General features: G+C 44.3%; 12 protein-coding genes and 1 pseudogene across 19 annotated transcripts; 8 read left to right on the top strand and 5 right to left on the bottom strand.

The window, feature by feature from the left end:
- The first annotated feature begins 3,127 nt into the window (after window positions 1–3,127).
- Window positions 3,128–8,945, top strand: ndufa4l2a (NDUFA4 mitochondrial complex associated like 2a). Its single transcript, XM_018745690.2, has 4 exons — window positions 3,128–3,387; window positions 7,288–7,373; window positions 7,692–7,752; window positions 8,551–8,945. The coding sequence occupies exons 1-4, from the start codon at window positions 3,346–3,348 to the stop codon at window positions 8,605–8,607; spliced, it is 246 nt and encodes an 81-aa protein (XP_018601206.2). The 5' UTR covers window positions 3,128–3,345; the 3' UTR covers window positions 8,608–8,945.
- Window positions 8,946–19,876: 10,931 nt separating this feature from the next.
- On the bottom strand, window positions 19,877–33,226 carry LOC108930450 (neurexophilin-1-like; annotated as a pseudogene).
- Window positions 33,227–48,380: 15,154 nt separating this feature from the next.
- Window positions 48,381–61,995, top strand: LOC108930434 (methyl-CpG-binding domain protein 6-like). Of its 6 annotated transcripts, XM_018745669.2 has the most exons (14): window positions 48,381–48,457; window positions 50,103–50,313; window positions 51,014–51,153; window positions 51,237–51,339; window positions 52,973–53,141; window positions 55,144–55,371; window positions 56,608–57,335; window positions 57,653–57,755; window positions 57,963–58,153; window positions 58,312–58,750; window positions 58,842–58,909; window positions 59,038–59,138; window positions 59,347–59,411; window positions 61,119–61,995. In XM_018745669.2, the coding sequence occupies exons 3-11, from the start codon at window positions 51,038–51,040 to the stop codon at window positions 58,850–58,852; spliced, it is 2,088 nt and encodes a 695-aa protein (XP_018601185.2). In that variant the 5' UTR covers window positions 48,381–48,457; window positions 50,103–50,313; window positions 51,014–51,037; the 3' UTR covers window positions 58,853–58,909; window positions 59,038–59,138; window positions 59,347–59,411; window positions 61,119–61,995. The 6 variants fall into 6 exon arrangements, with proteins under 6 accessions (XP_018601185.2, XP_018601188.2, XP_018601184.2 ...); XM_018745672.2 differs by lacking the exons at window positions 48,381–48,457; window positions 50,103–50,313 and adding an exon at window positions 50,608–50,716 and having other exon boundaries at window positions 56,608–56,930; XM_018745668.2 differs by lacking the exons at window positions 48,381–48,457; window positions 50,103–50,313 and adding an exon at window positions 50,608–50,716 and having other exon boundaries at window positions 58,011–58,153.
- A 1,194-nt stretch (window positions 61,996–63,189) lies between these two features.
- On the top strand, window positions 63,190–80,904 carry kif5aa (kinesin family member 5A, a). The gene is made up of 29 exons (XM_018745658.2): window positions 63,190–63,498; window positions 65,770–65,857; window positions 66,512–66,585; window positions 66,811–66,915; window positions 67,058–67,106; window positions 67,394–67,449; window positions 67,612–67,699; window positions 67,785–67,909; window positions 68,336–68,440; window positions 68,695–68,843; window positions 69,379–69,527; window positions 69,680–69,840; window positions 69,926–69,994; window positions 70,380–70,586; window positions 70,953–71,099; window positions 71,207–71,395; window positions 73,383–73,500; window positions 73,634–73,689; window positions 73,825–73,919; window positions 74,291–74,392; window positions 74,914–74,974; window positions 75,224–75,292; window positions 75,940–76,044; window positions 76,268–76,484; window positions 76,961–77,087; window positions 77,315–77,391; window positions 77,582–77,609; window positions 79,236–79,327; window positions 79,838–80,904. Exons 1-28 carry the CDS (start codon window positions 63,370–63,372, stop codon window positions 79,294–79,296), a joined length of 3,006 nt encoding a protein of 1,001 aa, XP_018601174.2. The 5' UTR covers window positions 63,190–63,369; the 3' UTR covers window positions 79,297–79,327; window positions 79,838–80,904.
- Window positions 80,905–85,049: 4,145 nt separating this feature from the next.
- Window positions 85,050–92,570, top strand: pcbp2 (poly(rC) binding protein 2). The gene is made up of 13 exons (XM_018745696.2): window positions 85,050–85,229; window positions 86,208–86,332; window positions 87,307–87,330; window positions 87,439–87,471; window positions 88,118–88,234; window positions 88,362–88,493; window positions 88,583–88,711; window positions 88,837–88,911; window positions 89,529–89,570; window positions 89,686–89,758; window positions 90,242–90,294; window positions 90,732–90,901; window positions 91,320–92,570. Exons 2-13 carry the CDS (start codon window positions 86,264–86,266, stop codon window positions 91,354–91,356), a joined length of 954 nt encoding a protein of 317 aa, XP_018601212.1. The 5' UTR covers window positions 85,050–85,229; window positions 86,208–86,263; the 3' UTR covers window positions 91,357–92,570.
- Window positions 92,571–92,579: 9 nt separating this feature from the next.
- On the bottom strand, window positions 92,580–101,672 carry map3k12 (mitogen-activated protein kinase kinase kinase 12). The gene is made up of 14 exons (XM_018745693.2): window positions 101,596–101,672; window positions 98,879–99,415; window positions 98,335–98,518; window positions 97,948–98,139; window positions 97,655–97,813; window positions 96,992–97,150; window positions 96,738–96,846; window positions 96,531–96,640; window positions 95,877–95,993; window positions 95,672–95,788; window positions 94,811–95,552; window positions 94,594–94,661; window positions 94,152–94,437; window positions 92,580–93,998 (listed from the first exon to the last, which is right to left on the bottom strand). The coding sequence occupies exons 2-14, from the start codon at window positions 99,348–99,350 to the stop codon at window positions 93,888–93,890; spliced, it is 2,826 nt and encodes a 941-aa protein (XP_018601209.1). The 5' UTR covers window positions 99,351–99,415; window positions 101,596–101,672; the 3' UTR covers window positions 92,580–93,887.
- Window positions 101,034–108,651, top strand: aaas (achalasia, adrenocortical insufficiency, alacrimia). 2 transcript variants are annotated; one of them, XM_029253708.1, is made up of 17 exons: window positions 101,034–101,123; window positions 102,640–102,770; window positions 103,220–103,347; window positions 103,462–103,520; window positions 103,805–103,896; window positions 104,198–104,244; window positions 104,409–104,507; window positions 105,372–105,515; window positions 105,810–105,930; window positions 106,088–106,212; window positions 106,358–106,418; window positions 106,523–106,613; window positions 106,794–106,887; window positions 107,271–107,338; window positions 107,460–107,541; window positions 108,029–108,113; window positions 108,254–108,651. In XM_029253708.1, the coding sequence occupies exons 2-17, from the start codon at window positions 102,660–102,662 to the stop codon at window positions 108,407–108,409; spliced, it is 1,563 nt and encodes a 520-aa protein (XP_029109541.1). In that variant the 5' UTR covers window positions 101,034–101,123; window positions 102,640–102,659; the 3' UTR covers window positions 108,410–108,651. The 2 variants fall into 2 exon arrangements, with proteins under 2 accessions (XP_029109541.1, XP_018601211.1); XM_018745695.2 differs by lacking the exon at window positions 101,034–101,123 and adding an exon at window positions 102,325–102,396.
- A 20-nt stretch (window positions 108,652–108,671) lies between these two features.
- LOC108930453 (collagen alpha-1(II) chain-like) lies at window positions 108,672–145,869 on the bottom strand. 2 transcript variants are annotated; one of them, XM_018745692.2, is made up of 54 exons: window positions 145,535–145,869; window positions 142,885–143,088; window positions 141,436–141,446; window positions 141,127–141,159; window positions 140,971–141,003; window positions 140,680–140,742; window positions 138,065–138,157; window positions 137,645–137,722; window positions 136,818–136,862; window positions 135,160–135,213; window positions 134,475–134,528; window positions 134,218–134,271; window positions 133,646–133,699; window positions 133,318–133,371; window positions 133,144–133,188; window positions 131,596–131,649; window positions 130,793–130,837; window positions 130,581–130,634; window positions 130,101–130,199; window positions 128,118–128,162; window positions 127,782–127,880; window positions 125,657–125,710; window positions 125,440–125,547; window positions 125,051–125,104; window positions 124,129–124,227; window positions 123,742–123,795; window positions 123,375–123,473; window positions 123,168–123,221; window positions 122,950–123,003; window positions 121,948–122,001; window positions 120,863–120,916; window positions 120,698–120,742; window positions 120,455–120,553; window positions 119,581–119,688; window positions 119,381–119,434; window positions 119,153–119,206; window positions 119,010–119,063; window positions 117,882–117,935; window positions 117,257–117,364; window positions 117,092–117,145; window positions 116,751–116,804; window positions 116,331–116,492; window positions 115,745–115,852; window positions 115,509–115,616; window positions 115,204–115,257; window positions 114,807–114,914; window positions 114,274–114,327; window positions 113,994–114,101; window positions 113,479–113,532; window positions 113,230–113,337; window positions 112,682–112,967; window positions 112,395–112,582; window positions 111,970–112,212; window positions 108,672–110,304 (listed from the first exon to the last, which is right to left on the bottom strand). In XM_018745692.2, the coding sequence occupies exons 1-54, from the start codon at window positions 145,626–145,628 to the stop codon at window positions 110,158–110,160; spliced, it is 4,461 nt and encodes a 1,486-aa protein (XP_018601208.1). In that variant the 5' UTR covers window positions 145,629–145,869; the 3' UTR covers window positions 108,672–110,157. The 2 variants fall into 2 exon arrangements, with proteins under 2 accessions (XP_018601208.1, XP_018601207.1); XM_018745691.2 differs by lacking the exon at window positions 142,885–143,088 and having other exon boundaries at window positions 141,436–141,452.
- Window positions 145,870–158,919: 13,050 nt separating this feature from the next.
- On the bottom strand, window positions 158,920–160,873 carry spryd4 (SPRY domain containing 4). The gene is made up of 2 exons (XM_029256171.1): window positions 160,695–160,873; window positions 158,920–159,947 (listed from the first exon to the last, which is right to left on the bottom strand). The coding sequence occupies exons 1-2, from the start codon at window positions 160,837–160,839 to the stop codon at window positions 159,406–159,408; spliced, it is 687 nt and encodes a 228-aa protein (XP_029112004.1). The 5' UTR covers window positions 160,840–160,873; the 3' UTR covers window positions 158,920–159,405.
- A 13,393-nt stretch (window positions 160,874–174,266) lies between these two features.
- Window positions 174,267–202,560, top strand: LOC108930446 (acid-sensing ion channel 1-like). Its single transcript, XM_018745685.1, has 11 exons — window positions 174,267–175,008; window positions 184,842–185,037; window positions 197,202–197,349; window positions 197,802–197,929; window positions 198,113–198,263; window positions 198,489–198,545; window positions 198,873–199,026; window positions 199,180–199,271; window positions 199,749–199,828; window positions 199,919–200,020; window positions 202,180–202,560. The coding sequence occupies exons 1-11, from the start codon at window positions 174,641–174,643 to the stop codon at window positions 202,273–202,275; spliced, it is 1,572 nt and encodes a 523-aa protein (XP_018601201.1). The 5' UTR covers window positions 174,267–174,640; the 3' UTR covers window positions 202,276–202,560.
- Window positions 202,561–204,282: 1,722 nt separating this feature from the next.
- LOC108930436 (SWI/SNF-related matrix-associated actin-dependent regulator of chromatin subfamily D member 1-like) lies at window positions 204,283–211,076 on the top strand. Its single transcript, XM_018745674.2, has 13 exons — window positions 204,283–204,475; window positions 205,630–205,811; window positions 205,960–206,002; window positions 206,291–206,413; window positions 206,498–206,620; window positions 206,914–207,030; window positions 207,675–207,776; window positions 208,211–208,372; window positions 208,465–208,562; window positions 208,689–208,824; window positions 209,086–209,208; window positions 209,582–209,683; window positions 209,960–211,076. Exons 1-13 carry the CDS (start codon window positions 204,302–204,304, stop codon window positions 210,011–210,013), a joined length of 1,539 nt encoding a protein of 512 aa, XP_018601190.1. The 5' UTR covers window positions 204,283–204,301; the 3' UTR covers window positions 210,014–211,076.
- Window positions 211,077–212,846: 1,770 nt separating this feature from the next.
- LOC108930459 (glycerol-3-phosphate dehydrogenase [NAD(+)], cytoplasmic-like) lies at window positions 212,847–222,043 on the top strand. The gene is made up of 8 exons (XM_018745699.2): window positions 212,847–212,958; window positions 216,894–217,071; window positions 217,351–217,491; window positions 217,774–217,912; window positions 218,191–218,303; window positions 220,698–220,934; window positions 221,109–221,215; window positions 221,494–222,043. The coding sequence occupies exons 1-8, from the start codon at window positions 212,915–212,917 to the stop codon at window positions 221,588–221,590; spliced, it is 1,056 nt and encodes a 351-aa protein (XP_018601215.2). The 5' UTR covers window positions 212,847–212,914; the 3' UTR covers window positions 221,591–222,043.
- Window positions 222,044–222,219: 176 nt separating this feature from the next.
- LOC108930458 (NACHT, LRR and PYD domains-containing protein 12) lies at window positions 222,220–230,338 on the bottom strand. The gene is made up of 10 exons (XM_018745698.2): window positions 229,982–230,338; window positions 229,717–229,815; window positions 226,825–228,454; window positions 226,220–226,384; window positions 225,766–225,939; window positions 225,147–225,320; window positions 224,676–224,849; window positions 224,126–224,299; window positions 223,632–223,799; window positions 222,220–222,606 (listed from the first exon to the last, which is right to left on the bottom strand). Exons 2-10 carry the CDS (start codon window positions 229,760–229,762, stop codon window positions 222,537–222,539), a joined length of 2,775 nt encoding a protein of 924 aa, XP_018601214.2. The 5' UTR covers window positions 229,763–229,815; window positions 229,982–230,338; the 3' UTR covers window positions 222,220–222,536.
- Between the last annotated feature and the right edge of the window lie 8,172 nt (window positions 230,339–238,510).

The raw sequence follows: 238,510 nt of genomic DNA, 5'->3' as shown, positions 1-238,510 counted from the left end.
GGAGGGGGAGGGGACACACCCAGGACGGGATGCCAGTCCATCGCAAGGCACCTCAAGCCGGACTCAAACTCCAGACCCCCTGGAGAGCGGGACCCGGTCCAACCCACTGCACCACCAAACCCCTGTTGATTAGAAATAAATTCATGCTTTTGTCCATCCTTCTTTGCACGTGAAGGTTCCCGACTCAACTGCCCGAACGTGACCCGGTTGGACTCAGGTGGCGGCGCTTCCCGGTCAGCCGGTGCAACCTTTCGGTGATCATCTTCCATCTCCTACAGCATAGGATCATTTTGCTTCTCTGAGCCTTAGAGGCACTGCGGTTCATGGCTCAAGCTACCGTGGTACCTTTCTCATCCCAGGAGAAAGCATTTCTACAGCAGGATGGTGCTCCAGCCCTGAGGGGACACTCATGATGGAACTGCCCAACTGAGCATGTTTGTCGTTTCATGGATTCCATTTTGGTCGTAGAAAAGTAATGGGTTGCTGACGGGAACTTGGATAAAGACACACAGCTGTACGCTGTACTGTACCGTTCATTCGCATACCAACCACGTGCTTCTGCGGGTTTAGCTGGGTCCTGCTCTCTGGCAAGTCTGGGGTTCGAGTCCTGCTTGGGGTGCCTTGCGGCAGACCGGCGTCCTATCCTGCGTGTGTCCCCTCCCCCTCCAGCCTTGCGCCCTGTGTTACCGGGATAGGCTCTGGCTCACTGCGACCCTGCTCGGGCAAGCGGTTTCAGACTGTGCGTGTGTGCGTGTGTGTGTGTGTGTGTGTGCGTGCGCTTCTGTGAAAATGACGAATGGTCACCTCTCATCTTGCTGTCGAAGGGAGAGCAGAGCCCAGCGAGTACCGTCAGAAGGCCTGCAAGCATCTCCATTGGCCTCTGTCACGAAAAGCCTGACCGAGCTTAATTGCAGCCCTGACACCAAAACGATGAGCAGGCCGAGTTCACTGTCACCCCTACAAGTCGAACTCATCTTGACTACCATGAAGGTACAACAGACATAATAAAAACATGCAGGTTTAAGGTGCCTTTGCCTTTGTCTTCAGTGATGAGCTCAACAAAAATGAAGTGATTATAGGTTTGCAGTCAATGGAAGAATGGCTTTATTTTCCTGTCCGCACTCACATTTACCCCTTTGATCGATGAAACCTTTATATTTTTTTGGCACCTAGAATTTCCGTTTTGTCATCCCTGCTCGTTACCCCATCAAAGTTCCTCGAGGACCTTCAGTCGCTGTGTTTGTCCTTACACACCAGCACACATCCAGACGTGCACAACGAAACACCTTGTGCTTCAGCATCTTTCTTAATGTCAGCTGTTAGTATAGTAGTTGGAGCTGCTGCCTTTAGACTTGAAGGTTTGAACCTCCTTGAGCAAGGTACTTACCCTAAATTACTCCAGTAGAATCACCAATATGGTAAATAGTTGCAAATGGCATAACATTGTAAGTGACTCTGGAGAAAAACTTTGGCTAAGTTATTAAATTGTTTTTCTCAAGGGCAGCAGGTACAGCACTCAAGATTAACTGGCAAATACATGGAATTAATCACTGATCACTAAATGCCGAGCGGTTGTCAGAAATGTGGAAAAGTCTGTGAACTAGAGTGAAACGTACCTGGAGTTTACTTGCGCTAATACACACCCTCACAAATGAGTTTGAAAATGCATGGGATTTAGATACAACAGTGGAGTAGCTGAGATTTTTTTTTTTCTTGATGCTCCTCAAGATACCAAGTTAGAGGAGAAAGAGGGAGAGGGAATCTGGATCTAGCATAGCTGTGGAGCAACAGCGGTGAAGCAGTGCTGTCCGGTGTGTCTCACTGCAGGGCCTTTTCAGCGAGACGGTGTCAACTGTCTCCGCACCGTCAAGAGACTATGAACACGACACACACGACAGGAACAGAGGGCGATTGAGTGAGTCTGTGGTCATCCAAGCCGAACTCGCCGTTAATGAGGTTGAGCGCAGCCGTCCCCGGAACCAAGCCTGAAGAACACTGGGGCATTGTGCTGTCGAAAGCACCCTGCTCCCCAGTCCAGGGCGTCCAGGGCACATGGGGACGGCAGGAATGTCACAGAAGCCTCTTCGTTCCTTCCTTCGCCGCAAAATTCTGTTCGTTAAATAATTATGTAGAAGGGGGATATGAGTTGTATAAGTGTCATGTGGAACAGAAAAGTGTGTGGAAAGGTACACAAAGTAGGTGGCAGAAAAGGAGGATGAAGCAGCTTTTCCTGGGTGCTTTTAAATAGATGTGTACAGTCTCATGTTCCCTGAACAACAACAACCCCAATAATAATAATAATAATAATAATAATAATAATGGAGCTGTAGTTTTGGCCATGGCTTCGAATACCCCTCAATTTGTGTGGAGTTTGCACATTCTCCTCCTGTTCGTGTGCTCTGGTTTCCTCCCACAGACCTGCCATCCCTCCCAGGGTGGGCTCCGGACCACCGTGACCCTTCATAGGAGAAGTGGCTTTTGAAAATGTGTGGAATGATGGCTGGAAGGACGACATAATAATAATATTAATAATAATAATAAGAAGAAGAAGAAGCAACGAAGAAATCAACATAGCTCGTGTTCGGAATATCTCGTTAAAATGTGTTGAAACAGCTTTAAATGCAAAACAAAATCTGCCGTTTCTGCACTACTTTTATTTACACAGTGGTTCTGTGTTTTTCCGAAAAATTACTTTCTAGAAATTACTTAATTTCCGGAACATACATATTTTATGTCCGCCTTTCGACTTTCCATTCCACTCCAACCTTCCCCTTTCCTGTTTTTTTTTTTTTTTTTTTTCTTATTGCTGGATTTAATTTCTGTAAGCACTTCTGCAAGATCGCGTTAGAAAAAAATGCGAGACGCCGCTCAGCGCCGCAATTCTTGGCGCTCCGCTCCGCTGCGCTGACAATGTGTGGACACACGGGGGCGCTCTTCTGTGGACGCGGCCCTGCGGAGCCGCAGCCGCTCCGGCGCTCGCTATGTGCCGGGTGCCGACCTCGGGAGGTCACGTGCTACTGGGGGATTAGATCGCGAGCGAACTGCCCTGTGCAGAGACCCCCCCCCCCCCTCGTCTCGGGCCCAGCCCGGTTGCCCCTGCCCCCCCCCCCTCCCTGGCAGATGCTGAGCGCCTCGCAACAGGTTCTTCTTCTGGAGACACAGACACATTTCGACGTGACAGGCATATATGCATTGTTACTGTCAGAATTGCATAATAACTTAAATTAGACTGCCTCGCGACCATTCTTTATTCACAAAAAAACAAAAAAAAATCTTGTCAAACTTGTCGCAGGGAAATATTTTTTTTTTTTGAACACCCGGCGATCATAAATTCTCACCGATACAATGATTGGCAGAATGATCGAGCAAGCGAGAAAGCACCCCGCAGTAAGTTCTTCCTTTATTTCACTTTATTTCCTTTTATTTTACCGCTGCTGTAGTTGCAGTTTTTATGTTCCTCCGTGAAATATGGGCCGTGCACTTGTTTTTGTCAGCTCACTTTTGTTGTATTGTTCACGGATCAGTGTGATCAGTAACCAGAATCTGAATATTTACCAGGTAATAACAGAAGAATTGTATGCATGAAGTTGTTCACCAGTTTACAGTGTTTTATTTAGCTACAGTGTTGTAACCAAGTATTACATTTACATTTATTTATTTAACAGACACTTTTCTCCAAAGCGACTTCCAATGAACTATGTAGTGTTACCATCCCACACACCTTACTCACCAAGGTAACTTACACTGCTAGATACACTACTTACACTGGGTCACTCATCCATACACATCATATTATACATATTACGGTTTAAGAGTAAATTACTGTATTTTTAGGTACTTTTTTTGTATTTCTTTACTGAATTTTACAGTATTTTTACAGTATTTTTATCTTCATTTTGAAAAATATTATATATTTAGTGGTTAGGATAGGCTATGCAGAACTCATTCTTAGAAGTCTGCTTTAATATCCAGGACCAGTGACATATATAAATTGAAAGTGTGTCTGTCAGTCTCCGCGCGGGCCGTCAGTACTGTGGTACATGATCTATTCAGCGAAGTAAATGTACCGAAGCCGGCAGCGCAGCGCATTTGCAAAGCGTCCGTGTGTAAATAAGCACAAGTGGCAGAAATGCCGTGTTCTAAACGTCCCGAATGGAACGTGGCCCGCAGAAAGGAGGCGTGCGCGCGTGACGGGACGCGAGCGGGGAGCGCGCGGGCCGCGACACCGGCAAACGCCCGTGGCTGGCGGTCTGCGGAGCGCTCGCGCGTGCGCGCGCGCTTATCGCCGCGTCTCCTCTAATCTAATCTGATCTCGCATCTAATTTGGGACCCGTCCCGAGCCTTTGATGTCCTGCAGAGCGAGGAGGAACGTGTTTTCCCGCGGCAGTCGCGCGCCTTACAGCTCCGGTAACGGCTCTCGGTGACCCACATAGAGGCGCGTCCCACCAGCGCACAGCTTTACAGTCCCGGCCTGCAGTGCTTGTACAGTAGAGTACAGTATAGTACAGTACTGAAATTCATTGCCACCTCTGCATTATGTCTATTTTACATATGCAAGCCAGCTCCTAAATTGACTCATCCTCTGTGTGATTTTTTTTTTTTCCCCCCACTTTTTTGATTTTTCCCATTTTTACATTTACATTTATTCATTTAGCAGAGGATTTTCTCCAAGTACATCTCATATTAAATACAATGTGTTCATTGCATTAGGAGAAAGAGACACTTAGATGCGGACGCTTGTTTCTTTCCACCATATGAACCGATGTTCATCACACGGGTCTTGGCATAAAACTTTTTCTGAATATCCACGATTCCTGATCACCTTCCTAGGAATATTTTTTCTTAGATACGTAGGAACATTTACGTTAAATTATAGGAGTAGCTGCGTAAAGGTTTATTTGGGCATGATCTTAAAGTTATGGTGCCTGAGCATTTACACTTTACATGAACTTAAGGGATCTTTTTAAACGTGGACAGAGATTCAGCAGTTCTGAGTGAGAGGGGGAGGTCGTTCCACCACAACGGGGCCAGAATCAAGAACCTTCATGCTTTACCTTTCACGCGTAGGACCACCAGACAGGCAGACGTGGAAGAGCGGAGCAGTCTGGTTGGGGTGTAGCGGATGATCAAGCTTGTACTTAATATTGCACATAACGATGCTGTGACAGAAAGATGCGGGGGAACGTTATTTCACCCTTCCAGCAAATTCATTTTTCAGAAACAAACACCATAGTCGTTATTAATGAATAAATGATGTCATCTGTGCGTGGTTCAGTGTGCTCGTTGCTTTCGCTCATGTAGGCCTCGCGTCGTGGCTCCGAAATTACTCGGCAAAGGCGACTTCGGTCGTTTTAATTTTCATCTGTCTTTCTTTCCTCATTCTGTCATTCATCTTTCACTTACAATCCATGATTGTTATTTAATGGTAAGCAAGGTTTTAATGTCTCGAGAACCAAGAAACAATAATCAGCCAGTACTAAACTCTGTATTTGCTATTATATATGAAACATAGAGAAAGTACACAGAATGCATGGCAGTTTGATGTTCCTGCCAAGTTCATGTTCAACAGGATTAAAGAAAATAACAATATGTCTTCTGGAATACTAAAATATTTTCATCAACAAAGAATATGACATCTTGCTTGATAATCAAAAATAAAATATTAAGATAGAGCTGAAGTCGGAACAAAGCTGGACCATCACCTCCAAAGTAAAACGTCTGAACCACATTTCATCTTAAAATAGGTTTTAAGTAAATTCTTCATTGATCCACTGATTTTTGGTGGGATTTTGATCCTGAAAATTGATAAGCAAGAAAATTACTGGGGGTGTGATGGTGCGGCGGGTTCAGCTGATGCCCGCTGTGTGGCAGGTCTGAGGTTCGAGTTGTGCTTGGGGTGCCTTGCAATGGACTGGCGTCCCATCCAGGGTGTCCCCCCCCCCTCAGCCCTGTGCCCCGCATTGCTGGGTAAGGCTCCAGGTCACCGCAGGCCTGCTCGAGAAAAGTGGCTGTTGACGATGGATAGATGGATAATAATTACCATCATAAGTGTAAAACCGAGATGTCCTGCCCACGCTGAGCTTCTGTCGGTCTGCAAGTAGCTAACAAACCAGCTCTGCAACAGGCAGTGAACATGAGTTATCTGCTCCATTGGCTTCAACTAGACAAACCAGATAATGGCAGTTATCTCATCAACACATGTCTGCCGGGTTTAGCTGACATACAGTTTTAAGGTCCATCCCAAGGGGCGGTTCTGTTCTAATCGCCTGGGGCTTCCCCCCGCCACTTTCGCTCTGGCCGAGAGAGAGGCAAGCAAGGGTGCGAGCGCAGCTGTCGCACGGGTCTGCAGGGGTGATGTCTGATAAAAGAGAGCCAGATGAACACTGATGTGCATAACAGATATGTGTGCCTGCAATAATACTCATAGTCACAGGCGTACAGATGCATGCAGTGATGTACCAGAAAAGTGACAACATGTCAGGTATTGGGTGACCAAGACATATTGTACTCAGAAGATTTATACACAAATACCATAGGAGCAAATTAGGCTTGATTTAACGTTATTAAATAAGCATGAATAAAGGTAAAGAGAACGGGGGCGGGGTGGTGCAGGGGGCTTGGCCGGGGCCTGCTCTCTGGCGGGTCTGGGGTTCGAGTCCTGCTTGGGGTGCCTTGTGATGGACTGGCGTCCCGTCCTGGGTGTGTCCCCTCCCCCTCCGGCCTTACACCCTGTGTTGCCGGGTTAGGTTCCGGCTCCCCACGACCCTGTATGGGAAAAGCAGTTTCAGATGGTGTGTGCATGTAAAGGCAAAGGTGCATAAACAAAGAACTTCCAAAACTGCAGAGAACAATCCTGTGCTCCAACTTAGTCCTTTCTCATAAAATGTAAGTAGTACAAAAAAAGTACTGTATTACCTCCTCTGACAACTTCACCCCAGAGAGGTATCATGTCAGCAACGCTTTGGAGCAGTTAACTGCAGCTTTATGGCTTCAGCTGAGAAATTTTCTAAACGGATTATTCAGAGAACGGGTGAAGGTGAGTAGAGCAAAAGGGAAATATTTCAGCTTCTAAACATTTGCGCGGATGGAGAAAGCAGCAAGAAACAATGAGAACATCCCGGTACCTGATCTTTTTACCCATGTCCCAGGAAAGCTTTGCGAAAGTGTTCAATCCCTAAATGACCCGTAGACAATAGAGAACCTTGGTCTGAATTGCAGCAATAGAACAATGCGTTTCAAAGACCCATTAATCTCCCAGTAAATCTGATATATATTTGATTCTTTCAGCTCATTCCTCAGTTCGCCTTCTTGATAATCGGGATGGGCGGGGCTTTCCTCTACCTCGTCCGCCTTGCCAAGGGCCCACATGTTAGGTAAGGATTAAAAGGGATGTTGATAATCTGCCAGATTAACACACAGGCACACATACTGCGCCCTCAAACACATCGAATGACGTGAACACACATCTCGTGACTCATGGACATCAGAGCACACGCTGACATAAGGACGCATGGTAAAGTGACACAACAATATGCGGTAAAACATGGAGTACACAAAACAGTGTCTCTAAGTAAAGTGTGTAGAAGAAATAGACTCAGATTATGAGTTATGGATGCCTGCCAAAATAATCCAGCGCATGTCTTCCCTCGTGCTTTCTTCCGCTGCGACCTGTCCGGCCTATATTGTGCCAGCTGGAACCATAAGGGCAACCCGGAGCCCTGGAACCAGGTCAGCCCTACCTACCAATACAAGGTAAGTCTAGCTGGTCAAACAGTACAGTTTGTTTTTAATAGCTGTGATGAACTGGGATTAAATCATTACCCTACACTGAATTAGACACCTGGGACTGGACCATGGGTTCTAGCTCTGTGTAGGGTAATGATTTAATCCAGACATATCTACGCAGGTTCACTGTATCTGCTTTAGAAAGCCCAGAAGTGTTGGGCTACCTCTGGCACTTCAACCCCCTAGAGATTTTTTTTTTTCTCCCCTTTGTCACTTCTGGGAGTTTTTTTGTTTTCCTCTCCTCAGCTGCCAGTCATCTTTCTTGACCATCTTGGCCATATGTTATCACTGTTCTGTAACTTTTCTGTTTCATCTCTTCTTCATCACCCACTGTTCCGAGTCACTCTGCTGAGAAGAGCAATCTATGAATAAATTGAAAATTCAAATAAAATGCATTACTACAAAATCAAACACATATGTTCCTGCAAAGGTCGAAAGGGCTCTTAAAGTACTTCCATCCTGCTTTATGTTAGGTGTTCACACAACACATATGTTCATGATATTTGTACTTACATATTCTTCTGTTTAGTCTTTTATAACCAGTAAAACTCTGAATGATGTGCTCTTAATTTGTGTAATGAAACTGGGAACATAACAGTAGAACCCGAGATAAAATCGATAAATACTCAAAAATACACAAAGGGAAAGGATGGTAGACGGAATGTTTTGATTTGCCCACAGAAAATAGGGGCATAAAAAATATACTTGAAAACGATAGGTAAATATAGTGTAAAAGACAAATGTGTTGTATCCCTTCCGCTCCAGTTCGTGGCCATTGAGACTGACTACAAGAATCTGAAGAAGGAAGGCCCTGATTTCTGAACCTCATCGCAGCTATTTAATGGTTCGGCTGGCCTGCTTAGAACTGAAGACATTTGCTTGCATATTTTAGTTTTTGTCTGCAGTCTCAACAGAAATATTATATATGCGTCTCGACGAATAAACGTAGAACGTGTTGACTTATTCCGACTCTACGCCGAAAGTACAATTCAGACTGAATTGAAATTCCTGCTCGTGGTCATGCGCAGTACTTCAGACATCTTTTTCGCACTGGAGAGAAGCGTAGGGAATTCACAGGCAGCCTGTCACCTCGTTCTGGGAAGTCCTTGTCTCTTTGGGAAACCGCTTGACCTTAATATTAAAAAAATGTCACGATGTTACATTGTGTGTCCACGTCGTTCTTTTTTTTTGCGATCAGATGCAAGAAGGTTTCAAGCAGCTGGACTTCTTTAAGACTGTCGCACTTCTCGTCGCGTCTCCCTCATAAAGTCATATGTACATTGAGTCATCTGCGGAGAACCTGAGCCCTAGGTGTCCCTCGCAGAGGTGGACCCCAAAGGCCACTACGTGCAGAGGCTGAGAGCAATCTGCATTTCCTCCAGCTGTAGGGAAAGGCTGTTTCCTTCAAAATGAATAAAAAGTCTGCAAGGGGAGAATAAGGTGTAAAGCCCTTGACGTGCTCCGCAAATTTATCTTTCAATCCTCGGGCAAACGCAGGACACTGGAGCAGGAGGTATGGAAGCTGATAAGCCCTGGGCAGGTGTACAGATCCAGCACAAGATAAAAGCGTTTTCCTTTCATTTCCCAACCCTGGCGCTGTAGGGACAGCAGTTTTCGGCAAGGCACGCAGCACACATGACAAGTGCGCACAGCGTGCGTGTGTTGTGACAATAAACTGATTCAATACGGCCTAATTCCGCAGCTCGATTGGGCAGACCGGAAGATCCTACCCCGTTTTGCATGAGTGGCAGTAAGGCCATGACATCATCTGCAAGCTGTCAGCATCTTAACATCCTAATCAAGCTTTTGTGACCAGTCTGAAAAAAAAACAGCTTCCCATTGTGCGTGTTGTCTAGGAAGCAGTAGTCTGTACTGTGTCGTGTTGGATGGGCTTCCAGAGATCAAAACAATCGCTGGTGTGTGGTGTGGTTGCGTGTGCCTGGTAGTGAGCGTGACACTAAGTGTCATAGCAGACACATCGCAGGGCACATCGCAGGTGGACAGCTGGGAGTGTAGTGGTTAGAGCTACTGCCTTCATATGCAAAGGTCCCAGGTTCAATTCACACCTCTTGCTATAGTACTCTTGAGCAAGGTACTTACCCTAAAATTGCTCCAGTAGCCTTCCCCAACTGTGTAAATGAGTGAATAATTGTAAGCTGCTTTGGAGAAAAGCTTCAGCTAAATGAGTTAATGTAGATGCTGCCCTTCAGTTAAACAGGGCTGGACAAGGCAAATTTCCAAAGATGTGTGGTGATGATATGTGTTGGTTGAACCTCAATAAATGGGAGTTGCTGGGGACTCCTCTAGATCTAAGGTGGTGGTTGAGGGACTGGCAGTTCCTTAATATAAGGACACATAGGTTTGAAAGGTGGTGCTGGGGCTACATCCTCACTGGCACTGAAAATTTGTTCAGTTTCATGCCTCTCAGATAACTTTATTTTCAATATGAAATCAGAGTTACTGCTTGTGAATACAGGGATAAATGACTGAAACCTAACATGTCATGTATTTGAAATCACAGCATTTTGATTAATGGATACACCGAAGATCTGGATGGACAAGGCAACTGCTGAAAGTATCTAAAAAAAGGCTGCAGTAAATAAGGACTTGGAAAGACCCCCCAGGGAAGACACAAACACACAGAAATAACTGAAGCTGACATGCAAGCACTCACTCGAAAGAGTCTGTGCACTAGTCAGCTGTTCGGGCGTGAGAACCACTGCAACGGGGGAGCAGATGTTTGCTTTTCTGTCAGCTGAGCAGAAAGCATCTCTGACCTGACCCCAGAAACAGCTGGAATATGTTTTGTTTTTGAGGAAACGGGATTCACACAGGCACACACGCATGCACACACTCATACGCACATTGCACGCATACACACAGACTGACTTAAAACATAAAACTATTATATTTACTATTTCTCTGCAATTAAATACAAAAAAACAGTCTCAGAAAAACAGTCAAGTTGTGGAGTGGGGGTTAAAATTTACATTTATACGTCTGGGGTGTAAAACTATACGTGCATGTCTTCGTGGTTCAGAGGTTTAAGTTAAAATATTGTTTATTATCAGGTGTATCAATATGATTTAATTCTATAAATATGATTTTGCTAATTCATGTATATATTAATCATAGAGAGGAAGGGAGCGATAAAACAAGCTGAATGTCACTGTGAGGTCCTGAGAAATGTTCACAGGGCTTCTAAATCTCCACCTGCTAACCAGCAGCTGAATAGTGACTAGTAAAAAATCCCTAGAAACTAAATTCTAGGACCTTGGAGTCCCTCCCTTGGTAAACTTGGTTTCTCACTGCTTTTTTTTTTTGATAATGGTTCGTATTATATTTCACAAAATAGGTGCTTGTGCATGAAATTAAAAAGGGTTTGAAAGTCTTTTCAGAGAAACATTTGGAAGAGGTTTGCACGGCAAAAGCATCTTACTGGATATTTCAAGGATATGCTTAGGAGATGCACTTTGCAGGGGTACATGGCAAATACCTTGTGTGCTCATATCAGCACGTTATATTGTAGATGTAAATACAATGTAAATTAAAAAACATACATTGCCACAAACATCACTGGAAAATCAACTATGGCACTATGGACCACCGTGACCAATGCCCTTTGGGCAGCAACGTTAATTAATGACTGTACCGTTACAAAACTGAACCGAGAGAGGTTCAGGTTCTAAATCCTGAGAAAAGCACCATTCTATGGTTATGCTTTGCTTTAGTGAAGCTCAGAGGTTGGTTAAAGTCTTTAAGGTACCTTGGAAATGAGATGTGCTGAAAGTACTTATGACAATGGCAGGTTAAAACGGCCTTCAAAAATGATGTTTGACGTTCAGAGTCAAAGACACGCAAAGTTACCCTTAAAGAGTGGATGTTCGTAGAAAACAACCTCCTTTTCTTCCATAAGAATGTTCTCTTTTGCTACAGGAAAACATCATCCTGGATCACTCTGTATCAGTTAACAGTTTGAGATTTTCTATAAACAAAGCAGAAGCCCCTCACTGTAAGAAAGCTCAACGGAGAAGAATTCAAGAAGAGCACAGAAAACAAGCACTCACACGTCCAGGTGGATTAATTACAGCAACAATGTATTTTAACGTAAACATAAAGGAGAGCATGAAACAAACTACTCATTTTGTTAGCAATGCACATTTAGTCCGAGATTTTCATCTAAAATCGCTTAAAATAGCCAACTCTTCCTGATCACACGATTTAAACATGGGATTATTCCTGAACGGATGTTTACATATTTTGCTCAAGCACATAACAATCGCTTCCTGACTTGGATTTCAACTCATGACCCTGTGATAATGAGCATAGAGATTTAATAACAACAACATTTAAAAGGTATCTCTGTGCTCCTGCTGCGTGGTTGCAGAGAGTTTGAAGACCCCAACTGAGAACACAATAAACCCAGCTGGGAGCACATTAAACTTAAAATGAAAGCACAACAAAGCCATCTAAGAGCATGGTAAACCCAACAGGACACACCAAGCTCAAAAGAGGGTGCACTAAAGCAAGTTAATGCACTAAAGCTAATTCAGGACACAGTAAACAGAACTTAGTGCACACTAAACCCAGCTAAAAGTAAATACCCAGTTGAGGGTACATGAAACCCAACTGAAGGTTCAATAAACCCAACTGAAGGTACAATAAACTCAGCTGAGGGTACAATAAACTCACATGAGGGTGCAATACACTCAGTCGAGGGTGCAATAAACCTAATGGAGGGTACACTAAATACAGCTCAGGGTACAATAAACCCAACAGAAGGTACAATAAACCCAAGTGAAGGTGCACTCAACCAAACTGAAGGTGCATTAGACTCAGCTGAGGGCACAATACACTCAGTCGAGGGTGCAATAAACCTAATGGAGGGTACACTAAATACAGCTCAGGGTACAATGAACCCAACAGAAGATACAGTAAACTCAGTTGAGGGTACTATAAACCCAGGTGAGGGTACACAAAACCCAACTGAGGGTACTATAAACCGAGGTGAGAGTACACGAAACCCAACTGCACGCATGTAAGGTGCGGACCCATAGCGATCACCCGCGTGGTTTCCAAGGCAAGTCAACGGAGGAACGAAGGTGGGTTGCCAGGTCCTTCCTCTGCATGGCAGGGGAGGCAAACACAGGGGGAAAGACAGAGGCACTGCACACCCCAAGCAGGACTCGAACCCCAATCCCATACAGCAAGGCACCGGTCAAGACCGCTGCACGACACCGCCCCCCAAACCCAACTGAGGGTACTATAAACCCAACTGAGGGAACACTAAATACAGCTGAGCGTAGGCCAAACACAGTGAAGGACACAAAAGCAGCAGGGGACATATAAATTCCACTGAGGACTCATTAACACCAGCTGAAGGCGCAGTAAACCCACCAGGACACACTCAAGCCAGCTGAGGGCATACTAAAGACTGAGGGATTTTACAATAAAACCAGTTTTAAAACTCAGGTAAAGAGAAACACATTTAATATAAAATATAAATATCCTTCTTCAGAACATATATACTATGCCTGCGATTTTGTTCTCTGAGATGTGCGTCGAGATGCGTCGCCTGTTAAAGGAATGGATGTAAATGTCAATGACTCATGGTGGACTATAAATACACGCATGCAATTCAAAACACGATACAATACAGTTCACATGGATTCGCTTCTCCCCAAATCTCCAACGTGCTCGATAAAAATGTATTATGATATCTGTTAAGTAATTTAAAAAAGACCTACATGCACTTATTTGTGTAATGTAAACCGGTTTATACTGTGGTATGTGACGAATTTACTGTACTGAAGAATCACATGTCTGCATCCAAATCTCTTCTTCTGTTGACGTAATGCACTTTTTGTGTTGTTCTCTGAGATGTGAGTTGCTTTGGAGAAAAGTGTCTGAACTTTGATAAAGATTCTGAAACAACCATGCTGTAGAGTTTCTTAGGTTTTACAGGTTTTTAATTGGCATTTCTTAGAATGGAGACGCTAAGCAAGGCTGAAAAAGAAGGATGGTGTCAGCATTGGATGAAGGGTTATATTTTTCGTTAAAATTACTGCCTACAGTTAACTGCAGAAGCTTTTGCTCCAGAAGTATTCCTCCTCTTTTGTTAAGTGTCCTACATACACATGGACCATAGGTGAACACCAGTTTCTCTTGCACTTGCTCATGTCAGTGTGACAGTGGTCAGCACCACGGTCTGTTCCCAACTCACTGACCACAGCTGGAACACACACTGATTTATGCCTTTGCTTGTGGTCTACTTTTTCATCATGTGCTCATTACTCAGCTGTTTTACCGACATTGATTTATTTATAAGACACTTTTCTCCAAAGCAACTTCCAGCAAAGTCTATGTGGGGTCATCAGCCTAGACCCCACACTACTTACACTGGGTCATTCATCCATACATCAGTGGAACACACTCTCACTGTCACTCACACACTATGGGTGAACCTGAGCAGCAGGTCTTGGGGGTGTGGGAGGAAACCAGAGCACCCAGAGGAAACCTACACAGACATGGGAGAACATGCAAACTCCACACAAACTGACCAGGGATCAAACCCACATCTTCTTGCACCACCCAGGCATGGTGTAATAGAAGCATTACTCACGGTTCCACCGTGCCACCCACATACTTACTTAATTTACTTACACTATAGGCCAGGATTCATGTCTTCTTCATTGCTGTTTCCTATTGCTCAGTAAACAGTCTATTTATTTTAATTTTTCAAACAAAGAATGTTGAAACACCGACTCGCATTGTGTGGAAAAAATAACCGCTCCTCGTTCTTTCAACCCAAACAAAAGGATAATTTGAGTGAATCGACCGAACGCAGCCAGTCTCGCTCAACATAAACCGCCCTTGTTTAGACCCTCACCATCTGAGTCAACTTGTCAGCATGAAGATTTAACAAGTACATCAGAGCAGAATCAAAGGAAATTCCTGAAGCGATCAAACAAAAAAAATGTTGATATCTGTCAGTCTGAAAGGGGTTGCAAAGCCATTTCTAAGGCCCTGGGAGAACCTTAGAGCCATAATCTGCAAATAGCGAACACTTGGAATAGTACTGAATCTTCCCAGGAGTGGCTGGTCTGCCAAAATTTCTCCAAGGGCATTACATAAAATCATCCAGGAAGTCACAAAGGATACTAAATAAACATCCAGAGCACTGAAGGCTTCCCTTGCCTAAGCTAAGGTCAGTGCTCACGACTCCACAGTGAGAAGGTCAACGGGCGAACATGGGCTTCATGGGAGAGTAGCGAGGGGGAAAGAACTGTTAACCATTCCTGATAACATAAATAATCGTCTCTCATTTGCCAAGAAGCACCTGGATGATCTCCAAGTCTTTTTGAGAATGTTCTACGGAAAGATTATTCAAAACTGGGACATTTTGGACAGCATGAGTCCATTAAAACAAATCACATTGTCTATTAATAATAGATTATAAAATCTAAATAGATTAATATTATAAATCTATGAAACAAATCACATTACAGACTGAGTTTCAGTCAATTCTGTTACTGCTTATTAATTTAGAACAATGGGTGCAGAGTTTATGAGTACACTACTGAGCCCCCATGCCCTTAGCTTTGCTTGCTGTGTGTTTGTTGTTTTTATACAATAAAGCGTTAATATGAAGCTTTAGTGTGTAAAAATTTAGGTATTTTCAAAATTACTCATTTACAATATAGAGAAATTGATTTAAACATATTTACGTTTTAATGGGGGGCACAGTGGCGCAGCAGACTTGGCCGGGTCCTGCTCTCCGGTGGGTTTGGGGTTCGAGTCGCGCTTCGGGTGCCTTGCGATGGACTGGCATCCTGTCCTGGTTGTGTCCCCTCCCCCTCCAGCCTTGCGCCCTGTGTTGCTGGGTTAGGCTCTGGTTTGCTGTGACCCCACTCGGGACAAGCGGTGTGTGTGTATATATACACATACTATTTAAGGAAAAAGTACCCTAGGTTGTTACAGAGAGCAGGGGCGGGTTCTCTAGGGACACAAATCAACAACCTTTAGGTTGCATGGCCATGTCTAAAACGCTGCTCAACTCTCAGCTTCCGCTATTCAAGTGCGTAACATACAACGGACCTGCAAATCCACGACATCCAGGGATGGAGGAGTTTCAGCAAATCAGTGCTGCTTGTTTGCTGCTAGAAATAGTGTAATTGATGTTATAACATGCCGTTTTGCCTCCGCCGCCCCGCCACGCACCCAGAGCCGTTCGGTCAAAGACAAAGCACAAAGAGAGAGAGGACGGGCGTAATTTACGCTCAGATGCGAGGCGCAGCTCTCCTGCCCCGCCGTCACCGAAGGGCCCCGTCTCAGCAAGCCAGACCCCGGAAAGACAGCTCTGCCTGTCCAGGATGAGATGCTCCGGGCAGCTAAATCACACGGGTCATTAGGTGTTGATGGGAACTGTTCTGGGTCTCTTGAGTTTCCCCTGGAGACCAACAAGTTGTGTATGCTGCCCGCACCATTGTTGGCATGGTGCTGGGGGTGCTGGGAGGCATGCGCTCACCTCAGCGCAATTACAGCCCCTCAGCACACTTTGGGTCTTTATGGGCTTGAGCGTCTTCGTGGAGGATAAACTGTAAACTCGGCGCTCCTCGCTCATTCGCAGGGCAGAAGAGCCCAGCAAGGGCGACAGACCAAACGTGCAGAATCCACAGAAGTATTGCATCGAACAATACAAATAAAGCAAAATTCGGTTTCGGTTACGTATTTTTAAAAATGTTCTTTTCATCATGACGATTTCTGAATTTCTGTACACAGTCTAGTACCACACTATGCATTTTGGATTATAGGGATTATACCGCGATCAAGGCCCATTCTGGTCCCATGGGTGTTTTCCCTGCTGGGGTTTGATGCGGAAATAAAAATGAAATTAGTAAATGGACTTTGTGCCATGTAGGTTCAGTAGGTGTCTGAAGAATATGTAAGAAGAACGAGTAAAAATTTTATATCTGTTTTGGTAATACACCAAAAAGAGCCAAAGTCTTCAGCTGACATTGCAAACTTCTATGACATGATGAGGGGGTGTGGTGGCCCAGCGGGTTTGGCTGGGTCCTGCTCTCTGGTGGGTCTGGGGTTCGGGTCCCCTTTGGGGTGCCTTGTGATGGACTGGCGTCCCGTCCTGGGTGTGTCCCCCCCTCCAGCCTTGCACCCCGTGTTGCTTGGGTTAGGCTCCAGCCCTCCGTGACTCCCGCTTGGGGCAAGCGGCTTCAGCCAGTGTGTGTATGAGATGATGTCGCTGTTGAATGAATTCAGTATGCAATCTATTACCACACTATGCATTATGGATCATAAGGATTTTACCATGGTCAAGGGCAGAATGGGCAAAATACTTAAAAATACACAATCGGTTAATTGAGCATTTTTCGTTTGCTTAAAAAGTGGACAAATTCAGCTTCCATTGTGGCTCTCAGCTTTCTTTCACATCCCAGCAACCGTCGCACCATTAGCCTGCACAGAATTGCTCCATACTTTCTCACCGAAGGTCTTATCACTGCTGCGATTTTTCTTTCACGAATTCTTCTAGTAATCAGGGTAACGGGTAATTTTCTGTGCCTGAAGTGAAAGACGGGAGGTATCGGTAAGCAGAAATTGGACGTATCCTCAAACTCGGGAGGAGTAAAACCAAGCGACAGGAGATGTCATTGGCCAAGAAACGGGATGCAGTGGGGGAAGCACTGACTGAGGATGATGGGTTAATGAGAAGGAATAAATACAGAATAAAATACGGAATAAAGAGGTTAATAGAAATAACATTCTACAGTTGTCTGTCAATCTTCAATCCTGCGCTTCACCCCGGCGCAATAACGTCGACGATAAAGTTTGATGCAGAACTCCTAGACACATCAAGGTATGTTGGGGAACTGCGGAATGTGATTTACTGCACGACGGCGACGCCTCCCTTCCACAGATCCTTCATGCGTAAAATAATAAGGTGCCGAGCTTGGCCAACCAAAGACGCAAATAACACCGATGGCCTCATTCAATAAAAGATCCACGTCATAGGGAAGGAGGCACGCGTACAAATTTCTGCTCTTCGTGCACAAAGTGGAAAAAGTGGTAAAAAACATCATTCCTGCTGCAATCACAAATTCGGTGATTCATACTTTCCACCAGTCTTAACTCCTTGTGTAGTTATTCATTGTACCGCTGATTCACCTGATCACGTAAAACTGAAAGTCCCCTTTCGGAACTCAACCGAGCTCAATGTGAAGATCTGCTCAAGCTGCGCTGGAAGGAGTAAAATAAAATGCAAGATAATCTCCACAAAGAAACACAACATACACAGCTATAATAATTATTTATTATTATTTATGAAAGCAAGGTGAGATCACTATGGAAGAATACTTTTCTGATTATCAGCCGTTAACGTCAGACCTTCAGCTAGTTTGGTACCTTGCATTACACAGCGTAGCTTGAATTAATATTTAATGTTGTTCTCAGCTGAATTATACAGTTGTGTGCACGGTATTCACATACAAACTTGTAAACATACACAGGGATTTGAAGTGGAATCAATCACTTTTTTTCACTCCTGCAGCAACGGAAGAATCCATTCCACAGTTGACAATGTTTACTCCACTTTGTCCGAGGAGGAATAAAGCACATTTTGTTTCGGCATTTAGTTACTTTCTGATGCAGAGATATGAGAGCAAAAGTGTAAAGCATGTTTTTAATTTGCATTTTACTGCGATAGAAACAGATACAGTCTGTAATGAATGCCTACAAGCAGCACAAGGCTGCCAGCGGTTTGTCCGATTTCGCCCAAGCGGTAGAGCAAAGTCGATTCATCTGTAACCGTTCCCTAGTAATAATTCCCTTTAGAGGACATCATGGGTATCATAGAGGAAGGTATCTGACACGGCGAGGCCTTAAATGCCATTAAAGCAGTTAACGAAAATGGGAAATTTCAGTGGTTTACAGGGTACAATTTAGAGAGCATAAAATAATTGTGGGAAACATGAGCGAAATGAATCGGTAAGTGACGGCAGATGTGACTAGAGGGGACGGTGTAACCGGGTGGGGGGGGTCCAGCTCAACCGACAGCTTAAAGAGGAGATCCGCTCTCACATTCTTACCTCATATTTCCTTTTGTTCGCGCCTATAGCTCTTGCTATGTGCTGGTGTTCTAATAAATGTTCGTAACGAACGCTGCCTGTGCGTCCTTCTTCGCCCCGTCCGAGCGCAGCGTGGTACGTTGGTGTAGGAAGTTCGACGGGGTAGGATGATGAAAAGCTGGATTCGGGAGCTGTGGAACCCTGAAGACGGAGGAGGGAGACTTAAGTGTTCACTGCGGGTGGTGTAGTTATTATAACTGCTGCCTTTGGCCCCAAAGGTCACAGGTTTGATTCCCACCTGTGGCTGTAGTACCCCGTGTAAGGTACTTACCCCAAAAAATTGCTCCAGGAAAATTTCCTAGCTGTCTACACAGGTGAATAATTATAGGCAGACTATTTTTTTTAAGTCGCTTTGGAGAAAAGTGTCAGCTAAATGGATGAGTGTGAATATTGTCTGTCCCCAGTGTCTACCAAACGGACTCATGAGACCACTCAAATAAAACCCTGCGGATGCCTGCCTTGCTCCATATGTACACAAAGTGAGCCAAATAAAATCAGGCCGATGTTTGTCTTTTTTGCTTCATCGCAATTCCATCGTGATTGCGGCAACAATTCAGAAGACGGCGTCTGTTTTCGTACAGCTCCGAGCAACAAATATTGAAGGTAAGTTTGACACATAGACATTTTAGTTTTAAGAAAATCCATTCTAGCTATCGGATGGTGCGGGGGGGCGCAGCGGGTTTGGCCTGTGCCCGCTCTCTGGCGGGTCTAGGGCTCGAGTCCTGCTTGTGGTGCCTTGCAATGGACTGGCGTCCCGTCCTTGGTGTGTCCCCTCCCCCTCTGGCCTTATACCCCGTGTTGCCAGAGCGGTTTCAGACAGCGTGTGTGCATTCTAACTATTTAGCAAGTAAACACAGCCATGAACCCGAAACATAAAATTTCTACAGATATTTTGAAACCGGGGTCAAAATACGCTTCGAAGAACAAATTCGGACAGAGGAGGAAGGCCTCTCTCAGCCAAAGTAAGGGAGATCATTCTGGAAGTTATAGTCTGGGCAAACCTTTTGCACCAGCCTATAGTCAATGCTGAAGAAGGAGATGTGGATGCAGATGACCTTGAAGGGCTTGGCACAGAGCCAGGCAGCGTTGGACTGTGTGTGTTCTGCAAAGCAAGTCTGGGAAGGGTCATACAGGCAAGGCTTGGTCTTTTGAGACTGGACAGTGGTTTTGTATTCCACCCGACAATTAAAGGTTTTGGCCTGCTTGGGGTCGGTGGTGGACTGCTGCCGCCTCTGAGGGTGATACCCTGGCTGGAAGACCTCAAACTCCACCAGTTTGGAAGGGGGCACAATGCTCACAGACACGTTGCCCAGGCTGGACGAATTGTGTCGGAAGTAGACGCTGAAGGTGCCGTTGACGTGGTCCACAATTTTGCCTGTAACCAGCAGACTGAACTTCACGGTCTTAATATTCACGTAGAATTCACCCCAGCCAAAGTTTTCTTGGTCTTCAGAGCTGGCTTCAGGGCAAGCTTTCTCTTCGAGGGGTAGCCTGTTGGGTAGTGGACGATCGACTGGTTTTTCACCCGGTTTGATGGATTCCGAAGGTCGTAGCCGGGAGATTTGGATTTTAACGAAGCTGTTTCCAGAGCGGGGGGCTTATTTGATGGTGTAAGGAGGGGTTCCTTCAATTCCTTTGACATCTCCGTGGTCCTTAACACAGAGGCACTTGGGTACGTATCCAGTTGTTCGACAGATCTGCCTTTCTGCTCGTCCAGGCATCGCACCTGTGGACGCAGAGACACAACAAGGTTGGAGCAACAGCAACAACGGTAGAACTAAGAGCGAGCGGTCGTTCATCCCCGCTGACCCAAGCGCCGCTCCCCCGCCGTGGAGACCCCGTCAGCTCTTACACGCGTTGCTCCAAAAGCTGCCACCAAACCAACAGCAATAATTTTTCGAAATTATTTCACAAGTCTGTTCTCCTTGTCCCCAGGGTTTTGGAAATGTTTCAACATATTTGTATTCATATAATAGATTTAATTCAGTCATCATGCTTCACGCAGCACGGCAAATTTTATTGATAGATATGAACTGTTTCCTGTGCGGGCAGCGAGTTCTTCTCCATTAATTTAATGCAATGGTGGGGTGATTATTCACACAGCTCTGCATATGTTTCCCATCTGGGATGTCCTCCTCAATCTATCATCAAATCTGCAGGTATGGAATACAGGCTCTGTCTTTCTCTCTCTCTCTCTCGCTCTCTCACACACACACACACACACACACACACACGCGCCCTTATTCAGCCACAAACAACTGTGCCAGGCACACAGTCTCTTCCCCTCATGCATAAATGAATACATTATATGCTGTACTAGAGGATAGACCACCCAGCTATGTCTGTTCCTGCACTGAGATAGACATGAATGTACATTACCACACCAGCAAATGAAATAATTTGGTTCATAATTAGATTGAAAAAATGTTTGCAAAGTGACAAGCAGTCAGTGATAGTCACATCAAGAACCACCACAGTCTTGCATGATTTAAACAAAAAAAAAAAAAAAAAAACTGAATACTAAAATGGTAAGTAATAGAAAACAAAATTTCTGGTACATTTTTAGCGTTAAAGATTTTGTGAACCGCAAAGGTAGGAGTAGTAGAGATTAGAGCCGCTGCCTTTGGACCAGAAGGTTGCAGGTTCAAATCCCACCTCCAGCTGTAGTACTCTTGAGGAAAGTGCTTACCCTAGAGTGCTCCAGTAGAATTGCCCAGCTGTATAAATGGGTAATTGGCTTGGAGCAAAAACATCAGCTGAATTAACAGCAGTCCTTGAGGAGCAAAAGTACTGAGATGACACACAAACTGCTGACATGTCCAAAGACCTGTGTTCAGAAGGGTGGTGGCTTTTTAAAAAAAAAAATTTTGTTCTTCACCTGTGTGAGCTAAAGGAGAAATGTGGGGTTCTGTCTGATGTAAGAAAAAGAAGAGAACGAGCAGCAACCAGATGTACGGACTCAATCGCAATAGTGGACTTACCCCTCTCCAGCCTATGGACACAAGTGGGGGACGGAAAATTCTGGAGGCAATCTGCACGGTTGCTAAGAGCCGACATTGGCTCAATGACACTCAGTGACAACAATAGTAACAAGGTCTAGGCAGCGATGCCATTGTGAAGCAGGTCTTTGAGTGGGTCTATCCTGGGCGTCCTCATGCTAACAAGGGAGAACCACACAATCACGGCGACGAAAGAGAATCGCTCCCTTCGTATTTATATTTTGCCCTCCGGCGATTCAGTTCTGTGGTCGCTTAGAGCGATAGGAAGAAGTCCATCTTTAACTCACTCCCTCCAAGCTCATTTAAGGCATGAAGAACTTACATGTACTCATTTAGCTGATGCTTTTCTCCAAAGCAACTTACAGTGTTAAGGGTGTAATTATTTACCCATTTATGGAGGTGGGTAAGTTTACTGGAGCAATTCTGAGTAAAGCACCTTGCTCAAGGGTACTATAGCCAGAGGTGGGGATCAACCCTGCAACCTTTGGGTCTAAAGGCAGCAACTCAAACCACTACACTACCAACTGCCCTTAGGGAAACACCCCCCTCCCCTGACACACACTTTAATCTTCAAGGCTGGTTTTACATGACAGTTACCTGATGCTTTTCTCCAAAGCATCTTACCCTTTACCCAGCTGGGTGATTTTTACAGGAGCAATTCAGGGTAATAGCCTTGCTCAAGGCTACTACAGCTGGAGGTGGGATTCAAAGCCATGACCTTGGGGTCCAAAGGTAGCAGCTCTTACCACTACATTACCAGCTCTTTCAAAGAGCAGCAAAGCTTTGCTCTAGAACTTTACGACAATTTCACATGAGGCTTGTGTCACTGGCATTCCGCACTCAACTGATTACCGCACCTCTATACTCCGACTCCGAGTCTGCACTCGTGTCCCTACTGCAAAAATTATCCTCTGACCTTCTCCCGTGTTCATGACGTACCGCCTCACACGTGGTCTTCACTCTACACTGAGCTCCAGAACAAAACCCGGCCTCCAAATTCCAAACCACGCTCTTCAGACAACAGTGACCCCTGAGTCTGCATTATACTCCTTACTCCAGACGGCCCCATAATTCTGTTCCACACCTCCTTATATCAAACTGTCCATCTGCACTGTGCTCTAAATCGGATTTAATCCGGATTTGTTCTATACTGATAGTGTGAGTCGGCACTGAATTTCTTACCAAGCGCCGTCTACCTCAATCTACACTGAACTTACTCTGCAGTGAGCTCCAGAGTCTGAAGTAGGCTTGTAGATGAGTTGAGGAGAACAAATGACTGTTTGGCATGCACCACAACCAGTCATGAATCAAACGGTGACAGTTTCCCTATTCTTCCTAAACAGGAGCACTGAGTCTACTGCTGTTCTTAAATGTTATCATTCATCTCAACAATTGTTGCACGACTCCAGTACTGAACGGAGTGTGAAGGAGTGAGGGTGCGGAGATTTACACTGTACATTTATAAACATGCATCTGACTCCTAATTTATGGTGTATATCAAAAGCAAATGGAAAACAGCTGAGGACTGAACTCCTTCCTAAAGAGGAGCTGAGCAGCCGATGAGAAGGTGTGCATGAGATATTCGCGATTTGCAGGTGTGGTGCCGGCGTGTGCTGTGGGGGATGGGGACGAGGATGGAAGATAAACTATAAATTACAAGATAAACCCTTTCAGTTTTAAACCCGTGACGGACGGACCGGCGTTCGTGCTTCTGCTCTATCATCAACCCGAGCTGCCTTTGTGGAAGCCGCGGGATGTCCGCAAGGCCCTGTAAGCACAAAACCAGACAGTTTTAGTTAAACCTACTGGCACTACGTTCTACACCTGGGCAGGCGTGTGCGATAAAATACAGATGATTGATGGATATCCTGTCCAACATGTAACTTCGACAATAAAGTCGGATGAAACCGGTTTCGTGTTTCCACCGCGTGCCTAAAACGTGTCCTGCTTACGCAACCATAACAAAACTGAGTTTTTTTCTCAGCATCTCAGGAACATGAACGTATGCAGATCGGAACGATATATGATAATACATTCAATGCAAACTACTTCATTGTAGCACAGTTATACATTTTCTTCCATTTCAAAAGAAATGGCCCTTTGTGTCACTCAACTTGATGAAAATCAGGGGTGTATCCTTACTTGATCTGTTGAGAAGCGATTATGTGAGTGATCCTTAAATTCATAGGTGTTATTTGAGCTATAACGGGCATGCGGTGGCGCACTGGGTTCAGCTGGGATCCTCTCTCTGGTGGGTCTGGGGTTCGAGCCCTGCTTGGGGTGCCTTGTGATGGACTGGTGTCCCGTCCTGGGTGTGCCCCCTCCCCCACCAGTCTTGCGCCCTGTGTTGCTGGGTTAGGCTCTGGCTCCCCGCAACGCTATATGGGATGAGTGGTTTCGGATGGTGTGCGTGTTCGAGATATTTATGTGGTTTAGTTATCTTTCACATCCATACTGGAAGAGAATGCTACTGAGCTTTCAGCCTGTGTAGTCCGGACGCCGTACCGCAGTATTTTCCCTCCTTCTTTCGCTGGGATTAGAAATGTTGGCCTCCTGGCGAACAAACACAACCCTAACCCACCTTTCTGTCAAAAGACAACGTGATGGATATGTAGCGTAAGCAATCTATTTTGCCCTGATAGGCTGAGTATGAATAAAACCCAGAACGCAACTATGTGTGATGGAAAGCAGTGTGTGTGCGTCGTGTGTGTTTCCTCCCTCAATCCCACCGCTGCATGCTTCACTCATTCCATCCCCTTCCATTTTCGGACCCACTGTTGCATAACCCATATTTCATATCAAAATAAATACGAAGGAAAATGAGAAAGGCGAGTCTCTTCGGGGACAGCTGCGGTCCACACGGAGCAGCCGGGGGCCGTGTGTCCATCAGCCTTCCTGTCCGTCCGTCCACCCACCTGAACTTTCTTACAAACTCGTGAAGTGTTTCAGTAAAAAGAGTATGCGGATGTGCCCATGGCTTTCAGGGGTGCCTGAAGGCAGCGTGGTGAAAATGTAAAAACGACCGAAAGCCAGCACAGAAACACACACACATGCTCATTGACTCCATTTATTTAGCACCTACTTTTCTCCGAAGGGACTTCCAATGAACTCTATGTGGTGTTATCAGCCCACACACTTTATTCAGCAAGGTGACTTACACCGGGTCACTCATCCATACATCAGAGGAGCACGCTCTCTCTGCCTCCCACACGCTGTGGGGAACCTGAACAGCATATCTTTGGATGTGGGAGGAAACCAGAGCACCCAGAGGAAACCCGCACAGACGTAGGGAGAACGTGCGAACTCCGCACGGACTGAGTGGAGATCGAACCCACGTTTGCTTGCTGTGAGGCAGCAGCACTACTCGCCGTGCCGCCCCGTGACTACTGGACATTCATGTGAGCACGCACGCTCGCGCACCCGCAATGCAGAACACACCACGCGATCACAATGCACGCTACCATGCTGTAGCCGCGCGAAACTTGCCGCTGCCATCCAAGCGATTATGCGTCATTAAGCCGCCTCCCTCCGGAGACCCTGTGTACCGGAGTGACCTTAAACCCACCCGAGCTCACTGTTTGTGTGCGCTCTGAACTATTTACTCAACCGCCAAACAGTTTCTAATTAGTACATCGCAGACATGCTCCCCCGTCGCCCGAGATTACCGTCTTAGAGAGATTCGCTTCCCTCGTTGACTCGGCGAACTTGTGTCACACCGAGAGTCGCGCTGATTTTATCGCCATGGCTCCCCCTGGTGGGTAACCACATGCACCATCCTGCCCCAAAGGACGCCTTCGCCCTGAGGGGACGCACAGGACATTTTGCTTTGCTAACAATCTCCGAAAGGCTATTCTGATTTTATCTATACTAAATATTCTTAATTGCTTATAAGAAACATAGATAACGCATTGTGGCACGCCAGGGTGCGCCAGGCACTGGGAGTAGCTGGGAACAAGTGTGGGATGATCGGAGCGTCTTTTATTCCTAGTTCCCATATTTAAACCGAAATGTAACCAACACAAGTATAATGGCAACAGACCTGGCATATTGATACTCTTATTTTTTTTTTTTCTCCCCAGAACCGCTTGTCCCAGACAGGGTCGCGGGGAACCAGAGCCTACCCGGCAACACAGGGCGTAAGGCCAGAGGGGGAGGGGACACAGCCAGGACGGGACGCCAGTCCATCGCAAGGCACCCCAAGCGGGACTTGAACCCCAGACCCCCCGGAAAGTAGGACCGTGGTCCAACCCACTGCGCCACCACACCCCTCTTATTTTTTTTAAGGATAAATATTAGAGATTTGAAAACGGTCTCACCGAGTCACTCGCTCACTTTTAACACAAAGTCAGGGTCAGAGTGCTCTGGAGGCCATCCTGAAACAAAGAGCGCAAGGCTAAATAGGATACACCCTGGGCAGGACGCCCATCCATCTCAGTGTTTAAATGATATAAAACCTGTTTCTGAATTGAGCAGCTGAGCACGGGGGGTGCCATCGGTAAAGCCGGGGTCTCACGGTGCTTGCCCTGCAATGGACTGGCGTTTCATCCACGGGGCACCCTGCTTCACACCACATACTCTGGCACAGACTCTGAACCACCACAACCCTGCATTAAACCACCAGTTACAGAGAATTCACGAACGAATAAATACAGCCCGACTGCACTGAAGTCGCATGTTGAAATTTTTTCGAAATCTGGAAGGAAACGACCCCTCTTCCACGGGACGGTACACCCCTGTGAAATCACCGATGCCAAGAGGGCGGCTCAAGCCCAACACGCTGACACGGTTGGGGCCACATCGCAAATACTTCGGCCTGGTGCCCCAGCATCAGTTATTTGGACTCGGAGCGGAACCTCTAATCTGCAGTGGATTGCATGCGTATTTGTGCCGAGATCAGATATGTACTCGCTTAGGAAATGAGGTCCAGCACGTGTTCAGACAACAGTCGCAGCCAGCGGCACAGCCGCATTACATACACAGATTTATATTTCATACTATTACTTAGTACTAATAACCGGAGCGAGGCCTGTGCATCTTTATAACCTGCACGTGAATAGAAAGTACGGCTCATCGTCAAGAGCACAGCACCACGAACTATAAAACCCCTCGAACCCCCGTCCGCGGAACGCCGCCAGATAGAAGATCCCAGTAAAGCGGACACTGGTTCAAAATGTCGCGTGCCGCGTCGAGGCAGCAACTGCGCTAAATGCCGTGGAAAGCGCGGTAAGATTTTCATTTGTGTGTCAGGCTGGTTAAATGGGTATCTGAGGGTCACCGTGACACCGACATGGTAAGCGGTTACTGAGAATGGATGGAAGGATTTTCAGAAATGAACCGGCGCTACAACATAGCGGGTGATCTCTCGCACCCTAGAGCACAGGCACTTATGTTCGGTACTCAGGGTCTCATTGCGCTGCGGTGCGTTAATGTACCTGTCTCACCGCATCGCATCCTCAGACGGCCTCTACCTTTGACATAAACCACAGCCGTCTGCCGTTCGGCCTCCTTCGATGCAGCACCTGCACGCGTTTATTGCGCGCGTCGTATCCCGATCGCTCGGACTGAGCCTGGGCTGCGGGTTTGGTGTCAAATCCACCTCAATCTGTGCAGTTCGCACGTTCTCGGCATGTTCGCATGGATTCCATCCCACAGTCCAACGGTCATTTATTACCTCCGAATCGCTTATAGTGTGGATGTTTGTCTCTGTGTGTGTGTGTGTGTGTGTGTGATTACCATGCAATGGACTGGCATTACATTCATGATATACCCTGCCTTACTGATGCTGGACCATCACAATCCTGCATTAGAACAAGCAGTTAAAGAGAATGAATGAACAGATATACTGTATTATGAAAACCATAGAGAAATATACACAATCCTGCTCTGAGTATCTATTTCAGGTTTCCCATAATTAATAATATGCAAAATTATGAAGCCTAAAGCTGTACTTTTATACACACGCGCGCTCTGTAACAAACACGCGCAATTTCACACCGCGAGAGACGTACAATCGCGTTCGTAAAGCTCGCATGGAAACGCATCTCTGGGAGGGGCGAATTGCTCGGAGAGAGTGATTGACCAATTTTAAAATTTAATGTAAAAATATCCTGCGGGACAAGAAAAAGCAAATGTTATTTTGATGAGGACAGAGTACAGAAAGCTGTTTGGTTCACTCATTATGTACGAAATTTTGCGAAATGAGACGGCGTTTTGAGGCGAGGGTAATGTTGAGGGTAAATTATTAAAACAGAAGGAGAAACTGCTGACCTGCTCATATGAGATTTTAGCTTTGACCTCTGTTCAGGAACACCTTTCATCTGAACTCTCCAAACAATGCAAGCGAATTATCAAGAAACAGGCTATAGACGTAGAGCAGCTAGAAAATTTCCAGTATCTAATTAAAGAAGGAAACTGCCGGCTAAACTCTGAAAACGATGGTCACTTTGGCTAACAGACAACAGCAGGCTTTAAAAGGCATCATAATAATATAAAAGTCTCTTTATATATCAGAGACGAGCGCTACAACGCAACCAATAACCTCTCCGAGTGCGGCGGTTCGAAACCCTGGTCCGCACACATCCCTGTGTAGACGGGTTTCTCTAGCAGCCAATCCCGTTATTAATTATGTTTTACTGAGCTGATGATTGAGTGCATTTCATGTTTGCTGAGAACTCAGTGACTTTTTAAAAAAAAAAAAATGTACTAAGAACATACAGTACTGGGCAAAAGGCTTAGGCACTCAGAAGTTCCACAAAAATATTTGTTTTAGACGGTTCTTTGTCTTCTGCATTAGTGTCAATGGGAAAGAGTATATTGCAGATTTCCGAGCACTCCTTTTGCAAAAAGTTACAGTATAGTACAGGAGGGGACACGCCCAGGACGGGACGCCAGTCCATCACAAGGCACCCCAAGCAGGACTCGATCCCCAGACCCTTCAGAAAGCAGGACCCGGTCAAGCCCGCCATGACCCCGCTCGGGACTAGCGGTTGTTGACGATGGATGGTTACTAAGCTTTGTAGGAAGTTTATTAATTAAGAGCATTATTTCTGGAAGCATTCTCACTTCACAGCTTTTTTTCCCCAACCAGGTGCCTAAAACTGTGCACAGTACTGTAGTTGCTTCCAGAACTAAACTGACCCAGCAATGTACAAGTGGTTATTGATAATAATAATAATAATAATTCAGATAGTTGTAATCATCACACACCACCTGAAACCACCTGTCCCACTCAGGGTTGCGGTGAACCAGAGCCTAACCCGGCAACACAGGGCATAGGACTGGAGGGGGAGGGGACACACCCAGGACAGGACGCCAGTCCGTCGCAAGGCACTCCAAGCGGGACTCGAACCCCAGACCCACCGGAGAGCAGGACCCGGTCAAACTCACTGCATCACCACACCCGCCCGTAGTTCTAATTGATACTAATAATTCTGATAGTTCTGTTCAAGCAGAAGTAAGAACTGAATGCGAACACCACTTCTCATATGCCAGAATGTGTGCAGCAGCATAACAATGTATACAAAGTGAGTGTTTATTATGCAAGTCTTATTCCTGGCACGGTTTTTAGATACCCCTATGACTTCCGTGAAGATGTCATTATGCCGCTGAGACTCTTGTAGAGTTTTCATTACACGAGTGTGGCTCCCGCGGGGGTGATGTCACAGCACCATGACACTTGCAAAGGTATCATTACGGAACTGCGACCCGTAAGATGTGACACTTGTTACAGCCATCAAGACACAATGACTCCCGTGAAGCTGCTGCTGTACCACTGTTATTTACCTGTACAGGTTCCGGTCTGCCAGCGCGACTCCCGCGAAATTATCGAGCCTTCGCATTTACATCCACGTTTGCAAATTTACGTAGTTTTGCGCAAACGTGATTTCAACGACTGCCGTGAATAACGCAACGTGAAATCTGCGACGCGGTCCGATCCGCATACACCGGTACACCCGGTGACACGGAGTGTTTATTCAGAGCAGTAGACATGGAGAAGAGAAGTTCACACAGCCACTGTTTACATTTCCTTCTGCATCAGAGAAGTTGGCTTGGTGCAGGCCAAAGAGAAGCCTCTCCATCTGGCCTGGCTGGGGTCACTAGAATGACATCTGCCTTGAAGGCACCACAATGGCTGCTGGTCCTGGGTCTTCTGCCAGCTTCTGGAGCTTTCATTTACCCAAACCTGCCACTACCTGATTAGAGAAGCACATGAATCTCATTGACTACATGACCACCACTGTGTCTTGCATCCCATAAGGACCGAAAACACCAGTCATTCATTGTTCGTTAAGTAGATGCAATGTGTGAACGGTCATAATGTATAACTTTGATATCGTAACTGTTGAATAACGAATAGACTTTCATGCAGGTTCTTGTGCGATGCAGACGTTGACTTCAGAAAAAAACTGCGATTAGGAATTGCCGATTATTGGGATGAACCTTTGTGCAGCTACTCGTGTGATGTGCTTTAATTCACACGATGGAACGTAACAAATTAACTGCGCTTAAGAATTATGCGTCTGCATCTAAGTGTCTCTTTCTGCCGATGTAATGCGCGCGTTGTATTTTCGGTGAGAAGTGCTAAATGAATACATGTAAATGTAAATGTAAAAAAAATGCTCAAGCAACTTTTTAGCAACTGTTACTTCAGATCAGATCTGATCTTCTTCTTCTCATCTTCAAAACTGAGTCAGTTTGCAGATGAAAGTTTGGGACTCAATCCCCAGAGAACTTCTACTTGTCACTGTGGTTTCATGAAGAGGAAAAGCCTTGTTTGCGCCTTCTGTTGAATCACAAACAGTGGAGTTCAGCACCACAGCCTGTGGACAGCGCCAGGCCAGCGCTTTTACTATTATAGCCACGGGCACATCGCATGTTCTCACTGCTTTTCCTCCATAGATATGCAAGAAAACAAGTACGAAATACTTAAATGACCAAGAAAATGCAACCAACACTGCTCTAAACAAACATTTTCTCATGTGAGTATTTATGTGTTAGATGAGAAATGGCCTGCAGATTTCATGCCAGATACACACACTTTCTACTTGTCCCATATGGGGTCACGGAGAACCAGAGCCTAACCCAGCAGGTCAGGAGGGGTTACACCCAGGACAGGATGCCAGTCTGTTACAAGGCACCCCAAGCGGGACTCGAACCCCAGACCCACCAAAGAGCAGGACCTGGGCCAACCCACTGCGCTACTGCACCACCATGCCCTCTCTTCATCTCAGATAATATATTTGAATTTATTCATTTAGCAGATGGGTACTTTGGTTAAGGGGGGCGCGGTGGTGCGGTGGGTATGGGGTTCGAGTCCTGCTAGGGGTGCCTTGTGACGGACTGGCGTCCTGGGTGTGCCCCCTCCCCCTCCAGCCCTGCGCCCTGTGTTGCCGAGTTAGGCTCCGGCTCCCCGCGACCCCGTATGGGACAAGCGGTTCAGATGATGTGTGTGTGTACTTTGGTTAACCTTTTTGATTTAGCAGGCACCTTTGCGCAAAGTGACTGGCTACGTTCTATGTATGACATAAACTTCATCGAATCATTTACATCATCATCTCGTCTATACAGCAATGTAACACATTCACACATCTCAGGCATATTAAAGAAACCAATACAACTGAAACATCCGTCTCTGGAGTATGCGAAGAACCTAGGTAAATAGGTAAATGTATGTTGCTGTGTAAATCAAACAGTATAAGTGACATATTAACTTTGTGGGGCAACGGTTTATTGTAAATTGTAAATTCTTCCTGGCTGTAATATTTAATTTTGTGGAATATTAAGGGAGAAGTATAAAAACAGGTACGCCTTCTTCCAGCAGAATGTAGGAGTAAAAAACCGCAGCACAGCTAGCAACATGTGTAAGTGTGATCAGCGGGGGTCCGTCGCGAGGACGGGTGAGGCAGGAAGATCCCGACCCGCATCACGGAACATCCTCACGTTCGGTGACCTCATAATGCGGGTGGTCGGACACGACCACTTGCGAAAACACATCATGGTCATACTACACTAAGTCTAAGGTACGTCTTAAAAAATGAACTCAAGCACTTAAACAGGGCAGCTGGTATAGTACTGGTTAGAGCTGTCGCCCTTAGACCTCAAGGTCACAGGTTTGAATCCCACTTTCAGCTGTAGCACCCTTGAGCAAAGTATGTACCCTGAATTGCTCCACAGAAAAAAAGTGTGTAACTGGTAAAACAATCATATGTAATTTGGTGCAGATCAGTTTTTAATCAGCATGTAAGACACGTCCAAAAGACCCCCCCACTGTGATCCCCTCACAGCTCGTCCAGGGCTCCGCAGCATTTCGTCGAGCCACTTAGACTTTTACACTGCGGAACATAAACTAAATCCATTGCTTTCCATTCACATGCTACGTATGGTAATATTACTGCGTTCAGTGTTAAGTACTCGGCAGGGCACACACACTGAGCACGAGATACACCGAGGACACCGCAAAATTTGGAGAAAAAAAGGCACGTTATTTAAGTATATCATATATGCTACCTTTTTTGTCCGATTTTTAAAAAGCAAGAACAAGTGTTTGAAAGATGGTAACAGCATAGCTGTCCGATAAAGCGCAAATCCAACAATGTTCAGCGAGGGTTTAACTCAACAGGCTACAGCGGGGATGGACCCCACACCCTACCGGTGCCGAAATTGAGAGAAGAGCCGCTTTGATCCGAGTTGTGATCCGACCACATCGTGCGGAGAGACGGGGCTCCGGGATTATAATATATGAACACATCTCATTAACTGCTTTTATCCGAGATGATGATGATGGGAAGAAGAAGGACAAATACACTCTGCCGACCTGTAACCTGTTTGTTGCTAAATCATCACGTCCCACCTTCACGACAGTCAGTTGAATGGAAGGGAAACAAATAAGATTATTTAGCCCCAATTCACTCGGGCAGCACATTTACTAGAATTTATTAGAACGGGTGAAAGTAGTAATTCTGACCGAGCGAGGCTAAAATAAGGTGCACCGGCGTGTTGCAGTGCCATACAAAGAAAGAAAGTGATGGTGCGGTGCGGTGCGGTGCGGTGGTGGAGCGGCAGCGCGGGACAGGCGCGCGCGAGCGAGCGAGGTCTCGTGTCTCACCTGCGCCGCCATCCAGGGAGTGAGGAGCCCCAGGGTCCAGCACAGCGCCTTCATGATCGTGTCCCCGTCCGCCGCCGCCCAGCTCCCTCGCGCCCGCGCCCGCGCCCTCACACACACACGTCACGAGCCCGGACCGCGCGTCAACAAAGCGGAAAAAAGTTTTCCCCCGGATACACGCGGATTCACACGGGAAAGTTCTCGCTGCCGCCACTCAAAGTGACGTGAGCGCTGGACGGGGACGCCGCGGAGCTGCGAGAGAAGGACGAGGAGAGCGGAGCGCCGGAACACGAGCACCGCCGACTGAGCGCAGCTCCGCGCGCGAGTTCTCCGCGCTCTCTTGCCCAAGTCTCGCTCCCTTTCACACGCGGGCTCACGTGCGTGCGCGCGCGCGCAGCGCGGGAACGAGCGTCGCGCGGGCTGGCGGCCCTTCGCACGACCTGCGCTTCGCGGGATTCAACCGTTTCCCCGCAACGAAGAAGGACTTTGTTGTCGAAGTACAGATTCACCCAGAAGGGTTGCGCTCGAATACGAACGACGATGCGCGCGCACACACACACACACACACACACACACACACACACACAAAACAGTCTTAGACACGTCCTGTCCGCACGGTCTAAAAGCACTTTTTAAAACTCTTCAGACTGTTATTAAAGTAATAATTATGGAGAATTTACCCAGAGCTTTTCCATAGGGGCCTTAGGCTGTAGGGAGCTTCTAGGGGAAAACTTTTAGGGTTTAGACCTTCTGCCTTTGGACTTGAAGGTTGTAGAGTCAATTCCCTCCTCTAGCTGTAGTACCCTGAGCAAGGTACTTACCCCACATTACTCCAGTAAAAGCTGCCCAGCCTTACAAATGGGTAAATAATTGTAAGTACCTTAACATTGTAAATGGCTTTGGAGAAAAGGGTTAGCTAAACACACACACACACACACACACACACTGACTGAAACCGCTTATCCCAAGTGTGTCACCACACCCCCCTGATGGAAGAGTAATTAAGGTTTAAATCAAGGTGTTTTGGTATGGTCAGACAGTGCTTTAGGTGGATGCTGAACTGCAGTTTCTCTCATCAGCACCACATGCATCATAAGAGCGCACACATACGCACACACACACACATTGACTCAACTCGCTTGTCCCAAGTGGGGTTGCGGTGAGCCAGAGCCTAGCCCGGCCACACAGGCGCAAGGCTGGAGGGGGAGGGAACTCACCCAGGATGGGACACCAGTCCGCCACAAGGCCCCGCAAGCAGGACTCAGACCCCAAACCCACTAGAGAGCAGGTACAGGCCAAACCTGCTGCACCACCATGCGCCCCCCTGCGTCATAAGCATTGGACATATTGTGTCAATGCAGAATTTTTCCAGAAAAAAAAACGGACCACACAGACGGGGAAGAAGTACAGTATATGCTTTTGCGCGCACGGACAATGGCGAAATGGAAAGTTATTGGTGGTCGTCTCCACGTGCTCGTCGGAGGCCACGCGGTATCGCAGGCAACAGTGAGATTAGGTAATAGTTGGTCCTGATGATCAACCACGTGGGATTGTCATCAGCAATATATGTCCGAATGTGCTATTTCCTGTGATAACTTTAAAACATGTAGCATTGCACTCACAGGCTGTATTAAGAGTCTCGCTTGGATTGATGGAGTGCGCAACAGCGATCAAGGTATTGTTGCACATCGCATGATATCTTGCGTCGCACACATTTGGGTGGCCTTGACAAGATGCACACAGACCGTGGAAGTAAGAGCAGACATCTCCAAAACACGTGGGCGTCTAGAGAGCAGTCACCTGAACGAAGGAGGCTCTGCAAAACGCAGAAATTTCATCTCCGAAAGCAGCACAGAAAATCAACAAATCAATATAATCTTGCTGGGGATCCTGCAGAGACAAATCAGAAAAATCCAGAAGAATGTAGACAAATCCCCACAACGTGATGGAAATTACTTCGGAGATTTTTAAGATCGAAATCGGATTCAGTTCCGTATTGTTGGGAAATATGAGGTTCCTTCTCGTCTTGGTCGCACTCTTTTGTAAGAGCGTGGAAGAGCGTAGGGTGCTTTCCACCTTGTCTATGGAAAATGTTAGTTTTTGTACTAAATAACCAGTGCTGTTCCGACCACACATGTTGGAAGGTTTGCTGGCCGGAATGGAATCATTCGTAAGCACCACGAGGTCAATCTGTGGAAGAAAAGTAGAAGTGTGACGAAGTCAAAATGCAAGATGAGCTGTCAGTCATTGGACTGCAGAAATAAACTCTTAAACGGGCACACCGCTGCTTTTTTTTCTCTAGACACCATCACCCAACTGCCTTTGTACAAACTATTGTTTCTCTAATATGCATTCATCAAGAAAATAGGTCAAAAGAGGAAGAACTGAGTAATAAAAAATGAAATATGTTTCCAGCCTTGAATTGCTATAATTTAAAAAAGTTTTATTCATTTCGACAAGATCGTACACAGTGAATCACCATTTTCAAGCGTTAAGATTTTTAAGTATACTCAGGATAAATGTTCATTCCAGTGACTCTGGAGAAGTACATTTTCTTTCCAGCTGAATAATCTGTTGACTTTATGATACTGACAAAGCAGGACATCGGATATTTCTGTGGAGCAAAAGAAAAGAGCAGAAATACTGTGTGTGATACGGATCTTTAAAAATCATTCACTCCACACCCGCATCGCCAGTATTTTCTCTAATTAGTTCAGTTCCTCTTAGTGAGCAGGAACTATTCCAAAGAAAGTATGAATACAACAGAAAGCATGATGTATTTTACATGTTGTTCATCGCAGGTTTTCTCGGTTAATTGCTATAGTTACATTTATATTTATTCATTTAGCAGATGCTTTCCTCCAAAGCGACATACATCTCAGCAAAAATACAATGTGTGCATTACATTAGGAGAAAGAGACATAGTTGCAGATGTGTGATTCTTAAGTAAACCCGGTTTGTTTCTTTCCACTTTATGCACCGATGTTCATCGCACGAGTAGGTGCATAAAACTCAGAACAGACTAACCCTGATCACCTTCCAACTTATTTTTTTTTAGTTACCATACAGTGTTTCATGGTAGCTTTCTGATATGCGTGAAAACTCAGATCTGTACAGCTCGATACACAGCTTTCTCACGAGTCTATGGAAGGTTATCAATATTGTGATTTCATTAGTTGCAATGTGAAAAGCAATTTTTTGGTGACAACAGTATTGACTATTTCCAAGCAACTTAGCAGACAGCAGGTGATCATATATCACTGAGTGATATAAGGTATTACAAGCCATGCAGAATTCAGTATCTATCAGAACCCTTTTGGAAATGGCAAACTAAAAGACATCATTGCGCTTTGCGCATGTTCGGGAAAAATTTAAACTATTTAGCTTCAATATGAATATATCTAGCTAAATAAACTGAGATATATACTTCATGCCATAATAACAATCTGTAATAACAATATATGACAGAATATGCTATGAAAACATTGACTTGCTGGGATTTTCATAATCCAAACTCCAGATTGTCATCAGAACGATTAATGCAAAAAACAAAAATTATGATTAAAATAACAAAAAGATTTTTTCAGCCTACATATGCCCCTGAAAGCCAGAAAGTTTTAGATGAGCTGAATCTGTAAACTTTAACCGCCACTTAGCAATTTTATTTGAAGAATTACATTTACATTCACATTTATTCATTTAGCAGATACTTTTGTCCAAAGTGACGTACACACAATACGGTAATATTATGACTTCTAAATGTTTTGCAAAATATTTAAACTTTGATGTACATTTCAGCTTTTTCCTCAGTATCTAAATGCATGAAAAGCTACCCTGGTCATGTTGGATTTTTGTTTTCTCTTTCACAAAACACAAATTCTGCGTTATATGCACTAAAATATCCCAAAATTTAACTTTACAGAATTAATTTAATATAAACAACTATGCAAAAGTAAATCAAACTATTCACCACATATCCTTTTCAGTGCCCAGCAATACATATTTTTGCCAACATGGTGAAGGCCGACACGTTCAGTGACCAATCAGCCTCGATGGCAAATGCATGTTAATGAGTCAGCACATCTGTTATGGCATAACAGAAAACACACACACACACAGTCTGAAACCGCTCATCCCAAGCGGGGTCGCGACGAGCCGGAGCCCAGCCCGGCAACACAGGGCGTAAGGCTGGAAGGGGAGGGGACACACCCAGGACAGGACGCCAGTCCATTGTAAGGCACCCCAAGTGGGACTCGAACCCCCAGAGTGCAGGCACAGGCCAAACCCACTGCGCCACCGTGCCTCCCCTAACAGGAAATGCAGGGCGACAAATCGACGTTTGCGTTCCCTAAAATTGGGACCTTTCTCACCTTCGCATCAGTATAGGTAAATTATCCACATCCACAAAACTGCATGGCAGAAAGAGTCCAGTTGTACTTTGGAACTACTCGAGCAAAATACTCAGCTACCGAAATGGGTAAAGACCAAAAGTCACTTTAGATAAACGTGTCGGCTGAGCTGTAATGTCACAGGCTGTAAGAGATAAAGCCCCTTTAACACAATCATGATAAATTACTGAAAGTAATCTTCCAACAGCAGGGAGCCCTGTAATCCTGCTCCGGTCTCCGATTGTCAGTGAACCCCGAGCAAATCAGGATTCTCGCCCCTTAAAGGCCGTCTGGTAGAGTAAAGCAAAGGAATCACGCTCGACCTCCACCCCCGCTTCTGCTAAGCCCTAAAGATGCAGACGCAATGACAGGCGGTGGTGGGGAAATACATGAGATAGGGAGTGACAAGCGAAATAATCACATTCATTAAATCCCCCCAAATTCATTAGAATAATATCAGGACTTCTGTTACTCCTCCTCTGGTCTCTTACTTTTTTCTGTCTTCATCATATATCACATCCTCTATCTTCTATCTTTCATTCTCTCCACTTCTTCACAGTAATTGCTCGTTTATTAAATTACCCAAAGTCTTCTTTTTAATGCGTAAAAACAAACGCACAATTGATCTTTCAGTAGTTCATTGTTTACAGTAATATTTATTTAGCTAAATACTTGTGAATTAACATTTAGAAATCAGGAAAAAAGGGAAATACAACACTCAGTTTTGGGCAGCACATCTGTTCTTAGGCTCCCTGAGAATAAGCGAGCTACACGTTTTACTAGAAAAATATGGAATAGTTCAGAGAAGACGCTGAAGAAACTTGAATTGATCTCGACTTGACAGCAGATTAGTGTGGGCGGTGATAAGAGCAGATTATCTCTCGGTAAAATGTTTATATTCGTTGCCTTAAGGGCAGCCAGCAGCAGCACACCTGTGTTTAGTACCAAGGACTTGGAAAGCAGAGGTGCATATATATATGTTTATGATATATCACAAAAACTGCAAACCTAAAAGTAAATCACTGCAGACCAAAAAGTGGATATGTTTAATATGCTACTGTATCTTAATAAATTTTCTGTTTTTTATTCATTAAAGCAATGACTTTATGAAAGGGAGTGGACAGATGCAGCACTGCTGTTCCTTAACTAACAGGGGTGAATGCCAGGAACTGATATGTTTTTACGACTGGACGTCACTTGGTGACAAAGTGTTTTTGACCACACTCTCTGCATGGTACATTTACTCCTTTAGCTGAAACTTTTCTCCGAAGCAGCTTACAAATCGTTAATCGACCTACAGTTATTTTTATTTTTAACTATTTATAGAGCTGGATAGTTTTACTGGGGAAAGTACCACAGGGAGGGGTACTACAGGTGGAGACAAGATTCAAACCTGTGGCCTTTCAGGCCAAAGGCAGTAACGCTAACCACTTCAGTACCAACTGCCCCAACCTCCATGCACACTCTTAGAAATTTAATGCACAAATTCTGCAGGTAGAAGAACCCCATTACATCTCCTACAATTCTTAATTCTGTTTTTCATCAGGTCGTAGCTTCATTCGCAGGTGTCATCTTGGTCTTCTGCGTCATCAAGCAAAAGCGGAGTAAAAGTTACAGAACCGGACCCGTAACTCCAAACGCTTGTACCGTTGGGACTCGCTTGAGTAAATAAACAGCTGTGCGGTATGAATGCGACAGAACTGCAGCCGAACCAGCAAACAACGTGCGTCTGCTGTAAAACTCATGAAATATTTTTAAAAACGTATCCGGTTTGAGATCACGCGGCACATTGGTCGGCATTGTGGTAGGTGGAGCGGTGGCATATGTGGTGGTCAGCGGGGTGGTCCGCGCAGGACATTGTGCAATGCAGCAATGGGTCAGTTTAGTCAGTGTGATGTGGACCAGCATAGCAGTCAGTGTCTGCCAGTGGGTTTAGGTGTGACTGGTTTACCACTCAGGGGTATGGACAGTTTTCTGGCTGTCAGGGTTGCTTTTGGTATAGATGTCATTATAGACGTTGGTGAAGTGCAACATACAGTTAAACGTTCAGCATCGGGGGAGGGTGCGCTGGTGCAGCAGGCTTGGCCGAGCCCCGCTCTCTAGGGGGTCTGGGATTCGAGTCCTGCTTGGGGTGCCTTGCGATGGACAGGCATCCTGTCCTGGGTGTGTCCCCTCCGCCTCCAGTCTTGCATCCTGTGTTGGCGGGTTAGGCTCCGGCGTGCCGTGACCCTGCTCAGGACAAGCAGTTGTAGGCATTGTGTGTGTTTAGTGTTGGTCTCTTTAGTGTGTGAGGAGAGGGTGAGTAAAGCGGTCAGGTTAGTTACCCTACGTGTAAAAGAAGCCCCGCAGATTCAACTCATTCAGCTGTATTTCACTCTTCTCAGTTCCGCCATAGAGCCGGTCATGTACATCCTGTTTCCTTTACATGACGGCTCCTTCAGGCTGTCGTCTGCGGACAGAACCCTCGTACCGTGGTGGAACCTGGATTTCCAGCCACCGGGCAAATCCCCGAAAAAATGGAAGGAGATTCACAGCCAATTTCACAGCAATCTGCTCCTAATTGAACCGTTTGTTTGCCGCCTCGCCTCGCCTCCTCCACCTCCTCCCACGCAAGCCGCTGGGGATGAGAGATGGCCCGTTCCACATCTCATTGAGCCTCATCCGGCTCAAACTGATCTCGCAAACATAAAGAGTGAAGGCTGAGCTCCTGTCGTAAGTGTGTGTTGGGGCACTTGTGCGTTGGAGGGTTAGGGTAGTCATTTGCGGGAGATTAAGAATGCGGAGTTTAGGGGTGTGTGGAAATAATGAGCCTGTGTGCGTAAACGCTGAGCTAGAATTTCAAATGTGTGTGTGTGTTGTGTCCGGTACGACATGTAGCAGCTCTGGAAACAAATTCTGAAGTGTATCTACTGTCTCATCGTGAAATGCCATAATCGTCTGAATTAAAACTACCATTTAGGGCTGCGGGGGGGCGGTGGTGCGGCAGGTTTTGCAGGAGTCCTGATCTCCGGTGGGTCTGGGGTTCGAGTCCCGCTTGGGGTGCCTTGTGATGGACTGGTGTCCCCTCCTGGGGGTGTCCCCTCCCCCTCCAGCCTTGCACCCCGTGTTGCTGGGTTAGGCTCTGGTTTGCTGTGACCCTGCTTGGGATAAGTGGTCTCAGACAATGTGTGTGTGTGTGTGTGTGTGTGTGTGATTAAGGTCTGCACGATATTTGGGAAAAATGTGCGAAGGTAAAGCCAGGCACTTTCACCTGACGTTGTTTCCGCACGTTCTGCCCCTTCCCCTCTCTCATATGTGCCCTTTCTTTACCTTTACTGCCACTCAGTGCCGCTCTTTCCCCGCACAATCTCGTGCAATTTGGCAGTGTGCTGGAGAGTGTGGAGCACCAGATGCGTTTTGTTGGTATGACTTAATTGGGTTTCACAGCCGTCGCAGGACTCGGAACTTGCCAGCCAGAGAGCAAGCCGGTGTCCCAGTGTTATCGTTGCTACTGCCATGAAGGGATACTGTGTTCTTCCTCAGTCCGTCGCCACAGATGGCGCCGAGAATCAGACCTCCGTAACCACGGCTCTCGGCCATCGTTTCTCATAGCAGCACGACCCTTCAATACACGAAGGCATTCTTAACTGGGACGCGAGGAACCCTTCTTCCCGGGGATTGCGAACAGATCAACTTCCCTTATGCAGCAGAAACACCTGTGTCCATATGTAATTCAGCCAAAACAGGGTATTAGAAAGTGAAAAATGACCGTGATACACCTTGACTGAAGTCGCTTACCCCAAGCCAAACCCGGCAACACGGGGCGCAAGGCTGGAGGGGACGCACCCCGGACAGGACGCCAGTCCATCACAAGGCACCCCAGGCAAGACTCAAACCCCCGACCCACCAGAGAGGAGGCACAGGCCAAACCCACTGCGCCACCGCACCCCCTAAATTACCACTCGTGAGAGAAATATACAAAGTTCCACAACATTTTAAAGATACATGGAGCTATTAGTGATCTTTAATGAAAAATGGTACTGTGAGAAAATGCAAACAGTTCCGCTCCTGAAATTCAAACCTTCTTCTCAGTTGCGTAGCGGCCGAACTACTTGATGCTGTCCTGAGAATGAAGTTTGGCGCGTCCGCATCCGAAGGGGGTGGAACCGCGTGCGGTCGAGGAGCCGTTCGCCGCCCTTACGTACGCCATATGCAGCGTAGGCCAGGATGGGTCCCAAGCGTCCGAAACGCACCGAGATTTGTCACGGTCAGGTTTGAGGCTGTTACTCTGACGAATGTTCTCTAGCTTAAAATTAAAAAACGAAGACGTGAACTTTTATCGCAATCTTCCTCGGCTCGTTTCGGCGCGGGCAGAGAGGCTGAACGCTAGAGAGAACAGAGACGGTACATTAATAAAACTCAGCCAATTGCTTCCCTCCCCACCTTCCCACGGCGGCGACAGCAAGCGCAAGACTGATGACGCCGGTGGCAGCGCAACGAAACCCACTGCATCAATATCAATAGCTAATTGAGATGGAGGGCCTTTTCCCCAGGCCTGATATATTAAGATGTCACACTTTATTTTTTAGCCTTCCGCATGGAGCGGTCACACTTTACGTCGAGCAAACGGAACTCACATGTTTGGTTACACATGAGTAAATCCTCAAGGATTGCTTCGGTTCAGCTTTACGAATCCTTTCGCTTAGCCGGTGAATGTGAGATGAAAGAACGCTCAGCAATGCGAGTTTCTCTCCAGGTATATTGTAACATATCCAAGTCGATGAAACCTCGCGGGTGAAGCGCGCGAAAGCCAGTGCAAAAGCGGAAATCGGTTTTGTTTGAGAGCGGCGACTCGCCGTTTTCTGACAAAGTCAGGCCTGCGGATTTTTTTGGCTCGGATATGTTTGAAATTAAAAAAAAAAAATCATTTTGATATTTATTTTTGATATTTATATGCCTCCGTGTTTAGGGATGCGGTCAGTTTAGACAAATTATACAGCAGTAAAAACAGTGGGGCTTTGCAATTGCCGTCTTCCCCACTTTCAGAGGGTAATGTGGCAGGGTGGCACAGTGAGTAGCGCTGCTGTCTTAAAGTGCCTGGGTGGTGTGAGAGGATGGGGGTTTGATCCCTGCTCAGTCTGTGTGGAGTTTGCATGTTCTCCCGTGTCTGCATGGGTTTCCTCTGGGTGCTCTGGTTTCCTCCCACACTCCAAAGACATGCTGTTCAGGTTCACCCATAGTGTGTGAGTGATGGAGAGTGTGTTCCAGTGATGTATGGATGAGTGACCCAGTGTAAGTAGTGCATCTAGCAGTGTAAGTCACCACGGTGAATAAGGTGTGTGGGCTGGTAACACTACACAGAGTTCATTGGGAGTTGCTTTGGAGAAAAGTGTCTGCTAAATAAATCTAATTAATTTCTGAAAACCCCTTTCAAGGTGAAATATCGTAACTTAAAGGTATAATTACCATTTTTTAATGATAAAAAGTTTTATACGCTCCTGACCCCCAAAAGATTACTTCAATAGTTCACAGTAGTTAGCATAACACATAAAAAGGCAGTTTTACACCGTAATACTATATGGTTGTCCAATTATCCATCTCTATCGTAGCCATTAGACACTGTACACTTAGCAAAGCGTTGGTTTCCCAATTTTCTGTTTTAAGTGGATTGGTGGTTATAAACTGCCGGACGTGTGTGAATTTGCCCTACTGCCGACATTGTATGTAAAGCCTAAATCTGTTTAACCCAGTCACCGCACACACACACACTTTCAGAACCGCTTGTCCCATACGGGGTCACGGGGAACCGGAGCCTACCCGGCAACTCAGGGCGTAAGGCTGGAGGGGGAGGGGACACACCCAGGATGGGACGCCAGTCCATCACAAGGCACCCCAAGCGGGACTTGAACCCCAGACCCACTGGGGAACAGAACCCTGGTCCAACCCACTCCACCACTGCGCCCCCCTCCCAGTCACCACATTACAGAAAATTAATAAAACACATCTAAAACATATAACAATAAACATGTTTATTTAAAATGGATTCTAATGGCTTATAAATTGAAAAAGAAACTAAAGAAAAAACAAGTATACAGAGAATAGATATGTTTATAAATGCCTTCCCCACATCTCTTCATGGGGGCTTTTTCCCACAGTCCAAAGCCATGTGCTTCAGATTCACTGGTGACTAAATGGCATAAAAGTAAAGGACTGCCCCAAATACTAACTTAGGGCTGTTAAACGAAACTCCTGATAAATTCAATGTGTTTTAGGGCACGACTGCACCACTTGGTCTACGTGTGTCTATATGCATGCAATTGTGCTTAAATACACAGAAAATTAGGCCTGATGAATAAAATATTATATATATAATAAACTGTAAATTATAAACACACACACTTTCAGAACCACTTGTCCCATACAGGGTCACAGGGAACCAGAGCCTAACACAGGGCAGAAGACACACCCAGGACAGGACGCCAGTCCGTCACAAGGCACCCCAAGCAGGACTCAAACCCCAGACCCACCGGAGAGCAGGACTGCAGTCTAACCCACTGCACCACTACCATTATAAACTCTAAATTACACACACACACACACACACACACACACACACACACACACACACCATACGGGGTCACGGGGAACCGGAGCCTACCCGGCAACACAGGGCAGAAGGCCAGAGGGGGAAGGGGACACACCCAGGACGGGACACCAGTCCACCGCAAGGCACCCCAAGCAGGATTCGAACCCCAGACCCATTGGAGAGCAGGACTGTGGTCCAACCCACTGCACTACCGCACCCCCTGACTCTAAATTACATAAAATAAAATAATATAGAAAATAAACTGACAAATAAAATATAATGTATAAAATATATTTTAACAAATAAAATACATTTCCTCGTGTGTAAATGTGAATGGAAATTTTGGCAGAAAATGTAAAAATAAATGACACGGCCTTGCAAGCAGTCAGATGTAGTGCCGGTGTAATCACAGTATGAGAAATAAGGATTTGATTTGAACTGACTGCAACTGTCCTTTCCTTCCTGGCCCATGTGAGGTGGTGTCAGGACCAGCTGTGCACAAGCAACAAAACTGTCTGCGTCTGAAGAAGGGAAAGGATTGATGAGCAAGTTAATAACAGGTATGGTCTTCAGGAAAACAGTTTGAACAGCAGAAGTGTCACCAATGGATGTAGGTGATGGTGGTAAGGCAGTGCTGGTGTAGTATGATTAATGACAGCAAATTCATTTTAAGCAATATTATAATTAAGATGAATAAACATGCATAGTTCATTATAAATGTGAAATCAGCAACTTATTTTCTTTTCGCAGTGTGACAGAAGGAGGGAGTGTGGGAAGATGGGGGAGAGAAGTTTTGACATTTTTCTTATTCTTTCATCTCAGCAGTGATTCGTATAAATGGGCTTGTCCAGAGCTCATATTAAAACTGATGGATATATCTGTATTTTGAAAATCTGATTCCGTTCTTAACAATTGCAGGATGTTTTTTTATATATATTTTGATCCTACTAAATTCCAATGGCCATGAGACAGAGCTTTGCATTTCCTCATTTATTTAGCAGGCACCTTTATACCAAACAACTTGCTGAATAATGTCATAGTCTCTAAAGTGCATTAAAACGCATGTCATCCACACAAATGGAGACTATATGTGTAATTTAGAAGGTTGTCATAGATTTGGAACAATGCTGCCCACATGTGATAGATTAGCAGGATCATAGATGGGCCAGTCTATAACACCGACATGGGATATCATAGCTATGAGTCACACATAAAAATGTTTTATTGAAAAACTGGTATTAGGGAGATGGGAATGTGATGGTGTGGTGGTGCAGTGGGTTGGACTGGGTCCTGCTTTCTGGTGGGTCTGGGGTTCAAGTCCTGCTTGGGGTGCCTTGCAATGGACTGGCATCCTGTCCTGGGTGTGTCTCCTCCCCCTCCAGCCTTGTGTCCTGGGTTAGGCTCTGGCTCCCTGTGACCCCTGTATGGGACAAGTGGTTCAGATTGTGTGTGTGTGTGTGTGTGTGTGTGTGTGGGGGGGGGGGGTATTAGGCATTTAGTTTTACAATATTTCAGCAAGGGTCACATATATTGTATCCAGGGGATTGACAGACATGATTTCACTGATCTCCCCTCTCCAGGCTCTAACTGCCACAATGAATGAATCCTCTAAGATACTCGGATCTTTTGAGAAACATTCTGAAGGTCTTAATATTTGAGTTCTGCTATTAAAATTCCCTTTTTTTACCATTCAAGTTAAGGCAAACCAGTTCTTTTCCTCTCCAAATGTACTGTATGTATTTAATTATAAGTGATGCAAGTCCAACACCATTTAACTCCATCTAAATGATAAAATTCAAATTTTAAAGGAATCCAGAAATCTCTGTTGTCAATTTCACCTCTGGATAGCAATTACTGGATGAGGAACCATCTGTTCTCGCTGACACTGCCTTATAGAGACATCCGAGCACAACACTTTCCCTTTTATTATAGTACAGACAGTTCTTCATGCTACTTAAATTTCTCATAAGCACATAATACATGATGTCTTACAGACATTTCATTTGTCATCCTTGCAGACACTCTTTTTTGTGTTTTGTGATATGCATGTGGCTTTTGTGCTTAAGGAAGAGAAAGGGGGTATGTGAGGAGGAGCGCGGGTTAGGAGATGGGATGGGCTGCGGCAGTAGCGTTTATGGAATATGAAGACTGCGGATTATGTGAGATTGGGATAGTGCACACTTTCAGGGAAGTGTGAGCTGTATGAGCTTCTTAGGATTTTTGCTAGTTTAGTTGCCAGCATACACATATTCTGAAAGCCCTAGTCGCACGCCTACAAAAGAGTACAGTGATCCACATGCCCTCAAAGAGGTTGTTACCTAATAAAAGCCTAATGCAGCTATTTAAAATCAGTGCTGATACAAAGCGACTGTGTCAGAGAGGTCCCATACAGCAGGCAATAGAACAGCAGTGTTCGTCTAGTGCTGGACAGCAGGGACAGAGGCAGACTAAGTAAGGTCACATCTCCTGATGAGGTTTAACAAATACTGATGTAAAAATAAGGGGCGGTATGCATGACCGCACATGCATATCTGTTTGGGGGTCTCAGAGATGAACCCTGGACACAGATCTCACCAAAAAATGAAATGATTACAATTCTTAAAATGAAAAATGAACATAATCCTTATCTCAGGTTGTTGTGTCTCACTGCCATCTGCTGGCATAAACTAAATTCAGAAGTCTTTCTTCACCTCCCTAAGTGTAACAATGGCCACAAACCGTCCCTTCACTACCTGGCGCCAGGTAACACGCTCATCATCCCTACAGAATGGGTCCCCAACGATCCAAAACCACTGCCTTTGAAAATACACACCTATCTCCTGCAATGAAAATACCTGTATATTTATATATACATCAGCTCCAGATGTTGTAGGGTGTAGGACCTTTCAACGATGGAATAATCTACAGCAAATGTTGGGGATCCAAGTGAAAACATTTAACTGTAAACTTAAATGTTCTTGTTTTTCCTTTAACATGCATTAAGTAAAGATGCTGATGCTGTGCATTCTGTTGCCAGTCTCTGCTGCTCTTCATGGTTATGTCCAACCAGGTGACCCAGCTGCTCTCAAACTGCTTACAGCATAAGATTTTCCTAACTGTGCAGTGTTACTATGTTTTGGAAAGTGGGCAGCTGGTGACACTTTGTTTCTCCAGTACCAGCCTTAGGGTTTTTATTTCCTCTTTCACTGCCTGTCTTGTGCTCTGAAGGAGCCCTGGTGATAAGCGCACACACACACACACACACACACACACACACTGGCTGAAACCGCATTGTCCTGGCAAGCAGGAGCCCGAGCCGGCAACACAGAGAACAGGGCTGGAGGCGGAGTGGACACACCCAGGGCGGGAGGCCAGTCTGTCGCAGGGCACCCCAAGCAGGGCTCGAACCTAAGATCCGCTAGAGAGCAAGACCTGGCTAAACCTACTGTGCCTACCTGGTGATAAGCACTAAATATTGAAATTGAGCTGAACTTAAGAAAGCTGTTTTCATGGTAATGAATGATTGGCCTGATGCAAAGATGATAGAAGCATTACACTGTGAGTGAGTTATTAGGTGAGATGGAGTGTCCAACTGTACATGGGGCAAGCAGGAATGGAGGTGGGTAGTGAATCCAAACATCCCAGAGGGGATTACTCTCCTGCTGTAGTTCCCAGGATCACAGTACTTACTGAGAATCCATACAGTAAGAACACACACACAGACTGAAACTGCTTGTCCCAAGTGGGGGGGGGTCACAGAAAGCCAGAGCAAAGCCTAGAAACCCAGGGTACAAGGCTGGAAGGGGAGAGGGACACACCCAGGACAGGATGCCAGTCTATCATACGGCACCCCAACCGGGACTCAAACCCCAGACCCACCAGAGAGCAGGACCCGGTCAAGCCCGCTGCACCACCACACCCTCTCAGATTATCCTGTTGTCTAAATAAGTGAAAATCACTTGTAACAACTGAATAGGTCCCCTTGAGCAAAAGTTCTCAACTACATCATTATTGTTGGTGTGCTTAAATTAAGAAATTGCGATACTATGAGAATATGTAGTATGAGAGTATGTAAGTCATCACTGCCAAGAGCTGTTAAGGGATGCAGGTCATCACTAAACCCACTGCCCCCAGTTTCGTCTCAGGGACTCATCGCAATGCATTGTGGGTGCGGAATTCCCGGTATCGTTCTTCTCAAAATGCGCATGCTCGGAAGGAAGCGCTGTGGTCTTCGGTGGGCGGGGACGGAGAAGGGACGGGAAGGGTGGGGTGAGGTAAGGGGGCGGAGCCGAGGGAGTGGAAATGGGAACTAGGAAGCGCATATTAGGCGTCGCGTCGTACAGTGTAATGTAAGCGGAGGGACCACGCGGTCAGCACAACAACAACAACAACAACAACAACAACAACAACAACAACAACAACAACAACAACAACAACAACAACAACAACAACAAACAACTTGAGTCCACTTTGGAGCGGCGGCCGAGCAATTGCACTGAACGGTCAGACTAAGTTTTCAGTCGTTTATTAGAACACTCGGAATTAAAAGTCAGTTTCAGCAATGACATGTTGCGGACGCGGTCTAATTCAATTGTGTTTTGTGTTTGTGTGATTAATTTAATGGAACAGTCAGTCGCTCAGCTCTGCATTCATTCATTGATGCGCATCTAATGGTCCGGAGGCGGGGAAAAGCAGCTGAAACTCGGCGGAGCCGGCGAGGTGGTGGAGCCGTCCTGAGCTGAACCGAGCCGAGCCGAGCCGAGTCGAGTCGTGGCGGTTAGTCCACGCTTAGCGAAGATACCATTCATTGATTCTCATTGAATTCTGTGTCAGTCCGTATAAGTGCGTGTCGCAATCGCTGCCTGCTGCAGATTTTTTTGTGTAAATTACGTTTTCTTTAATCGTCACTTGCTGGATTAAAAAGAATATGTGCTGAGTACCACGCGGCTGTCACGTAACTCGCTGCATTGGCAGTACTGCACTTCATAGATGCGATGTCCTTCTGCATGCAATCGCGACATTGCGTTACGTAACAACGTCATTGCGTTACTTTTACGTCGCTGGGTTCTGACGTCAGTGACCGTTCAGTTTAATTTTACAACAACGTGAATTAACCTTTACTCAACTTGTGTAATGTCCGGTTTCAGTTCTCTCTGATTTGTCTGTCTTTGCGCTATTTATTCTGGATGCTGTTTCGTTATAAAAACGTATTATAGAGTTTTTTTTTTTTTTTTTTACCATCTGTCCACGCTGGTTACTATCATTAAAAAAAGTACACAAAGTACATCCTTGGGACAAGATGGTCACTTAGTTCGAAGTCATGATCTTTAAGTCTTAATTTTAGCGTTTTTGCCTCACAGCGCTCGGGTGATGCGAGAGGACATGGGTTCGATCCCCACTCCCGTCTGTTTCGAGTTTGCGTGTGTCCCTCGTGTCCGTGTGGATTTACTTTGGGTGCTCTGGTTTCCGCTCACAGCCCAGAGTCATGCTATTCAGGGGGATTGGTGACACTAAATCACCCATATTATGTGAGTGACATGGAGAAAGTATGTTCCACTGATGTATGCATGAGTGACTCATTGTAAGTAGTGTATATAGCAGTGTAAGTCACCTTGGTGAATAAGGTGGGGGCTGATAACACTACGCCGTATCACTTTTTTGCACTCTGTTCAGCTGAGATGTTTTTTTTCTAGCAGTACTAATGGTGCTCATGCTGGGTACTTTCCAGACTTTTCTTTTTTTGGCTTCATTGTGGCTCTTCACTTTTACAAAATCTTGTTCTGTAATTACCTTGACAGATTTTCTTTTGAATTAAGTAGGTACTAGATATCTGCGGTGGAAATATGCTGAGTTGCATAAATTTTGAACTTTTAAACAAATTGTTTCATGCACTGCCTTTATAAAGCAAGCTCATCCCAGAACTTGGCAGTACTTTTCCACCAGAGTAGTCCCGGAGCCATGGATGGCATTTGATTCTGGTAATCTCGATGAAGCCGTAATCCGGAATGGATGTGGACTTCACGTGGGCCTGTATACCTGATTTTACCGTTGGGCTCTACAGCTCGCTATTCAGAACTCAGGCAGGGAACTGCTGATTTTGTTAGTCCCTTGCTAGATGTCTCATCCAATTTTTCTTGTCTTCTTCAGACTGAGATACTCTGAAGTATCACTATGGGCTACTGGACAGGTCCAATCTGGTAGGAGAAGATAAGACTGGAGACGAAGGTGTTGAAGAGCATCAGAGTGGAGGGAATGGGCTGACTCAGGGAAGAAAGGTGCCCTTTCTCTTCCTGCACCATGTCTGTTCAAGGCTGGATTCCACATAGGACAGTGGCTGGAGCTTTGTGAAGATGAAAAGGTGTGGAAAAGGCTACTGTCTGTCCTTTGCTTCTGCTTGGCACTTTAGCTGAGCTGGTCAGAGTGAGAGAGTAGCACCTCACAGCTCTAGGACTGTATGTTCAACTAATTCCTGGTTTTCCTCTAGCTGCTACACCCCACACACACACACGCACACACTGGCTGAAGCCGCTCGTCCCATACAGGATCGGAGCAAGGCGGAGCCTAACCCGGCATAACAGGGTGTAGAGCTGGAGGGGGAGGGAACACACCCAGGACGGGACGCTAGTCCATCAGAAGGCACCCCAACCAGGACACAAACCCCAGACCCACCAGAGAGCAGGACCTGGCCAAACCCACTGCACCACCGTGCCCCCCCCGCAGACATGGAGTTTAAGCAAATTATTCGCACTGCATTGGCCTTGGTGTGTATATTAGAGAATGCCCTACTATGCACTGGCATGTGTCCTGCTTTCCTTTTTGTGTAACCTAGCTCCAGCTTCAGACAACGGTATTGAAAGAATGTGTAAATGAACATATTATGAGGTGACCTAGTTGTTAAAATAGAATCCTGAAGGTTGCTGAATCAAACCCCAGTTCCCCACAAATCACGTATGAATCCTTGAGCAGAGTGCGTACCCAGAATTATAACGGTAAAATACCCGGCTGTATAAATGGCACAAATATCGTTAATATTCCTCGTGACTTTTATCTTTCAAAAGAACCTTGGATCCCGAGGCTGCAGAATGAAGGGAGACTGTGAGAGTGGCAACAGGAACAAAGACGATGCCTCATCTCTTCCGGCCCAAATTCCCGTTGGATGGCAGAGGAAGGTGGAGGACGGAATTGTGACATACCTCAGGTGAGAAGTGCTGTTTTGAAATGGTGTCAAAGTGATTAACTGCAGAAAATAACATGTTGGGAAAATTGTGCCTCCTTGCACAGCCCCAGCGGTGCAGTCCTGTGTTCGGTGGAGGAAGCAGCCACATACCTTCTTACGGAAGGCACCTGTAAGTGTGGTTTGGAATGTCCTCTGGTCCTGCACAAGGTGAGAGTCCCTCCCTTAGCCATGTGCTTTCCCAAAAACAAAGATAATGGTGTAAAACCGAAGCGGACTTGGTCTCATTTTTGTCTCCTTTACCTAGATGTTCCGAACATACAGTCTTCCCACACCTTACAGCGGTAGTTCATTCCTAGAATTGTCATAAATCGAAAACATAAATACCATTAGTTTCAATGGTACGAATGCAAAAATGTCACCAAATTTCATTAAAATGGACATAGCTACAGTTTAGTTAGGAGGGTGCAGTGATGCAGCGGGTTTGGCCAGGGCCTGTTCTCTGGTGGGTCTGAAGTTTGAGCCCTGCTTGGGGTGCCTTGTGATGGACTGGCGTCCCGTCCTGGGTGCGTCCCCTCCCCCTCCAGCCTTGCGCCCTGTGTCGCTGGGTTAGGCTCTGGTTTGCCGCAACCCTCATGGGATAAGCGGTTTCAGCCAGTGTGTGTGTGGACATAGTTAATTCATTAGTTAACATCAGCTATGATAACACAAGCTAACAAGGCCGTTTAACATTATTAATTACTCAATTTTTTTTTTATGGCTGTCTACCTGCACTCGTTCAGCTCTTTTGTAGTTAAAGTACTGTACGCTGAACCAGCCCTCGCGAACAAAAATACGTAGATACTCAATGTTTATCTATTACAACTTTTCATGCCAAAAAAAAAAACAACAGTAAAGGCAAAAGAAGTGAGTGAAAACAAAGCAAATGAATTCACGATCAGTGATCAAGCCGATACATTTTGGATCCTCCAAACAGGGGTTATGATGTCCAGCAGTACAACAGTTAAAAATAGTAAACAAGGGTTAATGGAGGTTGAGAACTTAATGCAGCTCAAGCAGAACAACAGCAGCAAAGAAGACCACATGGTGGCTCTGGTCCTTAAGCGCTCAGCTGTTGAGAAGCACGCAAAATCCAGATTAGTTGCCGTAGATGCAAATAAATGCCGTCTAAGCCAAAGTAGGGGGTATTAAAAGAAACTTTTAAAATTGAGTTGCTGTAACCCATGTAGGCATATCTTTAGGTATGTCTATAATAATTACTGTGCCCTCTGCCCTCATATACAGTATATAAAGGGATCAAGTCCAACATGAAATCATGACAACGGTTTATGAAAATATATTCCTTTCTTCACACAGCAGGCTTATTATTCTGTGCAACAGCAAATTATCAAAAAGTCTTCATCCAAGGAGTGCGCTCCCTTGTACCCTATGCTTCCTAGTTAGACATCAGGCCCGGGTGTATTTTTACCTCTTGTCCATCAAGGAACCCATTTTATACAGTTTCTTACTCTGTTTACACAAAAAACTGAAGATCAGTTAATCATCTCAAGTTAAAACCAAATTTAAAATTTTTCTTTAAAATAAATTGCGCTCGGAGTTGGTGGAAAAATCTCAAGTAGTGCGTGTCAGGTATTACGCGTCTGCACCGAAGTCTCTTTCTACTAATGTAATGCACACATTGTATTTTATATGAGATGTACATCGCTTTGGAGAAAAGCGTCTGTTAAATGAATACATGTAAATGTCAAAATTCAGTGGTATCATTATGTTTACGTCAGGTAGTTCTTTATTTTGCTTTTCTTAAGATAAATGAATCCCAGGTTCTACCCCACTTCTCCTCCAGGTGTTCAACTTTGACCCCGGGATACTGGTTCCTCAGCGGAGGCAGCAAATGGGAAAGATAGAGGGAGACATGACAAAGCTATGCAACCACCGTCGGAAAGTGGTCGCCATGGCAACATTGTGCCAGAGCATGCATACCTCCCTGTCACCTCCGTCTTGCCACCACACAGGTATGCCTTCCAATAGAGTGGAATGTCCCCCGTTGATTAAACTGTCCTAAACCCCCCCCATTTTTTATTTCTTTCTTAGCACATTTAAGCTATATAATACATGTATAATATAGTTTTAATGATTTTGTTTTCAAGTCAAGTAATTCAGGTTTGGATACTGGCAGAAGAACCCAATGTCTACTAAAGGTTGTCAGAGAAATGACATTTTTCACCTGTAGGGGGCAGTCTGGGGCCAGGGGGGTATTGCTTCAGTAGGCACGTATATTAAGGGCAAGGAAAATGAGGTATGTTGCACCACTAGAGCCTCACCTCACCTTTCCATTGCAGCCAGCAGTTTTCCTCATCTGTGTGCCCTATACACCTGCAGTGGATCACCCCCCCTTTCTCACTTCAACACTCAATTACAAAGATCTCCTAATATGCTTGAGAATTCAACAAAGGCACCCACCTCATCCCTAGTCCATTCTGCTTCCATTCTATGAAACCTCAGAGATACACTGACTCAGCACTCCACCAAGACCAGAAATCAGTCCATCCCTTGAGGTTGCCATGCTTGACAGAGCACCCAAAGCATCAGAAATCTGTCTCCTCTTCCTCCAACACCCTTGGAGTTCAGGGAGGGCTGAGGACTTGTCAAAGCTCATAATCCCCTTCTTCCTTTATACGTCGCCCTTCTTGTACAGATAATTTTCATAACTCCCTGACCAGCCAATATCCTTCTCCTGAAAGATTCATTCTTGAGCAGAGGCCTGGAGCAACACTTTTGTGGTTTTGCCTTTTGTTACCTTCTGCCATGCCTGCATGGCCCCCATAGGCAAACTGGAAGACATGTTCATGCTGCACAAAGACTTTGGAAATAGCTGTGCTCAGACTAAGACTAGTAGTTCTGCAGTCCGCCACAATCACCGAAACAACCAAAGTAAATTGTACGTGCTTAGAGCACTTCAGCTGCCTCCCGCTGACTTTGACGAGAAGAACGAATGCCCAGCTACGTCTTTATTTTTGAGCAAGACTGTTCAGGTCCAACCAAAGCCCTTGGTTGTCCTCTCAGACTGCCTGTGGGTTACCTTCCAGAGCACCACAAACACCAATGCCGGCAGCATGCAGAATCCTTCCCAGCTAGTACCCTTCTTCCATGTACAGCAAAGGCCCAACATGCACGCCATCATAACCTGAGGAAGAGCCGGTGCATTAAGACACCTGGCCTTAGCCCTCCCTCTGCAGGAGCGGTGCAGTCCAGAATTATTATTAGCACTTTACAAAGCAACCCCCTGTCTCACACTTAGAATCCTTCTGTTGGCTGTGGACCAGTCCAACTCCACTGCCCCAGAAACCATTTTGCAAAGGAGACAATGGCACAACTCACCATTGATGGAGCTACACCCAACCAGCCTGAGAGCAGAAAGCACACCCTCCATGTCTTCTCCCTCATCTTTGTTACCCCCTCAACTAGAGGGGCATGGTCATAAACCTCACCCATCTCACATTCAGGAGAGCAGAACGATCAGGCTTCAAGCTGTTTGAGTCACACCGTCCCCAACCCACCTTTTCCCCACATTTGTAAATTCAGTGAATGTGAAGAGCCCTCACCCGGCTGTCCTGCAGAACACAGCTACCCCATCGAACACAAGTGGAGGCCCCGTAGAAATAACAGTCAGGCTGCCAGACACGGCAAAAACAGACCATCTGAATCCATTCAACGTACCAGACGCAGAGCTTGGCCATGGTAACGTTACACTCCCACCATCCGACACAACACAAGAAGACCAGGAACACTCCCAAGTCAGGCTTAATCCACTGAGTACAGTAGAAGACGATACCAAAGCAGCATCAGGACCATCAAGTAACTCACATGACCATGCCAACATCACACCTAAGCAGCAACATACCCAGAACAGCCACACCAAACCCTTGTGTAGTCCTGTAAACACCGGACAGTCCCTAACCCAGACTGTAACCCAGGTCAAAACTTTACTCCCAAATCGGCACCTTCTCTCCGCAGTGGACGGCCTCAGCAGGTCACATCCTTCAGAGGAATTTGCTTTGATCCATGTACCTGGAGATATGGAGGCCAGCACTGTCCACAATGGAAGCCTGCCATTTCAGGATCTCAAGAGCCACATTATAGGAGTACTGGGACAACTGTCCACTTCTACCTCTGTCTCTTTGGTGGAGAATACCTCGGTGGTCAGACTGAGTGAGATTTCCCACCAGAACAGCAATGATGCCGGTAAGTAGTCGTTAATCCTGTTGCTCTTGTATCAATCCCTGTTGTCCTCGGGCACTATGTTAATGGTTGGCCTCTCCATAGTAACAAAAAAATAAACTGACACAACAGATTTGGTTAAAAAATGATTATCAGATTTAAAGAGTCAATATGTTATTCTCTCGCACTCCCTCTTTTGGTCACGAAGCGAAAACAGAGTAGGAGAAGTTGTGCATGTTTTGCATGTCTCAATGAATTCAGCCACTTTCCCGGATATTTTTATGTTGCTGCGGTTTTTGCAGAACCTAAGTCGTAAATAAATTGAGGGTCATCTATCATTAAGCCTTCACCGATTTGCGTAGCTAATAAAAAAGACTACGAAAGTGGCCAGGAACTGACAAAATTCAGGCAAACTTACGTAATTAACTGTTCTGCATTCTGCATTGAATGGAAGGTTGTGGAGAGAACATATTTTTATTGACAGTAATTTTAGGTAAAAAAAAAAAAATTAAAGTCTGAAGAGTATTTTTTTTTTATTACAGCTTAAACTGTGGTTTTTCCCGAACCTAACCAGCAAATACGTTGAGCCATGTCTGTATTATTATCCTTTTATTCACTGGAACTTAGTTCTAAAATTGGCTTCGGATTTACGAACAAATCGAGTTACAAACAGGTTTCTATTGCCAGCTGTGTTCGTAAAGTGAGGAGTTAGTGTATTGATTTGAAGTGTTTTCCGAACAGATGTTGGTGTCCCAAGTATTCTGAGCAGTTGCTCCATTACAAAGTTTTTATTAGTTTTTGAATTTTTATACAGGTATCTTTTTTATATGTTGGATTTTTTTGTAGACTCTCTCATTCAGCCATTTCAGATTTGATCTGTTTTTACAGGTTTTAGGTTTATAACCTTTAGACTTAAAGCCCTGTTTCAGTGGATCACCCTGGTGCCTCACAGTGCCTGAGCTTGCACCTGTATGTAGGCTGGAATCCAGCTCAGGGTGTTTGGAGTTTGCATGTTCTCCCCGCGTTTAAAACACAAAGACATGCACAGAAGAAGGCTGCAGTAAACCCCTTCCCTCCACTCATCACAAGGGTCACACATAAGGTTGGACTCACCAGCACTTGTTGTTATCCAGTTTGTTATGCCTCTTATTCTTTTTAACAGGGTTTGTTAGATTTGTGAACAAGAGTAAGCCATACATAATTTATGAAATAAAGTAAATGGTGTGATTGTCAAGAGATTCTTAATTTTCACCCCTGCAGGACCCTTTCTGTCGGTGTCCCTTCAGAGCTTCACAGAGACGAAGCTGCCAGACACAGGGCCAAGTCCCACTTCACCATCTGTACCTCCCAAACCCATCAGCATCATTCCCCGCCCGACCTCAGATCGGCTTCTGCACCTGCTCCCTGCCACACCTGGGTCGCCCCATTTTCTGGAGCCCCTCCCGGTGGGCCTGGGAGCCGGGGGGCAGCACACACAGCCACCACAAGGGAATTCCATGCCGTTCCTGTTGGGACCCGAGAACCTTCCAGTGAATTGCTTGAGTCTTCTGAACCCTTTATCTGCTTCTGGCCAAGGAGGAGAGGTATGTGAGAAACCAGGACTCCAAGCTCTTCTCCTAGCTTCTCTGTTGCTCAGCCAGCAGCTGGCCACCCCCTTGTTGCTCCCAGATCTTCTCCCTCAGCAGCAGCTCCCAAACTTGGAGGATGAGCTAATTTTGGATAAAGTGCCAGAACCCCTGGATTCCCTGCTATCAAGCCTTGGTCTCCTAGAGGCCCTAGAGGGCCTTTGTCCTTCCATAGAGAAAGTGCTGAATTCTCTGAGTTTGATGGCAGAGGGAGCTGTCCAGGCTCTGCAGGGAGTACGTCCCCTATCAGACAGTACTCTCCAAGCTCTGCAGGCACTTGTCCTCCCCAGCCCTTTTGTCCCCGCTGGACCTGCCCTCTTGAATGGTCCCTCTGCCCCTGCTGTTTCCCAAGCTGAGGACCAGGTTTGCTGCTTTCTTTCTCAGTGCTAATGCTGTTACCCTCTGTTCTGCCAGTTTTTCTAGAAATATGACAATTTTTATTATTTAAAATGATTGTAACCTCATGTTTGTATGGCTTTTAAATGAGTTATTACGTGTCATCAACATACAAGTGGTGGACCAATGCAAACGTGGACCAGCAGTGATTCAGGAGATGCATACCGATTCAGATGGACTAAGTCCTTAGCTTATTGTTGAAACCAAATAATATAATTTTTCTTTCTGCATAAATGACACCTTTGTGTATCACTCCGTGCTTAATTTCTCTTTCTGGCTGCTAGGCGACGTTCTCTCCAGTCCCAGAAATTGATGAAGACACAACGAACAAGAACAGTTCCCCAGCCCAACAATTTCTGCCCTCTCTGCTGGCTTCTGGGGTTCTGGGTGAGTATGATCTATCCGCTTCATCCTGAAGCCAGACTAAGAGAAAAGGCCTTGTTTCCACTTCCATCCACCTTGCGTTCTGCAGTTTTAGAAACAGTCGTTAAAATTCCACCATTGCAGGTATACGCTGGTAATTCTATAATGGGTTTTTTATGAAATGGTAGCTGCACTGCAGTCAGCCAAGCTCAGAATCTTGTGTTTCTGCAGGTAACCTCACAGCCTTGAGTACTGTAAACAACTTTGACAGTCTGCTAGGTTCAGGACCACTGCTGTTGCCCCCCATGCCAACCACTGCAATGGAACTGCCTCCCGCATCAAGATCTGCACTGAGTGTGTCTCTTCTAGAAGCCCAGGCTGCTGAAATCAATCCTGCTACCTGTATTGTTAACAATATACAGGTGCGTGACCTTTATGCTTTGGAAATTATCAAGAAGATTGGTGGTCTTCGTTATGGTTTATGCTTTATATATCAATGCTCTGCTGCCGTTAAACATGTTGTCCTCATGCAGTCCTTTGGACTAAACTCCCTTGCCATGTCCCTTTCTTGCCTTCCCAGCTCGGTGCGATTCCCTCATCTGCAATGGAAGTAGAAAAGCCCGTAAGCTCGCTGGGGCCACTTAGCTTTGCATCTCAGCAGGATGTTTCAACCAATAACTTGAGTCAGGAGGCTGTGGAAAACCCTCACCGTGATCTGGGACCCATTCAGCAGCAGATGGAGGCCAAAGGGGGATCATTCAACCCCTACATCTCTTTTATGGATACCATTTACGAGTCATTCCTCCAGGTGAGCAACAAGAACACTGAGGGAGGAGCAGCCCAGGCCACACCACCTCCTCTGCTACCACAGCCCAGTGCACCCATGTCCCTCAGCCCACTTAGGGCCTTCTTCCTTCGGAACACTGACCTGTCCCAGCTGAGCATGGAAGTAGCCCAGTCGCCAACCCCTGGCACACCCAAGCCCAGTGAGGTGGACCCCTCCCACCTGTCTCAATCCAGTAAGCCTGAGGTCTCAGAGAGATATCATGAGCATCCTCTACCACCTTCTTTTCTCAAAGAGGCAAAGACTGACTATTCCTTCATCTACAGCACTGCACTGACTTTGGATCCTGTGGGATGAGGTCAATGGCACCAGAGAAGGCATAATACAATGCAAGGTAAACGTGTCTATAAGTATGGGTCTGCTTATCTTGGTTTGGGTTGTGTGGTGAACGTAGTTGACCATCCTGAACGTAGTTGACCCATCAATGCCGTCAGTTGCTCATTCTATATCTACTGCGTACAGGTCTACAGATAACAGGTGGTAGAAGAGGAAGGAAGAGAAGACAGACTGATGTGAGGTAGCAGCGTCACTCCCATGCCAGGTGACATCAGGTTTTACATCAGGTACCGTATGTAACACTTTACCAGATAGTAGTTTTTAGAACTTTCATTTGCTTCTAGGTAACTCCAGTAGTGCACTGGGGGAAAGGATACATCACTCAGGTTTCTGTGCAGTACAAGTGCTCTAAAATTGTAATAATGATTTGACCCAGTAATTATCCTGATGGGGAAATGTGACAATCTGTGAAATAACTTTGTTTGTGTGAGACAGGCTACAGAGGGAACCTACCAACTCTAGACATCACCAATGAGATAACAGGCCAATACAGACCCATGGTGAGAGACCACCCTCAACTCTTGTGTCTGTTGTAGAATACACTCATCCTTTACTTAATGGGGTTAATACGCTCTCTGAGATCATTTCAGGCCGTTTCCTGTTGTGAGGGGATCAAATTAACATTATTTCTTATCGGAAAAAATACCATTTGTTCCCAGATGAAAAATGTTTCACCTAAAATTAATCTGGAAAAGTAAAACAAAAAACAGCTGTTTTCTTCCAACAATGACAACACCAACACATTTTTTAATATTTGTAACAAAATTTATTTCATGGCTTGTATTTTAATGCTGTATTTTCCTTCAGTCACTCATCAGTGAACTGTGATCTAGTGTGGGGGGTGCGGTGGTGCAGCGGGCTTGGCCGGATCCTGCTCTGGGGTTCGATTCCTGCTTGGGGTGCCTTGTGGTGGACTGGCGCCTTGTCCTGGGTGTGTCCCCTCCAGCCCTTATGCGCTGGGTTAGGCTCCGGTTTGGCCCGACCCCACTCCTGACGAGCAGTTTCAGACTCTGTGTGTGTGTGTGTGTGTGTGTGTGTGTGTGTGTGTGTGTGTGTGTGTGTGTGTGTGTGTGTGTGTGTGTGTGTGTTATCCAGTGCAGTATCTGAAGTCTACCCCACAAGCACAGGGTGCGGTGTGAGACACAGTGCACTAAATAGGGACATTTTGATCATTTCACTCATGGATTTTTATGATTAGAAAAGTTCAAGATACAGATTTCCCAAAATCGTCAGTGTCAGTCTGCAAAGCAACTGTGAAGGTGTCCATGACATGTTACCATCAGGAAATAAAACACACACACAGTCCGAAACCGCTTGTCCCAAGCGGGGTCGCGGCAAACCAGGAAAGGAAATAACTGCTCTACAAAAAAAAAAAAAATGGTAAAAGTGTACACTGTTATGCTTGGAAGAAACAAAATCTGGCATTGCCGAATTTGCCAAAACCTCTCAGCTGCGAAACATCACGGAGAGAGCATCGTGGTCTGTGTCACCTTTACAGTATCAGGGCCTGGAAGCCCTGTAGACATTGAAGCTGCAACAAAATCCAAGATCCATCAGGAAATTCTCCAGGAGACTTATCAGGACATTTGTCTGCAGTCTAAATCTCCAAAGAATTTGGGTCATCCAGAATGACGCTGACCCTAAAGCCAGGAGTAAATCAACAACAGAGTGGCTTAGACAGAAGAAATTGTGCATTGTGGAATGGTCAAGTGACAGTTCAAACCTTAGTCCTTCTGAAATGCCATGAAATGATCCGTTGCAAAGTTTTCATAGTAAACGTCCCAGAAACACAAACTGGGAGAGGAATGGGCCAGTTTGCCTCCCCACTGCTGCACGGATCTTTTGAGCAGCTAGAGAAAGCATGAGGTTGAGGCTGTTGCTGAACCTATGGGATCGCATACCTTTCCCAGTGACCTTCAATATTTAATGTTGTTCATACAATACAACTGTCCATTTAATCTTTATTTCTTTAGTATTGTGACTTACATGAAGTCTCCGACCACTTTAGAGAAGCCCTTCTTGCAGAAATCCAGAGATTTCTAAAGGATTTACAAAAAAAAATCAGTTTCTCACAACTGTAATCATGTTTACACTTTTTAATGTAATGTTTCCTTTATAATATTTTAACTAATATTTAACATTTAGTTACCATTCTGTAACATATGGTAATGAATATTGTCAGGAAACCCTTTTTATTCCACTCCTAGGTGGTGCAGCAGAAATCTGAGAGAATCATCAAGAGGAAGAGTCTTCGCTTTGCAGCTGTAGTGGCCCAGCCGGTCCGACAACAGTCTTCAGCAGTTCCGAGGAGATGTGGAGACACTCACTAAGCCAGAGCATTATCGTTCAGACCTGCTAATCAGTTCCTTCGCGCTGGTCTCTCTTCTCGCTTCTCATATTCCCAAGCAGTGACTTCACCCAACCAGCATCATCATGTCAGAGAAGAGTATCAGGTGTCCCAGTTGAAAGTTCAGTCAGCAAATGGATCACCTTGCTGCTGGGCTTCGTAAGAGCACGATGTCATACATCACTGCCATTTCTGAGCCGTTCTTTTAAGGTTACCGTGTTACAGGTGGTGTTGCTATAATGACAGTTACTGCCACACAGCCACCAATGGACACATTTGTGCTGGTCCACAGATGAGTCCTATAAACCCTTTTGGTGAACGGAGGAGTCACCGCTCTGCTCTTTACTATGGCATGAGGAAAAGCAGCTTTTTCCTGGTTCTACAGCAGCGGTACTCCATCCTTTGTGTTGAGCCAGATGTGCAGAAGGGACCTTTATTAAACATACGTGTGTAAAGCTGCTCCTTTTCCTATTTGGAAATGGTCTTTGTTGCCTGTGGCAACTTTTCGGATTAGACCTAAAACAGAGGACCTACCTGGTATATACCTATTTACAGCTTAAAAAAAAAGATTTTATAGAGAATATGAAGCATGTACCATTTTTACTGTGAGTTTATATACTGTAATTGATTTTGTGTAATTTGAGAAAAAAAAAGCGATACCGATTTCTCTGTACTTTTTAATAGAGCCGTGTTCCTTTTTTTGTATGGCACTTAATTTCAATTAAAATATTTTTAAAAAAATCTTACCCTCACTTTCTAAGACATGTTGGAAATAAGCAAAGCATTTCACCTTCCAGAATTGTACACTGTGTTCGATCAGATGAAGACGTTCACGGAAGATTTAACTGATATTTTCAATACGCCTATAAACACTTTCATCAAACAAATGCTCCTGTGTCTTATGTGATGGTGTGTCCTCCAGGTTGTATGATATCGTTGCTTTTTGTGCCCTTGAATCCTGGCCACGGTCACTGGGTCAGGGAGTGTACAGTACTACAGTAACAGCAGTATTACACTCCTCTCCGGAGTCATTGGTTACAGCTTCCCTGTATTGACAAAAAAAAGACAACTATAATGCATTATTTATTCGTAATTCATATCAAATCTGCAGTCTTTTCCCAAAATCCCCCCATCTGCACGTGCTGTGAGAAGCGGATTTTCGCACATTTCACTGCAGTTCAGTGCTGCTGCTCCCAGAATGTGACTCGATGTGCTGTATTCGGTCCGGGAAGAGGGGGGGATCCGCGATGACGAGACAGGTGTTCGGGAAAGGAAAGGGTCGCCCCCCCCCCCCCGCTCAAGGCGCACTGTCACTCACTCAGCGGGGGGCCGCCTTCCCTGAAACCATCGAAATCGCCTTCATGATAGTATCGCAATTCTTTTTTACTTCATTGCTTAAGTGTGGAGCGTGATTTGTTTTTAATTCCCCCACAGAGAGAAGCCGCGCGATCACATCGCAAGTTTGCATTGTGGGAGAGGCGAAGGGCTTGAAGGGGGGCCGCGCCTGCCGCTCCCTTTGTGGGGCTGCTGATGCTGAGCGCGTCGCCCGAGTTGTCCTGCAGCGGCAGAGCGGACTACGCCCCGGCGGCCGGGCACAGCGCTCCCCGCGATCCGGCCAAGAAGAGCACCCGAAGAGAGAGATCTGATTTTGTGTGCGGGCAGACATTCTGAGGGAGCCTATTACCTTTATGTAAAATACTAGAGCGCCCTAGTCTAGACTAGTAGGGCAAACTTGAATTTTCTATTGATACTACCAGTCGCGATAGAATTCTAGATTTTCTTTTTTTTTCTTCCCTTCGGCGTTTATTACACTTGATCGCATATGCGCACGTGCTTCTCACGGCGGCAGAACCGGCTGAAAGCGTTTCCTCGGGAAACGGAGCGGGGATCTTAACGCGCCGTCGCCGCCGCCGCCTTCTCTTTTTTTTCCCCGATTCCGTACGTAGTTCTCGAGAAGATCAGCTCTCCGTAGCGTAGGATCGCAGAGGGAGCATTTCGCCGAGAGCGCACACACGCATATATATATATATATATATGCGCGAAGTTGCCGAGGAACGGAGGTGTGCGGCAGGGCGCGGGAGCCCCTCGCGGGAGCGCCTCGCGCCGGGAGCATGGCCGACGCTCGCGCAGAGTGCAGCATCCGAGTGCTGTGCCGCTTTCGCCCTTTCAATGATGCCGAGGTCCGGCGAGGGGACCTCTTCTTCCCCACCTTCCAGGGGGACGACACCGTCGTTGTCGGGGTGAGTTGCGCTCCCTCCTCCGCCGGTGTTCCTCCACACGCGATCCAATTCTTTCGTTCTTTCTTTCTTTTAAAAAATCTCAGCTCCGCCGGGTTCGATTGAATTTTGAAACCAGCTCTCTCTCTCTCTCGATCAAAGGTTACTTACGGGCTTCTTCTTGTTTCGGGAAAACGAGTGCACCTTTTTTTAGATGTTCGGGATATAATATGAACAATTCGTTAATTTACGCTTTAGGGGAATGACGGGAATCAATGAGATGTAAAAAAAGTGTACCGAGAGGGTGGCCGCGACACGTCCTGTCACATAATAAGCCTTCGCTTCGTACCTTAACTTTTCATTGTTCCTTCGTGCGCAGACAGAGTCTTTCCTCGCAGCTGCAGAGGCCTCAAAACGTTCGGTGTAATATAATGCGTAATTTATAATAATAATAATAATAATAATAATAATAATAATAATAATAAATGTTTCAGCAGAGCTGGACGCAGCAAGGACATGATGATTAAACTGAACAGCTTTTCCCCAAGTCCTTCGTTACCGTTAGTGGCAGATCATAACGTGAAAGGCTAATAATAAGGTCAAAATCTGTAAGGCTTTAGATCATGTTGTAAATTAGTAAATATGCGGAATTTGTGAACAATATTTTGTCTTATTTGGGTTTAAAATATTGTCCTGTGCAGAATGGTTTTAATACATTTACATTTTTACCTGTACGTAGCAGAGGATTTTCTCCACCAAAAGCGACGTACATCTCATAGAAAATACAATGTATCCATTACATTAGGAAGAGACACTTAGATGCAGACGTGTGGTTTAAGTGCAGTTAGTTTGCTTCTTTCCATCATGAACCAGTGTTTATCACACGAGTGGCTGCATAAAACTTTATCTGAATATCCGCGATTCCTGATTACCTTCCTAGTAATATATATATATTTTTAGATAAATATAAACATTTACATTGAAATACAGGAGGAGCTGCGTAAAGGTTTATCCGGGCATGATCTTAAAGTTATGGTGCATGAACATTTACACCTTACATGAACTTAAGGGATCATGTGTAAAATGAGTTTGGAAGAGGTGAGTTTTAAGACCCTTTTTAAATGTGGACAGGGATTCAGCAGTTCTGAGTGAGAGGGGGAGGTCATTCCACCACAATGGAGCCAGATCCGAGAACCTACATACAAGGCGATTTGACAACACGATACAAGAACCTAATACAAGGCAATATGTCAGTGACCCCAACAGGATATATACTGGACGTATAGTTCTCCTCAAATTAGGACACTGCTAAGGTGTAAGTGTAAATTATCATCTCGTTGAGCATTTTATAAAGTAATAAGATGCTCAGGTATGGACCAGCCCATATACGAGTAAGTCGTGGTCCAGCCTTGCGCCCTGTGTTGCCGGGATAGGCTCCGGTTTGCCATGACCCCTCTCGGGACAAGCGGTTTCAGACGGTGTGTGTGTGTATCTGGTGGTGGGATTTTACAGTGTTGTTTGACAATGTGTGAACCCCTTGTGTTTGACCACAAAATAGTTATTTAATGAGGTACAGTGTTTCTCATGTAACACAATAGGTGTGTAAAGAGCAATTCCATATGTTGCTTTAGAGGAAATCGTATGTGTAGTAGAAACATACAAGTAGTGCAGGTGTAAAAATAGGTGAACCCCAAGTTGTATTGATTAAACCAAGTAGGTGTCAGGGCTGTAAATCACACACACACACACACACATTTTCAGAACCGCTTGTCCCATATGGGGTCACGGGGAACCGGAGCCTACCCGGCAACACAGGGCGTAAGACCAGAGGGGGAGGGGACACACCCAGGACGGGACGCCAGTCCGCCGCAAGGCACCCCAAGTGGGACTCGAACCCCAGACCTACCAGAGAGCAGGACCCGGTCCAACCCACCGCGCCACCGCGCCCCCCGTGGCTGTAAATCACAATCAAGTTTATTTAAAGACTTTATTTAGATTTTATGTTCATTTTCATATTTTATACAAAAATAATGACCATCCCTGTAAGATTCGCATACTTTCAAGCAGCGCTGTATGTTTTTCACAGCATATTACATAGCTCAGGCTCTGAATTCTGAGCCGTTTGACTGAATAGGAACTGCTTTGCTGACTGAGACATTTGTGTCACAGGTTTTTTCCTGTAAAACCTTTTTAAAAATTTATGCTAACTGCAGCAAGGTAAAAATTCCCGGTAACCTTTGCTGGAATGTAATTCTGAACCAAATGCAGCTGAATCCTGTTATCTCCCATCCCCAGGGAAAGTCTTACATCTTTGACCGGGTGTTTCCCACCAACACTACGCAGGAACAGGTCTACAACACCTGTGCCAAACAGACAGTGAAAGGTATGCGGAGGAGTCCAGTAATTTCTTTTGCCAGGATTTTATCAAAGACAAAAACCTGCTCACCCCTCAAGAAGTTAGGCATTAAAGCTTTTTATTTTCTTTCTGTGGTCATTTTATTGCGGTCAGTGGTCGAGCGGCACAGCTGATTGTTGATGTCGAACTATCAAGTGCAGAGTTCGAACAGCTAGTTGCATTTTTGCACTGAATTCTCACTCAGTATTTGTTATAATGGCTCGGCTATAGGTGTCATGCTGGGTTTCGAACCTGCATCATAGTGAAGGTTGTTACTTGACGTTGTCCCAAACCGAAAGTGCTTGTGTATCATATAGAAGTCTCTCAAGTGCAGAGTTTGAATAGCTAATTGCATTTTTAAGTCAATTGTGCCATTATTTGATGTGAGACGTTGTATTTTTTGTATGTTCGGTTGGCAAGAATTGTTATTCACTAATTTATGGATGGATTGAATGACACAAGCATGACTAATCATTACTTAACTCTTGGCTTGTCGAGGTATACGTGATTTGCTTGTGTCGACAAATACAGCACACCTCTATATTCTTGTAGATATGGTGAGTGGCACAAATGTAACTGACTCGTGTGTCAGTGTAAATGTATTTAGGGCTGCAAACATGACTTAGATGTGTATATTTGCAGATGTTTTGTCAGGATACAATGGCACCATTTTTGCCTATGGACAGACCTCCTCTGGGAAGACCTATACCATGGAGGTAAGACTCAGGGATACAGGATAAAACAACTTTCCATAAATTTAGTAACAAAAAAATGGCATAATTTCACACTGGTAAATGTTCTCGTTTTCCTACATTGTCATTATACTATATTACATTTACATTTGCATTTATTTTTTTAGCAGATGCTTTTCACATTATGTTGTTGTTCAGTGCTCACATTTTTTTTTTAAATATGGTTTTCTTCTTCCTTAACCACGTTAGGGGAAGCTGCACGATGAACAGCAAAAGGGAATAATTCCCAGGATTGCTAGTGATATTTTCAACTACATCTTTACTATGGATGAGAACCTGGAGTTCCAAATCAAGGTACAAGGACAGAACTCAAAACTAAGATGAGAGACTCAAAGATTCAGCCTGACCCCAACCACAAGCCCTTGGAGCCCCTTGGACATTCAAGTGTCATATTTCATGGTTCTCATTGTGATTTTTTTTTTTTTCCATCTTTAAGGTGTCATATTTTGAAATATATATGGAAAAAATCCGGGACCTTTTGGATGGTAAGCAAAATGTTGCACATGTTCCGGAAAAAACTGCAGTACTATTACAAAGGCAATATAAAATAGTGTTACTAATGAATATCCGGGTATTAAATAATCTGTCGTTAGAAATAAAACTAACTGTAGTTGCATGTAGTTACCTATGAATGAACAATGGTAGGGAAGAGTGTTCTTTTCTCGCTATAGTGGCAATGATTTTTCATTCCCTCTAAAAAGTTCAGTAGTGCTTAGCATCAGTATTAAACAAAACTGATGTACTGTTCGCTGTGCTGTATTCCCTCTTTCAGTATCCAAAACCAACCTGTCAGTCCATGAGGATATGAACCGAGTCCCTTATGTAAAGGTGTAGTACGCCTGCAACATACCAAATTTACGGTGCCTTCTCCATGATCTCCAGAGACTGATTATCACTGAAATTCAGAAAATGCTTATTTCGGTTACCGTCTTTGACTGCTTTGCTTTGTTTTTTGACTCTCGATCTTTCCCATCCTCCCTTTTTCTGCAGGGTTGTACTGAACGTTTTGTGTCCAGCCCTGAAGAAATTATGGATGTCATTGACGAGGGAAAGGCCAATCGCCATGTTGCTGTTACAAGTCAGTGCTTCTTCCCTCTATGTGCAAAGTGATGTAGAATGTCTGTCTATCAGCTGAGTGAATCCTCCCTCTCCTGTTTGTCCAGACATGAATGAACACAGCTCCCGCAGCCATAGCATCTTCCTAATTGACATCAGGCAGGAGCATTTGGAGACAGAGCAAAAACTCAGTGGGAAACTCTACCTTGTGGATCTGGCTGGCAGCGAGAAGGTGAGTAAGAGTACCTGGTAGACCTGGTCAGGAGGTAGAAGGTAAGAGATCCAGCTGATGAACCTGACTGGCAAGAAGGAGATAAACTATACTTGCATGGATGGAGTGTATCTGTATAAGCTTGTTAACTGTAAATTTTTGAGTAACATTTGCATTTATTCATTTTGCTGACCATTTTCTCCAAAGTGACTTTAAATGTTGAGCGACCTTCAATTATTTACACATTTATACGGCTGGGTAACTTATTGTTGAGCAATTTTAGGGTAAGTGCGTTGCTCAAGGATACTGCATCGGGTAGTGGATTCAAACCTGCAACCTTTGTGCCCAAAGGCAGCAGTGCTAATCACTACAACATGTGCTTCCCCTCCCTCAAGCTTAAAAATGATCATTGTCTGGCTTCCCTGTATCTCTGTCTCAAATTTTCAGGTCAGTAAGACGGGTGCTGAAGGAGCTGTGCTGGATGAGGCCAAGAACATCAACAAGTCGCTGTCGTCGCTTGGCAACGTCATTTCTGCACTGGCCGAGGGTTCTGTCAGTAACCCCACATCTGTACACTTGTGTACCGGTGTATTTCTAGATCTTGCCTCAATCCCTAGACACTGCAGGTTGAAGACCTCCTCGTATAAATTACCTTCATAGGACTTGATTCATTGTATATACACAGGGCTTTATAGAGATTGTTTAATAGATTGCTGTGTTGACGTATTCTGTTTGCAGCGTCTCGGATTTGTCTTTATCTCGGACTGACTTGAGGGTAACCGGTTATTCGCTCTTCTTCCTGGTAGAAAGTCCATGTTCCATACAGAGATAGCAAGATGACCCGGATCCTGCAGGACTCACTAGGGGGGAACTGTCGCACCACCATGTTCATTTGCTGCTCCCCTTCCAGCTTTAATGATGCGGAGACCAAGTCCACTCTCATGTTTGGACAACGGTATCAGAAGGAAGGCTCCTTTTAACAGCCTTTAGTTTTTCGTTCTGCTTCATGCTTCTGCGAATGCTCAGTCTGTGTGGAGTTTTGCATGCTCTCCCCATGCCTCAGCGGTTTCTGCTGGTTGCTCTGGAGTGCTGTGGGAGAACCCACAGTCCAAAGAGATGCATTTCAGGTGAATTAGTGATTCTGAACTGCATGCGGTGTGTCTGAATGAGTGAATTAGTGTATGTGATTGCCCGGTGATGGATCGGTGTCCTGCCCAGGGAGTACCCTGGATCATATCCTGTGCTTCTGGGATAGGCTCTAAGCCATTGTGACCCTGCAAAGAACAAGTGGCTCAAGAAAATTAAGAAGAAAAAATGCATACTTTTGCAGTTTAACCAAAACTGGCTGGCATGTGGATTACCTCTTTCCATTGCACAAATTCAAAAATGCCGTTAACATCTGAAAATTAACATCCGCTTGTATAATCATCTTATGCTGTGTTCCTAATGACATCTTCCCCCCATATCTCGCCTTTTCTCTTCCAACCCAGTGCAAAGACCATCAGGAACACCGTTTCTGTAAATGTTGAGCTGACGGCAGAGCAGTGGAAGAGGAAGTATGAGAAGGAGAAGGACAAGAGCAAGAACCAGAAGGAGACCATAAAAATGCTGGAGGCTGAACTGAACTGCCGACGTAATGGTGAGACGAGGGGACCTGTTTCAAAGGACAGAGGGGCAGTTAAGCTTACTGCACACTGGCTTCTAACACGGGCATCTGGCTGTGCAACAAAGCTTGAATAATTGAGCAGGTTATGGCATCATAAATTCACTCCGGCGGTACTTTGTGTCCAGACCTGCTCCTTCCCCGTCTTCAAGGAGAGAACATTCTGGAAAGAGAGCCGCTGGAGGCCCTTGGCAGCAGAAGCTCCTCCATTATGATCTGCATCTCGGAGGAGGAGCGGAAGAAGTACGAGGAGGAGATCGACAGGCTGCACAGCAAGCTGGACGATAAGGTGACGCGTGAACCTGCAGACGCACGTTCCAGCGTCTTCGATGCGGGTATTTCGTACTCGATTGTTGAGTGTTTTATTTTGTCAGGATGATGAAATACTGAAGCACAGCCAGGTGGTGGAGGAGCTGAGGGAGCACATGAGGGAGCGTGACAAGGTGAGGGTCCCACCTACATATCTCTTCGTCATTGTACAGATGAACGCATTATTGCTTTGATGGATTTTTTTTTCCCAGGTATTTTCATTAATAAGTTACTTGGCCTCTGAAATCTCTTTTTTCGATACCGGTGCACTTGAACAAGCGCAGTGGTGCGGCAGGCTTGGGTGTCTCGGGTGTGGGGTGCCTAGCGACAGACTGGTGTCTCGTCCTGGGTGTGTCCCCTCCCCCTCCAGCCTTGTGCTCTGTGTTGCCTGGTTCGGCTCCGGTTTGCTGTAATCCCGCTCGGGACCAGCGGTTTCAGACAGTGTGTGTGTGTGTGTGTGTGTGTGTGTGCCCTTGAACAAGCAATTAAAGCGGAAAAATAACTCTATGTCCTTCTCAGCTGGTGGCATCAATACGCAGGCATAGCGAAGACGTGCAGACGCACATGCGCCGGCTGCAGGGGGAGAACGACTGTGCCAAGGTCGAGGTGGAGGAGGTGTTGCAGGCCTTGGAAGAGTTGGCCCTTAACTATGACCTCAAGAGCCAGGAGGTGGAGGACCAGAGCCTGCAAAGTCAGCTGCTGGCTGCAGAGCTTGCCCAGAAAATGGTCAGTTAGATTTATTGTTCTCGTTCTTTAACGCGTACTGGTGGTCCCCGATTTGCGATGGTTCGTCTTGCGATTTTTTTCGACTTTACGATGATGAGCTGGCGATAAACGTTCAGTAGAAACCGTACTTTGAATTATGGATTTTGATTTTTTTTCCCGCGATGCTGGGCAGCGGCAGCGATCCGCATCTCCCAGTCAGCCACGCAGAGGTGTGTATTAGGTGTATTAAATCCATTTTCGACTCGTGATGGGTCTCGCGGAGCATAAGCCCATCGTAAATCGGGGAGCACCTGTAGTTCTTCCTCCTCTTCCTACTTACGCCTGCTCTGGTCCTTCTTACAATTCCGTGTCCCTCAAACCCTCTAGACGCACCTGCAGGCCCTGGAGACAGAGCTGTCACGCATGCAAAAAGAGAGCGGACAGCAGCGGAAACGGATTGCGAAGGTGCTCAACGGCCTCATGCAGGACCTTAGCGAGTTCAGCATGGTTGTAGGGAACAGGAAGATCAGACTGGTAAGGCCCGGGGAGACGGACAGAGATTCGTCATGCGCGTCAGTTACTAGAGTAAAGGCATTCTGTTTTCTTCTCTGTTCTTCCCCTTCTCTGCCTTCCTTCCCCAGCCAGTGGAAGTCAGCAGTGCCCTGGAGGAGGAGTTTACGGTGGCACGGATTTACATTGCCAAGATCCGGTCGGAGGTGAAGTACATGGTGAAGCGCTGCCGGCGGCTGGAGAACCTGCAGCAGGAGTGCCATCGTAAGATGCAGGAGACAGGGAGTGAACTGTCCTCCTGCCAGCTGCTCATCTCACAGGTCAGGGTCGTGTAGCATGGATGAAATAGACGGAGTATTCGGGAGCGGGTCAGATCAGCCAGATGTGGAAGACGGCAGAGGAGAAGTGTGTGAATCCTAGCTTTTTCAGTTCAGTTTGGTTCAGTTTAATTTGACAGAACGCTCTTCTACAATAAATTGCAGTCTCAACTTACATAAGGAATACACACACGCACACCATCCAAACTGCTTGTCCCATATGGGGTCGCGGGGAGCCGGAGCCTAACCCGACAACACAGGGCGTAAGGCTGGAGGGGACACACCCAAGACAGGACGCCAATCCGTCGCAAGGCACCCCAAGTGGGACTTGAACCCCAGACCCACCAGAGAGCAGGACCCAGTCCAACCCACCGCACCCCCCCATTACACACACACACACACACACACACACACACTTTCTGAACCACTCATCCCATACAGGGTCATGGGGAACCAGAGCCTACCCAGCAACACAGGGCGTAAGGCGGAGGGGACACACCCAGGACGGGACGCCAGTCCATCGCAAGGCACCCCAAGCAGGACTCGAACCCCAGACCCACTGGAGAGTAGGACCCGGTCCAACCCACTGCGCCACCGCACCACCGCGCCCCCGCGCCCCCCGCTCCACATAAGGAATATACACACACACATTTTCGGAACCGCTTGTCCCATACGGGGTCACGGAACCGGAGCCTACCTGGTAACACAGGGCGTATGGCCAGAAGGGGGAGGGGACACACCCAGGACAGGACGCCAGTCCGTCGCAAGGCATCCCAAGTGGGACTCGAACCCCAGACCCACTGGAGAGCAGGACCTGGTCCAACCCACCGTGCCACCGCACCCCCCGATACATAAGGAATAGTGCTTGATAAATAAAGTACATCTTATAAACTTTATGGGCTATATAACCATAAGCTTTTTCTTACTCAAACCACGTAACTGTAGCCATGTGTATGAAATATGTTGCAATGATGGAAAAAAAGGAAAAAGAACCAATACACACCAGTGCTGTATACTGTATACAGTTCGGTATTTATCAAAGTCAACTTCAATTTCACCTATAGGAGAGTTACAGATACAAGAGAACAAAATTTCGTTTCTCTTTGGACCTCCGTGCCACATAGATACACACTGGAGTGTGTTACAACACACAAGTGCAAATACAAGGCAGTGCAAGGAAAAAAACTACACAGGCCAGAGTCTGGTGACAATATGCACAAATATATAATATACACAGACAATATACACAATTCTAAAAAAGATTTATATGTAATATGAATATAAGTACAAAAAGGAGGCTATACATAGACATTTATACAACAAATATACATAACAGAAAATGTGCAAAGTGAGAAAGAATGAGGTACATGACAGGGTATCTGAGTGTGAGTAACCCAGGAGAGGGTTGATTTAGGCTTACTAGCCAGCTCAGTCATTAATACCAGGAAACCCATTTTTTGTGTATTTTTTCCTTAAAAAATTGGGAGCCACTCACGTAAAGCTGGCACCATTAAATGCATGTAAAATGTGACCGCAGTATATTCAAAATACATTTATTTATTTAGCAGACGCTTTTCTCCAAAGCGACTTCCAATGAACTCTATGTCGTGTTATCAGCCCACACACCTTATTCACCGCAGTGACTTACACTGATAGATACACTACTTACACCGGGTCACTCATCCATACATCAGTGGAACACACTCTCTCTCTCTCTGTCACTCACGATGGGGAACCTGAACAGCATGTCTTTGGACTGTGGGAGGAAACCAGAGCACCCAGAGGAAACATACAAACTTCACACAGAGTGAGGATTGAACCCACATCCTCTCACACCACCCGAGTGCTGTGAGACAGCAACAATACTCACTGTGCCACCATGCCGCCCACATTTATTCTTTGAGCCCTTCACATTTTGCCCTCTTGTGTTTGTCTGTATACAAGTTCCTTTCCCGCGTATGTTTCCTGAGGTTCCGTTCTGTTTTCCCAGCATGAGGCGAATATCCACTCGCTGACAGAGTGCATGCAGAACGTGGAGATGACAAAGAGGGAGCTGGAGGACAGTTTCCATGCACTTAGTGAGGAAATGGCAATACTCCAGGGCCAGGGTAAATGCCTAGATCCATTGCTGCACATTAAGTGCACGTTCACAGCATTGAAATCCATGCTCGTATCTAATGTAGTGTGCTCTGACGGTATTTTTAAATGTTAATTTTAAAGGATTTTGTCTTTTTATCGAAGATTCTCCGGAGAAAGAGAGGAACAAGAAAGAGCCGCGAGAGGGAAGCAGCGTAAAGGTAACGCAAGCCAGACAGAAACGGCAACTGGCTGCACCTTGGAGTTGTGTGTATGTGTAAAACCACATTATTCCCCTCTCCCTCTTTTGCACCTATTTCTTTCACCCCCACCTCTGTCACTGGGTTGTGGAGCAGGAAGAGGAGCGTCACCGCGAAGCCCCCTACAAGCAGTTTGGACATCTGCAAGACGACATCAACAAGAAGCAAAAGATCATCGGAGAGCTGAAAGAGTCAGTGCGCTCTGTGTTTTTCCATTAATAGAATCAGCGGTGAATCCGGTCGCTTTTAATCAGTCTGTGTGCAGAAATGTGCTCTTAGGAAAAAGGATCCGTGACAACTCGAGCGCAGAAAAACCCGTCACTGTTCTTACGTGTGCGATGTTTCACAAAGTGCCCTCTGGAAGTATAGATCTATGTTTAGAATGGATTGTCTTTCTTGTTACGGAGAAGCATCTACATCTCCGTGGCGAAATGTCTCATAAATCCAGAGGCCCAGCAGAGAAAGCTGAGGAAAAGGAGAAACTGGGGGGGAAAAAAGTTCCGCGTAAACATCCATCAGTCTGTAGTAATGCAGCGACTAGACCTGACATACTCTCTTTTAGCCGGAACCAGAAGCTTGAGTTGGAGTTGGAGCAGCTACGCAGTGACTTTGCGTGTCTTTGGAGCCAAGAGCAGGAGAAGAGTAAACAAGTGGAGGAACTTAGGTGAGTCTGCACACGCCTCTGCCGAAAATAGCCGTTTAACATTATATTTAAAGCTCAATATCGGGTTATTCACGTGCTCCTGCAAAAATATTACCTGAAAATAAGCTTTACAGTAATGTTTCACCAGTTCAAAATGCTGGATGTCAACTGACTATTCTCATTCAGTATTTGTTATAATGGCTCAACCATATGTGACCTGCTAGGTTTTCAACCTGCATCATGCTGAAGGTCGTTGCTTGACATTCCAAACCCATTATGCTTGTGTATGTTATATACATAGTATACACACACATCAGCTGAAACCGCTCGTCCCGTACGGGGTCGCAGGGGTCCAGAGCTTTGCAAGGCACCCCAAGCGGGACTTGAACCCCAGACCCACCGGAGAGCAGGACCCGGTCCAACTCACTGCACCACCATGCCCCGCCATATACAGTATATAATACGTATGTTATTTATTCCCTCCAAAATCGGTTAAAGTGTCCTTATACAATTTTGTTGCTTTGTCTCACTCCGTCTGACAGATCCCAGCTTGAGCAGTGTGACTCGTCAAGGCAGGGTGTCAAGGAGCTGGAGAGGACGGTGGTGAGGATGTTTTGTCTTGCTGAGCTGAGATCAAGCCTATAATTCTAGTTGAAATAATGAGCCACTTAAAAGTAGGGATATGAATTTAAATGACAAAAAGTTAAAAAAAAAAAAAAAAACTGAATAACTCAGCATCACAATGTGTGTATTAAAGGGTTATTATCAAGATGTGATGCTTGGAAATATTTATTATTCACCTGTTCTACTCAACACCGACTCTTTTATTTTTGCTTTTCTTCATTCCTGAAGAATGAACTTCAACGGCTCCACTACCTGCGGAAATTATTTGTTCAGGAACTCACAGCTCAGTATAGTAACGTGAGTAAAAATAATACGATGGCTTTTGAACTTAGTACAATTCGTAAGTCAAACGTCACTTTTATGCCCAGGCCCAAATAAGAAAAGCTTAATAACACTGATGAGCCTTGATTTATTTGTGGGTTAGCTTTCCTGCATATTGCAAAAAACATTTGTTTTGTGAGACATTTACTGTATGAATTTTTTTATTAATGTCAGGCTTCAATCAGTTTTAAACAAATGCAAAATTATTGTTAATCAACACACCAATTTGTTTTTTTTGAGGGTTCCTCCCTGGTATGTCCCATTAGAGTGTGCAAAACTCATCATTTCCATACCACTTTGAACTTGCTGCATTGTCTGTTATGTTACTTACTGTATTCTTCTCCGTGACGTTCGTTGCTTTGGGGAAAAGCATCTGCTAAATGGAAGAATGTAAATATAAATGTAAACATTACGATCCCACGGGTAAAAACAAGTCGTGATCGCTCGGCTGCAAACACCAGTTTTAGAAAATAGATAAGAAAATGCAATTACAAATAAAAAAAAAAATCTTACCTTCAAAACATTTTTATTTGGTCATTCTTAACCCAAGGAACCAGTGTGCCGTATTTGTTTTTATCCTTCTCTGCTTGACTCATGAGGTCCAAACCTGCTCTCTCCTTTAGATTGCAGAAGTGGGGCTCGGTGAGCGTGAGGGAGCAACTACCCAGAAGGAGAGGATCTCCTTCCTTGAGAACAACCTGGAACATCTCACCAAAATTCATAAGCAGGTGATAATCTGCAACTGGTAGGAACAAGCTGGTGCCACGTTCTGAGTCCCTGAGAGACAAGAACTAATTTTCACATATTTGCACTTGTTCTTTGCTGATCACTGGGACCAGTGGAGGGAAGCAAAAAGGGAGGACTGTGCCATGGTACTTTCCCACATCTACTCGGTACCCGTGTAGCTGTTCTCCTTTCATTTTCCATTCCGTTCGCTTAATCTCCTGGCAGTTGGTACGGGACAACATGGAGCTGCGCAGCGATCTTCCCAAACTGGAGCGACGTCTTCAGCGCACCGCCGAGAGGGTCCGAGCTCTTGAGGGAGCCCTGCGGGGGGCGAAGGCAGGGGCTGCCAGGGACCGTCTTTTCTATCTGCAGGAAGTGGAGCGCCTCAAGGATTTCATGAAGTCCAGGAGGTCCCATCACTGTCCCTGTCCTGCACCGACAGGTAGTGCACGATAACCGTACCGATAGGACACCTGACTGTGAGACGGTTCATTAAAAAAAAAAAAGTCTTTAATAACCTTCAACGGTATAAGAGGTGACTCTTCAGTCCACGATTTAGAACAGATCACATGAGGAATCTGAAGACAGAGATCTTCATTCCACCGCTAAGCAGCAGAGTAGGAAAGATCTGGCAGTACGTCCGGGAGTGGAAACTGAAAACTGTTAGATGGATCGATCCGGACGTCAGATGAATCGAGAAATCGGGTTCTAGTAAAGCTCCTGGATATTGTGTTTGTCTTGAAGGCGTGGCAGGCGAACAAAGACTGTGTCTTTGAGGGCCTGGGATTCTACGGTGTTTTGGTTTAATAAAAATTGCTTCATAAAAATTTAAAAGTACGAATTTTTATGTTATATTGAAAGATTCTGATTGTTTGCAAGGCTGGTTCCGATATACTGCTGCTTCTCACCCATTCTCAGCCAGGCTGTGCGCCCCTCGATGCTCCTCCGCCGGCCGTCATGTCGGAAGTGCTCGAGACTCCCCTGTCAGCTTCAGCAACGCAATGTTCCAGCGCAACGTTCCATGTCATCCCCTACAGACGAACACGTGAGTTTTAGAGGGTCGCGTAGTATACGGCGTACACACCATAGATGCTGCAAGGACACGGCAAAGGAAGTATAAGGAAAAAAAAAACGAACGAAATAACAGCCCCTAGAGACTCGGACTCCAACGAGGTTGAATCCAGATGTGCAGACAGTAAAGGTGAAATCAGTGTAGGTTCCCATGCACCACCCAAGTGTCTGTGATCACCTTCTTCTCTGTTCCTCCGACAGAGCGCCCCTCGGCACAAGTGCCAACAAGACCAGCTATACACAGTCCCCTAACTCATGTACGCTCCAAGCCAACAGTGGTGAGTGCCTGAAGTATATTCGTACTCCTCATTCCTGCCTGATGACCCCTCCCAAAGCAGTCGTACTCTTCGCACATTCCCCTCTTGCACCTTTTGCTCCCAACACTCCCATTTTTGACAGTTGCCGGTACTGACCCTTTTACGACAGGGCGAGTAACTCACTCTTGTTCAATGTATCTCTACACCACAGGCAAAATAAGGGACATCAATGACAATAGGTAAGTGTGTGAGCGCTTCTGATTTTCCCGCGCAGGGACTGGAACTGTAAAAGTACCGAAATCCCACAGTTAAAGTTATGGCATCGTGTTTGCTTGCTGTAATTCCACAGTTAAATTAAGGGCCAGGTTTGTGATGGGAACGTTTTTCCATTAATCTTGATAACATGTTGCCCTAAGGTATCAAGGTCACCCATAAATAGTCAGTCTTTTGACATTTCACTCTAATTTCCTGTCAAGCTCTCTACGTATAAGTAATATACATTGATCCAGTAGCTGTTCCATATCTTGCTGCCTGCTACCCATCTGTAGAAATATGTACTAATAATGTCTGAATCATATTCTCTGCATGTAGACACCATACCGATTGTATACTGAAGCCAGGTATACATCGCAAATACATCACTCATTAGTTCTCAGCATGTTCTGCTGGGGATGTATTTTAACTCTAAATCAAGTTACAAAAACATGCATTTATTTAAAAGCTAACTTTACTAATCATAAAACATGTTTTTTGAAGAAAATACTGTAGTAGTGTATAATCTATCAGACTATAGAGAGAGTGACAGTACAGACTTGATATCAAATATAATAAAGAAAAAGCAGAACATTTTGGAAAAAAATATAAATTTGGTGGGGGGGTTACAGGCACGAGGGGTGTGGTGGTGCGGTGGGTTGGACCGGGTCCTGCTCTCCAGTGGGTCTGGGGTTCGAGTCCCGCTTGGGGTGCCTTGTGATGGACTGGCGTCCCGTCCTGGGTGTGTCCCCCTCCCCCTCCGGCCTTACGCCCTGTGTTGCCGGGTAGGCTCTGGTTCCCCGCGACCCCGTATGGGACAAGCGGTTCAGAAAATGTGTGTGTGTGGGTGTGTGTGTGTGTTTTACAGGTACGATTCACTGTGCTGCTATAATGCATGCACAGCATCTTAAAAAAACTACCCAAAAACTATTATTAAAATAGTAAGGTGACTAACGATATGGATGGAAAGGTATGAAATGTAGAATTAATAAGGGCTACACACACATCAACTGAAACCGCTTGTCCTGAGCGGGGTTGCAGCAAGCCAGAGCCTAACCCAGCAACACAGGGCGCAAAGCTGGAGAAGGGGGAGGGGGACACACCCAGGATGGGGGGCCAGTCCATCGGAGGGCACCCTGAGTGGGACTCGAACCCCAGACCCACCAGAGAGCAGGGACAGGCCAAGCCCGCTGTGCCACTACACCCCCCTAATAAGGGTCAGATAAATATAAAATTTCACTCCATGTGCTGTCTAAGGATTACATTGGATGCACGTGCTACTGTTATTTTGTGTGTTTTTTTTACACAAAGTGTGGATTTATGCAGTTGAACTCAGCATTTTGCATTTCCTCAGTTGATTCATCAGCAGTGAATCAGCGCCACAGGCAAACATGATGAATAGGTCCGCATGCTTTTCCGTTAGCACATTGGTCCACATTATTGATGTTTTATTATAGGAGAAATATCCACACTGCATGTTGTTTCAGTATAAACACAATGTTTTGGGCCCACGTAACCAATCCACAATATGGTCCCCGGTGTGTACATTTATGTCACTACAAACAATTGCACTATTTGTGTGTTGTGTATAAAAAACACATATACTGTTGCAGTGAAATGGAGACCCCATCCAAACTGTACAGCAGTGAGCAGGAGGCAGATCCAGTCCAATGACACAGGGGGTGAGAGCATCCACTGAGTTCCAGTACGTAACACATATCAAATCAATGCATGCTGACATTTACTTTAAACCGTATGGAAGTAATACGGTACACAAAACCTGTTTTCAAAGGGACTGACCTATTTATACGCTCAAGTGTATTATTAAAAGAACAAATCATAACAATTCCAATAGAGGGACTGTTACTTAGATAACCAGATGTAACACACGCACACGCAGTCTCAAACCGCTCGTCCCGGGCGGGGTCGTGGTGGACCGGAGCCTAACCCGGCAACACAGGGCGTGAGGCTGGAGGGGGAGGGGACACACCCAGGACGGGACGCCAGTCCATCGCAAGGCACCCCAAGCGAGACTGGAACCCCAGACCCACCAGAGAGCGGGACCTGGCCGAACCCACTGCGCCACCGCACTCCGCCTACCAGATGTATCGTTTGCAGTTATTCAGATACAATACTGTGCTATTCACATGGACAAATGATTACTGTAAATTGACAGAGCAGAAACTTCCTGTGACACACATCTCTCTCTCTACAGAGACACCAGGTCTTCCCACATCTCCCCGATGAACCCGCATGTCCGCTGCCAGCAATTTAGCACCTCTTCTGAATCCCACATTTCCCCTGTATGCATTTCCATGGCAGCCTGTGCTCTCTGTTCGATGTCCTGAATTCTCCTTTATAATTCCATAGTTTACACTGATACTGAATAGTGTTGAAAAGTACAACTTTTAAAACCACCCATCAGTCCCCGGTGGTTCTCTCCAACTCTTGAGGCATTATCACAGCTGTTAATGTCTTCTGTTTTTAGTGCTATTAACAATGATGTTGGTGTACCGTTTTCTTTTTGCATTTTAATGTGGATGTGGCTAAGGTTCAGATCACAAAATATAGAAAATATCAGGCTGCTCTACTGTAATCAAAACAATGAGGTTTGACACGATCATCTCATTACATTTTGTCTCACTGTGAACCAAGGAAGAAGAAACATCTACATAACCCAGAAACCAAGCTTGATCTAAAGGCTATAATGAGGGGTAGATTTGTAAACTACAGTATCCATCAAAATTCCTAATTTTCCACGCTACCCCTCTTCTTCTTCATCAGTTTGTCTGGTCACGTAGAAGAAGAGAGGTCCATAGGGTTGCAGAGTAGAGGCTGGGGTTGGTTGAGGCAAATTCAAGCTTCTCCAAAGTTATAGTGCCTGGTTCCTCCTTTATCTCAGGACGATACTACCAAACACTCATAGTCTCAGGTCCTAGAGTAGATACAACATCCTAGCTTTTCCAGCTGCATTGTGAATCATAGGCTTTAAGCATGAGACTAATGCGATCAAGCATGCAACATACCATGCAGATGGCCCCTCTGCACCTTCCTTCAAGCTCTTTTCCTTTAGTACAAACAAAACGGAGAAAGGAGGTAGCACTTTCTTTTGCACTGTTATTTTTGCACATAAAATATGTCCTGTACATGTGTGCCTGAGTTTGCTGTATGACAGTGAATGGAGAAAAGCAAGATCAAAATGAGAGTTATCGTTGTTGACATATTTGTTTTGATTACTTAAGTGTGTATATCGTATATGAAGTGGGACGTGCCCACAGTTCCTGTCAATAAAGACAATTGTGTGTAACAATGTGGTATTTTGAGTCCTTTAGTACATGTACATTACATTTACCTTTATTCGTTTAACAGCGGTTTTTTTTTTCCAGTGCGACATACATCTCGGAGAAAAATACATTACATCAACAGGAGAGATTTGGATGGAGGCACATGATTCTTGAGTACAGTCAATGTGTCACATAGCACAGTATAAACCAGTATAGTTTACAGGAGTATGTGTTTTGAGACCCTTCTTGAATGTAGAGAAGGATTCAGCAGTTCTGAGTGAGTGGGGGAGGTTATTCCGCCATATCGACGTCGGAACCAAAAACCTTTGTGCTTTTGATTTTACAGCTCTTGTGCGTGGGACCGCCAAGCAGGCAGAGGTGGAGGAGCACAGCAGTCTGGTTGGGGTGTAGCAAGTGATCAAGTCTTTTAGATACCAGGAAGCAGATATGCTACCTTGGAATACCTGGAGAACAGGTGAAATCTTTTTACTTAAGGTCTCTAATGGATGGTTCAGAAAGTATGACACAAACTGATCTATGGGCTTGGCTGTGGAGGACAAGGATTTTTCCAGGTAATATATTAATGGCATGTACAGGATTTACAGTGTTTCATCACACAGTTCCTTTTTCATTTTAAATGCAGGCACTAAATTGAGCCGACAAATACCAGCGGCTGGATATGAAATTAGCCTTTTAACTGAAAGTCTGGAGACAAAATGAATGGGCTTAAGATGTGTGATGATTTTGTTTTACATCGCTACTGCATAGAAAGTTCTTGCCGAGCCCCTTGCTCACCCTGATGGGAAAAAGACAAAATACAGCCTTTTCTCACTGTCGGCATGCACTGGTTGTGTGATACAAACATTTCATGAGCCAGTTCTCCTTAAAAGTAAAACATTCCTGTGTAAGCGGCACATTTTGGAAGATCCAGATGTTTAAACCTAGAGTTCGCACTTGTACTTTAACCTCCGTTCTGTGGCAATGTTCCTGCTGCAGCCAGGCCTCTGAGCCACCTGTAGATCCTGCAGCTGGAGCAAGAATAGAGAATGACAGAACTCCAGTTCAACCGTTTCAGTCTCTACCGACAGTTCTGAACCCCTTTTTCCGAGAAACCTCGCCCAGCCTGAAATAAAGTTCCCACCAGTGAGTCCTCATCCTCTCGTTCCAACAAACCAGTACAGCTGTCACACTGTACGTTAACACAACCAGGATTGGTGCAACTGGTGACCACATGTCTTTATTCTGAAATAAAGCAGTAGCGCTGCTGTCTCACAGCGCCTGGATGGTGCAAGAGGACGTGGGTTCAATCCCCGCTTAGTCTGTGTGGAGTTTGCATGTTCTCCCTGTGTCTGTGTGAGTTCCCTCCGGGTGCTCTGGTTTCCTCCCACAGTCCAAAGACATGCTGTTCAGGTTCACTCATAATGTGTGAGTGACAGAGAAATAGAGAGTGTGTGTGTGTTCCACTGATGTATGGATGAGTGACCCAGTGTAAGTAGTGCATCTAGCAGTGCAAGTCACCTTGGTGAATAAGGTGTGTGGGCTGATAACACTACATAGAGTTCATTGGAAGTCGCTTTGGAGAAAAGCATCTGCTAAATAAATAAATGTAAATACCCTTTTCATCCTCTAATTTTCTCAAAATCAATAGCTCACCACCAAACCAGCTCATCTCACTTCCAGCCCTTGAATATTTGCGCCCTTGTGCCATAAGAGACCTTAATGCCATTGAGTGGATAAGGTGGAAATCTGAAGTCTCACAGGTTTAAAATCTTACAAGAAGCTCCTTGCTTACTTCCACTTCAGTGTCTCTGCTACAAAAACAAAAGCTTTTTTTTTTTTTTTTGCTGAAAAACTAGAGTCAGCATTTAATAATCCCAGCACTGATTAGGGACCAAAGTGCTTCCGGTAACCGCACTGCTGACCATGCATACCTGTCCTGTAAGGTCTTATGACTTGTTGTGCTTAGCTAAACAGTTGGGAAAGGGAAATAGTTTCATACAGAGTTGCAAAATTAATTTTAAAAACACCTGAAATATTTGTGACATGCACAAGTCAAGGGACATCCATCCTCCTAGATCGTAAGTCGTACCTGAGGAAGAAACAAGGGTCAAGCGCACCCAGTGTTTAATGGACTGATGGTACACAGAGAAATGGCAGGTGTGTTTTTGTCTTGTGCATGTTTTTACTGCTGTAAAATGCTCAGTAAGTGAACCCTGTATTGGACAGTGGGCGCTGCGGCACTGGAGGTGTATTTAAGTCCCTGTAGTTGCTCCAAGAAAGGTTTACTGGTACTTGGGGGAAGATGGTAACAATAGCTGAATCCCTGCAGTATTTACAACAAGGAAATACTAATCATTATTCGTATCGTCATCCTTATAAACAAGTGTTCGTGCTGAAATCACTGTATTTAACAACAAGGAAATGTATTATGCGTATATTCTCAGAACCGCCACAGGTCTGCCTTTGGCAACCCTCCACGTGCCACGGGGGACCCCTGGGTTCTGGAAAAATCGCCACGCATGACTGTTACAGACCTCCTGGCGCGAGCCTTTAAAGGGGCCGTAGTCATAAAACAGCGACGATTTTGCTTTTATATTTCACTACGTGCAGCAAGCACGGCAGTTTGAGAAATTCTCAAACGTCTAGAGTATATGGAGAGAGAGCGAGAGAAAAAAAAAAAAAACAGATTCGCCAAAGACTATTAAATACAACACGATTTTATTCGTTGACGCGTGAACATGCCGCCGCCCCTGGTGGTTTCTCTGAATCACTGCAGCACTTCGCCGAGGCTGACCGTCCTCTGGAAACCATCTTGCGGGAAGCATTGAATGTGAACGAGCTGCTGCGCGCGCTGCCGTCGGGCTCCGCTATTAAAGACGGGACAGCAGATGACGCGTCGTGCACGAGCCGCGTGGCCGAGCGCACAGCCGATACTCCATTGGCTGGGCGCTCAGTTACACGCAGCGCTGTGATGCAGCGCGCAGTTAATAAACACATCCTTCTGTATTTATAATAACAGCACAATGTTAGTTCGAACACTTCTCAGCTCAATTTTATTTCAAAACAGCCTTAATGCGGGCTGCACGTTACAATGATAATAAAAATATGAGCATTGTCTTTGTCCCATGAGCTTTAGTGTAACATTTACTAAAACAAAAAAGAGCAGTTCTTGTTTTTGTGGGCTTCTCCTGTAATAAGTTGTATTATCTTTTTTTTTCCCCAAAAATACAAGTATAATACCATCTTCCATTCAATTTTCACTAACCGCTTGTCCAGTGCAGGGACTTATTTACTTTGTCAATACATATAGGTTGGCGGTTTTCTGGACGTAACACAAATGTCGCTAAAATAAAACAAGCATATATTTTAGTTCAGCTGATGGCACGTTTTGGAGGTGAGAACTAGGACATTACGAATGCTTTGTTTTATGGCTTGACGCAATTGCTTGTAACATCGTGTAAGCATCATGTTCTCTGTAGACCTCTGCTAATGCCCATGTGACGCGTTACAGCCCAAACCCAAAGGGACAATATGCTGGAAAAATTTTGTGTGATTATTAAAAGTTATTGTCTGAAAACTCAAGCATTCCGCATGTTTCAGCCTTTTGCAATAAACATTTTATTTGCGAATCAGAAGTATTTGGGCCTTTAGTAAAGACACTAATAACTCATTTCTCCATCGACGCAATTCAGTACAATATTATTACAGAACAGCCTACAAATCCGCCCAACTCCCGATTGTAACCCGTTAATATTCCCATAATGCATTGTTCATATATCATGACTTTCAAACTGATAATGCATATTTATATACTAAACTCTTAAACGTATTGTTCATAATAGGGCAATATGTAATGCGAAAAACGGGATAAATGTATGAAGTACAATTTAAAATATATCGGGGAAGTATTTTTTGATGTGTCCCCATTACTGAAATACGAAGCCGTCTCGTGATGTCTGCTGTAGCTTCACAAATGTAGCAAGTATACAATATTAATAATTTACACGGCTTAATTTTCCACTTGACAACCTCTTGGGCTCTATATGTCGTTTACCTTGCTGAAAATAGCGAATAAAGGCGAGTGCGGCAGTGCGCCGAGGGGCTGGACCGGGACGGGCCGGGTGAGAGGTGAGGGGTGAAAGGTGAAAGGTGTCAGTTTTGTTGTCTTTGTGTAAAGAGTGGAGCGCGATCTCTCGCTGTCTCTTTTTCCCTCTTCCCCGTATCCTTTTAAAACTCTCCCCCAGGGTTTATACCCCCCCGAACCTCCCCTTCTACCCTTAAAACCCTTCCCTCCCCCTGAACTCATCTCAAGACACGGATCGGGTAAGGTTACTTTACATCTGGTTGTTTTTATAATTATTGTAAAAGACGCGATTCGCGTGCTAACTGCTAGTAGCGCTAGCAGTGTTAGCCGTCAGGCTGCGAGCCGAGCCGCTAGGCCGCACGGGGACACAGCGCGGATTAACAGCTCCGCGGGTCGCGCGTCTTATTCCGCCGTTGCTGATGCAAAAAATTTTTTTTAGAAAATCGTCACTCGTGTTCTTCGGCGGTCCCGTATCTGTTTTCCACGATTAAACAGGCGGCTCGCCAGCTCTGATTTAGAAACCGAAGCGGTCCGGAGTTGAGAACGTGGAGCGGCTAGCTGGTTAGCTTAGCATTCTTCCTTAACTTGGCTCGTCCGCCTCACTTCGAGCTTCTTCAGTCCTACTGATGTGTCACTAGTCTGCTGCCGAACAAGCCCGTTAACTGATAGCCAGCAGCCGGAAAATGGCCTTTTTACAGTGCCGAGTGTGATCTGCGCCGGCGGTTTTTCGAAGAATCCCAACTAGTTGTCCAGTCTGACGTTGTTGTAATTTCTCTGTTAGCTAACATGCTAACGAGCCGCTGTCCAAACCAAAACGCTCGCCGTGTTCGACATGATCATTCTCCCGAAAATGCGGCGAACTTGACTTCCTAGCTACGCACAGTAAAAAGAATCTTATCACGAGAAACTTAACAAGTGAAGATGTTTTTAGTTCTTTCAAAGAAAGCTATTAGTAATTGAAATGGGACAGTCAGTCAGAGTGTTTTCGAAGTGACCCGGGGACCGTGGTAGGATAGGAATGAGTTCATAGATACTTAGATACTTGATCGCTTTTCTCAGCAGATACATCGCTGCCTGTTTTTCTTCTCGTACCTATTTTTCACTCTCTTTTAGGGTAAGTTCTGCTCCACTGCAGCGCACAGCTACCAGCCATTGATGTGCCCTTCTCTCAACTTGTCTGTCTCTCTGTCTGTCTGTCTCTCCCTCCTCACACTCAGATCTGACCAAAGACTGCAGCTCCCCACTGGTCACCAGCTCTGCAGACCCTGCGATCATGGACTCCGGTGTGATTGAAGGAGGTCTCAATGTCACCCTGACAATCAGGTTGCTCATGCATGGAAAGGTTCGTTTGGAATGGTCAAGTTCGACAGGACGACCGCGATGATGTTGACGATGAATGTTGTAACGGTCCCTGTGTCTACTCCCTTTCCTTTCTTCCCCTCTTTTTTTTCAATCCAACATTTTATTCCTCTCCAAAAGGTCTGTTTGCGAAACATTTAGTTAATCTCTTTATGTCCTTCGCATTATTGCCGCATGCAATTAGCGAGCGCTGCAATTTCATGAGAAACTGCTGAGCATACAAGCGATCGTATGATAAACTGTGGTATTTCACTCGATCCTTTTGCATTTAGATTTATTCATTTAGCTGATGCTTTTCTCCAAAGCAACTCAGTGTTAAGCTGCTTTGCAGTTATTTACTCGTTTAAACAGCTGGGTAATTTTACTGATGCAATTTAGAGTGAATACCTTGCTCAAGAACAGTAGAGTGGTAGATGGGGGGGGGGGGGTTCGAACCTGCAGCTGATCCATCTGATAAAGTGAACACATGCAGGGTTAAACAAGAGTAATGTCTGAGTCCTTTAGGGAATGGTGTTCTTCGAGTAATGAGTGTCCTTATTCAGCCAGATGTAACCTAGATTGTCTGCTTGTCTCTGAATCCCCAGGTGTGTTTTACTAGTACTGTTCTTTCACAAGTAGTATGAGTGGTTGTGACTCTGAAACTGCTCTTTAAGCCTGTGCAACTCTTAGTTTCTTTTTCGTGCTGCTTTCAAAAACTGCAACTTCCTCTCTCACCTAATCAAAAAACCTAAATTTAATATGCTATTTGGAATAGGGCCTTCTGGTGTTTTCATAAGGTGAATATCTTTGCCTGAAAATCCTTACATGTGCCGGTCTAAGTAATGTATCTATACTAAAAACCTTTAATGTCACACATTATTATGTTTGGAAAAACATTTGTGAACATTTCCGGAATATTGTGAGTTGCGTGGTTTAATTGAGTGTCTAAATGGTATACACACTTTTTCTTTTTTGTAGGAAGTTGGGAGCATTATTGGCAAGGTTAGTACAGCCTTCTTGTCACTGCATTGAATTTTCTATTTCTGATTGACAGTAGGTTAAGTTGGTGTTTCAATTTGTGTGTTTTTTTTTTTTCTCCTTCCTTTATAGAAAGGTGAATCTGTTAAAAAGATGAGAGATGAGGTGAGTTGAGCTTGCGTTGCTTGTGTCTTTGAAATGGAATGTAGTGTTGCGTACTGCACTGAGACACTGTATTTGTCATCTGTGACATGGGATGGTGTCAGTAATGACTGTAATCAACTACACGTTGGCCTTTATACCACAATTTGGGAAACACTGGGAAGGTTTGCCCTTCTAACGTGTCATTGCATGTGGGCAGATGGTAGCGGAGTGTCATAAATAATTAATCAATACTGAGGTGAGGTGATTATTTCTGTTCCAAATGCCAGCTTCTATTTAATGTCAAGGCTAGAGAGAGCACAGCAAATATCTCCACCGCTCACACTTGTGAGTTGGCTACGTAGAGTTAGTGTTGTTTGCTGGCAGGGCAATGGGAAAACATGGAAGTTGTTATTCCAGAACATTCCACCTTGGTAATTAAAGCTGTTAATAGCATCCATGGCAAGGCAGGGAATTTACTTGATTTTTTTCATGCCAGGTTTCTTAATGTGAAGTTTCAGGCCAATCTCTTCAGGTGGATTTCGCCATGGAACGTGTGTGATTTGCTCTTTGATGTTGTTATGCAGCACATTTTAGGGTATGTGCAAAGCTGTTTAAGGCTGTTTCCGTTTTAAAGCGGGATTTAAAAAATTGTTCCTTTATTTCTCAGAGCGGAGCACGGATCAACATCTCAGAGGGAAACTGTCCTGAGAGGATCATTACTCTGGCTGGGCCTACCAATGCCATCTTCAAAGCCTTTTCTATGATCATTGACAAGATGGAGGAGGTGCTCTTCAGTACTCCACTACTTGCCAGTGTTGGCTTTACTTCCTTCACATGCAGTTTAATTAATCAACTCCCTTCATGTGATTGTCTTGTAATCACTATTGGGTTCTCCTCCCCCCCTTCATCAGGACATCAGCAGCTCAATGACCAACAGCACTGCTGCCAGTCGCCCTCCAGTGACGCTGCGCATTGTTGTTCCTGCCAGCCAGTGCGGCTCACTCATTGGCAAGGGTGGCTGCAAGATCAAGGAGATCAGAGAGGTGAGTCGCACAGCTGTAGCAGGTGCTCTAGGGTGGTTTTGTACCCTTAATTGAGGACTCCTTAGTCAAAAGTCATGTCTCTTCCTCAGTCAACAGGAGCCCAGGTGCAGGTGGCAGGCGACATGCTGCCCAACTCCACGGAGCGCGCCATCACAGTTGCTGGCACCCCTCCGTCCATCATCGAGTGTGTCAAGCAGATCTGCGTCGTGATGCTTGAGGTGTGTTGCACTATATGACTTATGTGTTTGTAGCACTAGTGTAATTAAGAAGGTGTGTTCCCATTCTCCCTTAGTGTAATAGTGTGCCCATTAAACACAAGTCCTGTTTGTGTTTTTTTCCTCAGTCTCCCCCAAAAGGCGTCACCATTCCGTATAGACCTAAACCTTCAAGCTCACCTGTGATCTTTGCTGGTGGACAGGTACCTTTCCATGGCACTGTTGCATTACAGGGTGCATGCCTTTTGGTTTAATTCAGTAAAAATTACTTTTTACAGTGCACTCCTTTACATGGTAGCTTCACTGTCGCTTCATGTAGAATATCAAGTTTTTTTGCAAAAGGGCAGAGGCATGAGGAAAAATAGCATAACAACTTAGGGCATTAATGGTAACACTGCGTATGGATACGCAAGTGATTCACAGTGAAATATGAGTGCTGGGATGGAACCAAAATGCAGCATGAAACACTGGGAGAGGAGGAGGAAACTGGGGATATCAAAGCTGTTTGAGTTGTGAATGCTAATTACCTAAGTAGGGAAAACTATTGGTGTCGTATGAGCAGGGTCAAACACGTTCAGTTGCTTATTCAGTCACCATGTGTCAGGCCAGCTGCTGATCAGGCTATCCCACAATGGAAGCAGTGAGACTTGATCAAGTGCCAGGACTGGATTTACTGCATTCAGTATTGGGCAAGCAGGACAGTGCCTGTTTATAAATGGGATGTGTGTATCGTCCAAGGGGTTTGAAAACGGTGGCAGTGCTTTCTGAGGTTGTGTGAACGAAAGCAAGGACAGTAGTTCAAAATCTGCTCTCGTTTCAGGCATATGCCGTTCAAGGGCAGCATGCGATCCCTCAGCCGGATGTAAGTGAGCTGTAGTATCTGCTTTCCTCCACACACAATGAGACTGTTGTAAGTGCACATTGGAAAAAATACTTTTTTTGTACTACCTGTATTTATTTCTTAAATTTTTTGATAGCTCACCAAACTGCACCAGCTGGCTATGCAGCAAGGCCCCTTCCCTCTGACTGCTGGTAGCCAAGGATTCACTGGTGAGTGTCTTGAAAAACCATGTAACAATTCTCTTTGACTTACCAGTTTACCTTTTGGGTCAGGCTTTTTTTTTGTTTTGTTTTGTTTTGTTAGTCACTTGAGCACGTTTCCTGATTGCTAACATTCCTATGTATTACATACTGTGCATTATTTAGGCAACTGCAGTGCTAAGGTAATTCATGAATGTAGATTGCTACTTGCAAGGTCGTGCAATTTTTCCTAGTAATTCAATGAACGCATGACCTTTTAAGTGTTGTAGCAAGAATTTTTGGCATCTTGAATGGTTTCCATTTTCTAGTTATGCAATGCAGTACATACAGCCCTTTTGCAGCAGACTGAAATGGTACTCTGTTGGGTCTTTGGTGTATAAGAGTCTACTAGGTTGGGTTTAAAGTGGGTTTTAGTGAGGTACACAGATTTGTGTGATTCTTAGCTCTTCAGACAACTGTTATACTCATGTAACGGGCTTTCCTATTGAGCAGGTATGGATGCATCAGCCCAGACTGGCTCCCACGAGTTGACCATTCCAAATGATGTAAGTCTTCCCACCTCTCCAGCTTGCTGTATTCGAAATGGGGACTGTAGCACTGGGCTCCATTGCACATAAAGCTAACCGCTGTATGGAAAGGAACTGGTAATTTTGCTTATAGTGCAGTTCATTTGACTGAGACAGCTGTTTTAACATAGTTTTAAAAAATGTAATTCTGCTGTATTTTTGATGAGCTTGCCCATGTATCTTCACATGTATGCAAATCGGACTGTAGAGCCAAGGCTGCACAAATATGTAAACTGTGTTACTGGTTAGTATTTGCAAAGTTGAATGTGCAGACTAAGGGTTGGGTTTTTTTTTTTTTTTAAAAAATATATACATGTATCTCTCCCCTTTCAGGGACACACTGTGGCGGTGGAAACATGCTAGTGCGTTGTTGTACTCTCTGTAAACTGACCTCATCTGCTTCTCCAATCCCCTAGCTGATCGGGTGCATCATTGGCCGCCAGGGTGCCAAGATCAATGAGATCAGGCAGATGTCTGGGGCCCAGATCAAGATTGCCAACCCAGTGGAGGGCTCTACTGACCGGCAGGTCACCATCACCGGGTCTGCTGCCAGCATCAGCCTGGCAGAGTACCTCATCAATGCCAGGTAAGGGTGCTATGTGTCTTGGCAGGTGATGTGCAAAGAGAAGTTGGTAGGACTCATGGTTATTCTCACATTATGTTGCTGTACAAAATTGTTTATTTGGCTGTTGAAAGTCCTGTCACCTGCCAAGTCTGGTAGCTTTGTTTGTAAGGTGTGGTAGGTTGTTGTGTGTGTGTGTTTTTTTTTTTTCTTTTTTTTTTTTGTGCATAAAGTCTGTCATTTGTCTTTTAAATTTAAGGCTGTATGCTCAGGTAGAGAATAGCGACCAGGATGAGCAAAGTTGTAGGTTGTTTTTCCAAGTTGCTACCGAATTAGTCTCTTATTCATACAATGTTTAGATTTTGTTCACTTGGTTATTATACAGCCAGTTCTTGTTTTCCTGAAAAAAAATATATATTTTTTTTTGGTCTCTCTTAACTAGGTTGTCCTCAGAGGCCACTGGACTGGCGACCAACTGATTTAAGATGCCGTGTCTGCACTAGTGCTGACTTTTTACCATCATTTCCCGTACACCAGTGACTGCAATTAATCAGGATTTTCGTTTTCAATTCTAACCAACCTATAAACACATTCTCACTGTTTATTTCTTCATGCATTTTGGTTTTAAATCCCATTGAAATCAAGGTTTTAAAGTGTTTTCTTTTTTTCTTTACATTTTTTTTGCCCTCCCATCAAAGAATGGAGGTGGATGAATCTAAGTAGTCAGAAGTGTAGTTCTGTTGTGGCAGTTTTTCCAAAAAATTAAAGTGAAAAAGGAACATTAAAAACTTCACTCTGCTTGTTTCCTTTAAAATTCCCCTGTATTTATTGACCCACCCTGCCGTATTTTGATGGTTGGCAGCAAACCCGACCTCAGTGTGGGACCTCATTGATCTTTGGGCTTGCTGGGGGAATGGGCTCACAACCCAGCAGTGGCGTTGGCTTGCTCCTGTCTCACCTGTATTATCTGGATCAACACTAACTGCAAGCAAATGCTTAAAATGCTTTATTAAAGTGAATATGAAATCTATTAGTAGAATTGTTTTAGCTGTTCTTTGCCACTCTTAATTTGACTTTTTCTGCATCATTCCTATTTTTCACCCAGTTTCATGTTGGAGGTTGTGTGGAGGGGTGGGAATTTGGGCACAGGCATGAGGCCCAGAGGTGGGGGCTTGGATCCTTTTCTAGAGACTTATACTACTAACATGTGTTGGTATATTTGTTTCAATAGAGAAAATATTTTTTTTAAGTAGAGTGGGTGGGGATTTTGGGATGGAAAGAGGGTCTCATTGTATAGAGCCCAAGAGGTTGATTATTCAGTTTATTAGGAAGAAAAGTTTAAAAAAAAAAAAAAATGACTGTAGTTTCCTGCTTTTTCTTTGCTTGGGTCAGATTTTATTTTTACTATTTTTTGCAGGAAAAACTCCTGTTTTGTGCACGTTTTCAAAAAAAAAAAAAAATGTAGAACTGGGTGCCACAGAATTCTTGACAAATTACAGAATTAAAAATGTCTGAAAAGCTAAAACTATTATGGGCTCTTGGAATGCTTCCTTCTCTGTATTTAATTACATGTATAATGCCCGTTTTGACTGGTTCACAAGGATCTTGGAGCTCCACACTTGTCAGAAGGCATGTTCAGGCTCTTTAACTGTGCTTTTTTTTTTTCCCTTTTTTTTTTTTTTTTTTTTTTTTTTTTTTTAAAAAAAATACAGTGTTCAGGATGGTTAAGTTGTTTAAATTTTTAGTTTTATCAAAATACCAGGAAAGGAACTTGAAAATGTTAAACCACACTATTTTCAGGGTGGCAAGATGACCCCAGTGTGTTTTAGGTCACAATGATGCACTTGCAGATCTTTGCCTCTGCTTTCATCTATCTCAGAAGTTTTTTCAGAGTTCAGTATGTTATGACACTTAAGTTTGCCTGCCTTAACATTTCTGTGTAAGAGCCCTTTAAATAAGCAAATTACTGTCTTGGTTTAAAAAAAAAGAAAAAAAAAGGTGTTACTTGTTGATGTCATTTGAATGTGTAAATCAGAGATCCCAGTAAATCCCACATGTAAACATTTTTGACACATTCAGTATCAGTGCAGTTTATTCATTGTTATTAAATACATTGCCTATGTTACAGTTCAGTGGTAAAATATTTTTTCCCTCTAGTTTCGTGCTGGAGGCCATTTTGCTGCCAGAGCAACAAGCTGCCTGTGTGCCCTACAGGCAACAAACATTTGTGTTTGTGGAGACAGGATGTTGGCTTTGAGTAGCATTGCTTATGGTATTGATCTGGAAATAATTCTAGAGATTCACTGGAAGGGATATTTAAAGTGCCAGAAGCTTAAGACTAGTTAAAACCTATTATGAGTACAACATCTATTTAGCTTTTAGGTCTAGATAGTTTGTCTTCTGTTGGATTTTCAGCTGGATCACCTGACTGTGAATTTCTACCACTGGCAGCACTTAGTACACTACTTTGCTACAGATGATCCTTTCAAAACTTTAATTTTCAGATTTGTATTACAACTATAAAACTTCACAACTCGCTGTACATAAAAAGGTCAACAAAATAGTCATAAACAACAATCTATCTCCTGAAAACCCTGAAGTATCTGATGAATTGTGAAAATTTAAAAAAAAAAAAAAAAAAAGCATAATCGTAATTTTGGTTTGTCGAGCTGTGCCGGAAATATTTTGATAACACCAAAGGTTCCATAAAGATCACCTCCAGGTTCTTCACCGTTTCCTTAATCTGTCCTACAGAAAGTGTTTTTGCAGTCATTTTCCCCATCTAATGAAATTTACACATTTACATTTAGAGACGTTAAATAAATATAAAAAGATACAAGTTGCGGCTTTAAAAGGTCCCCGTTTGTGAGGTTTGTGGACCGTGTGGCTCTGCAGGCGTCCCAAAGGAGGCTTCTGATTGGCTGGTTGAAGGTGAGGTGTTTTTGCAAAGCTGGGGCACAGGGGACACTGGTGGAAGTAAAGTTGTCCGGACACGTGCCTGTCTGGTTTGTCAAAGCGGGGGTCCTTTACAGTCAGAGGTGTTCAGAGAACCTGGCTCTGCGAGGCCCGAATGGTCGAGCTCCGCGCTGTCGCAGTCGGAGTCGTCACAAGCGGCGAGATTCTGAAAAAGGCAAAACGGTGGACTTGAGGGACTGGATGAGCGTCACGAGGACCTCAGTGGACATGACGAAACTTCCGCGACACCACGGTACGTAGCTACCCGCGCCTCCAGGGTATTCCTGGCACCGTTTACCGTTTCTCAGCAGCATTGTACCTCGCCGTTGTTCTGCTCGGCATTAAGCTGGCGTAGAGCCGGATCCTTGCACGGGGAGCCATCGGACACTTGGGCTGCGTCGGGGGCATCGGCGGGGATTTCCGAGCCCTGGGACAGGAGATCGTCACTCTTGTCGTCCAACCGCTCGTCGGTGTTAGTACTGACCACGTCCGGGGTGCCACTGTGCGAGTGGTCACTGGTGTTGCCCTCCTCCCCATCCGACACGGAGGCGTTCTCCGAGCTGAGGGTGGACGGCGACTGGCACTTGGTTACACTGGCTACCCTTCTGCAGCCAAAACAGAGAATGGGAGAAGAAACAGATTGAGAACGCATCTGAAGGTCCTGTCCGAAGACCTGTGCAGTTGTGACAAATATATATAAAAAAAAAAAAAGCCATGGAATCTAGCAAATAAATGTGTGTCTCGAGTGGCACCGTACCCACCGTCTCCGCGGAAACTCCAGCTCGCTGTCAACTTCCCCTTCTTCCTCCTCTGATGATAAGCCTCGCCTCTGTGAAGGACAAGACAGAAAAGTGCTGATTGTGAATTTCCAACGCAGCGTCGCGAATCCCCTTACGACGACACAAGGCATGCTGAGTTTCTTCCACCGCGGTCACGTTAGACAGAGCGCCGTACGGACAGGGGGTGTGGATGGGCCACCTGTTTTCGTGTGACCGCCGCCCTGTAGAGGATCGCCGCAGGTGTCAGGTGCTGCCCTCCGCTCGCTCCCCTGGGTAAACGGGGGACCCCGGCACCTTCGCCCCTATCGTCCCCATCATTCGGCAGGCGGGGGTTCCCCAGAATAGAGCCCCGGCCGGCAGCTGCCCCTCTTCCGCAAGGGGAGTCCGGGCTGCTGGAGAATGGGATTGAGGCGGCATCCTCGCTGGGGGTGTCACTGCGGGGCGGAGTCTCCTCTAGGTCATCGTCCCCGCCCACGGCCTCCCCGAGCCCCGCCGAGGCACTCTGGCTGCCCCCTCTCTCCAGCCCGGAGGACCGCCCTTTGCTCTGACCCTCAGCCTCCAGAGCGGTGGAAATGAGGTCAGGGCTGGAGGAGGACATCTTCTTCTGCAACTGGTCATTCTGAACACCCCGTAGGGCGGCACTAGGGTCCAGGTGCTGCTTGGGAGGCATGGCGCTATCAGGTGTGGTGCCATGGGTTGCAGAGCAGTGGGGCACAGCACCGGCGGGAGTGGCGGGGACTTCACGGCTGGCTGAAGACAGCGTCGCCCTCAGCCCCAGGAGGTCCCCGCTGCTGCCCTTGCCGGCCTTGCGGTGGCGTGTCTTTGCTCGATGTGAGCGACTTGGTGACGTGGAGCCCTTGTTGGGGCAGGAGGGGAAACTCATCTGAGTCAGGGAGCAATCCAGTTTAGGAAAGATCACGTCTGACCTCAGGATATCAGGCCTGGAGTATAGGAGACAAAGAACATTCTGTGTGGGGTAGATGAGAACCTTTGTAGCAGGAACTAGTGGTATAAGGAACCTGAAGGTGCTCTGGAGCTTGAGGACATTCCCCCAGTTTACCTTTTGCTGAGTGATGGCAGTTTTTGCGGGATGTGTCTCTTCTTAATAAACTTCTCCATGGAAGTGGAGCTGTGCTTGAGGAATCCAGGATACTTCTTCTCCAATGACTGCTCCCTTCTGCAAAGTGCCAGGCAAACAGGGACATTACAGTACATTTCTCATTTGCGTTCCAAGGGATCTCCTCCTCGCGGTGCTCTTACTCTACCTGAGAAGCTCCTTCTCCTTGAGCTCCAGCTGCAGCATGACGGCATTAAGCTCCATGTAGAGGTTGTTGGCTCGCTCCAGCTTCCTCTCATAGTGCTCTCGAATATCCAAAGCATGCCTGAGAACAGCATGGCATAGAGCATGGAGCTCCCATTTAACGACAGCATAATTATTTCACACATCGGCATTAGCCCTTCTACAGATTCCTACATTTGTAAGCTCGTAGAAGCTGGTTAATGAGCTGAACTAATTTCTTCCAGAAGATCAGCTCAGCACCAGTTTACACGCGCAAGTTAGATGAAATCGATGCCGGAGAATGTTGGCTCGATAAACTTATTCTCTCTTCCATACAGGCTTGATCTGCTCCATGATGGAATTCCATAGAACATTCTATGGATTTCCCTTGCGTGTTTGCATGTGCCTTTGCATAAATCTGACCAAGCCGTTTGGTATGACAACCGTGAGAGAGCACAACTGTACAGACGTGAATACTGAAGCAATCGATTCCTTACGTGTCCACCTTACTGGAGATTCCCACACCATCTACTCACGCTCTGTGATGCACACTCTGATAGATAATTTTGTTTTTCCATCACTAATTCGGGGCTTCTTCACTGCTCCCACTTTACCACCTGACCCTGGTCCAAACCCTGACCTTAGTTCCTCTCTGCGCCTCTTCACCAGCTCCTCATCCAGCCGGTGCAGACAGGTGCCCTCTGATTTGAGCTTGTCAAAGTGATGCTTTACTTCCTCACGCCACTCGGCCTACGGAACAGCAGCGCGTCAACGCTCGAGCGCACAGGGGTTGCCTCAGCTCAAAGTGTAGAAGCTGAGAGCAGGAGGTACGCTGGGAAACGGGTACCTGGGATTTGAAGTACGTCTCCTGTGGGGTAGACAACACGTCGGCTGAAGCGATATCCAGGTGGAGCAGAATCTGGCGGAAAGAGGGTCTGTTTCTGGGCTTATGGTTCCTGTGAACATGTGGAGATATTGCTGTCCAGCACACAACGGCACCAAACTGTGGACTTACAAAAATTCATATCATCAAAATGTGGAAAAGATGAACCAGAAGGCATCCGTAGGCCACGGCGTGCGGATACATTTCGAAGCTCTCACCAGCATTGCTGCAGGAGGATCTTGAAGCCATCGGGGCAGCTGTCTGGGACGGGCAGCTGCAGGCTATTGTTACCAACACCCCAGATGATGGCGGAGGAATCCACATCCTTGTAGGGGATCTCACCCGTCAGCAGCTCCCACAAAACCACCCCAAATGACCTGGCAAACGTAAGGACGAGGCAAAGCAGGCAATGTGCAATGAGCTCCTCCCCATAGTTGCCCCTCAACAATGGAAAAAGTAATTTTGCTAATACAAAAAAAAAAAAATTTTTTACCTTATGATTTTCCTGCTGTCACACTAAGAGGGCTTTTTGAATATGATGCCCTGAGGATGCATGATGAACGATGGCGTAAAACCTTGATTATCACTAAATATTTGTATAATCCTTACATTTTATGTTACCATTGCTCATCTAACATCTAAACATCTTTCAAGTATTTATCTTGCATATACAGCATATTCTTTCCAGTCTTCCTTCCTCTTAGTTCTCTGCCTAAATGCTCCTATATTTACTACTTTTACTTTCATTCACATTTTGTGGCTCCTGCTGAGATGTTAGTGGACCTGCTCCTCAACGTTTCCTTGCTCGGTTGCAGCTTCACTCTCCAAAGTTCTCCTTGTTCCACCTCATGGCTCTGAGACACATATCCTTTCGAACTTACCAGACATCCACCTTCTCTGAAACTGGCTCATTGCGAATGACCTCAGGTGCCATCCAGGCCACCGTGCCAGCAAAGGACATCTTGGTACTGTTGTCACTGAGCTCTTTGGATGTACCAAAGTCGGAGATCTTCACCACATCATCAGAGGTGATCAGCATGCTTAAGCGGGAAGGGAAGAATGAGTCAATCAGCAATGTGAGCTAGTATCTCGGTGTGGATCACAACATCTCTGTTGCATCAGCTTCAGTCAAGATGATGGCTGACCTATTGAAGCTCTATAGACTGGGACTCACTTTGGGGACTTTAGGTCTCGATGGATGATCTTGTGGAGGTGCAGGTAGTTCATGCCCCCTGCGATACCCATGGACCAGTCTACCAGCAGGGAGGGTGTAATCTTGCGACCTGCTCGCAGAACCTCATACAGCTGCCCTTGAGCACAGTACTCCATGATGATGCAGTAGCAGGGTGCTTGGGTGCATACACCCCTAGAGTGTGACAGAGGCCACAAGGGGAGGGATAGGAAAAGAAAGGAATCACTGTTTCTCTAACTCCCACTGCTTTGATGAATGTATTTGCAATTCGGCTTCCGAGGAGTGACGAGAATCCACACTCCTTCCTCCGTTTCACGGTGACATGTGTGAAACACGAGAAAGCGCAAAATGAAGGTGACTTCTCCTCACTTGAACGTGATGATGTTGGGGTGTTTCAGCTTGCGCAGATGCTTAATGTCGGTCTCTTTGATGTCACGCACTTTTTTGACTGCCACCTCCTCTCCGTGAAACTTCCCCAGGAACACGGCACCCTGTGCCCCGCTGCCCACCCACTGGAGGTCTGAGATCTCCTCAAACGGCACCTCCCACAGCTCTGGGAAACACAACGAGACATCTCAGCGGAAGCAGGATGACTCCATTAAAATGGGATTCATTAGGGAAAATGCGAACAGTGAACATGTAAAATACAGCTATTGTTACACATCTCCCCTTAATCCCAGACCTTTTCACACCAATAGAGACACTCAAATATCTTAGCATCACAGATGTTAACTCTGTTAACAGTTTAGCTTGTGGTATTTCTGTTTTTGGTGCGTGTGGAAAATTTCTGCAAGAGGGGCAGGTACTCCAAGGATATGGCGGATGAATTAAGGAAGAATGAGGAAGACCAGGTGTTGAACAGGTGGTTCCTAGTGGTCCGTCTCTCAGGAGGTCAGGCAGTGTTTTCGCTTACCTTCTTGACTGTGCTTGTGTTCAGTTGAGTAGGCCTTTCCAATCATGGTCCACACTGGCTTCAAGCAGCCAAACAACCCCTCCAGGAAGCCTCCACTTTCTGACTGACAGTGCAGTCTGGCGGTACTGCCTGACTGGCTGCGTGTGGCGCCGCCCTCCATATCGGGTCCCACCTCTGCCACTGCCCCACTTTCGTGCAACTCAAGCACGCTGTTGACAAAGTGCTCCGCCGGTTCGTAGCTGGGTGTCAGGGTCTGATCACAGCTTTGGGCACAGCTTTTGCCTGGCACCACAGCACCCCCTGTGTCAATGGACAATACATTGCGCAGGACACACTGGGTGGGGGTCAGATCTGTTTCTGGGGTGCAGGCGGAGGTATCGGCATCTCGTCTGCGGAAAGGCGGCTCTGACACGGGGGTGCTGAAGCCCGAGAGAGTGGGGGAGGGCACTGTGGGTTCATGGACGCAGGCCATGAGTGGCCCTGCTCATTCGAACTTCCGCACACAGGAGGCTAGATCCGGGCTTAGGTCGAGGAAAGCTGTGTGGAACGACAGCAGAAGGTGTAGAAGAAAGGAGAAGAATACAGTCACATGCAGTTTTAAAAAATGAAAAACAACCATGTTATGTTTGATTTACCTATCTCATACTGTATTCCAATTCTGATTAATTTCTAAACACATTAAACTCTTAAAATCACATCAAAGTATGTGGAATATCATCTAGTGGTGTTTGCTGTGTGCAGCTAAAATAGTGACCTTTACTAATAATTCTATAGCTGGTGTCACTAACATTTTGGCAAACTGGCAATGAACCTGTGGTGAACTCAAATTTTAAATCAGGTAACAAAAACGTGAACTGTTTAAATCATTATGCAAAATAAATAACAGCAAATTCTTGAGGGAAGGAACACTAGAATTGATCTCGGTGGCACTTCCAGCTTGGTGTGAAAGGGGATGCATTCTTATGATGGAACACACATATGGAAAGCCATGTGCTCTCAAATTATTTTCAGTTTTCGGCTGTGTGAGTTGGTGCTTACTGTGATTTTCTGAATAACATACAAATTGGGGAAATCCCTGAGGGAATTTATAGGAGACCCCATAGTAAGAACAGTTGGTAAATTATTAAAGCACACGCATTACAATATTGTAACATGGTCACATGTGCCTTAATCAATGAATTCATGGGTTCATTTTTCATACTGCATATCACGCCCAATGGACATGCTCGCAAGTTTGCACTTTTTAAAATTATTTTAGACAGCGCATCCCTTTTTCTGCTGCTACTGATGTCCTTGCATATGTAATTTTATATAATAGAATCAGGAGGTTAAGTAAATAAGTAGTTCATGTTGTGAGAAAGAAAGAAAGAAAGAACGAGCAGGGCACTTGTCCAGTACAGTGAGGTGCAGCTCCTCACACTTCGCCCGCCGCTCCTTTTCATTCCCTCGCGCCGTTACCTGAATCGCTGTTTTATTTCGGGCCCAGTGACGTCACCGGCACGTAACAATGTAACAGTGCAGCACGGAGCGGTGACCCGGCGGCTCGAGCGCTGCCCGCTGCCCTCTGTCCAGCGCAGGGCCCATTTGGCCACATTGAATTTACATAAATATGCATAGCCGCAACGGATAAACGATTGTAAAAGCTGATCGCTGTGCTCGAGCTCGTACACAAACGAGTCGGTGGTACAAGGAGGCTGAGGTTCATTTTGTTAAATATTTAAAAGGCTTCGCAGTATTTCTGCTTAATACCCGCGGTGCACAAGAGAAACGTCCATTTCTCCGATCATCTTGTCACTCAAAAAATACTGTTAGCAATGGATGGGGAATGAACGGGGGGCGGCACTGATCGCGACGAAGGTGGCTATTATTAGTTGAATATTAACGTCGGTTTGACTGCTTTAAAGCTTCGGTCGGTACAAAACAGCTGAGATGCATCATTTCCAGTTTTGGATCAGAGAGTCTCACTCCGCAGTAGAGCCCCAGATGCGCCGTTTCGCGCACATGAGCATTAAATACTCTTTCTGTCGAATTCCTCCGCAGAATGTGACAGGATTACATAACCGCTCCGACGGAGATGTTCGCGCCGCCCCCCGCCACCCTCCAGTACCGCTCCCGCCCGCGCGACCGCGCGTTCGCGCGTCCTCGCGCTCGCGCTCGATCGCACCGGGGGACCGCTGTGGAGCGCGCGCTTCCCCGTATTCCTGCCGGCGAGGAGGCGAGCGGCATCGCGGCGCGCGCTCTTTAAGTAACGTCTCATTATTATTATTATTATTATTATTATTATTATTATTATTATTACTATTATTATTAGCTGCGGTTTGCGTTGCAGGTCGCAGAACCGGGCTGACCGCCGCACAACGACCCGCACTGACGGACCCCCCTTCAGAAAAAACTGTGCTCGAAAAACAGAGCTCTGGCCATGTAAACACCGTGGAGCTTTACACACGACGCACTGCTGCGTTCGCATCCCTCTAGAATATGCTCATTTTTTTAATGGACTAAAACATGGGATAACAGGACACATAAACATGCTACCAGAACCACATCTGCTGCATTATAACTAGAGAGGGAATGAGCGATGTTACAACCGAAATTGCGACGTCGGAAATCCCAGAGAGAATTCTCCGAATCAGGCTGTAGAAACGAGCTGATTTTTGCTACACGAACGTAATGTCACCCCGCATATATAAAGGTAACAGATCAAAGCGTTGTCCTACCTCGCTGTCTTGCCTCGGCGCGCCTTGACAGCCAGGTACAGGTTATGATCTGTGATGTTTTCGGACGCACGTCCTCAGTCACAGCCCGTTGTTACCGCGAAGACGCGACGCTCCCGATCGCCCGTTCGCCACGTTCGCTCTGTCACTCAGCGCTCCATCGGCCGAGGCGCCCTATCATCGCCAGCTGTGCCAGTCGCGACATGGGCAGGAAGATGGTCCAGGGAGTTGTCCGTAACGCCAGTACTGATTTCACGTCACACCTGCGTTGCTGTGCTCCACGAGGGGGCGCATCTGCGAGTCCGCGAACAACAGGGCGCGCTCGCGCTGCCTGCAGCCAGGTGTCAGTGTGGCGAGCGGCGGCGTCCCTAACGTCAAGCGCAACAGCGTCCCCTGTCCGCATCACCGGGTCCCCGTCACTTGCGCGGTCAGAACATCTCCCGCCATGATGCAGCTGTTTTTTTTTGTTTAAAGACACGTCATGGGGAAAGTGTGTTTTTGAACGCGCGAGGACGACACACACGGATCGCGAGAAGAGTTGTTTAACATGCTGCGATCCGCCGTGTACCGCCTCGTTAAACTTGGAGGAATGCTGGAAGGAAGTCGTTCGTCGCGGCCCGTTTGGTTTTGGAGCAGTACCATCGCCTCTCCTTTAGAGGGCGGGCAGATTTCACGCGGCACCATTTTTTGCGCTTCGCTAAACCACCCTGCCCGGTTTGTCCCTCGCGTCTTCCCGTCACTGCGTGCACGCGTAACCGCGGCGGGACTTCAGAAGAGGCAGATGTTACATTTTGTAACAGCAAGGTCTGGTTTTATTATTCGCAGACGTTTTTCACTTGACGTTCCTGTTTTTTTTTTTTTTTTATTAAAGCCATAGAAAAGTAGATAAGTCGTTAGGAGAGAAGAGTTGTAATACTAGGTGTCAAAACTGACTTTTAACGCGGTGAACTGTGAAGTCAAAGTGAGGAATGGCAGCGTGAAGTTTCTGTCTCTGTGTGTGTCAGTTTGGACGCTTTTATTCAGCTCATCCTGTCCTTTCCATGTCAGGTGTGAGCTGGGAACTTGGAATGAATTCCCTGTCGCTCTTCCCTCCTCCGGGGCCCGACGGCAACATCACATTGTTCGAGTCCAACAATGAGCTGGTTTGTGGGACCTCGCTGGGCAGCCGCCAGAAACAGGTGGGAATCCGCAGTTCTGCAGGAAACACTTTTATTCTATACAGTCACGTGACATTTTATTTGTCAGTTAGAGCGACGCCTCTCAAATGGGAGCCAATGGAGCCAAGTAATGAAGTATCCATTTTCAAGATGTTTCTTTTGTCCATGGACCATGCTCCTCAAAGCTGATCTGCCTATAGTTATTTACACAGCTGGGTAATTTTTACTGGGTAAGTAACCTTGCTCAAGGGTACTACAGCTGGAGGTGAGACTCGAACCTGCAACCTTTGGGTTCAAAGGCAGCAGCTCTCACCACTAGCGCTACACTTCCAGCTGCCTGCAAGTTAAGGAGGAATTAGAGGTTAGCGCTGGGCTCGAACCCGCGACCCTGATGTCGCGGGACCTCGTACGTAAATGATCAAGAAACACAGAAATGATAGTCAATTGTGATGGAGTCCTATGTGTTTTAGGGATGGGAACCCCCAAGTCTGCTGTTCCCCCGCGAGAGCTTGAAGCCCCATAGTCGTCCTGAGAGCAGCAGCAAGGCAGCGTTCCTGGATCACCGCGACACACTGTGGATGAGGAGCGCCAGGGCGTGGTAATACCACTCTCATTACCACTCTCACCCCCCTACACACACAAGGCTGGGGGTACCTGTCACTCCTCCACTCAGCTTTGTCCTGTCATGAGGGCTCTGGTGTTTTTCTTGCAGGCGTGATTCTGGACTCTCTGGACTGCTGGATGAAATTGCCAATTGCACTGAAGAGGAAGGTGGGAGCTCAAACTTCTGTCATCATCTTGTGAAAGCCTTGGGCTTGTCCTAGAGCAGAGCGTGGTGTTAGGAATAGTGCTCTGAGTAATACTGGATATTAACCGCGGCTGAGGTCGCAGATCATTGGTCACTTTGCACAACCGTGATCGGTGCTCGGTGTGCATTTACCAAGAATTGAGTGCTCTCTGGTGTGGGTGACACGCACAGGTGAGTATCCAGTACGAGGAGTACTGTTGAAAGCTTCCCTGCAGGCCGTGAATCGTGACTTTTCGGCTGTCTGTAGTCCCCAGATGGCTGACTGTAGGCTGCAGCTGGACCCTGGCCTTGCTGCGCTGGGTCTCCTCCTTTCATGGCTCTCTCTTCCCCCACCTGACAGTAAGTCTGTCCCACACCTTTACTTCACAGCTGGTCCCACCCGTACCTTTTCTTTTCTTAAAAATTTATATTGCTATTTACACAATGCCTACACACTCTGCCTTCATATTCAGTTTTAACTTCTGTCAACAATAATGCCAAGTCCTGTATTTACATCCAGGGTCAGTGTAGTTGTGCTCTGTGTTTTATATTCAGTATAGCCATTGTCTTATTTGCAAATGATGAGGGATTCTGCTTTGCGCACACAACTGGCACAATCGAGGTGTTTCACCCTGCTTTATTGGCTGTGATCTACCTGCAGCTGAGCAGTGAGGACATGGTGGCTGAGTTTTCCCAGGTTCTGGACTGGTAAGTGTTTCAGCTTCTGCCTCTCGCCCATGTGCCATCAGGCAAAATTCCAGGCAGTACATGCTGAGATGGTAATTATGTACCGCTTTGCCTGACTACCAGCATACATCGTGTTATGCTGCAAACAAATGGTATGTTACATTGCGCTCTGTCCCACTTTCCAGGTCTGACTGTGCAGTGCGGGCCTTTGCGTGGCACCCACACACAGATAAGTTTGCTGTAAGTCTGCTGGATGACTCCATCCGGATCTACAACTCCAAAAGGTATACAGTTTACGCTCAGGTGGGATGGTGGCGCAGCGAGTAGCGCTGCTGTGTCACACTGGGTGGTGCGAGAGGACGTGGGTTTGATCCCCACTCGGGCTTTGTGGAGTTTGCATGTTCTCCCCATGTCTGCGTGACTTTTCTCAGGGTGCTCTGGTTTCCTCCCATGGTCCAAAGACATTCTATTCAGGTGGATTGGTCACTGTCACCCAAAGTGTGTGACAGAGAGAGTGTGTTCCACCGATGTATGGATGAGTGACTCAGTGTAAGTAGTGTATCTAGCAGTGTAAATCACCTTGCTGAATAAGGTGTGTGGGCTGGTAACACTACATAGAGTACATTGGAAGTCGCTTTTAAGAAATGAAATAACGTAAACGTAGGTGACAGTGCGCTACATATTGGTTAAACTCTTACAAGCTCACTATTTTCGGAAACAGTTTGCTTAGTAGTCGCTGGTTAGTGTAAACATCGAAAGCTGAATTGCTGGAACAGCAGGTAACGCTGTTGGTCTGTAAGCTCCTGAGCTGTGGGCTTGGATGTGGGTTCAAATCTGTCTTAGGCTGCGTAGCCTGTGCATGTTCTCCCCATGTCTGTGTGGATTTCCTTCCAGGTGAACTGGTGACTCTAATTGCCCTGTGTGTGTGTGTGTGTGTGTGTGTGTGTGTGTGTGTGTGTGTGTGTGTGTGTGTGAGATTGCCCTGATATGGACTGATGTTTCATCAAGGGTGTATGAAGGGCCTTGTGTTCTATGTTTCCAGGATAGGATCCAGACCTCTGCAACCTTACACTGGGCAAGCAGTTATTGATAATGGATGGATTGATGGATAAATGTTGATCATGTGACCTGTCCCACCCCCCCCCCAGCGCTACAGCACCCACCCTTAAACATCGACTCCAGCGCAATGTTGCTGCCCTGCAGTGGAAGCCCCTGTGTGCCTCTGCGCTGGCTGTGGCCTGTCACAACTGCTTGCTTGTCTGGCACGTGGACCCCACGTCGCTCTCCACCAGGTGGCAGCACATGCCCATTCTCACATTTACAGGCACTTCCACACACACACACAAGCTCTGTAATGAATAGTGATTAACAACATCATCATATAACTGCTATTACACATTGAGAAATTAAGCACCGAGCTGTGCTTGTTAATTGCAGAAATAAATTGTTCTCACTAATGCATTTGTTCAGTTTCCCTTAATATGACTGAAGAAAACTGCAGAAAGTTTTGAGCTCTTTCTTGCAGTTTAATTTAAATGTTAACTGTTTCTTTCTGTCTCTCTGTCTTTCCACATCTCTGTCCACAGGCCATCCTCAGGCTGTGCCCAAGTGCTCTCTCACCCCGGTCACTGTCCTGTCACATCTATAGCCTGGTCCCCCAATGGCTCTCTGCTGCTGTCAGCCTCACCAGTGGACACAGCCATGATGGTAGAGCCCAGCTCACCTCCTCTTTCACCGTCCCCATCACTGATGCGCAGATGCCTCTGAAGCATGTACATTGCTGAGGGACACACGCAGACACGGCAGCCTTGCATATTGGAATATTTTAAAGTTTTCCTTTTCCTCCATCTCCATGTTTGACCAGGTGTGGGATGTGGCAGGTGAGAGCTGTGTTCCTCTGCAGCGTGTGGGGGGAGGGGGCGTCACTTTTCTCTCTTGGTCTCCAGATGGAAGCCGTGTTCTGGCCTCTACACCTTCCGCCCTTTTCAGGTACGCAGAGATTTTGCAGCGTGCGCTGAGAGATTGGCTGTGGCCCTTTTCTCCTTCAGCTCTAGCATCTGATACAGTCATTGATAGGTTAACTCGTGGTCACCCGCACGGGGGGGGTGTTCTCACTGACTCTGTGTGATTGCAGGGTTTGGGAGACCAGAACGTGGACGTGTGAACGATGGCCTTGCCTAAAAGGACGCTGTCAGGTGAGGTGCCCCTCATATCACGCTTGCGGCATTGCGAGGGGGGGGGGGGGCCCGCTGCCCTTTTTACAAAATGTCGAGACTCTTCATATCTTTCTACACGTCAGACTGGCTGCTGGAGTCCAGATGGGACCCGCCTGCTATTCAGTGTCCAGGGAGAGATGGTCATTTACGCCTTGACGTTTACTGACGCACCAGGTATTCCAGCTTTTGAAGGTAGTTTGTTTTTGTGCTTTATTTGCAAACGTGTGTTTCCGGGCCAATCAAGTGGGAAAGCGTAGTAAAAGTTACGAGTGTGTCTCAGCACGCGGTTTGAAGAAACATAAATGATAAAATTGGAGTAGAAGGGTGTTGACTCTTCTTGTGTTTGTCCCTTAGGGGAACCCCATGGTTGGTCAGGGAGCTCTAAGGCAGCGGCTATTGTGGCTGATCTGTCCGAAACGTCCTTTTCTACTTCCCAGGGCCAAGTAAGGTGAGCTGCCAGTTGCGGTCTTATCTGGCTTTGTTGTAATTTAAATTATTTTATTTATTTATTTTTGCATTGCAGATGCTGTAACTATATGGAACTTTGCTTACTTCATTACTTACGCATACATGTGTATCACAGTAATGATTTTTAGTTTGTATTTCAGTGTGTTTGGGAATTTAAAAAAAAAAAATAATACTCATCTTTTGGATCAAAATGGGATGAACATGGGATTTTGGTCTTAGAAAATGGCAGTTAACGGGGAATAAGTATTTAAGACCTTTTACTTTGCTAAATGGTGATGTTGAGCTAAGGCGAATGATGACTTGACTGATACAAGTGCAGCGTCCATCACGACAGCTAGAGCCACCACTGTTTGTGTGCTTCAGGGTTGGTGGACAGGTGCAGACGATGGCTTGGGACCCTCGAGGCGAGAGGCTGGCGGTGCTCCTGAAAGGTACGGAACCAGAACCCGTGATTTCTCAGCACATTCTCCTGCCCGTTGTTCGGTCTCACTCCACTACCAGCATGCACCAGTGCTCGAGTGTCTCACATGGGCTTTGATGGCATACCACCAGGTGACCCCGAGGCTCCAGACAGGCCTGCAATGATCGCTGTGTTCAAGACCCGTATCAGCCCCATTTTTGAACTCCTCCCATGGTGGGTTTCAGCATATCTGTGCTCTACATCCTTTCTGCTTTTTAGTGTTTGTTCTCAGTAGTAATATTTGTCATCATTTACATCAGCGTTCAAATTTTATTGTTCGTTTATCTGGTGCAACTTTCCCATCTTCTTCACACATTACCCTTGTCTTTTTATAATGTTGGTGGGATTTTTTTCATTTATTAATGATGATTGCAGTATGTATTTTTTATTTCTGCCTTTTTTGAAATTGTCATTTTATTTTTTGCCTTGTCAGTATGATGCAGTGTATAAGTCATTTGGTTGCATGTCTGTCACAAATTCAGGTTTAAATGAGATTACATAAATGTTGCACTTGTAAAGCACAAGGAGATCATGATTTATCGGCAATAAACAACTCGTAATAAATTTCACGTTAATGATTATGCAAACAACAGTAATAAAGTGATTAACTGTCTCGGTCTCTCCACCTTCTCTCTGTGCCCCCGCTCTTTTTCTCGCACAGCGGTTTTGTTAAGGGGGAGTCTGGGGCCGAGCCTCGGTTACTACAGTTTCACCCGCACTTTCCCAATGGAGCTCTCCTGACTGTGGTAAAGAACCCATCTTCCCAACATTTTACTGCTGCTCTGCAGCCATATTAGTATCTGTGCTTTTTTACACCAAATGTGGACTCAACACAAATGACCACTTGAACAGTAGATTAACTTACTGATTTTTTCCTTCTCTGCAGTGCTGGTCTAATGGAAGAATCTCTCATGTACCCTTCTTCTTTGTGAGTGCTGGGGGGTCTGTGCTTAACCCTGGAGGGAGCCCCCCATGGCCGCTGCCCCAGAGCAGGGCTGTGGAAAACGGAGAGCGTTTGCTCTACACCGAGATGTCGTCCTGAACCCAGGTCACGGTGAAAGACGGAGACTCGTCATTTCTTTGTCAGAATGAACATTCACCTTTGCACCTCTACAATGAACCATCTCTGTTCTCTCCTCCCCGTTATGTCGGTTTTTCATGTAAGAATGTAGGTAGGAGCTCATTATTCTTCACAAAGGAAGCTTTCTGCACTGGAAAGGTAAAGGTATTAGCAGCATTAGAGATTACAGTATGTCTGTGGGGCAATACAGGGTTGCATTGGGGCACGAGGGAGGTTGCAGCTGGTCCAAAAAGGTGAACGTAACACACTCCCAAGCAAAACGAATTCTGTTTTTTTTTTTTTCTTCCCCCCCCATAATGTCTTTGTCTGTGGGCAATGAAGTACCTGTAATGAGAGAATGAAAAATTGCAAAGAAATTTGATTCATATTATTCCTAATCCTTTTATACTGCGTATTTTTTGTCGAAAGATGGTGCGATCACCTCTCAAGGTCAGGTCGTGTGACGTAGGCGGGTTTGCGTTGTTTTGTAGCGTTAGTACGCAGCTAAAATGGACCGCAAATGCAAATATCACCAATCGTATCTTAGTGTCGCCTCCATGCAGACAACTTCCTGGGGAAGAATAAACTCAATGAAAAGGTGGCTTTGTTTCTCCTTTTATTTCCAATTTACATTAAACCACAACAAAAAAAAAACCATAATGTTCACAATAATATTTATAATAAAAATACACACTCCCACACACAGACACACCTTACCCTGGGTAAAACAGGGTGATAATTTGGGAGTAGTGTAGCCTACAACGGGCTCCTGTGGGGTAAGCCAGGATAGTGTGTTTTTGTGTAGCCAGTGAGATGGGGTGTCGTGGGCGGTTGGCGGGGACTCTTCTACACCACACCTGCGAAGATGGGGCTGCCAAGTGTCGGCGTCCCCCACATATTTATTTCCACGCTCAGCCGAGCAAGTCGTGTTTCAGCATCTGAGGTAGCTTTAAAAACCGCTTTTTGAGAATCAAAACGAAAACCGGAAAACAATATAATGGCATTTATTTAAAAAAAAATTGGGTGTTTCTTACAAGATGCATACTTTTATTGTGGGCAATTAATTGGAAGAAAGACATGGAAAAACCAAGACTGACAAGTACACATAAGTAAATATATACTAGTATGGTTGTTGAAAATACAGACTGTATTACAACAATAGCACCATTGTCATTTATCTTAACGAACAGCGGTTCTGATGCACCTTGTCTCAGTAGAATTAGGATGACCTGTACATTATTAATCGCTGGATACTTTTTTTTTTTTTTTTTTTTTTAGCTCTTTTTTGTGGGGGACTGGTGTATTTTAGTACTCTGATTTAACACACCCCCTTCTCACTGCACCGTTATCCCCAGAAATCAGATAATAAATAATCATCACTGTGTATTTTCGCTTTACTCCCATTTGTTCGTCTTGCTTGTTGCTTCTTCCTCGCAGCCGTCTGTCCTTACTGTCTGGAGGAGGTCTGCCCAGTGTGGGGCTGAAGGGTAAGGGAAGTACAAGTGGACTTCGGGACGTGGACTGGGCAGTTGGTGTTGTCTCACGCACAGTTGACTGCGCTGGTGCCATTCAGTGCAGATGTCCTAGAAGGCAACTTGAACAGTTCTTTCTTTTTTTTCTTTTTTTTTTTGGAAAAGTAATTTGATTTCTCTCTGCTGTCTTTTGGAGTGTGTGTTTTGGTTTCATTCTGGAGTTATTTTGTAGCTTCCGTTACTCTCTTTCGTCGATCTTTACAAGAAGCAGACGGGGCCGATGTCTGCTCCAAACTCCTGGGCTGCTCCTCCGATGTCCATGGGAGCAATGTCCACGATGGGAAGACGGGATGTCTTCTGTGATTTGTACTCAAATACAGTCTTGCCCCACTGCCCTGTGTGTTGCTGTGGAGAACAAGAAAATTTTGTAAGGAAATATTTTGCATAAATAGTAACAGCCATTACATAAGTCATCTTCAAACAATATTATTAAAAATTAATTATTTAAAAAAAATACTACTGAAATCTGTACTGAAGTACTTCTGGCAGACGCTGGCAGGAACTTATTTTGAGCCCTAATGATTAGAATATACAGGGGGTGTGGTGGTGCAGTGGGTTGAATTGGGTCCTGCTCTCCAGTGGGTCTGCGGTTCGAGTCCCGCTTGGGGTGCCTTGCGACGGACTGGCGTCCCGTCCTGGGTGTGACCCCCCCCCCGGCCTTACGCCCTGTGTTGCCGGGTTAGGCTCCGGTTCCCCGTGACCCCGTATGGGACGAGCGGTTCAGAAAATGTGTGTGTGATTAGAACATGTATCATAATATCAATCTGTTGGTATGAGTTGCCTTAAACAAAATACACGAGACCCTTTAAGTTCCCAGGAGGTCTGTGCATGGCCTCCCTGCGAAAATTGAATTACCATGATTAGCTTGTCATTACTCTGCAGAGGCTGTAAAGAAATTAGCAACTACAAAATTATAAATCTTTATCTGATTTTTGCTTTATTATTCTGCATTAATCGGTGTTCTAACAGGTCATCTGGTAGTGTAGTGATTACAGATGTTGCTTTTGGACCCAAAGGCTGCAGGTTTGAATCCCTCCTCCAGCTGTAGTACCCTTGAGCAAGGTCCTTACCCTAAATTGCTCCAGTAAAAATTACCCAGCTGTCCAAATGGGTAAACAAGTGTAGGCAGATTAACAGTACAAGTTGCTTTGGAGAAAAGCATCAGCTAAGAGAATAACTGTATTTATAATTTAAAGCAAAAGAAGTTCAAAAGCAAATGCGAGTTCGAAAAGCTTTAGGGATGCAAACAAATTCACGCGTCGTAATCTGCGTTCATCTCACTGTTGTCTCTTGCGTGTCCCTCAAGTTCTCCTTCCCTTTGTAGGACAGACGATTTCTCCTGCTACACCCTGAAGCTGTGCAATTCCCTTCCCAAGGATAGAGGTCCTCCTTCCCCAAGACCCTTTAAATACAGCTTTAAGACCTGGATTCAAATGTTTACAATTGCTTTCAAATAACACACCTGTCTGCTCCTTTTCCTCATCATTTGTTTTACTGCTATTTTGTCTTTGTATTATTTTTTGACTTTCATTCATCTCAATTTTATGATTTCTTAGTATGCTGATCACACACTTTCCTGGTAGTCAGAAGCCCATTTCAGAAGCACTGGGTGCAAAGCCAAGCATGGCACACCAGTCCATCGCAGGATAGCCACAATCAATCACATTACGGACAATTTAGAGACCCAGATTCACCTGAAACACACTTTTGGCCTGGAGGGTGCATGCCAGTTCCACACACACTGAGTTGGATTCGAACCTACGCTCGTACAATAGAGGCAGTGTGAGGTGACAGTGCTACTCGCTGTGCCACCCTTTAGTATGCTGCTCTTTATTAGTTTATCTTTGTTGATTTATTACTGTACAGCATATATTGTGTAAAGTGCTTTGAAAAGCTGCTCTTAAAGCAGCTAAAATGCTGTTTATTATTAATAATAATATTAGGCATGTGTATGTAGACCAGCAAACCTCCTCCTTCTGAGCAGGCAGCTCTTAAAATACCGAGACTCACCGAACAGCCATCCTCCAGCACATCGTAAGTGAAGCGACTGTTGCCCTCGGCACGGATCTCAACGTCATTGGAGCCCTGCAGCAGTAGAGCCTTCTTCAAGTTGCCACTTCCCCGATCAAGGTATGCCACGCTGTTGCGGCAGTGGTAGGTGATGTTCTGTGAGGCCTCATTAGACAGCAGTCGCAGGAACGTCATCTGGATCTCAGCACTTTGGGGTGGCAGACTGTTCCCGCCGTAGCTGAACTGCAGGGAGAGTCGGGGAGAGTTAGCGGCTTAAACCTGTAGGAGGCAACACTGCTCATATCGGTCAACTTTTGAATGGCAAAATATGAGCAAATATACAAGAGCGCTATGAGGCAACGTTGATGGAAAGGACCAGAATTACACCGCATGGCTCGTCCGGCTTTTTTTAAAGTTCTTATCACCTGGAAGCCTCCATTCATGGTTTCTCCAAACCACACGTGCTTGCGGTCCTTGCTCTTGGTGGACCACCAGTTCTTGCGTGGGATGGTGGCAGTGTTTGGGTAGACGCAAGTCTCCCCTGTCTCCAGGTTGCAGAAGACCTTCATGGCATCCATGGTGCACCCAAGGTTGGGGTCAATCCAGTAATTCCCTGGAAATGAGTTTGTTTCAGATTGTTAATGTACAACAGCACACGAGTGTCATTTTATGAAGGTTTGGTCTTCCCTGCAACCGCCCACTTCACACTCACCACTCTTCCAGCTGGGGTAGCTCAGTTTCAGGTCCCTGCAGGTGCGGGCTGGGTTTTTCCTAGTGCCATCTGGGCTAAGGATGTTCTCAATCTGACTGTTGATGGACTTGATGGTAGCATCAACCTCCACATCATGTTCCCTTAGTGAGGACGAGGAGTCATCCGCCCTCACGTACCGCAGGGGATCTGGGCCTTTCTCCTGGGAGAGGCCTGCGAAAGCAGACATATCGATGCCAGGCCCTGGTGGGCCAGGTGGACCAGGGGGGCCAGGAGGACCAGGAGGACCCTTAAAGAATGGATGGAGAAAGAGTGTTAGGATCAGTCACAGTAAGTGTTTTATTCATATATGCAGCAGGAGGGATCTTCAGCTGTTTTTTTTAGCTGAATTTAAAAAACTCATAGTAACTCATGTTATTCTCCAAACAGGCTGTTTTATTGTTCAATTTCCATGTCGGACATTCAGAGCAGGACAAGGGCAGCTATTTGGAGGGGGGTTTGGCCACTCCCAGCAGAATGCCAGAGTCATGAGAGGAAGGGTAGCTACTCACAGCAGCACCATTTTCTCCAGATCGACCACGAGGTCCAGAGGGACCCAGAAGACCAGGCTGTCCATTGGCTCCATCCTTTCCCCGGGCACCAGGTGGGCCGGCAGGTCCCTGAGGAACAAAATACGCAGAAGATCGTGACCTTCCCTGAACACTGACTTCTTCTGTATGTTAAAACAGTACACAAAACACAGATTGAAACATTATTTGTGGTTAAGTGGATCCATGCCGGTCCAACTCCCTTGAACTCACTCTGGGTCCACTAGGACCTGCAGGTCCAGTAACACCCTGATCACCAGCAGGACCCTGTGAAAATACAAGAGAGGCCACATAACTGCATGAACAGTAGTGTCATTATTTCAAAGCAAAAAGCAGCATTTGCACATAGTTTCCAGCAGTTTATAATGAAGACTATAAGTTAACAACACACACATCATCTGAAACCGCTTATCCCATGGCAACACAGGGCGCAAGGCTGGAGGGGGAGGGGACACACCCAGGATAGGATGCCAGTCTGTTGCAAAGCACCTCAAGTGGGACTTGAACCCCAGACCCACCAGAGAGCAGGACCCATTCAAACCCGCTGTGCCACCTTGCCCTCCGTACAAATAATTAATAGAACAAATCAGAGAGTTGCATATCACAAATAAATATGACAAAGGAGTATTCAGTCTTAATAAGAATATTTCTTTTACTCAGACACGTACACTATATATTCTACGGTAAAATGTGTAAGCGGGCCTGTGTAGGAGGTCAGCGTCACTTACGGGAGGTCCAGGAAGACCTTGCAGACCAGTGAAGCCTCTGTGTCCCTTCAGTCCTCTCTCACCCGTCTCTCCAGCCTCACCCTTGTCTCCACGTTGGCCTTGGGGTCCCTGGGAAATACAGTAGATGTCAAAAATGCTCAAGTCTACAGGATGCGGTTTACAGGCAGCACTCGATCATGATCAGTGTATGAGCTGTATATGTGGCTACGCCAGTACGTGAGTCATATAGGTCAGTGTAAGAGATGTAAAAGGTGGACAACATGCATGATAAAACACTCACAGCCATTCCTCTAGCCCCAGCTGGGCCAGAAGGTCCAGAAGGTCCTTGAGGTCCCTGTGATATTGTGAAAGACACAAAAATAAACAGCCATTACACATTATTAAACACAATACTGCACGGTAATGTGTGAAAAAAAAATTACATCCACATTTATTTTAAAATGTACTGTACACAAAATAAATATAATACATAATTTAGGACAGAACCGAGACCAACGAAATTCAAGCGTTTTAACTGATAATCATCTGTTACCGGGGTTAAATCCAGTCCTTTCAACCGTGACCTCGTTAAAAACAAAAGTTTCGTGCTTAGTTTAGCCAAAAATTTTAAATCATAGTTTATTCACTCGCTCTGCTGATTATTTGCACCTGTGCTAATAAAGCAGAGCGAGTGAATAAACTATGATTTAAAATTTTTGGCTTTGGCAAAAATAGTGACAATATAGAGAATTTAGTAGTTTCTCATAATATGTTAATTGACGAGGGATTATAAATGGGAATATTCCCATCTGATGTGCTGAAAGGGGCACTCACAGCCTCTCCTCTGTCTCCCTGTTTGCCCAGAGGGCCGACAGGACCGGGAGCTCCAGGTGCCCCAGGTGCTCCGGGGGCACCAGCAGGGCCTGTGTTCCCACGCTCACCCTGCAGGGGAGATATGCACATATTAGACTATAATAACACTACATTCTGAATGGTATTCAGGGTTTAGGCAACTTTACATCTATTTAAATTATGTGTCTTTCACACACACACACACACACACACACACACACACACACACCCAACACTTAGATCTGGCCAATGGAGCAGATGACCATGCCTCCCCCCAGTATGTTTCCTACATGGCTGCACATGATAAATGAAAATCTTAAAAAAAGATCTAATTGTGAACAACAGGAAGTAGGATTGAGGGGTGATGCGTGAATCTTACCTTGATACCAGTAGCTCCATCTCTCCCGGGAGGCCCATCTGAGCCAGGATTACCCTGTTTTGTCAAAGGGAGTATACAGTGAATTACCCATTCACTTATGTTGAAGGATTTTGCTGTCATTCCATTGATCAATGTATAGATATTTTTATTCTACATGTTTAAATGATTATATTCCAACTATACTTTTCTATTTCTATAAGTTGCTAGGTGTTGGTTTTATATGTTTGTAAGAATATACTGACTATTAAATGAGCTATTTATTCATGGTCAACTAAGTAGCACATAGCGTGTCCCTAAACTCTGACCTCACGCCCAGGCTCTCCAGCGGGTCCAGTCAGACCAGGTGGTCCCACTGGACCTGGGGGGCCACGTTCACCAGAACTGCCGGCACCACCTTGCTTTCCAGGCTCCCCCTGAAGAACGAGAGCAATCGCCATGATTAAAGACAAGAGTATCTCTGGTGCAGCACTGTTTTCAGTGTTTTAGTTCTGCAATTAACCGTTAAAGATCATTCAGTACAGGCACAAAAAAAAAGACTCACAGAAGGTCCAGGAAGACCAGGGAATCCTCTTTCACCTCGCTGTCCAGGAAGACCCACAATACCACGCTGTCCTGCCAGACCTTGGGGACCTGAGGGGCCCTCAGAACCCTAAAACAAATTATAGTTTGTGTGGGTAAACCTGGAGTTTCAGGAAGAGCTACACACACACACACATGCAGAAACTGCTCATCGTAAACCGGAGCCTAACCCGGCAACACAGAGCACAAGGCTGGAGGGAGAGGGGACACACCCAGGACGGGACGCCAGTCCATCACAAGGCACCCCAAGCAGGACTCAAACCCCAGACCTGCCAGAGAGCAGGACCCGGCCAAGCCTGCTGCACCACCACACCCCCGCTAGAGCTACTCTGAAAATCACATAATGGATCACGCAGTTGGTCATTAGGAGACACACAGTACATTTCTGCTAGAGTCATGTAAAAGAATAGATGAGTGGGTGAACATTGTAGAAGTTATTTTGGGAAATACAATCAAAAGAATAAGGCTAATATCTACCAATGTGGATGGAAGACAAATTGACCAGTGCTGCTCCAAACAACAAACTGGAAACGGAAGAGTAAACTCACGGGGGGACCGTCTACTCCAGGCTCTCCTTTCTCTCCAGGAGGACCAGCAGTTCCACGCAATCCAGGATCACCCGCTCTCCCTGGGAGCCCAGGATCTCCACGAATACCTTTAGGTCCGTCTTTGCCGGCAGGACCGGGAGGGCCAATCGGTCCAGGGTTACCCTGAAGCACAGCGCGGAGATATGGCAAGACGATCAATGAAGACGTCCAGGCGAAAGTGAAATTACCGGCAATCTTGCAGAACCCCTTGGTACTGTCTGTTATGTTTTTTGTGCACCACTAGGTTACGGATATTCACACAGAAAGTAAGAAATCTGGGACAGCGGGATAATTTGAGAACATAAATATCCACCCAGACCAGAGTGATGCACCATGAACAGCAGCATTAACTGAAAGTACAGATATCCACTAAGAGCTTACATTGGGGCCTGGTAGGCCAACTCTTCCAGCAGCTCCAGGGAAACCAGTGGTGCCCTAGAGGAAAAAATATCTGATTATGATGGGCAGAGCAGCCATGACACTGGTTCATTAGAATCTACCTGATTTATGAGCCAACTGCTCTCACGAATGTCCTATTACGTGTTTTTTACGAAAACATCGAAGAATGTACACTGATAAATAAGCGATGAGGAAATTCAGAATCGGAAATCGTTACATCGACGTAAAAGAGTTCATCTCCTCTAGAAAAGGGAATAAGGACAGTCAACTGTAGACACCATGACAGGAGTTTCATAAACGGCGGGGTAGATGATGTCACTCACCGGTGCACCTTGAGCACCGCGAGCACCCTTGAGTCCAGTAATGCCAGTGAGGCCCTGAAATAAAGGATAAACAGTCAATTAGTGTAATTGCAGCGTTACATTCATAAAATATGGAGAAATACACTTTGGTTTCCTCCCAGCAATGCACAGGACTTGGAGGCCCACCTGTGGTCCTGGGGCCCCTGAAGGACCCTGGGGGCCAGGAGCTCCAGCTTCTCCCTTCTGCCCAGCCTCTCCAGTCTCTCCCTTAGCTCCAGGCTGACCATCAGCACCCTGTTACGAACAGTACAAGACAACCTATTTCAGTAAAACATTTCACTGAATCCCTTTCACATACATTCACGCATCTACTTTCGAACAACTGGATTTTAGAGAATTCAATAAAGAAATTTCACATTTCTGCTGAAGACAGAAATCAAGAACTATTAAATAGGGTTATTATTACTGAGGGTATATTTTCGGAAATGATGTTTCAGCAGGGGGCTAGATGTCAGAGAATCAGCGCAAGTAAGAAACGGTCATCATCCCCAGGTTATTATTACCGAGAACAAATAGTGTTTTCTACTGCAGAAAAAATCAGAAACGCAACAACAATTTACTATAGTTACATGTGGGTATTAGTAAGCACCTGAGGAGGGTGGGCCTATCTAGCAAATTCAATTTCATTTCATTTTAGAATTTACTTTGTCTTTTTGATAGCATATGGCTGTACGACCTGCTGAGTAAAAAATGCGCTTCGACGCAAAGACATTAAACAATCACTGTGCGTAACCATCGTCATAACACTTACAGGAGGACCAGCGAAGCCAGCAGGACCTGGAGGTCCATTCTCCCCACGATCACCCTGACAAAGGGAGCAGAGGGGAGAGATAGCAGCTCAGCAAAAATACACACGCATCAATCTGATTCCTGGAACTCAGCTCTTTCTTGCAGCCCGATGGCACAGGGAGTAGTGCTGCTGTCTTATAGCGTTAAGGTGGTGCAAGAGGACATGGATTCGATCCCCACTCAGTCTGTGTGGAGTTGGCATGTTCTCCTCATGTCTGAGTGAGTTTCCTCTGGGTGCTCTGGTTTCCTCCCACAGTCCAAAGACATGCTGTTCAGGTTTCCCCATAGTGTGTGGGTGACAGAGAGTGTGTGTGTGTTCCACTGATGTATGGATGAGTGACCCATTGAAAGTAGTGTATCTAACAGTGTAAGTGACCTTGGTGAATAAGGTCTATGGGCTGATAACACTACATAGAGTTCATGGTAAATCATTTTGGAGAAAAGCATCTGCTAAATAAATAAATGTACATGCAGAGTCATACCACAGCTTATATAGAGTGTGTTATTACATGTTAATTAACTGACACCTTTGCCCAGGCTATCTACATTGTTAAGGTTGTACAACTACAAATTATAGTTACATACTTAGTTATTCAGCAGGGAGTTTTTACTAGAGCAACTCAAGGAGACTACCTTGTTCATCGGTACAACTGGGGAAGTTCAGAGGCCAAGGCAACATCTCTAACCACTACACTACCTGCTACTCATTGAGGACGTGCGTATTAAAACCCCTCGGTTGGAAAGCACAGCATGAAATGTTCCTGAACTTTTTTTCTGCAAAATCAGGATTTAGCACTGCAGTTTTCTCTATCTGGCCTCTCATAATTCAAGGCTGTGAAGACAGTGCCTCCGAAACTTTATTTCATTCTAACTTGACTGAAGCACAGGGTTAGATGACGGTGTCAATACTGTGCCAGCAATCGTTATTCCCATTAACATTTTATCAGATGCATTTTGGTTTTGTGCTAACAGTTAGTGTGTAAATGCTCTTTATGCATAAAAGATACTTCTCTAAATAAAGATGTGCAGGACATTTCCAGTCTCAAGGAATGTTTGTTCAGGTGAACAGACAGAGAAAGGAGATGCTTACAGGAGCACCACGAGCACCAGTAGAGCCAGGGGGTCCTGAAGGACCAGATTCACCCTGAGGAAGGAAAGAAGGAGAGTTAAATTAGCCAAACCGTGTCAAGCAACATGGAAACAACAAAATGTGGCATCGCAGCAATATCTCACCTTCAGGCCGTTCGGGCCAGCTGGACCAGGAGGACCAATGGGACCACTCAAACCCTGAGTATGATCAGACACAGGCGTGCAGGTTAAAACTGGTCACCATCCCTTCTTATCGTTCACGAATGTCATAACTGAATTATCAAAGATCAAAGGGAATTCACTGAAAAACAATAATTAAAGGTATTATTGAGAAGTCTTTGACCGTCACTGTGATAATGACAGGAGACCCACCCTTGCACCATCTTTCCCAGGAGCACCCTCAGTGCCCCTTTCACCATTGTCACCCTGTTGAAAACAAACACGCAAATTAGAGTTGGGAAACTATACTCATGTTTATAACAACATCTATGGCTAGTATAACAATCATAGGGATACATGTAAAGTGGTTATGGGAGAGATTTTATATAAGAGTAGGCATTGGTATTACTTACCCTGTCTCCCTTGGCTCCAGTAATGCCAGCAGCACCTCTTTCTCCAGGCATCCCTTGAAGGCCTGGGGGTCCTTGGGCACCAGAGGGTCCACCAGGACCAATAGCTCCCTGGAACGAAAGAAGCGTTGAGTATGGAGACAAGAGACTAATGCAGCAGCTATCAAAGGCTACTAACAGTTGAACTAGAATTTCCGTTGATTTTGTTTCTTCGGAGCCTGATGCAAAAATTATTTTGCTGCTAGAACATCCTGTTAAAGGGGGATATATGTTGGCAAAATGCCAGATGAATATATTAAAAAGATTCTTGGAACTACGCAAGCTAAATAACATAGACAAAGTTCTCCCAGACAAACTGGTATCTGTCAAACAGAACAAAGACGGCTCTTTCTGAGCAGGGGTAAACTTCCTCTTCCTTAGAATAATACAGGTCTGTCTTGGCCTTGAAGCAAATCCCAGAGGCACAGACCCACTTCTTCTAGCTTTACAGTCAATGTCAGATGCAAGGCTGCAGTTTATAAAAAAGTCACAAAACACCTGCCCAAATATCTGCAATAATCATGGAATAGGTCAACGATGCTCATCAAAAATAGGTGAATGCTATTGAAATGAGTGAATTTGTGCCCTCTAAAAAACATCTATGGGTTATGAAATTTTTTTTGAGTTTTTGTTCGTTTGTACCAGGCTTCCAACAGTGAACAAAGTTTTATATGAGTTTTTTTGTTTGCTTGTTTTGAATTTGTCTTTGTATTTACATTTTTTGGCAAGTTGAGGTGGTTCCTATCAATCCTGAAATACACTCTTCTGCTTATGAGATTGACTTTTTCAGGAATGAACTATACTTAAAACAACGTGTGGGCAGTGTGTTTGTGCTCACCTTGGGCCCATCAGTTCCTGGAGTACCGGGAAGACCACGGGGTCCCTGGAGACCTTGTGGACCAGCTCCTCCCCTCTCTCCTGGAAATCCTCGCTCACCCTATGGAGAAAGCGAAAGAAAGACCGGAAGACAAGGGTTGTTGAGAATGAGAAAAGTAAGGCATTGAAAATTTAGCATGAAAAATACGGGACCCTGTTTTGTGACCGAGACTATATTCTGAAAAAAACACAAAAGGATACTCACTCTGGGTCCAATAACGCCAGGTGCTCCACCCTCTCCAGGAAGACCCTACACAGGAACAGTGTTTTGAATAGATGGTCTTGTCAAGGACATCCCATGTTCATAATGTCCAGTGTGGACACAACTTTGACAAAACAGAGTACATAGCTGTGGTTACGGGTGTTTTACCTGTTCACCAGGCTTGCCTGCTTCACCTGGAGGGCCAGTAGGTCCGGGAAGACCCTGGAGAGAAGTTTAAAGACTGAAGGTTTTCTTCGCATAAATAATCCGAGACAATAAACCAGATTAGTACGGCATATGCCTCAGGATTCCAACCACAACAGGTCCTGAAGCAAAGGGCACTTTTTAAATCGCACACCGTAAAATATTCTGACAAATAATACGGGATTGCGCTGTGATTATTAATTGGAAATATTTGTTACGGCTATGCTGTTACACTGGAAGCCTGGATGGACAGAATGAGACAAATCATAGAACATATAACCTGTGTCTGAGGTATTGCAGCAGGCAGTGGATGTCAAGACAGCTAGCGAACAAGTTATGATATCAGCCTAGTGGGTCATCAACGTGTAATCGGAACAAAGACACAGAGCGATGCAGCTTGCATAAAAAAACCCTTTCTTCTACCTTAAATTTGCCATAAGTGTTTTATCAGACCCGAGCAGCAACAAACAGTGAGAGTTAAAAAGGCCAAACTAAAAAAGCCACTGCAAATTGTCCTTCCTAATGGACCGCGGTCCGGTTACTGTTGGCGACAATGCACCATTCTCAACAAAAGAGCAGACTGAACAATAACTAAGGTCAGACGCCAAACAGCCGAAATCCATGTTTGTCGTCTGTTACCTATTTTTATGATTGCTCGACGTTTATAATCTTGCTTTGGTTATCAGTTCAGCATAATGATTGTTGCCCATCCACTATTTTATTTTTCAGATTTTGTAGGAATTGTTAGTATTAATGTGTCTTTTCCTACCCCTGATAAGTGCAGCCACAGGCAATACTGTAAATAAAGTTTTCTTATATGAGGTGACACTGATTTTGCATGCTGGGAAATAAGCTTGGGGAATTTTTACATGGAGTTCATTACTGACGATTGATTTGGACGTATGGGTGGTTTGGCATTAATTCTAGTAAGTGAACATTGCAATCATTATTAAGCACTGGAGTGATATGTGTTCAGATGCTAGACTGCAGTTTTCTTAACCCGTGTATGGTTTAAAAGTAACTGTAGGCTAACAGGCAATGGCACTTACCTGGAAACCAGGAGAACCAGTCTGTCCTTGCTCTCCTCTCTCCCCAGCGGGCCCCTGTAAGAAAGACGCCCTGAAGTCAATAACGTGTCATGGAAACTTGTGCGCAATTACAAGATCGCTCATCGGCATGGGTCAACACAGCACATTTATGGAAGGTGGGAGGACCTTAGAAGAAACAACGCAACAACCCTATACAATCACTGAAAGAGATCGATAATTTACTGATGCACTTCTTATGCTGTTTAAAAATGAAGTGGCAGCAGGTTGATTAAAAATCTGAGTTACAGGCAAATAGAATAAGACATTCTGTCATCATCCTAAAACCACAATGAGTTGCCTTGCTGCAGGTGAATCTTTACTGCCCATTCTTCTGGAACTCCAGCTATGTTACTGTGTAGGGAGGTACATTCTCACATTTGCATTCATTCATAGGAAGCTTTTCTCCAAAGAAACTCACAATGTTAAGCTACTTTCAATTATTTTTCCATTTTATACAGCTGGGAAATTTTACTGGAGCAATACAGGGCCAGTACCTTGCTCAAGGGTATTACAACTGGAGGGGGGATTTGAACCTGTGGCTCCAAAGGCAGTGGCTCTAACCACTATGCTATGAGCTGCCCCCTCTTACTGCAATCAGTGTTCTTGAGGAATTTAATCATATGGTAGAGGTTTCCTTTTCTTGGTGGGAAAGATGTGTTCTTTTGTCACCCCTCTCTCCATAATTACACTTAACCAGTATGAAGTTTTAATAAAAACCAACATTACTGAAGTGTGCTGTATTGTAGTGTATCCAGCATTGTAAGGCATCAATTAAATACTAGTTAATCATAATAATAACTATTATCGGTAACAGTAAACTATGACCGTAGTCTAAAAATCGGAAGGTAAGAAAATGAGTACATTTTTAGAAGACAACTTGGACAGCAACTAAATTAAAGGGATTATTAGGGGAAAAGGGCAAGGCAATTAAAATATGACTTAGAGGATTATGGGTAAACTTACAACTGGGCCAATGGGTCCCACAGCTCCAGTTTCACCATCTTTACCAGGCAGACCCTGAGAAAAGAGGTGAGTGAGAACAATCAATGGAAAGGAACACAGGATGAGGCAGTTTTGGCAGAACACCTTTACTGCCCAGTCAGAGCTCCAGATTGTGAACTCTTAGATGCACTAGCGAAACCACTAGTGTTTAGACTAAAATGCCAAAGGAGTGAACATACTCTCAGGCCGGGGCTTCCAACAGGTCCCTTCTCTCCGGATTTTCCCGGCTCACCCTGACAGCAAACAGAAATCCGGTATAGTTACAGCAGCAACAGTCAGATGCAAAGATCTGAGCTTGAACACTTTTCCAGAACATTGCAATAAATTATGGCTGACCCATCAATAAGACCAAACTTAACACACAGTTTAATAAAGTTATAACTCACGTTGGCTCCTTTGGGTCCAGGGAAACCCATCACGCCAGGCTGACCGCGGGCCCCCAGTGGGCCAGGGGGTCCTGGGCGACCATCCTGACCTGCAGGCCCCTAAATTAGGCAGATAAGACACATTAAGCCAATTTTATACACTGCAGCTCGGGATGTGACTGGGGGATGCCAGCCAGCAAAGCGCATCTTACTTGGAGGCTCCTGAATACTTTGAGCTATAACAAGACAGGCAAGGGATAAGATCCCGAAGACTCAGTAAAGATTCTTATCCAGGCATGTCGGTTATATTATGTCTACGTATATATGTTGTGACTTTCTTATAAAAATCTAGCAACACCCGCTATTGATACCTGACTCTCATACTCACAACGGGGCCAACTTTTCCCTGAAGACCAGGATCACCGGGACGACCAGTTAGGCCCTTCAGAGAAAAGAAAACACTGTTAAGGTTAATCATGGTACAGATGCAGTGCACAGCATCGCTTTACTAATGTATAGCGCTTTGATGACCAAAGAAAATGCTTGTTATGACTACAAACGTATACAGAGGAACGCGCTACATCGGTGATTCTTTATTCGGTACATTAGTCAGATATTAGAAGAGACTTGTCCTATGATGAAATACTGTAATCTGAAGAGAAGTTCATGACAGTAAGAGAGGTACTAAAAAGATTCATCAGAGAAACTATTACTTGCATAGGTGTTATCAGAGTTACCCTATCATATAAAATTGGACGTGGGGAAGATTGCTCACTCTGGCACCAGGAAGACCAGGCTCTCCAGGACGGCCTGGGTCACCGTTCGGACCCTTTGGACCCAGAGTACCAGGAACTCCACGTTCGCCGGGTGCACCCTGTGGAAGGGAAACAGAGAGCAGTGTGAAGACAGCAGGGATTTTCTGATGACCCCCATGTTGACACTGGCATGAATTAAACTGAATTTCATGCGTGTTGAAGTCTGGTAGTGTACTGTGGCGTCACAAAAGAATTAATAGTGTGATAATTCACGACATTAAAAAAGCAAATAAATATTGCATTAAATAAATTAGAAACATATAAATATATTAATAAAAATCAAATAAATATTAAAAAAAGAAAATTGCACAGAATACCATTCTGTGCCCACAGTACTAGAACTTAATTTTTCACAATATTATGAAGATAATAATAAAGCACATTGTCAGTTTGTCAGATGAAAAGCAGGGCAGTTTCCCTTGACCTTTGATTAAAAATTTTGTGGGTTTTTTTTGTTTTAATAGAAGCAAGTCAATGAGTTCTCTTGAGGTTATGTGACAGTTGCATCTTAAACGTAAGAAAGATGCTTCCAATATAGACAGTGCTCTTCAGTACAGTACTGCACAGACGGTTCAAGGCGCTGAAATCATTGTCTTTCATAATGGTAATGAAGGAATGAACGTGAAGGCATATGAATTAAGGGCTGGTCAAACTCCATCCAATCATAAGCATGAAACGTATATTAATTCTTTCCCCTTTCTGACATGACAGCTGTCGTATTGGACTGAGAAAAACCCTCAATTTCCAGTGCAAGATTTTTCTTTTTATTCCATGTGGCAAACATAGGTAAGCCTAAAAAGAATGGATTTAATCTCCCAGCAAGCTTTTTCTATCACTACTGTCAACCTGTGGACCCAGTTTTGTAAGTGCTGCCATACCCACCTTTGCACCTGCCACGCCATCCTGACCTGGGAAACCACGGTTACCAGGAGCCCCCTATAACAGAAACAATACAGCACATTTAAGCTCTAATATTACTGATGCTGCCTGGGAAAAAAAAAAAAAAAAAACAAAAAAAAACAAAAGAATGGGGCTATTATTTACAACAATGTTGTGTTTTCAATGAGAAAATTACATCTGCAAGAATTTTGCAGTGACCATAATTTAATTTAAAATAAATCCATGATCAAGCTTGTCACTGCTATGACAGAAGGAAGCATCTCACTGAGATGGTAACCTCTCATCTGTGACCAGTACTGAACGTGTTCTGAGATGCCCAATACTAATAAACACTTCATGCGGTTGCCATGGTTTGAGGGGATTTTACACACTCTCTCTCCAGGAGGTCCAATTGGTCCTGCTGAACCAGGTTCTCCTCTTGCTCCTCTCTTGCCCTCTTCTCCTGCTGGGCCAGGTGGACCTTGGGGACCAATAGGACCCTAACATGGGCAACACAAAGAAGCCTTACTGATTTCGAGTTCACCAAATATAAAGATAACGACCAAGACGGGAGGCGAAAACATAAAAAACAATGAAATAATGACTCACAAGTTCTCCTTTAGGGCCAGCCTCTCCCTTGAATCCTGCCAGACCAGGGTCACCCTAAATAGAGGAGACAGGTAAGAAAACAGATGGTAAATCACTGCAGTTTGTAACCTATTTTTAATACATGTACAGTACACCTGTCCCTCATGTAAAGGGTTAATTCCATAAAATCACTCTGTTAGGCAAATTCCTATTGAGAGGGGATCAAATTAATACAATTTCTTATGAAAAAAAATAACTGGTTCCCAAGTGAAAAATGCATCACTTTAAAAGAATGAAAATAGCAAAATAGAAAGCATTTTTATACATGATAATGACAACACCAGCATATGTTATACAATAAACATAGCGTATGTTATATAATATTTGAAACAGAAATTATTTGTAGCTTGCATTTTGATATTTTGTGACATTTTTTGTTCATTTGTTAATTTTCAATGACTGCTCGTCCTAATGGTGGGTCAAGGTGGTAAGGAACCTATTCCTGAAGCATAAGGTGTGAAGCAGAGCATACTCTGGATGGAGACATTTTGATGTTTATAATATAAAGGAATAAAGTTAATAAAATCACTGCCTGCATCTCTCACTCTGCAAAGCATGCAAATATTATGTCATTACAGGCTATGCGCAGTGAAAATAACATGTCTGACAACAAACGACCAGCATTTGTTCACAAGATTAAGGTTTTATTAACACTTCTGTCAAAGTAACCATGTTATAAAAATTGTGTATCTGACAAATAATTGAACTAATAGATTCTTGTTTATAGTTTATTTCTCAAACTTAATCTTAAGGGGCAGTAGGCAGCATAGTTTATTATTACATTACCCTTGATCAAGGTACATATTGCGAACTGATACAGCGAAAATTATCCTGCTGTATAAACGGGTTAAATAATTTTAAGCAGCTTAATGTCATTTTCAAGAAAAGCATCAGCTAAATTAAGTAATAATAACAGCAGTAGTAGTAGAGGTAGAAGTATTGAATCTACTATTTCAGTTATGATTTATACTTTCATACTTTACACTTATTTTAAATTTATACAGCCATCCCTCAATTTACTAACTCTCTTTATCTGAAATTTTGGCATAACTGCTTATGGCTTTTGACACTCATTTGTGGAACAAGAAACCAGTACAGCAAAATTTATCCAAAGTGAGTTGAAAAAATGTGAAAATCGCACATTGCGAGAGTGATGTGGAAGTGCAGGTAATGTACCGTAGATGGCACGTCTGCATCCAGATCTCTTCATCGGTTCGTATGTTGGGAACGTGAGCATTGCTTTAATAGGGCAGGGCACTATGAGAAGCGTATAAAATTCCACAGGAGTGTCTGTTGGCCATATTGGGCATGTTACTTCACCGAATGATTGTGGAGACAGCAGAGCAATTAGCAGGAAATATTTAGCTGATGGTTTTTTTGAGTATGGAGGCTCATTTTAGCAGCATTGCGCAGTTTTAGAAAGTTGTTCTACAAAGGCAACATGCTCAGTGGATCCCTGCTTGGTTTTATTTCTCATAATGTGGAGAACTGATCAATTAAAATTAAAAATAGGAATTACTCCAGTAACTAAAAAAAACAAACTGCTGTATTTTCTGAACATAGTTGAAGCAGGAAACTAAAGGTAACAGGTGTAATAGCAATAAACTGCTTTAAGAGGTACCTGTCTACCTCCAGCGGCTATATTAAAACACAGAAGCTCAACCACCACAATTCAAACCTTACATGTACACTAGTGCTTGTTATTTCCAGGATAATTTAGAGGTTAATATAGTAGAAACTAGATTGACTGACACCACTGAGGGAAGAAAACGTGGTGGGAAAATGACTAACTGCCAAAAATACTGCTGTACGGATCAGCAAGCCTGTTATTTGAGGAAAAGATAATATGTTTTTATAAGCCATTGTAGCAGTTTTTAGTAGAATGGGACCCCACTATGTAAGGGATGAATGGATTTGTAGACTGTGATTTCACACGTTACAGGGTATTCGAGGCCTGAATATTTCAAGGTACTTCGCTAACTGTAAAAATTAAATTTTAAATGCAAGTGTATATTTTTTTAAGGTCTGTCACAGAAAGGAATAAAGAAATGATTTGTTTTTCCTTCTCATTGAGCAAGTCACCCACCTGCAGTCCTTTGGGTCCAAGAGGTCCTGTTGCTCCCTGTGGTCCTGGGGGCCCCCGGGGTCCCGGGAAACCCGGAGCACCAGCAATACCTGGGGCACCCTGGAGGGGTAGGTGATAAGCCATACATTAATAACAGAGAGTCTGTGAATGCACTAAAGAAAAACTACCAAACACTAATGTTGCTTTGGGCACAGCGCTAAGAAAAAAAGTTTTTAGATACATACAAGCCAACCATATTATCATATTCATGTCTATTTCTGAAAGAAAACTGTAGAAAATAGATATTTCTGGCAGCAAAGATGCTGTCAATAAACAGGTGCGGGCAAAGCTACTCACTGCAGAGCCTTTTGCCCCAGGAATGCCATCAGTTCCAGGATTACCCTGATGGAAGAGGGACAGAAAGGGGGGGGGCATTATTAGACACAAACCCAAGGCAGTACTGAAAGTCCGATCTCTGCGTTTTAAGAAAACACTACCAGCATTTTCACATTGGAAATGAGGTTCTGAACGTAACTCGGTTCTGACGGACATCATCTTGCTCCACAACCTAATCTGGTTACCTATAAAAAGTAATATGTGGCTCGCACTAACTAGTGTTTAAAGAATATTTGTTATAATAAAACTTCCACTGTGACAAACTATATAGAGGAATGATACTGTAATAAAAACAACTTGAACTTCAACTTGAAAAAGTGCAAATTGCTGTTTAGAAATTTCTCAAAGTTATTTAAATGCACCTTCAAACTTCAATGGAAAAAAAAAAAGCAAACAAATATTCACTTGAAGGCGGGCGGCTATCCTATGGATGGGGGCAGCATTCAGTTGAGACGATTTTGAACGAAAGGCAGAAGGAACTGAAGGACAGAACAAACAGTCCATCCTTTGCCGTCATAAGAGCATCAGCTGCCACTGCTGTAGGTGGTTCAGAACCTGAAATCACCTTCTCGTATCTGTGCACCTAGCCCCGTGTGATCATTATACAGGATAATCTCAGCAGGGTAATGACACGGTATCAGACAGAGTGATCATATTTATCGTGAAAACTGGCTCCCCGTGTTGCAAACAGTTCCGTTGTGAATTTGTACTTTTTCTATTTAATTTAATTTTAACCTATGTTCTATACTTTGTTTCAAAATTTCTGTTGCAGTACAGTAAGTGGCATCGAGGGCCGAGCTACTGCCTTCGGATCCAAAGGTCATAGATCTGAATTGCACCTGCTACTGTAGTACTCTTCAACAAAGTGCTTACTTTAAATTGCTCCATTAAAACTTCCCCAGCTGTATAGATGTAAACACCTTTACATTGCAGGTCGCTTTAGAGAAAAGTGTCATCTAAACGAATAAATGTACCGTAAATGCAAACTTTGTTCATGCACAGAGATAACAGGTGTCAGGAAAAAGCACCAAAACCAAATATCTCTATGGGACTGTATATGGTCCCATGCATGAAAGGTAAAGCACGGAGATTCTCGGTTCTGGCTCCGTCGTGGTGAAACGACCACCCCCTCTCACTCGGAACTGCTGAAACTCTGTCGACATTCAAGAAGGGTCTGAAAACTCACCTCTTCCAGACTCACTTCACCTGTGATCTCTCCAGCTCACGTATGGTGTAAATGTTCATGCACCATAACTTTATGATCATGCCCAGAAAAGCCTTTACACGGCCATTACTCCTGTATTGTATGTAAATGTTTGCGTATCCTTAAAAAAAAAAAAAAAAATTAAAAAAAGAAATCGTAGGAAGGTGATCAGGGTTAGTCTATCCCGAGTTTTGTGCACCTACTTGTGTGATGAACATCGGTGCACAACGTTGAAAGAAACGAACTGGGTTTACTTAAGAATCATGTCTGCAACTATGTCTCTTTCTCCTAATGTGTTAATGTAATGTGTTAAAAGTGTCTGCTAAATGAAAAATACATGTAATGTAAATGTATAAATCACTGCAGCTCCAGTTTTAAAAGGCTACGTATAAAATAAAAAGTGTCACACGGTATTTTCATTTATTATAGCTATATCCAAGACTTTGACAGAACCAAAAGCATAAATAAAGAGCAGTTTGCATGATCACATTCTTACAGATTACGTCCTTGTGATAAAAGTGATGTTGGATTTATGAACAAATGTAAAGAGTATGAGAAACATACTTCTGATCCCGGGTGCATTTATTTACTATGGAGTATTTGCATGGTATTTCTGAATATTTTTAGAAAATGTAATATATCTTCCTGTCTGTAGTCCACACTGGCTGCATTAAGATTTATTTTGAGGGGGCTGGGGCAAAATCCAGGTCAGATCGTTTCAGATCGCAGTAAATACTCACGGAAGCACCGGCTGGGCCAGGAGATCCAGGAGTCCCTGCTTCTCCTCGGGGACCTGGAGGACCCTCCGCCCCCCGAACACCAATGGGACCAGCTTCACCCTGGGAGAGGAAAGAAAACAATTTAATAAGACAGTTATCACGAACTGCAGTGCACCAAAGCAACGGTGACAGATGGCATCCTTTGTATTAGTGTCAGTGTGACACTCTCCATTCCCCTCCATTATTCTTTGGGTACGTGCATATGAACAAAACCTTCACTGTGAATGCATTTCCTCCAGAGTCCCAGTATCTAGTGGCATAACGGAGAAACCAAGCCTTCAGCAGAAGACCGGCTTGCACAGCAGGAATTCAACGCAGCCCTGAATACTTTTCATTTTTCCTCTTTACTTTTAAATGATATGAAAAGAAATAAAAAAATTAAACTATTGTGCGAGTCCCAGCTCAGTATGTGTTAAGACCGGAAACAAAGCGCGTACGCACCTTAGCACCTGGGGAACCTGGGAAGCCTGGAGCTCCAGCAGGACCAACGGGACCCTGTGGTGGGAGAGGAAGTCACAATGAGGGGACTGTCTCTTCTCTCATTGTCCATTTTCAGTTCAAGTGCAACCCTTGTATATGTTTCCAGAATTGCTGCTGGGATATATAGGTAATAGGTAATAGGGTAAGTAATGAATAAAAGAATGAATACATACAGGCGGGCCAGCAGGACCAGACAGGCCATCGTTACCACGAGCTCCCTGGTACATGGGAAAACAGAAGGGAGACCAGTTACATCACCATAGCACCCAAATACAACAGATAGATTATTATACCACACAAGTAGAGCAGTTACATTCCTGCATTGCCCAAGCACTGGTGGTATATCACCATGCTACCCAAAGATCTATCTATATATATATATATCACTGCTGTGTGGAGTTTGCATGTTCACCCCGTGTCTGTGTGGGTGTCCTCTGGGTGCTCTGGTTTCCTCCCACAGTCCAAAGACATGCTGTTTAGGTTCCCTATAGTGTGTTCCACTGATGTATGGATGAGTGACCCAGTGTAAGTAGTGTGTCTAGCAGTGTAAGTCACCGTGGTGAATAAGGTGTGTGGGCTGACAACACTACGTAGAGTTCGTTGGAAGTCGCTTTGGAGAAAAGTGTCTGCTAAATAACTAAATGTAAATGTAAATATAGATTACACTGCTAAATGTATTATTCAAACACAGCTGCTCTTACATACTTATGTTGTTTGAACGTAGCCGTTATGTTACAGCACCTACAGCACTGTACCAACAAAAGAGTAGCAATTTATGATCCAGGAAAATATATGGTGGAGGTTCTTAGAAACAGTTCAGTGTAACGGTGATCAAGCAGAACCAATGAAATAAAAGTGCAAAACAAGCAATAAAAGCTGGTTGTATTAGCTGCTGCTGAGCCAGAGACCTGAAGCCTGGGTGCAAATTAGGAGAGTGTATGGGGAACGGAGCTGTGTGATGGGGAGTGGAACTCACTGCAGCTCCGGAAGATCCAGGGCGCCCCCTTTCGCCAGGCAGACCACGTGGGCCCTAGAGAGACAGGAAAACAGCGGAATCAGAAGACAATGTTCATCGCATTAATACTCTAAAGTTTTCGAAGTGAGTAGTGAAGCTATTCTGGGATTTGTTATGATGGATTTCAAATGGAATTTCTTGTGAATGATCACAAAATTTGCATATTAAATACATACATACACACACACACTCTGAACCGTTTGTTCCATTCGGGGTCACGGGGAACCAGAGTCTAACCCGGCAAATACAGGGCGTAAGGCTGGAGGGGGAGGGAACACACCCAGGACGGGACGCCAGTCTGTCGCAAGGCACCCTAAGTGGGACTCGAACCCCAGACCCACCCGAGAGCAGGATCCGGTCCAACCCACCACGCCACCACGCCACCACGCTCCCCGCATATTAAATACATATTCACTATTCACAACACCACTGCTCATTTTAGAGATATTTTCGCATTAGATTTAGGGCACAGTAATCATACTAAAAAAGGTATGATAATGCTACAGGTAAACTGGGAGTGAAGCACTGGGTTTTAAACATCACCTGAATAGGAGACCATTGCATTATGAAGGTCACATTAGATTTAACAGTATAAATATCCTACTTTGCTTTGGATAAATTTACAAAAAAATAATTAGAGCCCTGTGTTGGCGGATAGGCTCCAGCTCGCCGTGATCCTGCTTGCGATAAGGGGTTGTTGACAATGGTTGGTTGGTAGGTAAGTTTACTGTTAGCAATAAATCTAAGGGTACACACACACACACACACACACTCTGAACTGCTTGTCCTGTACAGGGTCGCAGGGAGCCAGAGCCTAACCCAGCAACACAGGGCATAAGGCCAGAGGGGGAGGGGACACACCCAGGACAGGACACCAGTCCATCACAAGACACCCCAAGCGGGACTTGAACCCCAGACCCACTGGAGAGCAGGACCTGGTCCAACCCACTGCACCCCCTGGGTACAAACTATTTAATATAAATATCATGGGGGATGATGGAAAAATGTCAGTTTTGGCTTGTTGTACCACTATCTCCCCAGTTGGAAGGCCTAGTGAAAATTTTACTTGATGGTAAAACATCAGTTCAGAAGTTGACATCACACTTGAATTACTGTCATTGTTACTGACTGTTGTATCTGTCCATATAACAAGGTATCTAGCGCTGTCTCAAAGTGGTGGTGCGAGAGGACGTGGCTTCGATCCCTGCTCGGTTTGATTGGAGTTTACATGTTCCACCCGTGTCTGTGTGGGTTTCCTCCGGGTGCTCTGGTTTCCTCCCACACTCCAAAGACATGCTGTTCAGATTCCCCCATAGTGTGAGTGACAGAGAGTGTGTTTCACTGATGTATGGATGAGTGTAAGCAGCGTATCTAGCGGTATAAGTCACCTTGGTGAATAAGGTGTGTGGGTTCATAACACTACATTGTAAATTGCTTTGGAGAAAAGTCTCTGCTAAGTGAATAAATGTAAATGTATCTTCATGTAAAGAAAAGGAGTGGCTCACTCACCATTGGTCCAGGGGCACCATTTTCACCTGGAGCTCCAGCCTCTCCCTGGTGGAAAGAGCAGCACATCAGCCACATTTAAAGAATACATTAAATCAAGAATGAGTGAGATTAAAACATTTTTTTTCAACATGATGTGTGTCAGTAGTGTTAAAGAGAGACCTGGCAGGGTCTCACCTTCACTCCTGCAGCCCCACTCTCTCCCTTGGTACCATCAAGACCTGGGTGACCCTGTACGCAGAGATGAACAATTACGACCCTTTTCCATTTATTCTTATTATATTTCATGCTACATACTACAAATTTTCATCGTGTGTGTTTGTTTTCAGCACAAATGCAGGCCTTTATGCGTAAGACAAATAAAAGATACGGTAGGGTAGAAACAACCTAAATTATTACGCGTTCCTGTACTTACACACTTTCGGCAAACCAGTCAACACAATTATTGTCAGTTTTTCTGAAATGTGTGTATCTATAAATACGCAGCTGCCATCGGGACACTGACCCGGTGACCCTTGATCCCGGGAAGTCCAGGAGTTCCCGGAAATCCTCGTGCCCCCTGAAAGGAAAGGATGGTGACAAAGAAAAAGAGAAGGTTGGGTAAAAAAATATGTGAAATATGACATATGACAAGTACGATATGTACTTTCTCGACACCTCAATGGGCCCGCTGACGCCTCTGAAACTGCAATGCCGCTAACAGTCCATATTTTAACACAACTGTATGAACTGTACACAGTCGGTCATTTACAACGTTAAGTGAGGTGGAGACCCGGCAAAAAAAGGCTTTTCTATTTCTTTCTAAGATTTTTAGCAAGTTGTCTAAGCCCCGCCTACAAACGCGGGGTCATTAAAAACCACGTAATCTTCTCGACGAGGTGCGTTAGGACTCAGATTTGTAGCACGTATAGCGGTGAAGACACACTTGAAGAATTTATGCCATCTAGAGCAGACAAAATTCATGGCTGGGTCTCAGGAGGCTGTGGATGCAGCAAGTTCAGTCTGGAAAGACTATCTGATGATACTAATGGTTCCACTTCCGGAATTCCCGCGTGTAAAGAAACAACCGTTTGTTACCTGAGGTCCTGGGGGTCCACGGTCTCCCGGCTTTCCGGGTTTGCCAGATTCGCCCTGGACACACACAGGGAAAATGCATCGGTATGGGAACTCGTTTCTCTAACGACCTTCCAAGCCAAGCCTTGCACCTTCGCTCGGATCAACAAAGCCGCTTGGGTCCGAACCCACGCGACACTTGTGACGCCGACGTGCCATGTTGAGCGAGGCAGGGGCGGATGAATACAGAGGACGCCGGTATTTCGGTGGACGATACTCACGTTGTCTCCAGGTTTCCCTGGGGGTCCAGGGGGGCCCCTGGCGCCCAAGGAGCCCTGATACAAAAAAAATGAGCAAAGAGAAAAAAAAAAAACAAGAGAAAGCCTGTTATTTCCTGGTTGCACGTGAACGAAGCACAGTCCGAAGACCTCGGTGAGCGCGACTGGTCCATCCTCCAGACGAAGGCGCCGCACAACGTTGCGTTCGCACTCGAGCCTATGGGTATTTTGAGCAGTGCGATGCACGGGTTCCAAACAGGTGGAGACTTCTCCTGTCCCGTGTGACAGCTTTCCTCTTCTCTACAGGTGGTAGCTGCTGCGTTACTGCGATTCAGCCCACTGAAAGCCACACCCGTACCAGGGTGCCGGCGCGCTGGCTCTCGGACCCACGAAGCTCCCACATACACCGCCATGGCGGTGTTCTCCATAGCTTTCACACATCTCCTTCACTTCATTGAAAGATTCACTCGGTGCAGCTCTAGTGCCCAAAGCATTTACTACCGGATTAAATGTGGGCAGAAAGTATCTGAGTACCTTCGCTCTAGTTTATTAGTCGTCTCCGAATATCGGTCTGTAGTTAAGATTTCATCCAGTTTATGGAGGATTTATAAATAGGTTTAGTTCAGCGGCGATGTCAGCGGGGTTGTAGGTTTGGCTGTGGGACATCTGGGAATCGTGGAACACTAACCGTTGCTCCAGGCTCTCCAGGCTCTCCAGGGCTGCCTTGGAAACCTTGTGGGCCCTAGTAAACATAGCAGAAAAAGAGGCTGGTATGCGAGGAGAAAGTCAGCATCATGCAACCTAGGCAGCGGTCTGGTTAAAACAGTCAGTCCTTGTTTTGGGAAAGCGGGACACAGTCGAAATGGGACGGAAACTGAGCTCTGAGATCGTATCTGCGGGGAACCTGCAAAAGCAATCTGACCCCATCAAATCGCCTGTTCTGGTGAAACGCCGCATCAAACACTTCACTCACGCGTGCATTTTTATTGACTGTCCTTGTCAGGGTCACCGCGATTAGGCACCAGGCTGAGAGGCGTACGCCCTGGACAGGACTCCAGTCCATTGCAGGGAAGTCACACGTAAATACGGGCTATGTAGAGCGCCAAATCCGCTTGAACTACACGTCTTCGGGCTGCGTGAGGCAACCAGAGCACCCGGAGGAAACCCACGCAGACTCGAGGAGGGCAAACACCACACAGACTAAGCCGGATTTGAACCTTCACCCGAACAGCTCAGCGCTTGCTCAAACACACGGAAACTCCAAAACCTAGGTCTCTCTGGGTCCTGGGGGGAAGGGGCAGGATTACGGCAGGGGGGACAAGGAGGCTCGATGAAAGAGTCAGTCAGCAGCACTGCTTCTGGACAGGCAGGAGGGAACTCCGCAAATATGAGAGTCGATGAATGTGCGTCTGTGTCCGTGCACAAACGCGTGCACAGACGGGTCTTCTCCCCGATTTAACACGCCATGGAAGGACCGCCTCTTAGTAAACTACAGCAGGGAGCTCATTACCTTAACCGCTATTTCAAATTCGGAAAGAAAATACTACAGAAAAACTTCGATTTGAACCTCATGCTTTTAGAGATTAACTGAGAGCACGTTACATCACGTTGGAAGCTCGTCGCGGCACTTTCCCTGTGGATGAAAAGTCTGTTTTTTTTTTTTGTTACTGCTAAAGGGGACATATTTCTTTCATTTAGTTCTGCATGTTGACCTAGTAAATCTGTCTTACGTGTTTATTTATTTGTCGCCCTGTTTCGTTTTCTTTTTTTTTCGCATTTTTCCAGCGATAGTGTGGAGTACTGTGGACTGCGTGTGAGTCTGGGGTCAAGAATAATCATGTCGAACTTTGATTTTTAAAATCGAAAGCCCGGTGGTTCTCGGTTCTGGCTCCTACGTGGTGGAACGAGCTCCCTCTCTCACTCAGAACTGCTGAATACCTCTCAATGTTCAAGAAGGGTTCCAAACCAGATCTTTTTCAGACTCGCTTCTCACCAGATTCTCCCCTATCGACTTCTTAAATTTCCGTTACATTATAAACTCTGTGCGCTGCTCATAATGTTATGTTACGATTAACGTTACCTGCTTCGAACACTTAAATTCTCCACCAATTCTATGTGCGGCTACCCATGTCACGTATGCTGGTTTAAACGATGCTCAGTTAATAAATGCAAACGCAATGTAATTATTCACACGGCTTATAGCACAAAAAGCAAGAAAAGAGAAAAATCCCACTCTTCTCAGTGGTTCTGCAATGCATGGCGAACGCACAGGGACCGGCAGCCACGTGTTCCGCTGAACACGATGAGCGTGCTTGAAATCCTTAAAGAACGGAGAGGGATACTCACGGGAGCTCCAGTGGGTCCAGGCGGACCACGAGGACCCATGGGTCCCTACAAGAGGCAGACAGAGGGAAGAAAAGATATGAAAAATAAAACGAGAGGCAGATTTACCGAAAGGAACATTACCTGAGGCGTTGAGAAAAACTGCAAGTAAAAAATCACAATTTTCATCTCTATTTACACACATCCTGGACATGAGCATATTATGTATGAACTGCACAAGTTCGGTAAAATACAATTTATTAACTCCGACCTACTCTCGCTGGCTGAAATAAAACCCAGTATAAAATTCCCAATGTCCGTTTGCTTGGTTATTTTAAAAAATTGTAAAAAAAATTATATTCTTTCACACGATTTAAAAAATTTCTTGCACCCGTGGGAAAAAATACATTATAGTTGGACTGAGTATTAGGCAGAGGTTTACTCTGTCTTCGTTTTAAAGCTGTAAGGGCATTTTTGGCTGTCAGACAAATATCGATTCCCACGATGTGTGTGAGCAGGCACCTATTCAGGTGTTCGTTAGCGTAGCCTGGAAGACTCCCTGCCATCACATTTTCGATTTAGATCAAAAGTGGCTCCAGAACACGACCAATACGGAATCACTGCAGCTTCATTCTGGTGGAAAAATGAAGCCCGTTCACATTCCTAACTCCAGACAATTCAAATTCTCAAGCTTTCCATTAGATTTCACCACTATCTTCCCTATATCCTGATAATACACACATGCCATGAATAGAGTACTTTTAAACAGTAGGTTAGTTTGCATTAACCTCCCTGCACATGAGCTCCTAATCAAAAGCACATCTGACGGTATTTCTACTGTTACTCCTTACCATCGGCCCTTGCATGACGCCCATCTGGGCTCCACCCGCTTTCTCGTCAAATCCACCCGCCATCTGAGCAGCAAAACGCTGTGCAACAGGAGAAGGTAGAAGGATGGGTTCATTAAAAACCATTATTACAGCTCACTTACATTCAAATGTAACCGATGCCCAAGATATTTTCTTGATCCTTTTTAATAGGATTTTCGCTGGACGCAAAGCACTGTTCTATGCTAATGCAACCACGCATGCAATCCCTCTAACATGACAAAAAGAAATGGAATGTCTTGGCCACATGGTACATGCAAAGTACCACATCTTCTCAAAGACCCACTTTACTTGTGTATATTTGAACATCCCTAGTTTGATTCACACGAATACCCTGTATTCACTTTACTTCCACATCAAGCAAGGGTTCTTTCCCACACTTACTCCGCCAAGGCCTGGGGGTCCTGGTGGCCCGGGGGGTCCAGGCTTTCCAGGAAAACCAGGTTTACCATCTCCGCCTGGGAGGCCAGGACTTCCCTGAGGACAAGGAGAAGAGATGCTAGCATAACAATGAAGAACTGGTTCAAACAAGATTCATAGTGACTAAGATTGCTGTAAATTATAGTTAATACTTGAATATGGAATGAATATTGACATGAATGTTTTTGTTTAAACTTGAAAGTGTAAGTAGATTCAGTGAAGCCTGGGCAAACTTTTAATGACGGGCAGATTTACACGCACACTGTCTGAAACAGCCTGTCCCGAGTGGGGTCTTGGCGAGTCAGAAGCCCAACCCAGCAAGACAGGGCGCAAGGCTGGAGGGGGAAGGGGACACACCCAGGACGGGACACCAGTCCACTGCAAGGCACTCCAAGCAGGACTCAAACCCCAGACCCAGCAGAGAGCAAGCCCCAGCCACATCTCTGTGCCACTGCACCCTAACCCCCAGCAGATTTAGGTAAATTATAATGCACAGAAAGCAATTACTATCACTCATATCATGTTGCTGGTTCGGATTTCTTTCTTTCTAGAGCCACTTTGCTAAATTTATTTGCTATAGGTATGATTCTGTATTGAAAGAGAAGCACGGCCATAAAATGAGGAGCACGGAGCTTTAATGGGTCAGAAAAGTAAATAACTGACACACTTCCTCATCATGTAACAGCTTGATGAAAGTAGAGTTGATTTTAAAATTTCAGATAAACATTGCTGTAGTGCCTTGTAATTAATTTGTTTTTATGTTAATACCATGGAAGCAGGGGTTGGAAGGCATGTAGCAGTCTTGCACACTTCGAAGCAGAAGCTCCTGGTTAGCAGCTTCTCTAGAGAAGTTTCAGGATCCGGGCTTGACGGCATTATATGACGCAATTTCACAAACCGTTAGCCGCCAAAAGCAAACTTCAATAGATGCCATTAATTCATTCGGACTAATGAATGCAAACCCATATGAACTAATGCCAAGGGGTCAAATTTCAACATTGTAGGCAATAAAGTTTGTTCTGTTACATTTTGCGGAATGGAGCAATAAAAATGTGCTGAAATGCACTCAGTCACTTTCATTAACTGGTTGTCCAAGTCAAAGTCTTGGTGGTTTGGTGCCTATCTGGGAGCCACATTCTACAAGGCTAGTCAGGGTACACCATGGATGGGATGCCAGTCTATCACAAGGTAGCTACACACACTACAGGCAATTCCGATTCATCGGTCTGCCTGAACTATATGTCTTTGGACCGTGCGAGGAAACCAGAGCACCCAAAGGAAACCCATAGAGCCACAGAAAGAACATGCACCCCCACACAGACTGAGTTGGATTCAGAACTCTGCCTGAACAACCCAGGTGCTATGAGGAAGCAGCATTACCTGTCGCACCACCCTTGTTGAATTCCATGTAACATCTGAACTATATATGCAGTGACCGAACGCGGATCTCAGTCACAGTATGTGCCATAAAGTCTCCGTCTGAGAAAGGGTTAACATACAAGAGTGTAAAATTATGTATTCAATACACACTGGTATATTTATTTGAAAACAACGCAAAATTCTTCCGGGTCTTAGAAATAGCTTACTAAAAAAAGAATTCTTCATACATTTTGTTGAGCACTATTCGTTCTACTGCCACCCTTTCCAGTAATGTATTTTATCCATTTATTTCATCCATTCCCCAGACTAATTGCAGCAACTAATTGTTTTGCTTTTTGGTTCCCCAAACTAAAGTGTGAAATCTAATAATACATTTAAAGGCTACTAAATCACTAAGTTTAAATAATTACTTTTCAATATATGAATCCTTCTAAAGCATGTAATTTTTCATAATTTCTCCCCTTAGAATTACACATCTGTATAGCGTTTACTCCGATTAGCCTTGCACGCTGTGCTTCCAGGATAGGCGCTGGACCATGATGCTGTGCTGTGTCTTTGAGACTTACAGAAAATTGCTGCCATGTATCATTAATTTAATCTGCTGCAATACAAATGGGCATAAATACAAAATTATATTACACTAAAGTGCCCTGAATCGGCATCACTCTCCCTTTCTTAACACTTGTACTGTTGATACTGTACATAATTCTGGGTGGGATGGTGGCACAGCAGATAGTGCTTGAGTTTCCAAGTGCCTGGATGGTGCAACTGGACACGGGTTTGACTCCCCCCGCTCACTCTATGGGTAGTTTGTTTGCCCTCCTTGGGTTTGAGTGCTTTTCCACCCACAGTCCATGTGTTCCAGGTGAACAGATGGCTCAAGACGGCCCTTTGAGTGCATCAATGTGAGTTACGCTGCTCTGCTGTATAGATGGGTAAATGACTGTGGCGAGCTAAATGTGGTATATCTACCACTGAAGGTCACCTTGGATAAAAGCGTCATCGGAAAACTACGCAGAAATCACCGTATGGTGTTTGGGAGAATAAATGTATTTTATTGTGTATATAATGATAAATTACTACATATCAAAAGGTACGGAACAGATGAGCATTGGCACGTAGGGAGAAGCGAGGAGCCTCACTTCCCTTCCATTTGGTTACTCAGGTAAAAGAGCAGTTTTGAAGTACAAATATCTCACCTTGTCTCCCTTCTCGCCCTTCGGCCCCTGAGGTCCCTGAGGTCCCTGTTCCCCACGGGGGCCCTGCGAGGACACAGGTACGCTGATGATCCCCTCGATGGAGCGCAGCACAGCTGCCGATCAGGTTACCCACCATGCACCCTGTCCTTCGCATTAACCAGTTAATAACTTTAAACGGGAAGTTCGTTTGTTGAAAGCTTTGAAAGCTCAGAGGTAATTTAGAGAAATCTGTACGTGTTTGCAAATACGATTCGCACAGATCCGTGGCTCAGCGCGAGCAGCACAACCTACCATAGGGCCCTCTGGTCCTTGAAGTCTCACCACCTGGACAAAGACACGGACGACGGCATGAAACGATGGCATCACATGACCTGCCGATCTGAACGAGCGTGTTTTCGCACGCAATCTCTGCTTTACTGACTCGTGGCAATCAGGCCTGATACTCACATCTGTAGCATCACCTGGTTCCCCTTTCTGGCCCTGTAATGAATAGACCAGTAATGGGATTATTTGTCTGAATTCAAACGTACACCTTTGAACGATAACTCCGTAAATATGCATCGAGTAATTTTGTGCTGTGTACATAATGAAACAATTTAAAGCAATTTAAATCTATTTAAACATATGTCAAAAAATGTTGATAGTTATTTAATGTTTAAATACATATAAAATGCATTTAGTTTAAAATAAATCAATCAATCTCGTCCAACGTTTGCCTGTCTCGCCCTCATCGCGCTGTCAAAGAAACGGACTCACCTTACTTCCAACTTCACCTGTTTTCGGAACAAAGAGTAAAACAAGAGACTTTTAGTCACGGCATGCAGATATAGTTGTGTGATCGCATCAAATGATGGCAACAGGAGGAAAAAGAAACAAGCCAATCTGCGTGGAAGTGGCAGTGGGAAGAAAACAAACCATCTGCCCTCCGGCTAAGCGCCACCTACCGGGGAAGGAGAGCCGCAGAGGGAAGGGTACGGAACCGCGGAGGGACATAGGGTCTATCTGCGTCACTAGACAACTGTAGGCTGGTTTGTTACTCTCACCACATATGTGAGCCATGGTACCTTTGGTTGTAAAGGATCATGTCACAATGGTTAATTAGGAAAATCTTTATTTCTGCTGGAAAAAGCTGGGCAACAATGGCGCAGCAGTGAAATGCGCCGCCCCCCCCCGCCACATCTGGGGCAAAAAGCCGAGATGTCGGTGTCACCTTGTAGCACATGGAGATGAAATGATACCTCCCTGAATCAGGACTTCCAATACACTGATTGTTCTTGTAAAAACTTTTTTTTGAATTCATTTTCATCTGAGTTGTTGTTAAGACTTTACTTTTTAAAATAAACATCTAAGCGAGGGTTATCGAACTCACCTGCGGGAAGGCCCTGTGCCTGTTGAAGTTCATACCCCCACATCCCTGCACACGTTAAAAGCTGAGAATCGTCGTTCTCGATACTGATGTTAGTCTTCTAAACCTCAACTATTTTTACCGCACTGCCTGCATAACTCACTAGTCCTGTCGTTTATCTCTCGCTATCAGTAACTGCCTGTTCAAGTCAGGGTCACTGTGGTCCGGAGCCTATCACCATGGTATGCGCTGATAAACAGTCCATCAAAAGGTAGTTGAACATACATACACTAAGGGCAATTTAGAGTTACCGCACCAATTCATCTGTAACGCTTGCCTGGACTATGTGAGGAAACCAGAGCAACTGGAGGAATCCCATGAAAAAATACAAACGTCACACAAAATGAGCCAGATTCAAACCCATGTCCCAACAGCCCATGCACAGTGAAGAAGTAATGCCACCCACATTACTATGGTGCTGTGATTAAAAAAAAAACTGTATTTATATTCTATCAATAGAATGTTCTTTTTATTCTGTCGTTTTGGTTACGCTATTATTTCTATTGGTCAGACTATATCATTAAAGATGTACTGTGAAAAGGTATAAGACTGCACATCAGCTCAGCTACACAAATGCAGAAATAAAAATTAATTTCCAGTATCATTAGATGTCTTTTTCTCTTCTTTCCATTCTTTTTCCCTGCTCTTGATGAGGAACAGAAACCAAACCGCAGTGTGACTCGGCATCCCAGCTCATGAAGACAGGATGGCTGCCCGGGCTGCAGCATCGCTGATATTTAACAACAAAAAGAAACCCAAACACAGGGACACTGTAATGTATTTATAGACGTGCAAATTACAACCGTTGGGTGGAGCACTGGGGCAGATGGGGCAACACTGTCCGAATGGGATCTCAGGGTTGGGGCAGTCTTGCAGCTCCTCACAGAGAATTTCATCACACAGAACAGCCCCAGCATCACACACGCAGATGTGACAGTTGTCTGGCTTCCACACTTCCTTGTCTGTATAGGACCTCTCATCTTGGATGCAGGTCCCAGACTCTGCTGTGTGGCGGACGCAGGTGGGGGTTTAGCGTGGGGGGTCAGATCAGACAGAAGGCAGGCAAGGAAGAGAGAGAAGGGCAAGTTATCAGGGCTGCACCGCACTCATTCACCAGGGGCACATGCACAGATACTGTCACCCTTCCAGGCAACATGTCAAGAGCACTAAAGCACACTAACTTTGACAGGCTTAAAGGGGGCAGTGAAACATCTTGCTGACAATAAATCCCAACACCAAGAGTGCAGGGGAAGGAGCAGCTGGTAGTGGAGTGATTTGTGCTGTTGCCTTTTCATCTAAAGGTTATAGGTTTGAATCCCACCTCTAGCTGTAGTACCCTTAAGCAAGGTACTTACTCTAAATTGCTCCAGTAAAATTACCAAGCTGTCTAAAGGGATAAGTAGCTTAAAGTTGTAAGTTGCTTTGGAGAAAGTGTTAGCTAAATGAATAAATGTTAGAAATAAAAATGCAGAAGTGTGTTGTTGAAGGGAAACACTGAAAAGAAAATGTCCCAAGTTACTGAAGCAGTGCTCAGTTAACTCCAGAAGAGTTCTGTTAGTACCAAAATTACTTAAAAAAAAAGCTTCTAAAAAGATCAAGTTCATTCTCACAAATTTCTGGCCACCTGACGGCAGTGTAAACGTACAGGTCTGCATTTCATTGTCATCGCCATTTATTATTATTTATAATCATATATTATTTCATCCCAAATCCTAAAGTGCAAATAAAAAAGGCTGAAAAATAAAAGGCAGCTGGTAGCATAGTGGTTAGAGCTGCTTCCTTTGGATGTGGGTTGATCCCCACATCTAGGTACTTACCCCAAATTACTCTGCTTAAATTTCCCAGCTATGTAAAGAATTATAAGCTGCTTTTGATAAAAGCATCAGCTAAAAAAACAAAATGTAAAGTCAACAAAGCCGGGCCTACGGATGGTGTACGAAGGCCACGCGGCATTCCAGTATCAACCCTTTTCTTCATTATCCGAGGAATATAAACCTGAACAACAATGAATGAAGGTCTTGTGGTGAAAAATAAAACTGCTCCTTCAAGGTGCTGTGATGAGGACCATTTCACCACGATTTCAACAAGCAGCACACCAGTAATCGGTGTAATCTTTGATCAGCATAAATATGAAGAGAGGAGTTGGGTAAGTCTAATTTACATGATAAATATAAGTGCCCATTCCTAAAATAAATCAAGGTATAAAAGTAGCAGTCAGAATAGTGATCAAAGTGTGACGGGGGGAAGTGGAGCACTTGAGACAGTAGTGCGCTTTCACCCTGTTCTTACTCCCCCAGACGGACCACAGCGAGCATAAAAAGCTCATTTTACACCGTGTACCGTGGTACGAAGGGCCATTAGGGTCCGCGCCCATATGGCGGCCACTTAACTAGAAAAAAACTTTCCAACTATATTATCTATGGCCTTGCCTAATATATTTAATTGCTTTTCCTGAAAGATCAGATGTAATAAAGCAAATCCAGCGCTCGCGTGTTGAATTGCGCGGGAAACACGGCGGATGGAGGAGAAACTGAACGGAGACCGACGAACGAAGCTCAATTTGCGGACCTGATTGAGACACGCTGCTGGTTAACGTCCCCGAGCGCGAATTAGTGCGGTTGACCCGCATATAGCGGAGTATCGTTGGTGGAGCGCTTGCGAACAGAGAGCTTAAGGATGGACACAACGACAGGAGCGCGTTTTCAGGTTTGAGGGATCGGAGCGCGTGTGACGTAACATCGCATCGCCCGCTGTCACGCGCTCTGAGAGCCGAGCGCGAGCTGTTTGTCTTCTATCGATAGAAAAAAAAAAAAACAACACTTGTCTAGAATAAAAGTTAATCAAAGATGAGAAAACAGTACGCCCCCCACACGCAAATCTTTATACTGTTACGCAAATCTTATATACTAAAATTGGCGGTTCTCTTTTTTCCGCCTGTAAAAACTAGAAATTTGATTTCGCACAGCGGATAAACACCTTTTGCTTTCTTAATATAGGGAATTTACTCGGAAGCAATGAAGACGAAGTCATCGCGCCTCTGGAACAGGAGAGTCTCGCGCGCGCGTGTGTGCGCGCAGATTGATTCGGTGTGTGCGTGTAACGGCAAAATTCATCATTTGTTTCAATCCCCTACCTCCCGTACTTGGAAGCGCTTCCACAAACTGTGCCAATGCGATTCACACAGAAACTCAAATCATTCGGAGACGCTCAATTACGAACTACTTCAAAGACTAACAGACGCATACTAATAATAAATCAACTGGGTAATTTAACCGAGCATTTCAGAGTAAAAGTTGTTTTTCACATGTGTATAAATAACTCCTTTTCTAATATGCACATCCCTTGAATGACAACTTAGTCTTACGTGGAAAAAAGAAATGCAACACATGATGATTTTCTCACCGCTACGCATCGCAGCCGTTTTCTCTGTAAAAGTGAAGGAACACTTACGGTTGTCATCCTCCTGACATTTGACAATGGCTACTAAAACGAGCTGGGCTGCTACAAGCAGCGCAAAAGTCCTGGGATCCACGCAGCGCAACATGTCTAAATGTTGGACATGCGGCCCTCGGCTCGGCTCGGCTCGGCTCGGCGGCGGCGGTTCCTGCGGCACTCAGCGCACCATGAAGCAGCAGGACACCCAGTGACAGCAGCCCCGGCGCACACGCTTTATGTCCCTTCTGTCTCCAGTGCATGTGGGGATATTGCTTTAGTGCGGTCACAGGCACCCCCAGCCGAGGTGAAACCCGAGCGGCGACCCCGTCCCCGCCCCTGTGTCCGGACCCGCCTCGGATGGAGCGGAGCAGCAGCGGAGACAAGAAGATCTCCCCAAGTTTCTCAACAAGAGGCCTCAAGTGATGGCAATCGATTACAACTGAAGCGACGGCGCGCCCGGAGAGGATTCATCTCATTCTTGGCCTTTATGCGGAATATTTTCTGCGCGCAAAAATCTGATTTCCCTCTGGTGCTCATCATCATCACTAAAATGGGATGATCGACTGACCGATACTAAGGTTATTGGTGGTCATAAAAAGATTTGCGCTCTCCTTTCAGATGCTTCTCAGACTTTTCAACTAATATTCTTTGTGTAAAACGTGAAAATAACCATTACTTAACTTTCTGTCCTTGGTACCTTTGGTAGGTACGGAGCAGTAAATTGAGTAGTATAATCTGCGAGCAAAATATGAATATATATATATTTTCAGAACCGCTTGTCCCATACGGGGTCACGGGGAACCGGAGCCTACCCGGCAACACAGGGCGTAAGGCTGGAGGGGGAGGGTACACACCGAATCAGGGTCAGCTTTGGTTATTGGTAATCCCGTTTCAAGAGTACATGACAGTGTCCAAAATTCCATTCTTCTGTGATGGCGACCTGATCACCAGTCCCATTAAAAACCATGCTTTGCCTCTGGTGGGTCATGTTTGTTTTCCATCGTTATTAAGTCCTGCATAGCTTTTTAGGATGTGTAATCAACTTAAAACACACACAAACTGGCTGAAGCCGCTTGTCCTGAGTGGGGTCATGGCGAGCCAGAGCCTAACCTGGCAACACAGGGCGCAAGGCTGGATGGGGAGGGAACACACCCAGGACGGGACGCCACTCCATCACAGGGCACCCAAAGCAGGACTTGAACCCCAGACCTGCCCGAGAGCAGGACCCGGCCAAGCCCGCTGCACCACCGCACCCCCACTTAAAACAGAATCTTATAATTCAGTCTTGTGTTTAAGACGGAGCTCCGCTTACAAACTTACAAACCTTTTTTTCTTAGGTATATAATAACTGAGACATATTGTCATGTATATATCTTGAGGGTGGAGTTAACTACAATCATCTGGTGAGTTAGTTGCTTAAGAGACATGAGCTGCTTGGCCAGTGTACTGTGTAATGAAATTAGTCTATTAATGAAAGTGACTTCTTTGTATGATCCATAATTGCCTGATACAAATGTATTCCACATTTACCTTAAGTTAGAATGGCAATTACATTTACATTTACATTTTAAAACCCGTAGACTTCCGCAACTGGTGTCAACTGACTGGGGTTTTACATTTACATTTATTTATTTAGCAGATGCTTTTCTCCAAAGCGACTTCCAATGGATACTATGGTGTTACCAGCCCACACACCTTATAATATACAGTTAATTTGTATATTTAAATGTAACCTCCCAGCTGCGTTTAGGTTTATAAAGCTTGGAAATCTGTCATGTGTAGCACTTGCTGCTCATTTTTCTCCAGCCTTTCTGTCACTTCTCCCACTTCAATATCTCTACTGCACAACATCCAGAACAGTTGAAACTCCTGCTTCTAGTTGCCAAAGAGTTAAATCTGAGGCCATCATTCCAGAAACACCGGAGCAAGTTGAAAAGCACTCGGGTACCCTAGGTGAACAACAGCTTAAACAGAGAACTGCATGTTTTTGACAAAAGAGCTGACAAATTAATACAAGAGAACATTTTAAAGAGTTCAGTTAAATCCCTATGACACATGACATGGAAACATGTGACAATATAAGTATTAACAACCATTAAGCACCGTTAAAAACAAGTCTGTGATAAGGCCAGAAATGTCCTTCAGTTGAGACTGGGTTAAAACATCTGGAGGCAAGAGACTAACTGGCTGCTCACACTTTGTGACCACATAATACTAGCACTATAACACGCAACACATTTAGGAAAAAGTTAGTGTTTGCAAGCAGTTTCTGGAGCAAACAGGGTTTAATTAGAGTCCCCCCCCCCCCCGTCTGGATAGCAGGTGACCTTCAGTGGGTCAATAAAATAGGGAGGTCTTGCATTTGTTAATTTAGCTGATGCTTTGCTTTAAAGTGACTTACAATTATGTACCTATTTAGAGAGCCAGAGTAATGACCCTGCTCAAGGGTACTACTGCTAGAGGGGGAATCAAACCCACAGCCTTTGGATTCCAAGACGGTAGGTCAAACCACTATACTGTCTGGTATTAACTAGGTGATATTCACTTTGGGACTGAACTGTTCATTCTGACGGCTTGTTGGTGCCGGAGAAAACTGTCAGGTTGGTTTTAAGTGAAAAAGAGTCAAGCAGAAGTTGAAAAATTGATCATTTAAGTAGTGCAAATCGTTTTAATTACAGGAACGCATGTGCTAATATGTGCCAGTTAAAAACCCTGCCCCTGCTACCTATAGAAAGCTGTCCCAGGTAATTCCTCGGTAGAGGATGGCTGAGTGGTTGTGATTGCAACAGATGGGAAGAGGACACGGCAGGCTGGGTTTTTGGTGCACCCCCTGGGTAATCAACACCAGCTCCAGCACTCCCAGTATTCCCATCACCGCAGCTGAACCAACAAAGTGTGGCAGTAACATCAACCAAAGTCTCTCCAAAATGTCACACCCCCATGGGAGTTCCAAGTTCCTAATACACTAGAAAGAGCTTTATCACTCTAAAGAATGAATAACCCTTGAAAGAAGACCTTTGACAGGGACACATATAAATATTTGAGACAAAAATACAATGGAGAAACAGGGGACAACATGAAAGAAACATCTAAAAATCTAAAGGTCACCAAACATCAGCATTTAAATGTAGGCAAACATTACATGCAAAAGTTGTACAAAACTGTTACATACATAAGCATTTGACCCATTACTTAAAATACAGCATGAACTTTTTCCAGTTTCTCAATGTACTTCTTCAGTTGTTTAAAAATTACTATGTACATCTTGTGCATTTTCCTGTTTCAGTTACTGTGCAGTTCTACACCACGGGAAGAGCAGAGTGATGGAATCAAATCTCTTTATATTCCACCTAATATTGCCTGTTCACGCACAGTCCTCTTTTACAATTAGGTGAGATCCGCCGTTACTATTTGCTACCAGTATTTACCTTTCCCTCTTCAGTGAGCAATTCAGGTATTTACAATTGTTAATTACTTTTCATGAGTGATGTTAAGGTCATTACAGAGAAATCCTAAGCCCCCGGTTAAATAAACACACATAATTATATTACACTCTGATTGCATTCAAAAGTTGACCGAAAACCATTATCAAACACAAAGTTGACACAAATACTATTTTAAGCATTGATTGCAACTGGTAAAAGCTGTTCCAGCAAACGTCTTATTTATGAAACAGTAATGCTATTTATAATATGTTTATCATTTATATGTGGATGTACACACATAGATGCACACATTTTCTGTTTCTCAGACACACCAATAATCACCCTTTCTTTTTTTTACACCAATACACACACACACACACACACACACGTGCATCTGCCAGCATTCTTGAATAAAACGTGTGTCCAGCTCTTATTTCTGTAACGTATTGCAGAAACTGTCCCATCAGCAAACCTGAGCACAACACAGATGCTTCCATTAAGTGTTCCAGGCCTGACTGTATGATGTCATCGTAATTTTTCGATTGACCTGTGCAAGTTCTCTGAGGAGGCCCCTCCTTCTTCAGCACGGAGAATGTCACTGTGTATTGATGTCTCACTGGGTGGCTGCAAACCTTTTTGAACTGCCTTGTGGAATGGGATGCTCTGCAACAATACCATCACTCTAGGTGCCACAGAAGAGCAGCGCTGTAGAGCAACGCTCGTTCTTTTTCGCAAGCTACCGAAGGGTTGAATGAAACATGCCGAGCAGCAACGTTCCGCAAGAAAAAAATCGAAGGTTAAAAAATGCAGCCAACAGAATAAACAGGAAGGGAGGTGGATGTTCTCGGGCTACTGAAAATGCATACATTTCCCTCTTTAAACGGAATATGGAGCAGAGGAAAGTGGAGTCATTAATATGATATGGCTTCAACTCCACGGCTTCCCTTTTGCAAATAGTTACATGAGGTGCACATTAAAAACGCCCTGGCAAAAAAGCATTAGATCAGTCCAGCCAGTGAACCCTAGATGGATCAAAACCCATGTCTCATGTACAGGAGTTATCAGTATGTTCTCTCAGGAGTCTGTAAGATTGTTAGAGAGGTTCATGTCTACCACTGACTCAATAGTGAGTCCACAAACATACAGCTTTTGGTTGGTTGAGAGTGAATGGGTTAAAAGGGGCTATATAGCCAGTGTCATGTTGGGGAAGTCTGGACCCTCCTTCTTCAGGAGAAAGAAGACTGGATGGAGGCCTGTTGTATACTAAGACTTCACAAATTTCTGTATGGATCACGCGTAATACCCTATTGACTACACGTCAAGTTAGAAGCACTGGTAACTAAAGACATCCTTGTTTCGAACCTCAGGTTGTTGGGTTGTGTGATTCAAGACTTGAACCTGTGTCCACCAAGCTGTACATGGACACAAATTTTGACATGTGTATTGCTCCAATACCCATTCTGATATGACAACTTGGACAGGAGATGTGGAGGTTCATTGGGTCTCAGGTCTTCCACGGCAGCCTTGGAGGAGAGAGGGCAGGAGGGTGGGGGAGTGCAGCATACTAAGGTGGGCCCATGGATGGGTGGGGCAAAAGGCTGGGGGCCGGGGGGCCGTGGCCGTTTGCGCTCCTCCTTCCCACACAATGACCCTCTGTGTGGTGGCCCCAGGAATGTTGTGAGGGCACACCGGCTGGCCGGGGGTGGAGAGGTGCCAAATCCGCCCCGGCTGCACAACACGGAGGTTCCAGAGGTCTACAGGGTGTCCAGGCTTTGCTGCCACAGTGACTGCGCCGCATTTTTTATCAAGTAACAGGAACTAACTTCACTCAGTTCTGAAAATAATTCTTTAAAGGTGAAAAAGAATCAAACGAACAAGAGCGATGGACTTGAGATCTGTTGTTGGTTCATCTGTAGGCTTTCGCTCCACCACGTAGATAAATTCTCACAGACATCTATTGTTGCTTATTAATAATGCATATACTGCTGTTGCTGTTTTCAAAACACACATCTTAATTCAAAATGAAATGCACACTGAAGCAGAAGAACAATACCACCACTCAGGGCAAACCTTATATTAAGAGAATTGTGTAGCTTGACTGGAGGAGGTAAAGAAAAGTGTTAAAAACAGAAATGCTTATTTTGACATTCACGTCTGCTTTAAGCATTGGGTCATTATGATTTTGTTTGTTCCTTTACGTTTTTATGCACACTTTGCAGTCCGGAAAAAAATCACCGCATATATAAAGTGGCGTATTGCACAAAAAAGCGGATGTGTGCAAATTAAGTTCAATTTTTAGAGATATAAGCTGTCTGTCTTAGGCCTCCAGTGGCTTGACCCACCAGCTTGTCTTAAGTAACTGAACCATTGCACATTTGCACTTCTTTAGCTTACTGTGACACTGTATATTCATAAACATCTGTTCTCTTATGATCCTTAATAGCACAAAAATCTATCCCTAACAGTCTTTTAATAACTTCACCATTTGTCCTGTGTTCATTCAGTATCGACTATAGGAAAATTGTTGGTGCCCCAAACCACCGACACTGGCTGGTTTCTGGGTGAAGCAGAACATATGAATACAAAGGAGATCTGTTTCCATAAATCCAAAGCTGTTTAGAACATGATCTCTCGGTAAACTGAAGGAATAAACCCGGTTAGGAACATAAGTATTCGCTTAGCTTTGTGAACAACATATCCAAAGTTCCGTGCAAGCTGGCGGATAGATTAGTACTTTCATACCTATGCGTCATACTATTTCTGGAAAATGAAACCTTCTCTTGTAGTTTGTGTTTCAGGGGTTCTGTGTGCTTGTGCCCAGCAGATATCGCTGATGCCAGTGTGTTTCTCTGCCATCTCTTCATTCTGTAATTATGGTCCAGCCATAGATCCAGATGCGGGACCAGGAGAGCGATGCAGGGCGGCACCAGCAGCCGCAGCCCGAAATACCACACGCAGGTACTGAGGATGGACTGTCTCAGTGGAAAAGCTCCCTCTTGTGGTAAATTTCACTGTAAACATCTGCAAAGATGGTAATCACACCATCCAGCCAGATGTGGTATGAACTGGGAGAGCAAGTATGGTAACGTTCTCTTGCGATCTGAAGGTCCCTGGTTCGAATTCCTATTGCTAGAGGAAAGCATTTACCCTGGATCGCTCCCATAAAAATACCCTGCTTGTGAAATGTGTAAAATCATTGTAAAGTTACTTGAGTAACGTCAAGGGGCTTCGACAAACCTGTCAGCTAAAAAAAGGTTAATAATAATAAACTGGGAGACTACTGGTTATCACTTTCCTCCATGCAATTCGTTGCTTTGCTAGTTTTTTAGTTTTTGTTTGCTGTAGCAGTTAATATGTTAATGCTGTTTTCCTTGTTCATTTACCATTCATGTTCCATTAACATTACAAAAACAACATTGACATCAGTGATGGGTGTAACAGCTTTTTACGGACATTATGAATTCGCTCTTCAATACCCATCAGTGGACGTCGCTCAAAAAGTTGAACTGTGCACTTCCTTTTATTTCTTTTCATTATTATTCCATAACTACCGATTGCGGCACATGAGTTCTGTATATCGCCCCAATCTGCCTCCAATCAGAAAGCTAAAGGTTGTTTTTTTTTTTTTTTTTGGCTAAGGGTTTGTGATCCAGAGAAGATTCAGCATCTCTAATATATTTGTATTTTCTAGCATTTCCTAGAATTCATTCTTTCTTCAGTGTCTTGCTGTCTAGTCTACACTTGAGTCAACGAGGCCTATGTGAGGGACGCGTGCCTTCAGATGAGAGGTACAGAAACAGGGGAAGGGGAGGGTTCCCACAGCAGGAGTTCCTCAGCAGGAGCTAAGATGGTAGTGAGCCCTACACTGAGTGTCTCTTGTGGAGGCAGAGCTCCGGGGCTTCAGCTAGGCTCTGAGCTCTGAGCCTGGATCAAAAAACGCCTGCCCCATTGCGGGTGTCTTTCCTCCTGTGTGAGAGGCAGGAAGCACTAAGGGGAGCGTTTAGGTTTGGGGAAGTGGATTGGGGGGAGGGGGGGTTCACACACAAGTCTGAAACTGCAAGGGACAAAGGTGCCATTCAGCTGCAGGAATGGAAAGCAGAGCTGGGTCAATGTAGAGAAGCAGAGAGGGGCCCTGGGTGAACATTGACCCCGTGTGAGTGCCGCTTCTGTTTGTTCACTCGCTTTGCGTGAAAACTGCTTCTGTGTAAACACCCTTTCAGTTTCAGGGTACAGGTAGGGACTATTGCCCTGTGAACATGAGGCACATGTGAAGTTCTGTGTGAGGACGGACTCCGGTGTGTGAGAACTGGTTGTCTGCGAACGCTGATAAAACCGGGTCTATCTGAGGACTGGTTTTCCGCGTGCGATTCAGAGAAGAAAGGGCCTCCTTCCGTCCTTTTCTGATGTTAGACTGAATCAGACACGGTCGGAGACCAGATCCTGCTTTCGTCACTTAGAATCAGTGGAACAACATTAAAAGAGCTTTAGTCTAACTTAAGAGGAAAAGCTTCCCAGGCAGTTGACTTTCTAGTAACCCATCGTCGTTTGTACTGGAAGGATGAAGAAGAGGCCAAGTGGACTCTGACAGGATTTCGGGATTCAGTAGTCTTTATTCCAAAAAGTATGCAAAAAAGGGCATCAGAACTGGTTCCTCTCTGTCTCTTTCTCACTGTCAACCACAGGTGTAACTAGGGAGTCATGGCAACTAGGTGTGTGTTAATGGTAGCCAGGTATATGTGTTAGGGTGGCATGGGTACCAGCATGGTAAACTGATGTAGGTGTTGGTGTGTGAAGTTCCATATAAGGTAAAGGTAATGTGTAATGCTCCATTCTGCTTTAATCGGTGCAGGTGGACATGTCCATTGTGTCCTGGAGTCTATGGATTACCTGATCGTAGACCACAATTCATCAGACTGCAAGCCTATGTGTTGGGCATGGCATTCATGGTATGGAGACTCCTCATGAGGGACTCTTGGCTTCCTTTTTTGGTCAACCTAAATGCCACAGACTTTAAGTCCAACACTGACTCATGCCATCGGCAGCAGTTTTCAGATGGTTCACCACCTGTCGGGTGTATCAGGGATGAGCAGGAGTATGACCACAAAGGCTTGAGGAAGGATTTTTTCTGAGCCAACTGCAGCTTAATATCAGAAGGGCTAAAGCGATAGATGTGGAATTCAGGTCGATGGATTGACTGACTTCAGTGACCGATGATGGCTCAGGTCCTCTGGAGCACACAGGTTGCTGTTGCAGATGTTCTACCAGTCCGTTGTAGCTGGTGCAGTCATCTATGTGCTTGTATGCTGCGGCCGTGGCATTTCTACACGGAAAAGCACACAAAGGTGCGCCAGTTAGATGTTTACATTTACATTTACATTTATTCGTTTAGCAGACGCTTTTCTACAAAGTGACGTACATCTCAGAGGCAATAAAATTTGTGCATTACATTAGGAGAAAGAGATAGTTGCAGACATGTGATTCTTAAGTAAACCTAGTTGGTTTCTTCCCACTTTGTACACCGATGTTCATTGCATGAGTAATTGTGCAAAACTCAGGATAGACTAATCCTGATCACCTTCATACAATTTTTTTTTTAAGTTACTCAAACATTTACATATAATACAGGAGCAACGGCTGTGTAAAGGCTTATCTGGCCATGATTATAAAGTTACGGTGCATGAACATTTACACCATACGTGCGCTTGAGAGCTCATGGGCAAAATGAATTTGGAAAAGGTGATTTTTCAGACCCTTCTTGAATGTAGACAGAGTTTCTGCAGTTCTGAGTGAGAGTGGGTGGTCATTCCACCACAACGGAGCCAGAACCGAGAACCTCCGAGCTTTACCTTTCATGCGCGGGACCACCGAGCGAACAGAAGTAGACGAGCGAAGGGGTCTGGTTAGGGTGTAGCGGTTGATCAAGTCTTGTAAATAGCTGGGAGCAGCTCTATTGATGCATTTGTAGACAATAACCAGGCTCTTAAATTTTATCCGGGCAGCTATAGGAAGCCAATGCAGAGAAACGAGTAGAGGGGATACATGCGAATGCTTCGGCAAGTCAAACACAACTCATGCAGCAGCATTCTGTATCAGCAGCAGAGGTTTGATAACAGTAGCGGAAAGGCCACAAAAGAGAGAGTTGCAGTAGTCCAGACGCAATGTCACCATGGTCTGGATCAGTAGTTGGGCAGAGTCAATTGTGAGATAAGAATGGATCCTGCAGATCTTATGCAGGATGTATTTGCAGGTCTCGGTTGTGGCTTTGATGTGCTGAGAGAAAGAAAGACCTGAGTTTATAGTCACTCCTTGACTCTTAGCTGAGGAGGTAGGAAAAATATCTATGTTTGAAAGTGCTTGGACTCCCACAATAAAACAAGACCTTCTGTGTCACCTCTGGTTTCCTATAATAGAAACACATAATATACATATCTATCTATCTATCTATCTATCTATCTATCTACCTATCTATCTATCTAAATGGAGTAGTTACCCTTGTGGCAGGACAAATTTACTTCCGATTTGTGATGCATTTTTTCCTTGAAACAGAATTCCATGTAACCTTCAAAAATATCCACATGCTTCACTAACCATGTTTGCTGCTGTAAAAGGATGTAGGAGTGAAGGCTTACCCATTCTTACATTATAAAAAAGGCTGCATATCCCACCCACTACCTGCTGGAAGTGGGGGGAAACACAAGTTCACAGCACCCTCATGTGGTGTCCGTTACATTTAATACATATTTTTATCTGTTTGTCATCAAGGCTGTGCTCCTGCTGTTTGAGGCTCCCGGACAGATGTCACACAGCCAGGAAAGATTCCAGCCGAATTTTAGAAAAGGAAAACATGACTGGGTCAATTTTATATAAATTCATGTTCCACGCATCAAAATCCTTGCCATCCCAAATTTGCTGCGTATAAAAGTAAATTTCAAAGAGACAGCAGTACCATCATGTAGGATATCTTTCCAAAGAACTGCTGTGAGGGAATACTGTTTCTCCAGAACACGTACAGCTGCAGCCCTAAGAAAAGCAGTCATGATAGATGACCATATAATCATAGAGACTTTCCCGATAGTGTCAATAGGCCACAGCTGATGCCATCGATGAGGAATTGATCCCCTACCAAGGTGAACACTGAATGTGTGTAATAAGTGAGCATTCGTTTACTGTATGGACCACATGCTTTAAATTACTGCCATTACAGGGTCACTGTCCGGTGGTCGAATGACAAATGTGCTTGTGTAAGTGCAGCAGATGTTTCTCTGCTGAGCATCTGTGCTCAACCTGGCAGATACTGGATAACATCTGAGAACTCCTCACTGATGAGGTTCTGGAAGGCGACAGCTTGTTCTTCATCATTTATCCGTGTCTTCTTCATTCAGATCGATCAACTTCAGTCCAGTGATTGCATCGGAGGCACGAACAGAAAGCCATCTCAGCTTTCTGCAGTGCATCTGCACCAACGATCTCCAACATGACGTTCCCACACTAAACTAGTGTCAGATGGAAGTGTTCTGTACCTTAATACCTCCTCTTGCACCAAGGTCTTCAGGTTGGATTAAATCCGAAAAGCCTTCATGAATTAGTAATTTGCTGTCATTGCTTTTTAAAATAAAATCTTTCATATCATCACAAGGTCATAATGCTGAATCCTCTCATTTCAATAAAAAAGTGTTACAAACCTTAAGAAAACAGAAAGAATCCAACACCTAAAATATGCAGTGCAATACTGGAGAATGAACGAGAAGCTTTATTGACACACAGAAGTAGAATAAAGCAGCCGTGGAAAAAGAAATCTAAATCTGAAGGGACCTAATTTGCTTTTTTAATCTCAGCATTTTTTCTTGTCAGTATATCAGCAATCAGATGTTGTGGGATAAGTGTAATGACAAGTAAATCTGGGTGAAACACTGTAAAATGGGACCGAAGGGTTTCACACAACTGAAAAACTGAGCTACTTTCTTCCGAACCTCTGCGGGGTCATCATCCTCCAAAACTGAGGCTTCAAGCCACCCCTGGCCTCACGGCCAAACCTAGGAAGGGGAAGAAGGATGAAGGTGAAGTCAGACACATGAACAATTTGAGAAACTTCATCTAGTTACTACACCGCTTGCGCCACGTGTCTGGTTCACGCACCACTGACCTCTGAGGCTGGTAGAGGAAAGGTCTGTATCTCCGGGACCTTTGGAAGAGATTCTGAAGCTTGAGAGCCAGGAGATGCTCATTCACATCGGAATTAACTGGATCCTCAAAGTCCTAATTGATAACCGGCTTCGTGTTACTGTGCTGTTCATGCTTTGGAATAAATGCAAAAATGAACAGAAATTCTCCTCTTCCAATGTTTACCACCAACAGACATGGTAAGGTCACGCCGTCCCTACAAAGTTTGTATTTCCAGGGTGGCCGTGTCTTTGTAAGAGTAATCAGCTCAAAAGGAAGAGTCGATCGCACTCGTGTTGCAAATAGAGTAAGCACACATTACAAAAGGCTCAACGCAGGTAAAAAATCAATATGGATTCAAGAGCATGCAACATTACCTTCCTTCATTTAGCTGATGCTTTTCTCCAGAGCAACTTGCAACATCAAGGTTATTACAACCAATTATTCACCCATTCATAGAGATAGGCAATTTTTTTTAGTGGAGCAATTCATGGTAAGGACCTTGCTCAAGGGTACTACAATCAGAAGTGAGATCCCGACCTACAACCTTCAGATCCTTAGGTAACAGCTCTAACCACTACACTACCAACTGACCAAGATCATTTCTGTAGAAAGATTAGTCTTACCAGTTCCTCTCTCAGCTCATCCATGAGCCCTTCCTTCGGCATACTTTGCTCTTCGTGAAATTCAAGAGGTCCTTCTTCAAGAAGAGCATGGCTCACGCCAGCTACGGACAGAACCAGAGCCAGAAGAGCATAACACAACTTGGTCTCCATGACCTGGGATGGAGCTGAATGGTATCTCCAGATGTGCAGGTGCAAGACCAGCGTGACGGGTTCACCTAGTTGAGTCAAACAGCCCTCGCTTCCTCTGTCCACCCTTATATAGCACCGCATCTCCACGGCTTTCGGAGCAAGGAAACGGGGGATGGGAGGAGGATGGAGAACTGGATAGAGTAAGCTGAGATGAAGGTTTTAATAAACTCAGAAAGGGTCTATTGACTGCTTCTATATCACACAGGGTCTGGGGATTTGGTGTGGCTTGGTGGAGCTGTGCATCCCCGCTCCTCCCCCTTGAGGCTTCAGGACAGAACATCTTCAGCATTATTAAACAGATAAATCCTAGCTAATGGGTCCCATCTCCAGCAAGCTTGTTTAGTCAGTTTTAAATAATAAAAGGTTTAATAAATAAATCATTAACCAGTTACAAACTGTCTCACCACCAGCAAGTTAGGGGAACCTTAAAGACGCTCCAAGGCAGATGTCAACAAAACAAAAAATGGGAGAACAAAACACGTTTAAATGAGACACAACCTCTTTAAAGAAGGCTACATGTCAGACTTTGATGTAGAACTCCAGCTGATATTCATGGATTTATTGTATAAATTAATCTTTTTAGTGCTTACCTCCCCTTGATGAACACCTCTCAGGAGAAGCCAACCTCACATATTAAGAGTTGTTTTATTTAAAAATTGTTTAGAGTATTTCATTAAGTACCCGATTAAGAGAAATGGTCATGGCAAGGCCGGGCAGCTGAAATTCCAACTCGCCATCGTGCAAGCCTCAACAGTAATTCCGACTTTTTATTTAGGCAGGAGCAAGAAAATAATAACAAAAGAACTATACAACAAGGAATTAATATATACAATATCTTGTCTAAGAACAGCAATAGCTTAATCAGCTGCCTAACATTTTACTAGCAGTATAAGTGCAACTCTCGGAATTTATTCTTTGAATATTTCTGGTCAGTTGACATTTTATAACTGCGGGGAAAATAGATGATGTGTGAATAAAGACCACACAAAGTTTCTTCTCAAGTTGTTTTAATTGCACCCATATACTTTTTCACAATGTTTCATTTTGATTTGACAATACAATCACCCATCCCCTCCAAGGCGATTTCCAACCATTAACATGAAAGTAGCTTCTTGCAGGGGACCTTAACATGTTCTGGGTTGGTTTGTTCCATTGACTGCGGTGACAATATGTCAGATACTTCTGGGGCTGTTAAACAGCTGAGTGAAATAAGAAACCTGAAGAACCTTCCTGTGTGCCTGAGCTCCACTTCACCCTGGACCAGTGTGTTTCTCTCCCAAAGCATACCCTGTTAAATGTGGAAGTGAAGAGCACTTTGTGGGGTGTTGTAACACTGTAATGGCACCGCTTTATCCATTTGTACATGACGGAAAAGGTGATTCAATGAACATCATCCTCCCATCCCTTCCCGAGTCCTGTAAGAACAAGGCTGCCCTTCCCCAGCTGGCTGTTGTTCCTCATGTAGTTCCCCGGTAGCACCACGTCTTCAATCCAGGCCCTCCGGAACCTCCAGGCTGGAGTGTGTGAGCAATTCCCCATCCCAGAGTGCGAACGCGGGGCAAAGAGAAGCCCTAAACGAAGCCTTGATGGAGTGGATAACCCTGGGCTTTTGAACATCGACCAAGCCCAGCAGACCCGCCTCACAGTCCAGAAGCAGGCCCACGCGGTCCGGCTTTCCCACACCTGACAAGGGCACCATCTTGTTGCTGGTCATGGCGTACCACTTGCGCTGGGTGTAGGCGAACACCCAAGAGCAGCTGTTGGTGCCGATACACTCGTCGCGCGGCATCCCCGCCTCCGCCGCACCCACCCGGAACTCCTCCGACTTGCGCACGGTCACCTCCCAGTAGTGGCGCCCGCTCATGACTTGGCAGTCGCCGAAGACCACAGCCCAGTCCCGGAACCGCTCGGGGTTGTCCATGACCAGGCTCGGGTCCAAGCCAAGAATGCGGTAGATGACTCCGGTGTCCTTCTTGAACAGGTCCAAGCTGCTATGCGCTGTCCGCTCATCTAGTTTAAACTGAAGCTCTAGATGAAAAAATGAGAAAATAATACAATCGATACATGACAAGTATTAATATAAATAATGCATAAAAATATAATAAGTAACTCTCAGTCTCTTGCAGAAATGGGCCAGCAGGTGGTTAACGCTGTGGTTCAAATCCTTGATCCAGGTAATACATCTCTGATACAGGGACTAAACCCTGAATCACTCCTGCATATATGGATGGTAAAGTTATGTAACTGTATATAATAAATGTCCTATAAATTGAGTGTTGTTGAAACCTGGACAAAAACTAAACGTTTTCCAGTAAGCACTGCGCTACAGGTCTAGGTGGGTCACTACAAGACACACAGGGTCACCGTGTCCTTCTCCCGACGACATCTTAATCATGAGCCCGACGCAAAATGACAGAATTCCCAACTTGTAACTCTCTTTATGTACCGCTTTCTGCAGTTGTTACGCAACAATGTACACCCCCGAGGTACCTCTAGTACAAACAAACGCAAATACGAATGTTGCAAACACGCAATTTGACCGAGCCGGAAAAACAAAGGAAACAGAAGTACGGTCTTTGGCACAGTCCGCCTGCCCACCAACGTCCCGCAGTTTCTGTTTATTTCCTTTAGTTTTTAAAAATTTATATCAACGGACAGACCAAGGGGTGCGCGCGCAGAACCCCTGACCTCCACGCCACGGCACGGGCAGGGCTGCACGCGCCGCTCACAGTCAGAGCGAGCGGCGACACGCGCCTCCACCCCTACGGGGCTCACCTGTCCTCGGCGTGCCCGCCACGTATCGCCTCGCGGCCGGACGGGACTCGCGCATTCCCCTGGACTGCAGCAGGCTCAGAGCTCGTGCCCTTTCGCGGAAACGGACGAGCGTGCTTCTCAGCGCCGCCATCTTTGGCCACTGCATGTCACAATCGGGGTGGGGGGGGATCTGCACTGCGCATGCGCGTAATCAGCGTCCCTATTTCCCACAATTTACCGTTATTTAATTAGAAGACGCACAAGCGCATACATTGTGTTGTTATTTTACAGTGTATTGCCATCTGTAAGAGATTCAGCTTTGGAATTATTCGGCGGTTCCTTCCGTTCATTATATAATTCTCCTAATAACCTTGTTTCAATTGTGAAAACTTGTGCAAGTCTGCATTCCTCCTTCGCACATGTTTTTTTTTTCACTTGAGTAATTATCATGTCTTTAAAGTCACGTTTCACTCTTGTTTTACCGTCTCCCAAGCTGCGCTCGTGATTTTAAACTGCTATGGAAAATCTCAGCCGTAAATCCACTTCTGTAAGACGATGGAATGTTGATTCTATGATGAATATGAAATATCCTTTAGATTCATTAGTTCCTACAGAGAGATGGACGCGTGGATACATTTTCGTGGCGCCCGCAAATTATTCGCGACTTTGCGGGACTTTCACATGCGTTTTGCTCCACTGCGTCCCGTAATGAGCGCAAATTCAACGTGAATGACGAAGCGAGGAGGCTGCAGTTGGATCAAGGTGGCAAACCCCCTGCTGTTTTCTGTTTTTTCTTTTTTTCGGACACAGAATAACATTAGTCCTACGCTGAAATGTTTATTTTTTTCAACGAGCACCTGATGGTGCAATTTTATCATAATGGTAGATCAATCTGTGTTCCTCACACCGGCCCCAGCTGGGAGCGCCGGTGTCCCACAGCAGCGACTCCGATCCTCGTGACCTAAGGGACTAAACAAGGCAGTAAAGTCGTGCACAGCGATCGCACACTCTCACTCGCACCCTGGACCCGCCGTCCTTCCTCCTCCAGCAGAGCAACGCACAGCAGGTCCAGCTGCGCTGCTCCAGGGGTCGCAACCTGGTCTCATCATGTGTCCCGGCAGCATCGAGATGCTCTAACCGACTGGTGCTGAACCCATAGCCTACTGCCCAAATTCTCCTCACCTGCCTCTGAATGTGTGCTTATTTATTTATTGTTCCCTCTTAATTTTAGTGCGGGCAGCAGGTGGTGTAGCGGTAGATAGCCCTGGCCTCATGCTTCAGGTTCGAATCTTATCTCCTACTGTAATACCCTCAGCCATGGTAATTACCAACCAAGTGTATTACATCGACAGGAGAGACCTGGATGCAGACACGTGATCCCTGAGCGCAGTCGATGTGTCACAATCTCCCATGGACCAGTAGCCTATACGTTACACGAGTAGCTGTGTAAAAGTTTACCCATGATGATTACTCAAAAGTTTCTAAATCTTCTAGAAAAACGTTTTTTTTCAGTACAGTAGTCTTCAACTTAGTTTATTTTTCCAACACAGTAACGGACAACATACTGTCATACATGGACTAGGTGAGAGAAAGAAATCAAGTAATTCATTATCTGAGACACACATGACATGATCCTAGAGGAAACGTGGTACATTCACTTTAACAGAGTACAACCAAATGGACTCAACGAAGACATGTCTTTAACTCATTTCTTAAACCAACCTTTCACCTATATTTTCGGCTGGTCAATATCTTATATATTTGGAACTTCTTTAATTTAGTTTTTAAACGTTTTTTTCAGTTATCCTCCCTTTTACGTTATTTTAAGTGAAGCTTTTTTTTATTTAGAACCCTCATTTTATTCACCCTAGCCCTGTGCCTGGTGTATTTTTTATTTGAACTGGTGTAACAAGGTGAAACCGTCGCTCTTTCACTTTCGCCAACCGCTCGTTCCTATGAGATGCCACAATTATACGATGTAGTTCATACATTTGGCCACTAGGTGGCGCAATTTGTCGCATCGCATTCAAATCCCACCCTGGTAACCCAGTAAAGTAAGGGCTTGAACTGCGGATTTTCTTCTTGCTTTAATTATAACACCTTAAGGGCCCTTGCTACGCTGGAAAAAGCTGGACTTGGCCAATTTTATTTACCACTTTATCAGGTATTTTGCACCAATACGGCATTTACTGAGAGGCAGAACTACCAACACACACACACACAGAAAAAATCAGAAAAACCACACTTGTTTATTTTTCATCTAGTAATTTCAGTGTACATACATACCAGTATAAAAAGTCTTTGCTTCTTTTACGCTTTCAGACCAATAGCTGATTAAAATCTGCACAAGTGGATAGGTGTCACTATTATAACTGCGTAAGTACTCTCACAAACTCCGTAAAAGAGTTTGACTACTTATAAAAATCTTAATTTGATCATTTTAAGCGGTAATATCTGTGCCGCTTCCCTGTCCGGACCAGGAGTGGCAACTGTGGTCCTTGAGCTCCTCAACATGTGCCAGATTTAGCTCAGCCGCAGGAGCTCCATGGCGCGACTACAGTCACTAATGAAACAATAAGTCATTCCACCTGATGTTTCAAGTGGAAATTAGTAATTCAAAAGCAACTATAAAACAATTTTAGTTTTGGCAACTGAAACTCGGTGATCCTGCGGGCATTTTCCTAAAACCATTACAGAATTATGATGATTGTAGTAAGCATCATTAACATTTTTTGAACATTAAGAAATTTCAAAATGACCCCAAGGAAGCAAATTACAATCATGCTAATGCTCCAGTGGTTTTGGGAAATAGCCTCTCGATCTCGAAAGCAATGGATCATCAAATTTGGGGGCAGTGGAAGGTTTCCCTGAAGACATGCAAATGTGTGCTTCCTCTGTTAATGTGGCAGAACTACTGCTACCGCTGGCTAATGGCCCGCTACGTCTGAACCTTTCTGTTACTGCTGTTCACACAGAATTTTTAAATTATCGCCGAAGCGAAAAGTCTTTAACGTTGAGGATTATAACTGTATCTCTTCCGCAAGAAAGATGAATAATTTAGGCCAGTGTGCGTCACGGGAGACACTGTGGCGAGGAGCAAATCTCTATTCTCTGTTTGGTGGTGATCACACAGTCTAGCCCCTTCCCCCGTTTTAATCAAGCGCGATAGATGGATTGCGATGATAAAAAGATGTTGTCCCGTTCCAGGGCCCGTATCTATTTGTGTCTCGTGGATGTGTTAAACCGAGGCACTGATGTCTCAAATGAGTGAGTTATAAAAAGAACAAGTAGAGTTCTTCATCGCGAGGCACACAGGTATCTAACGAAAATAAATCAGTGTATGCTGAAATAACCGAATTCATGCTTGGAGTTATATTTGCAATGAGATACACTGGAGTTCATGCTGTTACATTTTAATTTTTTTTAAATGCAGGCACATTATACAGGTTCTGTTCTCTCAAAGAGGGGGCGTGGTGGTGCAGTGGGTTGGACCGGGTCCTGCTCTCTGGTGGGTCTGGGGTTCGAGTCCCGCTTGGGGTGCCTTGCGATGGACTGGCATCCCGTCCTGGGTGTGTCCCCTCCCCCTCCAGCCTTATGCCCTGAGTTGCCGGGTTAGGCTCCGGTCCCCCGCGACCCCGTATGGGACAAGCGGTTCAGAAAATGTGTGTGTGTGTTCTCTCAAAGAACATCCATCCATCTATCAATCTATCGATCAATCAATTGTCAGCAAACACTTTTCCTGAGTGGTGTTGTGGTGAGCTGGTGCTTAACCTGGCAGAAGGGGGAGGGGACATACCTTGCAACTGGATACCACTCCATTGGAAGGCACCCCAAGCAGGACTCAAACCCCAGACCCACCACACAGCAGGCACTGGCTGAACCTGCCACACCATCCTGTCCCCCTGGTGTCTTAAAGTCCACTACATTCATTCAATTCCTTGACACTTTTCTACGAAAGAGCTTTCAGTGTTAATCTACCCACAATTACTTACCCATTTATACAGCTGGATCATTTTTCAGTGGCATAATTGAGGTGAAGTACCCTGCTCAAAGGTACTACAGCTTGAGGTGGGATTTGAACCTGCAACCTTTGGGTCTAAACAAAGCAGCTCCAACTGCTACCCTACACTTTGCTTAGAAGGCTCATTTCTGTTTCCACTGACTGTGTGTCCTGTATAAATACTCCAATAACTTGGGTGTATGTGGAACCCTGGGACAAGAAAGAATTCTCTTCATTTGAGAGTAAAGATGTGTTTCCAGGTCCTGAAAGAGTTACTAATTCCAACCGTTCAACAGAATCACAAAGAAGGTGACCGCTAAGGAAGCCTTCTGATTCGCCTCCATCCACCCGAACTCCAGTGTGTGCCGTAGCACCTGCCGCACGGGGTCCAGAGGGCTGCCCGCAACCTGTAAGAGCACTTAACCATTTTTAGAGCAATCAATACCTCGTCTTTCGTGTCCTCAGGAAGGTTGTAAAGGAGGGGATGCGCGAGCGGCGCGGGATGGCGCTTAGAATGGATGTGAGCCTCCGGAAGATAGGGGAACTTTCACAGCCTGAACCTTCTGATTGATACGAGGGAAGGGTATTCATCTATCTCTGTCCGATCTGTTGCGACAGAGGAAAGGACACGAGGATGGAAGCTGTTCGCAGATCCATCAGTGTCTCGCTGCACTGCTGGTGGGAATGTAGATAGGAGCGCATCTTCAGAATATTGCTTTTCCAGCAAATCGCAGCGAAGACCATGCTTTCCCTTGTCTCCCGGTGCAGAATGGCCTTAGAGACAGCCCCCATTAAAGAGTCCAGTGCTCACCAACGGAGCACGGTATGTCTGGATTTTTAAAAACTTACCATTCTGGTAATACTACCAGCCCTCATTATTTGCCGGATATAAAGTGCACACATAGCGTCACAGGTCTGGATAAAACAACCCTTGTGGAGTTTGAACAAAAGCCAGCTGGCACACAAAATAGATAACTGCACATTGTGTCATTCCCATTACTGTGTCAATTATTCATACTTACAATCCTTTCCAGGAAGTAAAATAAATCAGGTCAATGCCTTTTAATATTACTGCCGTGAAAGAGCTATGCCTTAGGTGTAGATTCTGGAGAACTTTCTTAGCCAAAGTGCATATCTCAGTAGAAGTCATACGGAAATGCAATGAAAACATATGAAAACCCCTGTACATTAGGAGCATATGGAAATATATGTATATATATATATATTTTTTTAATTTGTATACAGGTCTGCTTGAAAGTATGTGAACCCCTTAGTTTTACTAGAAAATGGTTATTTAATGAGAATCAGTCTTTCTCATGTGACGTAATAGGTGTGTAAAGACCAGTTCCATATGTTGCTTTAGAGGAAATCGTGTGTGTAGTACAAACACTGAAGTAGTGCAGGTGTAAAAATAAGTGACACCCAAGTAGTAGTAGGTAAGTAAAATCAGGGGTGTAAATCAAAGTCATTTATTGATTTCATAAACTTAACATTTAACATTTTAAAACAGTTTAATATTTTATACAGGAATAATGACCATCTCTACAGGCTTCACATAATTTAAACCAGAACTCTTAATGTATGTTAGGGTAGAAAGAAAATGCGAGAAGTGCCAAATACCATGGCTACTGTGATTTATTTTGTCTAAAATATGTGCGGATTAAAGAAAAAATGTGCTTAACAAATTCTGTAAATATTTATTTATTTGGCATTGACCTTTATTCTAGTGGCATTTAAGTGCTTGGAGATTCCAGGGTAGCAAGGTTAATTGGGTTGCTCAGAGGTCCAAATACATTGCTGTCCAATACAACAGCGACTCTCGCTCTGGCTTCTTGAAAGACGGTAGTAAATAATTAAAAGCATGAGAAGACGGAACAGGAACATACGTGCGAGAAAGTGCGGGAGCAAGCATTGCAGCAGTGTGACTTCAGCGCTGCTGCGATGCGGCCCTGGTGTTACTCAGAGGAGCGTTCGGATTATAGCTCTGCTTCCAGTCCCGGTCTCTTTAGCTCATGCAGAAAGGTCCCAGAGCCACAGTCCACTGATTACATTTCTCAGCTCATTTACGGTTTAATAGCAGCCACAAGCCTTATCTGCGCAATTGTAGTTGGGGCTTCTTCCTTTTTCTTTTTTTTGGTACTGTCTGCATAAAACAATGCTGTTAATTTTTCCAGCCTCATCTCATATCCACAGCTAGGAAGCTTACATTACCATATGAATGTGATATATTTAAACCTGCATTAATTTTGTAGAAGCACACGGCACGCGCGTACGGTATATACGTATTTCTTGCATCTATCTGTCCAGCCGTTATGAGTAATTACTTATCCGATGCTGTGTCACGGTGGTCTGGAGCCTATCCCAGAATTTAGGAGTAGGGTACACCCGGGCCATCAGAGGGCAAATACCCTCACACTCATTCACTGGCACACACACACTCCACTGGCAGTTTAGAGCCACGAATCCACCCGAGACCCATGTCCTTGGACTGTTGGAAGAGACTGATGCGAACACAAGGAGACCATGCGAACGCTATACTCACCGACTGCACACATATATACTGTATTATATATATAGATGGATATGTATTTATATATGGGCGTGTACTGTACGGCACTCTGCACATGCAATATCGCTGTACGATGGGATTAGGCTGAAAAAAAATGACATCATTGTTTCATATATGTGCGAAACTCAATTTTACTGTGTGTAAAGGTGGCTCTTTTAGGATTCCTGGCTTTACTCCTGTTGAGACTTCAGCCCAGTGGGCTGGATAAAATCCCTTATTAAATCCCCTTTGTATCACAGAACTCTGAAAGGATTCAATTTGACCCAGGAGGGGTTGGCCTGGGAGGTATTGATTCATGGCGAAATGAATTTATTCAGAATAAAACCCTTTATACCCCTGTGTTGTGCTCTGCCAGCCCCTCCTCGCCCTTGGCAGCTCCGAGCGCTCCGCCTGGAATCGATGGAACACTTCTGCGTCCAAATTGATTTTAAGACCGGGTGGCAAAACATGCAGCAATGAGGTCCGTCCGTGACTTGGATCAGTTCACTTCATGTCTGATTATACCTGCTATTTAGTTTAATTTGTGTCAGGAGTTGTGAAGAATCGTGTAATCCGAGATCCATCGCCATCCGCTAGCGAGGCTCTTCTCGCCGCAGCTCATGCTTAGCTGGGATTGCATCATCCCGAGCCCTTGCATTAGATTGTTATTCGCAGTTATTATTATTTAACTATTCTTTGCTCCGGCACTTTGCATTGTGTTTATATTCGGCACCTTTTGCATTATGCTGTCAAACGGGCTGAACAAATGTGCTTTCTGAATAAATGAATAAAATAAACAAGGGTAAACAATATAAATAAACAGCAGAGGGACGGCTGGGGAGAGGGTGAGGCCAGGGGCTGGCAGGAATATGGCGGGGAGATAAATTGTTGTGAGCTTCTCATTTGCATGTTCCGATTTTAATGCATTTCTGCAGATCCCACAAGGTCTGCACCGCTATGATGCCGTGATATCAACCCTTGCCACCTGACCACCCCTTTTTTTAATATCCGGACAGTTTCGTTATTCGGGAACGTTGGGTGAGGTTGGCAAACGCGGCTTACGTATTCCGTGCGCAGAATGGTTTGCAATATGTGCTTGATAGATGGCTTTTACCTTATTGCTTCTTGCTTTATGGAGCATCAACATTCCTCCGATGTTACATTGTTAAGAATACCTAAACGAGTCTCGAAAGCCAAACTTAACAGAGATGTGACGTGATATCAGTGTTCGCAACAGGGATCAGTGTCGATGCACGATTCCTGTAAGAAACCGGAACCGAGAGCTTTCACGTTTCGGATGTTAAGTTCACCGTTGTCGAGGACAACGAGGGTTGTCCGTTTGAGAAACATTACGTTTTACTCTCGGCCTCGGCCCTATGCTTGGCTTTCGTCGAATAGGGGGTCGAATTTTGGGTGTAATAAATTAGATATTTTTGCATTTGAAAGGATTTCCCTTACTAAATGGTGTTATGATGCTTTAGAGGCACATCATTAACATCTCGATCAGCAGATCAACGTTAGAAACAGTGCAATATTTTTACATTTAATACTACGTAGTGAGCTGCAGCTTTTGGCAGCTTCTCTGTGGTGCGCAAGCAGTCATTTCGTCATACCTGTTTCCTTTTTGCTTCCAGCCAAATCCGAGCAAAAAAGGCTTCCTGAGACTATAACTCCAACACGTCCTCCGTTTATATGGGGGGATTTTTGCTTCTTCTCTAAATCTGGGAGCTGCACAAGATATATATGGCTCCCCCTCAAAGACACCCTAACAGAATGGGAAGTGACAAAAGAAAAAACTCCTTAACCATCATACTCTCTCACTCTCACACTCTCACACAATGTCTAAAACCGCTTGTCCCAAGCCAGAGTCTTACGTGGCAGTGCAGGGTGCAAGGCTGGAGGGGACACACCCAGGACAGGATGCCAGTCTGTTGCAAGGCACCCCAAGCAGGACTTGAACCTCAGACCCACTGCAAAGCATCCCCTGGCCAAACCTGCTGTGCCACCATACCCCCCACTGTCATACTCATTTAGCACCAAAAACTTGTGAAACCTCACTAGAACTAACTTATTGTATCAGCAAGCTTCATTTATTAATTTGTTCATTGCTATTCTTCAAAGCAACCTATACTCTTAATGTACTTAAACATTTATACAGCTAGGAAAGCTTTACTGAAGAATGTCAGGGTGAGTACCTTGCTCAAGGGTATTACAGCAGCAAGGGAGATTTGAACCAGCAACCTTTAGAACTAAATGCAGCACCTCGGACCACCACGCTACACAAGTTAAATTCATGACTCAAATGTGGGTGATTTCTGCCCGTTACAGTAATTACAACATTTTTCTTTGCAGTTTCATTATTTGATTTTGCTATTTTCATTTTAATTCACACGCACTTGCTGAAGCTGCTTGTCCTAAGTTGGGTCAGTCGCGGCAAACCGGCACCTAACCCGGTAACACAGGGCATAAGTCCGGAGGGGACACATCCAGGATGGGATGCCCGTCTATCAGAAGGCACCCTAAGCAGGGCTCAAATCCCACACACACCAGAGAGCAGGAGCTGGACAAAGTCACTACACCACTGTACCACAGCACCCCCATTTTAATTCCAGTCATTATAATTTTCCTGCAACTATGTTATTTTTCAGATGAAAAGAGCTTGTACTCATGACTTGACAATGACCACTGAGATGATCACTAAGGCTACAGTGTGACATTAGGAAGCTCTATGATTCTTCCAGTAACACTGGTAGGCTGTAGAAGGCTTTGGTGGTGACAATGGCAATCCAGTTGAGGCTATACAGTGACATTAGCGTGCAATTCGTGGGCAAACCAGGTAAAGCTGCAGTGTGGGTAAATGATTTAAGGTGCTTCATTAAGGTCTCGGCCAATGCGATCATGTTTCAGAGGAAAGAACTGATGACGCATTGGCAGACAACACAGAGGAGAGTATTTATAGGAAGCGTAGCCTCAGTTCTGCTCTTCGCATCCGAACATAACTGTCCAGCAACTTCAGGGGTGTATTAACTGAAGCATCTGCGATGAGATGCATTTCTCCGAAGGCTGTTTAATTAAACCTTCCTCAGCCTGAACACCGAAACCATCTTAAGGGTTATGAAGACCATTTAATGAAGATATTTTAATTACAGATGGATACCATGCCCCTGGCTGGCTATACGCTAAATTAATTACATGACAATTTTTATGTACGTTTCCCAAACAGATGGCACTCGTATTGTTATCTGCTCTCAGCTCCCTCAGCATCACAGAGCTGCACCGCAACGAGAAGGCATTGCTGAGATATAAAGGTTTCTCCAGGTACGTGCACTTCAGGCAGGAACAGCCGGGTAATAAGTTCCACTTTTAGTTCTTCGCATCAGTCTGCATCTAAATGAAAAGCCTTACTACGAATGAACTGTCAGTTCTAAGCCGAGAATACGGTAAATGCTGCAAGTGGTCGGGGCATATTTAATACTGTTGTTATGAGAAGGCTTTTTCTGTTTGACTGTGAAAAAGACACTGTGGGTACAGGGAGGGCATGGCCCCATGCAAGATTCAAAGCCCAGCATTGGTTGTGCTTGGCTGATTTCTCCAGCCAGCTGTCCACTCCCAGGGGGCAAACCCATCTGCCCAGTGCCCTTTATCTCTACGTCTCCATACAGATTTGGCCTTCGGTCTTGCGCTGCCCGCCTTCGCTAATGCCTGCGGCTAGACAGCCGGAAGGAGCCCATTTCAGCTAAAGGTCCATCTGTCCAAACTCCTCCGTGCAGCCAGACCTCCTCATAGCGCTTGACCTCGTTCAAAGACAGATGCCAAGGAAGCGGCGGCGTTTGTCCTCATTCCCTGTATGAAGCAGCACCCCCTTGAGGAGATTCTCTCTGTACGCTTAGTTGCCACGAAATTCCGCCCTCGTACTCTTAACACTTGCGATGCGCTCGAGCTTCTGCCGTATACTCCACCATTCAGTTTAATTTATGCGATCGCACAAGGCCGCTCGCCAGCCGTTATCTATGCCAGCCAGCGAGTACTGCAAATATGTAGCGTAGACAAAGGGGCAGCAGAATGGCCCTCTTCCTGATGTGTGCTAAAGATCGTTTTAAATACTCAAGTATTTGCCGGCCTCTTTTCACTAAACATACTGCTGATGAGAGGTTCACCGTGACGTCCACACTACTGTACGCTTTGCTGGAGCGGAGAAGAAGCCCGGGTTTCGCCTGGGAGGCACAAGGAGTCACCGCCGTCAGTCTTCAAGACGAACGTTAAAATGGGAAGCCTCCCGTTCCTGCCCGTTTGCGAACGTTCTGCCGAGGACGTGACCTTTTCAGGAATAATGCCTGCTCTGTCGTGGCAGTGTTAACTTAATCCCTGCGCTCTGCACAAGCCTGGGAACTGAGCAGTCCTTGGGAGTTTAGGAGCTCTGCGATGAATATTTAATGCAAAGTAAGAAATATTTTGTTTTATTTAGTAAAGCCTGAATTATTTCATATTAAATAACATTTTCAGTGGTGTTACCTACTTGTAGGCAATCAGAGCCTGAAATAAAAAATATATTAGACTAATGTTACCACTAATGTTGGACCAGCTGCAGCGATGTATGAATTTGTCTTCAGTTTTGTCTGATAAAATTTAGGGCAGTCGAAAAAGAGAACAAACGCATAGCACGGCATAAACCCAAGGTGGTGTTTACCTTTATAAATTTTTTGTAGTTACTATGCAAGTATATATATCGCTTGTCTATTATGTACCTAAGTGTGTATCACCTGCCTCGGATTGCCAACTAATCTCATAGTTTCAAGTGCCAGCCCATTAGCGTCTCAAATGATTATCAACATTAAGGCTCGGAGAGATAATTCATTTTCGATCGTTCATTTAGTTCATGCTTTTCTCTGAATTGACTTGATGTTTGCATACTAAGATAGGTGCAATGATTTTTCTCATTTATAGCTCTGGACAATTTTTACTGGTAAGTATTCTGATCAAGATGGGAGGGGTGCGGTGGCGCAGTGGGTTGGACCAGGTCCTGCTCTCCGGTGGGTCTGGGGTTCAAGTCCCGCTTGGGGTGCCTTGCGACGGACTGGCGTCCCGTCCTGAGTGTGTCCCCTCCCCCTCCGGCCTTACGCCCTGTGTTGCCGGGTAGGCTCCGGCTCCCCGTGACCCCGTATGGGACAAGCGGTTCTGAAAATGTGTGTGTGTGTGTGTATCCTGATCAAGGTAACTATAGCAGGAGGTGGACTTTGACGCCGGAACATTGCTGGATATATCATGTGCCAGTCCATACTGTGCTATGTACATTAATAATCATTATGAATCTGTGAGCGTGACCATTGCTTATTTCTGAAACAACTGCAGTGCGCAGCCATTGCTCGGGACAAACCTGGGATAGCGGCCAACGAGAGCAGAGCACAGTACAGGTAGTTCTAAGGAAGAGCGGTGGCACCGGTTGCACGGAAATCTCTATTTCATTTATCCAACTGATGCAATCAATTTCTGCGATAGGGTGCTTGTCCGATTGAGCTCCAAGGACTATATTATACGTAGCGCATTTATGCAATTATTGAAGTTTCTCCCAGCCTCACCGCAGAACCCAGCCAGAACTGGGTAAAACATGAACCGCGTCGCATGAACGTCGCCACAGCCAGCGCTCTCGTAGCTGCTTACAAGTGACCCTCGTCACTGAATCTGGAGGCTCAGGATGTATTTTCTTCATGTTTGCTAGAATGTCTAATCGTAGATCAGCACAGCTGCTCAGGGCGGCCCACAGTAACCGAGATGGTTCGCTGCCATCACAGAGAAGATAGAAACCCAGTAGCATCTGCTGCCACCAGTGCAATGACAAATGGAGGCTAAAAGGGGCCTCGTGGTGGGCTGTTTGACTGGTGTGTGTGGTGTTCGTGACTCAAACACGGGGAAGCCCACCTCACTCACGCACGAGCACAGCCTCGCGACTGAGCTTCAATGGGCAGGAGCCCCACACTCGACAGGGTGAGAACGAATGTGTGTGCGTGTGTGTGCGCGTGCACGCGCGCGACCTGGCCGTCCGTCCATAAAAACCGCAGACGTCTCGCGCCGCCGCGAGCGCCCGACAGCCGCCTTCTCTTTAAGAGGCAGCACTGCGGGAGAGCCGTGCGGAAAGAGAGGCTGGCACGTGCGGCGTCCCCTCCCACCACGCGCGCTCGCGCTCGCGCTCTAATGGGAATCTAAGGGCAGCCCTCCCTGCAGACACCGTCGGCACGACAGCGGCATACGAATCCGCCGCGGGACCGCGCACCGCCGCTCCGTGGAGCTCCTCGCGCACTCGGCTCTTCTTGAACATACGTACAAATAATAATACGAAAACTACCGCCTTTTGTCTTCTGAGAGACTAAATTAGTCGAGATCCGAACGTATTTGTTCTGGGTGCGTAGAGACGCTTCATGATCAGCTTTTTACCCCCCCACCCCTCACCGCCTTGATTTACGGCTTTTTACTAATAATTGCGGACCGGGAGAGCTGTGGTCGCCGGGCCACCGTCACGCGAGGATTTACATGATTTTCACGGTACCGCTAGGGCTGAAACGCCACGGATTGTGCGTGAACGGCTCCGAGTGTTTACACTAAGTGTTTCTCCCGCAGGAAAGACTGCTTTTTTCGCCACTTGAGTTGAGCAGGTCCGCCGCGGGCTCTTCCTTATCCTCTGTCGATCGGGCAATAATGAAGGGAAAATGGTCGGCATTTCGCATCCGCGCGCTGGCTGAAGATTAAACTTCAAGAAGTGTTGTGCTGTCAGCTGTGTTTTTATTCTTGGCATCGCCGTCATAATGTATATTTATTTTACTGACATTAACATACTGGCAAGTGCATTTTAGGATATAATATTCTTGTTGCGGCAAATGTGTACACTTGTCGCCGTGTTATAATAAGTTGTGCTGCGAGTGTGTGGGTGTGGGTTGTTGGGGGGGGGGGGGCGGCAGGTGACGCGCTCTTGGGCGCTTTCGCCTCGCGACCCCGCGCGTGGGCATCCGCGGGAATGAAGCGCACGAGCGGGAAGCGGCTTTCGGCGCAGACTGTCGCACGGGGCGCGCGCCAGCCCCGCGCTTCGCTCCGTCACACAGGGAAAACCGGCCGTGAGTTTCCCGCTGTTATTTAGGCTCCCTTATGGCGTGAAGGAGTGCATGCGCAGCGATTAGTCTCAGCTGGAGTCCGAAAAACAGACTACCTGTGGATTTTTTTCGTTTTCTTTTTTTGCAAAAAAAAAAAAAAAAGAAAAATAATAAGGTGTCTGACCAGACTCGCTGCAAGCAAGACGACGGACAGACGCTTCAGGACTTAGGATTATTATGTGCATGACGGCGTGAATTTCCTAGTATTAGTACTATTACCCCAAAAAAGACTGAATCGCAAACTTGGTTGTGTTGTCGCTCATATTTCAAATCGGTCCCGATGATCATGGATCTTAAAGTGGAGTCGGAGGAAGTCGAGCTGAACCGGCCGCCTCCCATCGAGGTGTTCGCGAACAGGTCGACGCTGCACGGCATCTCGCACATCTTCACCTACGAGCGGGTCTGCGTGAAGCGCTGCCTCTGGCTCCTGTTTTTCCTGGGCTCGCTCGCCTTCCTCGTGTGCGTGTGCGTGGACCGCATACAGTTCTACCTCGAGTACCCGCACGTCACCAAGCTGGACGAGGTGACCACGCCGGTGATGGTGTTCCCCGCAGTCACCATCTGCAACCTGAACTCTTTCCGCTTCAGCCGCGTCACGCGCAACGACCTTTACCACGCCGGAGAGCTCCTGGAGCTCCTCAACAGCAGGTGCGTCACCGCGGGACGCGCGTGGGGTAGCGCGAGGGCGCGCGCAGGCTCCTCTTCCGCTAACGACCGTACCGTGTGTGTTGAGCTGCGGCAGCGGCGAGCGCGCGCGAAATGTTCAGCGCTCGTTGGCGTCTTTCACAGCGCAGTTCCCATCGTTATGATTTTATGGTCATCATGTGGCACTTATGAGAAGTTGCCTTTGTAAACACATTGATGAACACTGGCTTCTTTGTGTCTTTTTCAAAGCTCCAGGGGGTTTCGCACTGAAAGTTCGGGTTCTTCATCGCTGTACCTGGCCTTCTGTAGTAAATTCAGTCATTATAAAGTCCATATTTATTCCATTCATTGTATGAAACATAGAGAGGATCACATATAATTTTATGTGCCACCTAATTTGCTTCTAAAAAACTAGGGCCCGGCGGTGTGGCTTAAGCCAGATATTGAGAAAGCGATGTGAATAGGCGATGTGATTTTTCACTATAATAAGATATATATATATATATAACAAGAGGCAGGGCATGGAAGGGGGTACATGGACTCAATCTGAATAAATTGTGTGTGTGTATGAGACAGGGAGGTTGTCTGTCTGTTACACAAACTTTCTGATGTTCTCACAGTGAAACCCTGGGTGCCCTTTTTTATGTTTTAAAAGTTACAAGTGTCCAAGTTTGTCTGTCGTTGATAAAAAATTAAACATCTCATTGATAAGTCAGATTCCCTTTTTACCCTTTGCAATTTGAAGTAAACTATAAAATGTGTTTTTCTCATTTCTGATGAGCTGTACTTAAATTTTTAAAGGAATCAGTATTTGGCTCTTAAGCATGTTCCTTCTCCAGAATGTGCTTCAATTTTTGTGGACACTTTTGTTTTACCTTAGAATTCAATGCCGGATGGATCAGGACTGTGTGATCTTCACTGATGGCTGCCCAGTAATTTTCAGTGCAAAAGACTGATGTGTGTTGACCTCTCACTTCCAGTAACCGCATGTCCTCATCAGGGTTGTGGTGGTCCAGAGCCTGTGCTGGAATCACTGTGCACCAGGCTAGGAGGGGTACACAGTGGATGGGATGCCAGGCTATCACTGGGTAGCCACACATGCAATAAACACACACACCAAACGGTATAGCCTAGGGGCAATTTAAAAGTACCACACATACTGTATGAAACTGCTTGTCCCAAGCAGGGTTGCGGTGAACCAGAGCCTAATCCAGCAACACGGGACGCAAGGCTGGAGGGGGGTGGGACACACCCAGGATGGGACACCAGTCCGTCGCAAGGCACCCCAAACAGGACTCGAACCCTAGACCTGCCAGAGAGCAGGACCTGGCCAAGCCCACTGCGCTCCCCTTAGAAATACCAGTTAACCTGAAATGCATGTCTTTGGACTGTGGGAGGAAACCTGGGCACACCAGTGCAGCCAGGGAGACCAAACACAACACACAGGTTGAGCTGGATTCAAACTTATGCCCATACAGCCTAGGCACCATGAAGCAGCAGTACCCTCTGCACCACTGTGCCACCTTTGTTCACCACTTAAAAGTGATATCATGCCCATGATGTATGAAGTGCCAATCAGAAGAAATATTTACGTTTTTCTTCTTGGGCTTCTTCATCAATAAAAATCTTAGATTTTAATGAGATGTACTTGACAATGTGTGAGCATATAGTTAATGTGTCCCCAAGTTTGCCGTTTGGCTTATTTTATATGACTTTTAATCTGTTAGGAAATTAATATAGAAATAAGCAGAGAGGATGACTTGGACATGCGATGCTATGTCTTTTTTGGAGGCTGGGAAATAAAGACCAGCTGAAGTTACCACTTAGTAGTTCAGTGGCACTGCTGATGAGAACAAAAGATTCTGAATCTCTGCGGGGACTGCTGTTTTGGTAAAACCGCAACGCATGGGTAGCGTGTCATTTGACCTTCTAGCTGTCTCAGGATTGATGGATCGTAATTATATTTCTTGCTGTAGATAGCAAGCCAACTATCCCACCTGCTTTAACACGGTTAAATCAGACGGCAGTTCTGGATAGGTCTGTTAACTGCAAACCTATGATGAACATCCACTTTAAGAGTGAATGGACCACTCACAGGTTAAAATATATTCAAGTTTCTGCTCTGAAGGTTCATTCATGATGTAGTGCTGGTGTGAGTCAGAGCTGGTTGCACGTTAAAAATTCTTTATGGTGTGTCAGTTTGTAGATGCACTCTGTGTCGTACCTCTGGATGAAATGCATCTGAAAATGATGCAGCTGTGCGTGCGACACTTCAGCTATGCAATGGACTGTGTCGCTCCAATATGGTGGAAAACTGCAAACCAAATTGCGGTGTTACATTTATTAATTTAGCTGACACTCTTCTCCAAAGCAACTTACAGTAATAGGGTTACAATTATTTACTCATTTATACAGCTGGGTAATTTTAGTAGAGCAATTTAGGGTAAGTACCTCGATCAAGGGTACCACAACCGGAGATGGGGGGTCGAACCTGCGACCTTTGGATCTAAAGGCACTACCTAACCTTTACCTACCTTTATTTATTTAGCAGATGCTTTTCTCCAAAGCGACTTCCAACGAACTCCATGTAGCGTTATCAGCCCGCACACCTTATTCACCAAGGTGACTTAGATTACGCTGCTGGCTGTCCGAGTTTGCAAGTTACCTTTTCGCATGTCTTAACAGAATAAGTTCTGGTTTGGAGATGGCCATGAAGTATGAAACAGCAGTTATCGGTTCATATTTTTCATGATTAAAAATTAGCTGAAGAATTTAAAGTAAAAAATATAGGAGTATGTATTTGAAATCTTCTGTTTGTTAGGACCAAGTGCTGCTTTCCCAAGCATTTTATTAAACAGCCCGCCTGCTTGGGAGATGCTCCCTCACAAACCCCCCTGCAATAACACATCAACCGTAGATGGTTTTCAAGACGCTTGCCCCCCCCCCCCCATCCACAGTAGAAATGACAGTGATTTGTTAACCACGGCTGAGAAAAAAAAAATCTGAGGAAAGTGCTGAAGTGTATCTGATAATCCTTGTAAAGTTCACGTTTTTCCAGATGTCACTTTCAAAAGGCCTTTGAGGAGGGGTTTCGTAAAGAGAACAAGGCTTCTCTCAGTTCCCTCCCCAGGTCTTTCACAGTAACTTTGCTGGAAAGTGCTCCGTTCCTCTAGTTTTCCGGCGCCTCTTTATCTCACACACCACAAGTCCTTCAGGAAAGAGCCACATGGGTTGTTCTGGCATTGCACGTATTTAATTGCATTGCTCTAGACTACACAGATGAGGTAAAAACGGTGTGAAACTACAGAGGCTCAGAACCAATAATGGAATGACAGGTTTTCAGTGGGACACATGAAAAATGTGGGATATTTTTGTCCAGGCTGTGAGACATAGCGATGATGGCGGTCACTTTTGTTGCTGCCACATCTGGGGGACAGTCGTGTGCTGAAGGACAGCCTCGTGTGTCCAAGGACCCTGCGTCTCGGTGCTGACGTGTTCAGCGGACGCACCACATCAGAATGTGACTGAAGGCAAATATTAAATCCTATCAGGTGTGCAGTAAAACATGATTATGCTGTAATGCGAGGAAACAGATAGGATATTATATATACACAAATAAAGATAAGCTTCACTGTAAGCTTTATACTAGACATCAACTCAAAAGAGGACAGTGTCTAATACGTAATCATAAGGGACTGGTTGAACTCTTAATAATATTGCGAATGTTAATATCAAGTTGTTTTAAAAAAAAAAAATCAGTCTACTTTTTATAGGGTTAGAGGGCCAGTCATTGTCCTTCACTGCAGTGTTCATCACACATCATCTGAAACCGCTTGTCCCATATGGGGTCGCGGGGAACCGGAGCCTACCCGGCAACACAGGGCGTAAAGCTGGAGGGGGAGGGGACACACCCAGGACAGGACGCCAGTCCATCGCAAGGCACCCCAAGCGGGACTCGAACCCCAGACCCACCAGAGAGCAGGACCTGGGCCAACCCACTGCACCACTGCACCTCCTGCAACGTTTATGTGAATTTTATTTCTTTTTTGATTGCTTTAAATGTAACTGTCATGTAACTGTTATGCATGCATAAATAGACTTAAGTGAATAATCTAGTTATAGCTTTTCTGCCACTGTAGGTGATGGTCACTTGTTTAGGGTTAGGGGGTTGATGGCAGGTTTGCGTGAGGTTGTCATTTTTTCACAATTTATGTCTTGCTTTTATCAGCTTTTGCGAGGCCCAGCTTTCCTTTGTGTGACTCACAGTTTGTGTCGGATTGACATGATTCAGATATCTTCCCGTCCGTACGTTCCCTCGGGTCCTGGACGTGTAGGCAACTATCTCGCTCGGAACCCAGTGGTATGTTGGCAAAACAAAGAAACACGACAGATACCTTGTGTTTACCGCACCGTTTGTTCTGAGTCACCGTGGTGAGAGGGTGACGCTGATTTGGAAATGCATGACTTGCATCGTGGCACACGCAGCGTTAAGAGCAGAGTTTCCAGGCAGTGAAGTTACCCCTGCCATTGTCAGATCCTCATAGAAAAGCCAAGGGGCTTGTGGCAGATAATCCAGCTGAAGCCCATCCTCACCACCTCGGAGTTTACTTTGATTGCCTTCAGGCACTCTGAATGGGGGAGGCATTAAATGTTCTCCATGTACTGTTGCTTCCAGGGAAGGGGGGGGGCGCTTGCAGAGACGTCCCCCAGAAGAGCCTTTCCGGCAGTGCTGCATAGCCTGCGGCCATCTGGGAGCTTAGGGTCCAATTCAATTAAGTGAGTTTTTTAATAAAGCCATGGTCACATTTGGGAAGAGAAGTTAGCAACTGGAAAAGCTTTTAAACAGATCAGGGTAACCACATTCCTGCCATTCGACCAGCCAGCGCCTCTGGGTTGTATTGATCAAATTCAGTCGGAAGCAAAATAAGTGACGGTGATGGGAGGAAGTAATTTAATGTTTATTGGATTTCTGTGTAGTAAGAAAGGCAGCGACTGAAACTTGGAAGGCTCAAAGGAGCTCGTGCGGCATGAGGCCGCTCTACGCACGCAGGCTTCTACTAGGCATCAGGCATGCAGGGGCCGTGTCACATAAATACTGAGATCCCAGCTAAACAGACTGTGTGCGTTTTTCTTGAAAAGTTGCGAAATGCCTAATGCACTTCTCTGGGGGGGGGGGGGGGGGGGGGGGTCTGTGCAGTGAGCTGTTAAGGTCTTTGTAATGCCGTCTGGAGCTAGGACTTGATGGCACATTCTTGTGATTAAGGGCATTATATTAGTTTACTGTCATACAGGCCGGTACATTTATTCTTTTAATTATCCATGAGTAATTAAGCACTCGATTGAACATAGGAGTTCCCCGGTTAAATTTACCCGCACCCTCAGCATTGAAGTTGTTAACTGTTTCAACAGCAGCGGAAACCCTGTGAGGGGGTGCGGTGGTGCAGCAGGTTTGACCGGGTCCTGCTGTCTGGTGGGTCTGAGGTTCGAGTCCCAGTTGGGGTGCCTTGCGATGGACTGGCATCCCATCCTGGGTGTGTCCCCTCTCCCTCCAGTCTTGCACCCTGTGTTGCTGGGTTAGGTTCCAGTTCACCGTAACCCTGCTTGGGACAAGTGGTTTCAGACTCTGTGTGTGTGTGTGTAAACCCTGTACATACAGGGAGCTCTCAGGGACCAGGATAGACTTTTGCTTATTTTATATGTGCTTTTGCAGGTTACCTGTTTATACAGTTGGGTTTTTACAGAAGCAGGTCAGGACATTTCTTTAGGGTAAAACAGGAGTACCTTCCTGGCATTTGAACACCACCTTTTGGGCTTTTGGCTCTGCATCCACCTCCTAGCTGTGACTCATGCTGTGTAGTGTAATAACATCAGTTGTACCCTCCAGTTATATGGAAAGCATCTCATTAAAGGCTTTATTTTTTAATTCTCAGCATTTTTCTTCTTAATTTAGTCACTGCCAATTTTGATTTGTCTCCAGGTGTCTCTTGTACCCACGGGAAAGTGTTAAAGACAGCGGCAGTGCACTGTACTAATGCACACCCATGCCCGTCATTGACCTTTGGGAATGAAGAAGGAAATGCATCTTCTTTGTGTTGCTGTTTCCAATGTTTGGAAGGATTTTAGGACCTCTCAACAAGTCATTGCTCCTCCCAATCCCCCAACTATAGACACACTGGTGACATTCAAGATACACAGGAAAAGATGTTATACCTCATGCGATGCGTATTTTCCAATGGCCGACACAAGGACCCAGTCCAACCACCAACCTGAACAACACCCAGCATAGCCAACATACATCTTCATGCCCTGAAACCAAAACGCTTAACTGACCTAACCCACCCACCAAACCGAAATTAATCCCACCAACAAAAACCAAACCAGCAAACCAGATCTAACCCACCGAGAAATAACCAAACCAAGCCTAACCCACCAATACAAAACACCATACCACACCCACCAACAAAACACCTAAAGCAAGCCTAACCCAACAAACCAGCCATCCAGCCAACCCACTACCAATAACCAACCACCAAACCACACCCAACAAAGCCAAACCTACAGACCGAGTCACAACCACTGACAGAAACCAACCAAGCCTACTCCCACCAACACAAAAACTAACCATCAAACCAAACAGACCAAGTCTAACACATCAACTCAGAACCATCAACCCATACCACCAGCAAGACCAAGCCTAACAACCAACCATCGAACCACAGCCACCGAAACCAAACCAACAAACCAAGTCTACCCACCAACGTAAAAAAAGCTATAAAACCAAACCATTGTGAAGAAGTGTGTATTTGTGTGTTGTGCATTAACATAAGTTCACGTCCTTTTGTCTCTCCCTGTAAACAAGTGTTGAAATGAAGGCTGGGGAGAGAAACTCAGATGCCAAACAAAAACTTGGCAGACCGCCTTCTGCCTTGCCAATCAAAAGCTTTGGTGGCGCCAACAGGGACACAGCTGTATGTGGACGGATGTGTTAAAACGGCCGATATACAGCAGCGCGAGTAAGGTTGCCTTCTCGAGGAGCTGCTTTCTTCTAGAAGGTGCAACAGAGCAGTTAACAAACAGGCTGAGTGCCCAGTGTGTGGCAATCAGGGAAAGTGCCTGCAGCTGTTCCTTATTCAGAGCAGTCTGGGTGCCGAGGTCAGTCCTTAGCCGGATGTGGTGCAAAGGAACTGTTCCCGCATCATCTCCTAAAGGAGGCCAACATCGATACGCCACACCTTTCCGTCTTCGTTCAGGGTTACCGAGTGTTTATTGGCTTGTAAATCCTTACCTTAAAATGCAAGCTTCTGCAGCAGTTGGGCAGGAGTCAATGTTGTAGTGGCTTAGGGAGCGATAAACGGGCTGGAGAAGGAGCAGTTCTGCGCTAACTACATGCTGGCTCGCTGCTGCAGTTCTTTAGGTCTGCTCTGCTCTGCTCCGCTTATACCCTCCTTCCATTCTCCCAAATTAATCATGCAAGAAAAAAAAACAGGCTGTGTCAGTGAATCCATTTTTTTTTCTGATAACAAGAGCTTTCCAGTTCTCCCTGTTAATTAATGCCACTGTTGAATAGACTAAACTGTCACGGTGGTGAAGCGAGTAGCAGCGCTGTCTCACAGCGCCTGGGTGGTGCAAGAGAACAAGGGTTTGATTCCCGCTCAGTCTGTGTGGATTTCCTCCAGGTGCTCTGGTTTCCTCCCACAGTCCAAAGACATAGTGTTCAGGTTCACCCATAGCGTGCAAGTGACAGAGAGCGTGTGTTCCACTGATGTATGGATGAGTGACCCAGTGTAAGTAGTGTATCTAGCAGTGTAAATCACCTTGGTGAATAAGGTGTGTGGGCTGATAACACGACATAGAGTTCATTGAAAGTCGCTTTGGTGAAAAACGTCTCCTAAATAAGTAAATGTAAACCAAGCAATACAGAATAGTATCCTAGAGAGGGGGAGAGCACATACACCTTAATGAGTTAACTTTATTAATATAATTATCTATCTGTTCATTATTATCTGCTTGGGTGAAGCGATCTTCTACAAAGACTACAGACCAATCAAGCAAACAGCCTGGAAGGATTGTTTTAAATTATTTAACTGCAGTTCTACTGAGAATTTGACCTTATTTGAGTTGCTGCTCTTACACTGCCCATTAAACCTGCCGAACATGATGACTTGTCTGTCTACTCCAATATGTGAAATTCGAAGAAAAAAGTTTTTTTTTTTTTTCTTTTGCATAAAATTATATATTTGCCTTAAGCTTGCTGTTATTTTTTCAAACATTACAATATTCCCTCTTTGATTCCAGAGCAAAGTCAAAGGTTTGGTTAAATGTTATATGAGATGACTCAGATTTCTGTGTTGAAAATATGTCGGCTTGAACAACATACAGATTATGGCGAGCGGGCCAACTACAGTATGAGGAAAAAAATGGTTGCATAATAACTGAGCCCAAGGGGGGCAGGGTGACATCATACGCTAGACATCAAAGTCAAGGGATGAGGGGGAAGTAACTGTTCAATCCAAGCCTTTTTTTTAGTCTTTCTCATTCCAAAATAATTTTCCAGTGTCACAGTAATTAATGAAGGTACCACAGGCCTGTGTTATATGAACCCCACATGACTAAAACCGGATTTTCTTCACCTTAGAGGGATCGCTGAGTGGATCGCACATAATAATTAGCTATACCGATTTAAAAAGTAAATCGGTAAATTATTCACCCTGCAGAATACAGGTGCTGAGCTGGTCTGTCGAAGCAATTACTTTGATGAATACATTGAATACTGGGAAACGGTGTTATGTCCCAGACTCTGTAGCTCTTATAGGGAATAATTTCCAAGCCACTCTCTATAGTGGTAAGTCAAACGTGGAAAGTTTAAAGCTGAGATGCTTCTAAAATCTGGATGTGCTATATTTCCTGGCACATTTTATCTAATTAGATCGGAGTACAAGGTGTAACAAGCATGTGATGAAACCTTCCTTGGCAACCACTGTACATGCAGGTATCGTTTATTTGCCAAGCTTTAAATAGAACACGATTACTTTATTCTCCAGTTTTTATTTTTCCCCCTGCTTATGCCATATATTTGCTTCAAGAATTATAAGCCTGCCAATGTATCAATTGCAAACATAACCCTACTTAGCAGAGGAAATGGCTTTATTAACAAATTCTGTAAGAAATTTCAATTATTCTAGCTATGTAAATGGTTGTAACACATTTCTTCCTTTGCGTGTAATGCTTCAGACTTAAAAGTTAAAAGAATATGTATTATGCCGCACTCTTGTTTTTGCATTACGCTTTGAAATTATTGTTTTCCACCCTCTGTGAAATGCTCAAAACATACTGTCCTCACCGGTAAGGAAAAAAATGTGTGTACGAAACTGAAATGGGATTTAAAAAATATATGGAAGACTATAGGTGTCTGACAGGTCTGCTCCAGGCTCTTGTGCAGTGGCGAACCAATTTAATAACTTAATAACTCTACACCATCTGAAACCCCTCATGGGCAGAGCATCTCAAATGTAAATATTCGGGGGCAGCTTGTACTGTAGTGGTTAGAGCTGCTGCCTTTAAAAAAGGTTGCAGATTTGAATCCCACCTCCAGCTATCGTACCTTGATTGAGGTACTATTCTGTATTGCTCCAGTAAAATTAGCCAGCTCTATAAATGGGTAAATAGTTGTAGGTACCTTAAAATTTTTTTTGAGTTGTAGGTGTCTCAGCATGTTTTTGAGAAAAGCACCAAATAAATGTGTTCTTGCTTTTACTTGGATTCCTGTTTCGTTTGTGCCGTGAGGCTATCGTTGACACCATCAAATGCGGTGACGATTAATTATTTGCTCTGCGCAGGTACGAGATTCGGGACCCGCACCTTGTGGAGGACAACGTTCTGGAGACATTGAAGGTCAAAGCTGACTTCCTCACCTTCAAACCCCGGCCCTTCAACATGAGAGAATTCTACGACCGTACAGGGCACGACATCAAGGACATGCTCATGTCTTGCCGATATCGTGGAGTCGAGTGCAGTGCAGAGGACTTCAAAGTGGTGAGGAACCGGTCGCCCCTGGTCTCTCCCATGGCAGGTGGCGAGTTAACATCTGGTGCTGTGAATTTTATCGAACCAGAGTATTCTTTGAACTGAATATGAATTAATTAATGTGGGTCAGAGGTGTTTCCCCTAGAAAGCGTTAGTAGATTGTGAGCGTTTCCTCCTAATTAGTCATTGGCTGCTTCTGGGTTGAGCTTATTTCGTAAGATACTGCAGCAGTAGAGTAAATGACATTTTGAGCACGATAAACCACAGATTCCGTTTTTATTTGCACCTGCCTCATTACAGTCTTTGCCATTTGCCTGATTTGAGTATCTTAGCCTCTACAGACATTCCTTGCAGCAAACCGGTCCCCTAGCTATGCGGACATGCTCGAAGTTATTTCTAGTCTGTTGTGCTTAACCCACAGTTGACATGTTGTCAAAATTCATATTACAAACCTACGGGGCTTGAGCATGTTTCTATTTTGGAATAATTGTCCGGATTTCCTCTCCTCAAGGCCTCTCTCAGTCTCTGCGCCCCTGGCTCTGGCCTGTCCGTGAGCCATCACTCGTGTTCTTTTTCATTCATCGCCACATCTGCTGTCAGCCTCACTTAATGCTGATTCAGAGCAGCGCCTTGTGTCTGTGCTTGGGGTCAAGGTGTCTATAGCGTCCATCTGTGGCTGACCCGTGGCTGAGATTCTGTGCTGTCTTATGCTCGTGCTATCAGCTGCGCACTGATATATTTACTGAGTCTGTTGGAAGAAGATGACGTTGTTGATATTGGTGGTCAGAATGGACAACATTGTAAATGGGTTTTTAGAGTAAAAAAATAGTCTTCAATCAGTAATTGCGGTTATTTGTATACTTCTTTCACACACACACACACACACACACACACACACACACACACACACACACACACATTGACTGAAACCACTTGTCCCGAATGGGGTCGCGGCGAGCCAGAGCCCAACCCGGCAACACAGGGCGTAAAGCTGGAGGGGGAGGGGACACACCCAGGACGGGACGCCAGTCCGTCGCAAAGCACCCCAAGCAGGACTGAAACCCCAGACCCACCCGAGAGCAGGTACAGGCCAAACCCGCTGCGCCCCCGCACTCATTATTTTGGGTCAAAGTAAGGGGCATGGAATAATCATCAGTATGAACTGTTTCCTAGAAAACAAATTGCCAATCTAAAAGCAAATATGAAATTTGGACTTAACCACACATAACCTCTCTGTTTAACAATGCATAATTTTTGTAATATATTAAATATTGTTGAAAATAAAACATCTTTCAATAGCTTTCCAAATAATCTAATTTATCTATTTGGCTGTAACACTGGATGTACGTGCACATAACCGCTCTATTTAAGAATTTATCAACATTTTTCTAGTATGTTTTAATATTTAGGTCAAGGGTGGTTCCAACACAGACCTCTTCTTAACTCCCATTCTGTCCAAAGAAATAAAAGGATCTGCAGTCCACATGACTGAGTGCAAACAGAGCTGGCAACTTGGATGATCATGGTACTGAGGGAGTATTTTGAGTGGAGAACAACTGCCTGCTTCGCAGTCCTCATTCCTCAGCCGTACTGCATACATTTGCAGATATAAAAATTGTATGAACGTGTGAATTATTTAGAGCATACTTGAAACAGTTAAATGTATGACAAATTAATTGTGAGTTTTACAACAAGAAATTGATGTCGATTAAATATTTATTTGTGCCTTAAACAAACGTTAAGCAAGTTATTACATTGGGTCTCGAGATACACGTGCGTCTGTTTATATTATGTTAACGGTAGTCCTGCCTCCCTCAATCTCCCATACCTCAACGTGCCCCCGATTTCCTTAAGTCTAAGAGGACAAGGGGATTTACACCATGTTTACCCCTTGACAAAACATTGTGTGTTACTCACATTGTTAAACCTGTGGCCAAAACAGGTGCTTTGTGAGCAGATACGGTTGCCATGGTACCTTCTTTTTCGAAGACGAACATTGTTTTGATGGATTCTTATTAGTCCGGGAAAGCATTGAACTATGTGCATAGGACAAATACTGATACCTTTAACTTCAAAGTCTGGTAAAACCGAAGTAGCGGAAGGGTGTCTAAATAAACTCACAACCTCCCGGCGCAATCTCACTGAGGGAAGTGACTGCAGCCAACCTTAGTGGTTCAGGCTTGCCGAGTAGAGGTCATAAAAACCTTTTCTGAGCAATAAATGGAGATGGGTGGGAATGTTGACCTATGACTCATTCATGCAAGAAGTTTACTACCTCACATGGTTTCTTCTATTGCTGGAAAAGCTGGTTAGATATGTGCTTTGAGCATTCTGCTCCAACACCTCTACCAGTAGAGTTATTAGGTACTGTGTTCTTATATCATGTTAAGCTCTGCGGTAACAGTAGCAGGCTCATTTTGGTTGACCGCTCGTTCTGGTGATGTAAAAAGGAAAACCACTGAGCGAGCACAACTAAAGTATTCTTACGTTTAGTGTTCATCTAGTTAACACAGTGCTGCTTTAAAGCATGTGAACCCTATAGGCATGGTCATTATTCTTGTATATAATATTGAAATAAACAGAAAAAAATCAAAATGTTAAGCTTCTAAAGTGAATGAATGATTGTGATTTACACACGTGATTTTATTTACCTACTTGGTTCAGTTATTTTTACACCTGCACTGTTTCTGTATTTCTACTACACACGATTTCCTCTAAACCAACATATGGAATTGGTCATTACACACCTATTATGTCAATGAGGTAGAATGCTCTCATTAAATTACCATTTCATGGTAAAACTAAGGGACACGAGGGCTTCGCATACTTTCAAGCAGCAATGTGTCTGCTGGGACTCAGTGCTGCATGTACATTATTCATTAGCAAGTGTTTTAAAATAAGGAGTTGGTTAGAGGCAAAAAATCTATACAGCTGGACTGTTAGTCTAGTAACTGAAAAAAGTGAGTGGCAGCTGGGTTTTAAAACGAATCAGGTTGTCTTGTTGAGCGTCTTATTGTGTTCATAAAGTTGCGCTGTCTTTTAAGGCTTCCAGAGTCTTTCAGCACCTATACACACACACACACACACACCTACACTGTCTTCACACATCAACTCCTTTGGGTCTTGCGCACTTGGAGATTAGTTTCCGATGTGTCATTGATTTAAAGTCAGCGCGCTGTACTAACCCCCCAGTCCTTCCGCTCTCGGAGGGTGACTGTCCTCATTATCTTTACTTGTCAAGTTCCCTGTCTTTTCTCCTGCTCCTCATCCTCCTTTCCCTCTGTGTCCCTCATCCCCGGCGACGGCTCCTCTGCCGGCAGTCGGTAGTGAGGTGAAGCAGCCAGCCAGCCAGCCAGCCTTTGACTGCTGAGTTTACAGCTTGCACGATGCAGAAGAGCTGACAGGGTTGCTGGGGATGGTACGCTCTTTACATGTCTCCAGAAAGCACCCAATCTGGTAAACATGCTGACCTACAACTTCTTGGCCGATACGTGAATCTGACAGTGTCTGAGTCTGTTGAGGTGATCCACATGTTTTATGAAACACAAGAAATGTAACGGAATTTAGTGCATGCGGGAAAGATCCCTCCCCTCGAAACACACACACACACACACTCACGCGGTGTTGGCTTTGTTAGAGCACCGACTAGCTGCTGTGTGACTGGTTTGCCATTGTTATTTGTGCTACATTGTTATCCATGGGAGGACTGCTGCCACACGGTGTGTTTCTGTGTTTCGGGACGTGCAGTACTTGTCTGTTATTAGGAGCAGTCGTTGCACCCCAATGAATAATTCTTCCCTGGATGGTCCTTGGATCTGTGCCTGCTGAAACTGGAAGCAGGAACATCGGAATGGTTATATGTACGTGTAATGTGCTGCTGGCACTGGAGCTGTGTGGAACTGGGAGGGCGATGTTTTGGATCACATCCAACTTAAACGCATACCGCAGCTGTGTGTGTAGATGGGTCTGAGACTCTGGATGGAAGGGGCTAATAAATCAAGTGAAACGCAGCAACCGCGCACGGAGGCGTGAACGACAATCACGTAGAAATGTTTGATTAATTTTCCTTAATTTCTGCACCTGGCTGCAGTACAATGCCTCTCAGATCAAATATGGACTAACGGGGACGACCGTACATCTTTGGTGTCATCTGTGAGCACCTGCTTCTCGGGCTTCTCTTTCACGTTGCTGCTCGCACCCACACACTCTCCTTGTCTGCAACGCATGTCCTGCTGGGTCCTGTGCCCCCCGTCCCCCAGCTGAGGCTCCCTATCCGTGCTCCAGCAGTTCATACAGCTCCTGGTGCCTTCCAGACAGATCAACCTTGCTTCTCTGCTACGCTCGATTTGCCTGGAGGCGGAGGAAAAGGCCCTTTTCATAAATACGCTCCTGCAAGTGTTGCTGAGAAAAGCCCTGCTGGCTACACGGCGCATGGTTTATTTAGTTCAGCAGGGTGGTGCTGGGCTATGTTTAGCGTGTGCCTGATGTGGTCTGCCGGCACTGGTCGTGACACAGCCTGTCTGGGGAGATTTGGAGGGAGGCAGTGGACGCTGCAGCGGTGTGAACAGGAGCATCACCTTTTTCTGCCTGGCACAATGAAGCTGGCAACACATAAGGTGGAGGGGGGCGATTGTTGCGATGGGTAGATAGCTTTAAACACGTAGGCGGGAATTCATTTGTGGATTTCTTCTTCTTCAAGGTCTTAAGCATTTTTCCCTTCACTTAATTAACCTTACATTTAAACGCAAAACCGATCCATCTGGATGATTAGAAAAGAAGGAAACTATGCCAACTCCATCGGGAGATAAGGCTACACTGAGACGCAGAGTAGCAGGAGGGTATCGGCGCTCGCTCACGTCCTCTGGTCTCAACATTAAAAAGGAGGCCCTACCGGTCATGGCATGTCAGGCTGTCCTGGACTGTCAACACGCGGGGAAGGAGAAAGGCTCTTATTTCCTGAAGCACTTGTGTGTTCCAAAGCAACACATGGCCCTGAATACATGTTTTGATGTATATGTATATCCAAGTGTGAAAAAAACCAAAAAAGACCATATTTGGAATAGGAAGATGATTTTTTGCCAGTTTATTGCTAAGCCTTGTGTACAGTCACAGCAGCAGAGCTCAGCACCATGGACAGCAGGCTCATGTTTATGTGTTTTGGGCAGATGGGCCCTCGCAGAGAGAGAGAGAGATCGGTTGCCCCAGCATAAGCATTTCAGCAGCAACTGCCCAGCTACCCGTCTTTAGTGGTGGCAGGAAAGTCAATTTACTTAGTCTCGACCTCCTCGTAGGGCGTCAATGATGTTGGGCTGGGAGACCATGCACGTACCGCTCTGTGACTTTACCCGAGGGCACCGGACTCCACGTACCCTTGGTTAATACCACCGGTACCTGCTGAAAATGTACAGAATTTATAAGCCAAGTTCCACAGTTTTTTAGATCAAGCTGTGTGGTTCCTTGTTGGTGACTAAATGTAGGATCACATAAATAAGTACAGCTGGGAGAATAATGTCAGCTTTCTTATGATTTCTTTACTTTCCAAGAAACTCTGTAGACTAAATATGTAGATTTATTCATAAATAAAGAGTTCACTCTGGCAAGCACATTAACTGCCAGAGATGCCAGGAGCTTTTTTTTTTAGTTCTCTAAATTTGACTGGCCCTTTACCCCCTACTTAATGTCCTGATTTTGCCTTCTACAGTCTGTAGTTTTTTTTCCTTCCTATAAGGAAGTATTCTCAACAAGTATCCTCATTAGTTCTGTCATCTTTGTGTCTGAGCTGTATGTCGGTGCTTTAATATTCATGCCATTGTTCCAGTGTGTATGTGCAGGGAATGCAAGGTCATTTACACCTCTTCTCTTGTTTTTGTAGTTATTTTAGGTGCAGTTTAATTACTGTATTCCAGCACACGTACTCCAGCTGTCCTTTCATTCTGGCTCAGCTATGATCACCCACTGTGATCTTGTCTTGATTAAATAATTTCGGATATGAACACTCCAGTATTCCAACCTCCAGCCAGAGTGACCCATGAAATCCTCTTCGCGTGTTGATTCCGAACAGTGGCTTTGTCCTTAGCCTTGACCTTAAGGGCCATCTTCAGTGAAGTTGGCTCCCCCCAACTGAAATGACCTATTTTGGGGGTTTGTCCATGCCTTCGGTGTAAGCAGTTGAGCTTCTGCTTCCTTTTCAGTGTGGAAGCAGAGAAGACCTCAACCTTTGAGGAGCCAGTCACCAACTATACATCGCATTGGGAGTGGTGTCCTGATCTAACTTCCCTCCACATTATTTTACCTTTAGTGGGGCGCTGTCGTCAGTGCATGACTGTAACTTTTCAGACATCCAATGCAGGCTTTTGACCACCTTGCCCCTGCATGTCTGGGTGACAAATTACTTAGATGTTTGGTACGAGAACCCTCTTCCATAGAATTGCTTTGGGACCGTAGGTGATACATGACCATTCCACTCAAGCTTATCACCTGTCTGCTACCTCCACCTCATCTCTGGCCTGAGATGAAGAGCACATGCCCACAAGGAGGCTGTGTCACCTAAGAAACATGGCCACATTTACACAGGATGAGTGGAACCCTGATGTTACATACACCTTCCAGGACACCTCACATGTCCTTCCTAACAATTGCACACAGCTACATTACATTTATTCATTTAGCTGATGCTTCTCTCCAAAGCAACTTGCAGTGTTAAGCTACCTGCAATTATTTACTCATTTATACATCTAGGTAATTTTTTTACTGGAGCAATTTAGGGTAAGTACCTTGTTCAAGGGTGCTACAGCTAGAGGTGGGATTTAAACAGACAACCTTTAGGGCTAAAGAGAGCAGCTCTAATCACTATGCTACCAGCTGCTCCCACCCGGCTACCGTCTCTGAACTTTTACTTAGCCAGGGAGTACATTCATAATCTAAGACCTGATACAGTTTTACGCAGACAATAAATACATAAATATGCCGCTTGCCTTGGCCTGTGACGGTGATATCCATCACCAGGAAGCTGAAAGAATGCACAAACAGCAGTCAGATTAATATACTTAATACACTTCAAGTTGTTTGGTACCTGTGTTTTTGTGTGTGAACGTTAGGGAATGTCGTCAGAAATAAATAGAGTCTGTAAACTGACATGAAATGTTAATAATTCTGTAAGAGCTGAAGGGAATTTCATCACTGATCGCACAACGTAGCTCCCGAGCCAGGGGACCCAGATATTACCTGAAAGATGGGTTTTTGGTCGGTTGAAAGAGACAGAGAAGCTAAGGTGTGGGCGGTTGGAGGTGTTGCTGTGAACAGAGAACAGCAGCGGTGGGTAATTCCAGGGTCAGTAGCCTGGATGAAAAGGTGGCATTTATTCATTAATTTGAGTTGCTTAGAAGATAACCATGGTGATTAAAAAGCAGTTTACAACTGTTTGACAGCTTTCCTATTTAGACAGCAGAGCGCCTATTTGGACAGTGCCAAGTTGTTGCTTTATCTGGGTAAACGTAGTAAAGATGATTCCATGTGATTCACTACACAATAAGAGAAGTGTCACTTAAAGGTGTCTGTAACAGAGTGCCATCATTCTTTAACTCAAAGATTGCTGGTTCAAGTTCCTGGCTGTGATTCTGCTATGCAAGGTACCAACGCTATTATTACTGAAGTCTCATTTTCCAGATTGTTCTGCATTTGAGAAAGGCCCAATCAAGTAATTACACAATCAAGCAAATATTTTTAAATGCCAGATGTCAGTACACAGAAAGCCTTAGTAGATTTGACTTGTTCCAATTGGCACAAATTAATACTTATTATGTGAAACAATTGTACTGATTATTCAGGAGTACGGCTGACTAGATATTGGAGATCTTGAGCAAGATGTTCACTTTAGCAGTTAGAGAATCATTTTTTTCTGCAGGGATTTCAGTGCTTATTAATTTCTGTGTTTACAGATATTACTGACAAAAAATCAATTGGATTTTTCCTTTGGCAGACAGGCCTTGCGGGTCTCAGACAAATAGCAATTTTGGAGCGCCTTTCTGGGTCCCACTCTTCAGGGTGGAGCTGAGGGCCAACTGAAGATGCCAGCTCTCTCTGATGTTTTCTTCATGTTTCTGTTTCGTGCAAAAACACTGCAGCCCTGCAGAGACAGAGCTTTCTGTGGCCACCCTCTTCTGGGGTTCATTGTGGCCTGTCGCAGATCGTTCCTGAACAGACTGAGTTATGCTACGCTAACTGAGCGTAGCTAAGTAGCTATGCTATGCTAACTTTGCGTGGCTAACTAGCTATGCTAAGCTACCTGAGCTATGCTACACCTGCAGCGTGTTGGAAACCTACAGCAAAAGTTTGCTTCCTTTCATTTTCTTCTTTCTTGTGGTGGGAAAGTTCCTCCTTTGTTCCTCAGCTGAAGGACTGTTTTAGTAGCATTTGACCAGGGATTGCATGCGGTCAGGTTTTTGACCACCGTGGACTAGACTGGCCATCCGTTCTGAAATGTGAATTTATGAATTATGCGTCAGCTGTTTTAGAATGCATCTGGACCCTAGTGGTAATGAAAAAGAGCATTGACACAATGTAACAAAAATTTTATTATGCTGATTTGTTTTGCATTTTCCATTCAGTGTTGCTAGATTAAGCATGCTTTGGCATTGGTTTGTAGGCCTACTATATGTTAGCTTTTAGAAAAATATTCAGCATTCTTGAAATTAGCAAATTTTGGCACCGGGTTCAAAGTACTGAATATTCCAGTACCTTTTTAGGAGCTGATGCTTTCTAGAATGTTTTGCGTCCTTCTAGAATCTTTCAATTGCTGTAAAGTTCCAAAGTAAAACTGACACTAGAACAACTCGTGGCATTTTTGTAATTGGAAAAGTTTAACTGATCATAATCAATACAAAAATCAACATAACTTTGGAAAATTTTGTTGGGAGTCCAAAACTAATTATGTAATTTGAACAAGTGGTTAATTAACACTTTTTAGTAATATTCAACGCTTCCGAAATGATGCAAGCTTTCATCAAGTAAAGATCCATGTGTGATTTGGAGAGACAGTGAAGAGTATTGATTGATATAGATCTTATAAGACTTTGTGTAATCGAGGATCAGCAAAAAACTGAGCCTTTGCAAAGCGTAATCTTTCAGTGATTAGCTGCGCAGAAGTTAATGAAACTAAAAAACGGGAATATAGCCTTCTGAGCCTTTAAAGGGCATCCATCTCAGCGATTCTAATCCCACTTCTAAAAGTTCAACAAGGTCTCTGCTGTGGAATGAGTTTATAGCTAGAAATTAATTAATCAGATGTGAAGAAGAGGAATTAGCTTTGTTTAACACTATGAGATGTACATATGGTACCGAGCATCAGAAAACATTCCATTCACACCTCATGTACGTAAGGAAATTAAGTATGCACAGTTTGATTATAAACTAATTCTATCATTATGTTTTAATTGACCATTGGTGACAAAGAGGCTTTTTTTGGAGTTAATGTCTTATTTCTGCGTGGGATCTCAGAAAATGAAATCTCACAATAGAAGCAATGTTTACAGCTTTGACAATGAAACCATTTCCACTTTTTCATTTTTGCATTAGTGACATAGTAAAAAATGCATTACTTATTTTTACAGATCGAACATTAGGTTTTTATCTTCGCTCATCTCATTGGTACATGATATGTGCCTACAGCGTGAGCAGTTCTTGCATATTAACTACAGTTTTGCTGATATTTAACTAAATAAATTAGAATATGCAGATGGTTTGGATTTTTTATGTGGATAATACAATTAAATATATATGTGCCTATAGGAAGAAAGTTCCATCTTCTGAATCAGATCTACTGTACCTTCTGCCAAATTAGCAACATGTCAGTTCAGTTCTCCACAGGAGGCCTTTATCTGCTCACTTGAACTCCCAAGCAAACTAGGATCTGACATTTCCTGGGATTGTCTTGTGTTAATGTTAGATCTAATCATATTCAGTAACGTCTTTGAACAAATACTGAAAAAAATGTGCGTGTCAGCTGTGTTAAGTTGGTGCTGGACGAAATACAAAAATAAAGGAACTGTTTTTATGGTGTTTTGACGTTCATAAGACCATTAACACTAACTCAAGCGGTAGCTTTGATATATATACATACACTTGGAAGAATAAGCACTTTTAAGCAGTTGAGAGAAATATCAGCGTGTGACAACTGATTTTAGTGTTGCTGTATGATGTATCGGACAAAAGCCTTCCCTTAACTTTGCTGCCGCTGAAAGCAAAACCATTGTGACAGAACAACTGATGATTTGCTTTAGTCTGAAATGTCATGCAGTGATGCTGCTGTAATTTTTAAAAAATATTATACATCCCTTACACTGTAAATTGTGATCTAGCGTCTCTTGTTCCATCTGAGTTTTTTGTCGTCTGGAGCACTGATATATAGAACCTGAAAAGGAGAGCAAGAGAAATGTAAAGGTTTAATGGAAAGTTCCACTGGCTGCTTTTCTCTATTACACCAGGTATTCAGCAGAACATGTGAGAAGAACATTTATAACGGTGTGAGGTTTCAGAGCTTCCTTAAACCCAAAGTAATTTAGAAAAGGGCCAGAAAAAGCTATTAAGATGCGAACTAGCTATCGCGTCCTTTTCCCCAACTTTTCGTCGTTTGCAGACCTTTTTGGTCCTTCGGTTCCTTGTTTTTCGTACATTGCTTTACATTTCTTCTCGCTGTAGATGATTTAGCTGTCATTCATTGAAAGTGTACAATTTCGGTCTTCTGAAAATATCACGCACCCAAAAAAGGGGGGATGAGCTGTTTGTAATGCTGCTTTTTTTTTAATAATAAAGGCAATACTTTAAAAGCAAGAGGTGGGTTTGTATTGTAACATTTTGTTTTGGAAGGAAATGTATAGCAAAGTGTTTAGAAGGTTTTATTTTGTGTGTAATTACCTGTACTGCTGATCTTCATGCTATAGTTATTCTTTTGAAGTGTACTACGACTTGGAGTATAATCATGGTCGCAAGCCTGTCCACCCTATATGTGTTTTGTTTTCAGAATAGTTTTAGGCAAATTGTTAATTTCTCATCTTCTATGTTCATTTTGCGTTACTCCAAGACCTGCTAAAATCGGTGCAAGGACATCAACCCTGCCTCCTAGTGGTTGTTCTCAATATTATTGGACAAATATGCATCTGTTGTGGCTAAAAATATATGTAACTATTGCAGGGTTCTTAGTGGACATGATCACGCTGGTCTCTTTGGACTCTTTTGTGCTTTAGGAAGTGCATTCACGGTGGAGAGAAATTTGTCAAAGGCTGAGGGAACTAAAATTAGGTACTGTCTGAAAATTGAATCGAAGATACTTTTCATGTAGTGTAGCCCTTTAATTATTAATTTGCTCTGTTAACTCATTGAAACTGACTTAGCAAAGCACATCTGCTTGAACAGGTTTTTATGCAATTTCAGTTTGCTAGCTAAAACTAGATATTCATAGAAAACATCATTGGGTGCAATTGCCCCTCTGAGGCCCACCAGCTGATTATTATTATTATTATTATTTCTTTCCTTATTTATTTTAATTTTTACTGAATTTCTAATCCTTTTTCTCCCAGTTAATCTGAAGCCGGCTACTTGGTACTTATACCTCTCTCTTGAAATTCAAACGCATGCCAGCTTGGAAGGGATGAACCCGCCATCCGCCTCTTCACATCATCTTCACTTCTTAACATTCTGTTTTCTTGATGAGGTAGCTATAGGTGGTATCATGACAGACCCAAGAGAACATTTACCACTTTGTGTTTCCTAGTCGTCTTCCTCATGGACGACTATCGTAGCAAGACTTGGACTTAAAAGTATGTCCCCGCTGTTGAGATCACTGAAATTTAGTGATGTGTCACTGGTGAGGCAGCAGAACCAGTTTCATTTCCAAACCTTTCAGAGACATTTAAGTGTTCATTAGATTTATAGTCCAGAGAGTGAAAAGTGGAGCTCAATTCTCGGCGTAATATCTTGGGTAGTGTGTCTTTATGACTTAGAACATTAGAAAGAAGAAAAAGAGCATTTTCTAACAAACTGATATAAATGGATTTGTTTGGAACTGCTTCACTGAAATGTGTTTTGATGGTCATGTCTCGGCAGCCTACACCTGGCACAGCTGTGTGCTTTGGCTCTGAGCCCCTTTTCCTTTCCTTCTGTCTTGCTTCTCTCATCAGGTGTTCACACGATATGGGAAGTGTTACACATTCAACTCGGGCCAAGGACGCCCGCGGCTTCTGTCTGTGAAAGGCGGGATTGGCAATGGCCTGGAGGTTATGTTGGACATTCAGCAGGATGAGTACCTCCCAGTTTGGGGAGAGACTGGTGAGAACATGAGAACAGCCTTTAACGTAAATTGCTGTACTTTCTTTTGTTTTCTATCATGTCTCACATACAGCACGTTTCCACTCTTCATGGTACATAATTATTCTTACAAGTCAGCTTCATCTTGGATGTTTTCCACCTTTTGAGGTTGTTTCCAACCTGTTGAGCAGCCTGCTGCTGGATGCCACAGTAAAATCGCTTTCACTGCTCTGTCATGTGTTCACTCCTTCATTCACTTTAAACTCCCAGTTCATCACTTAATATGTGCTCATGTAACACTTCACATATAACCTGTGTGTATGACTGTCTTTTTGTCTCTGCATTTGATGTTCTGATCAGAACACTGGACAGGGCTGATGGTTCTTCACCAACGCTTCCATTAGAAATGCAACTAACAGAATTAGGCTGCTAATTGCAAATATGGATTTTTCTCTCTCCTTTTTCTGGCACAGATGAGACGTCATTTGAGGCTGGAATCAAGGTGCAGATCCACAGTCAGGATGAGCCACCTTTCATTGACCAGCTGGGCTTCGGTGTGGCACCTGGATTCCAGACATTTGTATCTTGCCAGGAGCAGCGGGTATGGCAGGGCTGTTTCAGCGCAAGGCACATGATGTATAAAAAAACCTGAGAATATGATGCTGAAATGAACCTACATACCCATTAGGTTCCTGTATAAATGGTTAGTTTCAGCTGTACTGCAGTGTCCAGAAGGGGATGTTTGTATGTATATTTCTGAGTAAGGTCCGTGTACATTCCCCAGCTTGTGTATCTCCCTCCTCCCTGGGGCGACTGCAGGACTACACCCATGAATTCAGACTTCTTTGACACTTACAGCATCACAGCTTGCCGCATCGACTGTGAAACACGCTACCTGGTGGAAAATTGCAACTGTCGCATGGTGCACATGCCGGGTTAGTATCGCTGTCACCTTCAGCTGCAGGAAAGTGTTCAGAGGGGTGCTCATTTCTCAGTTTCACTTAACGAACACTCATCCTAGAAAGTAACTTTTGAATATCATGAAGAATTGGTCAATCCTGCCAGTATAAACAAGGGGTAATGTCAATCACCATGAATTCTTTCATGTCTAAGGTGTTTTTTACTGCACATATTGTTACCTTTACTTTGTTTTCCTGAAGGAGATGCCCCCTACTGCAGCCCGGAGCTGTACAGAGAATGTGCTGACCCAGCACTGGGTAGGAACCAGGACCTGTTGGGTCTGCCTGAACCCGCATTGCTCAAGATTTCAGATATTTAGACTTATAGTGTGGCACGATTGGTATCTTCTGAAATATCTTAGCACAGAAATTCATTTTTCAAACATACAAGCAATGTTCAGTAATTGTACAACATGTTATTTTTAACTTTAAACCTGTAAATTGTCCATTCATAATGTTGATTCTTCACTAATTAGCTAACAAAGTGTGATGTGTGCCATAAAAGGTACAGGTACTTTAATGCCTGCCAACCTCTTCTTTGGCCCTTCACTGATCATGATTCTGTCTTCCTGTTTGTGCCCACAGACTTTCTGGTGGAGAGGGACAATGATTACTGTGTGTGTGAGACACCCTGTAACACAACACGCTACAGCAAAGAGCTGTCCTTTGTGAGGATCCCCAGCAAGGCTTCTGCCAAGTATCTTGCTAAAAAGTTCAATAAATCACAGCAGTACATTTCGTGAGTACCTTCAAGTGTGTTTGCTATCTTGGTGAGTGTATGGGGGTGGAGGGCACGAAGAGTCCAAGCCAGACATTATTTAGACTGAACCCAGATGTAGTGAATTTAAACCTCAACTGTGAGTCCTGAATGTGCTTTCTCTTCCGTCTACAGCGATAATATTCTTGTGTTGGATATATTCTTCGAGGCCTTGAACTACGAGACCATAGAGCAAAAGAAAGCCTATGAAGTTGCTGGGCTGCTAGGTACGGTGACAAAGTATCTGTTAATGTGACTAAGAGTTAATAAAGAGTTTTCTTTTATTGCCTAAAAAATTTGAAAATGTAAAACAAACTTTGTAATAAAGATAATTTCTGATAATGGCTTTGAGGCTATATGTAAACCTATTATTATTATGATTAGCTGTAAATTGACTTAAGAGTCTGTTTTAGTCTAGAATGCCCAGGAGGGGTGGGCAGCCACTGGCACTTGGATCCCAAGAGGTTTTCTTTTCTCCCTTGACTTTCATTTGGGAGTTTTTTCTTCCTTTCCTCTGTGGCCAGTAGGCATACTTACAGCTTTAATAACTGCATGGATAATGTATTTTCTGTAGTATATAGCCAACTATCTTATTTATTTGTCTAATCCCTTTGTTCAGTGCTCTATAAAATAAATGGAATTCAACTGAATAGAATGCGATCACTCTTTTGAATCCCCACACTGGTATTTTGTTTTTTTCTCAGGTGACATTGGTGGACAGATGGGCCTGTTTATAGGAGCCAGTATTTTGACCATCCTGGAACTCTTTGACTATCTGTATGAGGTACGACATTTCGTTTTGCTCATACTGCAGAGTTTGCTGACTTTCTCTTGAGTTTGTACTTTGTGATGGGACCAAAATGTCCTTCTGCAGGTGATGAAGTACAAGCTATGCCTCCACTCCCAGAAGAAGCAGGAGCGCAGTGACAACAATGAAAGAGGAGCAGTGTTGAGCCTGGAAGATGTAAAGCGTCATGTTAGTAACTATCACTGAATTTCCAAGAGGAATAATGATAGAAAAGACTGAGCCTTACTTGGACCTGGCAGAGTGGGGCTTTGTTCCAAATTGCATATATTCATACTTTGCATACTTCAAAGTATGACTCAAACATTTTCCAAGTTTCAAAACTCAAGTATGAAAAACAAAGCACGTTTCAAAATGCCAAGATGCATACTTTGTTTTCATTGATGCATGCTTCACTGGCGGTATGAAATATAATATAGTGGAGTTTGCTTATGAATGTATGTAGCTTAAGTACTTTGGTTTCTTTAATATCCGCATATGGAGAGCAGAAGTGCACAGTATGCAGGTATGTGCTTTGGAACACAGCTGGTGACAGCAAGAGCGGGTAAGAGAGAGTGACAGATTTAGGTAGTAGAGGAAAAGAGAAAACAGGGATAAGATCGACAGGGATAAGAAGAGGAAAATTTGTGTAGTGACAGTGGTCTGGGACCAAAATAAACATTGTGGTTTTTCAATGCATACGTGACTGTCCTACCGATAATACATCACAGGGACTGCTTTTAGAACAACTCTCCATATGAAGTATATTTTTGGGTCATGTCATTTTATGATGTACATTATTTTTTTTGTACAACACTTTGGGTCCAATGCTGTCTCTTAACTTGTAAGGAATAATTCCACATTAATAAAAATGCAAACAGAGAAAAATAAAGGTTACTGTACTGTAAGTAGTGTAAATCCAAACCTTAAAATCTTTGAAACACAATTGTGTTCTCACCATCCTTCCATTTTGCCCTCACCAATAACAGAAGTACATTTGGTGCAGTGAAAAAGATTCCATTAAATCACTTACAAGGGAAGATGGAAATGTTGTTGAAGAGGCATTTTTTGCTTTGCTTGGACGTTTTCTTGCTGTTTTAGTGCAGTTAGTATAAGAGAAAAGCTTGGGGACCTTGCATGTGTCTTCATATCTTGGAAAGGTATACTGCAAAGCAATGGCATTGAGGAGCTGCTGTGAGAAACGTATGGAAAATTATTGTTACCTTATTTCCGGGCTCAGAGAGTAAATGACTTCTGAAAGTTTTGTAAAATGAAAGCTCAGTGACTACTTCCACAAATCACCTACTTTATTGGTTCACTGTACCAGCATAGTACTAGCTAGACATTTCGGTGTCATCTGGTAGCTCAATGAGTACAAATAAAGAACTAAATTGGACACAAAATCTTGAGTTGATTGGTATGTAGTTGAAAACCAGGTTTGAAACTCTGTTGTTCCCTCACACAGCTGGAAACTCTTAGCACGTTATTGTTTTATTTTGCATAAATTGTTACTGACAGCAGCCTAAAAAAGTTAGTCCCATTTCCTTAGCGTTGCATTCGCCCTAAAATGATTTCCCTTTGGTGTTCTTCCCAGTCATATTACACAAATGAAATATTTAATTTTCCTTGTATGTCATAAAGCTGTGACAAGATCATGTTTCCATACAAAAGATTAACTATTTAAATAGTCCTTCAGAAATAGCATTCCATTTAAACACATGTACTGTTTGATTCTTCATGTTTTTGTCAAATGCCATTTTTACTGTAATATTTTGATACTGCATTTTTGTAAGTAATATTTCATGGATTGTAAATTACCTTGCATAACAATGCCTGCTAAATTACTTGTTATTAATAAAGCTCAAATACCATAACTAAGGTATGAGATCCATGTCTCTCAGTTTTCGTGATTCTTTCTCATTTCTTCATCTGTTCTTTGTAAACATCTCCATTGCTAAAACTTATTATGTCTGTGTTCAACATTAGACAAGTTTGTAATGAAACCTCTGACTACAGGATCTCTGAAGGCTGATGGATGAATTTTGCGTAACTATAACCATTCAAAGGCCTTTATACGATAGTATAACCGATTCCATCTCAGTGCAGGTCTGGGGAAAGTGACTACATTTTTACTATCTGAATCACAAAATAATGTATTTCCTTTATTCTTTTGGTTGCTGACATGGAAAACTCCCATTTATCAGTTAGGTACTCATTTTATTTCATCCTACCTTTACTACAATTTTTCTTTTACTCCACACACTTTTACTTGTTGTGCTTCATTATCTCTGTGCCTTTTTTACGTCCTTTTTTTCCGCTCATATGTTACCGTCTTCTCTCTCCCAACTCAGAACCCCAGTGAGAATTATGGCCCTCCACCCACATATCCCACCAACATGCTACCTCTCCACCCAGGGCAGAGCTGCTTTGAGGACTTCAGCTGCTGAGCCAGACACAAAGGACCTAAGAAACAGTACCATGCCATGTGCTTTCAAACTGAACAACACGAACAAGGACACCCCTCAACTCGGATAAGACTGCTTTAGGCATTAAATACAATGAAGTATTAAATTGAACACAATAACATCAATTCTAACAAGGTAGATTTAAATTCTGCTGTTTTTGGGAACATGACTCTTGAAGGTGCTGCCCCAGAAAAAGACTTTAAAACTTGATCATTATGGTAAATCTCAAAGGCTTGTCTGCCAGCTCTGGCAGCAGAGTCATTACCAGAGCCCCAAAACTCCAATATGACAACACTTGCTTGCCTGACTGTCTTAGATGACAGAAAACCAGTACTTTGCCCATGTTACCATAGCAACATGTGGAGCTGTAGTAACTACTTCTAGAACTTTGAAATGCTATGTCTATGTATAAGGTTGTTTTTCCAGCAAGTTAAAACAAATTAGGTGTTCAAAGTAGAGGGAGATGAGTGGGCGAGAGACTGGATTAGGATGTGTGCATTAAATCTCCAGATCTCACTGCTTAAAAGCATGGTCAGCTGCAATTTACTGTCTAGCTTTTTGACTGTGTTCAAACTTGCAAGATTCATTCAGCAATTTGCTCATCCATCTTTTTCCACAATGCTGTAAAAACTATGTCGCCATCTTTGTTTTCAACTAACAATCACGGTTTAAATCTGGGGAATAAAGCATGTGATTACTCTTGTCTTATGTTTATTTATAAAATATGGATTGTTGCAGTAGCAGTGGCTTGACCTGAATACACATCAGTGTAAATATTTTTCAAAGAGGCCAAGTAATGCAAGTTCTAATTTATAACAGGAATTTATGATCCCTATGCAATTTTCTCTTCCCCTCCTCACAACAGTCCAACTGGGACCAAGTGACCATACAGTAAAAATCAATTTATTATTAAATGTCACTATTTGCAAAAGTGTCACAGTGCTTAAAAATATACAGGATTCAATAAAGCCACATAATAAGCAGCAAACAATATTAACTAATATTGTAAATATTAATAATAATTAATATTAGAAACAACAACACATTAACACTAACGTATGGACTTATCAGCAGGTGGTTGACCATAAATTGAAATTAATAAGAGCAGTCGTGCTTTCAAAAGTTGTTTCCAGTTAATTCACATTAAGGTGATTATAACTTGTTTCAAAAAGTATGGATTTATATAATGTAATATTGTATATACTCCGTGGTTGAGGTTTAAACGTTGCTGATTGGTCGGGACTGGGGGCAAGTAGCGCGAGGAGGGCTTCTTCAGGAGACAGTTCTCCTCAGAGCCCTATAAACCTGCTTTAAAGTATTATCATTCTCCGTCTAGTGCCAGCATTGCAATAAACCAACATCCACCGTGTCGAAGCCTGTATTTACGTTAATAACATATTTCAGGTGCGGTCACAGACATGGAGAGCTGTAGGCTGCCTGTTATCCTGCAGTTTTCTGACTCTTGAGTCTCCAGATGAGGTGGCGCTCAAACACACGGAGGTCGTTTGTATTATTTCCAACTCAATCGAATGCGATTTTGGTGGAATCACAGCGACAGAACGCCGGAGTAATTTCACAAGCGCATTTCGCACACATAGCAGACCTATTATTATACGAACAGTTTCCAAAGATATTCAATTTTCAGGGCACAACTTCGTTTATAAATGAAAATTCCATTTGGTTCACGGCAGCTCACACGACACTCTAGACTTACGGGTATACGGCTTAGAATTCAAAAACTGTATTACCGATGAAGTAAGAAATAGGAAAATTACAAATGAATGCTTACAAAAAATAGCTAAAAACGCTTCATTATATGACAAATATCGTTCTTTCAAAGAACAATATAATAGTAATAATAATATATTATTATATTTGCGTATTATTATTATTAGATCAAAATGACTTGCTAAGCGTGTATTAAGCAAATAGTATGCAGCGTTAATCGAACTCTCGCTCGCAGCTCTCGCGATATTTGAAGCTCCCCGGTGTGTGCACAGTGGAGAAGATGGCTGCTCGTGGTGGTCTACAAGCAGCCCCTGCAGGAGGGATGAACTCCGGGCCTCAGAGCTGTGCTGTGCCGCCGGGCATGGGGCCTGGAGCTCCTGCTGGAAGGATGGGTCCTTCGTCCGCAGCACAAAACCACCTGTATCGTTGTCCCGTGCCCGGGCCTGGATACCCGGTAGGACCAGCAGTGTCACGGGACTATCGAGAACAAAAGAGTGCGCAGCGCGAGGGGAGGGATATTATTCAGTTACTGTGACTGAGGGAAACTGTGAGGGACACTCTGAGGTAAACCAGTGTAACTATGAGGGATACTGAGGTAAACCAGTGGCAGTGTAACTATGAGGGACACTGACTCTGAGGTACCAGTATATAACTGACATTGAGGTAAACCAATATCTGTGAGGACAATCTGAGGTAAACCATCTGTGAGGGACAATCTGAGGTAAACCAATATAATATCTATGAGGGACAAAACTGAGGTAAACCAATATATCTATGACTCTGAGGGACAATTTGAGGTAAAGAGGATCGTGGACACTGAAGTAAACTGGGGTACGCTGTCAAGAAAATTATGAGGAACACAGCATTCTGTTCACTTTTCAGCTCCAAGTGTCAATGCAGCTCTATACAATCTGCACAGAAATGCTCTTTGCACTTTGCTGCCTGCACCTTCCTGCTGACCAAGCATTCGTGACTAGGAATTTGGTTATTCGCGAAAGTTAAAATTAATGGCAATTTCCATGTTGCTTTTGTGCTCAGTATTAGGAAAACAAATTTTCCCTGCTGTATTACCTGTGTCGTTTTAACTATTACTGTTGTCCTTTACTTTTGCTATTAGTTATTTAATAGACACTTCTCTCCAAAGTGATGTACACTGATAACTGTATATTATTTAAGTGACACATTTAACCTTGGTGGCGTACAGTGTTAGATACTGTGCTAGACTTACAGCACTCGTTCACCCACCTGTACAGCAGAGCAGTGTAACACACACAGACACAAGGGGCAGTTTAACATCATTGGACTGTAGGAGAAAACTGGAGCACTTGCAGAAAACGCATGTGAACACATGAGCACACAAACTCCACACACACTACACTTTGGACTTAGCCAATAGGCTGAGGAGCTGTAAGGCACTAGTGCTGCCTACTGTTCCACCGTGCCATGGGTTGTGCTGGAGGTATAGTTATTAAACATTCCAGTCTCATAGATAAGGATTTCTTTTGTAAATGTGTTTTTGACCGTCTTGTTTTTAGAAAGTGCCTTTAACATGCTGCTAAAAGATGGACTGCAGCTTCATTACTGTCTGTTCCTCACCCCTCTTGGCAGAGACCAGGTGTCCCCCCTGGAAGCCGAACGGTGCCACAGGGCCCGGCCATGGGACCACCGAGCTATGGAGCCAGCCCAGTATCTCGGCCTGGTATGCCTCTTGTAGATCCAGTCCGCAAGAGACCAGCTCCTCCACAGATACAGCAGGTTCAACAGCCGGCTGCCCAGAGCCGCCACCAGCAGTAAGGGCTGATCTTCCAGAACACCCTTCCTTACGCGCTGGCTCCTAAAGCCATTTGTTAACATGATCAGCATCGTTTTCAGTAGTTCCTCTATGTGTCTGTACTTTACATCTTCAACTGAGTAAGTGGTCATCCTCTATCTCCACAGTACTAAAAAGAAGAAAATCGCAGATAAAATTCTACCTCAGAGGGTGAGTATGCACCATGGGTCAGTCTTGTTGTAGAGACGGTAGTATTTATACAATACATTAGTTGTTCACTCCAGGATTGTTTTTGTTATGCTTTGGTGGCCCCCATTGGGTATTAAACCTGATAGAAGGCCATAAAGACCTTCAGAGCTGTTTCACAGTTGATATATAGTTGGTAGGATATATTTCTGAAGGTCCCAATGAGCACATCTAGGAGACTGTAAAGGTATTTATTTTAGCCCAAGTTCTTATTACATGATTCTGGACCCATGGTTTTCCTCACCCCCTCAGATCAGAGACCTTGTCCCGGAGTCCCAGGCCTACATGGATCTGCTTGTGTTTGAGCGAAAACTCGACCAGACAATCATGCGGAAAAGGCTGGATATTCAGGAAGCGCTCAAGAGACCTATCAAGGTATGAGATTTTCAGATTCTTGCATCTTCTAAAACATATGCACGTGATGTGGGTCTGTCAGTAATTCAGGTAATTCCCCCCCAGCAAAAAAGGAAACTCCGTATCTTTATATCAAACACTTTCAACCCATCGAAGCCTGATGCAGAGGATGGTGAGGGAGCAGTTGCATCATGGGAGCTCCGTGTGGAAGGCCGGCTGTTGGAGGATGTGAGTGGCCTGTGGAGCTTTCTGGTTTTTGTTCCACCCCCAGGCATGTAAAAGCTGATGGAATTTTTTGATTGATTGTGATATTGAAGTATTCACAGAGACTTTGTATTTGTTAGTTCTGCGAATGTGTATTTGCAGGTTTTTCTGTTGTGTGTATATAGGTATGTTTTAAGTCAAGGCAATTACAAGTACAGTACACTGAACAGAAATCTTCTGTTCTGTTTTTATTTGTAAATCTTCAATGATCTATATGTGTAATGGCATTGAGTTGAATTTGTGTTGTGCTGTTGTAGACTGGTGTGTCAAAGTATGAAGCCACGAAGCAGAAGAGGAAGTTCTCTTCATTCTTTAAGTCACTGGTGATTGAGCTTGACAAGGACTTGTATGGTCCTGACAACCACTTGGTGGAGGTATAATTTGTTTGCAAAATTATTCAAACCCTGACTAAGGCCGCATTTACATTTATTAATTTAGCAGACACTTTTCTCCAAAACAATTTACAATATTAAGCGACATACAATTTTTCTCCCATTTATGTAGCTGGGTAATTTTACAGGAGCAATTTAGGGTAAGTACCTTGCTCAGGGGTACAACAGCTGGAGGTGAGATTTTAACCAACCACCTTTGCATCCAATGGCAGCAGCTCTAACCATTACACTACTAGCCGTCCCCCAGATATCATCAGTGTGTCTAATAGGCATTGGAAGTTGATGCATTTTCATTTATATGTAGATTTTCTTTCAGGAAGAAATTTTAAGAAATTATAAACATGCTGTCCCTAAAAAGCCAAATTTTCCATTTTGGTGGGTCAGAGTAGTCTTAGTTCTCTATCATATTACTGAGTGTTCAGGAGAGGCAAAGGCTGAATTAACACTAATTATGACCCGTATTGCTACAGTGAGATGAGTTTGACTACAGAGATTTTTTTTTTTTTTTTTTTTTCTTTTCTTTTTCCTGACATTCTTGAAGTCTCTGTTTCATTGTGTTTTCTTCAAAATATGTTTTCTATCAGTTTAATAGTATTGGTGCAGTAAATTCCTTTCTCCTTCCCCAGTGGCACAGGACAGCCACCACTCAAGAGACAGATGGGTTCCAGGTGAAGCGACCAGGTGACGTTAATGTTCGCTGTACTGTGCTGCTTATGCTCGATTACCAGGTAACGGAATATCATCAAATAGATTTACTGATATTGTGTGTAAAAAAGTAAATATTTATTCATAAATTATGAAGATGTAGGGTTATTAGCAAAAATACAGATTTACTGGCATTTTGAGGAATACCTGGGAAACTTTTAAAAAAAAAAAAAAAAGTTGTGCGTAGATATGATAGAGTAGCAGGTAGTGCTGAAGTTTCACATTGTCTGGAAGGTGCGAGAGAACACAAGTTCGATCTGTCTGTGTGGAGTTTGTATGTTTTCCCTGTGTTTGCCTTGCTTTCCTTCTACAGTGCAAAGACATGCGCTTGGTGCCTTTGCAATGGCAGCCTGAGCGAATTTTCCTAATGTTGTTTAATACAATGTTGTTGTTGTTGTTGTTGTTACATTGAGCTTATGTCTGAAATTCCCAGACTCACTTCCCCTGTACCTTTCAGCCCCCACAATTTAAACTGGACCCTCGTCTTGCTCGAGTATTGGGAATCCACACACAGACTCGGCCGGTGATCATCCAGGCACTTTGGCAGTACGTGAAGACCCACAAGCTGCAGGACCCTCATGAGCGTGAGTTAATCAACTGTGACAAGTACCTCCAGCAGGTGTGTCTGTGACTCCATACATTGTACCATTACTTCACTGATAACCGAACCATATCTTTGAGGGGGAATAATACTTTTACACATTTCTTAAGATATTTGAGACCCAACGGATGAAGTTTTCGGAGATTCCCCAGCGCCTGCATGCCCTGCTGATGCCCCCTGAACCAATAATCATTAATCACATAATCAGGTGACAACCAATGACCTTAACATCATTCTACACTTCTGTCAAGTGGCAGCTTTTGAGTCGGTGCTTGTCAAATCCACGGTACAATACTCACAACTCTCCCTGGTCTTTAACTGTTTCTTTTTGCAGTGTAGACCCCAATGACCAGAAGAAAACTGCCTGCTATGATATTGATGTAGAGGTGGATGATACTCTGAAAACACAAATGAACTCATTCCTACTGTCTACAGCCAGCCAGCAGGAGATAGCCAATCTGGACCACAAGGTATAAGCTGTTGCATTCACACCATTTATTGTTCAGCACTTGTTCACTATTGGTTGTCCTCCCTTTAGTAATGTTTATGTTGTACCCTGGACTCCTGTTTCTGATGATCAGTGTTGCTTCAGAAGTGTTGGCATCTGAATAGAGTGCATGTGAATATGTGAACAGTGGTTCACAATATCCAGTAAGATGGCCACATTAAGCAGTAGTAGTGAGCACTGTAACCTAGCACTTGTGTGCGCTGACCTTCTTCTTTGGTATCAGATCCACGAGACAATCGAAACCATCAGCCAGCTAAAGACACAGAGGGAGTTCATGCTGAGCTTTGCACGGGATCCCCAGGGCTTCATAAATGACTGGCTACAGTCCCAGTGCAGGGACTTGAAGGTGGGGTGCTTTGGTGCTACAGTTAGAATTGATGGGTGACTGGGGTGCTTTCGCTTCACTCAATGCTGTACATGTAATCTGCACAAAAGGTTTGTCCTAAAAAGTCAGTTTAAGACCCGATCTGTTCAGAATTTTTAGCCAGCTGTGTCCAGAGTTCATCCCTGTCACTTTATGAAACACCGCTTGCAGTTTCATATGGTACACTGTCAAGCAGGTAGACACAATTTTGTTTCATCATACTACACCACTTTTTGATCTTAAAGGGCATTTTTTGCATTTTAGTGAGCTGTCTTTGTTGCTTATGATATCATACTCTGCAAAAAAATATGGAATGAGAGTTGTCAAAGTATGTGGTATCCTGTGTAAATGACAGACAATGACTGACGTAGTGGGAAACCCTGAGGAGGAGAGGATGGCCGAGTTTTACTTCCAGCCATGGGCCCAGGAGGCCGTTTGTCGCTATTTCTATTCTAAGGTAAACCCTGTGTCGGATTCGCACAGCTTTTGCATCATATTTCAATATATCTGGCTGATGTAGTTTGAAGCTCATAATGTGAATAAATTATGACCTATTATACCAAGATCTTGAGATACTGACTACTACTGGATTGCCTCCTTTTATTGTTTCATGTGTGTCTCTGGTTAAGCTCATGTTCTGATATACATGTGTTGGTGTTTTATTAGGTATTGCATTTTGTCTCCTGGAATGAAAGAGGACAATGTTTCTAGGTTCTTCTGCCTCTTACTACAGGTGCAGCAGAGGAGACAGGAGCTGGAGCAGGCACTTGGGATCAGAAACACATAAATTCTTGGAGCACTAGACCAAGAGATGGCAAAGGGCATTTAGAAGACACTAACCTCCAAGTGCTGGAATTCCACTAGTGGGGACAGAACCAAACTTCATCACTTTTCCTGTCAGCAGAAAACAGCATTCTGTGGTTCACATACATCCTACCACCTCCGAATGATTGAATTTATTTATTTATTTGTCTTGCCTTTTATCTCACCCCCAACCAGGTCTGCCTGTGACCCCTTTGAGTCATTGAACTTTTTTCCCTCTCAACTAAAAATCCCTTTTAAACTGCCTTTGTGCTGTAAGCATAGTTGCTTTGTTTATGTGGCTACTGTTTGTGATGATGCAACTATATTTTTTTCTTATGCAGTGGTTGTGTTCTCCTTTTCACATGTCCAGCCCTTATTACAAACTGACACTCCAGCAGTAAGTTATACTTTATACAATATATAGAGAAATAATTATTGCAAGTTTGGAAAATTGCCTTCCATTTTCAATTTGTAGGGTTTAGAGAAGTTCTCACTTACTGATCCTGCTTATTACTTAAGGGTTTGTGTGTTATAGGTTTGTGCAAAGCTTTTTGTCTAGTTTTACTGGACCTTTAAAGAGGTTTAGAATGTAGCCACCCATATGAAGATATGATTGCTAATGTGTTTAGGATGGAGTGGTTCTGCACAGGGACTGTAAGTTCTTTTAACAGTTTTTATGAACATTTTCTAAAATCTAGTTTTGGGAGCTGGTTCATTTAATAGAATGAAAGTGTTCTTTATAATTCAGTTCAGGTGTCTCTTCCTAACATTGCAGTGTTTATCATTAGGAGGTTTATATTATAACTTTTGTATGGAAATGCCATAGAAGAACAGCTGATGAAGGAAACGAGTTACTGAAACATGTAGAGTGTTTGGGTGAATATTAACAGTTTTAGAACAACTGTTTGCACATTAAACTCATTCCATTTTTCCAGCCTCAGTAAAACTCCTGTAGATTTTCTTTAGCTTAGTTTTAAGATTTCACCAGATGACTGAATCTCTGTACGGTTAAATGGAAATGTTTACTTCCCTCACACATTTCTTGATGGATGCTTTCTGTATATTTTAAAGTTTAATAAAGATATTCTTTACTAAACAGCAATGTTTTTTGAAGAAATATTGTTGTCACTTATGACCTTCAGCAGTATTAAGTAAAATCACATAGAAAAAAGAAGGGAAAAATAGGGTTTTAACTGTATGGACTATAAACTGTAGAGATCTTATGGAGCTGCTAGTATTGTGGGCTGGTTGTGCAGATCTCCAGGAGTCCAGTCCACATAGTAGGTTTTCACCAAGCTTATTTGACAATGCAGATGTGATACCCAGGAGTAGCCTTCTACAATGTCATTTTTAAATTAGGTGAACAGTAAATCATTTGTGCAACTTTTCTCAGTTCCGACATACTGTATTCAGTTATCACCCTGACTACAATCAGTGGACAGTATAAGTAACCTCTGGTCCAGTGGGGGGACAGGTCTAGACCCACCTCAACAGCTGATAGGCATGAGACAAGATACACCCTGGATGGGATGCCAGTCCTTTGCAGGGCAATTTGGAGTCACTAATCAATCTGAATAACATGTAAACCCATGTGAACACAGAATAATAAATATATTCAGTATGTGTGAGACTTCAGAATCTGAGGTATTTTATAAGTACTTAAGACATTTTAGGAGATTAAAATGTTTCTATGATTTATTAAACTGGCTGAGCACTTTGGGTTTATATTTAAAATACCCAGATGTTACCTCTAGGCAACACAGAAGGGGAAAGATATGGCTGAAACCTAGTCACTGAATTGCCCCAAAGCCCTAAAGAGTTTTTAGGTTCATGAAGTATTAATACTTGTATTAAAGTTTATTCTTAAGGACACATTTAGGAGAACTCCCCAGTCTCCACAAGGCCTGATCACTCTGCTGCGCTTCTCCACTTCTGCTCACTTGGTGATCCAAAATTTAAAGCACAAAGGTTTTGCTTCTGGCTCCGATGTGGTGAAATGACCTACCCATCCCACTCAGAACTGCTGAATCCCTTACTCCACCTATTTCAGACTCACTTCTACCCTGGTCTTTTAAGTGCATGATAAACACGTGTTTATGTCAGTAATGTTAATAAGAATTTGTTTAATAATGAAAAAGCCTATATGCCCCTACTACAGTATATTACATTTCTTCAGCAGACACTTTTCTCCAAAGCAACTTCAAACACATTCTTTGTAGTGTTATCAGCCCACCCACCTTATTCACCATGGTGACTCACACTACTAGATACACTACTTACACTGGGTCACTCATCCATACATCAGTGGAACACACTCTCTCTGTTACTCACACACTATGGGGAAACCTGAACAGGATGTCTTTGAACTGTGGGAGGAAACCAGAGCACCTGGAGGAAACCCATGCAGACACAGGGAGAACATGCAAACTCCACACAGACTAAGCAGGGATAGAGCCTGCCCAGGTGCTGTGAGACAGCAGCGCTACTTGCTGTGCCACCATATCGCCCACATGATTACTAGTGTAATGTACACTGGTTTATACTGTGGTATATGACACATTGGCTGTACTGAAGAGTCACTTGTCGGATCCAAATGTCTCAAGTACACGTAATGCACTTTTTGCATCGTTCTCTCGGATGTACTACGCTTTGGAGAAAAGCGTCAGCTAAATGAATAAAAGTATATCAAAAACGGAACTGAGCAGTTGCCTCCTCGTTTAACTGCGGTCCTCCGAGAAACGGGCGGCTCTTTGACTGAGGCCGCTCAGAAGCCAATAGGAAGGAAGGAAGGAGCGCCGCGCTGCGCACGAGCGAACGCTCGAGGCACGACTTGGTGAGCGCCGCCACACTCTCACAGGTGGACACACAGAGAGAGAAAGACGCGATGAACGCTCCCAAGAAAGTGTGTGTCGTCGGCTCCGGGAACTGGTAAGCGGGAAAGTCGCCGAAAGTGCCGTCATGTTTGTGTGACAGGAACAGGTTCGAAATGAACGGCGGCGCACAGGAAAGGTTCGCACGAGCCCCGGTCCGGTCCGGTCAGGTGTCGCCTGTTTTCCTCTCTTCAGCTTTTTACCTCACCTCTGGCTTCTCACACGACGTAAAAACCGAGTAAACACGGCTTAATGACTACACACTTGCCTGGTTTAAATGACGGTTTCGTCGGTTACAGGTTAGTTTAGTAAGATTCGCATCCTTTTAAGATACGTACGGTTTAAGTAACGAACACTCGGTTTAAATTACGTATTATCTACACAGTTTCAGTAATAGGCGTGGTTCCCATGGACAAATGGAAGTGCATAAATGTGCGAAAGGTGCAATTTGTGTGAAATGTGTTGAAGCCCATGGCTCTGTGTGTATGAAACTGTGAATTGTTTTCTTCTTGGAATGTGAAGTATGTTCCAGTTGAACGCTGGTCTTTTCAGCCCCTCTCTGTGCATGAAATATCCTGGACGCTACATTTCTAGTCCTTCCATCCGGTTTCAGAAATGGCTTGTTCGGAGCAGGGTCGTCGTGATCCGGGGCCTATCCCGGAAGCAGCATTGGGCGTGAGGCTTTACACCTTGGATGCTACATCAACCCTTGACATGGTAGCTACACATGCACTCATCCATTCACACACTAAGGGTAATTTAGAGTCTCCATTTCACCCGAACTGCATGTGTTTGGAGTGTGGGAGGAAACCAGAGCACCTGGACTAAACCCACGGAGGATATACGAACTCCACACAGACTGAGCGGAAATCGAACCCACGTTTCCTCACACCACCCTGGCGCTACCTGCTGCACCACTGTGCTGCCCTTCGTTTGCAGCGACAACGTTTCTCCACTAATGTCCAGATTTCCCCTTGTTGTCCAAGCGCATCCGTTGTACCACAGTGTTCCAGAACAATGGCCGGAGCTCTTCAAAAGATAAAACCATTTTATTTTGACTTCGCAATGGGATCTTTTTCATCCTCCCTTCCGTCCAAACAGTTTTTTAAAAAAAATTATTATTTGTATCCTTATCTCAGCGTTTCTAAGTTTATTGTTTTTGCTGGTGTGAAATAACGGAGCGTTTGGGCTCTTGTTCCAAACAATGCACAAGCAGATTATAGCGTCCCGCTTTAACATTTTTGTGCATTTCTCTCACTGAAGCTGCTTCAATGGGTCCTTTCAAAGTGCTCCATTGTGCCATTTATAAGTATGACTGCAGGGTAAATGGTGGGAAGATCATTGAAACCAGTGTAAATAGAAGTAACCAGGAAATACTACACTCCATTGTGCTGAGGGGCAAATTACATTCGAACCCTTCTGATGCTTATTCAAATAAAGTCACTTTACAAATGAATGTATAATGTGAACTGGGACATCAAGTTATTAGCACTTAGTAACAATGTTATTAATAGCTATAAATTAACTATAAATTGTTGTAAGTTTATTTTAATTCTAAGAATGCTCAGGAGGGGTGGGCAGCCACTGGTACTTGAACCCCCACGGTCCCAACTCCCCCCCGCCTTTCAGTTGGGAGTTTACTTCTTCCTTTCCTCCATGTCCAGTAGGCTTGCTTTATATTTTTAATACCTACATAGTTATTGTAGTAATTTAATGTATAGCCAACCTTTCATTATGCCTCTGATCCTTTATTCAGCTCTCTAATAAATCACATTGAATTGTATAAGGATTTCAAATTAACCGATGAAAGATGAAAATATATCTGGAAGGTTTGCTATAGCTTCACTTTCATCTGAAAGGTTTGCATACTTTATTATACATGAATAAATAAATCAAGGCCAGTATGAGATTTATGTTTGTAATTACAGATTATAGCTTCCCACGTAAGAAATGCCACGAAAGGCTGTTCATACACAAGATGATCAACTAGCATAAGTATAACCAGATAATGTTGGCAGATTTAATCCATCCGTCATTTTAAACGGTGTATTTCTTCAGTCTTTATTTCTCCTGTTTCACAAATTTACTATAAGTCAACAGTAAGTGGATTTTTTTTTTTTTTTAAATCTGACTAATTTAGTTTTAAAGTTGTAATGGATCATTTTGCATATCATTTTACAGATCGATCAAAAAGTGGACAAAGCCCAACAGGTGATATGTAAGAACACAGCAGGTGTGGTAGAAAGAGCAGCTGAGATGGAGTACGGAGCGCAGTAAAGTCACCCTGATGGAGTAAACCAAGACGGTATGTAGGCAGGGAGCGTTCACAGCCATGAAGGGGGGGGCACAGGCAGTTAGCACCAGGCTGTGGTGTGACACACCCTGAGTGGTCACATGCAATATTCTGGTGACCGCACAAGAAGCAGCTCTGTTTTCAAGACCGATCCTCTCGTCAGCACTTTCGGCGAAAGGAAAGTCCAAGTGGGCGTGTTTTTTAGGGCACGGTTAAGACAGAGAGCCGAACAGAACATTGGGATGGTATCTACAAGCTCTCTAACCTTCCGTTTTGGAAGATGTATTGCTCTAATTTTGGGAATGCATGGCTTGTGTTTGGGAGGGGAGAAATGTGACTAAGAATCAGCTGACTTATGAATGAACCTCTTTCAGTCTTAAGTATTTGTTTTGTCCTTTGACATTTTAACAGTCATTTTATTTGGTTACTGGTCTTATGCTACAGCAGCAGTTCAGTGTTTTGTGATAACATCACACCATCTTGATCATGCATTCACATAGAAGGGGTAGCTGGTAGTGTAGCAGTTAGAGGTACTGCCACTAGATCCAAAGGTTGTTGGTTCGGATCTCACCTACTGCTATAGTACCCTTGAGCAAGACTTACCCTAAATTGCCCCGGGAAAATTTCCTAGTTGCATAAGTAGGCAAATAATTTTAAGTAACTTTATGTTCTAAGTAGTGTTGGAGAGGGTCCTGCTCTTCGGTGGGTCTGGGGTTCGAGTTCCGCTTGGGGTGCTTTGCGATGGACTGGCGTCCCGTCCTGGGTGTGTCCCCTCCCCCTCCAGCCTTACGCCCTGAGTTGCCGGGTTAGGCTCTGGTTCCCCACGACCCCGTATGGGACAAGCGGTTCAGAAAGTGTGTGTGTGTGTGTAGTGTTGGAGAAAAGCATGAGCTACGTGGATAGATGTAGGTGAAATGTGACGCTGCCTGCACTGCCACTGTGAGACCTTGGCAGAGTGGAGTGGTTCATCTCTGTATTTTTCAACTGTGATTTGGGCTATGTGAGCTGTCAGTGCGGCTCTTATGTTGTCAGCAAACTCGCTTTCTCTTTGCATGCCCCAGTGCCTGTGTTTTTGAGTCTTTACTGTGTTGTGCACTACTGTAACCCTGTACAGTTTCCCTTTGGGATAAAGTATTTCAGTTCTGTAACAACGCATTCCGGCGGCACAATGTTGCAGCGAGTAGTGTTGCCACCTCACAGGGCCTGGGTGGTGTGAGAGGATGTGGGTTTGATTCCTGCTCAGTCTGTGTGGAGTTTGAATGTTCTCCTTGTGCCTATAAGGGTTTCTGCTGGGTGCTCTGGTTTCTTCCCACAGTCCAAAGACATGCGGTTCAGGTGAACTAGTGGCACTAAGTTACTTTGTGTGAGTGGATGAGTGCATATGTGCAGCTACCCTGCCAAGGACTGATGTCCTGTCCAGGGTGTATGGTCCCATGCTTGTGCCCAGTGCTTCTAGGATAGGCTCTGGATCGCCACGACCCAGGTAAGGACAAGCAGTTTTTGAAAATCAAGGAGTGTATTTAAATGATGTATCTTCCAGATCTTATCTTGTATGTCCAAGTTCTTCCGGTTTGAAAAAACTGCTTTTTTATTTGCATGCTCAAAAATGACAAAACACAATAAAAATGTCTCTAGATTTGAAAGGATGACTTTGCAAAGGCTGTTACGGCCTTTAAAGGCTTTGCTCTGCTGCCTTGCAGGGGATCTGCAGTTGCCAAGATTATTGGAGACAATGCAGCTCACAATCCAAAATTTGACAGTACTGTCAAAATGTGGGTGTATGAAGAAAATATTAATGGGCGGAAGCTAACAGAGATCATTAATACGGAGCACGAAAACGTCAAGTACCTGCCTGGGCACAAGCTGCCAACCAACGTGGTAAGACACGACGATTAGCGTGGTTAATATGCGACACCACATCTGCCCGTGCGTATTAAGTATGTTGCAAATGAATTGTGGCTCTTCTTAGGGCTTAGAAGAAAAATAATCTCTTTATCATACTACAAAATTTGTCTGAATGCTGTGTTATACAGAAGAGATGAGGAGTGTAATTAAACCACAGAAAGTGTATACGTTTCCCCCCTTAATTGTAATATTGACTGAACGTGTTGCTTGTGGCTTAGAGGCCCCTGCTTGATGGGACCCCCTTCTTTCCAGCTGGCAGTTCCAGACCTAGTGGAGGCTGCGGGTGAGGCCGATGTGTTGGTGTTTGTGGTTCCACATCAGTTCATTGGAAATGTGTGCGACACCATCGAAGGCAAGGTGAAGAAAGACGCTCTGGGATTGTCCCTCATTAAGGTGGGCTGCCCGTGGCTCTAATACTTAGTCCAAAGCACAGGTAGCTGTTGTGTACTTTGTTTCCACCCCTGTACAGCACGCTTACGTGACTCTGCTTGATACTGTTTAGGTGATGTTTTCAACCGTTTCAGAACGTGGTAGATTTCCATGCACGGCATGGGAGTCCGATGAATTGTTTTAGTTTGGTGCGAGGATAAAGTTCATGTCAACACTTTTTTTTTTTTTTTGCTTTACTCAGTAGCTCACTGTTACGCTCTTGACCCACACTGCTCTCTGGCCTAGGGTGTGGACGCGGGTTCTGATGGACTCCGATTGATTTCTGACATCATCCGAGAGAAGCTGGGTATTGATGTGGCGGTGCTGATGGGAGCCAATATTGCCAATGAGGTGGCAGATGGGAAATTCTGTGAATCCACCATTGGTAAGGAGGAAGGAAGTAGCTAATGAGGAAATTAAATTTGAAAGTGTCTTTAGACACTCGGTGAGACTTAGTATGGTACTTGTAGTTTATCAGATAATGTAATTTCTGCTCTTTTTTTTTTTTTTTTTTTTTATTTGTAATCTTTCACTTTTGGGTTTTTGGTAGTAGCTACAGAAGATTAAGTAGTTTCTTGATCTGCACCAACTCTGTTTGTCCTAAGTGGAGCGTTAGGTGTTTGGTCATTGAGTGAGGTGTCCGTCCTTCCTCTCCGTGAGCAGGCTGTAAGAACAAGGAGCGCGCGCTTCTGCTGAAGGAACTCATGGAAAACCCAAACTTCCGCATTACTGTGGTGGAGGAGTCTGATGTTGTGGAGATGTGTGGAGCGCTGAAGGTCAGGTACCCACCGTGTACTGTCAGTATCACTGCAGCTTCTTTATACATTATTCACTTTGGGTGGCAATAGTTCCTTGTGAGCTTAAATAAAAAAAAAAAAAAAAGGTATTTTGAGGATATGTTATCCGGAAACAGGTCAGAGTGATAATCTGTTTATGTGGAATTCTGACAGTTATAAACGTTTGTTAAAATCCATTTCCATTGACCGGTTTTCATAGATCATCCGTGAGTCATATATTGGGCAGACAGGCTTATAGAATTCTGTTTCACAAACTTCATTCGTATTCATTTAACGGTTGTCATTTTAAGAGCAACACTAGTCAGTTTCATATTAGAATGTTATTCATAGTTGGTCGTATTAGAATGACAGGCATAGCCAGGCAGACATCTGAGCACTGACACCAAAATATTTGATGCCCCATAGATGAAAAGTAAACTTTTAATGTTTTCTTTATAAAAGCTCTATGATATATGCTCTTTGTTTTCAAATGTGTTGGAGCTTTTTGCACCACTTCTTTCAGTTTAGATTTTATTGAACATTTAACTACTGAATAAATATGCTGCAGACAGAATCTAACATCATATGGTTTTCAGTATCATCCATGGCCATGAGATCCTAAGTGCTGGAACTAAACAATTGTTATACAGCTTTACGAACCCATGCTATCAGTTCTCTCCAACGTCAAAATTGTAAAAGTGTAATCAGACTTGTTAGTATGAGTCATAGGTTTAGTTGCATTAATCATTTGATAGCAGTTGAGCAGAAATTAATATAAAAGTATGCTCCTTTCCAGAATAAGATCCAACAACTTTAAGCACCCTTTTCATTAATTTCTTTACATATTACTTTTTAAAAATATTATTGTAATACAGGCATTTGTGCTGGTTTCCTTGCCAGACATTTGTATCCAAAGCAAATTCAAATGTAATCCATTTATACAGATAAATCTTTTATTTTGTAAAAGATGTTTATGGGTGCACAAAGGAATATTTATGGTCTGTTATTTTAAACCATAAAAATTAGATGTCATGAGTTAAGCTTGTTGAATAGGTAAGTACTGCACAAATTTTAATTCCACCGGTTACATTTATGAGAGCTTATATTATATGAGAGTATAAAGCCAAACCCAAATAGTAAGTGTAATAATAGGATACTGTAATGCAACTGAAAACCAACAAATCTATGTAAATGGAACCATACAGTATTACGAAATGCTGTCAACATGCTGCTGTAACAAGGTAGTTAAATTGTGACTATTGCACGTATCAGCTGCTTAAACAGTAAAGTGATATTGTTTTTAATTTACAGCAGAGCTGTATGTAAGCAAATTTTCCCATTCAAAATGATAAATACTACAATTTTGACCATACTTCGATGCAGATGATGGGACCTGCCACACTCACATTCTTTATGCATACTGTGCTCATACCACACCATCACATCTGACTGTATTATAATGAAATTGTGTGTCTTGCACGCTTTGAATCACTATCAACACACTCACTCTAAGCTGGACACTTGACAGCCATATTCAAACACAAATTGGGCAAAAAAATGTTTACAGTGTTGAAATGGCACAAAAATCAGCATTGCACAAGAGATAACTTGACTGTAGTGCAAAACGCAAGACTGAGGACGAGACACAAGTGTACCAGCATCCAAAACACTTGCACCATCTGTTCCAGTAGCCAATGGCATTGATTTGTAGTATTCTATCAAACAAAATATACTTATTTTAAAATCGCCTAGTTTAAACTTTTGTGAAATGTAAACCTACTGAGGGAACAGTTTTGACTGTTTGAAAGTTAATTTTACACAAAGTATTTAATGAATTATTCCATTTTAACACTACTACTGTAGTTTTACACACACAGCACAGAAGGAAACTGGTAGTACAGCAGCACGTGGTACAGCGGTTATAGATGCCCCCTTTGGTGGGAGGTTGTAGGTTTAAATCCCACCTCCTGCTACAGTCCCAAGTTAAAGTACTTACGATGAATTACTCCAGTAAAATTACCCAGCTGTATAAACAGATGGATAACTACAGGTAGCTTAATATTGTAAATAGCCTTGGGGAAAAGCATTAGCAAAATGAGTAAATGCACAAGAATCAGAATGTTCTGAGAGCTGGGGTGGGGGCAGGGAGAGAGAATGTTTGTGAAATACACACAGTTTACATAACTCATTCCCATCATAGGAGAACATGAATTTTGAGTGAAAGGCTCAATTTGCATGTCATGATTTTTTTTTTTATTTCTATTTTTTTTTTTAAATTGTAGAACTGAAGAAGGCTGCCCTCATTATTTCCCACATCAGAGCAACAGTGGTAATCTTCTTCACTCATAGGCCCTGCTTACTGAAATTGTGGCACCTTCTTTCTTCATTTCTAAGAATGTGGTGGCAGTGGGTGCAGGCTTCTGTGATGGTTTGGGATATGGAGACAACACCAAAGCAGCAGTGATCCGCCTTGGACTGATGGAGATGGTTGCTTTTGCCTGCACCTTCTGCACATCTGGACCCGTTTCGTCAGCCACCTTTCTGGAGAGCTGTGGGGTGGCAGATCTCATCACCACCTGCTATGGTGGTCGGAACCAGAGAGTTGCCAAGGCCTTTGTCACAACTGGAAAGGTTGGAGATGTCAGGATGTACAGCATCAGGAGTGTACTTTTTTTTTAGCTGTGGTGTAATTCATTTTAAGTACAACTTGATCTGTATAGGAATTACTTCCTTGCTGGATTTTTTTTTCCCCCACTTTATGCTCTTTCCGACTGACTTGTTTACCATGGGTGTCTTCCTGGCCAGTCCATTGAGGAGTTGGAAAAAGAAATGTTGAATGGACAGAAGCTACAGGGACCAGCCACAGCTGCTGAAGTCTATTACGTCCTCCAGCGCAAGGAGCTGTTGAACAAGTAAGCAAATCTGGTAGATGCTTTACTCTTACATTAGTACATCTACAATAGCAAACTTCTAAGTGATCTTCATGCCTGTTCAGCCTGATCCTCTCTCTTGCTTAGCATATAATAAAGAGCAACTTCCATTGTCATGGTTCATAATTAAACATGATCGACAAATGGACACTAGCAAAGTGTTTGAATTGTTTAGTTTGCTGCTGTCAGTTCTTCAGTTACTGTACTTGGCAGTGAGGACTTTTCAGAAGCCATCACCAGGTAGGCCTCTCCCTATCCAGGTTCCCCTTGTTTACAACCATCTATCAGATCTGCTACCAAGGACATCCAGTCAGGGAGTTCATCAGCTGCTTGCAGAACCACCCAGAGCACAAGTGAAGGAGAAATGGAGCAGCAAGCATGGAATGGAAACAGGGTAGAAGAAAGCTGAGTAACGGAGGCTGCGCTGTCTGAACGAAAACTCAACACGTTTCCATTAAGTTTATACCCAGTTTGGCTGCCTTGTTACAAGTCTAACACTGTCAGCTCTGACATTTTTTACTCTAACTCTTTTCAGCTAGTAGCAGTCACTGGACAGAAAAACTTAATTATTCAAAGAATGTCAGTTCTTTTCACCTTTCTGAAAAAAGGGCAAAAACACTTACGGATTAAGTGTTAAAATGAAAGTGCCTTATGTTAAGTTCCTAACCTATGCAGAGCTGGCATTTTGACAGTTGCATTAATTTGCTTTAAAGGAAAAGAAAAGGAAAAAAAAAAAAAAAAGCCTGAAGTCTGTCATTGGCATGGGAGGCATTAATGTAGTATATTTATTTTGAAATGAGTAGCTAATTATTAGTCATTTAGATCAAGGGTGTAACTTTATATACTTACAAATTTCACTTAAGGACTATATTGTGCTCTGGTAAACCTTATTTATTCATGACAACTTAAAATTTTAAGCTAAGCAACTACTGCAGTATAGTGACAAGTAACCAGTAACATCTTTGAAACATGTAAAGCAAACAGTATAAGCATGTAAAGTAATTTATTTAGCTGCTTTATTACATATGAGGATAATTCTTTTACTGCTTCAGTCGTTTGTTGGATATTAGATATTAAGTACCTTTCTTCAAGCACATGTGAGTCAATGCCATCTTTAATACATGTAACTTTTTATATTACCTGCGTATAGTACTTGAGCTGCGTGTTTTAGAAAAATAAATGTACTTAATGAACGTACGTTGAAAACTGGTAGTAAACTGAAAATGGGACTTTTGTCTTTGCAGCCTATTCCCTTTCGAGTTTGCCTTGGCTGTGCTGGTCCACAATATATTTTACTTTCCTTTTAATATTTAATTTTCCCACAACTCTCCATTGTTTCAAAGACGTCTTCACTGAAGTCGTTGTATTGGAGGCTGGTGAAAGAACACAAAGTAAATGGTCATTTAGTCCTTAAAGGCACTGCAGCAAAAGTTATTCCAATCTGGCACAAAAGACCCTAAAGTAACAACTGTACATTACGCAGTCTTTATTAGCTATTTTACAAGCATATCTAATAATCTAACTTGAACCTTCTATAATGCCAAAATTCCCCATGGTCAATGGAGTACTGAAAATAAAAGATGAGTTCTGATGACCTGCCAAAAGTTTAATTTCTCTGCATTTCTACAGAACAAAACATTGTGGTTGTGAAACCAAACCCGTAATAAGGTAGAATGCTGGTATGAGGGTACTACTTCTATCTGTAAATCTGTGAAGTACAAGTTGTCCTTGACATACAACAGCAGTGACTTATGACCATCTGTACTTAAGGCTGTCACATCAACCTTACTATTTTTTCCAAGTCCTGACATTTTGCTGTAATGGATAAGGAGAAGCGCTCCATCTGATGTACGATACATGGGCTGGGTGCACTGCTGCAGGGTACCCATATTTCTTGACTCTGTCCATCTGTGATTGCTTTTTATTTACAGAATATTTCATTTGACATTTAAAATAAAATTGAATACTCTGGTGGTACTGAAAAGAAAAAGCAAAAAAGATTTCAAAATAACAGTAAAACAGTAAAGCCTGAAACTAATTACATACATACTGTACTTATACACTAGTATTTAACATTAAACGTTGAGAAATTAGTGAAATGGCAAAGCTGTATTACGTACAATTAACTTGCATGAATGCTATGTTGGATCTCCTTATGATTTATATAAGGGGGTTTGAGACTCGAGATGAAGTCATGAGACTGAAGCCGTCGTAAGTCGAGGACCTTGTGTATTTGAAAACTTGGCTTTCCAGAATCTGTGGTATGCAGTGCTGTGTTATTTCATGAGTATGTATGTTTAAGAGGATCTTGTTTTTTTTTTTTTTTTTTTTTTTTTTTTTTTTTATAATTATGATCAAAACTAGGTTCAAAGACAAATGGTATCAACTTGATACTCACTTCATTGCTTGCATGGTCCTACTGTCCTGCATCAGCTGAACCAGGGATGGAACAGAAGTGTCGGTCAACCCGTTGTTCTTGAGGACAAGTTCCTTCAAACAGTGGTTTGCTCTCAGAGCAGAGCAAATGTCTTCCAGAGAGTTGTCTGTCAGCGTGACCATCTCCATACTGATCGAATGCAGCCCCAAAAAAAATCCCACCGTGAGATTGAGGTAGCATAATACGGCAATACAAGAAGCTGAAATATTGTTTAGTAAATGCTCATATCCACACCAACTTAGAATGTTACCCTCTTACAGAGCTGTATTTTACTGGAGCAAATTGGGTTAAGTACTGTGTCTATCAATGCTCCATCAGGGACCTGAACCAGCACTGTGAAAATTGCAAATCTGAATCCTTATCCACCATGAAAAATGCTGCAGACTTACAGTATACTGACAGACACCCGCAGCACCCATGAGAGTTCCCGCTCCCCCCAGTGATCAAGGACTTACTCCAGAATCTCCAGTCGGCAGCGGCTGTCTGCCAAAGCCTCCCACAGGTATTTAGCTCCCTCGTCGCCCACATTGTTCAGGCCCACTTCCAGATGTTTCAGCTTTGAGCTCCCACTGCGCAATATCGAGCCAAGTTCCTGGAAGGTGGCCTGGCCCAGTTCGCAACGTACCAACCTACGGAAGATCAGCGTGACACCCGTCTCCTTTGCTGCACAGCAGTATTTGGGTTTAAATGTGAACCACCATACAAGTACCGTATTGACATTTACCTTTATATCCATTATGTGCTAACAACACAATTGAAAAAATTATACTAGGTCATCTTAAGCTTTGCTTCACTGTCTACTGAATAAATTGTTAAACTAGCGATTACAGTTACAATTTACTGGGGTACGGGTGTTCCTTTGCAAACCACTAGCAGCAATTTCCGCCCAGGCCCAGCAACCTCCATTTCTGCGCTGACATTCATCACGCTCTTCCAAACTCTGTCCTCCTTCACAGAACAAATAATTTCAGGATTAACACCCTGCAGTACATCGCAGTGCCCTACCTCAGTACTTCCAAGGGGCAGCCGTGTGTTTTCAAGGCCTCACAAAGTTTCAGACCTCCAGAGTCCTCTAGGTCACTACAAGACAGGTCCAGCTCCATGAGGGAACAGCATCCCGACCGGAGAGCTTCAGCCAGCCCCTCGCAACATGCTTTTGTCAGATTACAGTCAGACAGCCTGGTGAGAGATGGCACACTCAAGATCTCGTTTACAACCTGCAAAGCAATATCAAAAGTTTAAGAACTGCCATCAGCTAATTTAATTTTTCGTGATGTATTCTTTCCCTGCAGCTATCATACACGACCTCAGTGGAGATACACTGAAGACACAAACAAGGCAGGGGCCTCAAAGCCCTTTCATGGAGAGGCATGTCATTTTCTCATTGCAATCCATTCACTGGGACTGATTAAGTTATCAGCTAACTCACTAATATATTTTCATGAGTTACGCAGGGGAAATCAAACTTTATCATACAGCAGATGTTGCAGCTTGCTTTCTGAATTACGTAGAACGCGTGTTAGGGATTCCAGTCCCGCGTCAGTCAGATTGTTCCTGTTCAAGTTGAGCGATCTTATTTCAGAGTGGCCAGTGCATAGGGCTTGGGACAAGGCCCCCATGGACTCTCCAGCCAAGTGACAGAAATCCAACCTGCAAAAACATAGACGTACACTGTTGTTCAAGGACATCAGAAAGTGAAACATTCATTCCGTCACCTGCTCCATGACATTTCGACTGAACACAGACTCTTCTTGTTCAGAATATCTATTCCCAGCAGGAGTATCCCAGGGCATCACAAACTGAGTAGGCCAGCAAACAGAGAATGGAAGCAGCACCAACGCAACAGAAAAAAACGGAAAATACAAACGTCTTAACGGTCAAATAACTATAATGCTCCTTTGTCTGTTGTGATTTCTTCTTTTTCTTTTCTGCCTGAAAAAAAATCATTTTACATAAATCACAAATACACAGCTAGGAAATGCAACAAAATGTATATACATGGATGTTTAGTATTTAAGTATCAGTAAATTACGGTAATTTGCCTTTGGTTTATACACAGCACACAGTAGAAATGAGGAAATGAAAGCCAAATTACCCAAGTTGTTGTAACTTGCAGTGAGGGCTGCTTAGTCCCCGGCACAACTGGATCAGTCCCTCGTCCTCCAGTTTATTTGCCCTCAGGTCCAGCAAACGCAACTGTGATGACTCTTGAGCGAGGACAGAGGCCAGATCATCACAGGAAGCCGCTGTCAATCCGCACGATGGCAATCTGCACAAAGGAAGGCCGCCAAAGCAGATTCAGGCTGTATCCTAAACCGAGTCCTTCTGTTCTCCGAACAACATTTCTGCAGAGTATGTACTCCTAAGAAAGGTCAGAGTATCTGCTCAGGCACTCCACTGCCACTTTTACTGCAACTTGCCAGAAAAGTCTGCAAAGTGTGCTTGAAAAGTTAAGTACGAAGTTTTATACAGAGCCTGAAAGACTAAGAGACCATAAAGCTTCTCTTCCTGAAAACACATAGCTACATCTGACCACTCTCGTCACACACCTCAGTATCTGTAGGCTGCTCTGGCGTAGCCCCACACACAGTGCTTTGGCACCAGCATCATCCATTGTGCGACAGTAGGAGAGATCTACCTCTACGGTTGTCCCTCTCACAAGGGCTGAAGCCAGATGGACAAAAGACTCAGCACTCAGCATGCAGCTGGACAGCCTATGGTAGACAGTTAAAGGTAGGATGGGAATAAAGGTGTTATTTTATTCACAGATTAGTGCTTTTAAAAAACATTTTAGTTCTACTCACGTTTTCCATTATTGTCCAATTTAATTAACACGACCAAGTCAGATTTACCCCACTAGTGGAAAAAGAGGTAGAATTATACTTTGCAACTAGGCTTCCTATGACTCTAAAGCTTTAATTCCAACAACATTAACCAAAATAAGATAACTGAACCCTATTCCAATAGTATGAAAAATAATTCTATAAACACTGCAAAGGGCAACATTTTTTTTCAAAAATGCCACAATCTTACATATAATACCCAAATGGTTTAATCCTTGTGGATTAAAAATATTAGGTAAAATAGACAAATATGGCATGAAGACACAAACTGTACATTTTGGTTCCTGCAATTCTCCACTGCATATACTCACATTAACTTGTGAGAGTAGCTGAATGCTGGCACAAGGCGCTGCGTAATATCCTCTGTTAGACTTCTGTTGCCATAGAGATTGAGATCCTGTAGGTTCCCACAACACATAACAACGTAGTTTAGAGCAACAGCATCCCAGACAGTTAACTCTTCAAAGGAGGCACCCAGGCTGCAGCCCAGCTTAGCTGTGATCTCCTTTACTAGTGGCTGGTTTTGGCACTGATGGAGCAAGCGGATGCTGCACAGGCGTCTCTCCTTGGACCAGCTTTGGAACGCTTCCTCTGTGCTGTTTCTAAGCCAGCCTGTAAATTCTGAGTGGCGGTCACTGCTAAACTCCCCAACAACACCTTCCAGTGGTTTCCGTTGCAAAGCACTGGAGAGGCCAGACAGAAAAATTTTCAAAAGTGCTGCACGTCCTTCCAGCCTCCCCAGCACTTCCTCCAAGCTCTTTCCCTCTGATATGTCCAAGTAATAGGATACAGCAACAAGAAAGTCCTGCACTGCGGGGAGACGGAAGGAAAACATGCAGTTGTCTGAAGTAGGATCCCCTTCAAAGGACAAGAAGCCCAGGAGGACTGGGGAAGTTAAGAACTGCTGCAGTCCAAAGGCTGCCATCTCCTTTTGGGAAGATACCACTGCGTTGTTCTGCAGACCGTGTGCTGCCATTCTGCCAAGGCCTAACATCAGGTCCCTGGCTGCAGTTTTCCCCAGAGCATGAGCATGGATAAGGTTGACAAAGGCAGAGACAAAGACCTGGGTCAATGTTTCAGGAAGATCCTGACTAGCCTCCAGTGCTGCCTTGAGCACGGTGCACGTGATCCAACAGAAGACTGGGAGACGGCAAATATCTTGGAAGCCAATTTTCTGCTCAATATGTTGAAATGCCTTTTCTGCATTTTCAGGATTCTTGAAGAACTGGTCAATGTATATTTTTCTTTGATCAACAGAGAATCCTGAGACCTCCACATGTTTACAGTCAACTTCAGAAGAAGAATTCAGTTCAGATCTCGTTCTAGCTGTTACCAGAATGGAAGCCCCCTGTAGCAGTGCCCCATGTACCAGGCTGCTGACCAGCACAGGCACAGGAGCAGCCTGGTTTGGCTGAGAGCAGATGTCAGAATCTGACAGGACATCCAACTGATGTTGGTACTGCTCCAGCCCATCAAACACAAAGAGCAGGGACTGGGGTGTTTGCAGAATCAGACCAAGTGACTCAGGAGCAAGATGTCCATGCTGATTCAGCAGCAATTCTTCCAGAGTCATCTCCTGCTTCAGTACATTGAGTTGCCTGAAAGCAAAGGGGAAGACAAAACCAAACTGCTGGAGGTGTTTTCCTCCTGTCCAGTCCAGCAGCATCTTCTGAACAGCAGTGGTTTTTCCAACTCCGGTTGGACCAAACAGCATGACAAGTCTTGTCATATCTTTGCTTGGTGACAACACTGCTGTCAACGTATTCTCAAGAATAGGGGAACTTGTTTCTCCATCCTTTTTTACATCCGTATTTTCAACGTTTAAAGCGACATACTGACCAGTGAGAACCACCTCTTTTGGGGACTGACCGCCGAGAAGAGACGTATTTCTCGTCTCAAAGGAGTAGGCCTTCATGGCCTCCTTGTGCAGCTCATGTAAGCCTGTTAAAGATTAAAACACCTACAATAAGTAAACAATATTATCTCTAGCACTGCTGAAAAGATGGTCCAGCTGGTCAGACACAGTCACATGAATCAGTATTTCAATAAAACTTGCTTCAATACTAATTTGCTGAATTCAATCAAGAGGCTCAATAAAAATAAAAAAATCATATTTACATATTAGTGTCAGATTTTAAAACTCCTTCAAAGCTACTGTAATTTGATACTCAGCTCCTGAGTTGTATTAGCTTTTCTTGTTGGAAAAAAACAGGTCAAAAGTCACACTCAGTTAAGATATTAAACTTCTAGGGATAAAGAAGGTTTATGAAAAGTTTAAATTTATTATATTTATCAGTCTCCAACAACATAGAGTGGCTGGTTGTGGAAATTGAGAATTTTTTTTTCTGCCAGTGGGGTCAGACCACTTTTAACAGATGGTGGGGAGCAAACTTCTATGTATGTATGGTTTCTTTCTTCAATTATACTAAAAGTAACTTTAATATAATATTTATTTAGGGGCAATATAGAATAATATGTAAGAACAGTTTGTGTTCTATTTTTCTAGTTTGAGACTTTGTCCACGGAAAGTAAGATGCACCCCCGCGGTTTTCTGTGTTGGTTCGAGCGGTTGGCGGGGTTTGCCTCGCGGGCCACGAGGACCATACGGCTGAGACAACACATGTGTCAAGTAGCGCGAAACACACATTCCCTTTTGGTCATGCCTCAGAGTAAAGAAAAACAAAGAAAGAAAGAAACAAACAAGACTGCGTGTTTGTGCGCGTGCGTCTGCGCGTCCTCATTACGAACCTTGTCTCGCACGGGCTGTGTCTCTCACAAAAGTTCGCAGCCCATTTTTGAAAAGTGAAGAACACCCACGCCACGCCATTCAATTGTCAATTTGTGCGGGAACTCCACGGCTACACTACAGCCTTCGCGATTAGAGAGGAGACACGTGTCACAAGATAGCTGGGAAAATGGGGACAGAGATAATGATAACGCGAAGGGGGCTGAGAAAGCGACATGGCGCTATCCCAGCTTCTCCTTTTTCTTTTTTTTTTTTTTTACTGAGGCACTAGCCTAGGCAAAATGTTAAACTGTCCTACAGACACGTACACTCTGCACGGCACACGGTAGTAGAACACAGTGTTCCGAAGAACAGCACACCGCGGACAGACAGAATTCCCCTGTCGGGGACAAACGAGCGCTGTAAGCGGAAGCTGCTGCGACATGTCATGATGATGGAAGGCGGCGCGGAGCCTTACTGTCCCGGGGCTCGGCGGCGTTCTGCGGTCTCCGCGCGCTGGTCATCGTCACTCTGTACGTCGCGGACGTTTCCACACTACAGGACTCACGTCTGTCTGCTAATATAAAATACGAAGGCTTAGATTTAGAAAAGGAGAGCTTAGCTCAACAACTGCGGGTAATTTTCACATGACATGTCAGACAGTACACGCGAAGAACCACAAATACACTTTTTTATTAAATGAACTGAACTCGACTTCAGGAAGTAACTGTTAACTAACGTACCCGATTTCTCGCTGGGCTGAGCGACTCTCAACGGTCAGAGAACTGTGGCTGAGGGGCTGCGACGGGACACGCCTATTATTTCCTAATACTTTAAAATGAATCCCTCTCGCGATAGTCCGTAGGATTATTGCACATTTGTGTGTGTGTGCGCGCGCGCAAGCGGTTAACGGCTCGGCTTCGCGCTCGCGCCGTCGACGTACTGTAGCGCCGGCGGGGAGCGTGTGCTTTTACAATAGAAGACGTTGGCGAGACCAACATAAACTCAAATTCATATGATATGTGAATTAAGGCATGTTTATTTAGTTTGAGACGGTTTACACACACACAAAAATGTCCACAATCCCTGCATGGGCCACACCCGACGCGGAAGGGGCGGTGTGCCGTTTACCTCAGACAACCTTAAAGGCTCAGTGCTCGTGATTCACTGTGTTCGCTGTTCATACGTTTCCGTTAAAACACAGCGTTATTTCAACGCATTTACTCTGTACTTTACTCTGCTAATTGTACGTCGCCCACGACAAAGGTATCAGCTAAATGAATTAAAAAAAATAAAGGGTTGAGTTGTATAAAATCTACTTTTGGAATGTGTCAGATATGGTAATAATAAGCATTTTTTATTTTTAGATATTGGAATCCATACAATTTAGCAGGCACATTTTTTACTGACCAAAAATAGAAGCAGAACATCAATTTTTAGAAACACGGTACAAATTTTCGAAATTTCACAAATTTCATGAACACATTATGAAAACGACCTCTCCAAAACAGAGATCTTTCACCTCCCAGCTGGTCCGTCCTCCTGTCAAGAACTCTGTCAAACTGGAGAATTCACTCATTTTGTCAACCTCATTGGCTAAGAGCCCGGGAGTGATGATTGACTCAAATGTGTTTCTATCAACATATCAAAACCACAATCTGGAACTGTAGATGCATCCTGCATAACATCCACCCTTATCTAATAACAGCCTCTACACAACTCCTGATCCAGGCCATGGTGATATACCACCTCGACTACTACAACCCTCTCTTCTCTGGTCTTCCACCTCCTCCATCAAACATCTCCAGCTGCTACAGGACACCGCTGCACGAGTTGTGTTTGATCTACCAAAGTGTTTCCACGTATCTTCCCTCCTCACCTCTCTGCATTGGTTTCCTGTAGGTGCCTGGATCAAATTCAAAACTCTGGTTATGGCCTACAAAACAATAAATGGATCTGCTCCCAGCCATCTACAAGACCTAATCACTCACTACACCCCAACCAGACTACTACGCTCCTCCACATCTACCCGCTTGATGGTGACACGCACAAAAGGTCGAAAATAAAAAATACAAAGGTCTAATTTAAGATATTAAGAAGGGTCTTAAAACTCACTTCTTTCGGACTCACTTCTCCCATGATCTAAGTGTGTGATAAATGTGTAAATGTTTATGTTAAATGATTTTTTTGATTAAAACTTGAACAACGGATAAACCTTTATGCAGCTACCTGTGTAATGTACATTGGTTTATATGGTGGGCTGTGGCAAATTAACTGTACTTTAGAAACACGTGTCTACATCCAAGTCTCTCATTCTGTTGATGTAATGAACTCATTGTATTTTTCTCTGAGATGTACGTCGCTTTGGAGAAAAGCATCTGGTAAATGAATAAATGTAAATGCAAATGTGAACTAAATGTATTCACAGTCTGACATCTCTCAGATATTATTTCCATAAAGGCTGCACCACAAAGTCTGTGCAGCTTACTTCTTAAATTTACCATGATAAATTGAAACTAAATACATAGAACATTGAGGTACACCTGGTGTTAAAGCCGAGTGTACTTTGAGATATTTCAACCAGCCTTATGCATTTCACCACATTAACAAAGAAGTAACAAAACAAGCAAAACATTTAACTCTTTAATATGTTGAAGAATGCAAAGCTTCTAATTTAAAAGTCCAGGGTTCAGCCTCAAAAACAGTGCTTGGTCTCTCTTCAAGCAGCACATTAGAAACATCTTAATTTTACATTTACATTTATATTTATTCATTTAGCAGACACTTTAGTCCAAAGTGACGTACATCTCAGCAAAAGTACAATTTATGCATTACACTGAGAGAAGGAGACAAAGCTGCAGACATGAAAGTCTCAAGAAAACCTAGTTTGTTCCCTACCACTTGCTGTACCGAAATATTCACAAATGAGCAGTACAATACCAGAGTAATGGCTGAATGAAGGTTGTATCTGGGGATGCTTCTGGAGTTACGATGCATGAACAGTTACACCATAGATGATCTGAAGAGATCTTCGGCAAAGTGGATCTGGAAAAGCTGGGTTTTCAGACCCTTCTTGAAAACAGACAGAGTTTCCGCTGTCTGAGTGACAGGGGAAGGTCATTCCACCACAACGGACCCAGAACCGAGAACCTCCGAGCTTTGCCTTTTGTGCGCGGGACCACCAAGCGAGCAGAAGTAGATGAGCGAGGGGGCCTGGCTGGGGTGTACCGGTTGATCAAGTCCTGTAAATAGCCGGGAGCAGTTCTATTTATGCATTTGTACACAGTAACTAGGGTTTTGAATTTGATACGTGCTGCTGCTCAAGGGTTGTGGGCCTTGAGTACCATGAACGGATCTGCTCCCAAATATCAAAATCACAAACGTTTTTGGTTCTGGCTCCAGTGTGTTGGAATCATCTACCCCTGTGACTCAGAACTGCTGAATCCCTCTCTACATTTCAGAAGGGTCTCAAAATTCACCTCTTTTGGACTCATTGCTCCCTTTGAAATCGTAAGTGCATGATAAACATGGAAGTGTTCATCATGTTGAGGGGGCGCGGTGGCACAGTGGCGCAGTGGGTTGGACCGGGTCCTGCTCTCCAGTGGGTCTGGGGTTCGAGTCCTGCTTGGGGTGCCTTGCGATGAGCTGGTGTCCCGTCCTGGGTGTGTCCCCTCCCCCTCCGGCCTTCCGCCCTGTGTTACCGGGTAGGCTCCAGTTCCCCGCGACCCTGTATGGGACAAGCGGTTCAGAAAATGTGTGTGTGTGTGTTCATCATGTTTAACAATTTTAGTAACAATTTGTTTGATAATCAGAAAGCTTATATGCAACTACTTGTGTAATGTATACTGGTTTATTTGGTAGAATGTGACAAATTGACGCACTGAATCAAGTGTCTGGATCCAAATCTCTCCAGTAATGCACTTTTTGTATTGTTTTCTCAGATGTATGTTGCTTTGGAGAAAATTGTTTGCTGAATGAATAAATGTAAATGTAAATAAAAAGGACCATAGATATGCAGACTAGATGAGCCAAACACAATAATTACATCTGCCATACTGGAAATATAATTCACGCTTGTAAACAAAAACACAAGGATGAACTCTACCTCTTTCCTAAAAATCTTCAATCTTAGGCCATTCTTAATGAATTTCCTCAAAATATAGCTTATTTTAAAGCTAAACATATTTTCTATCAGTTGATCAAACCACACATTACACACACACACTATCCACAGTAAGCTGAATTCCTAACCCAGCAACACAGGACACATGGCTGAGGGGAAGGGGACACACACCCTGGATGGGACACCAGTCCATTGCAGGGCACCTCAAGCAGGACTTGAACCCCAGACCCACAAGACAGCAGGACCCGGCCAAACTCGCTGCACCACCACACCCTGCCTTCAGCAGGCCTACTGAAACAAAAAAATGGAATGCTGAGTTCTCTTTCTGTGTCTCTTTAAACATTATTAAGTTTAAGCTATACTTTGCATTAACTGATTTTTTTGAGTCTGTGGGAAGATACGACATGGTGCCATATCTGACCTACTTGGTTTCCCACTTCAAGAGCTTCCTATGTATAATTAACAGAATAATCTTATCTCACGTTCATAGTGGCATTTAAGATAAATCAGAATTTTCCCCAGGATTTGGAGTTGTATAATTTACACAAAACACTATAATTTCAGCATTCTGTTATTGGATGGTGCAGCAGGTTTGGCCTGTGCCTGCTCTCTGGGGGGTCTGGGGTTTGAGTCCCGCTTGAGGTGCCTTGTGATAGACTGGCATCCTGTCCTGGGTGTGTCCCCTCCCCCTCCAGCCTTACGCCCTGTGTTGCTGGGCTAGGCTCCGGTTTGCCGTAACCCCACTTGGGACAAGCGGTTCTGACAATGTGTGTGCACGCACATTCTGTTATTATAGCTATAAATACCAGATAGTATGTGGCTGCCAAAATAACTTTTAAGTTTGCTCCATAATGTATATTATTCTCTAATTTTGTCATGTGTAATTTTTTTTCATCAATAAATTTTGAGTTGGATTGAACTGAATAGAGTATATTTCCAGGCCTATAAAGAAATGGACTATATCTAATATAAAAACATATACTTCATTATGATAGTAGTAATATCAGTTATTACTAAAATCCTATTATTTGACAGATTAAATCTGTCAAACTTTTTGAGAATATAAAACAAAACTACACAGTCTACAATGAAACTGTAGAAATAACTTAACTTTCTGGACTATATATAGGTGAGCAGTTATTATGGGAAGAAGAGAGGAGTGCAGTGGTGCAGTGGGTAGAACTGAGTCCTGCTTTCTGGTGGATCTGGGGTTTGAGTCCCCCTCGGGGTGCCTTGTGGTGGACTGGTGTCCCATTCTGGGTGTGTCCCCTTCTCTTCCAGCCTTATGCCCTGTGTTGCCAGGTTAGGCTCTTGGCTCCCTATGGCTATGACCCCACATGAGACAAGCAGTTCAGACAATGTGTGTGTGAGTTATCATGGGCAAATCATATTCACATAAAGCAAAATGGATTACAAAATCTCTTGCTTTGAGTAAAAAAATAAAAAAAAACCTTTGCCAAGAAATACTTTATTATCCTTCCTGAAGATCAGCTTACTTTTTAACATATGTTTGGTGATTCACACTCACAGCAGACAGAGAAATTTGAGACAAAAACAATCTGTCTGTACTTGTACTTGTACTCTTGTGTTAACTCAGTCCGTAGGAACATAAATTACCCCTTAAGACTTTCTTTACACCAGAAGAAACTGAAATACTCACTTGTGAAATACCAGGTCTCTCTCCTTTGGATTTGTTTCTGTAATTAACTGCGGTTAAGTGCAAGCGTGTCTCTCGACGACTACATTTTTCCAATATGGCGGCGTGGCGCAGCCCAGCTTCATGACGTCATTACCTATACCCGTGTATCTATGGTAAATGGCATCTTTACGATGTGTGTTCATTCGCACCGCTAGGGGGCGGTATATTATCAAAAATTGCATGAAAACTGGTGCGAATGAGAGCAGGAATGAGAACATTAATTGCAAGCATTGAAGGTGATTTGTGAAGGTCTGACGTTGGGGGTTTGAGTGCAGGACAAAACAAATCCTGGCAGGCAGAGACGATCGCGACCACATATTGAGATCCTGCAGGGTACGCAGTTGCGCTTCAATGTTTTGAGTAACAAATGATTTGAAGGTTGCTAGATCCAATCCCACCTCCATATCGTACTCCTAAGCAGTGTTCTTACTTTAAATTACTCAGCTTTATAAATATATGGGTAAGTAACTTCAGTGTGAGTCTCTTTAGAGGAAAGCGCTAGATAAATGAATAGCTATAATATAATAGTACTCTACAATTAAACACAAAGGGTGGCACAGCGAGTAGCGTTGCTGTCTTAGCGCCTGGTGGTGGTGCGAAAAGACATGGGTGCGATTTCTGTGTGGAGTTTGCATGTTCTCTCCGGGTGCTCCGGTTTCCTACCACAGTCCAAAGACATGCTCTTCAGGTTCCCTACAGTGTGAGTGACACAGAGAGTGCGTTTCACTGATGTATATGATATGATGTAAATAAATAAATGTGCAATGTAAATGTATGTATGGATGAGTGACCCATTATAAGTAGTGTATCTAGCAGTGTATCACCTTGGTGAAAAGATATGGGCTGATAACACTACATAGAGTTCATTCGAAATCGCTTTGAGAAAAGCGTCTGCTAAATAAATAAATGGAGGTGGGGCGTGTAAATATTCTAACTTGTAGTTCCCTCTACTGTCAACAGGTGGAGCAGGAGATGCTATTAAATGGATTAAAACGTTACTCATTTTTTCGAGTTTATCTATCCTTTTTTCAGTTTTAGTTCCCTCTAGAGGCCGTGTGCTGCACTGCAGGTTTAAATCAAAATATAGTACTAGCGCAGTCGTGTGTCTGCACTACACGATACTGTACTATAAATACATTATATACTTTGCTCATATCTTTGCCTTTATCATTTTGTATTATGTGTATGTGCTAAGTTTGTTAAAATTGAAAATTGTTCCCAAGGACACATGTAAAAAGCCTCCGTTGCTCTCATAGAACACTTAAAATCCATCTCCCTTTTACCCTTGTGCTGTATGATGTGTCTATTTCAATTTTCATTTTCTCTGTATACTGTTTCTGTCTCTATATTGCTGTTACCCAGTTCTGCTCTTTTCTGTTAAAAATCCATCTCTCTTCACACTCCTGAAGTCTCCTTCATGGTTAAATGGCAAAACAAATATGTTAGTTTTCACTTCCAGGATTACACATTTAAAATATTGTGGCACACTGGGCAAGTCAGGATTGGGTGGTTTTATTATAAACAAAAAACATAAAATGCAACAAACCCAAAACGGTAAGTTTCAACCACAACTTCAGCTATCAAGTCTATTCAATACATTTGACCTGCTTTTACAAACATCTGAGTTACACATTTTTGAAGATACAAACACACACACACACACACACACACACACACACACTATACAGGGTCGCAGGGAACCGGAGCCTACCCCTTAACGCAGGGCGTAAGGCCAGAGGAACACACCCAGGACGGGACGCCAGTACGCCGCAAGGCACCCCAAGCGGGACTCAAACCCCAGACCCACCGGAGACCAGGACCTGGTCCAACCCACTGTGCCACCACGCCCCCCCTAAGATACAAACATTTCATGGTTTATTTTAAAAAGAAGTTGGTTTCACTGCTCTATGTTCTAAAAATATAAAAGCAGCATAAGGCTCCAAGAGCATTCGTAACACAGCAGCAATCATTTCAAACTTGCCTCAAAAATCAAACTTTTTTTTGAAAATTTTTACTGACTAGATGAATGAACACTATTCCATTCAGCATATTCCCTGTTACATTACTAGAATAAATTTATCAAGTGCCTGGTGCAGTATTACATTTAAAAGACAGCAGAGATGTCCCTGAGAACATCCTATAAAACATATAAAGCTCTGTAAAGATTAAATTCTACATTTTTGTTCCTAGATGCTGAAAGAGCTCGTACAGTGAAGGCTTTAGTACATATATCTTCATATTTTCTACATTCAAACAAGTAACACATCGCACTGTGGCAAAAATGTGAGACACTGAAGTGCTGTCACAGATGAGGTCGGAAGCTGTAAAAAGAACCACGAAAGAGTCAAAAAGTCTCTTCTGTGTTTTGTACTGCGGAAAAGGAGAACTCTTCACAGCAGCTGACAGATGTAAGATAATTTCAGCATCTGAAACAGAATGTAGTGTGTCGTGTGTGTGCGTGTGTCTGTGTGTATGTGGTTCAGAGGAGTTACCAAGCATGAGGCAGGGTTAGGGTCTTTAGTTTTTATTCAAACATATATTATTTTACCTATTATATATATGTTATTCTGCAAAAAACAAAGTATAAAACCTTTCTCAAGCGCTGCTTGCATACACACCAGATCTAACTTCTGCAGTGTGAATTTTGCCACAACCAAGTAAAACAAAAGAGAGTCACTGGTTAAGATTTTTCAGATCAGTTTGTTGGTTATGAATGTTGAAGGTGATTTCCTCACATTTATGTTTGTCATTATGTTTGACTTTTAAGTTCTGTTTTAGTAGCATTTTTGTTCTTTTCATTTTATAGCAACTCAGTTTTCTTGACAGAGTCATATTTCACACATACTGGTGTAACTGGAATTCAGTCTTTCAATCCTGGTGGTTCATCCTGCTGTGAACACAGTGAGCAGTCAGGAGTGTGTGACTGTTACTGACAAACACTCAGTAAAGAGGAGTTCATTATACTGAGCTCACAGCTGAGTGAAGTGTGTGTTTGTGTTTACAAACCTAAGGAAACAGTATGACACCGTAATATTCACATTTTCAGCTGTTAAGATCGTCTTTCAGTTGTTCAGTTTCTGTGATGAATTCTTTTCTGCAGCAAGAAACACTTCCTGTCTCTTTTCCATGGTGCTTTTAGAGAAGGTGACCTCAGTTGTGACAGCACTTATGTATATTTCACTGTCCTCATAATGAGATGTGTTGCGTCTCTGAATTTAGAATAAAACCCCACACAGTGTGTGAGAGGAACAGAAGGTGACACAGCAGCGAACAGGACGATGGCAGCGGTCGGATGGACTGGATTTGTCAAGGTTGCGCTTAGCGAGGACGGACTCAAGCGCAGAGTTGTCGTAAACAGACGTTTATTAAAGCCAAATCGGAATCCAAAAAGCAAAGTCGAGGGACAGGCGTGGGTCAGGCGATCAGGAAACATAGTACAGAGGGCCAAAC

Source organism: Scleropages formosus, chromosome 1 (genome assembly GCF_900964775.1).
Source record: "Scleropages formosus chromosome 1, fSclFor1.1, whole genome shotgun sequence".
In the NCBI taxonomy this organism is placed as follows: Eukaryota; Metazoa; Chordata; class Actinopteri; order Osteoglossiformes; family Osteoglossidae; genus Scleropages; species Scleropages formosus.
The sequence above is the reverse complement of the archived record's forward strand: the minus strand, read 5'-3'. Positions and strand labels throughout refer to the sequence as shown.

Coding starts and splice junctions, on each gene's coding strand:
- ndufa4l2a (XM_018745690.2), top strand. CDS start 3,346: ATGATTGGCAGAATGATCGAGCAAGCGAGAAAGCACCCCGCA. Junction 7,374..7,691: donor GCCAAGGGCCCACATGTTAG/GTAAGGATTAAA, acceptor ATATTGTGCCAG/CTGGAACCATAAGGGCAACC. Junction 7,753..8,550: donor GCCCTACCTACCAATACAAG/GTAAGTCTAGCT, acceptor CTTCCGCTCCAG/TTCGTGGCCATTGAGACTGA.
- LOC108930434 (XM_018745667.2), top strand. CDS start 50,678: ATGGAGTTTAAGCAAATTATTCGCACTGCATTGGCCTTG. Junction 55,372..56,607: donor CCAGAACAGCAATGATGCCG/GTAAGTAGTCGT, acceptor TCACCCCTGCAG/GACCCTTTCTGTCGGTGTCC. Junction 58,154..58,311: donor GTATTGTTAACAATATACAG/GTGCGTGACCTT, acceptor TTGCCTTCCCAG/CTCGGTGCGATTCCCTCATC.
- kif5aa (XM_018745658.2), top strand. CDS start 63,370: ATGGCCGACGCTCGCGCAGAGTGCAGCATCCGAGTGCTGTGCCGCTTT. Junction 66,586..66,810: donor GGAAGACCTATACCATGGAG/GTAAGACTCAGG, acceptor TAACCACGTTAG/GGGAAGCTGCACGATGAACA. Junction 75,293..75,939: donor TCACAGCTCAGTATAGTAAC/GTGAGTAAAAAT, acceptor TCTCTCCTTTAG/ATTGCAGAAGTGGGGCTCGG.
- pcbp2 (XM_018745696.2), top strand. CDS start 86,264: ATGGACTCCGGTGTGATTGAAGGAGGTCTCAATGTCACCCTGACAATC. Junction 88,235..88,361: donor TCATTGACAAGATGGAGGAG/GTGCTCTTCAGT, acceptor CCCCTTCATCAG/GACATCAGCAGCTCAATGAC. Junction 90,902..91,319: donor GAGTACCTCATCAATGCCAG/GTAAGGGTGCTA, acceptor TCTCTTAACTAG/GTTGTCCTCAGAGGCCACTG.
- map3k12 (XM_018745693.2), bottom strand. CDS start 99,350: ATGGCCTGCGTCCATGAACCCACAGTGCCCTCCCCCACTCTCTCGGGC. Junction 97,814..97,947: donor CGAGACCTAAAGTCCCCAAA/GTGAGTCCCAGT, acceptor TTCCCGCTTAAG/CATGCTGATCACCTCTGATG. Junction 94,662..94,810: donor CGGCGGTCACACGAAAACAG/GTGGCCCATCCA, acceptor TGTCCTTCACAG/AGGCGAGGCTTATCATCAGA.
- aaas (XM_029253708.1), top strand. CDS start 102,660: ATGAATTCCCTGTCGCTCTTCCCTCCTCCGGGGCCCGACGGCAACATC. Junction 102,771..103,219: donor TGGGCAGCCGCCAGAAACAG/GTGGGAATCCGC, acceptor TATGTGTTTTAG/GGATGGGAACCCCCAAGTCT. Junction 103,521..103,804: donor CAATTGCACTGAAGAGGAAG/GTGGGAGCTCAA, acceptor GGCTGTCTGTAG/TCCCCAGATGGCTGACTGTA.
- LOC108930453 (XM_018745692.2), bottom strand. CDS start 145,628: ATGTTGCGCTGCGTGGATCCCAGGACTTTTGCGCTGCTTGTAGCAGCC. Junction 123,222..123,374: donor CTGGACCCAAAGGAGCCAAC/GTGAGTTATAAC, acceptor GTTTGCTGTCAG/GGTGAGCCGGGAAAATCCGG. Junction 117,936..119,009: donor CTGGTGCTCGTGGTGCTCCT/GTAAGCATCTCC, acceptor TCCCTTTGTCAG/GGTGATCGTGGGGAGAATGG.
- spryd4 (XM_029256171.1), bottom strand. CDS start 160,839: ATGCAGTGGCCAAAGATGGCGGCGCTGAGAAGCACGCTCGTCCGTTTC. Junction 159,948..160,694: donor GGCGGGCACGCCGAGGACAG/GTGAGCCCCGTA, acceptor TTTTTCATCTAG/AGCTTCAGTTTAAACTAGAT.
- LOC108930446 (XM_018745685.1), top strand. CDS start 174,641: ATGATCATGGATCTTAAAGTGGAGTCGGAGGAAGTCGAGCTGAACCGG. Junction 198,546..198,872: donor ATGTGCTGACCCAGCACTGG/GTAGGAACCAGG, acceptor TTGTGCCCACAG/ACTTTCTGGTGGAGAGGGAC. Junction 199,272..199,748: donor TGAAGTTGCTGGGCTGCTAG/GTACGGTGACAA, acceptor TTTTTTTCTCAG/GTGACATTGGTGGACAGATG.
- LOC108930436 (XM_018745674.2), top strand. CDS start 204,302: ATGGCTGCTCGTGGTGGTCTACAAGCAGCCCCTGCAGGAGGGATGAAC. Junction 204,476..205,629: donor TGCCCGGGCCTGGATACCCG/GTAGGACCAGCA, acceptor CCCTCTTGGCAG/AGACCAGGTGTCCCCCCTGG. Junction 209,209..209,581: donor CCCAGTGCAGGGACTTGAAG/GTGGGGTGCTTT, acceptor TGTAAATGACAG/ACAATGACTGACGTAGTGGG.
- LOC108930459 (XM_018745699.2), top strand. CDS start 212,915: ATGAACGCTCCCAAGAAAGTGTGTGTCGTCGGCTCCGGGAACTG. Junction 218,304..220,697: donor AGATGTGTGGAGCGCTGAAG/GTCAGGTACCCA, acceptor TTCATTTCTAAG/AATGTGGTGGCAGTGGGTGC. Junction 220,935..221,108: donor CCTTTGTCACAACTGGAAAG/GTTGGAGATGTC, acceptor CTTCCTGGCCAG/TCCATTGAGGAGTTGGAAAA.
- LOC108930458 (XM_018745698.2), bottom strand. CDS start 229,762: ATGACCAGCGCGCGGAGACCGCAGAACGCCGCCGAGCCCCGGGACA. Junction 225,321..225,765: donor TGCAAGTTACAACAACTTGG/GTAATTTGGCTT, acceptor ATGTTTTTGCAG/GTTGGATTTCTGTCACTTGG. Junction 222,607..223,631: donor AGGACCATGCAAGCAATGAA/GTGAGTATCAAG, acceptor TTCTTTCACCAG/CCTCCAATACAACGACTTCA.